Source organism: Mobula birostris, chromosome 14 (genome assembly GCF_030028105.1).
Source record: "Mobula birostris isolate sMobBir1 chromosome 14, sMobBir1.hap1, whole genome shotgun sequence".
NCBI lineage: Eukaryota > Metazoa > Chordata > Chondrichthyes > Myliobatiformes > Myliobatidae > Mobula > Mobula birostris.
In genome coordinates, this window is record NC_092383.1 from 66,424,161 (window position 1) to 66,664,118 (window position 239,958).

A 239,958-nucleotide genomic window follows, 5' to 3' on the forward strand; every position below is an offset into this window, starting at 1 on the left:
TGGTGTCTGCTACCCTCAGCCTGCTGCCCCAGCACACAACAGAAAACATGATAGCACTGGCCACCACAGACTCGTAGGATATCCTCAGCATCGTCCGGCAGATGTTAAAGGACCTCAATCTCCTCAGGAAATAGAGACAGCTCTGACTCTTCTTGTAGACAGCCTCAGTATTCTTTGACCAGTCCAGTTTATTGTCAATTCGTATCCCCAGGTATTTGTAATCATCCACCATGTCCACACTGACCCCCTGGATGGAAACAGGGGTCACCGGTACCTTAGCTCTCCTCAGGTCTATCCAGCTCCTTAGTCTTTTTCATGTTAAGCTGCAGATAATTCTGCTCACACCATGTGACAAAGTTTCCTACAGTAGCCCTGTACTCAACCTCATCTCCCTTGCTGAAGATGACAAGACTCTGTGCAGTAGTTGAGCATACGACTCAGCCTCTTGTTGCTCCCACAGACAGAGCGGGGGACCAAGTGTACCCAGTAACCATGTAATTACAGAGAACCTAAGAGGGGAACATTAGCCAGCCATGCCAGACCTGACCACAGCTGATGAAAACATACCCGGAAGAAACGCAAAGGCAGAAAATGCTGAAAGCGTGGCAGCAGACGCTGAGAGCGTGTTGGAAAACCATGAATAGCCCGCTAAAGCGTGATGATGATGGTACTCTGTAAAGAAGGCTGGTTGCTGAAGGTAGATGATTAATTTTATAGCATAGAATAGAAAATTATTGGAAAATAGATGGGGAGGGATTTTTAAGTTAAAGCAGAGATGGCAAGTTCCTCCACTTCGATGGTATTTCAGACTGCACACGGCATCTGGAAGCAGTCACCCCCAGTCTGAGGAGCTGGACCCTTTTCAGCAGTTGGGCCAGTGATTGACCGGACAGTTTGGAAGGGGGTGCCACCGGGGAGAGGTCCTTGCAGACATTTACGTAGAGGCCACCTCAACCCCTTCCTGTACATCGATGAGAGCCTGTGGGTGCTCCTGGAAGGAGAGTTTCAGAGACCAGAGGATGAAGGGCTGAAGACAAAGGAATATTATTTATTTTTTTTTACAAAGGAATATAATTAAGCTGCAGTCAGCCTGCAGGGAAAGAGCCGACAGGCACACGAAAGGAGCCGCATTCTTAAAGACTTGGAACAGCCTCTCTGCTTAACATTTGGTAGGTAGCGATTAAGGAATGCTAGGATAGATATCGAGGCACACAAAATTGGGGGGAATTTCAAGACAAGGCATTTTTGTTGCACTATTTGAGCAGATCCTCCTAGGTTGGCCTCTCCTGGTACAAGTTTAATTTTTGTCCAGGAGGGCCAAGAGGAGGGACTGTTAGAGTGAGTTTTTGGGCAGATGATTCATTTACACTTAAATGACTATGGCTACCAGTCTTCTGTTTGACAAAGTACTGTGGATTGAGTTCACAACAATGCATTTCCTAAAAGCTGTGAATATCGGAATACTAGCCAGCCACTGCGGATGGGAGTGTGAAGTTTACAGGTAGTTTCGAAGACAGTATTATCTATACTTTATAAATATGAATTGTCCTCTATGTAAGCAAGTAAACTACCAAATAAGTGTATTGTGGATTTAACTTGCACTCCTAAAGGCTGTGAGTACCAACCCGGACATGTGGGCATCAGGAGGAGAGGATGAAGTCAGAAGGTGTGATGTTTTGTATGTAGCTTCAAAAGAAAGCATTGTCTATGCATTGTCTGTAACTTTGTAAATAGGAATTGCCCTTTGTGTTTAGCATATAAATATCGAGCCCACACTGGGCTAGCAGACCTTTTTACCGAAAGCGTCTCTGTCCATATGATGCCTGCTGTACCTTGTTGTGTCGAATAAAGAAGCTGCTTTGTATCTACCAGTGACTCTGTCTCTCCAGTGATTTCATCCACACTACAACAGTTGCCACATGAATGGCTAATTAGATATTTGCATTAATAAGCAGGTGTACTTAATAAAGTGGCCACTGATTGCATAATGTGGAGGAAAAAAAGTAAGGTAGAAAAGTAGAGTAACTTTTAAATAGTGAGGTGTTTGAATGCCATTGATATTCAGAGGCACTCACCTGTCCTTGTAGATGAAAGCTAATGTTCAGATTCAGCAAGCAATTAGGAAGGTAAATAGTTGGCATTTATTGCAAGAGATTTTGAGTACAAATGTTTAGATGTCCACTCTGATTATATTGTGTCATGATGTGAGTGTATGTGGAATATTATGCAAATGATGATTAACAGCCAGAGGAAGCATATACTAGTGATTGAGGAAATTAACTTGAGGTTTATCACTGTGATTCTTGGTTTGTCAAATGAGGAAAGGTGAACCTGACTGGGGATGTAGTCTCTTGAGTTAGAAAACCTGAGAGGCGATCTTTTATAGCAAAGAAAATTCTTACACCACATTCTGCATTCTGTTATAGCTTTTCTCTTGTACTACCTCAGTGTACTTATGTGATGAAGTGATCTGTATGGAAGGCAGGCAAAACAGTTTTTACTGTACCTTGGTACCGTGACAATAAATAATTGCTAATTAGGTAATTAGGAATCATAGTCACAAAATCAGCAGATGACTATTCAGCCAAGAGGTAAATAGACATTTCTCCAACCAAATGATAGTGAAACTTGAGAACTCTCTACCCAGTCGTAGCTCAGTCCCGAAGTATATTCAAAAGATTGACTGACTTTTAGATATCATGTGAATCAGAGGGTGTGGAATAAATGAAGGACAGTTACCAGACCATAAAACATCAACCATGATCTTATTGTAAAGCAGTCACAAGAGATTAATGTCTATTCTAGCATTGATTTCCTATATTCATGTTCATGTATCAATTTGCTTAATCTTTACCTGTTCTATCTTATGAAAGACTTTTATTATGTGTCTTCCCAGAATAGCTATATATTATGTTCATTGACATCCTTGGGTTCCTTAATTTGGTCATCACTTCAAAAGATCATTCAGGCTCTCAAACATGGTCTGCACGTTACTGATCTAATTTGCTTGTCTTTGGGCAACTAAAGACGAACCTTTCCCATTTTCACATGTTTGTAAGTGTAATTTTATGTCAGAGCCATATTGTACACATTACAAGGCACTATGTGTCACTTCAAAATTGATTAGCAATCATTGAGAATTAAGCCCGTAAAATTATGTCCTTTGTTACAAGAAAACATTTGTAATCAACCCATTTATCTGCCTAAGATCCAATTCCTTTGACAGCTTTATCCATATTCATCCTCCAGGGTCCTGGAGGAAAGTTGTTTCGTTTTTACTGTGTACTCTACCAGCAGCTTATGGTCGAAATGACAATAAACTTGACCTGACTTGACTCAATCACACAGCTGAAAACTGATCAGTTGTATATGTTTCAGTGTGGTGTGTAGAATCTGCTGTTTGTAGTATTTACAGAGGATGGACTTTGGTGAGGGATGAACTTGAATGAAGAAATACCTTTGGTGCTACTATATTTTCAATAAAAATATCTTAGTATTAAATATATATTACTTATTTTTGGTTTCATAGCTGAAGTGAAATAAACTGGCAGATAAGATTTTACTTTTCTTTGCCTTAGAGGTTTGCCATAAATTCTAATTTACTGAATACAGTTAATTTGAGGAATTACAGGCTCAGATGATTAAAGGACAAGCCCATCACCCCGGCAATCAATGTGGTTAACTCGCACAGTGCAATTTCCAGTTAATCTCCCTCTTTACACAGGATATGCACACTACATCTCAAGTGTTGTGTTTAGGTACAACTGGAGCAAGAGTCTTCACACATCCTGCAACCTACAGTCTGTTCCCCCACCCCACCCCACCCCGCTTATCCACCAAACCTGCATATCAGCCCTCACTGATTCATGCACAAGAATATCCAATTTCGTCTAGAATTAAGGAATATTCTGCCTTTTTCCCAAGTCTCATGATCCTCTCCACCATGTTTCATCTGCCACAATCTACTCAGCTCATCTATTTGTCTACACCCCTCTGAGATGCCTTTCTTCACAAGTTTATCTGATAAAGTTAAAAGAACACCTCAGAAGTGGAAACAAGACAAGAAAAACGGATAACTGATACAAAAAGTACTTTTATTTAATTCAGCATAAAACATATAAAGTAGTCTGAATACATGGTGTGAAAGGCATCACAATTTTACATTTGAATGAAATAGCAGAATTGCTTGCATTTATATGTCAGAATACAACCCATGAGCATTAAGGAATTCGTATTATCACTCAGACTCACCGAGCCTTCAATACATTTGCATGAGGATTCTACAAAAGTCACTGTTTGAATCAAAGCACTGAAGGTGTAATCATCAAGTACAGAGCTTTATTTGTCACCATTGGATTGTCTGTATCCTCTCGAACAAACATCTGTACTTCTACATTGTACCAATTGCTAGAGGTTTGATTTTGAAGGTTCAGCAAACAAGCTGCTCTCAGTGGCCATTGATGCAGAGCCAACGCTGTTTCTTCTCCTTCTGAAGTTGCCAAAGGTACAACGTAAGAATCGATGAGCTCTCAGTCTGAAATTCCGATCTAAGAAGGCGTAAATGATTGGGTTCATGCAGCTATTAACGAAAGCCAGGCAAGTAGCAATGGCAAAGGAATAGTTGACGGTACTCCAGCAAGACAAGTTAACATTGTTGAATTCCAAGCACAGAATGATAGTCCTGAAAATATTAAAGGGCAACCAAGACAAAACAAACCCAGACACAATGGCAAAGATGATTTTTAAAGAGTTTTCTCTTCTCTGGAGAACCTTTCTGTTGTATTCATAATGAACCCTTAGCCTATTAAGAATAGAGCAGTAGCAGAACAGTATAACAACGACAGGTAGGATGAAGGTCAGGCAAATAGCAAACAAATTGAAACCTCGGTAAAAATAAGAATCTGGGTCATCTCTGCATTGGAATACATCATGTCGTACAAGTTTTTTGAAGTAGGCAGATGGAATGGCTAGAAGCATGGATACAAACCAGACCACAAAACTGATTGTCACAGCATATTTCTGTGTCCTGATATGCTTGAAGTCGAGAAGTTTAACGATGGCCAAATAGCGGTCAATGCTCATGCAGGTGAGGAAAAAGATGCTTGAGTACCTGTTGACAGCAATGATGTAGCTGCTAATTTTGCAGAGTTGATTGCCAAAGACCCAGCGGTGATTGTTGCCAGCTGTAAATGCCCATAAAGGCAAGCTGAAGACAAAAATCAGGTCTGCAATTGCTAAGTTGATCACAAATGTATCCACCAGTCTACTCCTTCTCTTCTCTTTGAAGGCCATGTTTATAATGACGAAGATATTACCCAGAGATCCAATAAGGAAGATCAGATAGTAGAGGACTGAGACTGAAATGTTTGCCCAAGGTAAATTCTCATAGTAACAGATGTCGTCATTTGTGTCATCGACAAAATAATCAGTCATAAATTCAGAAGCTGGATAATTATCAGTCACGTTAAAGTATTCTTCTTCGCTGGACATTTTCACTCAATTTGTCGTAATTCTGCTCTTACTTTAAATCTGACGTACTGATGAAAGAAGAGCCTTCGCTATTTCCTTTGTTTTGTAGTCCCACAGGTGTCTTCTGAAGACCTGAAGAGGTATGATTTGCTCAGGAAAACCAAGGCAGCCTGATCTTGAGCAGAAAAGTAAGAAACTAGAGTATGCAGCTGTCTTTTAAACATTTCAATCTAACCAATGTGGTGCTGTTTATGTCAGATGTGTCAGATTTGGTGATACAGGATGTGTCAGTCAAAAAAAAAATGAGAAGAGACAAAGCAAACAATTAATTGTGATAAACACTTCAATCACACTAACCTCTGTCACTGTCACTCAAAAGTGAACAGTTGCTAAGCAAGTGTTTAATCGGGACAAAATGTGGAGCTAAATATTCTATGAAAATCAGAGAATGAGCTGAAAGAAAATATTATGCTTCAGACTTTGTCCTAGAAATTATAAAATGTACTAATTACCTGTAAGGTTAGCAACACACAAAGTTACTGAAAGGTTCAGGATTTGATTCTTTTGTTTCTCTGAATTTTATCGTTTCTCCTATTTTTGTTATTTATTGTGTGAAATCTCTGGTTAGTCAGTTTCAGCACAATTGGTTTTCAGTCAGTAATATCTCAAACTAAGCAGACCTGTTATTCTATCATGTGGAATCTGCAGGGACTTTACAACTTGAAAATCGATATGTCCGTTTACCTTGAAATGAAAGCTGTGGAATTAAACACCCTCATCATGATTTTGAAGCAACTTAATAATCATTAATGCAATACCAAACAATCTTATTAAGCATTCCAGTTAAATCAGGGGTGGCCAACTTTTTACGTTCCATGCATCAATTTTTTCACTCACGAGTTCAGATGTGCCATACTGCTCTTGTACACCCATTCAATTCTTGTAAAAATATGCTAATATAGAACTCGTGCATGAAACAATTGATTCATTGAATGTAAAAGGTTGGCCACCCCTGAGTTAAATAATTCTGGCTAGTATGAATTTGTACTATAGATTTTTAAAAAATGCAAAATTTCATATTGCTTTTGGTTTTGGTGTGATTGTCTTCTTTTGTCTCTTTCATATTCTGATTATTCTTGCCCTTGACTTACATAATGGATTTGAGTATTATTGATCCCCCTTCACCTTCATTGATGTGCTTTTCCCAGATTTTAAATCTTACTGTTAAAGAAGACAGACCACTGGTTCAGTAAACTCTCTCTAAGCCATTGTCCGATTACAGCACAGAAGGATTTCAAACTGAAGGGTGGGGGGAAAAGTAACGATACATCTTAATTCACAAGATATCCCACACCAGCACCACCCAGCCTATCATTTTGCATCATCATGTTGACAAGGAATGTTTACCAATATTCCAATAATTTAACTTCTTGTGTATTACTAAAAATATTTAAATGATAATTAATTTAGAAAGTTATACTGGCTAGACTTTCATTGCTTTGATGATATTTCTAATGAGTCTTTATCAAATGACAACAATCCAAGAAGCCCCAATGTGAATGTTTAGAAGATCTTATTTAAGTAGTAACTAAAGGACAATGTTATACTATAGTTGCATTATTTAATTCAACTAATATTTACCTACTTCACGGAACAAAAATTTCAATTATGCAGCGAGATTTGACAAATTGCTGTTCAGAATTTATTAGGAAATGTGTCAGAAAGTAAATAGGGAGAAATTGTCTATGGAGGGGAACGCCAGCAAAACTGATTAGAAAGGTTGGCTCTGTTATAGGAGTCAAACTGGGCACATTGGACGCGGTAGCAGAACAAAGGACTCTATGGAAAATCCTGGCAATTCTGGACAATTTTTCTCACCCTCTGTATGCCACCTTGGCAGAACAGAAGAGCACTTTTAGTAATAGACTAAGACAACTGCGCTGCTCCGAAGAGATTATCTTTACCCTCCGCAGTTCGGTTCCATAATGAGTCAGCCCTTAGACCGGGAAGTGATGACCCCCTTCCTACTAGACTGTTTGAGGGAGCTTATTTTTTTTATCCTTTCTTACTTCTCTTCTAATATTTGTATATCTGTGCACTCGTAATGCGACTGTGCCACTGTAATTTCCTTTGGGATCAATAAAGTACCTACCTAGCTATTTATAAACAGTCGACATTTCAGACCAAGACCCTTCTTCAGGACTGGAAAGGAAGGGGGCAGAAGCCAGAATAAGAAGTTGGGTATGGGATGGGGAGTAGGGAGAGGAGTCAATGGGGCAGGTGATAGATAAGACCAGGTGAGGGGAAGGTAGGTGGTTGGGGGAGGCTTGATGAAATAAGCTGGGAAGGTATAGGGGGAAGAAGTAAAGGGCTGAGGAAAAAGGTCTCTCATAAAAGAGGACTCTTTACACCCCTCCATGCTGCCTGATTTTCTGAGTTCCTCCAGAATTATGTACTTCGTGCTCAAGATTTCCAATTTCTTGTGTTAAGGAGAAAGTAATTTTGTTTGGAGGAAGGTGAGTGGAATGAAAGCATGCAGATTTTAGACAATCACCAATAAAACTGTGGCAGATGAGGACTTACTTTTTACACTACAGATGTAATGATCCCAACTGTACCTTCTCAAATAGTTTAGAAAAGGAGACTCAACAATAATTTCATAAAGGGAACTTATTAATAATTAAAATGGAGTTAGTTTATAAACGTGGGGGGGTAGAATCAAAATAGATAGGAATAAATAGTGTTTACAAAGTGTAGGCATGGTTGGTTGGTTGAATAGTCTTGTAATCTGCACAATGACATCGGGCATAGGGCACTGGCAATACATCACTGGCATCCTCTGTCTTGAGCCGTCTTTCGAGTTATCCCCAGATTAGCCCAACTTTGAAGATCCTTCCTCTCCCAGGGATGAGCTCTTTAGAGCTTCTGCTGGTATTCCTGTAGCACTGGGTTTTTCATGGGATGGGGCTGCTAACCCCATGGCCAGCCAGACTTGGGACCATCCATGGTGGAGTTGGCATGATTATACTAAATCTGCAATTCTCAAGATTATAAAGAAGCAAGACCAGACACTGTGCAGTAGTATTTTAGTTATTTACAATGCCAGAAAGTGGCAGAATGAAACCTCATAACCACAGCTTAGGTAGCACGTAATTCTTCAAAGTGTCAGGAACCAAGATGCAATTCTCTGTGGCCACAAGTGCAACCTCAATTTGATACAAACATTGACATATTTGTGCAATGCAGCATTTCAGCTCTTAACTTGCTGGCAAATTGTTTTGTTCATTAGGCAGAAATTTCCTTATAAGTATATTGGTTACATCTGTTTATCTTTGCCTTTTCATAAAATGATGTTGGCAAATACTTCCTTCGACACATTTTATAAAATTGATGTTTGATCTGAGTTCTTATTAATAAAAATCAAATAAATTAAAGCCAAGTTTAATATTTCTATATCAACATGCAAATTAAAAATGGATTTATATGAGGAAAACAAAAATGAAAGAAACTATAAAATTCATAGAGGAGCAAAATAATTTAAGTGTAAAGTGAAGTGAAGTATACAAAAGCTCGCTAAGAACTGACTCACATGCACTAAATGTAATTAGAAAAGGTAACGAATGTTATTTTTATCTTAAGGGTTTAGATAGAAAAGCAAGGAAACGATTTAAGATCAGAGAGCCTCAGTTGGTCATGATGTGAAGAACTGAGTCAAAATTTTGGGCACCAAACTTCAGAAAGAAGATATAAGTGGAAGGTTATATACTGAGAATTCCAGAAACTCCTGCCAAATCTTGGAATTTGCAAATAATAGCAAGAGTTAAGATGTTAAGAGCAAGGTGTAAATGCAGTAATTTCCACTGAACTTCACACCATTATTTTCTGACACTGGTAATTTACTTTCCATAATTCCCTTGCTTCTTTTCCTCATATTTCAAAACTGCTGATAAACATAGAAACATAGAAAATAGGTGCAGGAGTAGGCCATTTGGCCCTTCAAGCCTGCACCGCCATTTATTATGAACATGGCTGATCATCCAACTCAGAACCCCGCCCCAGCCTTCCCTCCATACCCCCTGACCCCCGTAGCCACAAGGGCCATATCTAACTCCCTCTTAAATATAGCCAATGAACTGGCCTCAACTGTTTCCCGTGGCAGAGAATTCCACAGATTCACCACTCTCTATGTGAAGAAGTTTTTCCTAATCTCGGTCCTAAAAGGCTTCCCCTCTATCCTCAAACTGTGGCTCCTCGTTCTGGACTTCCCCAACATCGGGAACAATCTTCCTGCATCTAGCCTGTCCAATCCCTTTAGGATTTTATACGTTTCAATCGGATCCCCCCTCAATCTTCTAAATTCCAACGAGTACAAGCCCAGTTCATCCAGTCTTTCTTCATATGAAAGTCCTGCCATCCCAGGAATCAATCTGGTGAACCTTCTCTGTACTCCCTCTATGGCAAGGATGTCTTTCCTCAGATTAGGGGACCAAAACTGCACACAATACTCCAGGTGTGGTCTCACCAAGGCCTTGTACAACTGCAGTAGTACCTCCCTGCTCCTGTACTCGAATCCTCTCGCTATAAATGCCAGCATACCATTCGCCTTTTTCACCGCCTGCTGTACCTGCATGCCCACTTTCAATGACTGGTGTATAATGACACCCAGGTCTCGTTGCACCTCCCCTTCAGATAATAATCTGTTTTCCTATTTTTGCCACCAAAGTGGATAACTTCACATTTATCCACATTAAATTGCATCTGCCGTGAATTTGCCCACTCACCCAACCTAATCCAAGTCACCCTGCATCCTCTTAGCATCCTCTTAGCATCCTCCTCACAGCCAACACTGCCACCCAGCTTCGTGTCATCCGCAAACTTGGAGATGCTGCATTTAATTCCCTCATCCAAGTCATTACTATATATTGTAAACAACTGGGGTCCCAGCACTGAGCCTTGCGGTACCCCACTAGTCACCGCCTGCCATTCTGAAAAGGTCCCGTTTATTCCCACTCTTTGCTTCCTGTCTGCTAACCAATTCTCCACCCACACCAATACCTTACCCCCAATACCGTGTGCTTTAAGTTTGCACACTAATCTCCTGTGTGGGACCTTGTCAAAAGCCTTTTGAAAATCCAAATATAGCACATCCACTGGTTCTCCCCTATCCACTCTACTAGTTACATCCTCAAAAAATTCTATGAGATTCGTCAGACATGATTTTCCTTTCACAAATCCATGCTGACTTTGTCCGATCATTTCACCGCTTTCCAAATGTGCTGTTATCACATCCTTGATAACTGACTCCAGCAGTTTCCCCACCACCGACGTTAGGCTAACCGGTCTATAATTCCCCGGTTTCTCTCTCCCTCCTTTTTTAAAAAGTGGGGTTATATTAGCCACCCTCCAATCCTCAGGAACTAGTCCAGAATCTAACGAATTTTAACGAGAATTATCACTAATGCATCCACTATTTCTTGGGCTACTTCCTTAAGCACTCTAGGATGCAGACCATCTGGCCCTGGGGATTTATCTGCCTTCAATCCCTTCAATTTACCTAACACCACTTCCCTACTAACATGTATTTCGCTCAGTTCCTCCATCTCACTGGACCCTCTGTCCCCTACTATTTCTGGTAGATTATTTATGTCCTCCTTAGTGAAGACAGAACCAAAGTAATTATTCAATTGGTCTGCCATGTCCTTGCTCCCCATAATCAATTCATCTGTTTCTGTCTGCAGGGGACCTACATTTGTCTTTACCAGTCTTTTCCTTTTTACATATCTATAAAAACTTTTACAGTCCGTTTTTATGTTCCCTGCCAGTTTTCTCTCATAATCTTTTTCCCCCTTCCTAATTAAGCCCTTTGTCCTCCTCTGCTGAACTCTGAATTTCTCCCAGTCCTCAGGTGAGCCACTTTCTTCTGGCTAATTTGTATGCTTCTTCTTTGGAATTGATACTATCCCTAATTTCTCTTGTCAGCCACGGGTGCACTACCTTCCTTGATTTATTCTTTTACCAAACTGGGATGAACAATTGTTGTAGTTCATCCATGCAACCTTTAAATGCTTGCCATTGCATATCCACCGTCAATCCTTTAAGTGTCATTTGCCAGTCTATCTTAGCTAATTCACGTCTCATACCTTCAAAGTTACCCCTCTGTAAGTTCAGAACCTTTGTTTCTGAATTAACTATGTCACTCTCCATCTTAATGAAGAATTCCACCATATTATGGTCACTCTTACCCAAGGGGCCTCTCACGACAAGATTGCTAATTAACCCTTCCTCATTGCTCAGAACCCAGTCCAGAATAGCCTGCTCTCTAGTTGGTTCCTCGACATGTTGGTTCAAAAAACCATCCCGCATACATTCCAAGAAAACCTCTTCCTCAGCACCTTTACCAATTTGGTTCACCCAATCTACATGTAGATTGAAGTCACCCATTATAACTGCTGTTCCTTTATTGCACACATTTCTAATTTCCTGTTTAATACCATCTCCGACCTCACTACTACTGTTAGGTGGCCTGTACACAACTCCCACCAGCGTTTTCTGCCCCTTAGTGTTACGCAGCTCTACCCATATCGATTCCACATCTTCCCGGCTTATGTCCTTCCTTTCTATTGCATTAATCTCTTCTTTAACCAGCAACGCCACCCCACCTCCCCTTCCTTCATGTCTATCCCTCCTGAATATTGAATATCCCTGAATGTTGAGCTCCCATCCCTGGTCACCCTGGAGCCATGTCTCTGTGATCCCAACTATATCATAATCATTAATAACAATCTGCACTTTCAATTCATCCACCTTATTACGAATGCTCCTTGCATTGACACACAAAGCCTTCAGGCGCTCTTTTACAACTCTCTTAGCCCTTATACAATTATGCTGAAAAGTGGCCCTTTTTAATGCTTGCTCTGGATTTGTCGGCCTGCCACTTTTACTTTTCTCCTTAGTACTTTTTGCTTCTACCCTCACTTTACACCCCTCTGTCTCTCTGCACTCGTTCCCATCCCCCTGTTGTGAACTAACCTCCTCTCGCCTAGCCTCTTTATTTTGATTCCCACCCCCCAACCATTCTAGTTTAAAGTCACCTCAGTAGCCCCCGCTAATCTCCCTGCCAGGATATTGGTCCCCCTTGGAGTCAAGTGTAACCCGTCCTTTTTGTACAGGTCACGCCTGCGCCAAAAGAGGTCCCAATGATCCAAAAACTTGAATCCCTGCCCCCTGCTCCAATCCCTCAGCCACGCATTTATCCTCCACCTCATCGCATTCCTACTCTCCCTGTCGCGTGGCACAGGCAGTAATCCCGAGCTTACTACCTTTGCGGTCCTTTTTCTCAACTCCCTTCTTAGCTCCCTATATTCTCCTTTCAGGACCTCATCCCTTTTCCTACCTATGTCATTGGTACCTATATGTACCACGACCTCTGGCTCCTCACCCTCCCACTTCAGGATATCTTGGACACGATCAGAAATATCCCGGACCCTGGCACCAGGGAGGCAAACTACCATCCGGGTCTCTGGACTGCGTCCACAGAATCGCCTATCTGACCCCCTTATTGTCGAGTCCCCTATCACAACTGCCCTCCTCTTCCTTGCCCTACCCTTCTGAGCTACAGGGCCAGACTCTGTGCCGGAGGCACGGCCACTGTCGCTTCCCCGGGTAAAAGCTACAATGTGACACCACATAAAATCTCATTTGGAAGTCTATGTACAACACATTAATATTATTGCTCTCCTTAATCCATTCATTTAAATACTCGATAAACTTAACACAACAGGATTTAAAAATCTCTGCTGGCTTCTAAGTGACAATTAATTTTCTCTTGAATTAATATGACTAAAAGCTTTCTTGCCACTAGGTTAAACTGACTAACCTGGAGTTGTAGAGTTTGGCTTACACTTTTTTTTTAAAACATTAACAGTTTACCAGCACTCTTGCACTTTTTGCCCACCCAATCACTTGATAAAGTTACAAACTTTGCAACTTGCACTGGTGCATCTTTTAGAATACATCCCATGCAGATTTATTGACTACTTAAGCACAGGTGACTTTTATTCTGATTACCCGTTATCAATTTTTAGTCTATCCAGTTTCTAAGTGTAACCCTGGTAGCATCTCTCTTCCTGATTTAAAAAAAAACAAAGAATGAAGATAAAATTTAGTATTTCAGACATGCCTCTGCCCTCTAAATGGCTTCTTCCATCCTTTTCCCACTATTGACTATTTAAATGTCAACAGAAACCTTTTAAGCTGCATTTCAGATGATCTGCAAATATGCTTTTATTTCGCTTTTCACTTTGTTTCCTTTATTGGACCTGCTTTTCAAAAGTTTTCAGCTTTATATCTATCAAGCGCCAGGCATTTTTTTGTCTCTGCCTAATCTTACTCTGAATCCAAATGAGGCTTACTATCACTGACATTTGATGTGAGATGTGTTGTTCTGCAGCAGCAGTACTGTGCTGGAGTCTTCGGGGGCTCAAATGTGCTCCAGACAGTGATAATCATATTTTAATTTGATACTGTTAATTGTGTTTTATGAAGTTCTGTATATTTTATAAGTGTTTTGCTGTGATGCTGCAATCATTTGAATAAACCTTTGTATACACAAAAAAAAGCAGTACAGTGCAAAGACATAAAAATAGTAATCTTTCATGGACCATTCCAAAGCCTGATGGCAGAGGGGAAGAAGCGGTTCCTGAATCATTGTATGTGGGTCTTCAGGTTCCTGTACCTCCTCCCTGATAGTAGCAACGAGAAGTTATTTCCCTGATCGTTAGGGTCAGACTGGATGGGCCAGATGGACTAATTCAGCTCCTATGTCCTATGATCTTTGATGGTGGATGCTTGAGGCCTTTTGAAGATGTCCTCCATAGTGGGAGGTTTGTGACCAGGCTGGAGCTGACGAAGTCACTATAGCCCTCTGCAGCCTCTTGTTATCCTTTGCATTGGAGCCTTCATACCAGGCCGTGATGCAGTCAGTCAAAATGCTCTCCACTCTATCTATAGAAAGTTGTAAGAATCTATGGTGACATACCAAATCTCTTCAAACACCTAACAAAGTTGAGTTATTGGCATGCCGTATGGATGTGTTGATCTCAGGATAGATCCACTGCGATGTTGATGCCCAGGAACCTGAAACTGCTCTCCTTTTCTACTCCTGATTCTCTCAATGAGGACTGGTGTGCATTCTCCTGACTTTCCCTTCTTGACGTCCATAATTTGTTCCTTGGTCTTGCTGACATTGAGGCTGCGGTTGTTGTTGCCACATCACTCAAACAAGCCTCCTTGTTGCCATCTGAAATTCTACCAGCAACAATAGTGTCATTAAGGAATTTATAGATGGCAATTTAGTTGTGCTTAGCCATACAGTCATGAGTGTGGAGCAATAGGATAAGCAAGCATCCTTAAGGTGTGCCTGTGTTAATAGTGAGGAGGCAGTGCTATAACTAATCTATAGTGTGAAAGTCTGGGTGTAGTTGTCTTCCTGTTGTTCGGCAGCTCAAAGGTTAACGTAACCTTAACCTATTATGGGACCCTAATATTAACCTATTCATTATCTTCAGCTTTTGCCTCCCTGTCCTTGATGTGAATTACCCTGGTCAGATTCCATGTTAACCTACCAAATATTAGTCCTCTACACTTAAGGAGTTTTATAGTAAACTCTTCTTTTACTTTCTATAGCTAATCTGAATTCTATGACGATGTGATCATTGTTCCCTTAACAATAAGCCCACCTCCTCCACTGATCAGTCTCATTTTCCACAACTAGATCTGATAGTTCCTTCCTCTCTAACAGGACAAGAAGATGCTAATTAAGAAAACACACTTGCAAAAAGTATTTTCCTTCTGTGCCTTCAACATTGTTATTATCCCAGTTTACATTATGATAATTGGTTCCCGAAAATCATTTTTCTATGGTCCTCAGATCTCTGCGTAATCTATATCCTTCCCACTAATAAAATAGTAGATTATTAATTTATAAGCGTACTTAGACCATGAATTAAATTGTTTCCAAGCAGTACAATTATTGCACCAGATATTCAAAACTTAAATAAAGCAATTAAGATTCAAATTACTAAAATCTATAGAAAAAGACTAAATATTGCAAATTTTAAAATTTTAATATTTAAATAAGGTACAAGAGTAATAGATACCACATAAAAAATCTGAGGTGCCAAAAACTTCAAATTCTTAGTACCGAATTTGTACCTAAACTTGTGCATTTTCTGCATTCAAGCAGAGAGTTTGTTTCAAAATTACTTTCCTTCTCTTGTTCTTTTCATGGAACTCTGTAAATTGTTCTTTTAATCTAAATCCTCCGTGACTTATCAAGGTCTCGATTTCAACCTCCACAATCACAGAGGAATTTTCAATCATATTCTTGTTGTAAGAGTCCTGGACTTCATCAGCTAAATCCTCTCATTTTCATTATGGTTTTCTTTACGTTTCTTTACTGTTACTTCAGTTCATCCTTCTTTGGTCTTGGTAGACATGTTAGAAGCTCACTTTTTATGCACCAGCTTCACTCTATTTATTTGAAGATTTCTTAAGAATCCTAAAGATCTAATTTAAATTCTAGGATGACAAGATCCCTCGATAGCAAACCAACTCTCTTCCCTTCCCCAAGTTTAAAAAAAAATGATACAATTATCTCTCAGCACAAGCAAAATCCTAATCGTACTAAAATGTTCAGTATGTATAAATTCAAGCATCATACTTAAAGATTCCTTAGAAATTATCTGAAAATTCTCAGATAGAAAATAAACGAGAGCATTCAGAAAGAGTTGACATGAACTACCCAGAATTACATCCTGCAGCAAGAAACAGTGAAATGTCCTTGGCTGGTGTGTAAAACAAAGAAGAATGAATTAATAACTAAAATTCTAAAGACTTTTAAAAATCTAATAAAGAAATTCATATAATCACATACATCAAATGGAATGCAAAATTATAGTTAATGTCTATAACTTTGTGATTTTACTAAGTTGATTAAAATATCTTAATTTTTTTTTATTTGCATCATTAGCCAAGGATAATTGTTAAAAAATTAGAGATCAATAATCAGCCTCTTCACAATTTGCTTTTACTCAGTTCTTTGGTTCTTCTTCTCTTCTTCTTTGGCTGTCCATCAATTTCAATATTGACTGTGGTTCTTTGGTTATGTGACCACTGAAACAACGTTCCCTGGTAATGGTGGGTTTGCTGTTCTCAGTTATTGTTTTACTCTCTGTATAGTCATGACGGTGTCACCACCCATAGCGTCAATCTGCTAATTGATTGGCTTAACCTCAAATAATAATGAGGCAGCCTGCAGAGAAGAAGTCATCACCCTGACACAGGGGTATCAAAAAAACAACCTGTCCCTCAATGTCACAAAAACAAAGGAGCTGGTTGTGGACTGCAGGAGGAATGGAGACAGGCTAGCCCGTATTGACATCAATGGATCTGGGGTTGAGAAGGTGAACAGCTTCAAGTTCCTTGGTATACACATCACCAAGGATCTCATGTGTTCTGTACATACCGGCTGTGTGGTGAGAAAAGCACAACAGCACCTCTTTCACCTGAGACGGTTGAAAAAGTTTGGTATGGGCCCCCAAATCCTAAGAACTTTCTACAGGAGCACAATTGAGAGCATCCTGACTGGCTGCATCACTCCCTGGTATGGGAACTGTACTTCCCTCAATTGCAGTTCTCTACCGAGAGTGGTGCAGACCGCCCAGCGCATCTGTAGATGTGAACTTCCCACTATTCAGGACAATAACAAAGACAGGTGTATAAAAAGGGCATGAAGAATCATTGGGGACCCGAGTCATCCCAACCACGAACTGTTCCATCTGCTACCATCTGGGAAACGGTACTGCAGCATAAAAGCCAGGACCAACAGGCTCCGGGACAGCATCTTCCACCAGGCCATCAGACTGATTAATTCTCACTGATACAATTGTACTTCTATGTTATATTGACTGTCCTGTTGTACATAATATTTATTATCATTTACTATAAATTGCACATTGCACATTTAGACAGAGAGGTAACGTAAAGGCTTTTACTCCTCATGTATATGAAGGATGTAAGAAATAAAGTCAATGCAAGCACCCTGAGGGCAACTGGCTTAGGAAGCATTGAATCATTGAGGATTCCAGTAAAGTTCAATTATAAATTGTCAGATGAATTTTAAGGTGATCAAGCCAAGTTAAAGACAGTCACAAATCAGCATGTAGGAGGAGGATTGAAAATCTGGCTGAGTGATGTCACAACCTTTCACTCAATGTCAATAAGACCAAGGAGGTCCATGAACCAGACCTCATCTGGGGATCAAAGGTGGAGAGGGTCAGCAACTTTAAATTCCTTGATGTTAATAATTTCAGAAGACCTGTCCTGGTCCAAACACACAGGTGCCATCATGAAGAAAGCACGCAGTCCCTCTACTTCCTTACATGTTTGAGAAGATTTGTCTTGACATCTCATACTTTGAGAAACTTCTATAGATGTGTGGTGAAGAATATATTGACTGGTAGGGAAACGCCAACGCCCTTGAATGGAAAATCCTCCACAAAGTTGTGGTTATGGCCCAGTCCATCACGAGTTGAGCCCTCCCCTCTATTTAGCACATCTTCATGGAGTGCTGTCGCAGGAAAGTAGCATCCATCAACGGGGACACCCACCACCCAGCTCATGCTCTCTTCTCATTGCTGCCACTGGAAGAAGGTACAGGAGCCTCAGGACTCACACCACCAGGTTCAGAAACAATTATTACCCCTCAACCATCAGGCTCTTGAACTAGTGGGGATAACTTCATTCAACTTCACTTCTCCCATCACTGAATTGGTAAACCAAATTGGTAAAGGTGCTGAGGAAGAGGATTTCTTGGAATGTATGCGGGATGGTTTTTTGAACCAACATGTCGAGGAACCAACTAGAGAGCAGGCTATTCTGGACTGGGTTTTGAGCAATGAGGAAGGGTTAATTAGCAATCTTGTCGTGAGAGGCCCCTTGGGTAAGAGTGACCATAATATGGTGGAATTCTTTATTAAGATGGAAAGTGACATAGTTAATTCAGAAACAAAGGTTCTGAACTTAAAGAAGGGTAACTTTGAAGGTATGAGACGTGAATTAGCTAAGATAGACTGGCAAATGACACTTAAAGGATTGACGGTGGATATGCAATGGCAAGCATTTAAGGATTGTATGGATGAACTACAACAATTGTTCATCCCAGTTTGGCAAAAGAATAAATCAAGGAAGGTAGTGCACCCGTGGCTGACAAGAGAAATTAAGGATAGTATCAATTCCAAAGAATAAGCATGCAAATTAGCCAGAAAAAGTGGCTCACCTGAGGACTGGGAGAAATTCAGAGTTCAGCAGAGGAGGACAAAAGGCTTAATTAGGAAGGGGAAAAAAGATTATGAGAGAAAACTGGCAGGGAACATAAAAACAGACTGTAAAAGCTTTTATAGATATGTAAAAAGGAAAAGACTGGTAAAAACAAATGTAGGTCCCCTGCAGACAGAAACAGGTGAATTGATTATGGGGAGCAAGGACATGGCAGACCAATTGAATAATTACTTTGGTTCTGTCTTCACTAAGGAGGACATAAATAATCTTCCAAAAATAGTAGGGGACAGAGAGTCCGGTGAGATGAAGGGACTGAGCGAAATACATGTTAGTAGGGAAGTGGTGTTAGCTAAATTGAAGGGATTAAAGGCAGATAAATCCCCAGGGCCAGATGGTCTGCATCTTAGAGTGCTTAAGGAAGCAGCCCAAGAAATAGTGGATGCATTAGTGATAATTTTTCAAAACTCGTTAGATTCTGGACTAGTTCCTGAGGATTGGAGGGTGGCTAATGTAACCCCACTTTTTAAAAAAGGAGGGAGAGAGAAACTGGGGAATTATAGACCGGTTAGCCTAACGTCGGTGGTGGGGAAACTGCTGGAGTCAGTTACCAAAGATGTGATAACAGCACATTTGGAATGCGGTGAAATCATCGGACAAAGTCAGCATGGATTTGTGAAAGGAAAATCATGTCTGACGAATCTCATAGAATTTTTTGAGGATGTAACTAGTAGAGTTGATAGGGGAGAACCAGTGGATGTGGTATATTTGGATTTTCAAAAAGCTTTTGACAAGGTCCCACACAGAAGATTAGTGTACAAACTTAAAGCACACGGTATTGGGGGTAAGATATTGATGTGGATAGAGAATTGGTTAGCAGACAGGAAGCAAAGAGTGGGAATAAACGGGACCTTTTCAGAATGGCAGGCGGTGACTAGTGGGGTACCGCAAGGCTCAGTGCTGGGACCCCAGTTGTTTACAATATATATTAATGACTTGGATGAGGGAATTAAATGCAGCATCTCCAAGTTTGCGGATGACACGAAGCTGGGCGGCAGTGTTAGCTGTGAGGAGGATGCTAAGAGGATGCAGGGTGACTTGGATAGGTTGGGTGAGTGGGCAAATTCATGGCAGATGCAATTTAATGTGGATAAATGTGAAGTTATCCACTTTGGTGGCAAAAATAGGAAAACAGATTATTATCTGAATGGTGGCCGATTAGGAAAAGGGGAGGTGCAACGAGACCTGGGTGTCATTATACACCAGTCATTGAAAGTGGACTTGCAGGTACAGCAGGTGGTGAAAAAGGCAAATGGTATGCTGGCATTTATAGCAAGAGGATTCGAGTACAGGAGCAGGGAGGTACTACTGCAGTTGTACAAGGTCTTGGTGAGACCACACCTGGAGTATTGTGTGCAGTTTTGGTCCCCTAATCTAAGGAAAGACATCCTTGCCATAGAGGGAGTACAAAGAAGGTTCACCAGATTGATTCCTGGGATGGCAGGACTTTCATATGAAGAAAGACTGGATGAACTGGGCTTGTACTCGTTGGAATTTAGAAGATTGAGGGGGGATCTGATTGAAACGTATAAAATCCTAAAGGGATTGGACAGGCTAGATGCAGGAAGATTGTTCCCGATGTTGGGGAAGTCCAGAACGAGGGGTCACAGTTTGAGGATAAAGGGGAAGCCTTTTAGGATTGAGATTAGGAAAAACTTCTTCACACAGAGAGTGGTGAATCTATGGAATTCTCTGCCACAGGAAACAGTTGAGGCCAGTTCATTGGCTATATTTAAGAGGGAGTTAGATATGGCCCTTGTGGCTACGGGGATCAGGGGGTATGGAGGGAAGGCTGGTGCAGGGTTCTGAGTTGGATGATCAGCCATGATCATAATAAATGGCGGTGCAGGCTCGAAGGGCCGAATGACCTACTCCTGCACCTATTTTCTATGTTTCTATGTTTTCTATGAATGGTTCCATAGAAACCATAGAAACTACAGCACAGAAACAGGCCTTTTGGCCCTTCTTGGCTGTGCCGAACCATTTTCTGCCTAGTCCCACTGACCTGCACACGGACCATATCCCTCCATACACCTCCCATCCATGTATCTGTCCAATTCATTCTTAAATGTTAAAAAAGAACTCGCATTTACCACCTCGTCTGGCAGCTCATTCCATACTCCCACCACTCTCTGTGTGAAGAAGCCTCCCCTAATGTTCCCTTTAAACTTTTCCCCCCTTACCCTAAACCCATGTCCTCTGGTTTTTTTCTCCCCTTGCCTCAGTGGAAAAAGCCTGCTTGCATTCACTCTATCTATACCCATCATAATTTTATATACCTCTATCAAATCTCCCCTCATTCTTCTACGCTCCAGGGAATAAAGTCCCAACCTATTCAACCTTTCTCTGTTACTGAGTTTCTCAAGTCCCGGCAACATCCTTGTAAACCTTCTCTGCATGCTTTCAACCTTATTTATATCCTTCCTGTAATTTGGTGATCAAAACTGAACACAATACTCCAGATTCGGCCTCACCAATGCCTTATACAACCTCATCATAACATTTCAGCTCTTATACTCAATACTTTGATTAATAAAGGCCAATGTACCAAAAGCTCTCTTTACGACCCTATCTACCTGTGACGCCACTTTTAGGGAATTTTGTATCTGTATTCCCAGATCCTCTGTTCCACTGCACTCCTCAGTGCCTTACCATTAGCCCTGTATGTTCTACGTTGGTTTGTCCTTCCAACGTGCAATACCTCACACTTGTCAGTATTAATCCCCATCTGCTATTTTTTAGCCCATTTTTCCAGCTGGTCCAAGTCCCTCTGCAGGCTCTGAAAACCTTCCTCACTGTCCACTACACCTCCAATCTTTGTATCATCAGCAAACTTGCTGATCCAATTTACCACAACCTATGGACTCACTTTCAAGGACTCTTCATCTCATGTTCTCAATATTTATTGCTTCTTTATTCTTTTGGTATTTGTATTTGTACAGTTTGTGGTCTTTTGCATATTAGTTGTTTGTACACCCTGTTGGGTGTGGTCTTTCATTAATTCTATTATGGTCCTTGGATTTACTGAGTATGCCTGCAAGAAAACAAGTCTCAGGTTTGTATGTGGTGACATATATGTACTTTAATAATAAACTTACTTTGAACTTTGAAATTCACATTAAAAATTGGTAAGCAAACTAAAGAAAAAGGACGGGAGAAAATCTGCAGATGCTGGAAATCCAAGCCGCACATACGAAATGCTGGAGGAACTCAGCAGGCCAGGGAAAGAGTAAATAATTGACACTTTGGGTCAAGTCCCTTCATCAGGATCGGCCGGAAGTGCCAACTGTTTACTCTTTACAATAGATGCTGCCTGGTCACACGAGTTCCTCCGCCACTTTGTATGTGCTGCTTTAATGAATAACGAGGCAGGTTGAAGCACCAGCTTTTTAAAAACTGTGGCAGAGTTGCCTAAAGAAGGGGTGAGCATTTTCTTCCTTTGAATCAATTCAAATCTTATCTTGGTTTGTAATCATCATTACTGACTTAATATCAAAAAAATCTGTGGTGTTTATTTTCCCCTTGCGCAACAAGTCTTGTAAGGTTACCTATCTAAATAACAAAATATCCCTCACAAAAGCTCTGCTGCGAAGTTCTGTGTTGAATCACAGGACATACGCCAGAGGCCGAAAATTACTCTTGTCCAAACCTTCACTCATTCTTTGGAGGGAGTGCATGCATTAATTTTTCATATGCAGTACTGCCATTTGCAAACAAAAGTAATTTCCTGAAAGAAGAGGTAGATAAGATTAAAAGTTATTTCTAAATTAAGGCACAAGTTGATTCAAAGGGATTCAAAGTACATTTATTATCAAAGTATGTATGTAGCATACAACCCTGAGATCCATCTTCTCCACAGACAGCCATGAAACAAAGTAGAACCATGGAACCCGTTCAAAGAAAAAGAACATCAGAGCTCCCCCCACCCCCACATGCAAAAATAATCATGCAAACAGCAACAAAAAAGGGAGAAAAAACACAGAATATAAAACACAAATTCAAAAGGCATATTTCAATTCAGTTCAGTGTTCCTTATCTACAAAATTGCCCAAAATAGCACCAAAAAAAAAGGAGCAACCAGAAAAAGTAGGAACACTTCATACGTAAATTAGAGTCCAATCCACATACCACGTTGATTGGACCTTGCTCTGGCACCGTCCTCCAACAGCATCGAGGGAGATGGGGAGATCATTTGAACGCAAGGACCTTCCCTTGGGAGCAGTGAGCAGGAAGGAGAGGAGGGTTGTCACATGCAGGCACCGTTCTCCGGCAGCAATGAGCCAGAGGCTAGTAGACAGCACTGAACACTTGCTCGCCCTCCACGCCCACCTCAATGGTTTCGATCTTCCTTGGCGCTTCAATCAGTGAGAAATGGCCCGTGCTCCGTCTGCAGGCTCCATGGCCTCCGTGCTGCACGCTTGGCTCGAAGCCTCATGGAACCCTCTTGGAGACAGTGAAGCACCAGATTGCCCAATCGGCCCAAAAACAAACCACCAGAACGCAGATGGCAAGCTCCAACAGCAGCAGAACCACATTTGAAGTCAAATGAAGACGTAAGAGAAGCGAGTGGAGTAACTTCATAAACTGTCTTGAGAATGCCACACTAATTTTTCATTTCATTGACAGAATGAAATGAAAAATTAGGGGAAAGCACACAATAAAGAAACCCATAGATGTTAGGGTTATTCACAAGGACTGAAATTCTGGTTTAAGAACCAGAGGCCACAGTTTAAGAATAAGGGGTGGGCCATTTAGAACAGAGTTGAGAAAAAACATTTTCACTCAGAGAGTTGTGGATATGTGGAACACTCTGCCTCAGAAGGCAGTGGAGGCCAATTCTCTGGATGCTTTCAAGAAAGAGTTAGATAGAGCTCTTAAAGATATTGGAGTCAAGAGATATGGGGAGAAGGCAGGAACAGGGTACGGATTGTGGATGATCAGCCATGATCACAGTGAATGGTGGTGCTAGCTCAAAGGGCCGAGTGGCCTACTCCTGCACCTATTGTCTATTGTCTATAAGATGGTGCTACTGAGGTGGGTGACAGCTTACGTGTGGTTTTCAAAGCGATAATACGACTAAATTATTAGTAGCACTTTTTATGTGGAAAATTTTGGTAAGCGATCACCACAGTGAGGGAATGAGCGAAAGCGAGGCCAGTCCAAGGGTTGAGGTGAGCCGGTGCAAGATGGAGTCAGAGTGCGATCAAGGCACATTTGAGGGGGAGTTGGGGAGAGTTTTGGAGCCCGTACCCCAGAACAGGAGCAAGCTTGGATCCATCTAAACATCAGACTAATTTGGAAGCGACAAGTGCAGACCGGAATGCAGGGTCCAGGAGGTCCTGAGATTATTGATGTGGCGAGGCCTGGGCCTGAGTACAAGGGGTGACTGGGGCTTGGGCATTTTAAACACTAGTCCAGATAGATTCAAATTGAGGGGTGTTGGGACCGGCTCTGCTCCGTGACATTATGTTTTACTCCACTCTCCTCGGCCCTGAGGCTAAGGCTGTGTCATGCCCCGGCTGCTCCGGGTTTAGTGTCTGTGAGCCTCGTGGTGATTTGCCCATTTGATGAACTGAGACTGAGGATATGGGCCTGCTCAGTCTGCTCTGGGCTTTGGGTTCATGGACTCAATTTCCTTCTGAATATTGACACTTGTTTTATTGTTTGCATGATCTGTTTTTTTCCTCTCTGTACGTTGGGTGTTTGTCTTTTTTTTTAAAATAGGTCCTTTTGGGCTTATTGCTTTGTGGCTGCCTGTAAGCAGACAAATCTCAAAGTTGTATAATTTATGCAGACTTTGATAATAAATGTACTTTGAACTTTGAGAATCAGGCTAGACGGAGTTATGGAACATCTCAAAAGCCAAATTGGTGTAAACCAATTTAAAAAAAAGAGTAACAACTCACAAAAATAGGTTCGATCTCCTAGGGGACTTATTTAAAGCACATCGCACTGGAAATTATAAAGAAGATGTGATTTCCCCTGAGCAGAGAGAAAACTGACAATCAGGAAAGGAAAGCAAAGATAATGAGATAGATAAAGGAAAAGACCAAGGAGAGGAATGATGGATGTGAGGTGTAAGGAGAGAGGGAACTCAGGGAGTAATGAGGGATCAAAGGGAGAAAGAGGATGGGATAAAAATCTAATTCTTCCTCATAAGCACAAGGACAGTGTTGAGGTTAGTAGTGAAGGAGTGGGCTATTATAAATAGCAACTCAATTTCAGATGATGTGAGGTAGATTAGCTGGTTAAGTGGTTTCACAACTACAACCTTGCACTCAACTTCAGTAAAACCAAGGAATTGATTGTGGACTTCAGGAAGGGGAAGCTGAGGGAACACACAACAGTCCTCATTGAGTGGGAGTGGGGGGATCAAAAGTGGAAATAGTGAGCAGTTTCAAGTTCCTGGGTGTCAACATCTTTGAAGATCCATTCTGGGCTCAATGTATTGGTATACATTGGATATACAATGTATTGGAGATTTGGTATGTCACCAAAGACGGGCAAATTTCTGCTGACATACCATGAAGAGCATTCTAACCGCTTGCATTTCCATCTCGTATGAAGGGGCCACTGCAAAGGACTGCAGGGTGTTGTAAACTCTGCAAGGTCAAACATGGGCACTTGCCTCCCAGCCATCGAGAACATCTTCAAAAAGCAATGCCTCAAAATTGCCATCCATCTATAACCCAGGACATGCCCTTTTCTCATTGCCACCATCAAAGAGAAGATACAGGAACCTGAAGACACACAGTCAACATTTTCCCTCCATCATCAGATTTCTGAACAGACAATGAACCTCACTATTTTCTTTTTTTTTCTCTCTTTTTGCACTACTTTTTAATTTATATATATACTTGTTAGAATCACTCTATTGCCAGTATGTGAAACATACCAGAATTGATTGTGGTTTGGTGCCAAGCATAAAACACAGGACAGTACCATAACAGACAACACAATAGCAACCAACAATCTACAAGACAACAGTGCAAACAGCTGTGAGCAATCGGAAATTAGTAGTACCGTTACATGTGCAAACATCAATAATCAAACTTATATAAATTTGAACACATGAACAGATTCAATCATTTGCAACAGAACAAGAAGAGCAGGAAAGACCATAATGAATGATACGGAATTACAGTATATATCTTACTGTAATTTATAGTTTTTAATCATGTTTTGCACCGTACTGGTGACACAAAACAACAAATTTCACAACATAGGCCAGTAATATTACACCTGATTCTGATTCTGACTTATTTATTTAGCGATACAGCACAGAGAAGGCCCTCCTGCCTTTCTGAGCCATGCCATCCCAGCAACTCCTGACAACCTCGATTAACCCTAACCGAATCACGGGACAACTTCCAATGACCAATCAACCAACCTGGTATGTCTTTGGACTGTGGGAGGAAACGAGGGCACCAAGGAAAACCCATGTATTCCCAAGGGGAGGACATAACATCAACTCCTTACAGATGATGTCGGAATTGAACTCTGAACTCCGATGCCCTGCTTTGTTTGTTACTGATATGAAGTTGCTGATGGAACCTCAGCAAAAACTCAGATAAATGTCGATATCTGAGTTACAAAATGTAATGATTCAATGCTAAATGATCAACCATATCTCACCTGTGAATATACTGAATCACTGATTATACAGTGTAGACACAAATGAAACAGGCCAAAAAGTTAAGTCTTGTTATCTGAGGACAGATGATCCTTTTCATGATCCTTCCAGAAACCGTGGAAATATAGGGAAGACAGGTGGTAGCGATGGGTTCCTCCTTGCTGTTAGGTTTGCTGGTTTTTCGGCCAGCCTTGTTTGATTTCCTTCGTCTTGTAGCCATTCTGTAGGAACATTGTGCATAATCATCTTATTTCCTCGTGGATAATATTCACATCCTAAATCAAAGTAGGAAGAACAGCTCCACGGTTTCTGGAAGAATCATCAGGATCCTGAAGAAATACTGGATTAGTACCATCCACAAACCCTCAAGGAAGCTCAAATCCCAGCCTCATCAGGTCAAAGGTGGCTTGGGACTCAGGATGGATGGTGCTTACAGGATTCCCTGTGAACGCGGAGCAGCGTATATCAGCCAGACGGGGTGCACGGTGGAAACCTGCATCAAGAAGCACAGGACGTGCATCCATTTAGATTACACGGAGAAATCAGCGGGAGCGGATCATTGCATGCATAATGACCAGAGGATTGAAGTCGACAGCACAAAACTACTGTGTCATGCCAAAGGCTTTTGGGACCGCCTGGTAAAGGAAGCCATTGAAGTAAGACTACAGAATAAGGATTTTAACAAAGACAAAGGTCTCTCTCTAAGAAAGAACTGGAATTCAAGAGTCAGCAAGGTGGGACAGTGAGGACTAACCAATCAGGAGGGTCAGATAACAGGGGTATATATACCACTAAACTAGGCATGCTCAGGCATCATCCCTGATGAAGATGGCAGTGTTTGTCATTGAAACATCAGTTAAAATGGATACCTGTACCCAGCTGCAAGCCCAAGAGTTTATTTGTCAGATATGCTAGATCCTTTCTCTTTCCTTTTGTTGCCTCAGAATTTTTTTTCTTTATGATAGACCACTTGAAGCTGAACACAAATATAAATTCAGGCTACTTGTATCATGTAGAATTTGGAGAAACAAGGAATCAAATTTTATTGAATATAATGTGTTTAATTGTGCAACAGTGATGATGCTTTGCAATAGTTCAACTAAGCCAAAATGCTTTATTGATGATTTCCATTTGTACTCAGTGTCTGAGGCTTCTTGCTTACAGTGTCCAACAATAATCAGCCAACACTGATGGATTCCAGTTGTCCTGATATCGTTTCTCCATGATCACAATGTCCTGGTGAAACCTCTCACCATGCCTGCAATTAACTGCACCAAGGTTTACAGGGAAGAGGTCTAAATGGGAATGCAGAAAATTAATATTTACTGACCTGTTACACATCATGGTTTCAGCTTACATTGTGGGCAACATTTTAATTGAACTATAAATAGAAATAACAAAATAGGTGGTTTCTTAAAAAAGGTGTAATCATTGGAAGTTTCACAGTGATTTTCATGATAAGCAGCCCAATATCCACAAGGTACACCCAGAAGTATTCAGGAAGTACAATCTTTGTTGTCCAGTGTTATTGGCAATAAGCCTCCTTAGTATTGCTAATTAACAAATGTATGTGAAGTATTGTAGGAAAATAATTGTTGTACATAATTTTTTTTGTATTTTACTTTTACTTTTAACCCACCTTTCTGCTCCTTATTTTTCCTTATAGAACAGAAATCTAATTTGACGCCATTTGTCTATGCTTACACATTCTTCTTGGTCATTGAACGGCTAGTTTCAGAATTCTTCTTTTGGTTGGTTACTTTATGGTAATGCAAAGTCTATTTTCCCTAAGCACAACACAGTCAGCAATTTTGGTTGCAATAAAAAAAATATTAGGCATGCAAGTGATTCTGTTCGAACAATGGGTCTTTGACTTGAAATGATAGTTCTGTTTCCCTCTCCAGTGATGTTTTGTTTTAAATTTCCAGCATCTGCAGTTCTTTTTTGATAAGTAGATCCCCTTTCTCCTCAGCTTGGACATTTTGCAAGCAATGTTGTTTCCACAGTATTCAATATGATGAGAAAGTTTTTTTTTTAACTATATGGAGATGATGTTTTACCTAGTCTAGGATTTTTATTCTGCCATATGTATGAGGAAATTTTTGAATCAACATTATCAAAAAAAGATTTCGGAATGAAGATTGGCAGTGCTTGAAATAAATATAGAAACTTAGGTAAAATAATCATCTTAACAGCGTTGATCCGACCAATTAATGACAAAGACATTGGTGACCATTTAGTAAACAAACCTTTAATCTGATCAAATAAAGGTAAACAATTAACCTTTAATAAATCCTTATGCTCCTTGGTGATTTTTATTCCTAAATATGTAAAGTGATCAGTAACTTACCTAAATGGTAAACGTTTATAATTTAGAACCTGCATATTTAACGGAAAAAGTTTACTCTTATTAAGATTCAGTTTGCAGCCAGAAAATTTACTAAACTTAGTCAACAAGAATAAAATTGCAGGAATAGATTTCTCTGGGTCAGAAATATACAACAATAAGTCATCTACATATAATGATAACTTATGTATCTCTTTCCCACAAGTAATACCGAAAATATTTAGTGAATTTTGAATAGCAATTGCTAAGGGTTCTAAAGCAAAAATAAATAATAAAGGACTTAGAGGGCAACCCTGCCTAGTACCACGATTCAAAAATTTCCTCATACATATGGCAGAATAAAAATCCTAGACTAGGTGAAAGGTACTTACAGAAGCCCAATAAGGAGGGCGGTTTTGTATTGCCGAACTTTAGATTTCATTACTGGGCAATTAATATTCGTTATTTAAAATTTTGGACATGGAATTGGGACACAGTTTCTAGTCCACAATGAGTTAATCTTGAACGTAATCCTGTTTCAGGATTTTCATTCGGTTCTATTTTAGGAACCCTGCTCCCTTTTGATTTTTCTAAATTGGACAAATAAATGGATAACCCAATAATATGGTTTCAGTTTTGAAAATTTTTTGGACTGAATCAATTTATTTTAGCAAGCCCTATTGTATCCAATTTTCTTTTTCATCCTTCGTTTTTGGACCAAGCCTATCTAGTCTGGAAAATGAAAGGTATAATATGATTTTCTGATTTATTTTTGGATAATTGTTTTATGTCTTTTGAACAATTATTTAATAAGTATAATTTACCTAGATCCCACTTTTTCAGATATTTACTGATCAGAAACTTTTTAAATACTGCTCTTACTACCTTTCCGATTTCATATTCTACTGATATAATGGAAAAAATTTTAGATTTAAATCCCTTTCAGAAAGGTTCAATAGCAATTACTTATAATATGATAATGAAAATAAATCCAGATGTTTCGAATACAGTTAAGAATGATTGGGAAAGGGTACTTAAGCTCACTTTACCTACTGAGAAATGGCAAAAAATTTTCCAACTAGTTCATTCTTCCTCTATATGTGCTAAACATGCGTTGATACAGTTTAAAGTTGTACACAGGGTTCATATGTCTAAGGATCAACTAGCTTGTTATTACTCTTATATAAACCCTGTATGTGATCGGTGTCATTCTGAGATAGCCTCATTAATTCATATGTTTTGGTCATGCCCTTTGTTGAAGAAATATTGGGACGATATCTTTGATATTATTTCAACTGTTTTGAATATTGATCTACAACCTCATCCTATTACTGCCATCTTTGGTTTACCAATGATAGAACAACGTCATCTGACCCCCTCAGTTTGTCGGATGATTGCTTTTGTTGCTCTAATGGCTAGAAGATCTATACTATTGAATTGGAAAGAGATTAATCCTCCTACTACATTTCATTGGTTTTCTCAAACTATGTCTTGTTTAAATTTAGAAAAAATTAGAAGTGTCATTTATGACCCATCTATTAAATTTGGTGAGATTTGGAGACCACTTATTCAATATTTTCACATGATGTAATTTGACCCTTTCCAATTCTATTTTGTTACTTCAACATACGGGGAGAGGAGCGGAAGTAGCGACACTGTTGGTTTTATCTGAGATATCATAATAGCCCTTTCTTTTTCTCTTTTTTTTCTCTTTAGTTTTCTTCTAGTTTGGTTAGATTAGTTTTTTTTTCTAATGGGATATATATTTTTTCTTTTTTTGTTTTTTTATGATATTTCTGTATTTTCATGTATATTTTTTCTATATTTTATTGTAATTTTCCGAGATTTTGGGAGGCTTAGTAAGTATGTGCCATTTGAGTTTATACTTGTATAAACTAATTATTATCAATATAATCCCAATTGCTCTGTACTTATTTTTTGTAATGTTTATGATGTTGAAATTAATAAAAAGATTGAAAAAGAAAGGAGATGATGGACAGTACTACCCTCTGTATAGAGGAAGGCATTTGTGGAGTGATGTTCAAGTTCAAAGTATATTCATTATCAACCTTGAGGTTCATCTCCTAATAGGCAGCTACAAAACAAAGGCACCCAAAAAAGAACTTCTACATATAAAGAAGACAATCTGGCACTCAATGTGCAGAGAACAAAAACCACATCGTGCCCTTAAAAAAAGAACCCATAAAAAGTATTGTGTCAGTTTGAAATTTGTCAGAATCCCATAATGTACTCAATGCATCGAGACTACCTGCTACTTCCAAAGCTATAACTAGGTTTCCTCTGTGATGTTTACATGGATGTTAAACCTGACATGTACAATGCAGGCTGTAGAAAAGATGGCAATTTTGAACACGTAACTTGGGAGTTCAAATTGGATTGAATGAGGAAAGGTTAAAAGTTTCTCAGTTATTTGGCATGTTTGCCCCTTATTGGAGAGTAGACTTTAACACAACTATTATGGGTGAGAAACTGGTGAATATCACTAATCCCTTTTTTAAGGGGACAAATAGAAGAGATGGGATCAAAAAACAGAATATTCATGTCAGCAAATTGTACTTTTGTAAGAGATGCACCACTTCTAGGAAACTTACTTTGCTATGATGCTTGTGATCACTTTGGGTGTTTGCACCTCTGACTGGTTTTGGTTCTGTCTCACTTGTGTTGTTTTGATTTTTTTCAGTCCTCCGTGTTCTGAGGCTAACTGAAAAACAGTTAGCAACAGGACTGTGTTTTAAGCTTGAAAACCACAATTCTGAAGATAGGCATCTTGCTTTGCACAACACTTATTCCACCTGCTTTATTTTGCTTTAGAGGTGAAGAAGTTAACTAAGAATGCTGCTGTGCAAAGATCTGCACCCATGCTTACCCAGCTCTGTGTAACTGGAGAATTTTCTGAAGATTTGTTTTCAATAGTCAGGTAATTATGACTTTGCATTGTTTTCACAAGCCATACAAGTTCCAGGAGCAATACAGCTAGTGATTTGAATCCAAAACAATGCACAATTTCATAACCAATGACATGGTCCTACTGCAGCACAAATGGTAGCCGCACATTAATGCCAATGAAAAGCTTAAATTTTTGCCATGCAAAGTCCATTTGTTACCATTGTGACAATGATAGTCTGGAGCATGTCCTCCAGGAGATTTCATAGATTGTTCCATTGTCCTCGGTCAGGAAGACCATATTCACTCTCCTACCACTCTCTCTTCACCAGCGTCCTTGCCAACCAGTCAGCCAGCCCAGTCTGCTCCTGTTCAAGATGAAGCATGCAATCTTGACTAAATTTTGTTGAACCTGAGGTGTTAAAAATTAATCACCAAGATCATCTGTGGTCTCCATCATGCAGTCTGCAACAACTGACAAAATACTACTTTGGAGTGAAAGAACAGGAAACGCACAGAAGGGATAGCTGTCAATGTAATGTACATATATATTTAGAAAACTTCTTTGTGCATTTGAAATAGTCTTATTCATAAATTTCGACTGGCACGTTTGAAATTAGGAACAGTTATTTTCTGCAGGCTTTTATTTTTGCGTTGCCATCAAATGGATTCTGTGGTCAGTTTCAGATAGAATTTATGGTGCAGGATCACTAGTAAGTGGGAAAATTGGATTATAGTAATCTGAATGGCACTGGTATGAATTTTTCATGGGAAGTTCAATCAACAAGTGGCTCTCTGGGTTGCTTCATCTCTTCTTTCTCCTCCTTTTTGTCTCCTCCATCTTCATATTTATGATCATTAATGCTTGTTGCCTAGTTAGTAGTACATAATAGGAAAATAATTTTAAGGGAATATGAGAAATATAAGCAGTTTTGAAAGAAAACATTATTTCTTTGTTACACTTAAAGTGTAGTGAATATGGGTACAGCCAAGTTCAATTACACCAATAATTTCCTAAAAAATTATAATATGTAGTCTCTTTTGTCGTAATTGTTTCAGTAGCTGCCCCAATTAGCTGAAGTTCCATGCAAACAGAACAGAGTAATAAATTCCAGACCTAATCAGTTCCCCTCTACCACCACTCTGCTCCGTCTAGCGGAATTAGTCCTTACTCTTAATAATTTCTCCTTTGGCTCCTCCCACTTCCTCCAAACTGAAGGTGTAGCTATGGGCACCCGTATGGGTCCTAGCTATGCCTGCCTTTTGGTTGGGTTTGTGGAACAATCTATGTTCCGTGCCTATTCTGGTATCTGTGCCCCACTTTTCCTTCGCTACATCGACGACTGCATTGGCGCTGCTTCCTGCACGCATGCAGAACTCGTTGACTTTATTAACTTTGCCTCCAACTTTCACCCTGCCCTCAAGTTTACCTGGTCCATTTCCGACACCTCCCTCCCCTTTCTAGATCTTTCTGTCTCTGTCTCTGGAGACAGCTTATCCACTGATGTCTACTATAAGCCTACTGACTCTCACAGCTATCTGGACTATTCCTTTTCTCACCCTGTCTCTTGCAAAAACGCCATCCCCTTCTCGCAATTCCTCCATCTCCGCCGCATCTGCTCTCAGGATGAGGCTTGTCATTCTAGGATGAGGGAGATGTCTTCCTCTTTTAAAGAAAGGGGCTTCCCTTCCTCCACTATCAACTCTGCTCTTAAACGCATCTCCCCCATTTCACGTAAATGAACAAAATCGGTGCAGACCTCTTTCATACAATGTTTTTGATGATTGCACCCTTCAAATCTTCATTGCAACGTTCAAGATGATTGTTGATACCTTCAATTTCTTCGCAGTACCTAACTTGTTGAAGTAGTGGAATTGTTCCATTTTCAATCCCAGCCATTTCTGGCTTCTCCAAGCCTGAATGCTTGAAACTGCAATGAGCAAAGCAGTTCTGAATTGTCTTACTGCTTGTTTTTTTGCCAACTGTCAGTGACAAAGGTCATTGCTTTTTGAACACAAACACATGCAACTGATGCTATTTAAAAACTGTTTGCTCTAAGCACGGTGTAGCGTCTAACGGCTAACACAAGTGCATGTGACTGACGCAACACACATCAAAGTTGCTGGTGAACCAGCAACTTTGATGTGTGGTGCTTGAATTTCCAGCATCTGCAGTATTCCTGTTGTTTGCATGTGACTGACGCTAGTTAGGAACTGTTCAGCAACAGTCTCCTGTCCCAATTAAATGGCATAGTATCCCAAATAAGTGAAGGGAATCCCAGCTATTTTCTTGAATAGTTTTTGTTCTTTAAGAATTGTCCCAAATAAGTGGCTTCCCCAATTAACCAATGGCTCAATTAGCCAGAATCCACTAGATAGTACTATCATTCAACTGAGTCAATTGTTGTGTTTCACTAAATGCTAAATTGAAACTAGTATATTTATATTGTACGTAAATACCTTTTCAGAAGAGACATTCTTTTTCCTGTCAATTCTACATTTCTAGTATACTATTATTTCTGCCAGCTCTTCACCTGTTTGTCCTTAATGTAATTCTCATGTAGCTGGAATGCAAGACACTGAAAAAAATCTAATAAAGTGAACTATTTTGATTAGTTAAAGGAAGTGTACAAATGGTTAATTATTTATTTTTGACTTGCCCAAAGTCAAGTTTATTGTCATTTAACTATATACATGTATATAATGTATACCTATAACCATATAATGTATATAGAAAAAAGACAACATTTCTCTGAACCAGGGAGTAAAGCAAAGAAGTACACATAACACACATGAAACATGATAACTCATGAAGGTAAGGACAAAATCTACAGATGAATTACACATAAATAACAAACTAAAGTGCATTGGTATTAAATGTTGGAAAGTACGGAACAGATTAACCAGTGACACTTTGAAAGTGATGCAGCAGGGAGTTCAGAAGCCTAATAGCCTGGGGTGAAGGAACTGTTTCTCATCCTGACCATTCTTATTGTTATGCATTGTAGTCTCTTGCCTGATGGTAGAAAGTCAAAGGTGATGCTGGATGGATGAGTGGGATCCTTAATAATACCAAGGGCCTTGTGTATGCAGTGGTCCTGATAAATGTCCTTGGTGGATGGCAGAGAGACCCCTATGAACTTCTCATCTGTTCTCACAGTCCTTTGTGGGGACGTTTGGTCCGATGTTTGACTGTTCCCATTACAGATGGAGATGCAACTTATCAGGATACTCTCAATAGTGCTCCTGTAAAACACAGTTAAGATGGGAGGGAGCCTTGCTTGCCTCAACTTTCTTAGGAAGTGGAGGCAATGCTATGCCTTCTTGTTCAGGGAGGTGATATTGAGGGATCAGGGGAGGTCATCCATGATGTGAACTCCCAGGAACTTGGTGTACTTAACTCTCGCTATGGAGGAGCCATGTATTCACAGAGGAGGATGGTTCGTCTGCTCCTTCCTGAAGTCCACAATGCTAACAAAGCTAATGTTGTTCCAATAAACACACTTTGTAAACCATTTCATTCAGTAAACTATCTTTGTAATTAGCTATACTGTAGACAATATGACATACAATTGTTTAATATCAGTCATTTCTGACCATAGTAGATTACATCTTTAGAGGAACTTGGTTCATACCTGTTTAAAATGGCCAAAAGAAAATACAAAGTAATCGGCTACTGTGGACAAACAGATGTTTCCAAAACTGAGAATAACCAAATGAGTGAAATGACCCACTGATAATACGATAAAAATGATTGCTCAGATTTGAGAACTGTTGTGCTTTAAGTGAAAAATGAGCCAAATTTTACCAGAAATAATTCAGTTCATTGTTGAAAACTACAAGTTCCATCTTTCCCATCACTTCATGGGCTAGGATACCAAGAGGCACAGCGTAAGTTAATCACTATTTTATTCTCCACTAGTTAATCTAGCCATTCACTGTAGCTGCTTTCTTTGTTGTCCTCAAAGTTTCTTTGATCTTGACAAACTCTGGGACATTTTCATGTTCTTCCAACCTTTGTTGTTCCTGTTCATACTGTCAATGAAAAGTGAAGTAATTTTCAGAAGTAATGTGATTCCATAGTAAGATAAATATAAAATTTAAACAGTTTAAACATACTACTTTACATAAGTTACAATAACCTCTCTGTAAAGCTGAACAACTAAAATTCTTGCTGAGCTTAACCTAACTCTGATCGAAATCTGTTCACCTGTCGTTTGAGTGCTCTTTGACTCAAGCATTGCTATTCTCATTCATGTCGAAAAAACTTTTCCTGATTTCTTCATATAAATCTCCGTCAGGTCACCCAACTTCTCAAATTGCTGGATTTCCCTAAAGACTTCTTGTCTTCATCAACTGGCTTAGAATCCCCTCCTTCTCTTTAATTTCCTTTGTGTCACTGTAACCAAATATTGTTCTGATTGTCGCTACCTCTCATTTTGGTAAGTTATTTCTACAAAATATTTTCAGATAATTTTCCACCTTAAACATGAAATATAAATACTGATTGTTATTGTATAAGCATAGAAAAATATTTTACAGGTTAGTTCGACCAACACACTGCAGATAGATCAATAAATCCAGGTAACAGACACAAGATGCTGGAGGAACTCAGCAGGCCAGGCAGCATTTATGGAAAAGAGTGTGTTGCTTGGATTTCCAGCATCTGCAGATTTTCTCTTGTTTCAGAATAAGGCTACATTCACACTAGACCGGATCATTTTGAAAACGCTGGTTTCGCGTAAAAACGATAGGCCTCCACACCAGGCGTTTTTGAAAATACCTCCATCCACTTTAAAGTGGGTACTTGCACGAATCTCCTCCTACTGGGCATGCACAGGACACACAGAAAACAAGCGAAGAGGAAATGGTATACTTGGTGCACGTTTGTCCAGTTACAGACTAGAAAAACTTAAAAGGAAATTGCCAAACAATAGATTTGGTGCACGTTTGTCCAGTTACAGACTAGAAAAATTTAAAAGGAAATTGCCAAACGAAAGACTTGGTGCGCGTTTGTCCAGTTACAGACTAGAAAAACATTTTAAAAATTGCCAAACGAAAGACTTGGTTCGCATTTGTCCAGAAACATTTCCTACAGCCACAGTCTCTTCACTGATGAAAGGGACGACAACTACAACTAAATGCAATAAGGCTTGTTACTGGGCAAAAGTGAAATTTGCTGATACCTCATTTGTTTGCCTTTACTTTTGTCATGTCTTTGTGTATTATTTTGCTGTATTTAACATGTGCAATAAAATGAGTTACTGGGCAAAAGTGACAATTGCATCTACTGAATGTTTGCACAAACAATACATTAATAAAGCACCTTGTTAAGTGTATAAAACATGTCTGCATCAGTGTTATCTTGTACTTCCATACAGTGTTACATTAGGCTGTTACACATCTATTGTCAGATATTGTTGTTGTGGTGTTGGAGGTTGTGTTCAAGAAAACAATGAAATGCTGCGCTGCCGCCACCATTTGTTCCGGCACGTCATGACAGCGTTTTTAAAATTAGCCAGTACCCTGTACACACTACAACGGCCAACCAGCGTTTTCAGATTTAAACACTCTGGAGAGTGTTTTAGAAAAGCTCCGTTTTCAGGGGAGGAAAACACCGTTTCAGTGTGGACGGAGGGTCAAAACGAAGAGAAAAAGCTTTGGTTATGGTTTATCCGGTCTACTGTGGACGTAGCCTAAATCCAGGTGATTTTTAAGCAGAACCTTCCAGAGGAAATGACTCTCTGAATTTGCATATGAATGCCAAGCCTCCACCATGTTTCTACTGTGGAACCAAAATGCAAAGCTTTGTGTCCAGTTCAAGATCAGCAACAAGCAATCAGTGCATCTCTGGCCAATGAAAGGCTTGGTTTTACCACAAACTGCTCCCTGTGTCGCAATTTACAGAGATTAGTAGGTGGGGTACTCTGCAGACATTTTTCACCTCTCCCTGCTTCAATCCATGGTTCCTATCTGCTTTAAGAAGACAGCTATCATGGCGGTAACTAAGAGAAACAAAGTAATATGCCTTAATAACTATTAACATCCATCATCATGAAGTGCTTCAGAAGGCCAGTCATGGAGGCATTAACTGCAGCTTGTTTCCCTTAGAAGGAGGTGGGATTTGAAGAGAGGTGCAACTGTTTAAGAGTTAGGTCTTTGGACTTGCTATAATCTGGAGCGTGATGCGCATTTGCAAATAGTTAGAAGCTGAGGGCTCCATCGATAAGACTTCCACTGAATCTGAATCAAAATTAGAATCAGACTTAACATCAGTGGAATATGTTGTGAAATTTGTTGTTTTGCATTGGCAGTACATGGCAATACATAATATTAAAAACTATAAATCAAAATAAATAGTGCAAAAAGAGAGGGGAAAATACTGGGGAAGTGTCCATAGGTTTATTATCCATTCAGAAATCTGATGTCAGAGGGGAAGAAGCTGTTTCTAGAATGTTGACTGTGTGTCTTCAAGCTCCTGTGTCCCCTCTTTGATGGGAGCAATAAGAAGAGGGCATGCCCTCGGTGATGGGGGTCCTTAATAATGGATGCCGCCTTTCTGAGGCATTGCTCCTTGAAGATGTAGTTCATGATGGAGCTGGCAGAGTTTACAACTTTCTGCAGGTTTTTCTGATCCTGTGCAGTGACCGCTCCCCCCACCCCCCAACCCTTACAGGACACTGATGCAACCAGTTAGAATGCTCTCCATGGTACACCTAAGGAAATTTGTGAGTGACTTTAGTGACATACCAATTCTCCTCAAACTCTTAATGAAATATAGCCACTGTTGTGTCTTCCTTAATTGTCTGAATATGTTAGGCCAAGGATAGCTCCTCAGAGACGTTAACATCCAGAAACTTAAAACTGCTCACCCTTTTCACATCTGATCTCCCACTGAAGACTGGTGTGAGCTCCCTCAACTTCCCTTTCCTGAAATCCACAATCAATTCCTTCGTCTTAGTAACGTTAAGGACAAGGTTGTTCCTGCCACATCACTCAACTAGCTCTTCTATCTTGTTCCTGCACACCTCTTCATCACCATCTTAAATTTTGCCAACAGTAGTTGTGTTGTCAGCAGATTTATAGATGATGGATGAGCTGTGCCTAGCCACACAACCGTGGGTGTAGAGAGAGTAGAGCAGTGGGCTAATCACAGATCCATGAGGTATGCCAGTGTTGACTGTCAGCGAGGAGGAGATGTTACTTATGATCCGCTTGGACTGTGGTCTCCTCACCAGGAGACCACAGAATCCAGTTGCAGAGGCAGGTACAGAGGCCCAGGTTTAGGAGCTTGTTGATTAGAGTTGAGTGCATGATTGCATTGAATGCTAAGCTGCAGTCAATAAGCAGCAGACGGATGCAGGTATTGGTATTGGCCAGGTGATCCAAGGGAAGAGCCAGTAAGATTGCACCTGCTGTAGACCTACTTGACAATAGGCAAATTGCAGCAGATCCTTGCAGGAGATGATGATTCTGGCCATGATCAACCTCTTAGAGCACTTCATCACAATAGATGTGAGTGCCACTGGGTGATAGTCATTAAGGCAGCTCACCATGCTCTTCTTGGACACTGATATGAAACAGATGGGAATCCCTGACTGCAGCAGTGAGAGATTGAAGATGCCCTCGAACACTCCCGTCAGTTGGTTGGCACAGGTTTCCAGAGCCACACCAGGTACACCAGCAGGGCTTGACGTCTTACGAGGGATGAGTCGTCATCTGGGAGTGAAGCATCACAGACACTCATGATGTTAGGTTTCGCTTTGTAGGAAGTAATGGCCTACAAACACTGCCAGAGCTGACATGCATCCAATTCCAACTCTAACCTCAATCAGAAATGTTTTTTTTCACCCTTAAAATTGACTTCTTGTATAGCAGAGAAAATCTTTGGCTGTCTGCTACAGACATTAAAAGACCTGTTCACTGCCAGAGCGAAGAAAAGGGCTTAAAAGTGGACTTTTGATATCACCACCTATCATATCATAACCTTAAATCTTATTGTCTACCTGCACTGCACTTTCTCTGTAACCGTACCACAATATTCTGCATTCTGTTACTGTTTTCCTTTGTACTACCTCACTGCACTATTGTAATGAATTGATCTGTATGTATGGTGTGCAATATCTTGGTACTTGTGACGATAATGAACCAATTTCAATTTCTTCTTCTTCCTTCAATCCCCACACCTCTACCTGGAGCACAGATCTTTCTACAATTCAACCACCTCCCTTTTCCATTCCCATGACTCACTGTCTTCAACCTCAACTCACTACAATTCACTGTCCCCCACTGCCCGCTCAATTGTCCTTAACAAATAAAGAGCTCTGATATCCACATCTTCACATCTTTCTGAATAGAACAAAGCTCACCTGAACACTTTCTGCTGATCTCCCAAGCAAGTACTAGTGCAAGGAATGCCAGAAAGTGATTTTTGACTCTCAACCCTCAACTCTGAACTCTGAACTGTCCAGCCAAGTGCCAGAATGTTGCGGCTATGTTCCAATTTCCTAGTCAATGCTCCTAAATACAGGTGGGTGTGAAAGGTTATTTGGATTTGGCTGAAAAGTAAAGCAGGTGAAGGCAGGATGAACATAGTTCAAGCCTTCTTGGAGAGGTGTGCAAAAAGCACCCAAAGAATGCAGACCAATTTACAGAGAGAATAGTTTGAATGGTTCTGGGCTGAGAGCTGATACAGATCACATAAGCCAAACAGCCTTTGCCTATTTTGGGAGAATACATGAAATATGAAAATTAAAATAAGAACGTGAGAAAAAAAGAGATGAGTTGAATGGTAGAGTAGATTCAATGCTTTTATGATGATCTCAGATCATGGTTTGGTGAACAGTACAGAAAATGTATGAAAATCATGCATTTATAAAAAGAGCGTTTAATCAAAAGGTACCTTGTTAATTGGATTGCTCAATGTACTAGGTACTGGGCATGTTTGGTTCCTTGGGCATCCTGATCTCTCCAGAGCAGTTCTCTTAATAAAAAAAAGTAAGCCCTGCTATTGGAGACATTATTTTAAAGCTTAATACAAAAATCAGAGGTAAAGTTTTCATTTTGGGCACACATTATATGTATTAGATTATCACTGCATCTCAGATTTCTACAGAATTACTTTTCTTAACAGTAACTTCACATGGCAAAGAAAATGAATTGAATTTGAGGAGCCTTCCTGGTTCAGTACAACTGCTATATCCCATGATTTTGGTCTGGGGCATCCATTTTGTGAGCGGCGGATCATTGACAATACAACATTTCAAAAATAAAAGACAGTTTTCTCAGAACTTTACTCCACCCTTCCTCCCCCAACCCCCACCACCCAGTTGTTCACAAAAATAATTAGAACCACTCATTTACATTTTCCAGGCCCTCGGCAATTCTTGATCTTCCTGTAAGCATAGAAATATTTTTGCCGAATACAGATTTAATACAGGGCAGATTATTATCAATCTAAACGTAGACTGCCCCTTTGAATATGGCAAGCCTGGGATCAAGGGATTAAAATGTAGGGAAGAGTAATAAAGGGCCAATGTTAAATGGACACACAAAACATGAGCTTGAAGAAATCTTTGTTGCAGTTCACTGAGATTGAATGATTGTTGTTGTTGATTTGGACACTTCCATTAAATGGCATTACTACTATGGAAACAAGTGGAAACTTGTTTCTTTGTGTTTATTTTGTACGCTTGTTGGTAAAAAGCAATGCAATACACATGCAAATAGATTTTCTTTGATTATTTAATAATTGCTTAGTGAAAGATTCAGATGGTTAAGCATACACTTGAGAAACACATTTATTTTACTGTGTGGTTGAGAATGAAACCAAAGCTGCCAATTTTTTACCAAATCTCTATAAATGTATAGACATATGTAGCTACAGCACACCTGTGCTTTATCGGTAATTGTACTTGAATGCATTACTCTAGAAATTTTGAATAATTGATACTAGATTATTGATATTAAATTTAGCAAAATGATACAAAGGGTCCAAACATACCTGCTCTAGTTTCTGGTGCCACTTATTAAGTTCTTGTTCAAGGTCTGTTTTGGGTCTCTGGGCTTTTTCCTGTTCCCTTAATAAATTATATTTTCTTTGTTCCATTACCCGTTGGAGTTCAGGTTTTCTCGGAAGTGCAAAGCCTCTGAGGAGGAGTATAAAAATGTTAATCTGTTTTATATAGAAACTTCCAAAGTGCTTTGCTTCAGTAGACTCTTTAAGTCTAAGTTCAGTTTTTCTCAGGTGAACATTAGGTTACACGCTAACATTGCATACTTCTATATTTAAAGGACATTTAAACGTTGAACAATAACATAAAGTCCATAGATTGTTTATTCCATCAGTAACAAAACCACACTCTACCATTATTTTTCTCTGTTTCTCAGGAATCAAGGACAGTAACATTCAGTTTCACAGTGAGTAAGCCTCGCGTAGAGTATTGCCATCTGTGGGCGCAGCTGGCCACTTCCTCCAGTAGAAGCCCTGCGTTGCCCTATGCCACACTGGGTCTGGGATCCAGCTCCCAGCAGAAGGACGCATGTGGGGCCATTCAAGAAGAGTTCTTTTTGAATTTCTTTGGTCCTTATTCTTTAGCTATTAAATGAAAATCAAGCGTTAAATCCATAGGCAGGTGGCCAAGATTCTCAGGGTTGTGGAAAATCTACTCCATTATTTATAAGAGGTTCCTAGTGCATCTTCTCGCCAAGAACGAGGATTAACAAATGTCTAACCAAGACATCTTTCACAATGCCTGCCAGCTCCAACAAAACTCCACCACCAGACACATATTCCTCTACTCCTTTCTTTCACTGCTCTGTTGTTGGCTCTTCAGTTCCCACCAGCGACTCCTCACCTTACCATACGTTCCCATGGGAGCCAGGAAATGCTACACCTGTCCTTTCACTTCTTCCCTTCTCACCATCCAGATCATTCCAGGTGAAGCAGAGATTCACCTGTGCTTCTTTCAATCTAGAGTACTGCATTTCCTGTTGACAATGTGGTCTCCTCTAGAGCGGAAAAACAAAATGCAGCTTGGCTGATAACTTTGCAGAGCACCTGAATTTAGTCTGCTGGAGTCGCTCTAAGCCTGGCACTTTAATTCTCCATCCCGCCCCAACTCTCACCTTTGTGCCAGCAGCCGCCTGCAACGTCACAAAGAGGCACAACACACTAGCCTGAGAGACGGCATCTCGTCTTTTGTCTGAGCACATTACAGACTTCCAGACATAGTACTGTATTCCCCAATATTACAGTAACTTGCTCTTTCTTTCTGCCAGTTACCTATTTGTGATTTTGACTCAGTACCATTCCTTCTTCTTGTATATCCTCACCTAACGAGCACGTCCCACAGCTCTGCTATTAACAATACATAACAGAGACGAAGGAGCAGAAAATCTGTTTCTAACTGTCACATTAATCCAATTGATCTCTCCATTTCGGCACCAATTAGTCCTCTTTGTGTTTATGCTCCACACCTGCCTACTGTATCCTCTCTACAACCAACCTTATCAGCAAATACTTTCTCCTGCTTGTTCTTTTCTGACTTTCTATTCAAAGCATCCATGCATTTTGCCTTAACTTTGCACATTGTATATTAGGCCAGTACAACAGCAGAACATGCCTTTCGGACCTCACTACAGTAAACGAAACTCATGCTGCAGATTCTGGAAATCTGAAATAAAAACAAGAGTGCTGGAAAAGCCTCAGCAGGTCACAGCAGAGCACATTTTCAATTCTTGCATTCAGGTCTAAAAATTTAATCACTGTGGAAGATGTCTTATTCCTGTGGAATAATGTTTTTCCTGACAAGGAGGATCACTCTGCTTGGCAAGTGAAACTTGTGGCTATGAAACCAAAATGTATATAAGATAACTCAGCTATTATTGAACTATTAAGTACACAACAAGCAGCAAAAGCAGAAGAAACAATTAATGTTTCATGACTCATAAAGTGCCTTGAACCTAAAATGTTAACTCTGTTTTGCTTTCCAGTTACAGCCCAACCTGCAAAGAATCTCTAGCATTTTCTGTTTTTATTGTATATTCCTTTTCTTTTCAATATTTTTATTGATTTCTTACATAAAAAATACAGAGTACAGGAGGATATATAGTATATATCAATTACAATATATTTAAATCACACTTATTGTCTCATTAAATTGAATCGTAGTATTGAAAAGTAATAATTTTATTCATACAAAAAAAATCTAAACCCACTACCAAGAAAAGCTGTTTGGTAAAGAAAGAAAAAAGGAAAAAAATCCTTATTATGTAGTAAAACGTATTATTAGCCAACATCTGTACATAATAACAAATCAAAAATTTTGAAAATAATTCAAAAATGGTCCCCACAATGTTAGAAAGTCTTGTGTAGATTCAGAAATTGAACAACGAATCTTCTCTAAATTTAAGCATGACATAACATCCTTTAACCATTGAGCATGAGTAAGCGGAGCAACATCCTTCCACTTAAGCAACAATGTCCTCCTAGCTATAAGAGAAATAAAAGCCAAAATGTGCAAATCAGGTGTCTCCAAGATAATATCTTTTCCTCCAACAATACCGAATAAGGCAGTCAAAGGGTTAGGTTTAAAATTTACTTTGAAAAGTACAGAAAAAGTTTGGAATACTTCCTTCCAATATTTTTCAAGACTTAGGCATGTCTAGAACATATGAATTAATGAAGCTTGTCCATTATCACATCTGTAACAACAGGGAGATATATCCGAATAAAAACGAGACAGCTTATCTTTAGTCATGTGGGCCCCATGGACCACTTTAAGTTGTAAGAGGGAATGACAGGCACATAATGATGAGGTATTAACCAATTTAAAAATTTCATTCCAAGTTTCCTCAGAAATTGAAGTCTGTAAGTCTTGTTCCCAGAGATTTTTAACTTTGTCTAAAGGAGTGTTTCTCATTCCCAACAACATACCATAAATATTAGATATTGATCCATTATGAAAAGGTTTTAAATTAAAAATTACATCCAATAAATTCTTATCGGGATTGTTAGGAAATGTATGTAATTGAGATTGCAGAAAGTCTCTAATTTGTAAATATTGAAAACAGTGGGTTTTGGTAAGCTATATTTAGTTGACTACTGCTCAAATGAAAAGAGACTTCCTCCAATAAACAAATCCTGGAAGCATTTAATACCCAGTCTACCCTAATCTTTGAAAACTAAATCAGTCATAGAAGGTTTAAAAAAATAGTTAGAAAAAATGGGATTTCAAAGAGAAAATCTCAATAAACCAAAATATTTTCTAAATTGTACCCAAATCCTCAAAGTATGGTTAACTACAAAACTATCAGTTAGTTCACTTAAAAGTAAAGGAATTGAGGATCTGAGAAGTGAGATGATAGAAAAATTTATTAACAGAGTTAGTTTCTAAAGAAACCCAAACCGGACAGTCCTCTCGGTTAATATAATATGATCAAAATGTGAGGCTCCGTATATTGACTGCCCAGGAATAAAACCTAAAATCTGGTAAAGCTAAACCATTCTTTTTAGCTTTTTGAAGACAAACTTTATTTGGTCAAGAAAGTTCATTTCTTCATATATATGAAGATATGATAGAATCAAGAGAATCAAAAAAGGATTTAGGAATAAAAACGTGTAAGGCCTGAAAAGGGTATAAAAATTTAGGCAAGATATTCATTTTAATAGAATTAATTCGGCCAATCAACAATAATGAAAGGGGGCAACCACTTTGATAGCGCCCTTTTTACATAATTCAGTAGGGTAAAAAAATTTGCTTTAATTAAATATTTATAATTCTTAGTAATTGTTACACTCAAATAAGTAAATTGATTTCTTACAATTTTAAAAGGAAGGTTAGTATTAATTGATACCAAATTACTCAAAGGAAAAAGTTCACTCTTATGAAATTTTTTTTTTATGACCAAAACAGGAGAGTAAGGAAAGTACGGAAGGTAATGAAGTCTCAACATTGGAAACATAAAGCAATACGTCATCAGCATAATGCGAAACTTTGAGAATAATACCCCTCCTTAAAATACCAGTGATATCATTAGATCCTCGAAAAGCAATAGCTAAGGGTTCTAAGGCCAGATCAAAAAGCAAAGGGCTCAAAGGACAACCTTGTCTAGTTCCACGTTGAAGTTTAAATGGTTTGGAATTCTGAGAGTTAGTAAGAACGCGAGCAGAGGGAGATAAATAAAGTAATTTAATCCATTGAATAAAATTGGCCCAAAATTAAATTTTTCTAAGGTTTTAAATAAATAATTCCATTCAACCTAATCAAAAACTTTCTTAGCACCTAAGGATATCATGCATTCCATATCTCTTTAGAAAGAGAATAAATAACATTTAATAAGTGACTAATATTAAAGTGGGGATATCGATTTTTAATAAATCCAGTCTGATCGTCAGAAATGATAGATGGTAAAATATTTTCAATCCTACGAGACAAAACTTTGGATAGGATTTTAGTGTCAATACCAAGTAAGGAGATTGGTGTTTTTATTGTATATTCCGACCATTCTTTGATCAGAAACTTTTTCTCAATTCTCCACATAATTTATTCGTAAATATTTATAGCCTCTGGTTTTAGCCCACACCACAGATGGAAATATTACTTCCAGGTTCCGCATCATAAAAGGCTTTTTGTTACATCACTCCTCAACCAGTTCCTTTCAAAAGAAAATATAAAACCTCTTCAATCTTTCCAATGTTTCTAATCTCTCAGATGTCTGTATTTATTGACTTTCTATACTTTTTATAATGTACAAGTTAGAACCCTTTCACAGAACTGCATCACTGACCCAGCCAAATTTAACACAAATTTCCTAGTTTTATTTTCTGCAAATCAACATCATCATCATCATGATCAGGTGCCATGCCCAGTTTGAGCTTTGACTGCCATGACCCACACACTCCTGTTTCAGGTCAAGTGGATCAATTCATTGGTATTCATTTCCAGTTCTCTGGCTGCTGTTTCCATCATCATTTGTCTTTGTCTTCCTCTTGCTTTCTTCCCTTCAATCTTTCCCATAATTACCATGCATTCTAACTCCTCTTTCCTGATCACATGTCCAATGAAGTTACGTTCCCTATTCATGATCTCATACATTATTTCTCTTTTTGTGTTTGCTCTGTTCATGACATCCTCGTTAGATATTCGTTTCGTCCATGATATTCTTTGCATCCTCCTCAAAAACCACATCTCTGCTGCTACAATTCGTTTCCACATGTTACTAGCTATTGTCCAACATTCTGAGCCATATAACATAACTGGATAAACGTAACATTTCAGTACTCTGAGGTGGGTTGTCATACCTAGTTTAGTATTGGTCAGTATACTCTTCATTCTCGTAAAGGTGTCTTTTGCCATCCCTATTTTTCTTTTGATGTCCAAGTCACATCTGCCATCTGATGTCACCCAGCTTCCTAAGTAGCAAAAGTTCTGTACTTGTTTTATGTCTTCCCCATTTATTCTCAGCCTGCATATAGGATCTTCCTTCTTTTTGGATATCACCATATATTTTGTCTTTTTGCAATTGATAGATAGTCCCATTTTTGCACTTTCTTCAACAATTATATCAATTAAGTTTTTCAGTTCTTCCTCCGTACTTGCAAAAATGCATATCCAAAATTATTGATGTTTTCACCACCAACTTTGATTCCCAAGATGTCTCTTATTTTTTGTAATATTGTTTCACTGTACACATTAAATAAATCAGGGGAGAAAACACACCCTTGTCTAATGCCTCTCTTTATTTTTGTAAACTGAAGATCTATTCTTACAGTGGCAGTTTGTTTCCAGTACAGATTTCTGATTAGGCGGAGGTCTTTCGAATCTAGATCTAGAGTTTCCTGTAATAGTTCAAATAACTTATTGTGGTTCACTTTATCAAATGCTTTTGTGTAGTCGATAAAACAAACAAATCTTTTGCACTTGAATAGCTCGTTCTGATAGTATCCTTAACATCAATATTGCATTTCTTGTACCTTTGTCTTTCACAAAACCACATTGTTCTTTGCCTATTTCAGCTTGTATCTTACTTTTAGCTTTTGTCATCAAAATTCTTAGAAGAATCTTGGTGATATGGCTCATTAAACTTATGGTCCTATGTAATTCACATTCTATTGTTCCAGCTTTCTTAGGAAGAGTGATAAATACTGGCTTTTTCATCTCTTCTAGTATTATTCCAGTCTCATAAATTTCATTGATTAAATCAGTAAGTTTTTCAATTCCATAATCTTCAAGGGCAATAATTTGTTCTATCGCTAATTCATCAGGACCTGCCTTCATCTTATTTATTGCATTACGAACTTCAGATTTTAAAATACTTGGACCTTCAATGTTTTTCTTAATTTCTCATTTTTCGCCTCGATCATCTTCAAACAATTCTTGAATATACTCAGTCCATCTGTTCATAATCTCATCTTTTGCCATGATAATGGTACCATCCTTTGTTTTCAAACATCCACCTGAAGAACAGAGGAGCTTTTTACCAGTGATATTCTTGATTTGTTGATGTGGCCTTTTTGGATCAGTAATAGTGATTCTTTCTATTTGCTCACATTCCTAGTTTAACCATTCTTCTTTGGCTTTTTGACATAAACTTTTAACTTTTTAATCTAAGGATTTATATTCTATAGGATTTGCTTTCTTCCATCTCCTTTCTTCCATTAGATTTTTGATTTCATCTATCATCCATTTATTCTTTGTGCTTTTTTCCTTTTTAGGAATCACTAACTTTGCTGATTCTACCAAGGCATCCTTTAGAGAGTTAAATTTCATTTCTACATGATTGCTATCACCTTCAACAGATGCTATTTCTCGACTTTGAAATCTATTCCTTACTTCAAATGTAAATTTTTGTCTTAAGTTTTCTTTTTTAATTAATTTCAAGTAGTCAAGGGATTGTTCTGGTTTTTGCTTCTTTACTTTTTTAAGTTTTACTTTTACATGACATACTACTGGATTATGGTCACTATTACAGTCTGCCCCTGGATATGTTTTGCATTGAGTCACTGAGTTTCTAAATCTTTGGTTTATAGTAATAAAGTCAATTTGATTTCTAGTGTTATCACCTGCACTTTTTGCAGGTCCACAAGCGACTTGGATGGTTTTTAAAGTAGGTATTCATAATGACCTGATTACTCATCTTGCACCATTCTACCCATTTCTCACCTCTTTCATTTCTTTCCCCTAGTCCAAATTTTCCTATGCTATTTCCATCAGCACCTTGTCCTACTTTAGTATTTAGATCTCCCATGACAATAACAATATCTTGAGATTTGCATCCATTCTTTGCTTTTTCAAGCTCTTCATAGAATTTATCTATATCTTCATTTGTTCCATCTGTTGTTGGTGCATATATCTGTATAATTGCTAAGTCAAATGGTTGTCCTCTGAATCTAACAAGGAGCACTTTTCCCGATATTGCCCAATGTCCTAAAACACTTTTGCCATGTTTTCATCCATTAGAACTCCTACTCCATTAGTATGGGATGTTCCACAAGAATAAACTAGTGTTTTATTTCTAATCTGACATGTTCCAGCACCTATCCAATGAACTTCGCTAATTCCTATGATGTTAATCTTTAGTCTTTCCATTTCATTTGTCACATTGTCCAATCTTCTTGCTTGATATAGGGTTCTTACATTCCAAGTGGCAATAATTTTTTTTTGTTTTACATTAGTTTTATGACCAGTAGCTTGATGACGGTCAGGGATCCCCTGCTGGCCAGAATCAACCCTACTGAGCGAAGCATCCTCAGAGTTGTCTTGAAGATCCTCCTGACGCTGTTGTTGTGTGATACATTTTGTGGGTTTGACCATGGTTTTCTTAGCAAATAGCAATGGTGGTTTGCTATTGCCTACCATTGGGCGAACTAAAGAAATTGCCATTTCTTTTCCCAAATGTTCATCCACCTATACTATAGCCGTTGACATTTGAAGTCATAGCTCATCCGCCTTCTCCATCATAAGTTCAGTTACTGAACCTGCCGGATGTGCCGTTGGCCTTCGCTCTTATCCTGAGCAGGAACCCTTGCAGGTGCTACCATTCTGGGTCAGAGTGGCCCTGGGAGCAATGAATGACTAAGGGGTAACTCCACTTTCCCCAAAGCTCTGAAAGTTCCCAGTCAGAGCCTCATCACCGGTTGCAGTTTAGAGTCATACCCAGGACTAAAATTCAGAACCTACCCTCGCCTCTGCCTGTTTACGCTGAAGCCTGTTGAGCCAAAGCCGTTCCACTCTGACTCAGTCCACTCCGACAATGGCCGTTACGACGATAGCCGTTCGCTTCTTCAAATAGTGCTTAGTTTTCCTTCCCTACGATTGTATAGCCTACATCTCCACATTAAGTGACTTATGAATGTCCCCTTTGCACCCCCACCCAGATGAATTTAGTATTTATCCTTCTTCTACACATTTTGAAGTTTGCTCTATGAAAATTTGTTTGCCAATGAAATTCAAATTCTGAATTTTTTACTTACTTCTTGTGTGAAGTCCTCTTCTTCTCACTGTTAATGGTATTGCCTGATTTATTGTTTATTGGAGGTTTTTTGGGGATTAGCACATATAGCAAATAACTGTGGATTAAATCTAAAATGCAGCTAAGAACAATAGGCTCCTAAAAACTGTGATCCAAGTTGATGGAAAACACCGCAGATAATTGAAAGACCAGACATTGCAAATTTAAATTTGTTATTTGTGTCTATTGTATGGGTGCGAAGAGGGAAGTGTAAAGGTGGTATGTAGTTCAAAGGAAACATTGTAAATTTGGAATTGTCCTGAATTTTGACCATTAGCATATAAAATGTGCTGTAGTGTTGGGTCAAGCAGACCTCTTGCTCTGAAAGGGGTCTCTCTCTGTCACACACACTCTCTCTCGTGACTCCAAAAGGCTGTCAGTTTATTTGTGAGTGTGTGTATCAAATAAAAGACTACTTTTCATACCTACCAACTGTGTTTCTCCAGTGACTTTGTTCACACAACAGTGTCAAATCTACTGATAACTGTATCTGAGGCACTTGTGCAAACTGTGGCAAGGACCAAAGGCAATTACTTTGCTTAACAGGAAGACAATCACAGAACAGAAATAAACTTCCTATGAAATTATTTTCAAAATCATCTAGGAAGCAGGACTCACCTCTTGTGACTTAACAGCAGTTCATGATGAAGAGCGCGATAACTCTTGGAATCCTTCACAGGATTATTGAGCTTCTGGGGTCTAATGAGCTCAGTCTTTCCATCAGCCTGAGTTACATTAGCTTTCTTTAACCCCAATTCTGCTTCCCTGTTACCACTCCAGGCGTATCCTGTATGAAGAACTAGTGTTAAGCAGACATAAGGAACCTTTGTTATCCACATGTTACCACTGAACGTTGGTCACTATAGATTGCACTGCTTCTGGGAAATGCTGTCTCATTCTGCCCTGCAGAGCTGATGTACGGTTAGAATGACAATGAAGTTTTTTGAATCTTGACTCTTTGAATCTTGAATTAGTTAAAATAATTTATATAGATGGAAGATTTCATAATAACTTTAATCACATTAGCTCAATTCTGTTTATGAAAGTTGTTTAACTTGCATTTAATTAAAATCACTAATAACTAAGAATTAATATTAATTTATTAATGAACTTATTGAAACAGTGTAAATATAAAATATTGGTGTGACCCAGTGTTATTCACTGCAAGACCTCCTAAACCAGTCTTGATTCCCGTCAACCCCAAATGACGGAGCCGGGAAACGCAGCATGTCAAACATTTACCTTGCTTTTTGTGTTCTCTAGCAGTGCATTACTTTTAAAGGGAAAACATAGTCACATAGACAAGTGTTGCTGCAAGTTGTGCAAAGTCTCCAACTAAGTTAAGACCTGATAATCTGTTGGCAGAATTCAGCAGATCTGGCGGCAGCTATGGAGAGGAATAAACAGGGTCTCAGTCTGAAATATTGACTGTTTATTCCTCTCCATAGATGCTGCCTGACCAACTGAGTTCCTCCAGCATTTTGTGTGTGCTGCTCTGGATTTCCAGCATCTGCAGAATCTCTAGTGTTTATTATCTGTTGGCAGAGCTGCTGGATGAGGAATCAATACTGGTTGGGGCAGAAGGAGAACAAGTTCACTCTTATTCAAATTGTGTCATAGCCTCTTCACGTCCATTGGAGCATGCAGATGAGACATTTCAAAAGTTACCTTTTGCTCTACTGTCTGCTTAAGTCCACCCAAGATATACCCTCAAAATATATACGTCAAAACTTTTGACTCAACCACATGAGAGCTGAAAGCTCTTATTTGAAAGATAATTTCTGAATATATTTCAGAAGAAAGGAAGGAAAAATGATACAAGTGCAAGCATGCACTTATGCACACATACATGCTTCACATACAAAACTAAACGCACAGAGACACGCACGGAGCAGGAGAAAGAGATATAGCTGTCGTCTATTGCTTTAATTATAACCAGGAAATAGTTTGAAAGCAGAAGTAATACTATTAAACATTTTATATATATATCACAGAAATAAATGTAATAAGGTATTTAATAAACTGAGTTTGTTTTGCAGCTTGTGTTTTTCTCTCCTCCTTTGCTTGGATTGAATTGACTTTACTTTAAATGTTATTCAATGATAACATCTCATCAATTAAAGAAATCTAGGGATAAACTGCTGATAGTGAAAATTTGAAATAAAAATAGAAAATTCTGGGAAAGGTCAGCAGGTGAGGCAGCATTCATGGAAAGAAGAGCAGAGCTTAAGGCTGAAGATCCTTCATTACAACTGGAAAATGAATCTCATCCTATGAAGATGAAAGTCTTTAGATGGTATTTATGGTGAAGTCCATGGTAGACCAGGCACTGGGGACAATCTTGTTGATTAGATGTTGCCAAGTTGATTATGAGGCATTAATTGCATAGCTTTTTTTTGCAGGGTCTTTGAGTCCTTTCATATTGAATTGCTTTTGGGTACATTATTGTGCCTTTTCTACTTAAGCCCTAAGTTGATTGAAATGTCATGCTAGAGGATAAGGGAAATGAAGGGGAGGATGGAAAAAGAGGGAGCAGGAGGAAGGTTATGGCAGGAAGGGATGTTGTCCCTGAGAGATGAAAATTCAACTCTGCTGAACTATGTTTCATTATGTCAGATATTTTATACTAAGTATATCAACGCTATATATTCAATTAACTTTTGCATTTGCTGTATTTACTTCTTAGCAATTCATGACATGACAGTAGTTTTGCAAATATTCTCTGTCAGATTGGTATTTATTCATTAATCCTAAATTGGAAATGACCAATTTTTCTCTGCTTTTAAGGACACTTTGTTTATTAGAATAATATATGTCTCACAAGAGACATGAGCTCATTCATCGCGAAAAATATTTGCCCTAGGAAAACCAGAAAGGAATAGGGTGTTCCACTTTGGGATATATCATTTGCCTGTAAAACTGTACATAAAAATATTATGAGGCAGTAGTTGCATAAATTCGAAATAAAGATTGATATCAACAGAGCATAATTATAAATTCATCTAGGAGTGGATTAAATCAGTGTAATGAAAAAGAGTCTTGATCTAGTTCTAACACACTAGCTTGCAAACTAGCTGATGTCCCTCAGCTAGGAAACAATTTCCCTCTGTATTTGATTTGCAAATGTACTTCACCAGATCACAGCAGAACTCTTTTTGCACAGATTTCTGCTCAGGATATATAATGAATATAAAATGGAATTTTCCCTATCATTTTCCTTAAAACAGAGGACGTGTTAATGCCACTGAGTAAAAACCTGATTCACAAATTAGCAAAATTTGACTTACAGTTAGGTCTTTCAGTAACCATTTTTTAAAAAATTTTCTTCATTTTTAAGACAATATGGATGTGTAATTCAATGGGAATCCTGTGACCATTTTGTATTCCATTTCCATTCACGTGAAATGTGACTAAGAACTGCAAACCCTTCAATGGCTGTCAGAACTTATTGAAGAAAAAATGAAATGATTATTTTTTTAATATTTGCTTTCAGGTAGTGCAAGCACAATAAACCAAACATGTAAACTATCTTTTCTACTTCCTTCGGGGTGTTATTTCAAAAGAAATTGGTTTGGTCATGTGTTATTTTCTGAGGTTATGAAGTGAGATACGTATTATCATCTTAATAAATCTGCGCGCAATAACACAGTGAAAATATAACGATGCATTTTTCAGTTCGTAAGAAATTTAATGGAGTGATGCTAGGTTTTTGCTGTAATATTATTTACAGAAAATAATGTCCAAGGGTTAGAATGGACAAGAAGTTCTGAGTACTGTACTCTATGTTGTCAGCCGAAGTGGGATGATTATCTCATGCAGAAACTGTAGAATGTTTAAATTGAAATAAATGTATGTTTCTAACAGGGCTTCATATTTGTCTTTGTTAGGAGAGAAATGAAGGTTGGCCTCAGTATTATGGGGTAACTGTGCTCACATATGGACATAACTTCACGTTACATCACCATTACCACCAAGCTTGGTTACCAACATATAATGACCTACTTTGTATAAGTAAAGATGTCATTGAGTATGCATCTTTCACATAAAATATTTGATCTGCACAAGTATGATTTGCGACAGCAAGAGATTGACTTTCATATTTTAACTTAATTTAGCTCTGGAACAATATTAAAAATAAATTGGACTCCTGCTCCAAAACATACTACTTTTTGCTTAAGTGTTTCAGCCAACCTTTGTAAAATTTGGCTGGAGAACAATGGGAGCTGTTTGAACTGCCCATTTAAACTAAAACCCTTAGTTTCCTATATTCCTGGTTTACTCCACTTCATCAGCACCCTCAGTATATCACTTAGCTTTTCTGCTTGACTTTGAATTCTGATCCCCTGGTGCTTTCAATTTAAAATTCCCCTCCAAATATAAACTCCGCCTCTTCCTCTTCAAATCTACTCAAGCACTTTAGCTCCACCTGCTGGTGGTTGGGCTTCAAGTGCAGGAGACTTCACACACTGTAAATTAATTCCCTCTGCTTCTTCATCTCTCTCAGCTCCTTAAAGATTTTTCACCACAATGGAGGACTAATAAATTGATAAGGAAATGGAAAGCAGAATAAAGTAATAACCTTGCAAACTGGAAAATCTCTAGATATGAGAAAAGGTAAATAAAAAGGTTAATGTGGGTTTTAACTACTTCAACGGCGAACTCGAAGTGGCGAGACCCCCACCGCCCAGGACAAGCCCTCTTCTCATTGTTACCATCAGGTAGGAGGTTCAGAAGCCTGAAGGCACACACTCAGTGATTCAGGAATAGCTTCTTCCCCTCTGCCATCCGATTTCAAAATGGACTCTGAACCCATGAACACTCCCTCACTTTTTTAATTATTTCTGTTTTTGCACTACTATTTTAAAATGTATTTATTTAATATACATATATATATTTACTGTAATTCATTTATTTTTTTCTCTATATTTGTCATGTATTGCTTTGGACTGCTGCTGCTGCTGTCACAATCTATGCCGGCCATATTAAACCTGATTCTAATTCTGAGTGAGGCAGGATAAGTTATTTCAGGGAATAAGGATATGGTGCAGATATTGAACAACTATTCAGGGATAGCAGAAAACTGCATGTCTAGAGTAAATGAGGAATGAGAAGATAGTTTGTGAAAAAGAAATACTGGAGAAATAATTGGAACTGAATTACTCCCTGGATCTAATGATCAAAGGCTTTGAAAAGGGATGACTGCAAATATAGTGGACTCACTGGTTCTTATCTACCAAGACCCAATAGAACCTAGAATGGTTCCCCAAAAAATCACCAGCTAGCAAAGGGAGAGAGAAAATTGGGAACTACTGACCAGTTTATCCTGACATCAGTATTTGGGAAAATGTTGGAAGTTATTAAGGAAATAGCAAAAGGAACTTTAGAAAATAACAATTAGACTGCAGAGGGGACATTGGTTTCTGAAAGGAAAATCATTTTGGGCAAATCTGAAGGAATTTTTTGAGGGTGTGGCTAGTGCAGTAGGTATGGTTAAACTAACTGATATGGTGTATTTGGACTTTCAGAAGCCTTTCAATAAAATGCCACACAAGAGATTGCTGAACAAAATTTAAAAATGCAGGACTAGGTGACATACTGGGGTGGATTGAGGATCGGTCAAAATAACATTACAATTAATTGGCCTTTGTCAGGCTGAGAGGCTGTGACTTGCCTCAGTGATCAGTATTATGGCCACATTTGTTCAGAATGCATTTCAAATGATATGAATGAGGAACCAAAAACAAAATATCTTCGTTTTAAATAGCTTAGTTCTAATGAAACCGAGCTGGGGGGCAGAGCTTATGAGAAGGATGTAGGCTTCAAAAGATGTAAACAGTCCATGTAAATTGTTAAAAATAAAGTGACAGAAAAAATACAAGGAGTATTTTTTTTTGTGTTTAAGTGTTGAAAGACTGAAGTATGTTGCATTCAGGTGAACCTTGATTCACTTAACATGAATCACTGATGGTTTGTTAGGTGCAGCAAGGAATTAGGAAGATAAATGGTAGATTTGCTATGATGGCAGGACAATGCGACTCCCCGTACAAAGAGATCTTATGACATTTATATGGTCAGTCCATACCTGGAATATTGGAAGACCTAAGTCAGTGCAGATTGGTAATAACATCTCTTGCTCACTGATCATCAACACAGGCAGACTTCACAGATGCGTGCTTAGCCTACTTCTCTACTCTCTCTACACTCATCACGTGAAGCTAACCACAGCTCAAACGCCATTTATAAACTCACCAAAGACACGCTTTTGTTGGTGGAGTCTCAGACAGTGTTGAGAGTGCTTACAGGAGTGAGATAAATCTGCCTTTTGAGTGGTGTCTTCACACTCAGCATCAGCAAGACCAAGGTATTGATTGTGGATTTGAGGAAGGGAAAGTTAGGAGGACAAGCCCCAAGTCCTTATTGATGGGTCAGAGGTGGAAATGGTGAGCGACTTCAAGTTCCTAGTCATCAACATCATGTAAGAACCACACAGGGCCTAAAACATTAATGCAATCACAAAGAACGTCATCACAATGGATCTATTTCATCAGGAGTTTGGAGAAATTGTCACTAAAGACTCTTACATACTTCTATAAATGTGAAGAACATTTTGAGTGGTTGTATCACAGCCTGATGTGGGGCTTCCAATGCACAGGATCGCAAAAGACTGGAAAAGGCTGTAGAGTCAGCCAGCTCCATCACAGACAAAATTCTCCCCAGTATTGAGGAGATCTTCAAGAGGTGTGCCTCAAAAATCTGACATCCATTATTAAGCACCCTCACTCATCAGGGAGAAGACCCACATGCATACTTAATAGTCATAGTCACGCTTTATTGATCCTGGGGGAAATTGGTTCTCGTTACAGTTGTACCATAAATAATTAAATAGTAATTTATTTATTATTAATGAATCAGAAACAGCTTATTCCCACCCACCATCAGATTTCTGAACAGTTATGGAACCAATGAACAACCCATTATTCATTTTTGCACTATTTACTATTTTTTGTCATTTGTAGGTTTTTAGCTTTTGCACTGTACTGCTGCCACAAAGAAACAAGTTTCATGCCATACGATGAAGATAATAGATCTGATTCTGAGACTGATTTCTGCACTTAGATCTGGCCTTTCTGCCTTGGGGACAGGAGTGAAAGGAAGTTTCACCACACTGATTGCTGAAAAAGAAAGGGTTGTTCCATGAGGGATTGTGGTAGGAATGAGGGAACCAGTGGATGTGGCTGAAACAAACTGGGGGGAGCTTCTCTCTTCTATCAAGTTTAAGTCACGAGAGATCTGGTAAAGTGAAGTGGAGCATTTATAGTGCATGAGTAACATGGTGCATATCATGAAGCAAACAGATACGAGCCCCTGATTAGTCTGAAATATGACATGAAATTTGTTGCTTTGACAGCAGTAAAGTGCAAAGAGATAAAAATCCCTTCCTCACTCGCAGACCCCAGTAAGTTTGGTTTGGCATAACTATAGGTTTTCACAAATAAATTGAAGTGAGGTGTTTTATGTTTAATGAAACCTCCAACACATTTTATTGAACTTCAAAACCTAAACACAAAAAATGCGCTAAAATCCTTAACGTAACAACGTCAACATGTCAGACCAGCCTGTTAAAGTAAAACCCCATGTCACAGCCACGGATTCAGCAGCGCAGCAGATATGGCAGTTGCACTCGTGAATATACACGTGTCAGCTAATTGTTATTTCATTGTGATGGCACTTAACTCCATTCTTTTCGTCATTGTGCTTGTCGAGACTTGAACAAAGCACAGCAACATTTTGCGGCCTACTTGCATTCAGCCTTGCCTGAGAAAATTGGACTGTCGAGTCAACTGACTCTGAAGACTAGCGGTATTCATTTTATACTTAGTTATTCCTTTCATCCGCTGTGTTGGCTTCGTTTTCCATTTGAGAGTTTTAGTTAATAGCCCTGTTTGGCCAAGTGGTTTATTGTTTTTGTTTCCCTCTAACTCTTTTTGAGTTAAAGTCTGTGATCCCGCTTCAATGTCTCCTGCTCTGCACTTGGGCCATATCCAAATTCAGTGACACTCCAACTCAGTGTCGGTGGTTGTGAATTATGTACATTTCTCCTAATTACGTTACCTTACACAGGTGCCTCCCCCAACCCTCCACAGAATTCACTAAAACTAGCATTGTGAACCTGTCTGGAGCTCGGACTAGCTGCCCTGCTCGGGTCCTGTGTTCCGAGGTGAAGGAGCCGCAGGTGCCTCTAGCTCGTCCAAAGGTGTGTAGACACTCTGATGGTCATGTTGTGACACCAGGGGCATGGCAGTGGATTCCTCCCAGTCTTGGTGGGCCAGTCTAAGGATATGTACCAAAAAAACATTCAGGTTTACCCCTCTTATTTTTGATAAAAGTCTTTTCTCCCTGTTCCAAAATGCAGAACAGGCCATCATAAGGGGGCCCCAAGGGAATGTTGGTGTGCGTCATGGCGGACAAAAGAAAACGAGGCGGAATGTAGGACCACAGGGACCCAAGAGCATGGGAGGTAGGAACAGATGAAAAGGAATTGAATTTACTGAGGAGGGTGGAACATTGTTGAGAGGCTAACCAGGTGGTTGTGGTGCCAGGAATGAAATCGCTTGGCTCTCGTAACGGCTGCCCTCATACCGACTCAGCTGTGCATGCCTGCAGGTCCTCTCTTGGAGCTGTTCTGAGCCCCAACAGGACCCACGGGAGAAGCTTCTGCCAACACCCATTGGTCAGCGAAGCTCTCAGAGCAGCCTTTAAAAAGCGGCAAAACCGCTTACACAGGCCATTGGACTGTGGGTGATGCACTGCGATGTGATGTAGCCTAACACTGAGGTTCTGGGCCATCGCTTGCACAAGGGGTTTGCGGTTAATGAACTCTGTGAAATGGCGACCATCTAGAAGAAAATGGCGGATGGCCAAGTAGAGAACAGGAAGCTCATGGTCAAACGTACTGCACTTCCTTTCAGGGGTGTGGAGGTGTGGAGGTGTGGAGGTGCTGGCTGAAGAAGATGAATGGCTGCCACATGCCTCCGACCAACTGTTCATGAACAGCACCCACAGCAAAGTCTGAGGCATCAGTAGTAATGGCTATGGGTGCATTGGGGAGCAGGTGGACCAGAAGGGTCACATTAGGAAGAGCTTGTTTGGTATCATCAAATGCCCTGGTCATGTCCGCTGATCAGTCAATCACCTGATTTGGGGTATTGTCTTTAAGCTCACTATACAGGGGGAGCGTAAGTTCAGCAGCTCGTGAAGTGAAGTGGTGATAGAAATTTGCCATACCTAAAAACTCCTGTAGTTTTTTTAGTAGTGTGGGACAGTGGGAAATCCATAACTTTGATGGGAGAGGTTTCACACCGTCTGCGGGGATGCGACGCCCAAAAAAGTTAATGGTTGGCAACCCAAACTGGCAGTTAGCAGGATTAATAATCAACCCCTATCAGCTTTAGTGCTCGAAAAGTATGCAATGAGATATGTGTTCAGATTCAGTGCACTGGTGACAAGCATGTCATCCAGGTAAACAAAAAGAAAATCTAAGTCTTTCAAGATCAGCTGCTGTAAAGTCTGTGTTGCATTCTTCAGTCCAAATGGCATGTGCAGAAACTCAGAAAGGCCAAACGGGGTTATCACAGCTGTTTTGGAAATGTCCTCTGAGCACACAGGCACCAGATGGTAGCCACTTACTAGATAGACTTTGGAAAAAAATTAACTTTCTGGTTAAACTTGTCGAAAAGTCTTATACGAACCAAGCGATGGCATTTTGCTCGCAAAACCCCAGTAGTTTTAAAGCAACTGCATTGGCCGACATATTCAAGAACTCTGGAATCGTCCTCGAGCATCGGCGTCACCAGTGTAGGTTTTGCAAATATATTGAAGTGAGTTGTTTTATGTTTAATGAAACCCATAGCACATTTTATTGAACTCCAAAACCTAAACACAAATAAAATGCGCTAATAATCCTTAAGTAACAACGTCAATGCGTCAGACCAGCCTCTTAAAGTGACGGTGGTTGTGAATTATGTACATTATCCTACAACATCTCCTCCACAATCAACATTAACACAGATGTACCACAAGGCTGTGTGCTTAGCAGCCTGCTCAATTTGTGTCATAGTTATGACTGTGAGGCTAAGCACAGCTCCATTTACGTTTGCTGACAGCACCACTGTCATTGGCTGAATCAATTGTGGTGATGAATCAGCATATAGGAGGGAGATTGAAAATCTAGCTAACCGGTGCCACACTAATGACCTTTAATTCAATGTCAGCCAGACTAAGGAGCTGATTATTGACTTCAGGAGGAGGAAACTAGAAGTCTATGGGCCAGTCTCCATCGAGATATCAGAGATGGAGACGATCAGCAGCTTTAAATTCCTCAGATTTATCATTTCTGAGGATTGTCCTGGGTTCAGAATGTAAGGGCCATTATGAAGAAAGCACATCAGCGCCTCTACTTTCTTAGAAGTTTGCAAATATTCAGCATGACATCTAAAACTTTGACAAATGTCTATAGATGTGTAGTGGAGAGTATATTGATTGGCTGCATCACAGCCTGGTGTGGGAATGCCAATGCCCTTGAAAGGAAAATCCTACAAAGTATGGTGTACATATATGGCTCAGTCCATCACGGGTAAAGCCCTCCCCACCATTGAGCACATCCACATGGAACACTTCTGCAACAAAGCAGCATCCATCATCAAGGACCCACACCCCCAGGCCACGCTCTCCTCTCTCTGTTGCCATTAGGAAGATAGTTCAGGAGCCTCTGGACCCATACCACCAGGTTTCGGATCAGTTATTACCTCTCAACCATCAGGCTCTTAAACCAGAGAGGATAACTTCTCTCGCCCCATCACTGAACTGTTTCCACATCTTATAGACTCACTTTCAAGGACTCTTCATCTCATGTTCTTGATATTTATTGCTTATTTATTACTATTACTTGTTATTATTATTTGTTTAGTATTTGCACAGCTTGCTGTCTTTTGCACATTGATTGTTTGACCTTCCTGTTGGTTGCAGTCTTTCATTGAATCCATTGTGGTTCTTGTATTTATTGTCAATGTCCTCAAGAAATGAATCTCAGGGTTGTATATGGTGACATATATGTACTCTGAAATAAATTTGCTTTGATTTTTGAAATTTGAAGTAAGTTTATTATCAAAGTACATATATGTCGCCATATACAATGTTCAGATTCATTTTCCAGCAGGCATTTATATGAAAACAAAGAAATACAATTGAATTTTTTAAATCTATACATAAACAAAGAATGAAAATGTGCAAAAAAAAGACAAACTGTGCAAATAGAAAAACATAATACTGAGAATATGAGTTATAGAGTCCTCGAAAGTGAGTCTGTAGGTTGTGGAATCAGTTGAGGGTTGAGGAGAGTGAAGTTGTCCATGCTGGTTCAGGAGTCTGATGGTTGTAGAGTAATAACTCTTCCTGAACCTGGAGGTGTGGGACCTAAGGCTTCTGTACCTCTTACCCGACGAAAGCAGTGAGAAAAGAGCATGACCTGCATAGTGGGGTCCTTTTGAATGGCAGTGCTCATTGTAAGTACGCTCAATGCTGTGGAAACATTTACCTGTGATGGACTAGGCTGTGTTCACTATACGCTGTAGACCTTTCTATTCCTGGCCATTCGTGTTTCCATACCAGGTTGTGTTTCAACCAGTTAGGATATTCCCCACTGTGCATCAAGAGAACTTTGTCAAAGTTTTAGGTGGCGGGCCAAATCTGCACAGACTATTATGAAAGTAGAGGTGCTGTTGTGCCTTTGTTCCAGGACAGATACTCTTATATGGTAACACCAAGAAATTTAAAGTTACTGACCGTCTCCACCTCTGTTCCCCTAATGAGCACTGGCTCATGGACCTTCAGCTTCTTCCTCCTGAAGTCAATAATCAGCTCATTGGTTTTGTTCACATTCAATTAGAGTTTGTCACTGTGACACCATTCAACTACATTTTTATTTCCCTCCTTTATGCCCATTTGTCACCACATTTGATTTGGCAAATAACAGTCGTGCTGTTAGCAAATATAAATACGGCATTGGAGCTGTACTTAGCCACATAATCAAGTGTAGAGCAATTAGAGCAGAGAGAGAAGCACACAAACTTAACACAGCTAAATGTGATTATAGCATAATCATATAGATGAATAACTGTTTTAGTGGCTCCCTGAACACTTGGAAGCCATCGTCTGTTACACACAAGAGCTGCTTCATCTAACTTCAGATTTCTTCCCAGAACCGGACCCAATGGCAGTGACCAATTCCTTCTCTTTTTTTGAAGAAGCAAAGTAATCAAATCAAGTCATTATGAATTCATCATGAATCCACATTCAAATTCATTGTTGGTGCCAATCTCCTTAACATGAACAACTTTTAGGAAATGGACTCCCCAGCTCTAATCATGTCATAGTTTATGGAAATTTCACTGCCATCTTTCTCAAAGGTACTTTCTGATGTTCTGATATCACTTATTGTACCATACAAGCGTTGGTCTTTTTGAAAAATCAGGCAACAAAGAAGAAGCAGCAACACACACAAAATGCTGGAGGAGCTCGGCAGGCCAGGCAGCATCTATGGAAAAGAGTAAACAGTCAACGTTTCAGGCCGAGACCCTTCATCAGGACTCGGAAAAGAGGATGAGAAGTCAGAGTAAGAAGGTGGGGGAAGGGGAGTAAGAAGTACAAGGTGAAGAGTCAGAGGGCTGGGGAGATCACAGAGGGGGAACAGAGAGTGAGACTATCACAGAACTCCCGTCGAAAGGAAGATTTGAACTTCTTCAGGGTAGGCATCCCTTGAAGAGATTTTGCAATGTAGTGCAAAGAAAAAGATCAAGATTGGTATATAAATCCTCATTTACTTTAATCACATATAACCACTTAAAATGATTGCACATCAAGTTTTTTTGAAGGAGAATAATTCCAGTCTTGGAATTTGAATACAAATAAAGATTCCTCATGAAATACATTAATAAGAGATTATTGTTTGGAATTGGATTTTAATAAAAGGATAAAAAATATTTTTTTTGCATTCAAGGTAAACCTTTGAAGTTTTGATCTTGACCCAAAACATTGATGATTCCTTCCCACCTCCATCTCCATCCCCAAAAAGATGCTATTAAACCTGCCGAGTTCCACCAACTGATTCCAGCATTTGCTGTATTTTGTGTCACTCCTTTTTTGAAAACATAACTTAGTGCTTACCAGATTTTGTCCCATCTCTCATGCTTTTGAACCCAATCTGTGGTGGGTGACAAACAGAAAAGGGAAAATTAGACTGCTTGAATTACTCCTAACACTAGCTCTAATTGCTGCTGATACCCTTTGCAAAACTATCAAATTTTCAAAGGTTTTTGAAATGCTGAACTCAAGTTACCCCCAGAATACTTCTTTTTAAATTTATGCCTTTAAAGCACTTTGCTTACAGCAAGTCTTGCCTATAAAATTGGTTGGTCCCAATTCCGTATAATGAACATAACAAGTTTCAACTGACTGCATCTGTTTGAGTAAATTCTTTAAGTGAAACTATTTCTTTTAAATTGACATCCAGAGCAGGTTTTTTAAACATTAAAATATACTTGATTTACTGTGAAATTGGTTTATGCCCAGTAACAAATTTAATAAAACAATCAGTTCAGATTTTTAGTCATTTTCAGTATTTAAAATTCAGTTATTTACAGTTGATGGACTTAACATTCCTATTAAAAATACAAATCATATGTAGTTAACCCATTTTGGCTATTTTAATAAAAATGCATAAGACTACAAATTGCAAATGTACAAATACATATTGACTAAAGCAAGAAAAAATTAAATTCTATTACTTTATCTATTGAGCTGCATCTAGATTAAGCTTGTGATTAACTGACAGTTGGGCATAATTTTGAAAGACAAAATCATTTCAGGAAAGCAACAGAAATTTCAGTGGAGGTTGTATCTAATTGCTGATTGCATCTACATCAGAAATTCTCACACCTCATACAAAGTTGCTGTTACATTATTTTAATAATGATATATACTGTATCATAAGGGATCTAAATTGTTATGTCATTGCATGAGATCTATACTGTTATAGCCATGTTATAGACAAAAGTAAGCAATTTATACTTTTTGAATTGCATTTATCACCAGGGCAATATATTCTGAGCATTGTGCAGTCTATGGTCAGTACTCTAAAAGTAAACATGAAGTAAGCTGCAAATTTGATTTAAAGTATATTTAAGAAATAAAGCTCAGGGAACAACAATAATGTCACAACTGAGGAATATTTGACTGGTATGCAGCTACCTACATTTTTCAAATGGTATATTTTGATATCATGTGATGTTGATTCAATATTGATGTCTAAAGCAATTGCAAAATATTTTCAGAGTATTCATCAGAGGACACCATATAAATTTAAGAATAGTGACTTATCTCCAAGTCATTTTAACAATGTCTTGTCCAATAGGTTAATACCTATTTTTTTCGTGTGCTATACTCTGCCAGAGCCTCAGCGACCACTTTTTCAAGTGGTCGTCTTGGAGGAAAGATCCTGTGAGTGGTCCCCATGTCCTTCTCACAGCGCAGTTTTTTTTTAACAGAGCCGAGTTGCGAGCTCGACGCGCAACCTGGCACGGATGGAAAGCTTGCCCGGGGGCAGCCCGACTAGATTCGAACTTGGGAACCTTCGCTCTGGAGTCTGGCGCTGATGTCACTGCGCCACCAGCTGGAGAATACATATAGCCAGTGAGTTTTCCTTCTTCAGCAATGCTAGCTTCAGTTATGTTGGGTACATTATCACCTCTAGCATTCAAAAAGAATGAAAGTATTATCATTTCAGCATCAAATCACATATAAAGTTTCAAAATAAAAATAATCACACAATATAGCTGCCGGTTTATTGCAAGGTTTCTGCATATTCAGTCAGTTGGAACACATTGGTACCAGGATATATTGGCCCAATTAAGAGGCTTCCCCAATTAACTGAAGTTTCATGGAAATAGATAAAAAGACAGAGTACTATTTAACTAAGTAACAAATTGTGCATTTAAATAAAATACAGAACAAATTGGAACACTACCAGTCCTACAGGTGGTTGTCTATCTTATCTGACAATGACAGGAATCCTGTGTGGGAGAGTTTTAAAGTGGAATAGCCATTGCCTTGGGGCAGTTCCACTCTGTCGAACTCAGAAGTCCAGGTCTGGTGGGACAAATGGACATCACAACTGGGCTCTTCCCTGGTTGCAGTGGATGACCATGACTTCTTCTGCACCTTGTCATGCACCTTTTTCTGCATGTCCCTATCTCACTGGAGTATGCGACCCACTTGCTACCCTTATCTGCCTGTTGAAGAGGTATACAAGAGTGTAACCACTTTCACATGCACAGCTGAGCGTTGAGTGTATGGTAAAGCCAAAGGTAACACTCAAGTTGATTGTCAATACCTTCAAATTCTTCATAGTTCCTAACTTGTTGAAGTACTGAAATTGTTTCATTTTCACTCCTGGCCATTTCTGGCATTTCCAAGCCCGAGTGCTTTAAACCACAGTGAGCAAAACAGTTCTGAGTTGTCTTACTGCTTATTTCTCGCCAACTATCAGTGACAAAAATCAGTGTTTTTTTAAACAAAAACACATTCAACTGACACTCCTCAAAAACCATTCACTGAAAGCACAGTACAGAGTCTAATGGTCATACAAGCACATGCGACTGGTGTTAATTAGAAACTGTTTATTAACAGTCTTCTGTCCCAGTCAAGTGGCATGGTGTCTCAAGTAAACTAAGGGAATTTTGGCTATTTCCTGGAATAGTTTTTGGTCTTTAAGAGTTGTCCCAAATTATCAGCTTCCCTGATTATCCAATGGTCCAACTATCAGGAATCCAGTGTGTATCACATTGCATTTTGATGAAGATTGTTGAGCCACAAACGTCCGATGCCATCTGTCTCTGTAGTTAAGTCTTACATTTATTTTGAATTTCTGAAGTAGTAAACAGTACATACGAAGAGCTGGAATGCCCGAAGAACCAGTGTGTCATAGAGTCATGCAGCATGGAAGCAGGCCCCCAGCCCAATCCCTCTATGTCAGCCAGGATGCTCCATCCAAGCTGGACCCACTTGCCCATGTTTCTAAGCCTTTCCAATCCATGTACCCGTCCAATTATTTTTTTAAGTGTTCTTATCGTACCTGTGTCAACCCATTCCTCTGGCTGCCCATTCCACATTGAAACCACCTTTTGTGCTAAAATTTGCCCCTCAAGTTCCTATTAAATTTTTCCCCTCCTACCTTAAATCTATCCATTCAGAATGTCGAAAGGCCTGGATAGAGTGGTCGTGGACAGGATGTTTCCAACAGTGGGAGAGACTAGAACAGAGGGCATAACCTCAGAATAGAAGGACATCAGTTTAGAGCAGAGATGAGGAGGAATTTCTTTGGCCAGAGGGTGCTGACTCTGTGAAATTCACTGTCTCAGATGTCTGTGGAGGCCAAGTCATTAGGTATATTTAAGCAGAAATTGATAGGTTCTTGATTGGTAATGACATCAAAAGTTTTGAGGAGAAGGTAGAAGGATGGGGCTGAGAAGGAAAGTAAGTCAGACATGATCAGATTTGATAGGTTACGGGGTGGGGATCTACTCAAATAGGGCAGCAGAAATGCCCTGCTATTTGATGCCCCAATGCCTGCCCACTCATTCTGTCTCTGCTCCTTACTGCCCCCCTTTCCGATGAGCCTTTACTTTAATCACCGCTACCTCTTTGAGCCGCAGCCCAGGCACTTGCCCACAACCGTGGGGGATGGAGGCAACTGGTGCAGCGCTCACTTGCACAGCGTGCTTATGACCCAGGCAGGTTGCGGGATCCATAACCGTAAGTGTAACCTCTTCAGGCAGCTGTCCGACTCTTAACAGCTCCTGACTGTGCTCGGCCCCTCCCACATCTATTGCAGCCGTTCCTTGCTATGTTTCGCAGCTGCCAGCACACAAAGCAAGTTCTGCATGACATCTCAGCAGCTACTTTCACTACAACCACTTTACAACTTCTCTTCGCCTCCTCTGGTCTATCTCACTGGCCCATGATACTATCATGGAGAAAGTTCATCCCACCGCTATCCCCAAATCTAAAACTTCCCGGTGGGCTGAGCTCAGGCCTTCCTTCAGCATTTTCAGGAAGACTGAGTCATCCCTTCCTCCTGGATTGTCCAACCCTGAATAATCCTCATATGCTTGGTATTTACACTCTGCATAATCCATGGCAGGCTCATTAGCTCTCTAAATCACTGGCATTATCGTTCCCCATTTACTCTCACCTCCCTCCAGTAGCTGCCTCACTTCCCCCTTAACCAAGCAATATCTCTTCTCATTGCTGGTGTTCCCTGTTATTTCCCACGTACCATCCTGCACTCCCTGGGCCAAACTGTCCCAGAAATTCCAAATATTGTAATGTGAACAAAGTCACCAGAGAGAAAGAGAGAGAGAGACCGAAGCTAATAGACACAGAGTGGTCGATTCAACGAAAACAAACAGCAGGCATCATATTGAAACTTTTTCGGAGGAAGAGTCCTGCTTGACCCAACATTACATGACATTTTATATACTAAAGATCAAAGACAATCCTATATTTACAATGTAACTACAATGTTTCCTTTGAATATCATGTAATTTTCACACTTCCTTCTTCGCACCCACACTCTAAACAGCTAAAATTAATGTTAATCAGCATTGTCTGGTTTTTCAATTAACTGCTGTTCACAGCTCCAGGAACCAATGGTCCAGAGCTGCATTTTCAATTTAATCTACAATCCATGTTCAGGTCTAAAGATTGGTTGCTGAAGTTAATATTTTGCTATACACATTACATCCAGAATATGCCCTAATCCAATGGTGGAGCAGACTTGATAGACTGAATGCCCAATTCTGCTGATTTGTCTTATATTCTTAGCTCTTGATTCCCCAACACTGGAGAAAAAAGACTGAGTGCATTTACACGATCTATGCTCTAGAGTGCCATCAATTTATTTTCTAGAAACAGTCAAAATTGATACAGATCCACTGTGTTAGCAGTTCAACAATGCAACCAGTAATTGAAAATACACGTGGACTAAGATGTTAACTGTCCTGTGCTATCACCAGTGGGATCATCAGTTGATCTGCCACCTGTCTTCAGGAGCTTTGGCCCACCTATGATGAAACTCCCTCGAGGTGGTGGGCCAGCAGTGCTAAAGCACCACCTCCCACTGGTGGGCTTGAAAACCTGGCATCTGCCTCTATCAGAGTTGTTGGTCGCTTCCATCCAACAGATAGTCTACTCTTCAGCTGTCTATGCAACTACTGAAGGGCTTGCAAAAGATGTATACACTGTCCGACTATCTGCCCCTCTGGACATACTTGGTCCACACCCATGCTGATCCTGTCTCTGCTGCCTCAGCTACAGCCCTGCTGGTTGACTTGATCTCTCTTCTAGTGAAGCCAAGGTCACGCAGCCACTTCTGGAAAGTGAACTCAATAAACCCATGGCAGCCTACTTCAAATGGATAGCATGAGACCTTCCACCCTCTGTCTTTGCACTCTGATCTTAATTCTGCATTCTTGATTAACTTGCACTCATGGGCTTCATCAATGTTGCAACCTTGGTAACCAGTAGATTACTGATATCTGTGAATGAATATTGCTATTATAAAGGGAACTTAAGCAATTCAGTGAAGGATTTGGTCAGAGAATTTATAAATTTATTTGTATCACCACCTATTGAGGAGAATGAATAACAACATCATCACTGAAAATTTAATAAGCATCCTGAAAGTTACGGTACAAAGTTCTTACCTGGGTATGTTGGTTTCCAATTTAGTCACAGGCCTGTCTAGCTTTCAGACTGGCTCAAATAGCCCTAATCACTTTCCACTGGGAAAAAGTTATTTTTAGATGCAGAGCATTAAAAGAACACAAACAAAATATTCTTGGCCAACAGATCTAATCTGTAACTTTAGTCAATCCAGCATGGATCACCAACAAATACCTTGAGGGCCTGCCAAGCTTTTTAATTTAGACTATTTGTTAAAATTAGATTCATTTATTGTCTTATACACTAGGGTACAATTTAATTCTTACTTGCATGAAGCTCACAGAGGAAACAGTATGCATGGTAATCACAAATACAACACTAAACACAGAGAATAGTACAAAACACTGGGATGCCACAAAGAGAGAAAGCACAATCAGAAATAAATGTTAAAATATGACAGTGAACAAGCCTTGTACAAGGAAAGACCGATTCGTAACATCTAACAGTACAACACAGGAACAGGTCTGTCAGCCTATGATGATGAGCCAAACTAATTATGCTAATGATGCCTAATTAAACTAATTCCTTTTGCTTGTGATGATCCATGTCCCTCTGTTCTCTACATCCTTGCGTGTCTATCTGAGAGCCTCTTAAAGGCCTTTATCATATCAGCCTCCACCACCCCTGACAGTACAACAGTATCAGAATCAAGTTTAGTATCACTGACATGGTGTGAAATGTGTCATTCTGCAGCAGCATTACAGTGTATTCCAGCCCCCATCACTCCCTCTGTAAATAAAACTGGTCCATCATCAACTCTGGACTTGCTCCTTCTCACCTAAAATGCACACAGTCTGTTGTTAAGACATTTCAACCCTGGAATAAATAAACTGGCTGTCTACTTACACTTATCTATGCCACTCATAATCTTATACACTTCTATCAGGTCTCCCCTCAGCCTCTGCTGGCTCCAAAGAAACTGATACTAGTTTATCCAACTTGTCTTTACACTGTAATTTCTCCTCTAATCTATTCAGCATCCTGGTAAACCACTTCTGCACCCTCTTCAAAGCCTCTACATCCTTCCTATAAAAGGGTGACCAGAACTGAATCCAATCAGTATCTTGACTATGAAAGGTAAGCATGCCATATTTCTTCTCTACATACATCATACTGTAATTGCAAAATTTATAAAGAAAATACATTTGGACTAAATTCATACCTAAGGTCCAGGGGAGGAAGAAGCCCAAGACCAAATGAACAGAAGGCTGTAGACATGGGTAGATGGGTATCAGAAATGGTGGGGCTGGGGGTGGATCAACTCCTTCAGTAGATGGAGTAGACCAGGATTCAGTAAAGGACTGGGCTGGACGTTGGTCACAAGATAGATTGCCAAACTGGATGGGAGAGTGGAGATAATTCAGTGGTTAGTAGTCATAAGATAGGTTACAGTAGACACAGAAAAGATTGGAAAGAGAAATGGGGAAGAGAGTTATTGGTAGTATGAGGATGCTGGCAGAAAGGTAGGGTCAAGTAGCTTTTGTGGCTCATTGACTGCAAGTTCATTAGGCCAGCATAATTTTCAATCTAATTTTCATTAGGCCAGCCTAATATGCAATCTAATTTTACATGTCAGTTTTAACTGAAACATGGAAAACCTACAACACAATACAGGCCCTTTAGCCTACAATGCTGTGCCGAACATGTACTTACTTTAGAAATTACCTAGGCTTACCCATAGCCCTCTATTTTTCTAAGCTCCATGTACCCATCCAGGAATCTCTTAAAAGACCCTATCATATCCGCTTCCACCACTGTTGTCGGCAGCCCATTCCATACACTCACCACTCTCTGCATAAAAAACTTACCCCTGACATCTCCTCTGTACCTACTTCCTAGCACCTTAAACCTGTGTCCTCTCGTGTTAGCCATTTCAGCCCTGGGAAAAAGCCACTGACTATCCACATGATCAATATCTCTCATCATCTTATATACCTCTATCAGGTCACCTCTCATCCTCTGCCACTCCAAGAACAAAATTCCGTGTTCACTCAACCTATTCTCATAAGGTATGCTCCCCAAGCCAGGCAACATCCTTGTAAATCTCCTCTGAACCCTTTCTATAGTTTCCTCATCCTTCCTATAGTGAGGCGACCAGAACTGAGCACAGTACTCCAAGTGGGGTCTGATCTGACCAGGGTCCTATACAGCTATAACATTACCTCTCAGCTCTTAAACTCAGTCCCATGGTTGATGAAGGCCAATACACTATATGCCTTCTTAACCACAGAGTCAACCTGCGCAGGAGCTTTAGTGTCCTATGGACTCAGACCCCTAGATCCCTCTGATCCTCCAGACCGCCAAGAGACTTACCATTAATACTATATTCTGCCATCATATTTGGCTGACCAAAATGAACCACCTCACCCTTATCTGGGTTGGTCCATCTGTCACTTCTCAGCCCAGTTTTGCATCCTATCAATGTCCCGCTGTAACCTCTGACAGCCCTCCACACTATCCACAACACCCCCAACTTTTGTGTCATCAGCAAACTTACTAACCCATCCCTCCACTTCATCATCCAGGTCATTTATAAAAATCACAAAGAGAAGGGGTCCCAGAACAGATCCCTGATGCACATCACTGGTCACCGACCACCATGCAGAATATGACCCAGCTACAACCACTCTTTGTTTTCTGTGAGCAAGCCCATTCTTGATTCACAAAGCAAGGTCCTCTTGGATCCCATGCCTCCTTTCTTTCTCAATAAGCCTTGCATGGGGTACCTTATCAAATGCCTTGCTGAAATCCATATACACTATATCTACTGCTCTACCTTCATCAATGTGTTTAGTCACATCCTCAAAAAATTAAATCAGGTTCATAAGGCATGACCTGCCTTTAACAAAGCTATGCTGACTATTCCTAATCATATGATGTGTCTCAAACTTATAATATAGTAAGTTTGGAAATTAATTGCTAATGTTAATTGGATCATCAGACTGCTGTGCATTGGAACCATAATATTGGCATTCTACTGAGGGCCAGATCAAAGGTATTCAAGTCTGGGAAGCAAGTAAATACAAGAGGACCAGTTACAATCTCAGAAAAAACAATCTCACATGCAAAGTGGAAAACTTCAGTTCAGATTGGCAACAACATCTCTTCCACAGTCTCCATCAGCACGGCTGCAACACAAGGTTGTGTGCTTCGCACTTTGCTCCCTTTGCTCTGCTCACTTTATATTTATGACTGTGAAGCTAAGCACAACACCACCGTCATCGGTCAAATCAAAGGTGGTGATGAATTAGCAGATAGGAAGGAAATTGAAAATCTGGCTGAGTGGTGCCACAACAACAAACTCTTACTCAGTGTCAGTAAACCAAGGAGCTGATTATTGACTTTAGGAGGAGGCAGCCAGAGATCCATGAGCCAGTTCTTATCAGGAGATCGGAGGTGGAGAGGGTCAGCATCTTTAAATTCCTTGGTGCTATCATTCTGGAGGTTCTGTCCTGAGTAGCGGCATGTAAGTGCCATTATGAAGAAAGCACGTCAGCACCTCCACTTTCTTAGATGTTTGCAAAGATTTGGCATGACTTCTAAAACTTTGCCAAACTTCTATAGACGTGTAGTGGAGAGTATATTGTCTGTCGGATCATGGCCTGGTATGGAAACACCAATGCCCTTGAACAGAAAATCCGACAAAAAGTAGTGCGTACGGCCTAGACCAATGGGTAAAGACCGACCCCCCCCCCCCACTAGTGAGCACATGTACATGAAAGCAGCGTCCATCATCAAGGACTCCCAGCATCCAGACCATGCTCTCTTCTCACTGCTGAAAGGCGGCACAGGAGCCTCAGGACTCGCACCACCAGTGTGGCACAGATGAGATGGCCCAAAGAGCCTGCTTCTGTGCTATAGTGCTCCATGACTCTCAAATAATATCCGATTTGGTCCACTTAACTTTAAACTGCTAATTCCAGATTTTCTGATTAATTTTAGTACTAAATTGCATCGCATTGCTGGCTTGGTTCTATTTATAGGCTAGACAGTATTTCTAGGACCAGAACAAACCATTAGACGCATATACAAGAGAAAATCTGCGGATGCTGGAAATCCAAACAGCGCAAACAAAATGCTGAAGGAACTCAGCAGGCCGGTTAGCATCTACGGAAAACAGTATAGCCGATGTTTCAGGCTGAGACCCATCATCAGGGCTGGAGAAAAAAAGATGAGGAGTCGAACTTGGAGGGTGGGTGGAGGGGAGAAAGAAACACAAGGTGATAGGTGAAACCGGAAGTGGGGAGAGGGATGAAGTAAAGAGCTGGGGAGTTGATTGGTGAAAGAGATACTGGGCTGGATTAGAGGCATATTCTGATTTAAGTGAAGCATGCTTTTATCTGTGTCAACAGATAAAACCCTGTGCAATTGGCTAAATGTCTTCTAAGGTTTGCAAGTACAATGTTTAAGCAGCACTGATGGATAGAATTAGATGTAAATGCAGTCATTAAGACAGGATAGAAGGATACGATTTCCGCAGTTTAGCAGATTAAGGAGTCGTAAACTCAATTGGGATCAAATAGAGAGCAGAATTTGTGAAATGGAAGTGTTCTCACTTGAAAATAAATTATTATGCTTGCAATTCTAAACAGATTAGATAGAGCAGACCATGACAAGTTATTTCACCTTGTTCAGTGGAGTAGAATATGAAGACACAGCCCATACCTGAAGGGATAAACTAATTTGCAGAGAACTTTGAAAGGAATTTTAACTGCAGGGATGGATTGGGTAAATTGGAGTAAGATAAATGATGGCTCATTCAACTTTGAACATATAAGTCCGTAAAATAGGAACAGAATTAGGCCATTCAGCCCATTTGAATCTGCTCCGCCATTCAATCATGACTGATTGTTTTTTCAACTACATTTTGCCAGAGCTCTTAACCCCTTTACCAATCAAGAACTCACTGCCTTAAATATACCCAATGACTTGGCCTTCACTGCCCTCTATGGCAATGAATTCCACACAATCATCACCCTCCGGCTGAAGTAATTCTTTCTCAGCTCTGTTTTAAGGGAATGTCCCTTTATTCTGAGGCTGTGCCCTCAGATCCTTGACTCTTCATTTGGTGGAAACATCCTCTTCATGTCCAGTCTATCCAGGCCTTCCAACATTCAATAGTTTCAATGAGATCCCCTCATATCCTTCTGAATTCCATTTAGAACAGGTCGAGAGACATCAAACACTCTTCATATGTTAAGCCTTTCCATTCCTGGGATCGTTCTTGTGAACCTCCTTTGGATCATCTACAGAGCCCACACACCTTACTTTAGATAAAGGGTCCAAAATTGTTCACAATATTCCAAATATAGTCTGCTTAACACTCTAAAAAGTTACAGCGGTATGTCATTGCTTTTATGTTCTTTAGAAGCATTTGCAATTCAGTGTCTAATTGAGCACAACTACATGAAATGCTGACACAGGAAAGCAGCATCTATCATCAGGGACCCCCACCTCCCAGGACATGCGGTCTTCTCTCTGCTGCCATCAGGAAAAGGTACAGGAGTCTCAGGACTCACACCACCAGGTTCAGGAATAGTTATTATCCCTCAGCAATCAGGGTCTTGAACCAAAAGGGATAACTTCCTTCAACTTTACTTGCCCTATCATTGAAATGTTCCTACAATCAACGGGTTCATTTTCAAGGGCTGTTCATCTCATGTTCTCAATATTTATTGCTTGCTCATTTTATATTATTATTTCTTCTTTTTGTATTTGCACAGTTTGTTGTCTTCTGCACTCTGCTTGAACACTGTAGCTGGGCGGTCTTTCACTGGTTCTGTTATGGTTATTATTCCATACACTTATTGAGTATGATGACCAGAAAAATGATTCTCACGGCTATATATGGTGACATCTACATGCTTAGATAATAAAATTTACTATGAACTTTGAGTGTGCTCTCAAGAAGTGTCCTAATTCCCTCCTCAACTCCTATTTGTTGTGACCAAATAGAAGTCAGATTTGTTCTATCTTAATGAGGAAATGGTAAACCTGAGCTTCCTTGGGAGATGAAGGTAACAGAGAGGGAGTTGATGGATTTAAATATGAATTCAAAAATCTTCTTTCAGAAAATAATATTTAGATAAAGAGTATGTGAGCAATTTGGCATTTGAGAAGAGCAGGTGACATGAGCCTGTGGTTCACACTATAAGATTTCTTTGCCTCATGACTGGATCACTTGTAAATGAATTGACAGACATTAATTCACTTGGTTAGTCTTCCACTATATTAGCTTTGAATTCTATGGCTAACTCAAAGGTAGAAGAAGCAGGTGAACTTCCTCATGTTTTTGTCCAGATTTTTTTTATATTTTGATGTACTGTGACTATACAGCTATAAAATAAATTCCTGATTCCCCAAATTAGAATTCTTAAAATATGACTTCACACATGTATCCTTGTTTCACATCTGAAGCCATGTGAAATTGTCTTTAGAATAGGTTTCACATTTTTCAAAATTATACTCCTTCTTTGCTTTACTGCATGCAAGAAACCTCTTTGCATTTACTTGAGGATATACTCAGTGGCCATTTTATTAGGTACACCTTTGCACCTGCTCATTAATACCTAATCAACCAATCTTGTGATGGAAACTCAATCCATAAAAGCATGCAGGCATAGTCAAGAGGCTCAGTTTTTGTTCAGACCAAACATCAGAATGAGGAAAAAATGTGATCTAAGTGACTTTGATCATGGAATGTGTGTTGGTCCCAGACAAAGTGCATTGAGTATCTCAGAAGCCGCTGATCTCCTGGGATTTTCACACACAAGAGTCTCTAGGGTTTACAGATAATGGTACAGGATACAGGAAACATCCAGTGAGCAGCACTTTGATGGGCAAACACACCTTGTTCATCAGAGAGGTCAGGAGAAAAAGGCCAGACTGGTTCAAGCTGACAGGAAGGCAATAGTAACTCAAATAACCACACGACACAACATTGCCATGCAGAAGAGCATCTCCGAACACTCATAGTAATCTTGAGGTGGATGGACTACAGCATCAGAAGACCACAAACCGGAAGTACCTAATAAAGTGGCCACTGAGTGTACACACAAATTGCAACTGCAATGGTGGCAGCTTTATTCTCTCCCTGCCTGAAAATCATGCTAAGCACAATGTTACCTCAAAAGAGTTTTAAAACTGATTACGTTTTGTACTTGTCAGCCTTTTTCAAAGTCAATTAATTAATTGGGTAGATTCTGTTAGCTTGAATAAATTTAAAAGAAAAACATCAGATGTTTCTTGAGATTAATATGGCTACCTTCAAGCAAATTCCTTATTTAATCAATGTATTGGAGTATACAGTAAAATTACTTAGAGAATGAGAGGATTTCTCTATTTCAACCACTTTATTATTACAATTTTTCATTTATACAGGAAATCTTGTACTCTAGAGAGCATGTTGCAATGGATAGTTTAAAAAGAGTGAAATAGAAGTATTGATCAGAGAAAGAATTTATCTTTGCCTCAGGCTTCAAGACCGGAAAACAAAATAGAACTGCTTACACAATATTCAATATCTAACTCACAGCTTTTTAATTCCACCAAATGATTAGAGCTGATCGTGCAACATTCAGAACTAGTTCAATTAAAGCTCCTCTAAGTGATGTGGTGTTACAAGAAGCAAAACACTTTGGAGCTAAAAACCTGAAACAAAAAGCATTTTAAAAAAGCAGCAGATTAGATAAGAATTCTAAAAATGAGATGGTTTTACTTCCAGACTCTGGTTCCTAAGGAAGAGTTTCATACTTGAAATAAGGAGAATTTGTTTCCAATGATAAAATGTTGGCAACTAGACGGAATAGAACGAAGGTTACTTAAAACAAAAATGAGATGAGATGAAAACTGTGGAATAGTTATAAAATATATTCCAAAGTGGGAAGGGGCAAAGGAGTAAAAAGATAAAAGGATAAGGTAGGATGTGCCAAATGGAATTCTTCTCTTCGACAGCCTTCCACATATACAACTTCTACAACAGATTTATATTTCTACACAGATATTGCCTGATATCAGTTTGCTTACTTTTTATATTTCCTTTCCAAATAAAGTTTGTTTGAAATTTGCAAAATACCACATAACGTATAACAGACAACTGTTATGAATTACTTCTCCTTAGTAATAGCGACTACATTCATTTCTGCCCTTACACTTTCAAGTTCCAGGCAGGCTGCTAGTGTCTTGTACAATGAAGACTGATAGAAAATGCTCAGTTTCTTGTTCCACATTACTACCTCTCCAGCATCATTTTCTAACAATCCAATGTCCACCCTTGCTTTTTGTCTCTTTTTTTAGACTTTATCTGAAATAGACCTTTGGTATACTCTTGTATATTATTGCCCAGCTTACCTTTATATCCCTTCTTTTCTCTCCTTATTGCTTTTTTAGTTGCCTTCTGTTGCTTTTTAAAAGCTTCCCAATCCTCCAGCTTTCCACTAATTTTTCCTATATTGCATGCCCTCTCTTTTCCTTCATGCTGTCGTTGACTTCCCTTGCCAGCTATGGTTGCCTCATCTCCCAGTAGGATGCTTCAACTCTCAGAAACTTCAGCCTTGGCTGCTCTACCATCATCCCTTCAAATCAGCGTTGACCACCTCCTCTCTCCTGTTTCTGTAGTTACCTTTACTCAATTCTGATACCTATTCATCTGATTTTAGCTGTTCCCTCTCAAACTGCAGAGTGAATTCTATCATATTATGATCACTGCCTCCTAAGGGTTAGTTTGCCTTAAGCTCCCTAATTAAATCTGGTTCATTATACAACACCTCATCCAGAATTGCCTTTTCCCTGGTGAGCTTGACCACAGGCCGCTCTAAAAAACTGTCTTGTAGGCAAACTGACTTTCCGAATCTATATACATCTTGAAGTTCCCCATCACCGTCACTGCCTTCTCTATCTCCTTTTGTCAATTATACCCCACATTCCAGCTACTATTCAGAGGCTTGTATATAACTCACATCAGGGTCTTTTTACCCTTGCAGTTTCTTAATTCTACTCACAAGGATTCTATATCTTCCGATTCTATGTCAATTCTTTCCAAGAATTTGATTTGATTTAATTTTTCACCGACAAAGCCAAACCTCCCCCCCCCACCTTTTTTTTTATACAGTGTCTTTCCTTGGATGTTAAAATCACAGCTGTGATCTTCTTTCAATGATGACCCTGCAATGTCCACATCAAAAATATTAGATCGATCTTTATAGCAACATCATTATAACCATAATATCTTTACGACCATAATTTGCCATAATATTTTCATGGCAAATCCAGTTTAGTAAACAATGGTTTAAATAATATCTGGTTATAATTATGTAAGTAAGATACAGCTGGAAATACACTGATAAAGACAAGTTATAAGACTTATCTGTCCAGATTTCACCAGATTCTCATAACATATCTATACTCAGGTAAAACCATGTGCCAAGCATGCCGGCAATTTATTTGGCATTGGTAGTTCTGCTCAAATACTTTATATAAAGTTTTCTTCTGCACATTATTTCGGTGAGCTTATATGATTTTACATTGTATGGTTGAAGTAAAGCTATAAAGATGAAGCTCTGATGAATAAAAATATTAAAAGCAGCAGATATGAAATGCAGACTTTTGTTTACTTATATAAAATGACTAATTGTCTAAATAAACTCTTCTTTTTCATATTATCACAATAAATAATATAAGAAACGAATGAAAAATAATGCCAACCATGTCTCAGTTAAGTAAATAAATAACTAAATGGAAATAATAAACTTATAGCATTTACCTAGTTAAAACAGTATACTACACAACAGTAAAATTAATCAGCTTTGAATAACCTCCACTAATTTACCTTTTTGCCTTGGGATCCTCCCATGCCTTGGAGTTATTTTTGCTTCTATCTTGGTACTAAACCTTCCATCAAAAGATTTATTCATCAGTTTCTTTTATACTTATCCAGTATTTAGCTGTCCATGATCTGGTAAACAACCTTGACTAGAGAAGGCAAAAAAATTGTTTTATCTATAAACAATTACTTGTATGAAAACTGTTTCTTCATCCAATGCAGAGTAGGTTTGTATGTTATGTCTGAAGCCTAACTTCGATATGGGTCAGCGGGTCCCTCAGTATGATCAACATGTATTGCTAGACAGTGTGCATTGACTGTAATCGCATTAGCTCAGCCACATCATTTCAGTACATCTGTTCTATTCAGTGGATGCACAAACACACTGGGATTATGTTAATTGTCCATGACAGGACAAGTCATCACCATGGTGCACAGAAATGATCAACTGCAAGACTCTCATAAGCCATACACCAATTCATAGTGTTTCAGGATAAAACTATACAAATATTTATTCATTGGACACCCAGTAATAACCTCACGGAAATCTACATTTTTCTCTTTTTCACTCCCAAGATATTTATGTTATAACTAATTAATTCCATAAATGAAAAGATGGAAGATGTCAGAAATATAAAAGCAATGTGATCTTGTTAGTAGCACAGGTTTGCAGATTAAAGTTAACTGATGCATATAATTTAACTAAAAGATTGAACATCTGATAAATTAGCAAAGTTAACAAAAATGTTTCAATCCACTCATTGAATAATTACAAATATGAATATGAAATTGAAAGGGAACAGTCTTTTTGAGAACCAGATAACAAGGCAATATTTATACTTGTGAACTTAAAATAACGAAGAAAAGAATAGGGTTGATAGAACAATCGTGTTTCCAGGAAGCAGGGTATCAAGTATGAAGTACAATTGATTAAATATGAGGAATTTCAAACAAAGGTCAGAAAAGCTTCTTTGTACAGAGAGTTTTGAGACTATAGATTTCACGGTCAAACAGAAGGGGAACAGCTGCTGGAATTATGGGTAATTATGAGGAAGCAATACAATCTCCACAGGGGAAGCTTGAACTGTCATCAAGGGTCAGAGAATTTTCCCCCCCTTAAGTAGGATTTAGAGAAACAATTAATAATGGATGTCTGTCTCAGCTACTCAGGCCAGGTTAAATGTGTGCTCTGTCAGAACAGAAGTGATTGTTGGTCATTTTGCCCAAAGAATAAGGTTAAAATGATCTCTTAACTACAGCACAAGGAGTGGGTGGAATTGTTAATTTGGGAAAGTATTAGAGCCATTGCCTGCCTTTATTGTTGAAAATTTTGATTGTTAATAAGTCTTAACTCTTGACCAAAGGTTGAGAGTAAACGCATGATTTACTGTAAACATCTTTCATTTGTAAATGAACAGAGTCAATGCAAAATTTTTATTGTTAATAACTGTATTGAATAAGGACTCACAGTCAACGAATGGTTTTCTTTTCCTGTATGTAATTATTTTTATTTTGTAATATTTCTGAATAAAGTATTTTTGGGAAAAAAAAAATAATTTAGATGCACCACAAGTTGAGAGTGAGGGAAATATTTTTCAAGGAGATACGACAGGAAGTCGGTCTCCATTTTCAGCCACTTGTAAAATTTGGGTTGACAGTTCCTTTGCTCACATCCATAACCACAAATGTCATTTGAAATGAGTCACTTCATAATTAAGTAGGCTTGCCCCTCATGTCCTGGCAGAGCCACTGCAGGGCTGTGAGCTGGGATTACATGAGCAGTTTATATAAGCTGCTTTGTGCCAGGATGGTCAGCCTTTTAATACAGTTAGTGACAATCAGCTGGTTCAATTGCAGCACTAAATCAGAAGAACGGAAATCAAATGAAATAAAATTAACAGCTGATTATTTTCTGCAGGTAGCAGAATTTTGATGGAGAGAAATGGTGCCCAGAGCACAATAAAACCTGACTGTCTGGGTAGGCCCATTGTCTCTGTCTGCTTCTGCCCCACTGAATTCATGTCCTCATATCTCAAATCCACTCGATCCCCCTCGGTTCAGCCCCTTCCCACCTACATCCATGACACTTCTCAAGCTCTCAATATCCTTACTAACCTTCAATTCCCTGGCCCTGTCTGCCTCATTTTCACCCGTACACTTCTATCCCCCATCAAGAAGGTCTGAAAGCCCTCTGCTTCTTTCTCAATTCAAGGACCAACCCATTCCCCTCCACCATCAGTCTCCTCTGTTTGGGAGAACTGGTCCTCACCCTCAACAATTTCTTTTTTGGCACCACTCACTTTCTCCAGACTCGAGGGGTAGCCACGGGAACCCACGCGGGCTCCAGCTATGCCTGTGTTTTGGTTGGTTACACATAACAGTCCATGTTCCAAGCCTTCCTCTGTAATGCTCCCCTGTTCTTCCTCCGCTACATTAACAACTGCATTGCTGGTGCTTCATGCACCCATGCTGGACTCCTCAATTTTATCAACTTTGCCTCCAACTTCCACCCTGCCCTTAAATCCACTTGGTCCATTTCTGCCATCTCCTTCCCATTTCTTGATCTTGCATTTTCCTTCTCTGGGGAGAAACTGTCAACCAACGTCTTTTATAAACCTGAAGGCTCTCATAGTTATCTTGACTATACCTCTTCCCACCCTGTCTCCTGTAAAAATGTTATTCCCTTTTCTCAGTTCCTTCGTCTCCACTGCATCTATCCTCAGGCTGAAGATTTTCTTTCCAGGATATCAGAGATGATCTCCTTCATCAAAGAATGGGGTTTCTCTTCCTTCACCGTTGATGCTGACCTCACCCACATCTCCTCCATTTCCCGAACATCCACACTCACCCTATCTTCCTGCCGCCTTAACAGTGATAGAGTTCCTCTTGTCTTTACCTACCACCCCATGAGTTTCCACATCCAACACATCATTCTCTGTAACTTCCACCATCGCCAAAGAGATCCTACCACCGAACATATACTTACATCCTCAATTCTCCATTTGCCACAGGGATTGCTCTCTCCGTGATTCCTTTGTCCATTTGTCTCTCCCCACTAATCTCCCTCCTGGCACTTATCCCAACAAGCAGCCAAAGTGCTACACCTGCCCATTCACCTCCACTCAGGGCCCCAAACAGTTCTTCCAGGTGAGGCAATACCTCATCTGCAAATTTGCTGGGGTTGTCTATTGTGCCCAGTGCTCCCAATGCAGCCTCCTCTACATTGGTGAGACCCATCATAAATTGAGGGACTGCTTTGTTGAGCACCTCCGCTCCATCCACCAAAAGTGGAACTTCCCGGTGGCCAAACATTCCCATTCCGGCATATCAGTCCATGGCCCCCTCTTGTGCCATCCTTAGGGTGCAAGAACAGCACCTTATATTCTATTTGGTTTCCAACTTGATGGCATGAATATCAATTTCTCATTCTGCTAAGTTTTTTCTTTTCCTCTCGCCTCTTCTTCTGTTCCATATTCTGGCCTCTTACCTCTTCTCACCTGCCCCTGGGTCCCCTCCTCCTACCTACTCTCCTCTCCTATCACATTCCTCCCTGTACCTTTCCTACCCACCTGGCTTCGCACATCACTTAGCTATCCTCCTTCCCCTCTCCCCATCTTTTTATTCTGGCATCTTCCCCCTTTCTTTCCAGTCCTGAAGAAGGACCTCAGCCTGAAACATCAACTATAGATGCTGCCTGCCCTGCTGAGTTCCTCCAGCATCTTATGTGCGTTGCTTCAGATTTCCAGCATTTGCAGAATTTCTCATGTTTACAAAAATAAATATTGTTTTTTTTTACTTTTTATAAAACAGGTACATAGTTACTAAGAATTAACTCAAGGCTGTGAAATCAGAGAACAGCAGAACAATTAATATTAAACATGAGCAAAATGATTCACTGATTTATACATACAGTTACACTTCACAGCATAGATTGAAGTTATCCATCCTCTTGTACTTGTCCCAGAGCTTTGTTTTAGCCATGTAGTTCATTCAGCTCTATCTGCTTCCTCTTTTCCAGCAATTCCTCTCAATTTTTCTGTTTCATTCTTTTTATTTCACATGTGGGCTTACAATGCAAATATATTGTTCATTCCTAATTATCCTCGAAAAGGTGAGTCAACTTCCTCAGCTCCTGCTATTGTTCTGATCATGGTAGTCACTCTGGTGTTGCTGTTGGGTTGGTGAGCACCTGGCTTTATACCATCAACAAAATATGTAACACACACAAAATGCTGGTGAATGCAGCAGACCAGGCAGCATCTACTGGAAGAGGTACAGTTTCAGGCCGAGACCCTTCGTCAGGACTAACTGAAAGAAGAGATAGTAAGAGAGTTGAAAGTGGGAGGGGGAGGGGGAGGGGGAGATCCAAAATGATAGGAGAAGACAGGAGGGGGAGTGATGGAGCTAAGAGCTGGAAAGTTGATTGGCAAAAGGGATATGAGGCTGGAGAAGGGAGAAGATCATGGGACGGGAAGCCTACGGGAGGGGAGCCCAGAGGAAGATGGAGAGTGGGCAAGGAGTTATAGTGAGAGGGCCAGAGGGAGAAAAGAGAAAGAGAGAGAAAAGGGAAAAAAATAAATAAATAAGGAATGAGGTAAGAAGGGGAGGACAGGCATTAACCGAAGCTAGAGAAGTCAATGTTCATGCCATCAGGTTGGAGGCTACCCAGATGGAATAAAAGGTGTTATTCCTCCAACCTGAGTGTGGCTTCATCTTGACAGTAGAGGAGGTCATGGATAGACATATCAGAATGGGAATGGGACGTGGAATTAAAATGTGTGGCCACTGGGAGATCCCGCTTTCTCTGGCAGACAGAGTGTAGGTGTTCAGCGAAACATTCTCCCAGCCTGTACAAAATACGTAATTTGTTCTACTCAGCCAAAATTGTTGATACAGAAATTGAATAACCTGGCTCCATGCCCTGATTTCTGTGATACCCCATTATTCTGCCAGCCTAAGAGACTCCTTTATACTCACTGTTTTCTGTGTTAGACAATTCTCAATCCATGCAGTAGATCACATCCAACCCATGCATTATCCTTATAGAAGAGCCTTTTTCATGGGATCTTATCAAGAATCTATATACACATCTACTGGTTTCCTCTTATCTAGTCTACTTGTACCATCCTCAAATAACTTACTAGATTAACCAAAGATAGCTTCCCTTTCATAATTCTATGCTGCTCAATCTAATAATCTTTTCCAGAAGTTAACACAAGAAATAGGAGCAGGAGTAGGCCATCTGGCCCATCGAGCTTGCTCTGCCATTCAATAAGATCCTGGCTGATCTGGCCATAGACTCATCTCCACCTACCTTCCTTTTCCTCATAACCCTTAAATCCCCTACTATGCAAAAATCTATCCAACCTTGTTTTAAATATACTAACTGAGGTAGCCCCCATTGCTGCATTGGGCAGAGAATTCCACATAATCACTACTCTTCGGGTAAAGCAGTTTCTCTTCATCTCCATCCTAAATCTACTCCCCCTGAATCTTATGTCCCCCAGTTCTAGTCTCACCTACCAGTGGAATCAACTTTCCTGCCTCCACCTTATCTATCCCTTTCATAATCTTATTTGTTTCTATAAGATCTCCTCTTTCTTCTGAATTCCAGTGAGTACAGTCCCAGGCGACTCAATCTCTCCTCATAGTCTAACCCCTTCATCTCTGGAATCAACCTGGTGAACCTCCTCTGCACCGCCTCCAAAGCCAGTATATCCTTTCTCAAGTGAGGAGACCAGAACTGCACGTAGTACACCAGGTGTAGCCTCACCAGTACCCTGTACAGTTGCAGCATAACCTCCCTGCTCTTAAATTTAATTCATTTAGCAATGAAGGCCAGCATTCCATTTGCCTTGATAGCCTGCTGCACCTGCAAACCATCCTTTTGAGATTCATGCACAAGCACTCCCAAGTCCTTCTGCACAGAAGCATGTTGCAATTTTTACCATTTAAATAATAATCTGCACTTTCATTTTTCCTTTCAAATTGGGCGACCTGGCATTTACCAACATTGTACTCCATCTCCCAGACCCTTGTCCACTCACTTAACCTATCTATATCTCTCTGCAGACTCTCCATATCTTCTGCATATTTTGCCTTTCCCACTCAATTTATTAAGTGCTTATACATTTACCAGAATCAAAACAGAACAAAGCAAAAGACACAATAGAAAACAGAACAGACGTTAAGGAATGGATCGGAACTAGGACATTTGGCTTATGTGTCTGCTTCATCATTCAATCGATGGCTAACTTTTTATCAACCCCATTCACCCACTTTCTCTCCATAACCTTCAACACCCCATATATCAAGGAACTATCAATCTCTGCCTCAAATACTCGAGAACAGTCCACAGCAACAATTCCACAGATTCATCGCACTCTTACTGAAGAAACTGTGCATCTCATTTTTAAAGAGGCATCCCATTCTGTTGTGCTTAAAGTTTTTGCAACTCCTCTATTGAACCTGGCTCAGTATTTTAATTATTTCTAAAAGACAAGCGCAATCCTTTGCAGAATAAGCGAGCGTCGCAGGATCGATGCAGCCTGGTGGACGGGTTTGATTACTTCTCCCTGTGTATTTACTCCGGACTAGCCGAGGAACAAGCCGGATCATGAGTGCGTGATAAAAGGGCGAGAGGAGAGTGCGCGGAGGCGGGCTGGACCATCAGCATGACTAACGGTAATTTCTCTCCCTTCACTCCCTATCAGTCCCCCTGGCCTGGGGTTGAGGTGGCTGCCGTGAGGCGTCGGCCAGCTGGGGGACTGAGGACGTGGCCACCCGACAGAGAGTTAGGCCCCTTCGCGGGAAGCGGACGGTCGGGGCTACAAGTTGAGCCGCCGCCGATATTCCTCCTTCTGCTACGGACCCGCCGCCCAACAGGAACCGTCCCCTCCCGCCTTGGGCTTTTAGCTTCGGCCCGAGTTGCATGGTAAACCGAAGTTGATTGCGGAAGAGTGTGTGGTGGCGTAGGCTGAGTGGCGGCCCTGTCGCCGAATAGACGAGCGGCTTCTCTCTCAACTTGGCTCTCGTTTGCCAATGGTAGCCCAGATTGCTGGGAAGGCGGGTTTAAATATCAATCCACTTTCCCATCCTACCATCAGGAAAGAACTGCTTGATGTGTATTTAGAAAACCTTTTTATTAGCAATTAGTTAAGCTCTATAAAATCCAAATTTGTAACTCTACAAAAAAACTGGCACTTTAAACTCTTTTCATTGATTTTATCCCCTGTGATACCCTTTAAGGTGTAACCATTGTGTAAGTGCCAATCAAGCACCTTATTAGGGATTATATCAGAAGAGTATTTGTGTTCCATTTCCTGCTTATTAGATCAAGTGTTGGTGCATGGCCAAGTGGTTAAGGTGTTCGTCTAGTGATTTGAAGGCCACTAGTTTGAGTCTTTGCTGAGGCAGTCCTTGAGCAAGGCACTTTACCACACATTGCTCTGCAACGACACCAGTGCCAAGCTGTATCGGCCCTAATGCCCTTCCCTTGGACAACATTGGTGCCGTGGAGAGGGGAGACTTGCAGCATGGGCAACTGCCTGTCTTCCATACAACCTTGCCCAGGCCTGTGCCCTGGAAACCTTCCAAGGCGCAAATCCATGGTCTCATGAGACTAACGGATGCCTATAAAGATCAAGCTGCACTGAATTGACTTGCTGTTGTGGTTGGATTCATTAAATTCATAATTCCCTCAAGAAATGTGGTGGTTTATTAAAAAAATACCATAGGTAACTTTAATGCTATTGTTGGTTTTGTGCTGACCATTACTGTCAGTACTACTCTGAACACTAAGTATAGGCCATGGTATTTTGTGTTGGTCATAGAAGGAATGTTTAAAGAAAAGTGATTTGTATTAACCAAAATATGAGCATTATATATAGATCAGACTTGGTCAATTTGGCCCATTGAATCTCTGTGCCGTTCAATCCTGCCCGATAAAGGAAACCTCCTTTCCACATCTAGGTTTTTCAGTAGATTTCAATGAGATGTCCCTCCTCCTTCTGAACTCCATTGAGTCCAGGGACAGAGACATTAATGCTCCTCAAGCAGTCCAAATATATAGTGACAAATACATAATTTTTTTGCCCTTGTAGGTTTTATTTCTGGGACAGAAAGATTATTTTTATAATTCATTAATGATCTGCACATATAATTTCTTTGTTCTTTCATTGTCTAGTGCAATTCTTTGAACAAGTTCACAAAGCCCATTTTCAAATTATTTATTTATGGAAATACACAGCAGAATAGGGCCTTCTGGCCCTTCGAGACTTGCTGCCCAGTAATCCCCCGATTTAAGCCTAGCCTAATAATGGGACAACTTGTAGCATCTAATTAACCTACCAAATGGTACGTCTTTAGGAGGAAACTGAAGGCAACCCAAATGGTCACAGGGAGAATGTACAAACTCCTTACAGGCAGCAACGGGGACTATTCAGGAATCTATAAAGTTACGGTCAAATTACTAGTACGTTCTAAGGGCCTTTACATCGCCCAATATTTTAAGAGGACCAAATGGAACCACAGCAAATCATTACAGAAATATTTTATTTATATACCATTGTTCTGGGCAATGCATGTTCATTTGGAGTCATAGAATCATGTAGCACAAAACATGCCCACTGGCCCATGCTGATCAAGATGCCCCATCCAAGTTAGCACCATTTTCCAGCATTTAGCCCATAACTTTCTAAACCAGGGGTAGGCAACCTTAAGCACAAATGATTTTCTAGTATGCATTATTCATTAATTTGAGGCAAAACATAACTAGATGTATTTAAATAGATAATTCCCATATTTCAAGTTTTTTATGGCATTTATCTGGCCCACCGTCCGCTCATTAATAAGCTATCCAGCTCACAGAGGCAAAAAGGTTGCCGACCCCTGTTCTAAACCTTTCCTATCTTTGTACCTGTCTAACTATACCCTGTACATTCTCATCCAAATCATTGCTATGGATGACAAACAACAATGGGCCCTGGGGCACAGGTCTCCAGTCCAAAAAATAGTCTTCTACCATCACCCTCTCCTTTCTACTGTTAACCCAATTGTGTATCCAGTTAGCCAATTTTTCCTGGATTCTATGTGATCTAGCCTTCCGGAACAGCCAACCATGTGGAACCTTAAATGCCTTACTGAAGTCCATATGAACCATCTATCACCCTGCCCTCATCAAGCTTTTTCTTCACCTCATCAAGTCCTTAAGACGCGCTCTCCCAAAGCCATACTATCTACCAGTAATAAACTCCTAGCCTTCCAGATGTACATATATCTTATCCCTCAGAATTCCCTTTAGTAACAGTCATTTATTTTGTTTCTTGGCACTGATCAAGTCTGTTTAGAACAATGTCTGTAGTTGTATACTGTATCTTGGGTGTCTTTTGCACTTCAGTCATGTCCACACATGCGGTTACATTTACATAAATTACTAACATATGTAGCTACAAAGAAGGTAAGAAAGGTAGCATTCATCATTAAGGACCCCCATCACCCAGGCCATGCCCTCTTCTCATTGTTACCATCAGGAAGGGGATACAGAAGCTTGAAGGCACACACTCAGCATTTCAGGATCAGCTTCTTTCCCTCTGCCATCCAATTTCTGAATGAATATTGAACCCAGGAATACTACCTCACTACTTTTTTATTTTTTTTATTTTGCACTACTTATTCTAAGTACTTAATAGACATATACTTACTGTAACTCAGTTTTTTTCTATATTTATCATGTATTGCATTGTACTGCTGCCACAAATTTAACAAGTTTCACAAAATATGCCAGTGATACTAAACCTGATTCTGATTAAATACTACTTGCCAGCTGTGGATTCATTTGAGATTTTCTGTATTTTTCTTCCTTGACTACCATAAATAATAAATATCACTTGTGTCACTATTAATATGCTCTGTATTTTCTCATACAACAACTGAAAGTATCATGTGGTATTGAAAAATACTACACTGAACTTTTGTTAGTATACTGTATCTACATGCTTAGGTGCTAGAAGTTGCTGGCCCACCAATTAAACATAATGGTAGACATGACTTTTTAAAAGACAGTCCAGCTTTAATAGTGCATTGTCATAGACCAGAGTGCCAGCACGTAGCTGATTGGATAGCCGTGTACTATGCTGAGCCTTTCTGAACATGTGTTTAGTTTCTGTGCGGTAGAAGGCCCTTAACTGCTGTCCTACCCCCATGTTTGGAAGCAGTCAGAGCTACCATTATATTGAATGTTTATGAGTACCAAAATTATTTTTTCCCATTCATTTTATTACCCACAGCATGTCTATCTTATGATTGAGCGGAGAGCAGGATTTCAGCCCGCAATCTGGAATCCTGAGAATAGATGGGAGCCAGTGTATTACATTCAATGCACTATTTAAAAAAAAATATATAATTCAACACCTCATCAGATTTTTGTTCTGCCAGCATCTCCCAAGATAGTACTTGGCAAGATAAACTACTAAATAATCAAGAACATAAATATGTACTTAAATATAACTATAATAATCTTTTGCTTAACAGTGCATTTTGCTATAATAATTAATTCTGAATGCAATGCTGCTACTTTATGTTCAACACTTTCTAGTGCTGTGATATACATTTGAGTTATGACCATTAAACATACCATTTGCAAACACCCAAAATTTGAGATTTGGAATAAGATTTGCTGCAGCAGAATTTATGTGGGGAAAGAAAGTAAACAAATACTTCTCTTCATATCACATCTCTTGACGCATGCGCATATGTCACAGCTTCATAGAACTGTATAGCATAGTACGGGTCCTTTGGCCCACATTGTTGTATCGACTTTTTAGTCTACACTAGAATCAGAATCAGATTTAATATCACTAGCATTTTTCATGAACTTTGTTGCTTTGTGGCAGCAGAACATTGCAAAAACTATAAATTACAGTAGAAATATATATATATATAAAAGAAAATTAAATAAGTAGTGCAAAAATAGTGAGGTGGTGTTCGTGGGTTCATTGTCCATTCTGAAATCTGATGGTGGAAGGGAAGAAGCTGTTCCTGAAACATTGAGTGTGTACCTTCAGGCTCCTGCACCTCCACCTTGATGGTAGCAATCAGAAGAGCGGATGTCCTGGGTTATGAGGGTCCTTAATGTGGGATGCCACCTTTTTGAGGCATTCCCTTTCGAAGGTGTCCTGGATGCTGGGAAGGTTAGTACCCAAGATAAACCTGGCTGAGTTTACATCTTTCTGCAGGTGTTTCCAATCCTGTGCAGTTGCCCTCCCTTGCCAGAGTGTGATGCAACCATTTAGAATGTTCTCCACGGTACATCTTTAGAAATTTGGGAGTGTCTTTGTTGATACACCAATTCTCCTCAAACTCCTAATGAAATATGGCTGCTGGCATGCTTTCTTTGTAAATGCATAATATTTTGAGCCCAGGGTAGATCTTAAGAGACGTTGACACCCAGGAACTTGTAACTGCTCTCCCTTGCCACTTCAGATCTGTCGACGAGGATTGGTGTGTGTTCCCTTGACTTCCCTTTCCTGAAGTCCATAATCAGTTCCATGGTCTTATTGAGATTGAGTGCCAGGCTGTTGCTGCGACATCATCCGTCTCATTCCGAACATCTCCTTGTCATCATCTTAAATTCTGTCAACAATAGTTGTGTCATCAGCAAATTTATAGATGGCGCTTAAGCTGTGCCTAGCCACACAATTGTGGGTGAGGAGAGAGTAGAACAGTGTGCTAATCACACATCCTTCAGGTGCACCAGTGTTGACAGGAGGAGGAGATGTTATTTCCAATCCACATAGATTGTGGTCTCCGGTGAGGACGTCAAAGATCCATCTAAGATCAGTCTAAGATGCACACATGTTTTAGGAACAGCTTACACTCTCCTACCTTAATTTTTCTGAATGCTCCATTAACCGATGAAGACTACCTCATTATTCCTCTTTATTCACTATTTTATTATTTTCTTTATTATAACAGAGTAATTTATTATGTCTTGCACTGTACTGCTGTCTCAAAAACAAAAAAATTTCATTATATATGTTAGCGATAATAGTCCCGATTCTGATGATTAGCTCTTTTTCTGCCAGATGTTTGGTGGCAGGGAGGGGCTGCACCACAATGAGAAATTGTTGAGAAAAACACTGGTGCAAAGTAGAGCCTTGTTCATTACCAATTTTCACTGGGTTTTATTCTGTTGTTAGTATCTTGGTTTGCATGCTGTTACTGTATACAACAAATGGAAAAAGACAAATTTCTGCATTCATTTGCAGAGAAATAAGAACACAATGCAATCCTCACCCACCCTCTCCCCAGTAACGTGGTGGTCACCTGCATACATTACGTCAGCCAAACAATCATAGACAGATTCACCAAATTGCTTGGTAATCCTTTGAAACCTACAAAAATGATGCAGACCAGCATGTCTGATCATTTGATCTTCTTAAAAATAATTTTTCAACACATAATGGATAATATCAGCTTGTTGGATTATTATGTCAAATTATTCCAATATCTTGTATGTTCCTTGGGCCATTATGGGAAACTAAAGCCAAATTTTATAAAACTTTTCTGAACAAGGAAGTTTGACATTCACATTAATTTTTTAAACCATACAGTTGTTCCCCATAAATCACAGAAAAATGAAACTGAAAGCAAAGTTTTCTTTTTAAACAACAAAAAATCTAATTGTAAATCCAAGATTTTTTTTTCTTCCTAGATTCTTTCTTTGAATGTGTTAAATATTCCATTGCCATCATTTGTGTTCTTAATGAATTGTCACATTTATTTGCAATTTTCATTCCACTGAAGTTTGGAGCAATGTCACCTGTTAAGTTTAAATCGATTATTTTTCTGCAGTATGGGCTACCCTTGTGCTGTTTGTGGCATATGATAAGTCAACAATATTAATAGAAGATTAACAGTATTTTCTGTGGGCTTTGTATTTTCTTGGCACAATTGAGTGGTGTAATACGTAGACAGTCTGCTTGTATATGAGAATTCTTAGTATAATTCACTCAAATGTCTGTCATACTCTTGTGCAGTGCATGATTCTTCATTTTTAACTAACCCTCTTGTGTTTTACAGTATATTCTTTCGACGGGCTCCTGGTTTTTGGCTTGCTTTTTATATGCACTTGTGCATATTTAAAGAAAGTTCCACGTCTGAATAAATGGTTACTTTCTGAAAAGAAAGGGGTGTGGGGTGTATTTTACAAAGGTAAATTGACTTGTGTACCAAATTTGATCGTATAGGTATATCATGTTAGTAAAAATATAGAATGAATATTATCCTTAGAGAAAAATGATAAAGCAAGTTTTTGAGTAACATTTTTGTGAAAGTCTGTATTGAATATTAGATATATTTACTGTAGTTCTATTTCATTTCTTTTGAATGAAGGAAGAATTTATTTTTAAATGATTAAGTGAAATGATGGGGATTTGATTTATTCTTTGTTTCATCAATATTATGACTTTGCTGACTTCAGGCCGTCTATCGTTCTCAATCAAGAAAAAAGAACAGATAACTTTGACTAGTATTACTCTGCACAATTCTTTAGACCCATGGGCAAAGTTAATTTATGGACTGCTACTCAATCATAAAAGACCAAAACTTCTCCCAAACTCAGAAATGTGGGTATATCATGGATATCAAGTTCTAGTCATCAATAGGACATGGGTTTTGAGATATTCCTGAACGTGATTGTAGTTTGTTCAAATTTGCATGCTTGTAAACAGCATATAAACAAAATAGTTTGTATCATTGCATGAATTACTAAATTAATCTATGTTTCGTTACAGCTGCAGTAATAGGAACAAGGCTTCATGTACCAGTTGCACTCTCTTGCCTTGTCACAGGTGTTTATGTTCTGTTTATTAAATAACACCAGCAGTCCAAAATTGACCTTGACTCTGAATGGAATGATATATTTTGCAAGATCACTCAACGAGGATTAAGATCAGAAGATGTTTTCTTTCTGTAGAAGAACTGAACACCTCATCACTACTCTCATGAACTGTCCTGGAGGTGCTTGGAAGAAATACTGGCCAATGGAGTTAAGTGCTGGTGTATGTACATGGCCTATATTAAATCTGACCCTGAATTTCGTAGTGTATGCACACATAACAACTTGTCTCACTTAAAAATGTCATGAAGGATACATCAGCTAATTAAAAGGATGTTTGATTATTCCAGTTTTAAAGCTAGTCTTTATGTTGTTTGGTAACCTTGTTAAATTTTTAATTGAACCATCTGAATTATTTTGGTTTCTAAATTTAATACCAAGTGTCCATATTTAATTGAAAGTCTGTTTTGACTTCCTTTGGCTAAGATATTGAGATTGTTGTACCTTGGTCGAGTTGACTGCATCTGTCTTCCTAAAATGATGTGTATTATAGGTTAATAATAAAGTTAATGCTGTATTGAGAATCTAGTACTGTAATGTTTTTAAAGAGGGAAACCTACAGAAAATATAACTTTTTGTGTTTTTGGTTAAATTGTCCAGCGGAATCTGTAACTGACATTGTAGCAAAAAGAACTCTGCCTGATCTGCCTTAAAGTAGTCAGTTACTGGGAGCACAATGACTGCAATGGTCACTGGAAGCTAAAATAATGATTTTCTGAATGTTGCCTCATTCATGCTTCTTGTTCTTTATATTGGATCTGAAGTATATGTTCTTGGGAATTATCAACTGCATGTTGAGCATTATCATTTTGGACAGAAATATGCTGCTTTCAAACTATAAAAGCTACTCTTGCAGAGAAAATCGATTTCAAATTTTAATAGTGATAATGTTTTTCATTGGCATTTCAAGAATGTTATTTGAATCTATATATCCTGCAGCTATATTTTTTTTCCAGAAGCAATGGAATTGATTATTTCTCTCTGATACCAGCATCTGGTCTTCTGTTTTAAATCTGATCTGAAATGGTCTTAATCTGTACTACAAATATAGAAACATAGAAACAGAGAAAATAGGTGCAGGAGTAGGCCATTCGGCCCTTCGAGCCTGCACCGCCATTTATTATGATCATGGCTGATCATCCAACTCAGAACCCCGCCCCAGCCTTCCCTCCATACCCCCTAACCCCTGTAGCCACAAGGGCCATATCTAACTCCCTCTTAAATATAGCCAATGAACTGGCCTCAACTGTTTCCTGTGGCAGAGAATTCCACAGATTCACCACTCTCTGTGTGAAGAAGTTTTTCCTAATCTCGGTCCTAAAAGGCTTCCCCTCTATCCTCAAACTGTGACCCCTCGTTCTGGACTTCCCCAACATCGGGAACAATCTTCCTGCATCTAGCCTGTCCAATCCCTTTAGGATCTTATACGTTTCAATCAGATCCCCCCTCAATCTTCTAAATTCCAACGAGTACAAGCCCAGTTCATCCAGTCTTTCTTCATATGAAAGTCCTGCCATCCCAGGAATCAATCTGGTGAACCTTCTCTGTACTCCCTCTATGGCAAGGATGTCTTTCCTCAGATTAGGGGACCAAAACTGCACACAATACTCCAGGTGTGGTCTCACCAAGGCCTTGTACAACTGCAGTAGTACCTCCCTGCTCCTGTACTCGAATCCTCTCGCTATAAATGCCAGCATACCATTCGCCTTTTTCACCGCCTGCTGTACCTGCATGCCCACTTTCAATGACTGGTGTATAATGACACCCAGGTCTCGTTGCACCTCCCCTTTTCCTAATCGGCCACCATTCAGATAATAATCTGTTTTCCTATTTTTGCCACCAAAGTGGATAACTTCACATTTATCCACATTAAATTGCATCTACCATGAATTTGCCCACTCACCCAACCTATCTAAGTCACCCTGCATCCTCTTAGCATCCTCCTCACAGCTAACACTGCCACCCAGCTTCGTGTCATCCGCAAACTTGGAGATGCTGCATTTAATTCCCTCATCCAAGTCATTAATATATATTGTAAACAACTGGGGTCCCAGCACTGAGCCTTGCGGTACCCCACTAGTCACCGCCTGCCATTCTGAAAAGGTCCCGTTTATTCCCACTCCTTGCTTCCTGTCTGCTAACCAACTCTCCACCCACACCAATACCTTACCCCCAATACCGTGTGCTTTAAGTTTGCACACTAATCTCCTGTGTGGGACCTTGTCAAAAGCCTTCTGAAAATCCAAATATACCACATCCACTGGTTCTCCCCTATCCACTCTACTAGTTACATCCTCAAAAAATTCTATGAGATTCGTCAGACATGATTTTCCTTTCACAAATCCATGCTGACTTTGTCCGATCATTTCACCGCTTTCCAAATGTGCTGTTATCACATCCTTGATAACTGACTCCAGCAGTTTCCCCACCACCGACGTTAGGCTAACCAGTCTATAATTCCCCGGTTTCTCTCTCCCTCCTTTTTTAAAAAGTGGAGTTACATTAGCCACCCTCCAATCCTCAGGAACTAGTCCAGAATCTAACGAGTTTTGAAAAATTATCACTAAGCATCCACTATTTCTTGGGCTACTTCCTTAAGCACCCTGGGATGCAGACCATCTGGCCCTGGGGATTTATCTGCCTTCAATCCCTTCAATTTACCTAACACCACTTCCCTACTAACATGTATTTCGCTCAGTTCCTCCATCTCACTGGACCCTCTGTCCCCTACTATTTCTGGAAGATTATTTATGTCCTCCTTAGTGAAGACAGAACCAAAGTAATTATTCAATTGGTCTGCCATGTCCTTGCTCCCCATAATCAATTCACCTGTTTCTGTCTGCAGGGGACCTACATTTGTTTTTACCAGTCTTTTCCTTTTTACATATCTATAAAAGCTTTTACAGTCTGTTTTTATGTTGCCTGCCAGTTTTCTCTCATAATCTTTTTTCCCCTTCCTAATTAAGCCCTTTGTCCTCCTCTGCTGAACTCTGAATTTCTCCCAGTCCTCAGGTGAGCCACTTTCTCTGGCTAATTTGTATGCTGCTTCTTTGGAATTGATACTATCCCTAATTTCTCTTGTCAGCCACGAGTGCACTATCTTCCTTGATTTATTCTTTTGCTAAACTGGGATGAACATTTGTTGCAGTTCATCCATGCAACCTTTAAATGCTTGCCATTGCATATCCACCGTCAATCCTTTAAGTGTCATTTGCCAGTCTATCTTAGCTAATTCACGTCTCATACCTTCAAAGTTACACCTCTTTAAGTTCAGAACCTTTGTTTCTGAATTAACTATGTCACTCTCCATCTTAATGAAGAATTCCACCATATTATGGTCACTCTTACCCAAGGGGCCTCTCACGACAAGATTGCTAATTAACCCTTCCTCATTGCTCAAAACCCAGTCCAGAATAGCCTGCTCTCTAGTTGGTTCCTCGACATGTTGGTTCAAAAAACCATCCCGCATACATTCCAAGAAATCCTCTTCCTCAGCACCTTTACCAATTTGGTTCACCCAATCTACATGTAGATTGAAGTCACCCATTATAACTGCTGTTCCTTTATTGCACACATTTCTAATTTCCTGTTTAATACCATCTCCGACCTCACTACTACTGTTAGGTGGCCTGTACACAACTCCCACCAGCGTCTTCTGCCCCTTAGTGTTACGCAGCTCTACCCATATCGATTCCACATCTTCCCGGCTTATGTCCTTCCTTTCTATTGCGTTAATCTCTTCTTTGACTAGCAACGCCACCCCACCTCCCCTTCCTTCATGTCTATCCCTCCTGAATATTGAATATCCCTGAACGTTGAGCTCCCATCCCTGGTCACCCTGGAGCCATGTCTCTGTGATCCCAACTATATCATAATCATTAATAACAATCTGCACTTTCAATTCATCCACCTTATTACGAATGCCCCTTGCATTGACACACAAAGCCTTCAGGTGCTCTTTTACAACTCTCTTAGCCCTTATACAATTATGCTGAAAAGTGGCCCTTTTTAATGCTTGCCCTGGATTTGTCGGCCTGCCACTTTTACTTTTCTCCTTAGTACTTTTTGTTTCTACCCTCACTTTACACCCCTCTGCCTCTCTGCACTGGTTCCCATCCCCCTGTAGTGAACTAACCTCCTCACACCTAGCCTCTTTAATTTGATTCCCACCCCCCAACCATTCTAGTTTAAAGTCACCTCAGTAGCCCCCGCTAATCTCCCTGCCAGGATATTGGTCCCCCTAGGATTCAAGTGTAACCCGTCCTTTTTGTACAGGTCACGCCTGCGCCAAAAGAGGTCCCAATGATCCAAAAACTTGAATCCCTGCCCCCTGCTCCAATCCCTCAGCCACGCATTTATCCTCCACCTCATCGCATTCCTACTCTCACTGTCGCGTGGCACAGGCAGTAATCCCGAGATTACTACCTTTGCGGTCCTTTTTCTCAACTCCCTTCCTAGCTCCCTATATTCTCCTTTCAGTACCTCATCCCTTTTCCTACCTATGTCATATGTAATATGATGAAACTTTCCCAATTAATTATCTGCAAGGTTGTAAGCCCTTTTCTGACATAATTTTTTTCCACATCCCAAATCCTCACCTCTCTAAGTATAATAGTAGGGTCATAAAACATTATCTTGTTTCGAAAAGAACCTGAATGTGTACTGAAAGAACTTGCATGGGGACCTCGTGTTGGAAATTAGGATTGAATTGGACAGCTTATTTTGAATTGATTTAAATTTGTACTGTGGTATAGTTTTTCCATAATTCTACAATTAATGGGTACAATCAATTTCTAAGTAAATTAATTTTTAGCAGTCCCTCTAGTGTGGGTTCTGAAGTGGCCGAAAATATAGAAGCTGCCTCAGTTGGAACAGTTAGTGCTCAACAAGGTGGGTTGGTTTATGGTCTGGTTTGTCCACTCCATAATCTCTCATTGTGGAATACTCATGTGATTCTGGAAGAACTGCCTCAACCAATGGGAGGAGCCAGTTGAGGGTTCCTGCAGAGTGACTTTCCCTATGGCAGGCAGTAGGGACATGTAATAATCATGATCATGAAATTGGTCACAAAATGTTCAACACAACATTTGGAGGAAATAGCTTTGCTTTCTTTTTTTAATTAGTCCATGAGACCTTTACCATGCGCCTGTGCTCTCTTGAGTTTAGAAGAACGTGAAAAGATTTAATTGAATCAAACAAAATTCCAAAACGTCTTGATTTCCCTGGTTACGATAACCTGAACAATGTTGACCATTCAGGATTTTTGAATTATGGAGAGCTTTCCAAAAAAAAGGGAACAAATTTTTTTTGTGCAGCTAGATTTAAAATGATGTGCAAACAATGAGGAAAGATGAATATTTTTGCACAGGAATTTTAGGAAGAGAAATTTCTTCACTTAGAATGTAATGAATCTTTGGAATTCTTTGTCTAGACTGGTTATCTTCAATTTGGAGTTTTGGATTTTTAGGGGATTATGAAATATTTCAAGATTTCAAAATGCAAGATAAAGTTCGTAGTAGATCAGCCATGATTGAATGATGAACTAGGCATGAGAGCTTTAACTGTTTCCAGGTCTTACGTTCTTCCGTGATTTTTGTTATCCATATGGGTCTTTGGTTTAGTTTCTCATCTGAGAAATGGCTTCTACAACTAATTCATAACGTCAACCACAAGTCGCTTGTTACAGCATTAGATTGTCTGTCTAGATTCTGTGTTCAGGAAGATCCTGTTCTGTTGCAAGCCTCTGCAGTCAGCCCAATGCCCAGTTTAGAGTGCTACTGGGGTAAGCGAAAGCATTCTAACAAACATAACATTTAGTGAGATATTTGTAAGGGTCAAATGTTATGTATGATTTTCTCATAAAGCTACTATAAAACGTGTTCAGTTTTTATGATCTGCTATGATGTAATAATATCCAGATAGCATTTATAGGTGCATAAGTTTATTAAAAAATGGAAAGGATAGAACCTTTGTCTGTCTCAGCAAATGTGTAGTGATTCTTGATAAAGACTGAGCCACAGCCCAAAACTTGCTTTCTTCACCCCCCTACCCCCACCACCACCACCATGTTCTGGTCACATTAATAAAAAATTCTCATGAACAGGGTCTCTGACCCAAGATTCTGATTTATGCATGAAGTGAATGGATTAAAATGTTAAGATCATTAATTGTCCTTTGATTGTAACTTATCTCCATATGGTATGATTCATGGCCCCTTTCTCTGTGCTCCCAGCAACGAAAAATAAATGCAGCCTTTCTATTGCTTTCTATTCACCATGCAGTATTACATCATGCTTATAGTTCAAAGGTAAAACAAAGTAAAAACATAATTTTTTTCATAAACAATTCATACACTCCCATTTAAACATCACTGCAATAAATTGGCCACCATTCCATAGCAACACAATAATCAGGGATATAATATACCTATACAAATTGACACTCAATACTCAGAAAAGCTAATGGGAATTTAAAGCATCTGGTGTGCAGGAGTTCTTCTGAAGCTGTGTCATGTTGTTAGAACCGAGCCCAAGGAACAAATATTCAGATCCAAAAAGTGTTCAATAGTCACACTAATCAGTATTGATTTCTTTCATTTTGATGACTTGCAACTCTGAAAATGATTATTTGCTGATTTTAAACACCAGTCAGCAACTTTTTTAACTATATTGCTACATCCTTTAAATTTATTGAGATCCTGCCGGCCCATCAAACCATGTTGTCCAGCAACCCTAGCCTAATCATGGGACAATTTACAATGACTAATTAATGTACCAACTGGGAGAGGAAATTGGAGCACCCAGAGAAGATCCACGCAGTCATAGGGAGAACAAACAAACTCCTTACAGACAATGTCTGGAATTGAAAACGGGTTGTTGGTACTGTAAAGCATTGTATTAACCACAATGCTACCGCGCCACTCTAGTTCACTGACGCTGTCTCCCACCTCCCAACCTGCAGTCCCTTCACCCTTCACATGCAGTTCTGCCATGATCTTCCACTATATATGTGCATTTGCTTCTGCATTGCCAAAGCATCTGGAGGGGAGGCTGGATAAACTCTGGTTGTTTTCTCTGAAGTGGCAGAAGATTTGAGGAGACTTGATAGAGATGTGTTCAATTCTGAGAGGCATTAATAGACAGCCGGTGTATGTATTTTCAGATTATAGAAATGGACCTTAGAAAACTGACTTTAAAAAATAATGATGAATACCAGAAGTACATTACAATACATTACTTTCACCAAGAACCCTTCAAATAATCAGAGACAAGTGGAATTCTTTCATCTTGGACATAGCAGCTACTCAAGGTTTCTATAACATTGTTGTAAAAGGTGGCAGAAGGGTGAAATGAGCTCACTTCTCCAAAGAACATACCTGGAGAAAGACATTTCATGCTTTGTTTTGCAGTTGTCTGCGCCAATGTGCTGAGCAAGCAGAGCAGAAGTGTAATAAATGTGTTATATTGAGTCACCCAAAATGGAGAGAAAGTTTAAAATAGAATAACACAAATAAAATCCTATTAATCCATCTCTCCATGGCATTATTACCTAATGCAAGGATAAGACTTAATGTTAACTGCTTATCAGCCATCTCAGGAGAAAAGCATTCTGTAATATCAAGGAAACACAGGAACAACTGGGTTCAGGCAAATGACCACTTTTCAATAAAATTATTTACAATTTGACGTATTAGTAGCTTTTGGATGAAATTATATTTTACTTGTACATGCAGTATAAACAGAATCATCAGTCTGACATCACATTAAATATTCATAGAAAATGGAATATTTTCTTCATTTACTTCTCTTCGGTATTCACCAATGAGAGGGAACTTGATGATGGTGAGGACAGTATGAGTGAGGTTGATGTTCTGGAGCAAGTTGCTATCAATGGAGAGGAGGTGTTGGAGTTGTTAAAATACATTAGGACGGATAAGTCCCCAGGGCCTGACGGAATATTCCCCAGGCTGCTCCATGAGGCGAGGGAAGAGATTGCTGAGCCTCTGGCTAGGATCTTTATGTCCTCGTTGTCCACGGGAATGGTACCGCAGGATTGGAGGGAGGCGAATGTTGTCCCCTTGTTCAAAAAAGGTAGTAGGGATAGTCCGGGTAATTATAGACCAGTGAGCCTTACGTCTGTGGAGGGAAAGCTGTTGGAAAAGGTTCTTAAAGGTAGGACCTATGGGCATTTGGAGAATCGTGGTCTGATCAGGGACAATCAGCATGGCTTTGTGAAGGGCAGATCATGTCTAACAAGCTTGAGAGAGTTCTTTGAGGAGGTGACAAGGCACATAGATGAGGGTAGTGCAGTGGATGTGATCTATATGGATTTTAATAAGGCATTTGACAAGGTTCCACATGGTAGGCTTATTCAGAAAGTCAGAAGGCATGGGATCCAGGGAAGTTTGGCCAGGTGGATTCGGAATTGGCTTGCCTGCAGAAGGCAGAGTGTCATGATGGAGGGAGTACATTCAGATTGGAGGGTTGTGACTAGTGGTGTCCCACAAGGATCTGTTCTGGGACCTCTACTTTTCGTGATTTTTATTAACGACCTGGATATGGGGGTAGAAGGGTGTGTTGGCAAGTTTGCAGACAACACAAAGATTGGTGGTGTTGTAGATAGTGTAGAGGATTGTCAAAGATTGCAGAGAGACACTGATAGGATGCAGAAGTGGGCTGAGAAGTGGCAGATGGAGTTCAATCCGGAGAAGTGTGAGGTGGTACACTTTGGAAGGACAAACTCCAAGGCAGAGTACAAAGTAAATTGCAGGATACTTGGTAGTGTGGAGGAGCAGAGGGATTTCGGGGTACATGTCCACAGATCCCTGAAAGTTGCCTCACAGGTCGATAGGGTAGTTAAGAAAGCTTATACTAGCTTTCTTAAGTCGAGGGATAGAGTTTAAGAGTCGCGATGTAATGATGCAGCTCTATAAAACTCTGGTTAGGCCACACTTGGAGTACTGTGTCCAGTTCTGGTCACCTCACTATAGGAAGGATGTGGAAGCATTGGAAAGGGTATGGAGGAGATTTACCAGGATGCTGCGTGGTTTAGAGAGTTTGCATTATGATCAGAGATTAAGGGAGCTAGGGCTTTACTCTTTGGAGAGAAGGAGAATGAGAGGAGACATGATAGAGGTGTACAAGATAATAAGAGGAATAGATAGAGTGGATAGCCAGCGCCTCTTCCCCAGGGCACCACTGCTCAATACAAGAGGACATGGCTTTAAGGTGAGGGGTGGGAAGTTCAAGGGGGATATTAGAGGAAGGTTTTTCACTCAGAGAGTGGTTGGTGCGTGGAATGCACTGCCTGAGTCGGTGGTGGAGGCAGATACACCAGTGAAGTTTAAGAGACTACTAGACAGGTATATGGAGGAATTTAAGGTGGGGGCTTATATGGGAGTCAGGGTTTGAGGGTTGGCACAACATTGTGGGCCGAAGGGCCTGTACTGCGCTGAAATATTCTATGTTCTATGTTCTACATTAACAGCTTCTATTTGAAAGCAGGCATTATTGATGTATTTGGCTAAATAACTTATCAGGATAAGGCCCTTTAACAGTCGAAATCATTGCTATGCTCCATCCTAGTACCTGATGTCTTCATCTCAAACTGCTTCTCACATAGTATTTATTTCAAATAATGGTAGTAATCTCTGGTGCTCAGTGTGCGTTCTCAGAAGAGCAAAGGTTGTAGATTATTTACATAAGCAAATTTATCCTTTTGGGTACTTTGTTAACATTTTAACTACAGTTATGCATTTATTCATCGTGTGTATATGGACATTGGCATTTTATAAATCATCAGATACTTTGGAGTTTTATCTGGTAAAGTGTTCGAACACCCTTTAGCCTAATCACAAACTGGACATAGAGTTAAAGAAGAAGAAAATAGGATAAAGGAATCATAATTTTTAATATTATGGAAGATTTGACAGAAAAGTGCGGTGAAACTGTTTTCACAAGTACATGAAGTGGTAATCATAAGTCACAGATTTAAATAATATGAATATATGCAAGTAAGTGAAAGAAGATTATTTACATGTACTAGGATTTTAAAATCTAATGGAGTACAGCCCACCCCCTCCCAATATCATATAAACATTAAAAATGCATTTGGATATGTATTTCATGAGAACCGATTTATAAAATGACATTAAATTGGATAGCCTTTTGAAATTACTGAAAAGACTCCTTTGTGTTCCAAGATTTGAAAATTCTTTGCACAACTTAATGGCTTTGTGATGACTGCTTGCAGTGCCTTAGTAAATGCATCATATCCTCAGGCGATCCTCACTGGGTAATGGCATTGTTCAATAATTAGATGAAATTAGCTGTTTATGCTTTGCTGTCCATGGTGACTTGTTTTCACTGCTTGCACAGAATTTTATTTTTGAGCATTGTATATTAGAAGAATAAAAGTTGTAAGCTGAGTAATCTAAAGTGGCATGATGCAGGTGTGAGGGGTGAAATGTTGGCTCTGTAAGAGGCCCTCATCTTGTCATACACAAAGCCAATCGCTTGTGCAAAGGCATAAGCTTTGCGTGAAGCATGAGCTCATGGAAGGAAGGAAACAATCAAGGAAAGATGATTTTGTAGGGAGAGAGGTTGCTTTGGTAGCAGATTAGTAGTTCAGAAATAATCAGGAAGATGGTAGCTGACTCGTTGGAAAGGATTCTGGGCCTCCCAAGAATATTTGCTATAAGGAAACTTTGGGTGTACATTTTTGTGTATCTAATATTCAGTAATATTCGAGTAATATTGTAAATATATTGCCTGATTAAGCATTCTTTGTTGCTTACATAATTAATTACATGTTAAATGTAAAAGTACGTGAAAGACATACATCATTATGCCACCATGTCATATATGCATGCCTTACTAAAGAGAAACACAGCTCCTGTGTTTTTCTTTCAATTAGTTTTAGTTAGTTTCTAACTTTCAATTAGTTTTATGTTTAGAAGTTACAAAACATAACAGTGGTGATGAATAAGTTTTAAAATGAACCCAAGATGACTACCTATCTGTTAAAGTACAGCACATATTTTTCACAAAGGTTGAGTTTTAAAAAAAAAGGCAGAAAACAGACAAAATTCATGTGGTAATGTGAGTACTGGGTGATAATAATTATAAATAACAACAAAAAAGCAGCAATGGCTGGCTGCATCAGAGAGGTAGATGTGTTTGATTGCATAATAGATAACTGGATTATGTATACTGAACAAATTGAGCAGTATTTTAAAGCAAATGGAATAGCCTATAAAAAGTGAGTGTCAGTGTCACTGAGTGTAATATGTGGAAGAACATACAGTTTGCTTCAAAGTTTAATTGCTCCAACCAAACCAGTCAAAATGAGTCCTGCTGATATTATGAACATAATGCAGGAACATTTAGAAGCAAAAGCACTGCTGATTGGAGAACATTTTAGGTTTAATAAGCAGAATCAAAAGGAAGGAGAATCCATTTCAGTGTATATGACTGAATTGAAGAAAGTATCTGAGCATTGTAGTTCAGAAACGGGCTTAATGATGCACTGAGAGTTCATTTAGTTTGTGGAATCTTACAAGAGAGCATTCAAAAACACTTCCTAACTGAAACACAACTCATATTTAAAAGAGCAGTTGAAATTGCGGTATCAATTGAAACAGTAGTCAGAGTCACAATTAAGCTGCAGTCAGGAATGAAAGTGAGCATGAACAAATATGCAACATCTAAACAGAAACTGGCCTGGCTGAACAAATTGTTACCATTGTGGCAGGAGCCAATGAAGGCTTAAAGGTGAAGCTTGCAGAAAATGCAACAAAGTAGGACACATACAAAACATGTCAGCCAGATAAAATTAAATGAACTGCACAGATAAAAAAGTCAAGTTGTAGTTTCAAGAAGTGCACTAATCTGCAGGCTCTTGATGAAAAATCTGTAATGATGAGAGTGACACAGGACTGGCTAGCCTCAGGATTTTTGATGTGAAAACTAACAAGAGATCAGCAATATGGCTTACACCAGAAGTGAACAACAAATTAATTAAAATGGAATTGGACACTGTCTCGGCTGTTTCAGTCATTTCACAAAATGAGTTTGAATGATGTGTCAAAGATACTGAATTGAAGCCTGCAGATATCCAAATAAGAACTTGTACTGGGGAAAAGATAACTCCTGTGCGAATGACATTCATAACAGAGAAATGCCACATCAACAAGCCACACTAGGCTTGTACGTGGTAGAAACAGGAGGGCCAGCATTGTGAGGCCACAGTTGGATGAGACAAGTAAAGCTTGATTGGAGATTGTTAGATAAATGGGTTATAACCAAAGAGAAATATGGCTGGATTCACTTAGCACTATAGTGTAAGGGTATTTATTAAAAGTGTTGTCAAATATCGAACTTACAAAAAAATTAGTGAAAATAGCAAAAAGAAAATCACCAATACTTACAAAACGACATCTACCAGAAAACACAATAATAGCCCCATATTTTGTCCAATGTGAATTCTTGGCAGCTGTGATCTCTCTCTCCCACTGAGAGCAATGAGCCCTGTTAATTAGTCTCCAGGATATACCATCGTTAATTATGCACAAAGTTAACTTACAACTACACATGAATTAGAATATGATACACCCACGATAGAGTTACAATCATATTACAAAGTGAGCAGAAGTATCTACCTTAAGTACAGGATAACAACAATATATACATATCTATAAATCCCCACTACTAAAGGAATAGAATGTTCCGGCACGTTTGGCAGGAAAGGCACCATAAAGCCAACCTGAGCACATCAGCTTGGTTTAGAGCCCATAATGTGATTAACCAGGATAGACAATGGTACATGCACTCAGCACAATGACAGTCGAATGGCAAGGCAATGCTTGTGTGTGTGTGTGTGTGTGTGTGTGTGTGTGTGTGTAAACATACATGTGTAAGGAATGATTTTGTCAAGTGCACTCCATCATATTACCACTCCCCTCTTCTGCAGGGACAATGTTCAGCAGGCAAGACAGGATACAGCCCTACTTTATGGTGGACACAGAATTTGAAGGGTTTGAGCTCCAGGTACCACTGTGTCATTTTGGTATTTCGGTTCTTCATTGTCTGTATCCATGTCAATGCTCTGTGGTCTGTGTCAAGGTCAAACTCCCTGCCAAGGAGGTAGTACCGGAGGCTGTCAATGGACCACTGAACGGTCAGACTCTCCTTTCCAATGGTAGAACACCTGGTTTCCCTTGGGAGTTGTTTTGGGCTCAGGTAAAGGGCAGGCCACTCTTATCCACATTCTCCTTGTGCCAGTGCAGCTCCAATGCCTACTCCTGAGGCATTCACCTGGACAAGGAACTATCTGGGCTCTGAAGAACAGGTGAAGAACAAACGGGGGCCCCAAGGGCTTGAAAAGCATTTTCACAACTCACTTGTCCATGTCACTGGGATGCCTACAAGCTTCTCAGTAAGATTAGGCAGAGGTATGATCGGAGTGGCAAATTGGGGAATGAAGCTGCCATACCACCTTGCCAATTCCAGGAAGGGTTTCACTTCCTTCTTGGTGCAAGGTCGAGGGCTGTTGCACATCGTTTCCACATTGTCCACCTGTGCTTGTGCCTCTCCATGTCCCAAATGGTAGCCAAGGTATCTGGTTTTCCTTTTTGTACTCTCACATTTTTGTAGATTGACAGCGAGACTGGCAGCATGACTATTCCCCAGGACCCTACGCAGATGGTCCAGATGCTCTGTCCATGTCTGGCCGTAGACAACCTAGATAGGCCACACTGTAGTCCTCATAGCCTTGTAACACCCAGTCCATCAGCGGCTGGAAGGGAGCATGTGCACCTGAAACGGTGATCTGAAACAGACCCAGGGATGTGCAGAAAGTAGTGAGCAATTTAGATGGGTCATCCAGGGGAACCTGCCAGTAGCCATTGCAAAAGTCCGGTATAGTAATATAGTTTGCCCATCCAATCCTTTCTGGTAGGTAATCAATGCGGGGCATAGGTAGATTAAAAAAAAAGAAATGGCATTCAACTTCCAGAAATCAACGCATACCCTCAGAGTGCCATCCTTCTTGGGGACGATGATGATCGGACTGATCCTCTCACTTTTCGAAGGTTCAGTGATACCTAGATCCAGCATGGTCTGAATCTGATCTTTCAGCCGTGCCCCCCCACCACAAGTTGCTCAGGCTCTCTGTAGCAGTGTTGGCATACTGAGCGCTGGTCAGGCCTGATCCTGACGAATGTTGTAGGACCTCTGTCAACCCTGGTCTCTGCTGGAACAGCTGTGGAAGATCAGCAAAGGCACTCTGCAGCTCACCGGTTGACAGCCATTGAGATGGGAGAGGTCTACCTTCCCAGGCCCTTTTCAGGCCTCCACGACCCCTTCTGAATCATCATCAGTGGGTGCATCATATCAACAGAGGCAGGAGAACCAGCATATTTCTCAAGGCACCATTGCCAGGGTGACTTTCTCGGTCTCTTGGTTCCTCCCTCGCACAGACTAGCATCAAAATCGGGCAGAGTTTGAACCCAGCTTTTGTTTTAGCATGAGTCATGACAAAATAAGAAACAGCACCATTACTCGTGAATTAACAAATGGAGGTGATCGGCTATTTCCCCTCGGTAACTCATGTAACACGGGCAAATCTCTCCCCAAATTCATGTCAACTAGTAGTTTCTCCGGCATCCCCACTTTCATCAAGAGCTTGTGGTCATCCAGCTCAACAGTGAGTTCTGCCAGTGCTCAGACTTCCAGTCACTGTGGACACCTCGAATAGGTGTTTGGTGACAGTAGTCAACCGCAAAAGCAAGGGATACAGTAAGTTTTCTTAATTAATGGCAGTGAGCTACCAGAATCTAAAAGAGCCTTCACAGGTTTTCCATTAACTTTTTCTATTATAAATATCGGCTCTTTCTTATCGCATTCTGCCTTTTTTCTATTCCCACACTCAAGCATTACAGTTGTTATCATCATTATCACATTCTCCTTCTCTTAGTACAGAGTACATACCTGACAATTTGGGCTTCTTTGGAGGACACACAGAGGACTGGCTGCTGACAATGGTAACAAATAAGTCTTAGAAGAAACTACCAAAGGTTTTTTTTCTGCTCTTGTTTCTCCCACTCCCCAATTCTGCAGAGTTACCCTGAGAGTCCCTTGGAGAGTGAGGAACTCTGTTACTTCAGAATGATGGCTGTGACAACGCACCCTCATGGGCAATGAGGTACTGCAGGGCAAGTCAGGCCGAAGTGAGTCCAACCACAGTGTGACCCGTTTGTCTGGAGGAAGAACCTGCAGCAGCTGCTCCAGAACAATGGCCTTACCAACCTCCTCCTTGGATTTCTGCTCTGGTCAAATCTATCAATGGTAGAGACCCACCAGGAAATGTTAAGTCTCAGTGGGTGTCTCCCCTGGTGGTAGAGTACTGGAACAGGTTGGCATAGGGATAGGTTTCTGCCGAGATATCAGATTTAGCCAGCAGCACCTCCTTCAGGTCAGGGTAGTTGTTCTTGTAAATTTGCCCTGCGCTCTTTCAAGCTTATTGATATCTTTCCTGTAAGTAGTTGACCAGAACTGCAAACAATTTAGCCTCACCAACATTTTAGAAACATTGAAACATAGAAAACCTACAGCACAATACATGCCCTTTGGCCCACAATGTTGTGCCGAACAAGTCCCTACCTTAGAAATGACTAGGGTTACCCATAGCCCTCTATTTTTCTAAGCTCCATGTACCTATCCAAAAGTCGCTTAAAAGACCCTATCGTATCCACCTCCACCACCGTTGCCAGCAGCCCATTCCATGCACTCACCACTCGCTGCGTAAAAAATTTACCCCTGACATTTCCTTTGTACCTACTCCCAAGCACCTTAAACCTGTGCCCTCCTGTGGCAGCCATTTCAGCCATGGGAAAATCCACACGATCAATGCCTCTCTGACTATCCACACGATCAATTCCTCTCATCATCTTGTACACCTCTATCAGGTCACCTCTCATCCTCTGTCGCTCCAAGGAGAAAAGGATGAAATTTTGAACAACTTCAACATAATATTCCAACTCCTGTACTCAATGTCCTGATTTATGAAGGCTCTCTTTACGACGCTGTTTACCTGTGATGCTTTCTGTTCTACCCCACAGCCCAGAACCCTACCGTTCACTGTGTAAGTCTTACCCTGGTTTGCACCCAGTAAACTCTTATTTATTTAACTTTTTTCATCTCCCTCTGCATGATCAAGGGTCCTTACAATGAAAGGATTTTCTTTTAAACTTCGGTCGTTTTTCACAGGCATTCATAGCAGGCAATATGAATATAGTTAGCTATGTCCCATATATATCAACATATCCAGTTATACATACATATACATACGTATATCAACATATCCAGTTGGGGTTCTGATACGTTATAACTCTAAAATACCTTTTTACCAGGTCATTAATGACATCATGCAGCTGTGAATGAGGGTCCACCACTTCTCTTCATCCTTCTCAACTCCACTGTATCCTTTGGCATGGTTAGTTACACCATCTTCCCCCAAAACCTCTCTAACTTCTGAGTGAGATTTGTTCTATAAGGATTCATTCTTACCTCTGTCTTTCTACTCAGACTACTCTGTTCTTTTCCCATATCTGTGTTGTTATCTTTGGAGTGTCTCAAAAATATTTCTTAAGTTCTCATTTCTCATTTTCATCCTGTTACTTTTCAGTTCTACCCCTTCACCAGCTCTCTCAACAATACTTTAACGAAGAGCAGTAGAGTTATCCTAACGAATGTTTCACCTTCAATCAGCATCACTAACGTAGCAAAACAATTTTGAATTGTTTTTGTCTGGTCTAATGGGGACTGCACATCAAGAGTACTTTGGGGTGCCCTAAAGCCATGCAAGAAAGAATAGGTGAAATACTGTATGTCTTTTATCCAATGCCACATAGTTCAGAAAACATATGCACACACGTTTTGTGTTTCATGTGATAGACTTTCATATTTGAGCCAAATATTACAAAGCTATCCCCACTATCCAGACCATGCCCTCTTCTTGCTTTTACAATGAGGTACAAGGTACAGAAGCCTTAGGTCCTACACCACCGAGTTCAGGAACAGTTATCCATCTACAACCATCAGGCTCCTGAATCAGTGTGGGTTAATTTCATTCACCACTATTCTGAACTGATTCCATGACTGATAGACTCATTTCAGGATTCTTTACAACTCTTATAACTTTAATTTGCACAGATTATCTTTGCACATTGGTTGTTCGTCAGACCTTCACTATTTATGTACAGTTTTTTGTCAAATTCTATTGTATTTTTTCTTTCTCCTGTGAATACCTGCAAGAAAATAAATCTCAACATAGCACATGTCAACATATACATACTTTAGTAATAAATTTATTTTGATTTTTGAACTTTGAGTTTTGAACAAAATGTTTTCAACCTTTTCACACTACTCTGTCACAATGAAGTGGCAAATCCAGCAAGTGGCACAAGTTGTCACAAATAGTTCTTGCATAAAAATTTCCTGTGAAGATATTGGCACCTAAGTGAATCTGGACGTAAAGAAATCAACTTGAAACTTGTACTTCTGTTGCATTTATTTAGTCTTTTGCATTGAGAAAGTATTTTAAAACCTGTTGATTAGATTTTGTTAGTTTTCTAGGTTGGAGTGTTTTCTTTCATGGACTGCTTTGAATTGTATCAATTGTTGCCAAAAACTTATTACTCATATGTTCCATTTAGTTTAAATTGTGGTTCTTGATTAAGCAGATGTAAGTTTTAATGCAAGTTTTTTTATAGTTATTTTCCTCAAGCTGCTTACTCTCAAAATCTTCAAAGTTGAAAATAAATGTATCATCGAAGTACACTAATGTTGCAACATAGAATCTAGGGATTCATTTTTTTGTGGGCACACAATAGGACCAATGAAAGACCACACTCAACAGGATAGACAAACAACCAACCTGCAAAAGACAACAAACTGTGCAAATACAAAACAGAAAATTAATTAATGTTGAGAACATGAATTGTAGAGTCTCCAAAAATGAGTCCACAGGTTGTGGAATCAGTTCACTGTTGGGGTGAGTAAAGTTATCCACTTTGGTACAAACTGTACCTGAAGCTGATGGTGTGGGACATAACCTTCTTCCTGATGGCAGCAGTGAGAAGAGACCATGGCCTGGATGTTGGGGGTCCTTGATAATGGATCTGATTTCTTATGTCAGTGTCCTTTGTAAATATGCTCAATGGTGCAGAAGGCTTTCCCTGCATTTCCTTATACTGCAACTAAACATGGCTTTAAAAGAAAGTTAATGCTGAGAATGTGCTGTGAACTGAACACTCTTGGTAGAGTGCCAAAATTTCAGGTCAGTGTGCTTCCCACTGGAGGCTGTTTCTTGTTTGCGTGCCCTCAAAAAAGGTGTGTAAAAGTAAGAGTATTTAAAAATTTGCCAAATTAGTCAAATTGGAAGGTAAAGTCAATAAGTAAAGTGTTATTCCCAGTGTGACTACAGCAAAGATAAATGAAATATTTCAAGCTATTATTAGATAAAAATACTCCAAGTAGAAATGTTTCTATAATTTTACTAAAAATGTCAAGGGATTGAAATAAAGTTATAAGAAAAATAACATCCAATCATTAAGCATTTTGCTTCAAACATGAAATAAAATTAGTGAATTCTTTTAAACAAAATCAGCAAGTAAGCTACTTATAAATATGGAAAGACCTACATACACATATTGTGTACTACCAAAGCATGAATGTGGTTATTGGCAAGAACACTCTCAAGTTAGCTTTACAAGCTGCTTTGCCGATTAGAATATATGACAGGATTTTGTTCAACTCTCCTGACATTACTTTTATCACAAATAAGTCCCAACAAAGCATGATCATTGTCCAAGGTAACCTTTCCATCTTATTATTTTAGTTTTTGGTATAACCCTTGTATGTGATGCAATTCCAGAATGGTGTAAACTCTATGAAGGTGTGCTATGTTTGCTGTCCCTTGAAGGGAAAGCAAAGTTTCATGAACTTTTATTAATTGAGGTACAGTGTGGAACAGGCCGTTCAAGCTGCTCTGCCCAGAGACCTCCCAATTTAATCTGAGCCTAGTCATCTCAGGTTCACTTTAAAACTAACTCGCCTCCTCTGTTGTGTTTTATAACTCCAAAACATAAAACTAAATGAAAGAAAAATATAGGAGTCGTGTTTCTCTTTAGTGAGGTGCGCATACATGACATGGTGATGTAATGATGTATGTCATTCACATACTCTTAGTTATTTATTTACTGAGATTCAGCACAGAATAGGCACTTCTAGCCTTTTGAGCCACGCCACCTAGCAATCCCCCGATTTAATCTGAACCTAATCACGGGACAATTTACAATGACCAATTAACCTACTGTAATGTTGAATCAGGTTTGCCAGTCTGGCAAGTGAAGGAGAAAACACTGACTGTGAATAAGTATATTAATCTTTTATTTACAGACGGTAAAAGTTCAACCAAACACTCAAGTTCCCCAAGTTACAGACACTACAAAGTTGAATATTCAACAAACACACTTAGTTAAAAGTGCACGCAGAGCATACATTCCCGATGGTCATGTGCACCGCTTGCCTTAAACAAAGGAAGAGAAAGAACCTCCCACACGAGCTCTCTATTTACCCAGGATATTTGAAACTGCACACCAGGCAGCTAGCCAATGGGAAAAGCAGCTGCAGTTTCTAAACTAACCAATCACGATGGAAGCAACTTTCAACAATCAGATTGAAGCACCTTCAATAACTCCAAAAGACTGAAGTAGGGTGAATACTGAAAGGCTTTTATTCGCAGTACAAGACGACTTCCATGCTGAGTGTCTGCCCCCAGACTGAGGGGGAGGAGCAAGGCGAAATCACCTTTATTCAGGGGTCTGTGGGAGGAGCCACAGGGGCAGTCAGCAGAGGGGTTTATCAAGACAGTTAACCCAGTTACAACATATATACGGTTTACCACACAGATTAAGCCCTCTCTCCCCCACAGGACACCTACCAACCGGTACCTCTTTGGACTGTGGGAAGAAACTGGAGCACCTGCAGGAAACCCCACACAGTAATGGGGAGAATGTACAAACTCCCTGCAGGAACAGCGGGAATTGAACCCTGGTCACTGGTATTGTAAAGCATTGTGCTAACCACTATGTTACCGTGGCACCCTTTCTTTAACTATTATGCATAAAATTTGTTTACCCTTCAGCTATGGTTCCAACTGTTTTACAATTTCCATGCCACTGCCTAGCATTTGAGAAATTACATACCATAGTTATTGCAGGTGAACTGAGATTGATTTTTATTCACACTAAATCCAATTATAATATCAGCTATTGTAAATTGTGCATGGCACAGTCGTAAAACATTATAAGATAAATATTTGATATCTTGATAAAGAGGAGAATAATATAGTCAGAATTGTTGAACGACATTCATTTGACCCACTGATGTAAGAAATATATATTTAAAAAGATATAGCTTTTATGTTAGGATTAGAGATTTATGAGTGAAAGTTCATAACTACATTGTTAGCTGAAATACAGTAGTAGCAATGCCCTCTGCATTTAAAATCATATTCATTTTCAGTTCTGGCTTCCTTCATACTCCTTCCCTTCTCCTTACCTGCCTATCACCTTCCCCTGGTGCTCTTCCTCCTTCCCTTTCTCCCAAAGACCATTCTTCTCTCCTATCAGATTCTTTCTTCTCCACTCTGTTACCTTTTCCACCTATCTCTTCCCAGCTTCTCACTTCATCCCCTCCCCCACCCACCTACCTTTCCCCTCACCTGGCAGCTTGTGCTCCTTTCCATCCCCCCTACCTTCTTATTCTGGATTCTTCCCCTTTTCTTTCCAGTCCTGATGAAGGATCTCAGCCCGAAATGTCGACTGCTTATTCCCCTCCTTTGATGCTGCCAGACCTGCTGAGTTTCTCCAGCATTTTGTGTGTTGGTCCATACACTTCATTCTTTTTGTGATAAATTTATATCTTTTAATCATTAGTTCACACATTAGAGGAGCAATTATTTTTCAATGTACTCTATCAAAACTCCTTATAATTTGGAACAGTCCTATTTCACTCTTCTGTTTGTTGCAATAAAGGACGTTAGACGGAGAAGCTGGAGTAGACCATCTGGACCTCCCACCTTGCCTCTGTTCAGTAAGATCATGGCTGATATGTTACCTGAAAGTTACCGATTTATGAGAACCATATACCCCTTAATTCCCTTAATGTTTAAAACTGTGTTGATTTCTTTTTTAATACATTCAACAACTGAGCCTCCGATGTCCCCTTTGGTAGAGAATGTAAAGTTTCACTCCTTTTTGGGTGAAGAAATTACTCCTCTTTTCTGTCCTGAATGGCTGATCCATTGAGACCGTGGCATCCAGGACACCAGAATAATCAACTACCACATCAAACCCAGAAAGAAGCTCATAGGAGATCATTACTTATTTTTCTAATAGAGGACTAATCTGTATAATCTTTGCTCAGGTCACAAACCACCCTTCCACAAATCAATCTGGTGAACCTTCATCATAAGTATTGTATATCTTTCAAAGTATGAAGACCATAAGACAAAGGAGCAGAAGTTGGCCATTCGGCCCATCGAGTCTACTCCGCCATTTTATCATGAGCTGATCCATTCTCCCATTTAGTCCCACTCCCCCGCCTTCTCACCATAACCTTTGATGCCCTGGCTACTCAGTTACCTATCAATCTCTGCCTTAAATACACCCAATGACTTGGCCTCCACTGCTGCCCGTGGCAACAAATTCCATAGATTCACCACCCTCTGGCTAAAAAAATTTCTTCGTATCTCTATTCTGAATGGGCACCCTTCAATCCTTAAGTCATGCCCTCTCGTACTGGACTCCCTCATCACGGGAAACAACTTTGCCACATCCACTCTGTCCATGCCTTTCAACATACGAAATGTTTCTATGAGGTCTTCCCTCATTCTTCTAAACTCCAAGGAATACAGTCCAAGAGCGGACAAACGTTCCTCATATGTTAACCCTCTCATTCCCGGAATCATTCTAGTGAATCTTCTCTGTACCCTCTCCAATGTTAGCACATCCTTTCTTAAATAAGGAGACCAAAACTGCCCACAGTACTCCAAGTGAGGTCTCACCAGCGCCTTATAGAGCCTCAACATCACATCCCTGCTCCTATACTCTATTCCTCTAGAAATGAATGCCAACATTGCATTTGCCTTCTTCACCACCGACTCAACCTGGAGGTTAACTGTAAGGGTATCCTGTACAAGGACTCCCAAGTCCTGTTGCATCTCAGAACTTTGAATTTTCTCTCCATTTAAATAATAGTCTGCCCGTTTATTATTTCTGCCAAAGTGCATAACCATACACTTTCCAACATTGTATTTCATTTGCCACTTCTTTACCCATTCTTCCAATCTATCCAAGTCTCTCTGTAGACTCTCTGTTTCCTCAGCACTACCGGCCCCTCCACCTATCTTCGTATCATCAGCAAGCTTAGCCACAAAGCCATCTATTCCATAATCCAAATCGTTGATGTATAATGTAAAAAGAAGTGGCCCCAACATGGACCCCTGTGGAACACCACTGGTAACTGGCAGCCAACCAGAATAGCATCCCTTTATTCCCACTCTCTGTTTCCTGCCAATCAGTCAACGCTCTATCCACATATGCAACTTTCCCGTAATTACATGGGCTCTTATCTTGTTAAGTAGCCTCATGTGTGGCACCTTGTCAAAGGCCTTCTGAATATCCAAATATACAACATCCACTGCATCTCCCTTGTCTAGCCTACTTGTAATTTCCTCAAAAAATTGTAATAGGTTTGTCAGGAAGGATTTTCCTTTAAGGAAACCATGCTGAGTTCTGCCTATCTTGTCATATGCCTCCAGGTACTCTGTAATCTCATCCTTGACAATCGACTCCAACAACTTCCCAACCACCGATGTCAAGCTAACAGGTCTATAATTTCCTTTTTGCTTCCTTGCCCCCTTCTTAAATAGTGGAGTAACATTTGCAATCTTCCAGTCCTCCGGAACCATGCCAGAATCTATCGACTTTTGAAAGATCATCGCTAATGTCTCCGCAATCTCCACAGCTACTTCCTTCAGAACACGCGGGTGCATTCCATCTGGTCTGGGAGATTTATCTACCTTTAGACTATTCAGCTTCCTGAATACTTTCTCTGTCATAATTGTGACTGCACACACTTCTCTTCCCTGCCACGTCTGAGTGTCTGGTATACTGCTGATGTCTTCCTCAGTGAAGACTGATGCAAAATACTCATTCAGTTCCTCCGCCATCTCCTTATCTCCAATTACAATTTCTCCAGCATCATTTTCTATCGGTCCTGTATCTACTCTCACCTGTCTTTTACTCTTTATATACTTGAAAAAGCTTTTAGTATCCTCTTTGATATTATTTGCTAGCTTCCTTTCATGGTTCATCTTTTCCCTCTTAATGACCTCCTTAGTTTCCTTTTGTAAGCTTTTAAAAACTTCCCAATCCTCTGTCTTCCCACTAATTTTTGCTTCCTTGTATGCCCTCTCCTTTGCTTTAACTTTGGCTTTGACTTCTCTTGTCAGCCACGGTTGCATCCTTTTTCCATTTGAAAATTTCTTCTTTTTTGGAATATACCTGTCTTGCACCTTCCTCACTTCTCGCATAAACTCTGCTCTGCTGCTCTGCTGTCTTTCCTGCCAGTGTCCCTTTCCAGTCAACTTTGGCCAGTTCCTCTCTCATGCCACTGTAATTTCCTTTACTCCACTGAAACACCGGCACATCAGATTTCAGCTTCTTTTTTTCAAATCTCACAGTCAGCTCAATCATGTTATGATCACTGCTTCCTAAGGGTTCCTTCACCTCAATCTCTCTAATCACCTCCAGTTCATTACACAATACCCAATCCAGTACAGCCAATCTCCTAGTGGGCTCAACAACAAGCTGTTCTAAAAAGCCATCTCGCAGACATTCTACAAATTCTCTCTCTTGAGATCCAGTGCCGACCTGATTTTCCCAATCCACTCGCATGTTAAAATCCCCCACAATTATCATAACACTGCCCTTCTGACAAGCTTTTTCTATTTCCTGTTGTAATTTGTAGTCCACATCACTGCAGCTGCTTGGAGGCCTATAAATAACTGCCATCAGGGTCCTTTTACCCCTGCGATTTCTTAGCTCAACCCATAAAGATTCTGCACCTTCCGATGCTATGTCACCGCTTTCTACTGATTTAGTATCACTTCTTACCAATAAAGCCACGACTTCCCCTCTGCCTACCTTCCTATCCTTCCGATACACCGTGTATCCTTGGACATTCAGCTCCCAGAGACATGCATCCTTTAGCCAGGTCTCAGTGATGGCCACAATATCATACCTGCCAATCTGTAGCTGTACGACAAGATCATCCATCTTATTCCTTATGCTGCGTGCATTTAAGTATAACACCTTAAGACCAGTATTTGGTACTTTTCGCTTTGATTTCATTGCAACTTTATTGCACTGCAACTCATCCCAATGGCTACAAATTTGCTCCATTACCTGCCTGTCTTTCCTGACATCTTTACTGCTCACTATCTTTGATTTATTTCTGTTTTTCCCTTCCTCCGCTCTATCATTCCGGTTCCCATTCCCCTGCCAAATTAGTTTAAACCCTCCCTAACAGTTCTATTAAACCTTCCCGCCAGGATATTGGTCCCCTTCGGGTTCAGGTGTAACCCATCCATTTTGAACAGGTCATGCTTCCCCCAGAAGAGATCCCAATGGTTCAAGAATCTGAAGCCCTGCCCCATGAAGTCTGTAATCGATAAAGTAAATCCTGTTGTATTTATCTTTGCTGTCTTAGATGGCAAGGTGTTGTAATGGTAGATCCTTCCTTCCTGACAACTGAAATTTGGGAATTTCTTGTTCATGCTACCGGGTTGGAGACTGCGCAGGTGGAACATGGGATGCTTACTTCAGTCCCGTCCCCTACCCACCTGGCCTGACCTTTCACCTTCTAGCTCTGTCCTCCTTCCTTCTGACATTTTCCCCCTTCCTTTCCAGTCCCAATGAAGGGTCTCGTCCCAAGACATCGACTGTTGATTCCTCTCCATAGATGCTGCCTGGTCTTGCTGAGTTCCTCCAGCATTTTGTGGGTGCTGCTCTGGAAAATGGGCTGCTGTTCCTTAATTTGCACTTAGCCTCGACCTGGCAATGGAAGAGGCTTTGGAGAGACAGGAAGTAGGGCGATGAAGACCCTGTGTGGTCAGATGGAATTAGTTTATTTTGGTGTCATGCTTTGTGCAGACACTGCGGGCCAAGGTGTCTGTTCAAGGTGTCTGTTCTCTGTGTAGGTGCAGAAAATGCCAGAAACACTCAGAATGTCACATGGCATCTATAAAGAGGGAAGTGGATTCAAACTTTCAGGTCAATATTCCTGTATCAGGATTATTTCTTTAAAATGTGGTTACTATTGTATCATTGGAAAACGTGCAGCCATTTTCACCACCTCAAGAACAATGTGGTAATTAACTAATTAAATTGTTTTATTTATGAATATTCATATCAGATTGCATTGTGCAGTTGCTGCAACGCAAGAAATTTCACTTCACACATATTATCACATCAGTGATAATAAACCTGATTCTGATTCTGACAGTGTAGACAATATTTTATGTCTGTTTATGAAGGTAGATAGGATTCCTGAACACTAACATATCAGATATCCTGTCTTGGGTTCCACACATAGACACAATCACGACGAAGGCATGCAGTCCCTCTTCATTCTTAAAAGCTTCAGGAGATTTGGAATGTCTCCAAATACTTAAACTATGTTTGTATTTATACTTTGTATTTATTTTATTTCTTACATCCGAGGGTGTAAAAATTTTTATGTTGCGTCTCCATCGCAACGTACAAGCAATAAGGAAGGGAAATGTGGAGGAATATTGCTCAGACACTAAGATTGTATACATAATTGTTTTGTATACATGTATGTACAGACAGATATGCAACCAGATCAATGTTTATTGATAAATCTGATGGGCTGATGAAAGAAGCTGTCCCACAGCCTGTTACACCTGGCCTTAATGCTGTGGTACCGTTTGCCAGATGGAAGCAGCTGAAACAGTTTGTGGTTGGGGAGGCTGGAGACCTTGATGATCCTCAGGGCCAGTTTTACACACCTGCTGCTGTAAATGTCCTGAATAGAGGAAAGTTCACATCCACAGATGCGCCGGGCTGTCCGCACCACTCTCTGCAGTGCCCTGCAATTGAGGGCACTACAGTCCCCTCACCAGGTGGTGACACAGCCAGGCAGGATGCTCTTGATGGCATCCCTGTAGAAAATCCTGAGGGTGTGGGAACTCCTGCCAAACTTCTTCAGCTGTCCGAGGTGAAAGAGCTGCCGTTGTGCTTTTTTCACCACACAGCTGGTGTGGACAGTCCGGGTGAGTTTTACAGACACACTGTTGAAACTACTCTGATTGGTTGCATCTCAGCTTGGCACAGCACAGGAATGCAAGCGGCTGCAGAGAGTTTTGGACACAGCCCAGTCTATCGCAGGCATAGCCTTCTCCACTACTGACAGCATCCACATAAGGCGATATTTCAAGAAGGTGACATCAAACATCAGAATCAGAATCAGGTTTAATATCACTGGCATTTGTCATGAAAATTGTTGTCTTTGTGGCATCGGTATAATGCAATGCATTATAATAGAAAAACAAACTGTGAATTACAGTATGTATATATATGTATACTGAAAGCGACGTAGAGTGGTTGTCAGCCTCAACATTCGCCAGGCTGACAAAGAGAGTCTGGGAGAACAGAAAGCTGACGACACCCACTGCTTTACGGCAGCGAGACCTGGAGCCTCTACTCCAGACAAGAGTGGTGTCTCAACGCCTTCCACCTTCACAGCCTGAGACACATCCTGGACATCATGTGGACTGACCGAGTCACCAACAATGAGGTCCTGGCCCGTGCCCAGATACTCAGCCTCTTCACCCTGCTCCAACAACGCCGTCTCCACTGGCTGGGCCACGTGCACCGCATGTCAGATGGGAGGGTCCCAAAAGACCTGCTGTATGAAGAACTGGCCTCCGGCAAGAGAGCACAAGGGCGGCCCCATCTTCGTTTCAGAGACATTTGCAAGACAGACATGAAATCACTGAAAATGAACGTGGAGGGGTGGGAGGACATCGCAAGTGATTGCTCTCACTGGAGGCCGGAACTATGCAGAGGTCTAAAAAGAGGAGAAGAGAAGCTGAGGCTTGCTGCTGAAGAAAAGCGCACTCGTTGGAAAAACAGCACCAGGACAACACTGGAGGACAGTGCCTTCAAGTGCAGTCGCTGCAGCCGAGACTGTCACTCCCGTGTGGGCCTCTGCAGCCACAACAGACGCTGCTCTAACACAGACTGAAGCAAGACTTTCCAGGCGCAGATCCATAGTCTCGCGAGACTAACGGATGCCACCATATATGTATACTAAATACCTCAAAGAATTACCATAAATATATATAGATATATAAAATCAAGGATTCTGCACCATCCAGGACATGTCCTTTTCTTACTGCTACCATCAGGCATCAGGCAGGAGGTACAGAAACCAGAAGTTCTGTAGCATCAGGATCAGGAACAGCTTCTTTCTTGCAATCTTTAGTTTCTTGAATAAACCTGCACAATCCTAACCCTATCTCAGCAGTGGAACACCAAGGAACCCCTCGTGCACCACCATGGATTTACCTCTATGCATTTTTTTTTGCACTGTCTTGTTTTTGCAGTCCTTTTCCCCCCTCTCTCTCTTCACTGTCTTGTATGAAAAGTATAAATGATAAATGGCATGGATGTCATTTGTGTCTACATGCCTGTGACATTGCTGTAGGTATTGTACCTGTTCCTCATTACACTTGTGCACATAACAATAAATATGACTTGACTCAACTTGACATGATGGTCAAGGAGGGAAAGGAGGGAAAGCTATTAATTGCACGGTATTATCAGTTCCATTTAAAACTTTGAACTAAACTACCTATACCTCCTCAAAAATCCTCGGGTAGGTCTTTAGCCCACAACTTTATGTCTCTGGTGTCAGAATGTTACTAGAGTTAAAGCTGACATATTTAAAGGAAGTTTACAGACAAATGTTCTAAGTTTTATTTTATAATTCGCAAAGGATCACAAAGCAAGATTATATCTAATTGTTATCAATAGCTGCAAAAACTGTAAATCTCATTCACAGTACAGCACTAAATTACTTCCTCATTTTTACCTTCCTGGGAAGGTAGTTCAAAGTTTAAAGTAAATTTATTATCAAAGTACATATAGGACACCATATACGGTACTAACCCGAGATTCATTTCCTTGCAGGCATACTCAGTAAATCCAAGAAACACGATAGAATCAATGAAAGAATGCACCCATCAGGGTGAACAAAGTACTAATGTGCAAAAGACAACAGACTGCAAATGCAAAAGAAAAAGAAATCATAATAATAATCAAATAAGCAATAAATATTGAGAAGATGAGATGAAGAATCCTTGAAAGTGAGACCATAGGTAGGGGGAATTGTTCAGTGATGGGGCAAGTGAAGTTGAGTAAAGTTATCCCCACTGTTTCAAGAGACCGATGGCTGAGGGATAATAGCTGTTCCAGAACCTGGTTGTGTGGATCCTGAGGCTCCTGCATCTTTTTCCTGATGGCAGTAGCGAGAAGAGAGCATGGCCTGGGTGACTGGGGCCCTTGAAGTTGAATGTTGCTTTCCTGCAATAGCACTCTGTGTAGATGTGCTGAATGGTGGGGAGGGCTTTACCCATAATGGACTGGGTAGTACCACTATTTTTATAGGATTTTCCATTCAAAGGCATTGGAGCTTCCATACCAAGCCATAATGCAAGCAGTCAATATACTCTCCACCACACGTCTATAGAAGTTTTAAATGCCATGCCGAATCCCCACAAACTTCTAAGGAAGTAAAGGCACTGCTGTGCTTTCTTCATAATTGCACTTACGTGCTGGTTCCAGGACTAATCCTTTGAAATGATAACATCAACGAATTTAAAGCTGCTGACCCTCTCCAGCTCTGATATCTCAATGAGGACTGGCTTATGGACCTCTGGTTTCCTCCTTCTGAAGTCAATAATCAGCCCCTTGGTCTTGCTGACATTGAGTGAGAGGTTGTTGTGGCACCACTCAGTCAGATTTTCAATCTCCCTCCAATATGCTGATTCATCGCCACCTTTGATTTGGCCAATGACAATGGTGTTGCCGGCAAACTTAACGTTGGCACTTGAGTTGTGCTCAGCCACACAGTCATGAGTGTAAGGTGAGTAGAGCAGGAGGCTAAGCACATGGTCTTGTGGTGCACCTGTGCTGATGGAGATGGTGGAGGAGATATTGCCAATCCCAACTGACTGGAGCCTGCAAGTGAGGAAATCGAGGAGCCAATTGCACAAGGAGATATTGAGGTCAAGGTGTTGAAGTTTATTGATCAGTTTTGAGGGGATGATAAATGTAGGAATCACTGAGATTTGCCCTGTATTAAGTGTGTGGCTATGTTACGATAATCTTTTTTATCTGCATGAAACTTAAGAATCAGAATCAGGTTTAACATCATAACCATATATCATGAAATTTGTTGTTTTGTGGCAGCAGTACATTGCAATTCATAATAAAACAATAAATTACAGTAAGACATATATATAATAACAAATTAAAGAAGTAGTGCACAAAAGAGGGCAAAAATACTGAGGAAGTGCTCATGGGATCATTGCCCATTCAGAAATCTGATGGCAGAGGGGAAGAAACTGTTCCTGAAACACTGAGTTTTCTGTCTTCAGGCTCCTGTACTCCCTCCTTGATGGTAGCAATGAGGAGAGAGCAGGTACTGGGTGATAGGGGTGTTTAATGATGGATGGTAGCAATGAGAAGAGAGCATGTACTGGGTGAGAGGGGTGTTTAATGATGGATGGTAACAATGAGGAGAGAGCATGTACTGGGTGATAGGGGTGTTTAATGACAGATGGTAGCAATGAGGAGAGAGCATGTACTGGGTGATGGGGTGTTTAATGACAGATGGTAGCAATGAGGAGAGAGCATGTACTGGGTGATGGGGTGTTTAATGATGGATGGTAGCAATGAGGAGAGAGCACGTACTGGGTGAGAGGGGTGTTTAATGATGGATGGTAACAATGAGGAGAGAGCATGTACTGGGTGATAGGGGTGTTTAATGATGGATGTTAGCAATGAGGAGAGAGCATGTACTGGGTGATAGGGGTGTTTAATGATGGATGCTGCCTTTTTGAGGCATCGCCTCATGAAGAGGTCCCGGCTGCTGGGGAGGCGAGTACCCATGATGGAGCTGGCTGACCTTACAACTCTCTAGAGCTTTTTCTGGTCCTGTGCAGTAGCCACTCATACAGAAAGTGGTGCAACAGGCTAGAATGCTCTCCACAGTACATCTGTAGAAATTTGCAAATGACTTTGTTGACATACCACTCCTCCTCAAACTCCTAATGAAATATAGCTGCTGTCGTGCCTTCTTTGTAACTGGACCCAGGATAGATCCTCAGAGATGTTGACACCCAGGAATTTGAAACTGCTCACCCTCGATAAGGACTGGTGTTGTGTTCCCTTATCATTCCCTTCCTGAAGTACACTATCTTTTCCTTCATCTTACTGACATTGAGTTCAAAGTCGACGCTGCAACACCACTCAACCAGCTGACTTATCTCACTCCTGAACGCCTCTTCATCACCATCTGAAATTCTGCAAAGAGTAGTGTTGTTTGCAAGGGTATATATGGTGTTTGATCTGTGAGTGGGTGTAGAGAGTTGAGCAGTGCATCCTTGAGATGCGCCAGTGTTGATTAACAGCAAAGCGGAGATGCTATTTCTAATCAGCACTGACTATGGTCTCTGGATGTGGAAGTCAAGGATCCAATGGCAGAGAGAGAGACAGAGGCCCAGGATTCAAAATTTGTTGATTAGAACTGAGGGGATGATTGTGTTGAACACTGAGCTGTAGTCAATAAACAGCAGCCTGACATTAGTGTTACTCTTCTTCCCATATTCATGGAGATTAAGAGTAGAAGAGGGTGTGAAATGGCAAATCCAGGTTTGTGAATGCCCTTGCATTCCTATTAAGCAAACAATTCAAAGGAACTAATTTGGAAATGGCGGCTTGAATCTAGATCAGCTGTATTTACACACATGGGGAAACATGGGGAAATTCAAATGTGCACAATTCTATTACGCAATATCATTCAGATTTATTTATCACATGTGTATCAAAACATACAGTGAAATGTGCCATTTGGTTTTACAATCAAGGATGTGCTGGAGGTAGCCCGCAAGCATCATCCCACATCCCAGCTCCAACGCTCATGGAGATTATTGTTGAATTTGTTGAAGATGAGATGAGTCAAAGCTAGGAGAAGGTGAAAGAGACGGGAGTCAAGGGAAATCAGGACTTACAGGGATTGCTGTGATAGCTTCCTGAGGGTTGGGAAGTCAGAGGATGGAATAGGGAGAGGGGAGCCGTTCCAAGCTTGTCAACTGAGGTGTGGGGGTTTTGGGGGGGGGGGCGGAGGTAAAGGGGTTCAGAAAAGGAGCACAGGTAATAAATTAACGTGAATCTACTTGAGCCAAATGTACGATGCCTGGCTGAGACCTATTCAGGGTGGCGCTCCTTAAATTGTACTGCTACAGACCGTCAGGTTTATTAGAAGCTGCTTGTTCTCAGAGTAACTAATAAAAAGCATTCCAACTTTGCAGAGGGAACAACATCAGATGTGCACATCAGGCACAGAGAATGCATCAGAGATGCAAGTGTTTCTTGTGAATGGATGTTGCAGTTAAGTTTTCAGTGCACCATCGCAACCTAGAGACTATCAAGACTGTTTTCCATTCTGAAAAAAATGTATGATTTCATAACTTAGTGCTGAATAGCTGAAGCTATTTCATGCTATTATCACGATCATATATTCATTTTAAAAATAGGTGATGTAAAGGTTGCTAATGGTGACACTATTATTCTCTGCCAGAATGGAAATGAAGGGATAATTTCCCTGTCAAGTGACTGGAATTGACTCTGGGTATATAATTTGCGTGCAACTATTACCTGCTAGTTGCTTTCATCTGGAAAAATAACTTCGATTTTGTAACTGACTTCCATTCCTGGTACTTCCCACTCAATCCCTTATTTTTGTATCCTCTCCTCATTTAAATCGGGCGTTAGGTTAAGCTTCTTGTTTTTTTTAAATTTTATTTTTCATTTATATTTTTAAAATTAGTAGAACATAGACCAGTAGAGCACAGAAGTAGGTCCTTCGGTCTGTGATATCTGCTCTGAACATGATACTGAATTAAATTAATCTCTTCTGCCTGTGTTTGATCTATATTATTCCACTAGCGAAAAAACAATTCTGATTGAAGTTAGAGATGGTATCGGATGTAGTATATAAGCTTTGGCCAGATTTGCCGGCCATTACTTCTACAAGGCGAAACCTAACATCGTGAATGGAGCTTTTTATGCATGCTTTGAAAAGGAGAATTAAGCTGTGCGAATCCCTGAAACGTCTGGTTACCCTCTGTTCTCTGTCTTGGAGGCCGATGTCAGAACATCTTTCAAGAGGTGAACTCTTGCAAGACATTAGACTATCACCCTGTCGTACTCATATCTACTGTGATGAAGTGCGTTAAGAGGCTGGACTTGGTCAGAATCAACTCCTGCTTAAGCAAGGACATAGAACTGCTGCAATTTGCCCATCACCACAATAGGTCTAAAGCAAATGCAGTCTCACTGTCTCTCCAATTAGCCTTTGACCACCTGGACAATAGCAATGCCTACCTCAGGCTGCTATTTAACACCATCATACCTTCAGTATCAATCAACAAGCTCCAAGGCCTGGGCCTCTGTACCTCCCTCTGCAACTGGATCCTTGATTTCTTCATTGAGAGATCACAGTCAGTATGGATCAGAAATAAAATCTCCTCCTTGCTGACTATCAACACTAGCGCACCTCAAGGATGTGTGCTTAACACACTACACTGTTCTCTTGGTGCCCCCATATATGCTGATGACAATACACTGATTGGCCTAATCTCAAATAATAATGAGGCAGCCTACAGAGAAGAAGTCATCACTCTGACACAGTGGTGTCAAGAAAACAACCTCTCCCTCAATGTCACAAAAACAAAGGAGCTGGTTGCGGACTACAGGAGGAATGGACACAGGCTAGCCTGTATTGACATCAATGGATCTGGGGTCGAGAGGGTGAACAGCTTTAAGTTCCTCGGCATAAACATCACCAAGGATCTCACGTGGTCTGTACATACTGGCTGTGTGGTGAAAAAGGCACAATAGTGCCTCTTTCACCTCAGACAGTTGAAGAAGTTTGGTATGGGACCCCAAATCCTAAGAACTGGGTGCAATTGAGAGCATCCTGACTGGCTGCATCACTCTCTGGTATGGAAACTGTACTTCTCTCAATTGCAGGACCCTGCAGAGAGTGGTGCGGACAGCCCAGCGCATCTGTAGATGTGAACTTCCCACTATTCAGGACACTTACAAAGATAGGTGTGTAAAAAGGGCCCAAAGGATCATTGGAGACCCGAGTCACCCCAACCACAAACTGTTCCAGCTGCTACTATCTGGGAAACGGTACCGCAGCATAAAAGACAGGACTAACGGGTTCCTGGACAGCTTCTTCCACCAGGCCATCAGACTGCTTAACGCATGCTGACACAACTGTATTTCTAGGTTATATTAACTATTCTGTTGTACATACTATTTATTATAAATTACTATAAATTGCTCATTGCACATTTAGACGGAGACGTAACGTAAAGATGTTTACTCCTCATATATCTGAAGGATTCAAGTAATAAAGTCAATTCAAGTATGTGGCAGAATTTCAGATAGTGTGAGATAGATCAGCTGGTTGAGTGGTATTTCAACAACAACCTTGCACTCAATATCAGTAAGACTAAGGAATTGATTGTAGATTTTAGGAAGGAGAAGTTGAGGGAACACACAACAGTCCTCATCGATGGATCTGCAGTAGAAAGGGTGAGCAGTTTCAATTTCCTTGGTGTCAACATCTCTGAAGATCTACCCTGAGCCCAACATTTTGATGCAACAAAGAAGGCATGACAGCAGCTATATTTCATTAGGAGTTTGCAGAGATGTGGTATGTCACCAAAGGCTCGAGCAAGTTTCTACCAATGTGCCATGGAGGGCACTCTGATTGGTCGTATCACCATCTGGTATGGAAGGGCCACTGCACAGCATCAGAAAAAGCTGCAGAAAGTTGCAAACTCAGTCAGCTCCACCATGGGCACTAGCCTCCCCAGCATCCAGAACACCTTCAAAAGGCAATGCCTCAGAAAGACAGCATCCATCATTAATGACTCCCACCACCCAGAACATGACCTCTTCTCATTGCTACCATCAAAGAGGAGATACAGGAGCCTGAAGAACACACTCAGTATTCTAAGAGCAGCTTCTTCCCCTCGGCATCAGATTTCCAAACTGATAATGAACCCATATACACAAACTCATGACTTTTTCTCACTCTCTATTTGCAAATTTCACAACATATGCCAGTGATATTAAAAACTGATTTTGATTCTGATTCTGATATTCAAATGTACATCTAACAACCTCTTAGATGCCATTATTGCACTTGCTTCTCCCATTATCCCAGGGACCCCATTCCAGGCACTGATCACCATCTGTGTAAGAAAAAAGCCTACCCTCACACATGTCCTTTAAACATCTCCCCTCACCGCACTCAGCTTACATGGATGTCTTCCAGTGTTTGATTCTCTACCCTGTGAAAAAGATTCTTATTGTCTTCCCTATCTGTGTCTCTTCCATCAGATCTTCCCTCAGCCTCCAATGCACTAGAGAAAACAACCTGAGTTTGTCCAACCCCGCCTTAGAGATCATACCCTCTAATTCAGGCGTCATCCTGGTGAATCTCTTTTGCACCCTTTCTCCACAACCTTCCTGTAATGGTGGGACCAGAATTGCACACAATACTCCAAGTGCAGCCTATCCAGAGTTTTATGTAACTGCAACATGACTTGCTTATTCTTATATTCAAAGTCCTGACTAATGAAGGAAAGCATGCCTTATGCCTTCTTTACCATCCTATCTGCTGGTCTGACCACAGTCAGGGAGCCATGGACTTGGACATCTAGATCTATCTGCACCACAATATATATTTGCTTACACTTGAATTCTCAATGATCAACACCTCACACTTTTAAACTCCATCTGCTATTTCTCCACATACATATCTGTAATCGATCTACATTCTAAAAGGGCAGCATGGTAGCATAGTGGTTAGAACAATACTTTACAGTACTAGTAATCCGAGTTCAATTCTCATCACTGTCTGTAAAGAATTTGTACGTTCTCCCCGTGACCACGTGGGTTTCCTCTGGGTGCTCCGGTTTCCTCCCACAGTCCAAAGACATACAAGTTGGTAGGTTAATTGGTCATTGTAATTTGTCCTGTGATTAGGGTCGGGTGGAATCAGGGGTAGCTGGGTGGCACGGCTCAAAGGGCCTATTCCATGTTGTATAAAAAGTAAATAAAAAATGTCTTTGTATCTTTTGAAAATATCTTCTACAACTCCATCATTTTCTGTGCTATTTGCAAACCTACTACTCACCTACTTACATTTCAGTAGATTTATAGATATTAAGAATTGATGGCAGATTAATGCATTTTACCTAAATTTATTGTTTTTAAAATATTCTTTAGGTCAATTTAAATTTTTTAGAATACATCTAAGAAACTTGAAAGCAAAGGGTCACATCAGGGCCAATGACTGCCTAATCTAATGAAAGGGAGAGAATGGAGTCCGACAGTCCCATCAGTGGAATTAGCAGAGGGTGAAGATGGTGTTAAAACAGTGTAGTTGAGACAGAGCCCAGCTCAACATTGGGCTCAACATCTACTTTATAAATGCCTTCCCTCGGCTTCTTCACTGATCAGAGTAGCTCTTTGCTACTCCACTCCCCTCACCACACTCAACGACTGCATCGAACAATTTCTTCTATCTTCAATAAAATTTCTCTGCTATGCACACCTTGCCCTTTGGGCATTCCAAAGGGGCTATTCCCTTTGCAATTCCCTTGGCCACCCTTCCGATAATTTCCCTTCTCACCCCAATTTCCCAAGCAACTGCAGAAAGTACAACATCTGTTTTCTTTCCTCATTCCTTCCTGCCACCCAGGGACCTAAACAATGATTCACTTGCCCTTCTTCCAGTGCAGAGTTCTACATTCACTGCTCAGGTAATGCTCTCTTCTATTTCGTAAAAAAAAACAGAAATAAAAGGTAATGACATGGTGTTCATGGATTCAATGTCCATTTTAGAAATCAAATGGCAGAGGGGAAGAAGCTGTTCCTGGAACACTGTGAGTGTGTCTTCAGGCTTCTGTACCTCCTTCCTGACAGTAACAATGAAAAGAGCACATGTCTGGGGAGGAGGTGATCTTTAATGATGGACACCACCTTCCTAAGCAAAGCTCCTCGAAGATGTCTTGGATACTACGAAGGCTTCTACCCATGATGGCGATAACTAATTTTACAAGTTTCTGCAACATACTTCAATCTTGCGCAGTGACCCCACCACCATAGCAGATGGTGATGTAGCCAGTCAGAATGCTCCCCGCGGTACATCTTCAGTTAAATCCTTTACTTCAATGTTTGGTGGAATTTAGGTATTATTATATCATGCATTTGAATCCATCACTGCTACTTTATGTTTTCAGTTCAGTATAAAATAGGTGATAAAACTGATGACTCATATGTTCTTTGAATATTCAATATCCAATATGATATAAATTGTGAGTAGAGTGAACACAGTCAATTAAGATAATTTTTTTTTTAGAAATAAATAGTTATATAAAATCGGGGGTTTTGGGGAGTGGGTAGAGTAGTTGAAAATAACGCCCTTGGGACTTTTTGAAAACAGATCTTCCTAACCTAAATAGCAAGACATTGTGTCTGTTCTAAAAGAATCAACTCAGTAGCTTTGCTGGCAGTATAAACCCTAACACCACGGTTCTGCCTTCAACAACCTGGCACTTGATAAGATAATTATAAATTTTCTAAATTTGTGATGCATATACACTCCTCCTACTCTCCCAGGGGTGTTATTTACAAAATGAATCGACAATGCAAAATATTCATCCAAGTGTAGTCGTATTTAATTTATCATTGTCTCATTATCACTACCAGAATTACTGTCATATTTGTGCTGGTATCAGGGTTGTTACACTTTGTGTTGGCAATATGGTAATATATCTTCCAGGTGGATAAACTTGAAAATTTTCTTTAGTAATTTGTTTATACTTATAGTTTGTTATGCAGCACCATTTTTTTTAAAAGAATACCTCCCAAGAGAACTTCCTTTGGAAAAAAAGAAGCTAGATATACTGAGAAAGGGTTATTTGAGTTTAGTCTCTGAGTGAACCTGTTTTTCAGGCTAATCCCTTAAAATACCTGTCCAACAATGGCCTGCATCATTAAAATGTACATTTCTAGTGTTTACAGATACAGACACACACACATACACAGAATACAAACCTGTGCAAATTTATACTATTGGACCAAGGCAGTACAGCACGAGACTAACTGCAGTACAAGCAAGCACAGTGCAAAGGTGCAAGAAGTGTACAGGTTTCTATGTAAAATAAAAGTTAGAAAAAAGAACCCACGTTCAATGTCAATAAGAAATTAGAATTACTGAACATTCTACTGCTGGTCTGATGAACTTTAAACCTTTGGTGAACAGAAATCTCTTCGGCAGTTGCATTGTAATTCCAAAAGATTTATTGCAGTAGATCAGCATAATAAATGGCTGATGCCTTTTGCAACTAAGCCATTGGTGAGGACAATCACGTTTTTTCAAATATGTAACCACTCCATGAAAGTGGCATTAAATCTGTACAGAATGTCTATTGCTTCCTTCTCTATTAGAAGGACATAACAGATATTCTGTTACAGGTCTTTGGACAGCTGGTCATCCTTGAAAGTTGAGAAGCTATTACATAATTTATCAAGCTGCCTTTGGAATATCAACTGGATGCAGATTTTTAGTTAACTATCAGCACGGATTAATTTTGTTTGGATTAAGCGCCCTCACTACTTCAAGAGAAACTATTACATCCATAGGAATGTCAACATTTTTAGCTGGATGTGGAAAGCCATTGATAAATATATGGAATGAAGCATAGAGTCACAGTTCCATAGAGCACAAAAACAGGCCCTTTGCCCACCGAGCCCACGTTGAACTGTTTTTCAGCCTAGTCCCATTGCATCTGCAGTATAGCCCTCCACACCCTGCCTATTTACTGTATGTACCAATCCAAAACTTCTCTTAAATGTTGCAATTCACCACTTCCTCTGGCAGTAAGCATAAGGAACATGAGGAGCTGGGGACCATAAAGGGTATTGGCCCCTCCAGGATGCTTTCTCCTATGCCCCCTAGTACCTTTCAGTATTTCAATATCTCCTCATTGAATGTTGTCAATGACTCTGCTCCAAGCTCTCTATGTTAAAGAATTCCAAAGACTCATAATGTCCAGAGGGCGATTTGAACCTCATCTCAGTCTAAAACTAGCACCAAGATTCCAAGTCCTTTCACTAATAGAAGCATCTCACTGCATCCAAACTGATGTTTTCTCTCAAAATTCCATTATTTCGAAATGATTGTATTCTTTCAGTGAGCATAGGGTCCACACACTCAACCTTACTTTGCATGTGAACCCCTTCAACCAGGAATCAGCCTAATCACTGTCCCTCGTGCAAGTACACCCTTTCTGAAATATGAAGACAAAATGATATGCAATATTGTGGGAGCTCATCTTCCCTATTTTATATTCCAAAACCCTTGCAGTACAGGCCAACAGACCATCTGTTCTTTCATTATGTGCCGTGTGGTAAGACGTTAGCAATCTTGGTCAAGCTTCTTCTGGGCAGCAGTCTTTACAAGACGGATAACCCCAAACCATTATCAATACTCTTAGATATTGTCTGCCTGGCATTAGTGGCCACATAACCAGGACTTGTGATATGCACTACCTTGTCCCATGGCTCCATGTGATCCTGATCAGGGGGCTAAGCAGGTGCTACACACACAAAATACTGGTCAGGCCAGGCAGCCTCTATGGAAAAGAGTACAGTCAACGTTTCAGCCAAGACCCTTCAACAGGACAGAAGAAAAAAAGATGAGGGGTAGATTTTAAATGTGGGTGAGGGGAGAGAGAAACACAAGGTGATAGGTGAAACCGGGAGGAGGAGGGATGAAGTAAATAGCTGGAAAGTTGATTGGTGAAAGAGATACAGGGCTGGAGAAGGGGTTGTGTGATAGGTGGGGATAGAAGGTCATGGAAGAAAGGGGGAGGAGCATCAGAGGGAGGCAATGGTTAGGCAAGGAGATAAGGTGAGAGAAAGAAAAGAGGATGGGAACTGGTGAAGGGGATGGCTGGAGGGGAGCGATTACCAGAAGTTCAAGAAATTGATGTTCATGCCATCAGGTTGGAGGCTACGCACATCTTGCCCAAGGGTGACCTGCAGGCCAGCGGAAGGAAGGAGCGCCTTACACCTCATTTGGTAGAGATGTATCTCCACTCCACCATCCCAAACAGACCCTTAGCCTTCCAATTTGTTTTACCTACATGCTCTCATTTTGCGTTTCGTGTACTTAGGCACTTCTGGTCCCTTGGCACCACACCATTTTCTGGGCCCAGTCCACTTAATTAATAATTTGCTTTTCTTTGTTCCTTCTGGTGGATAACCTTACATTTTTCCACATTGTGCTACATAGACCAACTTCTTGCCCACTCATTTAACCGTGCAAGGAAGCGCAATAGTGTGGCAATTATCACAATCACTTCATGGTGCTGGCTGTCAGATCAGGGTTGATTCCCACTGCCATCTGTGAGGAGTTTGCACATTCTGTCTGTGATGTTGTTGGTTTCCTCTGGGTGCCCTGGTTTCCTCCCACATTCCAATGATGATTGGGTTAGAGCTAGTGACTTGTGGCTTTGCTATGCTTGTGACAGAAGAGTGGCGACACTTTCCCAGCAAAATCCTCGCTGATTTGATTTGACGCACACAAAACATTTCACTGCATCTTTAAATTTTTTGACGTACACATGATCAATAAACCAGGAAATCATAAGCCAGTGAGCCTGATATCAGTAGTGGGAAAGTTATTGAAAGGTATTCTAAGGGACCGGATATATGAGTATTTGGATAGGTGTGGACTCATTAGGATAGTCAGCACAGCTTCGTACCTGGTAGGTCATGTCTAACCAACCTTATAGAGTTTTTTGAGGAAGTTACCAGGAAAGTTGATGAAGGCAAGGCAGTAGATGTTGTCTACATGTAACTTAGCAAGACATTTGACAAGGTCCTGCATGGGAGGTTGGTCAAGAAAGTTCACTCGCTTAGCATTCAAGATGAGGTAAAAAATTGGATTAGACATTGGCTTTGTAGGATAAGCCACAGAGCAATAGTAGATGGTTGCCTCTCTGACTGGAGACCTGTGACTGGTGGAGTGCCGCAGGGATCAGTGCTGGGTCCATTATTGTTTGTCATCTATATTGATAAAATGGATGATAATGTGGTTAAATGAATTAGCAAATTTGCAGATGACACCAAGATTGGCCATGTAGTGGAGATTATCATGGCTTGCAGCGGGACCTGGACCAGCTGGAAAAATGGGCTGAAAAATGGCTGATGGAATCTAATCCAGACAAGTGCGAAGTGCTGCACTTCGGAAGGACCAACCAGGGTGGGTCTTACACAGTGAACGACAGGACTTTGAGGAGTGCTGTAGAAGAAAGGGATCTGGGAATACAGGTCAAGAATTCATTGAAAGTGGCGTTACAGGTAGTTAGGGTCATAAAGAAAGCTTTTGGCATATTGGTCTTACTAAATCAAAGTACTGAGATGGGATGTTATATTGAAGTTATATAAGACGTTGGTGAGGTCTAATTTGGAGTATTGTGTGCAGTTTTGGTCACCTACCTGTAAGATAGATGTAAATAAGGTTGCAAGAGTACAGAGAAGATTTAGAAGGATGTTGCTGGGACTGGAGGACCTGAGTTATAATGAAAGGTGGAATAGGTGAGGACCTTATTCCTTGGAACATAGGAGATTGAGGGGAGATTTGATAAAGGTATACAAAATTATGAGGGGTATAGATAGGGTAAATACAAGTAGGCCTTTTCCACTGAGATGCGGTGGGATTACAACTAGAGTGATGGGTTAAGGGTGCAAGGTAAAAACTTTAAGGGGAACTTGAGGGGAAACTTCTTCACTCAGAGGGTCATAAGAGTATGGAATGAGCTGCAGCACAAGTGGTGCATGCAAGCTCGATTTCAACATTAAGAGAAGTTTGGATAGGTACATGGATGGTAGAGGTATGGAGGGCTATGGTCGTGCAGGTCAGTGGAAGTAGGCAGTTTAAATTGTTCAGCATAGACTAGATAGGTTGAAGGGCATGTTTCTTTGACTCTGTGACTCTATGACTCTAAATAAAGTTAATCTTTTTCAGCTTTAACTTTCTATATCACTTTGTAGATTCTTTGTATCCTTTCCACAACTTGCTAACCTAAATATTTAGTTCAGCTACAGTTAATTGTTCCTTCCCTCATCCAGTCATGAGAACAGGCTATGAAGAGCTGAGGATCCAACACTAATCCATGTGGCATCCCATTTTTTACTGCTTGCCAACTGAAAAATAATCATTTATTCCAATTCTCTACTTTCTGCATATTACCTTCAATATCATGCACTTATATCTTGTGCAGTTACCTTTATGTGCTTCATTTTTATCTGCCAATTTAACAATATTGTCTCTGCTTGTTTGTTTTATTGTTTTGCAAATATTCTACCATTACTTCCTCAATAATGGATTCCAGCATTTCCCCAATGACTAATTGCCCTACAGTTTCCTGTTTTCTCTCTCCTTGGTTTCTTGAATAGTGTTGTTATATTTGCAGTTTTCCATTCCTTTGGGACTCTCCAGAATGCAGAATCTTGGGCAACATTTTATTAAAGCTAAACTAAGGTAATTTTCCCACAGTATATTCTGTTACTCCAAATATTAGCCCAGAGAGGTAAACAAACAGACTCTTTGGCCAGATAGTTACTTATGATTTGCACAGGCTAAATTAAGCACACTTAAGAAACAAAGATAAAGAAAAATGTCCTGAAAAAAGGCCTCAGCCAGAAACATTGACTGTTTATTGCCCTCCATAGATGCTTCCTGATGTACTGTTCCTCCAGCATTTTGTATGTATTTCTCAAGATTTCCGGCACCTTGTGTTCATGGTGCAAGGCAAAAATGTTTCCATTAACAAGAATCATTGTGATTAAAATAAACATTTGTGAATAACAAGTATTATAGTAAATGATTACTTGATACTAATGTTCAAAGTTCAAAGTTGAAAGCACATTTATTATCAAAGTGTGTATACATCATACACTTGAGATTCACCTCCTTACAAAACAAAGAAACCTATTAAAAAAAGAAGTCCACTGAACACCCACTTTGCAGAGCGAAAAAAAAAATTGTGCAAACAATAAAAGTAAGCAAATGGCATTCAGAACTGAGGTTTATGAGAGAGAGTCTGTCAACAGACATGATGCCATGGCCTCAGTTCAGCGCAGAGCCAAGTAAATGTCATGAAGCTGAACTGGTTTGGCTCACTTACTCTGGGAAAAGACTCAGACTATCTGCCCTATTTGAGCCTCTTGTAATCATCTAAACCTAGGACAAGGCACTGGTCAGACAACACTTGGAGTATTGCAAGCAGTTTTGGGCCCCTTATCTAAGAGAGGAGGTACTGGCATTGGAGAAGGTCCAGAGGAGGTTCATAAGAATGACCCTAAGTATTACAGGGTTATCGTATAAGGAGCATTGATGGCTCTGGACCTACACATGCTGGAGTTTAGAAGAATGAGGGGGGATCTCATTGAAACCTATAAAATACTGAAAGCCTAGATAAAGTGGTTGTGGAAAAGATGTTTTCTATAGTGAAAGATATCTTTTTAGAACATAGATGAGGAGAATTTTTTTTTAGCCAGAGGGTGGTGAATCTGTGGAATTCATTGCCACTAAGAGCTGTGGAGGTCATGTCATTGGGGATATATTTGGGAGATTGAAAATCTGGGTGAGTCGTGCCACAATGGCAACCTCTCATTCAATGTCAGCAAGACGAAGGAGGTGATTGTTGACTACAGGCGGAAACCAGAAGTCCATGAGCCAGTCCTCATTAGGGAGTTAGAGGTGGAAAGGGTCAGCAACTTTAAATTCTTTGGTGTTATCATTTCAGAGGTTCTGTCCTGGGTCCAGTACAAAGAAAGCACAGCAGTGCCTTTACTTTCTCAGAAGTTTGCAAAGATTGGGCATGTCATCGAAAAATTTGACAAACTTCTATAGATATTCGGTGGAGAGTACTGGTTGCATCACCATGTGGAATGGAAACACCAATACCCTTGAATGAAAACTCCCTACCATTGAGCACAACTACACAGAGCACTGTGCAGGAAAGCAATGACCCACGCCATCCAGGCCATGCTCTTTTCTTGCTGCTGTCATCATGAAGGAGGTACGGGTACTTCAGGACCCATACCACCAGGTTCAGGAACAGTTATTACCCCTCAGCCATCAGGTTCTTGATGGTTTTTCACTCAATTTCACTCACTCCAACACAAAACTGTTCCCACAACCTATGGACTCACTTTCCAGGATGCTTCAACTCATGTTCTCGATATTTATTGTTTATTAATTTATTCATTTTTGTGTTTGCACAGCTTGTTTTATTTTGCACATTGGTTGTTTGTCCATCTTGTTGGGTACAGTCTATCAATGATTCTATTGTGTTTTTTTTTGTATTTAATGTGAATGCCCACAGGAAAGTCAATGTCAGAGTTAAATATGTGACATATTTGCACTTCGTTAATAAATTTGCTTGAACTCTGTATTAGTAAGAGTGTCAAAGTTTATGGGGAGAAGGTAGGAGAATGGGGTTGAGAGGTATAATAAATTAACCATGATGGAATGGCAGAGCAGAATTGATGGGCCACATGGTCTAAATTCTGCTCCTATGTCTTGTGGTCTTACACATCTTACACATTAGTGTAATATTTATTTCCTGCATATTTTAGCAAAGACACTAAATCACTAAAGATATGGAGTTTATTACTAGCATGAAAATGGAAGACAGAAGAACATATTAGGAGATCATCCATTAAAATTACATGAGTGATTCAGAGGTTAGGACACTTTGAGAAGATTTTTTCTTTCTTTGTCACACAAGCAAGTACTTGCTTTAATAACTTTGTTTTAACTTCTCTTCCTGATTCACAATAAACACAGAGCATACTCTGAAGGTGGAATTTAAATCAATACCAAATCTGGATTTTAAACTTGACAATCATGCTGGCAATAATAGAAAAAATTCATTATGGCCCTTGTGCTCATTAAACCCTTGTGTTTCCCACTCCCAGATGATTAGAAATATGGAACATCATGAAAATCTGTGGCTAGCTACAGCCAAACGAAAATATAGGATTCTATTTCCCATTGGCAATGATTTGTTTCATATATAATTTATTATTTATTGCTTCTGTGCGAGGTAGTAGTTGAAATTCTGTTCTCACTTTTAAAATACATTTGTCTTTTACTTTCCCTTGAGGTTAAACTAGAAATTAGTCTTTCAGTTTGCAGGAAGGGACAATTTTCTGGGAGGCAGCATTCTGGAGGAGGAGAAGCAGCTGTCTTCTAATTAAACACCTCCAGATTTATGACACTCACCACTTACTTTCTTGTATGGGTATATTGATTCCCATCATTAGCCAACTAAACTTAAATCATCACTGCAAGTCAATAAACTGGCAACCAGGTCAAGAAGCAGAAACTGCAAAAAAAAAGCTAAGAAAAAATTGGAGGATTGGACTAACACAATAAATTGAGCCAAGGAATTGATCAAGGACCACCTTTGCATTGAACTTACAGGCAGGGTAGAACTCCAGTCTAACGCGGAGTTAATCCTGTTCCAAATTTCCAGGGTGGTTCATTTAGCGGACAAGGGCCGGAGTTTTGCCAAATATGTCAAACTCATTAATTTTTAATGCTTAGCCTTGTTCCATGTAGTTTCAGACAACCTCAAATCTCTACAGCAGCTTTGTGAACAACAACATTTCCCTGTTTACTTGAATCAATATGCGCATCAGCTGAGGGATGTTTGGCATTTGTAGCTCTGTTGGTTTCCAGGCTGTGATAGATTGCAATCACATAACTATCCAGAACAGGAAGGACTTTCACTGGCAAGCATTCAGACACAAATATAATTCTTTGCCAGTTTCCATAGTGATAGTCATGACACTTCGCTTCAGAAATACTCATTCATTGCTGCAATTTTTTTATGCACCTAATAAGCATGAGAGAATGGGTGCTCAAAGTCCTGGGATCCTATTACCATCCCCCACCTCACAACACTAATTAGTTCAGTATGTCTTTCTATGATCACATTACATAAGACTCACCGGGTACAGTTCAAAGACATGGCACACGGAGTGTACTTCTGGCTTAATAATGCAAAGATTCAAGTATCGTGACACTGTCCTGACAAGGTGTGCTCATCCTATTGTACCGCATTTTACACAACTGGGGAATGCAAGGAACACTGGAATTGGAAAAAGCAGAACATCAGGAAAAGCATCATCCATTAAGGAAGAAATATGCCTGAAAAGCAAAAGAAAAGAAACATTTATTAGGATGGTGTCCTCGTCAGTGCTGATGAAGCATTTTTGGACCAAAATGTCCACTGTTTATTCCTCACCATAGATGCCGCCTGACCTGCTGAGTATCTCCAAAATTTTATGTGCGTTGCTTTGGATTTCCAGCATCTGCAGAATCTTTCTGTTTATTTATTAGGATGGTAGTGTAAGGTTTGGAGAATGAATCAAGTGTACCTTAGTGGAGTCATACATTTAACTGTGCTTCATAATGGGGTATTTTTTCTTGTCCTATATCAGAATGAGGATGTATTACTTACACTGTGGTTTTGGGGGGTAATGGGATGGTTGATGCAATAGGTACGAGCCACAAACTCTTCCATTGATGAAGCAGGTGAAGCATTGTTGTCTTCATACCAGTCCACGATACAACCAGTCAGGATACTACTCACTGTGCACCTACTGACGTTTGTCAAAGTGGTAAAGGTTCTCCAATGGAAGTGTGAGGTAGGGCAGTTCTAAAGTTTTGACCCATCAATGCTGGAGGAACAGCAATATGTTTCCAAGTCAGGATGGTATGTGACATAGACAGCCACATGATGATGGTGTTGTTCTTATACACCTGCCACCCTTGTTTTTCTTGGTGATGGGGGTTGCATTCAGATGCCAAAAAAATAAAATCAGAAACATTCATCGCACTTAAAATGTACATAACTATGTGTAAGTAAAGAACCAGAGCCACAGGCTTTGTGCTAGAATGTGGATTAGACTAAAATTCTTTTTTTTCACTGAAACACACATTATGACTGAATGGTCTCATCTCCACTGTAAGTTTTCAATGAGGCTAAGAAGTGAGTCTGGTGGAACCGGCTGCATTGGGACGAACACAAGAGCCCACTTCTCTGATGAATAATTAGACATTGTGAAAGCAGAGATGAATGTTCAAGGGAAGTATGGAGAAGCAACATACACAAAATGCTGGAGGAACTCAGCAGGCCAGGCAGCCCCTATGGAAAAGAGTACAGTCGAAGTTTTGAGCCAAGACCCTTCGGCAGGACTGGAGGAAAAAGCTGAGGAGTAGATTTAAAAGGTGGGGGGAGGGGACGGAGAAATACAAGGTGATCGGTGAAACCAGGAAGGGGAGGGGTGAAGTAAAGAGTTGGGAAGTTGATAGGTGAAAGAGATACAGGGCTGGAGAAGGGGGAGTCTGATAGAAGGGGATAGAAGGCCACGGAAGAAAGAAAAAGGGGGAGGAGCACGAGACGGAGGCAAGCAAGGAGGTAAGGTGAGAGAGAGAAAAGGGGGTGGAGAGTCATGAAGGAGAAGGGGAGGGGAGAATAACTGCCCACCCAAAAGTAGAAGAGAGCTTTACTCAGAACATGGGAAAGCATGTGATTCATCAGAGAAGGTCGTTTGACCGTTTTAAGTGCATTAAGAGCAGCTCAGGTAGTACAAATATTTAACTCATAATCAAGACAACAGGACACAGGAGCAGAATCAGGCCATTCAGCCACTGTGCCTTCTCCGCCATTCCATCATGGCTGATTTACTATCTCTTTCAACCCCATTCTCCTGCCTTCCTCCCATGACATTTGACAACCTTGACTAATCAAGAACTTATAATCAAACAAAAGGAATTCTGCAGATGCTGGAAATTCATATAATCCTTTGCTTTAAATATACCCAAAGACTTGGTCTCCACAGCCACCTGAATTCCACAGATTCACCACCCACTGGCTAAAGAAATTCAGAATCAGAATCAGGTTTATTATCACCGGCATGTGTCTTGAAATTTGTAGCAGTTCAATGCAATACATAATACAGAAGAAGAAAAAAAGTGAATAAGTAAATCAATTACAGTATATGTATATTGAATAGATTAAAAATCATGCAAAATCAGAGGTAGTGTTCACAGGTTCAATGTCCATTTAGGAATTGGACGGCAGAGGGGAAGAAGCTGTTCCTGAATCGCTGAGTCTGTGCCTCAGGCTCTGTACCTTCTACCTTCTAGTAACAGTGAGAAAAGGCCAAGCCCTGGGTGCTGTCTGTCTGAGACATCGCTCCTTGAAGGTGTCCTGGGTACTTTGTAGGCTAGTACCCAAGATGGAGCCGACTAAACTTATGACCTTCTACCCACAGTCATGGGTATAAAGAGAGTAGAGCAGTGGGCTAAGCACACACCCGAGGTGCACCAGTCTTGATGGTCAGCGAGGAGGAGATATTATCACCAATCTGCACAGATTGTGGTCTTCCAGTTAGGAAGTTGAGGATCCAGGTGCAGAGGCCCAGTTTCTGTAACTTATCAATCAGGATTGTAGGACTTCCTTATCTCTATTCTAAAGTGTCGTCCCTCTATTCTGAGGCTATGAAGTCTGATCACAGATACCCCTGCATTCTCTTTACATCCACTCTATCTAGTCCTCTCAATATTTAATAGCTGGTCTTCATTCTGTCATGAGCGGCTGTATTTCTTTTTAGTTAAACCTCCACTCTTCCGTCTACTTGTTTTGCATTTCTAATTGTTGAAATAGAATCTGAACTCTCATGTTGCATGCTAATATGCACTATCACAGCATGTTTAGGGAGGTGCTGATCATATTACATAATTGTTTTTGCACTTGTACATTCACATAGAACCATAGAAACTACAGCACAGAAACAGGCCCTTTGGCCCTTCTTGGCTGTGCCGAACCATTTTCTGCCTAGTCCCTCTGACCTGCACACGGTCCATATCCCTCCATACACCTCCCATCCATGTATCTGTCCAATTTATTCTTAAATGTTAAAAAAGAACGCGCATTTACCACCTCGTCTGACAGCTCATTCCATACTCCCACCACTCTCTGTGTGAAGAAGCCCCCTCTAATGTTCCCTTTAAACTTTTCCCCCCTCACCCTTAACCCAAGTCCTCTGGTTTTTTTCTCCCCTTGCCTCAGTGGAAAAAGCCTGCTTGCATTCACTCTATCTATACCCATCATAATTTTATATACCTCTATAAAATCTCCCCTCATTCTTCTACGCTCCAGGGAATAAAGTCCTAACCTATTCAACCTTTCTCTGTAACTGAGTTTCTCAAGTCCCGGAAACATCCTTGTAAACATTCTCTGCACTCTTTCAACCTTATTTATATTCTTCCTGTAATTTGGTGATCAAAACTGAACACAATACTCCAGATTCGGCCTCACCAATGCCTTATACAACCTCATCATAACATTCCAGCTCTTATACTCAATACTACGATTAATAAAGGCCAATGTACCAAAAGCTCTCTTTACGACCCTATCTACCTGTGACGACACTTTTAGGGAATTTTGTATCTGTATTCCCAGATCCCTCTGTTCCACTGCACTCCTCAGTGCCTTACCATTAACCCCGTATGTTCTACGTTGGTTTGTCCTTCCAACGTGCAATACCTCACACTTGTCAGTATTAAACTCCATCTGCCATTTTTCAGCCCATTTTTCCAGATGGTCCAAGTCCCTCTGCAGGCTCTGAAAACCTTCCTCACTGTCTACTACACCTCCAATCTTTGTATCATCAGCAAACTTGCTGATCCTATTTACCACATTATCATCCAGATCATTGATATAGATGACAAATAACAATGGACCCAGCACTGATCCCTGTGGCACACCAGTAGTCACAGGCCTCCACTCAGAGAAGCAATTTTCTACCACCACTCTCTGGCTTCTTCCATCGAGCCAATGTCCAATCCAATTTACCACCTCTCCATGTATACCTAGCGACTGAATTTTCCTAACTAACCTCCCATGCAGGACCTTGTCAAAGGCCTTACTGAAGTCCATGTAGACAATATCCACTGCCTTCCCTTCATCCACTTTCCTGGTAACCTCCTCGAAAACCTCCAACAGATTGGTCAAACATGACCTACCACGCACAAAGCCATCTTGACTCTCACTAATAAGCCCCTGTCTATCCAAATGCTTGTAGATTCTGTCTCTTAGTATTCCCTCCAATAACTTACCTACTACTGACGTTAAACTCACCGGCCTATAATTTCCCGGATTACTTTTCGATCCTTTTTTAAACAACGGAACAACATGAGTCACTTTCCAATCCTCCGGCACTTCACCCGTAGACAGCGACATTTTAAATATTTCTGCCAGGGCCCCCGCAATTTCAACACTAGTCTCCTTCAAGGTCCGAGGGAACACCCTGTCAGGTCCTGGGGATTTATCCACTTTAATTTTCCTCAAGACAGCAAGCACCTCCTCCTTTTCAATCTGTACAGTTGCCATGGTCTCACTACTTGATTCCCTCAATTCCATAGATTTCATGCCAGCTTCCTTCGTAAATACAGACGCAAAAAACTTATTTAAGATCTCCCCCATTTCCTTTGGTTCCGCACAAAGCCGACCACTCTGATCTTCAAGAGGACCAATTTTATCCCTTACAATCCTTTTGCTCTTAATATACTTGTAAAAGCTCTTTGGATTATCCTTCACTTTGACTGCCAAGGCAACCTCATGTCTTCTTTTTGCCCTTCTGATTTCTTTCTTAAGTATATTCTTGCACTTCTTATACTCTTCAAGCACCTGATTTACCCCCTGTTTCCTATACATTTCATACAACTCTCTCTTCTTCTTTATCAGAGTTGCAATATCCCTTGAGAACCAAGGTTCCTTATTCCTATCCAATTTGCCTTTAATCCTGACAGGAACATACAAACTCTGCACTCTCAAAGTTTCCCCTTTGAAGGCTTCCCACCTACCAATCACATCTTTGCCAGAGAACAACCTGTCCCAATCCACGCTTTTTAGATCCTTTCTCATTTCTTCAAATTTGGCCTTCTTCCGGTTCAGAACCTCAACCCTAGGACCAGATCTATCCTTGTCCATGATCAAATTGAAACTAATGGCGTTATGATCACTGGAACCAAAGTGCTCCCCTACACAGACTTCCGTCACTTGCCCTAATTTGTTTCCTAACAGGAGATCCAATATTGCATCCCCTCTAGTTGGTCCCTCTATATACTGATTTAGAAAACTTTCCTGAACACATTTTACAAACTCTAAACCATCTAGACCCCTAACAGTATGGGAGTCCCAATCAATGTATGGAAAATTAAAATCCCCTACCACCACAATTTTATGTTTCCTGCAGTTGTCTGCTATCTCTCTGCGGATTTGCTCTTCCAAGTCTCGTTGACTATTGGGTGGTCTGTAATACAATCCCACTAATGTGGCCATACCTTTCCTGTTTCTCAGCTCCACCCATAAGGACTCAGTAGACAAGCCCTCTAATCTGTCCTGCCTGAGCACTGCTATAATATTTTCCCTAACAAGCAATGCTACTCCCCCACCTTTCATTCCTCTGCCTCGATCACATCTGAAACATCGGAACCCTGGAATATTAAGCTGCCAGTCCTGCCCCTCCTGTAGCTAAGTGTCACTAATTGCTACAACATCATAATTCCACGTGTCAATCCACGCCCTCAACTCATCCGCCTTCCCCACAATACTCCTAGCATTGAAATATATACACATCAGAAGATTTTTACCACCACTCACAACCTTTCTATTAGCGGATTTGCTTAAACTTTCAACATCATTTATTTTCACCCCAGCCACACTGTCAGCTCTGGCACTCTGGTTCCCATACCCCTGCAAATCTAGTTTAAAGCCTCCCCAATAGCACTAACAAACCTCCCTGAAAGGATATTGGTCCCCCTGTGGTTCAAGTGTAACCCGTCTCTCTTGTACAGGTCCCACCTGCCCCAGAAGAGGTCCCAATGATCCTGAAATCTGAAACCCTGCCCCCTACACCAGTTCCTCAGCCACTTGTTCCTCCTCCAGAACATCCTATTCCTACCCTCACTGGCACCTAGCACAGGTAGTAATCCTGAGATTACCACCCTGGAGGTCCTGCTTTTCAACTTCCTACCAAGCTCTCTATACTCACTGTCCAGGACCTCTTCATTCTTCCTTGCTATGTCATGGGTGCCTATGTGCACCACGACATCTGGCTGGTCACCCTCCCACTTCAGAATGTCATGCAATCGATCAGAGACATCCTTGACCCTGGCACCTGGGAGGCAACAAACCATCCTGGATTCTCTGTCACGACCACAGAACCTCCTATCTGCACCTCTAACTATCGAGTCCCCTATCACTACCGGTCTCCTCTTTCCCCCCCCCTCCCTTCTGCACTGCAGAGCCAGACTCAGTGCCAGAGATCCGGCTACATAGCACACAAAGTACGTCACTTAATGGATTTCCTTGGCTAAAGGGTTAAATTTGACTTCATGTATGTAAACTGGTGTTGCCACAGAAGCAAGTATGAGGGCACTTCACTAATAATATCAATTATCTGAACATAGAGTACTCTTTATCTAAATATTTTCCAATAGTAACATGAGCACCCTAGACATAGTCATACAGCATGGAAACAGGCCCTTTGGTCCAAATGGTCCATGCTGACCATGACTCTCATCTAAGCTAGTCCCATGGGCCTGAGTTTGACTCATATCCCTCTAAACCTACCCAACCCTTGTACACATCCAAGCATCCGTTAAATGGTGTTAATGTATCTCTGGCCCAATACAGTCAGTTGTTCATTGAGGTTCTGTTCATGTTACTGTTGGTGGTGAAAGCAGTCTGAAGACTTTCAGCACTGTTATTACATTTGCCAATGCAAAATGAGGGAGCAAAGAATTCTATTTTCCTTCAACGATCTCTCAATGTCCAGTCCTACTAACGGTAGTCACAGAAATGTTGCCAGAACACCAGTCAGAGACAGTAGTAAAATGTGAAAGATCATTTTTATCAGATAATGAAATACTGCAAAAATCAGAGCAGCAGCAAATCATTATGCTATGAGAATATTAAGATGCATAGAAAAAACTTCAGTCTAATCCAAGGCATTCTACAACATACAGTCCTACACTGAGGGATAATCAGGGATAAAAGAGGAAACATGCACCTAGAGTCAGAGGAATACTTTGCTTCAGTATTCACCAGTAAGAGCGACCTTGATGAATGTGAGGTCAGCATAGAACAGGCTGATGTGACGACGATAAGAAAGAGAACGTGCTGGAACTTTTGTTAAAGGTTAGCATCAGTAAGTCCCCTAAGCTGGATGGAATACACTCCTGATAGCTACGGGAAGAGAGGGAATAGATTGTTGTGGCTATTGAGATGATCTCAGTGTCCTCACGGAAGTGGTGCTACAAGATTGGAGGATGGTAAATGTTATTCCTTTGTTGAAGAAAGGGGGAATAGGGGTAACCCTGGGAATTACAGACTAGCGAGTCTTGTGTCACTGCTAAGAGAGAATTCTTAAAGACAAAATTTACGAGCATTTGGAGGAGCACAGTTTGATTAGGGTAGTTAACATGGCTTTGTGAGGCTTCAGACTGAAACTCAATTGGGTATTAAGAGACTTTCCAGTCTGCTGACAGAACAATTAAACTGGAAATACCCTTTGTGTCCAGCCTGGATTTTGCAATGGCAATGATGAAAACTAACAATATTCACCATCAGTGAAAACTTATGGCAACCAGGATATCTAGGCTTCCAAACATGCTGTCAAAATGACTATGCAGGCTTTGCTCCAAGTAGACGCAGCTCGACCAGTGAGCGTCAGCTTCTATCAATTGGCCAGCACACATGAAATCAATTTAGAGCAAGTCTGTGGGAGTGCAAGGAATGTTTTCCCATCACAGAAGACAATAATGGAAGATTTAAAGTAGCATGTTGACTTAAAAATAAATTCCTAAAAAAACCTTTTCCCGTGGCAAACTAATTCAAAAAGAATTAACATTTCTGATCTAAAATTATTTACAACAGCTTACTAATTTAAAAAATTAAGGGCTGCTGGGTTTACATCATTCAAAGTGATTTGAAAGTTTCTAAATGCTTTCAAAGTTTTAAATTACTCTTCCTGCCAAACAATTCAAGCCAAATTAGGGTGGGTCTATCCAAGCTTATTGAATAGGTTTTTCCTCTTTTTGTGGGCAAAGCTGGAGTTGATCCATACCATGTGATGTAATTTGAAGATGACTTGAAATGAAGTTGAAGAGCTTGCCACAGAAAAATCTCCCAACATTTTGTCAAGTCTACTGCCCGTGGAGTGCATATCTCCACAGCTATACAGCAAGATAAACAACTTGTCAAAAATCACCTGAGATGGAAGCTTTCTTCAGAGTTCTTAAATAAGATCTCTTACTTGTGAAACTGCAGAAAGCTAGGTAAAATACATATTAAATTTAATACAGAATCATTGTGTGCTTGAAGATACAAATACTGTCGATTATTCTCACAATCAGTGTCAACCAAAGTAATACATATATACAACACTCATAACTTCGGTTCGGTTCGGCTTGGTTTGGTTTGGTTCGTATCCCGCAACCTGCCTATGGGTTGTAGGGATGCTTTTGCGTGTCTTGAGCTGGCATGGCTTGGTAGCGCCCATACCTCTCCATGCCGGACAACAGCTGATGTCCTCCAACTCGGTGGCTCGCGCTGGTCTTGAACACACGGCCATTGCAGTTCTTTGGGGGACTCACCCACCCTGGCCAGAGACCTCGTCGACAAGGTTCTTCACCCAGTGGTGCCGCGTTAACACCACCTGCTCACGTCGTTTAGCCCCCAGCTGGAACGGTGTATGGCGGTGTGCCACTAGGAGAGATGAGAGATTTAGGAGATGGATGAGGACCAGTGATGCCAGTCCATCCTACTCAATAGAGTGCAGATGTCAGACATCAAAGGTACTGCCTCTATCCAGAGCCCCCACAGCCCACTCCATAATTATACTGTGTAAACAAGAATAAACTTGTGACGCAACAATAACTTAACAATGATAAATGATAAACATAATAATTTATTTAAAATAAATCTACTAAATACTTACCATTATTAATAAAAACTTAATACTCACATATTGCTGTTCCACGTGCTTCAAATCAAATCAAGATGAACCCGCACAGGAAATGATACAGAAAACAACTTACACACAGAAAGTGATGCTGATAGAAAATGACCTGCACCTCTAGAGTCCAGAAGACCAAGTCCACATCAGAAAGATCACAGAGGGTTAGTATATTGTTATTACTTAAGTTCCTTCCAACCCTGCAATGCTGTACATGTGCAAAGAAGATAGATGGTGTTAATTGTCAGTTACACCCATTATTGCTATCAGTACAAATAAAGAGATCAGCACATTCTTGGCGAAAGTGATACACACATTTTCCAGGCAGTAAGAATTCTCATTTGCCAAGTTCTTATGCAAACATACAAATGGAATTTTTAAGCATTTTTAATTTTGTTAACTACTGAACTATGTTGAAGGAGTCATACCCACCTCATAATGGAAATATTATTGAGCAATACAAGTTCTCCCCTTTGGCTATTTTGAAAGGAAAACAAAGGAGAACAAGATAATATGAGTGTGTGATGCCACCAAACTGCCACTATTCCAGCAAAAGATAAGCAGACTCTACAATTATACTGGTGGACTATGTGACAAGCTCAACGATTGGTGATTCAAGATTCAAGATGATTTAATATCATTTCCTGTACACAAGATTAAAGGAGAATGAAATAATTGTTGCTCTGGATCTGATGCAGCACAAAATAAACACAATAAGATAAAGAACACAATAACTAAAAAAACACAATAAATATATATTTAAATACATAAGATAGCTTATATACATAGATTGATTGTATGTCCATAAAGTGACTCTAGACACACGAGTGTCAGTACATAAGGAGACTCTGACAGGAAATGATAATTAGTGGTGGTGGGGTGGGTTAGTGGGTGGAGACGTTAGTCAGCTTCACTGTTGTGGAAAGTAGCCATTTTTGCGCCTGGTGGTCCTGGCGTGGATGCTGTGTGGACTTCTCCCTGCTGGGGAGTCCATGAACAAACAGTCCATGAACAGGTAGTTGGGATCCTTAATGATGTTACTGGCCTTTTTCTGACACCTTTCTATATATATGTCCTTGATGGCTGGTAGGCCTGTGCCAGTGATCCATCCGGCAGTTTTGACTACCTGTTGTAGAGCCTTCCTGTCTGCCACAATGCAGATCCCATACCGAGCAATGATGCAGCATCTGAAAAAGCTCCCGACTGTTCATCTGTATAAGGACATGAGCATTGCTCTGTATAGTCTAGCTCTCGTCACCCTCCTCAGAAAGTAGGGTGGTAGATGAGCTTTCCTGATTGTGTAGGATATGTTCTGGGACCATGAGAGGTTGTGCGAAATGTGGACTCCCAGGAGGTTGAGACTGCTTGCTGCCAATGTCAAGAGGGGTGTGAGTGGTACGAGTTCTCCTGAAGTCGATAACCATCTCCTTTGTCTTGTTGACTTTGAGGAAGTGGTTTTTTGCCAGGCACCAGGCCTAGAGCTCTTCCACGTCCTCTTTGTAGACCGTCTCGATATTGTTAGTGATGAACATCAGTGCTGTTGCGTCATCAGCAAATTTGACAATGGGATTACTTGGGTGTTTGGCTGTGTGGTCGTGTGCCAGCCAGAGTGTACAGCAATGGGCTCAGCACACAGCCCTGAATGGGACCCAGGCTGAAGATGATGAAGAGAGAGGAGCAGTTGTGCATTCTGACTATCTGAGGACCTGACTATCTTGGTTAGGAAGTCTAACTCTCTGTTGCACAGTGGTGTATTTAGACTGAGAAGTAGGAGTTTGTTCACCAAGGTCTATGGGACAATAGTGTTGAATGCTGAACTGAAATCTAGAAACAGCATTCTGACAAGTGTCACACACTAAATGCTGGAGGAACTGATGAAGGGTCTCAGTCCAAAATGTCGACTGTTTACTTTTTTCATAGATGTTGCCTGGCCTGCTGAGATCCTCCAGCATTTTGTGTGCATTGCTTGGATTTCCAGCATCTGCAAAATTTCTCGGCGTTGCTCTGACAAGTGTCCTTGCTTCTAATCCTTGTTGTGATTTTACTTCAACAACCCTTCCCAAATAAGCAATACAATTTTCTTCACGATAACATGCAAACCCAATCAAGTGAGAGTTCATCCACGCAAATCTAGCCTCATCAGCGTTCCTTTACGACAGCTAATTTTGAACATGAATGACAAGCCTGCTGATCAACATAGATACACTGATAAGCCCCAGAGGTGTCATCTGAATCAAATAATTGAGTATCTCATTTTAAAAAAGCAAACCCAAAGACACGCTGCTGCCTGTAAGGAGTTTGTACGCTCTTCCCAAGACCGAATGGGTTTCTTCTGGGTGCTCTAGTTTTCTCTCACAGTCCAAAGATGTACCAGCTGGTATGTTAATTGGTCATTGTAAATCGTCCTGTGAATAGGCTAGGGTTAAATCTGGGGTTGCTGAGCAACGCAGCTTGAAGGACCAGAAGGGCCTATTCTATGCTGTATCTCAATAAATCAATAACTGAATAAATAAATAAATAACAATATTAAATCATACGCTCCAGAGTCAATGTGAGTAGAAAATTATGAACTATCCCATATATGGGCAAGCCTATAGCAGAGTGGTAAGCAGCTAGAGTAATATCCATCTTGACCGTGCTCAGAAGTAAAGCCACAGATTGGTTCTCTAATCTTTCCACCAGCCCCTCCCCTCAGCAGCTTCCCACTTAATTCCTTCCACTACTTCAACCTTTCACAGAGTGATCAAAGGTAGGAAGCAATTGATATGCAGGTCTAAGGCTTAAACAGATGGTACATTAAATCAAACATCTCTTAATCAGAGCAAAAGGTCTTATTCTGGACAAATGTAAAACTACTAAAAGAATCTAACATATTTTAACTGTTCCTTGCTAATATTGAAATAATCTAGACTCTCACCGAGGAATGAAGTCAAACAGTTCCCAAGAAACTGCCCGAAGCAGAAACAAATTACACCCTGTTTCACACAAGAATGTTTTAATTTAGCCCATGTTGCAACTTAACAATATCCTTAAAAGAACAGGTGCATTGAAACATCTCAATCTCTTGATTGCCTACAGGTAATGTCACAACATGTTAGACAGTATTGAATTATTCATATTTACAAAATGGCTAATCACATTGGATTTGAAATATCTTAAAGTTATTGTTTCTGTGCCACTTTTGTGGTCATCTATGCAAATGAAACAGTCAATCCTGCAACACCCAGATCCACAAAAAAGCTGTCAGAGGCATGAATGCCTAGATTAACTCTTCATTTAGTTTGGGCTAGTCATTAAGGGATCATGATGGGCTGGAACACAGATAATTCCTGGAATAGCAAATGATCCTTTGCATACAGACATATAAGGCTTTCAGTTGAAGCTTCACTTGAAAGGTTACAGATACACTTCTCCTCTTAATTATCTACTTTGAGGTGGATTTTCAGTAGAGGAAATTAAATGCTTATTTATTATTTTTCTTTTGTATTTGCAGGGTTTATTGTCTTTTGTATACTGGTTGTCCATACTGTTGGGTGTGGTCTTTCATTGATTGGATTTACTGAGTATGCCCACAAGCAAATGCTGACATATTGTATATGTACTTTGAACTTCGAAAAAGAATTAAAAGACCAGCAGTTTAAATAAAGCACAAAGGGTGTATCACATTTCACTTTTAGTTCCACTATAAGTTTAGTCCACCAATGGGGTTGTATGGGAATCTCTCTTTGACACATTTTATGTGATATGTATTAAGAAAACTAGGCCTGTATTAGAAAATCAGGTATAAATTGTGGAGGGCTATTTCAAGAGCCAAGAACCAATTCCAAGAGAGGTTAGAGGTGACATCAACTCTGGGTAGGGTTTGCAGGCAAGGAAAACCCAACATCATGAATGGCAGCAATGACTCACTACCAATGCCTTTTATGCTCACTTTGAAAGGGAGAATAAAACCACAGTTATGAAGTTCTCAGCAGCACTTGATGACCCTGTGATCTCTGTCTTGGAGGCTGACGACAGGCTATCTTTCAAGAGGATGAACCTTCACAAGGCAGCAGGGCCCCATGATGTACCTGGTAAGGTTCTGAAAATCTGTGCCAACCAACTGGCAGAGGTATTCAAGGATATTTTGAATCTCTCACTGCTATAGCCACCTGCTTCAAAAGGGCAACAATTATACCAGTGCTGAAGAAGAGCAGCGTGAGCTGCCTTGACGACTAATGTCCAGTAGCACTCATATCTAGTGTGATGAAGTGCTTTGAGTGGTTGGTCATGGCTGGAATCAACACCTGTCTCAGGAAGGTCCTAGACCCAATGCAATTTACCTATTACCACAATAGGTCTACTGCAGATGCAATCTCAATGGCTCTCCATGTGGCCTTAGATAACCTGGACAATTCAAACACCTATGTCAGGATGCTGTTTATTGACTATAGCTCAGCACTTAACACCATCATTCCTACAGTCCTGATCAAAATGCTACAGAACCTGGGCCGCTGTACCTCCATCTGAAACTGGATCCTTCAGTTCCTAACCGGAAGTCCACAATCTGAGTGGATCAGAAATAACATCTCCACCTCGCTGATAGTGAACACTGGCGCACCACAGGAAAGTGTGCTTAGCCCATGCCTCTACTTTCTGAACACCCATGACTGTGTGGTTAGGCAGAGCTCAAATGTTATCTATAAATTTACTGATGATATAACCATTGTTGGCAGAATTTCAGAAGGTGACAAAAGGGTGTACAAGAGTGAGATATACCAGTTAGTTGAGTGGTGTCACAACAGCCACCTTGCACTCAACGTCAGCAAGACCAAAGAGCTGATTGTGAAACTTCAGGAAGGGTAGGCCAAGAGAACAGAAACCAATCCTCTTAGAGAGATCAGAAGCAGAGAGAGTGAGCAATTTCAAGTTCCTGGGTGTCAGTATCTCTGGATGCAGCTATAAAGAAGGCAAGACAGTGGCTATATTTCATTATGAGTTTGAGGAGATTTGGTTTGTTAACTTAAACACTTCTACAAAAGTACCATGGAGAGAATCCTGCCTGGCTTCATCACCTTTTGGTATTGAGGGGCTACTACACAAGGTCAAAGTAGGTTGCAGAAACTTGTAAAATTAGTCAGCTCCATCATGGGTACCAGCCTCCATAGTACCCAAGACACCTTCAAGGAGCGGTGCCTTGGGAAGGTGGTGTCTATCATTAAGGATCCCCCTCCATCCAGGACATTTTCTCTTTTCATTGTTACTGTCAGGAAGGAGGTACAGAAGCCTGAAGGCACAGACTCAGCGACTCAGGAATAGCTTCTTCCCCTCTGCCATCCGATTCCTAAATGGACATTGAATCCATGAACACTCCCTCACTATTTTTTTATTTCTGTGTTTTTTGCACTATTTATTTTAGGTTAGCTATTTAATAGATGTATATATACTTAATGTAACTCAGTTTTTTTCTCTATATTTATTTATCATGTATTTCATTGTACTGCTGCCGTAAAGTTAATGAACATATGCCAGTGATATTAAACCTGATTCTGATTCTAATTTCTACTATTTTCCACCTATCCCAATAGTTATACCTTCAGTAAAAAAGGTTGCTGTCAAGTATCTCTGAGAAGTACAATAGTGGCAAGACTATCCTGACTATATCCCTTTTCACCCTATCTCCTGTAAAAATGTTATTCCCTTTTCCCAGTCCTTTCACCTCTGACGCATCTGTTCCTAGGATGCAGCTTTTCTTTGGACATCAGAGATATTCCCTCATTCAAAGAACGGGGTTTCCCTTCCTCCATTACTGATGCAGCCCTCACCTGCATTTCCTCCATTTCTCAAACATCTTCCCTCTGCCTTAACAGTGATGGAGCTCCTCTTGTCCGTTACCTACCACACCATCAAACTCTGCATCCAACACATCATCCTCTGCAATTTCCGCCATCTCCAAAGGGATCTTATCACTAAATATATCTTCACCCCCACTGCCTTCCAGCCCCCCCCCGCCGCTTTCCACAGGGATTGCTCCCTCCGTGATTCCCTTGTCCATCCCCATCAATCTCTCTCCTGGCGCTATCCTAGGCAAGCAGCCCAAGTGGTACACCTGCCTATACACCTCCTCCCTCACCTCCATTCATGGCCCCAAACATTCCTTCCAAATGAGGCAACACTTCACCTGCAGTCTCCTCTACATGGGTGAGACCCATTGTAAATTTGGGAACCGCTTTGTCAGGCACCTCCATTCCACCTTCCAAAAGCCGAACTTCCTGGTGGCCGAACATTTTAATTTGGGTTCCCATTCTTATTCCAAGATGAGGCTACCCTCAGGGTGGAGGAGCAACACCTTATATTACATCTGGGTAGCCTCCAATCTGCTGGCATGAATATCAATTTTACCTTTTGGTAATTTTCCCCTCCCCCACCTCTTTTTCAATTCCCCAATCTGACCTTTTACCTCTTCTTACCTGCCTATCACTTCCCCCTGGAATTCCCCCCCCCCCCACCTTCCCTTTCTCCCTATGGTCTATTCTTCTAGCAAATTACTTCTTCTCCAGCCCATTACCTTTCCCACCTACCTGTCTTCACCTATCAGCTTCTAGTTATCCTCTTTCCTTTTTTATTCTGGCATCCTTCAGCTTCTTTTTTAATACTGATGTAGGGCCTCAGCTTGAAATGTTGACTGTTTTTTTTCATCGATGATGCCTGACTGTGTTCCTCCATCAATTTGTGTGTGTTGCTTTGGATTTCTAGCATCTTCAGACGTTCTTGTGTGTATCTTATGCACCGTTATGAGCTGCTGCATGTCTTTTGTCTGGGAATTGAGCCAGAGTATTAAGTTTTAATTCAGTTCTATTCAAAATATTGGTTGTCTATGTACCCATGGATGTCACAATGTGAATGATACACTGCTTAACAGTTCCTCTTTTCATAGCTCTGGGTCCATACTTGCTGGAGTTTAGAAGAATAGGGGTGGGGCGATTTCAATGAAGCTTACTGTATATTGAAAGGCCTGGATAGCGTGGACGTGGAGAGGATGTTTCCAGTAGTGCAAGAGTCTTGAACCAGAGGGCATAGCTTCAGAACAGAAGGATGTCCCTTTAGAACAGAAAACAGGAGGAACTTCTTTAACCAGATGTTGAATGGTGGAGTAGACTTGATTGGCCAAATAGACTACTTTGTTTCCTATATCTTATGGTCTTGTGATCTATTTCTGATCTTTCAATTGTTCCTGAATGTTTCACTCCACCCACATGCCCCAACCAAAATGTTCTGCAAACATTTAGAATTCAGCTTTACCAAAAGAACAATAATCACATGACAATGATACTGCCCCTTGCAAAAACTAATGGACTGCCAATGCATGTAACTGCATTACTTTGGTGTGCTGATATGGATAATTTGCACAACATCCGCTGTGAGGAAAGTAACTTCTTGCAATTTCCCATTTCAGGATTCATTTTTCTTTACATGACAAAGATTTCAACATCTTTTTAACCCAGTCAGAATCCTGGCAATACAGAGTCTGTAATGCTTAACTACTAACGATGACTGTATAATTTAGCATTCTGTATTACAACAGTGACTAAATTTGAAAATGTTCATTGGCTGCTGAGCATTTTGAGACACCCTGAGAACATAAAAGACCCATTATGATCATTGTGATTTTACAAATAAATCACTTTAATCAACAAATAGATTGAAAGAACTAGTGCTCAGTAATGTGTTAAATTAAAAATGCTGGTCCCTGCTGTAATGCATACTAGAAATTTGTCTCATTCATGTATGTGCTTCAATCATTTTAACCACAGGTTAAGAGGAGCATCTGGTAAGACTTGCCAAGCATGTGGTAAGTTCACTCATGTGGACACATATTGCTTAGAAATTCATCCTTGGTCAACAATATAGGATGTGCATTACGTAACATCGGTGCATTACATGCTGCCTTTTGAACTCATTCCTTTGAAAGGAACACTAAGCAGGGATGAATTTTCGGGTAAATACTTGTACTCATTAACTCCAGTACTGTCTGTCCAACTTGCATTCGCTTACTTATATAATAATACTTCTGTCAGTGGGATAGCTTGATTTAATTAACTTACTCATCACATGTTCTCAATGCTTTCAGAAATGACTGCTAGCAGCTTGGATTTTTATTTCATCCTGTTTACAGCTGCAAAGGAAAACATTCCACAGCATCCACTTTGAACATACGGGATCCAGAAATTCCACGGGTGTGAGCTACTTACCACTAGACTGGCAGATTACTAATTTTTCATAATCCCTGGGAAAATGCAAATTAAAACCTAGAATATGGAACCGTAACAGCATAGGAACAAGCCATGTGTGCAACTTACCATGATACCAATCTATACTAATTAGATCTGCCTACACATGGCCTGTAGCCTTCTATCCCCTGCTTATTCACATTTTAAATGCCTCTTAATTCTTGCTGCTGTATCTGTGTCTACCAGTTCCCCTGGCACCACATTCTAGCTGCCTACCATTCTCTGTGCAAGTTTCACAAATTTTCTTTTAAAATTTCTCCCTCCCAAATTAAATCTATGTCCTCTGGGTACTTGACATTTCCATCCTGGGTACAAGGCTCTAACTATCTACTCTATCCTTACGTACTTACTTGGGGCCTTAGCTCCGAGTGGAGCATAGGCCATCGATGATCTCCCATCTCCATCGTCTTAAATCGATGGTATGGTTGGAGTTCATCAACACTTTTGCAATCCGTTGCATCTGCTGCACAGGGGACTGGCCTATACAGCTTCACCAGAGCCCTGTTGGCTGACCTTACCTGTGTCCACCTCTCATGACAGGGATGTAGGATTTGACATTGAGATGCACTCTTTCTTTCAATCTGCTAGTATTCTCCCAAGACTCAATAAGTTTTGAAAATCTGCAGCCAAAGTCTTTACTCTCTCTGAGGCTACTTACGTTAAAACCCTTGAATGCAACCATAGTGTCCTGGTGACTCTTCTGCCTTCCAGCCCATTAATTTTTCCAATACCTTGTCACTCATGATAGGGTTTGTTAGAAGGTCTTCCATGATGCTTGAAAGCAATCCATCTTTGGGATATTTCCAGGGTCCTCCATTGATAAATAAAGCAGAACAACTTGGAACTTATTTGGTATTGATTTCTTCTCAATTCTGATAAAAACTTATCAATGATGAACAATCTAACATATCTTAATTCTGTTTCTCTCTTCACAAATGTTGTGTGACTGCTGGAAGTAGCTACTAATGTGGCCACTGAGTACATGTAATGATCATTGTTTATTCCCAAGATCACGTGAGCCATGAACACATTGTTAGAACCGCAGAGGCTCCTTAGTGTTGCAGGTACACAAGCAAACCAACACCATTTAGAGACTAAGCGGGGGTGGGGGTGGGGGTGGTTTGACCCTGTATGATGTGCTTTCCATTTCAATCCAATAACAAGGCTCCAAGTCAAAGAATATGTTCACATTTTACTTAAGAGTCCAGCAAAACTAACAAACTCGAAGCGATAAAAGACTAGAGAAACTAAAATTAGCAATATAACTAGTGCGCCCGCGGCCACTCCAGTGATGAATATTTGTTATTTGTCAAGTAGGATGCCGTGCACAATTCTGATTTGATGGAGGCAGACGTGAGAGCATGGAAGAACATCTGGTGAAATTTCTGAAATGCCTGTTTTGCTGCCGCTGCTACTGTGTGATCTGAAATCTCTGGAGGGGAAGGGCCCGAATCCTCGGCTTTGTTTGTTGCTCGGCTGTCGGGGCGGCATTGAAGCGCTCAGCAGAGATGGTGTTCAGTACTCAGTGTTGGAGGGCTGGTCGGAGGCTCAAAGTTTTTGGACGGACTCAGAGTCAGACTGTGGTCGGGTGCTTCCAGGATGCTGCATTGGCAAGTTTGCGGCACTGGATGCTCATGGCAGGGAGAGTGTCTCCCTTCTACCGTCTGCGTGAGATGTTGGGGTTATCGGGACTTTGAGACTTTTTTTTACCGTGCCCATGGTCTGCTTTTAGCAAATTACGGTATTGTTTTGCACTGTTGTAACTATATGTTATAATTATATGGTTTTTGTCAGTTTTAGTCTTGGTTTGACCTGTGTTTCTTGTGATATCATTCTGGAGGAACATTGTATCATTTTTTAATGCATGCATTTCTAAATGACAATAAACGAGGACTGAGTGTCCTCATAATCTAATCTAATCTAACAAAATAAACAGATTTAGTGAATTAAACACCCTTAAACTTTCTTCAACTTAATTAAGCATAATTAAGCTAACATAAACGGACTTAGGTGTGTTTAAGCAAAGTTAAGTGATTTTAAAAGTGGTCAAGGAAAGAGATAACACCCGGATCACTCCCTAGCTCTATTAACTTCAAAGACAAAGCATGAATATGTAGCTAAATTCTTCGCTGCTGCCACACCCTCACCCGCATGACTGACTACCACAATATACATGTAACACAAAATACAATGCAGACAGAAAATAGACACATGGCTCCTACACTTAGGATAGAGTCCTAGGATTCATCTTCCATCAGTGACCTTCCCTCTTCATCGTAAGGTTGGAATATACACCGATAATTGTACAACATTCAAATTCGGTCACATCCTCAGGCAGTAAAATTGGGACAACATTTAGGTATGGGCTGACAAATTGAAAGAAATATTCATTCACACAAGTGTGAGGCAGTGACCATCTTCAAAATGAATCATCTCCCCTTGGCTTTCAATAGACTTATCACAATTTAATCTCCTACCACTGATATCCTAGAAATGACTAGGAAATTAATTGATGGGAATGTAAGCATTTTTGCTGTAAGAGAGGATCAGGTATCCTTCAGCAAGTGACTTTTTTATTGGTTTCTGTTGTTTTTTTTTTGTTTTGTGGCTGCCTGTAAGAAGACAAATCTCAAGGTTGTATAAAGTATGCATACATTCATACAAATGTACTTTAAGCTTTGAACTTTTAAACTTTTTATACTTTGACTTCTCAAAATCTTTCCATCATCTGCAAGGCACAAGGCAGGAGAATGATGATTCTTCTATTACCTGGGTAACTGAAGCTCCAATAAGTTGCCAAAGTCAATGTGCACCAAAGCATAACAATCTGTTTATTTTTCAACAAATTCTCTACCAACTACCTTCCTTTTCTCACTTTCCCACTGGAGAGCAGGCCCTAAGCCTACACATTCTCTGGAGATAAGGGCAAAGGGCATAGGGTCATAAGACTCTGGAAGTTCCCCTCCAAGTCACTAAATATCCGTTGCCAGTGATATCAACATCAAATAAGTTGATTTTTTAAAATGTGATGCAAAATGCATGATTTGTGAAAATTGGATATTAGTTGAGTATTAAAAGCAGATGAAAGAGCGAATGTTCTCTGAGGAAAAGGAAAATATATTCTTAGTGTTATAAGTTTGTGTTTTGTATTAGAACGTAATAAAACAGAAGACAGTGACTTTCTTTAGCAGAGATTGGTAGTGAGAGGGAATGATAAAGCAGAAAGCAGAAAATTGAGCAAGATTTGCACCTCAGTCAGATTCCATAATGCCTGTACTTCATAACTTTTTGATTAGTAATATTTCTGATAAATTTTCCACATATTAGAAAGAGCTTAAGTTTTAAAATTAAAGAAATGACAAAGAATCTCAGTCTCTAATTTAAATATAGTTCTAATTAGAACAGTGGTAGTTTGCACCTAAATTTATAAATAAATGTATGATATATTACTTAGTAGCTAAATTTGGTTTTACAAATTACAGGAATCACTGACAAAGGGATACCAGATTACTGGAAATCAATGTATTAATAGGCCAATTTTAAAGAAAAATAATCTTAAAAGGAATGTTTGAATTGGAGTGGCCAGTTATTTTAGATTTGTGAAAATTCATTCCATTTGATATCAAACTTTTTGAGCTCCTTTATGGACAGAACAGTTCATAATCAGGCTTTGACCACAATTACTCTTTGGATATGAGGGTGTTGATAGAAAATTTTATTCCCTTATTCACAAAAGAAGGAAAGATATGGTTTGCAAATGTAAGCCAGTTTAATTACAGTGGTGGAAAGTAGTTTTTAAAACATTGATCTGGGATAATAGTCATCTGCAGGAACATGGAATAAATAGGAGAAACCAGCCTGGATTTGTTCATAGCGAATTGCATATATTGACTACAGCTGCACCTTCAATACTATAACCCCATGCAAACTCATCTCCAAACCCCTAACCTGGGACTCAGTACCATCTTTTGCAACTGGATCCTTGACTTCCTGACCAATTGACCACAATCAGTAAGGATAGACAGCAACATCTCCTCCTCAATTCTTCTACCGGGCTCCATCCTCAGCCCCCTACTCTTTTCCCTGTACATTCTTGACTGCATGGCCAGAGTCTATCCTAACTCCATCTAGAAGTTTGCAGATGATATCATAACAGTGGGCCTTTTCTCAAATAATGTTGAGTTGCATTACAGGAAGGACATAAAGAGCCTAGTGATATGGCATCATGAAAGCAACCTTTTCCTCAATGTCAGCAAAACAAAAGAGCTGGTTGTTGACTTCAGAAAGGAGGGAGTGCACATGCTTTTATCTACATCAACAGTGCTAAAATTGAAAGGTCTAAAAGCTTTAAATTCCTAAGTATGAACATCACCAATAACTTGTCCTGGTCAAACCACCTGATGCCATAGCCAAGCAAGTTCTCTCTGGAGGCTAAGGAAGTTTGGCCTGTCCCCTTTGACCTGCACTAATTAAAGGACTGCTTCCTATTGTGAAAGATTACTGCTACAAGGATCCATTAAAGGGATTGGGACTGTTTTCATAGAGGAAGAGAAGACTGAGGAAAATTATGGACGTGTACAAAATGACGATGTGTCTAGACAGAGAGGAATTGAAAACTAGAGGTCATAGTTTTAAAATGTTAAGGAAGATTGATTTGAGAAGGATTTATTTTTATTTAGTATGTGGCTGGGATCCAGAAGGCATTGCTTGCAGATGTGGTGGTGACATGCCTCACTGTGGCCTTCAAGGGGGAACTGGATAAATAGATGAAGGAGAAAAATTAGCAAGACTAGAGAGAAAGGACCAGTGGCTGGAACCAGAGAGTTCACTCTGTTAGAAAGCCTGTGAAGAAATTATAGGCCAAATAGTCTTTAGTAGTATATCCATTCTGTGATTCTACCATTCTATGAGCTCAGATGTTAAGTTGCAACATTTTATTTACTTTAAATAAATAGATGTGATATACAATACAAACCTTCTGCTGATGTGACTGAATGGAAGTGGCTGCAAGGATACTGAAACTTTAACTGAAATATTTTGAAACAGGCTATATTCCAGGATACCAGAAGATTGGAAGACAGCCAATATATCACAATCTCCTTCGTTCAAAAAGTCTTAAAGACAGAAGTTGGGGAACAATGTTAACATCCATTTAACATAAAGAAATTACTAATCAAAGAGAAAATATGTAATAACTTAATAAAGCAGAGTGTTGTAAAACCTAGTCAAAACATTTTAAATTGATTTATTATTGTCTCTTGTACCTGGATAAAGTGAAAATCATTATTTTGCGTTCCATCCATACACATCATTTCATTACATCAGTACACTGTGGTGGTACAAGGGAAAATCAAAACCAGAATGAGAATAAAGTATCACAGTTACAGAGAGAGTGCAGAGCAAGCAGACAATAAGGTGCAAGGTCATGACAAAATATACTGTGAGGTCAAGAGATCATCTTACTGTACAAGAGGTCTCCTTAATAACACTGGACCTGAATACTTCTGGCTGTAATTTATGGATTTTGGGCTGCTAATTACGAAATTTCCCTATCACATGCTTTTTTAAAAAAATTGCCTATATTTGTTACTTCAATTCATAATTCAAGTCAGAATAACATGCCAAGACTAAGGAAAGCATTTTGGTTGGTCCTCAGATCAAACAGGTCATCAATGACAGGCAATTTGAAGAACTCCAATGGGACCAGAGAAAATCGCGTGGAAGGCATTGAAGGATGTTGTGGAAAACTTTCTTGGCGACTATGGAGCACCAAACTACGTGTAGCTGGCTGACAACACGCTTCAAGCACACAGAACCATGAGGTGCAACATGTCACTAAAGATTTATTTCCTGCATACCCATTTTGACTTCTTCCCTTCAAATCTTGGCACTGTCATTGAGAAGCACGGTGAAAGGCTTTACCAGGACATTGCGGTCATGGAGAAACGGTATCGGGGCAACTGGAATCCATCAATACTGGCTGATTATTGTTGGATACTTAAGGGAGAAGCCTCAGTCACTGAGTACAAATGAAAATCATCAACAAAACATTTTTAGCTTAGATTAGATTAGATTATGAGGACATGCAGTCCTCTTTTATTGTCATTTAGTAATGCATGCATTAAGAAATGATACAATATTCCTCCGGTGTGATATCACAAAAACACAGGACAGACCAAGACTGAAAAACTGACAAAAACCACATAATTATAACATATAGTTACGACAGTGCAACAATACCATAACTTGATGAAGAAGAGGCCATGAGCACAGTAAGAAAGTTCAAAGTCTCTCGTAAGTCCCACATCTCACGCAGACATGAGAAGGAAGAAAACTCTCCCTGCCATGCCCAACAACAGTCCGACTCTGAGTCGTCCGAAAACTTCAAACTCCGACCAGCCCTCCGACACCGAGTACTGAGCACCATCTCTGCCGAACACTTCGGCCCCAGCCTCGGTCTCCAGCAACAGGCAAAGCCGAAGATTTTGGGGCCTTCCCTCCGAAGATTCTCGATCGCACAGTAGCAGCGGCAGCAAACTGGGCATTTCAGAAATTTCTCTAGATGTTTCTCCGTGCTTCTCACGGCTGTCTCCGTCAAATCAGAATTGTGCACGGCATCCTACTTACAAATACAATATCATTTCACCGAAGAGCTGCGTGCGCTGCGTCGCGCCATCTTCTCCTCCCGTTTAGTTGAACTATTGCAAAGCATCAGCACCATTATGCAATTAAATGTATTATATTCAATAAAAGTTAATTTCTTGTTTCTCCAATTTCCTATGTGATGCAGGCAATCTGAAATTATATTTATGTTCAGCGTCAAGTGGTCCATCATAAACAAACAAAAATTCTGAGGAAGCAACGCTTTCAAAAAACTGCTGTCCAGTGTAATCTAATAGTTTATGAAAGGAAAATTATGTTTGACAAATTTTCTTAAATTCTTTGAGGATGTGATGAAGAAGTCATAAGTTCAAAGTTCAAAGTAAATTTATTATTAAAGTACACACATGGCTGGTGGCGTAGTGGCATCAGTGCTGGACTTCGTAGTGAAGGCTCCTGAGTTCGAATCCAGCCAGCTCCCTTGCATGCTTTCCATCCGTGCTGGGTTGAGCGTTGAGCTAGCAACTCGGCCTCATAAAAATAAAAAAGCCTGCTCAAAAAACGCCATCATGACAGCATCCCAATGACCCCACTCAGAGTTAAGGACTTTCTTCTTCACATGCAGGTCACCACAAACAACCCAGAGAGTCTTTTTCCTGTGGGCATACTCAGCAAATCTATAGAACAGTAACTGTAAACAGAAAGCAATCTAGAGAGTATGCATAGATTTCTAAAAGAAAATTTAAAAGGTGCCTTATAAGAATCTTGCGCATAAATTAAGAGCCCAAAGTATTGGCAGAAGCGTATTAACATGGACTGAACACTGGCTGTTTGATAGAAAACAAATAGTTGATAGAAAGGAGTCCTTTACAGTTTGGAAGGATATAAATGTGAAATACCTCAGGGACTGGTTGTTGACTCATTCATTTTTTACATTAATAACCTTAAGAGGGATGTACGTGGAAGGTTTCCAAGTTTACCAGTGATACAAGTATAGGTGGAAGGGTATGGTTTGATAAGGATAAGGTGATTCTGCAGTGGGATATGAATAGCTTGAGGGAATGGGTAACAGAGCTGGCAAACGGAGGTTACCGTGAGAATAATGAGACCATGCACCTTGGGAGAGGAATTAAGTGCAGAGAGATTGTGAATGAATGGAGTTCAGGGGGATCTCGATTTTTGTTTAGTATATGAATCACAAAAAAATGTTAAAAGGCAGGTCCAAAATGTAGTTAAGGAGACAAATGCCATACTGGCATATTTTTTCAAAGTGGTTGAAATTCAAGAATAGGGAGGTTTTGCACAGGTTGTTAGTGAGGCCACACTTTGAATACTGTGCAGTTTATTCACTTTCTATAAAAGGAAAGATATAATAGCAATGAAGGCAGTACAACAGAGATTCACCAGGTTAATTCCTGAGATGAAAAGGCTGTTCTATCAAGAGAGGTAAGACAGCTTGGGGTTATGTACCTCGGAGTTTAGAATATGAGGTGTGACTTAATTGAACCATACAAGTCGACTGATAATCTTAACCATGTAGATATTGAGTTGTTTTCACTAGCAGGATTTATAGGGAACATACAGTAGCGACAAAATAAGGGCCAATCATTTCAAACCAAGGTATAGATAAATTTCTTCTCCTGGATAGTACTGAGTCTGGAATTCTTTGCCACTGGTGAAAGCCAGATTATTAGATTTGTTGGCTTGTTGCCAGGGACCAGAGGGAAGAAATTAATTATGTATCTTATTATTTATTAATTTATTCATGGTAATGTTACCTTATGTGTTGTGTGTGTGAGTTATATGTACTACGCCGTGCACCTTGGTCTGGAGAAACGTTGTTTTGTTTGGCAATATACATGTAAAGGGTTGAATGACAATAAACTGAACTTAAACATGAACCTGAAATACAGAATACCTGGAAATATTCTGCATGGTATGTGGATGGTTAAAAGAAGAAATTACAAAATGGCTCAACATTACAAGTGTCTGGATATTAGGAAACTGCTCTTAGTAGAGGACAAAGAACTACAGGAGGTAGATTTAAGGTGACTGGCAAAAGAACTTAAGCTGGTAGGTGATTTTTGCATAGTGTGCGATTAGCGTCTCATACGCAATGTCTGACAGGGTAGTGGAGTCTGTCTATCAAAGCTTTCCATTGCAAATTGGATTAAAATTGAAAGATAAAATTGCAGGTTCAGGGCTACATAAAATGGGGGAAAGATCTACTGATATATTCTTACAGAGAACTGATTTAAAAGGTTGTATAACCTCCTTTTGTTCTATAATTCCATGACAAAACACAGCTCTAACTCACCATTATCCTTACAACCATGTAACCATATAACAATTACAGCACGGAAACAGGCCATCTCTCCCTTCTAGTCCGTGCCAAACTGTTAATCTCACCTAGTCCCACCGACCTGCACTCAGCCCATAACCCCCCATTCCCTTCCTGTCCATATATCTATCCAATTTAACTTTAAACGACAACATCGAACCTGCCTCAACCACTTCTGCTGGAAGCTCGTTCCACACAGCCACCACTCTCTGAGTAAAGACGTTCCCCCTCATGTTACCCCTAAACTTTTGCCCTTTAATTCTCAACTCATGTCTCTTGTTGGAATCTCCCCCATTCTCAATGGAAAAAGTCTATCCACGTTAACTCTATCTATCCCTCTCATAATTTTAAACACCTCTATCAAGTCCCCCCTCAACCTTCTACGCTCCAAAGAATAAAGACCAAACTTGTTCAACCTTTCTCTGCAACTTAGGAGATGAAACCCAGGCAACATTGTAGTAAACCTCCTCTGTACACTCGCAATTTTATTGACATCTTTCCTATAATTTGGTGACCAGAACTGTACACAATACTCCAAATTTGGCCTTACCAATGCCTTATACAATTTCAACATTACATCCTAACTCCTATACTCAATGCCCTGATTAATAAAGGCCAGCATACCAAAAGCTTTCTTCACCACCCTATCCACATGAGATCCCACCTTCAGGGAACTATGCACCATTATTCCTAGATCCCTCTGTTCTACTGCATTCTTCAATGCCCTACCATTTACCATGTATGTCCTATTTTGATTAGTCCTACCAAAATGTAGCACCTCATATTTTTCAGCATTAAACTCCATCTGTCATCTTTCAGCCCACTCTTCTAACTGGCCTAAATCTCTCTGCAAGCTTTGAAAACCTACTTCATTATCTACAACTCCACCTGTCTTAGTATCATCTGCATACTTAATGTGAAAAAGACTAAGGAGCTGGTGGTAGACCTGAGGAGAGCTAAGGTACCGGTGACCCCTGTTTCCATCCAGGGGGTCAGTGTGGACATGGTGGTGGATTACAAATACCTGGGGATATGAATTGACAATAAACTGGACTGGTCAAAGAGCACTGAGGCTGTCTATAAGAAGGGTCAGAGCTGTCTCTATTTCCTGAGGAGACTGACTTCCTTTAACATCTGCCAGACGATGCTGAGGATGTTCTACGAGTCTGTGGTGGCCAGTGCTATCATGTTTGCTGTTATGTGCTGGGGCAGCAGACACCAACAGAATCAACAAACTCATTCGTAAGGCCACTGATGTTGTGGGGATGGAACTGCACTCTCTCATGGTGGTGTCTGAAAAGAGGATGCTGTCTAAGTTGCATGCCATCTTGGTCGATGTTTCCCATCCACTACATAATGTACTGGGTGGGCACAGGAGTACATTCAGCCAGAGACTCATTCCACGAGATGCAACACAGAACGTCATAGGAAGTCATTCCTGCCTGTGGCCATCAAACTTTACAACTCCTCCCTTGGAGGCTCAGACACCCTGAGCCAACAGGCTGGTCCTGGACTTATTTCGTAACTTACTGGCATAATTTACATATTACTATTTAACTATTATGGTTCTATTACTATTTATTATTTATGGTGCAACTGTAACAAAAACCCATTTCCCCCGGGATCAATAAAGTATGACTATGACTATGACTATATTTACTAATCCAATTTACCACCCCATCATTTTAAGAGAGACTGCCTGAGTGACGTCAGCTGCCGGCTTTCTTGGCTCCTGTTTGATTCTTACTGAGAGACAGAGGGGAGCGGAACTATTTGACTCTGCAGCTTGTTTTGATTTAAGCAAGGACTCTCACTCTCACACAGTCAGTCGCAGTCGGAGTCAGACAACGGAAGGAAGCCAGTGACTAAAGGGTCACTGGTTGGAACTTTCCTTTACTTTATACTTTATTGGCGCCAAACAATTGATACTAGAACGTACAATCATCACAGCGATATTTGATTCTGCACTTCCCACTCCCTGGACTACAGTGCCCACAACGTTCGAGTGCCCACAAGGGTGGGTTGAGCATCGACCCAGCATATCGATAAGTGGCTATCACGTTGTGTGATTAGGGCAACCTTGTGGAATCTACCTATGTGTTAACCCTTGCTTGGCTGGTAGTTCCCTTTAAAGACGGTACCCCTGTGATAAGCTACTATTGGTGATCATTCGTAAGTGGATTTGAAACGACGATGGATAAAACCTATGGCGATTGTTATCCTGTTTTACCACCGTGGAACCTGTAGAATATGACATAAATGCCTTCTCTTGACATTCAGCTTGGATTACAAATCTCTCTCTCACATCCTTTAATCTGTGGATGAACTGAACCTTCATACCATACCATCTCAGGATTTTAAGCCTGGTACCCTACGCCCCCCCCCCCCCCAAGCTCAATAGTTTGGGAGCTACATTTACACATATATATACTCATAATACTGTTAACTTCTGACTATACTCGATTAAGTTGCTATATTAAGTAGATACTAATAAAGATAGTGGTTTTAACATCAAAACCAGACTCCAGGTATGGTCAATTGCTGCTAATTTTAAACCATTACGGGTACGTAACACCAGTAATTTCTAAGGTAGGGATATGTTCGGCACAACTTTGTGGCCTGAAAGGCCTGTATTGTGCTGTAGGTTTTATGTTTCTATGTTTCTCTGGCATTTCTTATACTCAAGCACCTCACTTGATCCAAATTATCTATCTTGATATGCACAACCTCCTTTTCACCAGAGTCTCAATATCTCTTCATAACCATCAGCCTTGTCTTTAATCTTAATAGTACACAAATTCTTCACTCCCAATGTTTCATTTTTAAAACATTGTGGATTTCAGGAAGTGGTGGTTGGCAGAGCACCCATACTGGTCCTCATTGAGGGCTCAGTGGTGAAAAGGGGAAGCAGACTCAAGTTGATTGCCATCAACATCTCAGACAATCTATCCCAGTGAGGATGAAGTGTTTGGCAGGAGCAGGAGCAGCACAACGCGCAGGTGTCCAACCTGGTGAGACGAAGGAGGGGCCAGGCCCGGAGTCACCCCATAGTGCCCAGAACCTCCAAGTGTTGCAAACACTAATCCCTCAAACATGAAGTCTAACAGGAGGCTGATCAAATGGCCTGCAGCTAACATGACTTCACTGTGGAAGCAGTTTGATGATGATGTTAACCAAATTTTGGAGGCAACGGCGAAGGGAGGGGTTGATAGGAAGCTGCAAGCCATGACAACAATTATTGTTAGTATCACAGCTGAACGGTTCGGAGAAGAGAAGGAAGGCTCCAAAACATCTTACTCGAAGAGCCAAAGAGCATTGAGGATCCACAACATCAGGCAGGAGATGAAAGCGCTGAAGTCCCAATACAAGGAGGCAGGAGAAGAGGAGCGCATTGGCTTGGCCCAGCTGATGTGCATACTACGAAAAAAGATCAGGGTCCTCGGCCAGGCAGAGTGGCATCGGAGGCGGCGTCGTGAAAGGGCCTGAAAACGTGCTGCCTTTATCGCCAACCCCTTCAAGTTCACCAAGGAGTTGCCGGGGGAGAAGCGCAGTGGGAAACTGGCCTGTTCACAGGAAGACATAGATCAACATCTGAAGAAGATATATAATGATCCTGAAAGAGAGCAGGAGTTGGGAGAGTGCGACATCCTAATAGACCCACCTGAACTGGATGTGCAGTTCGACATGTCAGAGCTGCAACTAAAGGAAGTCAGAGAGGTCGTCCGCAAAGCAAGGACAAGCTCGGCTCCAGGACCAAGCAACACCTCGTACAAAGTGTACAAGAACTGCCCCAAACTCCTGCTGCGTCTGTGGAATATCCTGAGAATCTTCTGGAGAAGGGGGAAGATCCCAGAACGGTGGAGAGTGGCTGAAGGGATGTGGATCCCGAAGAAGGAAAATGCCACCCAGATAGATCAGTTTCACATTATCTCCCTGCTGTGTGTCGAGGCGAAGATCTTCTTCAGTGCAGTTTCCAACTGGTTGTGCACCTACCTAGCAAAGAACACCTATATTGATACATCAGTCCAGAAGGGTGGCATTTCAGGGATGCCAGGCTGTCTGGAGCACATCGGTGTGGTGACACAGCTCATCAGGGAGGCCAGAGAGAACAAGAGCAACCTGTCAGTGTTGTGGCTCGACCTGGCAAATGAATATGGCTCCATTCTGCACAAGCTGGTGCAGCTCACACTGACCAAATATCACGTCCCCAGCAGAATCAGAGATCTTATCGCTGATTATTACAGCAACTTCAGGAGTATGGTCTCTTCAGGAGCAATGACATCAACCTGGCACAAGGTGGAGATCAGCATCATCACAGGGTGCACTATCTCAGTGACACTGTTCTCCATAGCCATGAACATGCTCACTAAGTCTGCTGAACCAGAGTCCAGAGGCCCAGAATGAATTCTGCTCAACGGCAACCACCTATCAGGGCATTCATGGATGACCTCACAGTCACCACAGAATCAGTCCCAGGCTGCCGGAGGATTCCACAAGGGCTCGAAAAGCTGGTGGAGTGGGCCTGGATGCGTTTCAAACCTGCCAAGTCAAGATCGATGGTGCTGAGGAAAGGGAAGCTGGGGAACAAGTTTCGGTTCAGCATCGCAGGCACAGCCATCCCAACCATCACAGAAAAGCCAGTCAAGAGCTTAGGCAAAGTTTCTGACAGCTCTTTAAGGGACACAACATCCATTCAGGCAACCTGCACCGAGTTGGATGGCTGGCTGAAATCTGTGGACAAGTCTGGCCTACTTGGGAAGTTTAAAGCCTGGGTGTATCAGCATGGCATTCTTCCCACAATCCTGTGGCCCCTCCTCGTCTATGCAGTTCCGATCTTGACAGTTGAAACCTTAGAGAGGAGGGTTAGCAACCACCTCAGGAGATGGCTGGGGCTGCCAAAGAGCCTGAGCAGCATCGCACTCTATGGACACCACAACAAACTGCAACTGCCCTTCAAATCCTTGGAGGAAGAATTCAAGGTAACAAGAGCCAGAGAAGTGCTACAGTATAGGGACTCAAGTGACCCGTAGGTGGCTAGAGCAGGGATCCAAGTAAGTACTGGCAGGAAGTGGAGGGCAGAGGAAGCTGTTCAGGAGGCAGAGGCGAGACTGCGTCACAGGAGGCTGGTGGGAGTGGTCACACAAGGCCGAGCTGGGCTAGGATCCTTTCCAACTCCCCAAATGAACACCAGAGGGAAGGAAAGGTGTCGTCTAGTTCAGGAGGAGGTGAGAGCAGTAGTGGAGGAGATGAGAGCCTGCAAGGCGGTGGGAATGAAGCCACAGGGAGCTTAGACAAAATGGGAGAATGCGGTTGAGAGGAAAGTGACCTGGGCTGATCCTTGGAAAGCCGAACCACACCGCATCCAATTTCTCATCCAGGCAGCGTATGATGTGCTTCCAAGCCCATCAAACCTGCACACATGGGGCAAGGCAGAGTCATCTGCGTATCCACTGTGCTCCAAGCGAGAAACCCTGGAGCACATTCTCAGCGGCTGTGCAAGGGCACTTGGTGAGGGACGGTGCAGGTGGAGGCATGATCAGGTCCTGAAGACCATCGCTGAAGCCACCAGCGCAGGAGTTGAGTGGGCGAAGCAGTCCCGACCCTCCAAGCAGACCATTGCCTTTGTCAGAGCTGGGGAGCAGCCAATACCTGCCAAAAGAACATCTGCAGGCATTCTGACCTCTGCAAGGGACTGGCAGCTGTTGGTGGACCTCGAAGGGCAGCTGAAGTTCCCCAACCATATCGCAGCCACCACCCTGCGACCAGACATTGTCCTAGTGTCTGAGTCTACTAAGCAAGTGGTGCTGCTGGAGCTGACAGTCCCATGGGAAGATAGCTTGGAGGAGGCCTTTGAAAGGAAGCTCTCCAAGTACGCAGAACTGGTCAGCAACTGTCAGCAGGCTGGATGGAGAGCGAGGTGTCTCCCAGTGGAGGCTGGTTGTAGGGGATTCGTAGCCCGTTCTTTAGTTAGAGCCTTCAGCATTTTGGGCATCGAGGGAGAGAGGAAGAGGAGAGCCATCCACAGTACCACCGATGCGGCAGAGAGGGCCTCAAGATGGCTGTGGCTCAAAAGAGGGGAGCCATGGAGTCATAAGTAGCTAGCCATCTGGACACAAGCTGGGGTCTGATCAGTCCTGGCTGGGTCACCTGGAGGAGGTTGTATGATGTTGAAAGACCCGAAACACCCGATGATTCCAGGAACATCACTGAAGATGTGTCCAGAAGCATCAATATGTATGTACACAGCCAGACAAAACACGTTGACGCAATCACACGGAAGACATTCCAGCAGCCCTACTTTTTCAAAGATTCAAGATTCAAAAAACTTTATTGTCATTCTAACCGTACATCAGCTCTGCAGGGCAGAATGAGACAGCGTTTCTCAGGAGCAGTGCAATCATGGTAGAAACTTTGTTAGAATTCTTCACTCTTCTAATTTGCTAAGCAATGTGTATAACTTATAATACTGAAACGTCAGAAAGTTTGTCAAACTAGTCATTTTAATTGTGATAAAATCTCCAAAAAAACTTTGAATTTCTAGTTTGAATGTATGAGAGCAAGTCACACAATAAAACAATTGATTCTAGTCATTATCCCATCTGCAATACATGTTTACCTTCCAAGAATATAATAATGTTCTCGTAGGGTTTGCAGGCTTGTGTGCCTCAGTTGGCCAGAGTCCGGGCTGTAGTAAGGTTACCCATGCCAAACAGGGCAAAGGGTAGAGACTAGACTAAGAGTGGTCCACTGGTCCTCCAGGGTCAAGGGTTCTACTCAGGGCTAACCCTGACTGGTAAAACAAAATTGTTATGGAAACATCAATGAAGATTCCTTTTATGTCTGTGTGAGATGGTATTCCTGAGTCTCCTCCCAGGACTTGCATGGCTGACAGTAGTGAAAACTGAGGGGAAACTACTGGCACTATGAAGGAAGCCCTGAACACCACCAAGACCAAGACTCTGAACTACAACTGGGGCGCAATGGAGAAGATGGCCAAGGACAGACAGAGATGGAGTACCTTCATTGCTGCCCTAAACATCAATGACATAATGGGCAGTGAGTAATACATGCTTACACAATGCTCTAAAAATGTTGTCGTATCTCAAGCATTTAACATAAAGGGGGCAGCACCATAGCATAGCATTTAGCGTAACTCTATCACAGCACTAGTCACCTGGGTTCAATTCTGCCACTGTCTCTAAGGAGCCCGTACGTTCACCCCATGATGCCGTGAATCTCTTCCAGGTTCTCAGATTTCCTCACACATTCCAAAGGACCACTGATCACATGGGTATAATTATGCAGTGCTAGCTTGTTGGGCTAGAAGAGTCTGTTACCAAGCTGTGTCACTGTATGAGCTGAACAAATTCCTTCAGAACCTTCATGCCATCCTTGATCTTCAGATGAACTTTAAATACCATATCTAGATCAACAGTATTTCATCTCCATCATACTGCTCAGCCCTCCCCTTCTTCATGTCATCTGGTAATGAAGCTGTTAGTGACGTCTTGTTTACCTCAAACCCTGACAATTCCAATGCATTCCTGGTCAATATCATATCTTCCATGTATTTTAGGTCATCCAAATACCCTCACCCACCATGGGCATTGTTATTTAGTCTGATTGGATTTGCATGTATGATTTTCTGGTTAAAGAACACATCAATTTAATATTTTTGCCCTCAATTTCATACTCCTATGGGCTTTTCTCCCTTGCTTCATAATCTCCTGAGCAACACACACAGAATGCTGGAGGAACTCAGCAGGTCAGGCAGCATCTATGGAAATGAATAAACGGCTGACATTTCAGACCGCGGCCTTTCTTCAGGACTGGAAAGGAAGGCCGGAGATGCCAGAATAAAAATAATTTTATTCATGCTCCATGTCCTGAAGGAGGTCTCGGCCCAAAATGTCGACTGTTGATTCATTTCCATAGATGCTGTCAGGCCTGCAGATTTCCTCCAGGATTTTGTGTGGGATGCTTCGGATTTCCAGCATCTGCAGATTTTGTTGTGTTCATAATCTCCTGCAGCTACAACTCTGACTTCCTCTGCTCCCCTCACCTCATCCTCCTCACCTGGCCCCATCTCTCTGTAAGATGATTTCTCAGGTTTCAGTTCTGATGAAAAGTCAGTGACCCTGTTTTCCTCACACCACCGAGTCGCCGGATCTGTCGAGTATCTCCATTGTTTTCTGTTTTTTTATTTCTGCATTCCTCCATTGCTAGCATCTCTTACATCCACAATTTAACTGATTCACCTCTGGTAGCCGTGTTTTCAAATGCTGATATACTAACTTCCGAAACTGCTAAATTAGGAATCAGAAACAGACTTACTATCACACATCATAAAATTTGTTGTATGGCAGCTGCAGTACAGAGCAATACATAAAAAATTACTGCAGGTTACAATAAAAATATGAAAATAACCCAATTTCAGGGCTACCTCTCCTTGCTTTTTAAAATCTCTCATCAAAACCCATCTGCTATCCCACTATTATTTCCTCATGTAGCTCAATCAAGACTTTAATATTCTCCTGTAAAGTGCCTTATTTTTGCTCTTGATATTAGAAGTGGGGTGACATGTGATGAAAGAGTCTCTCAACTCCAGTAAAGAAGAAGCAATGGTTCAGGGAAAAAAAAGGAAGGCATTTCAAATTTTATTTTAATTTGTATATCTTTAAAATGCAACACTGAGTTACTTATTCATCACCAGAAGTGATACATATTAATTTGCATATTGAAAATAAATCTTGAAGGAAATATACCTTCTGCAAAATTACGCAAGCCAGTCACCGTGAGCTTGCAGAGTGTGACGGAAGTGTCTTAGGTGATGGGAAACGGTGAGAAGTATATATATATTCATTTTCTTCTTTCAGCATTGCAACTAATCTGAGCAGTCACTGACACTGCATCAATAGGTGCCGTGTGTTTAAGTGCACAATAAATGTTGCACTCACCCCCTCCCCTCAGCGAGAAATTACATTCAACATCTGCAAAATGCGATCAGCGATACCCGCTTTTAAATCTCAAGCATCCGACAGGCTTGAGCGGCCGCATTAAGGCAGTCGCGTGAGTGACAGGTCGTCCGGCAGGGCGCGCGTGCGCGTGCGCGGGGCGGGAGGTGGGTTGGTTGGGGGGGGGGCGTGATCGAGCGGCTGACCCTCCCGGGCATCAGTGCCAGGAAGCATGACGCAATCCCCGAGCGATGCGAGGCGCGCGCTGGTTCGGGTGGGAGGAGAACTGCCTGACGTCACTGCGGCCGAAAGGGGAAGTGGAATGAGTGGGAGCTCGAGCGCTGGCTGTCGATTGTCAAATGTGCGTTATTGCTCCAGCGCTGCGGTGCCCTCAGCAGTATGGATTTCTGCTTTAAATTGTGATTTACAACTTCCAATTTGAGCTGGGAGCGCGCATTTTGTTTGGGGGAAAAATCTTTTTTTTTACGTTCTTCAATTAATTCTTTCCATCATCTGGCTGACATCCTCCTCCTCCTCAAAGGGGAGAGCAGACTCTGCACCATGTCAGAAGTCAGGCCGCACTTTTACAGGCAGGAGTTGAATAAGACAATCTGGGAAGTGCCGGAGAGATATCAAAACCTCTCGCCTGTAGGATCCGGCGCTTACGGCTCCGTCTGGTACGTGACTCTCTGCTTGTTGGTTTGCTTGCATGATTTTATTTATCTGCTTTTGAGTTGCGCATAAGTTGCAAGGAAGAAAGTTTATTTTTTTTGGAGTGAGAGCTGTAGCACCCTTGCAGGCCCCGCTAGGCCCCTAAATATCCTTAACGTATTCCTTCGGCGTGTTTGTTTATTTTAGCCTTGTGCATGGTGTGTGGACAAATGCCGTTTTGCAAACATTAAAAATGAAAGCACACGACCCGTATACTTCCCCCCCCCCCAACACACCCCGCCCTCTAAGAAGGTTGCTCAGGACCTTGTTGCAATAGAGAGTGGACTCTCCCAGTTTAATAACTGCCCAAAGTTATGTTGCAGCAGAAACGTGAAGCAACCAGAGGCTAACGAAAACATGTTGTGGTTTCTTTGATTGAATAAGAGGCATTGCTCGTTGAAACAGGTTGTCCTAAGGTTGAATTTTAAACTTTTATGTGCTACAAATGTTTGTGTGGTTGCCTGACACCGGTTGCATTTGTTTGGTTAACCGAGCATTAACTTGGATTTTTTTTTGTTACTTTTTGACCAAATTATTATTAGTGCGTGGTAAACTGAATGACACTAACAACGTTTTTCCCCCTCTTGCTAATCTGTAGGTTTTAATGATTAGGCTTATTGAAGTGTTTCTCTCTTTTTGGGAAGCACCTAAATTGTTTGATTGTAATTTGTTGATTTACAGTTTGGAAATTCTTCTGTCCTCGATGTTATTCTGTATCTTTAATTGTTCGTCCATGCAAAAGTGACATAGTGTTATATAATTCTCCACTGGTCCTAGCTTGGTGCAAAAACAAGATTGAAATCTTACACGGTGGTTCAGTAGATATCACATTTCAGCATTTTTTAAACTATAAAATCTAGCTTGTGGATCTAGAAGCTGTATACGAAGTTAGAATGGAGAAAGGCTGTCCAGGAGCTTGGGACGAAGTTAAATGGAGAAAGGCTGAGAAATTGGATGTATTTAAGGATAGAAATAATTTGAAGAGACAGAAGAAAGATGCAGATTTTTTTTGAACAGCGTGGAACATAATCTCTGCCACAGGTCTCGTATGTTTTGTAAAATTATCCACATTATAGTATTTCAAAGAATTCAGTAAAATAAAACAGGGAGGGGATTTCCTGGAAACTGAGCATTAGTTGCCAGTTGTGACACTTGTGCCATTTAATAAGCTGGGTCTGTTTGTTGAATAGGAGATCTAATGGTTCATTTGTAAAGATTGGCAATGTAATTTTATCTCTAGAAATCTTCCTGATGTGTGGAAATGTTGTAATTGCGTGCAAGGAAATGTAAATGTACAATTATTTGCTTTTATTGTACATGAGCATTATTCAAAGTGGAAGTAAACAGTAGGAATCTGGAATAAACGTACAGAATGCTGGCAGTGCACCATAGGTCAATCCGCATCTATGGAGAGGAAAACAACAGCATAAAAGTGCTTTTGATTGACACTGTTGGAATGAAAGGTCTTTGTTTCAGCAAAGAAGCTGCCTAACATGCTGAGTATCAAATAATTGAACACCTTTGTTATTCACTGTATTTAGCAGAAGCAGTTTAATAGGCTAAATGGGTAAACATATGATATGGGAAAAGTTGAATGGGTTTGTTTTAAAAACCTATTATCTTTAAACTTTTTCATTCACAGTATTTAGAAGTACTTCATAGAAAATTTAAAATGAAGGTCAGAAAGTTCCAGTATGGCAAATAAGCGATAATATTTAAAAATGCAGCATCAAATTTTTTGTATCGTTTGTATTTTGTCATTTTTAATATGCAACTTGGTCATTAACCGTTGCAAAATTATAAGTTGTATTTAAAAGCACATGAAGAAATATTGAGCCATTTTACTTACAAAAACCTTTTGAAAGATTATTCAAGTAGTTTAATTTTTTGATCGGCGTGCTTTCTGTGCAAATCATTTATATTTTTTGAATATCTTTATCAAATAACTTTGAAATATACACACCACAGCCATTGATTACTGTTAATCACAGCCAATCAATAGGCAGCAATTAATTTTCTCTTCTATATTTGCTGATCACAAATTGTCTGCAATGGGTGTAATGGCTGGTTCAAAAAAATCACATGATCATGAGATTAATCCAGTAAGACCTTATTTAAAAATTCACGTAGTTAGATTATGCTGCTCATCTGATCATATTAATTCATTTTCAGACTTGCTGCTTAGCTAATACCAATCATTTCATAAACAAGGTTTGGATATTTAGATGGAATATATTTTTGTCAGGTGCTGCTAATAAATCTTTCCAACTTTTGAAAACAACCCACATTATGTCCATGTCTAAAGGTTCTGCTTTTAAGAAAATAAATCTTGGTTAAAGCATTGGTTTCTAGTGTTTCTTTGTTGTTCAAAATTACATAATCACTGTTATAAAAGTATGATTACTCTACTCCACAAGACACTTCATCTGATGCCAGCAGATTTAATTAGCTTTACACAGTCACTACTTTGGTAGGAAGTGTTCCAATGTGTCATATAAGTAGGGCACCAAACCATTGTATGAGAGTAAAGGGAGGCATTCAGAAAGATGTTCTTTCAAGATGGATTTAAAAATTGAGAGGAATAAGGATATGGCAGTTCTTGGCAGAGTATGACAAGCTAACTGAATGGGAGATTAATGAGCAAATTAAATTGTGTATGACAGATGTAGAGTGCTGTGTTCTGGATGAGTTGGACCAAATGGAGAATCAAAGCCCACCAAGAAAAGTATTGGAGGAGTGGAGGTCTGGAAAGGATTGTTAAAATGTTTTGGTACTGCAAAGGGTGTGTAATAATGAAGGGCTAGAAATAAAATTGTTTTATAATTGGATAGGATGCAAGTTCACATCAGTGTTTTGATCTGAGTGTGAACCAGACAAATGGAAATTATATAAGCTTCATATTTTTTGGTTATTTTGCATAATTTTGTTAATAGAATTCTTATTATAATTTTTATTTAATAATGTATTTAACTATAGTTTTTACCTTTCCATCGAAACATAAAAAGGTCAGAGATGCCTGTTGTGTGGTGCTCCCAAAGCAGGGACTTTTAACACAAGTTAGACAGTCACATTTATGCAGTACTGCACTGATGATTTGTTCAGACTGAGGGTAAGTTCATTGCTGTAGATGGAGGCAAAAGGTTCAACTGCAGTGTTTGGAGAAAAGGGGAGAGTTCTTCCCAGTTAGCCAGTATTGCCAGTAGATTCTCTGAATGTCATCTTTATATTGTGAGGCTGATGTGGAGATTTACTGCCATACTTCCTATATTGCAACAATGGTTACACTTGCAGAAGTATTTCATTTTCTATAAAGTGTTTTAGGATATCCTGTGATCATGAAAAGTACAATGGAAATAGAAGTACTTAATTTATTTAATTATTCATGAATGTATATATCAGGAATATTAAAAATGTGTTCTCTCTCTCATCTTTCATGCCACCTCAGATTTTTCTGTTGAAAGATATGGAATGGGTCATGAATTCTCTCAACTGGGCAATTGAATCACCACTGAAGCACCATAAGTAATGGATAATAGGGCCTTAATATTTGTCTGCAACACCCCAGTCACATGCTGCTTTGCTACCCTCTCACCTGCACTTTCTGCTTTTGTTAAATTGGGTGCAATCATCTGATTTTTCTGTGGATCTAGAGTGGTTTCAGTGTGGCGTGTTTGGCTCAGACTGTGGTGCATGTGCAGAAGCTAGCTATTTCATGGAGTTTAGATCTGACATGGAAATCAAGTAGCAGGAAAAGCTTGAGAATCAGTCCTACAATTAGTCCTCTGTTTAGCCAGTACATTGAGCTGTCTTCTTTAGTAAACTCTCAAGAGGATGCCTTTCTTCCTCTCTGGTTTTGTGACTGAAGGCCAATGAGGGAATTACAGACTCTTTCGAGGCTGGTGCAGCAAGAGCCTGACTGGGAGAGTGAATGGGTAGTTTGTTAGGCAATGCTTTCTGTCCACCATTTACAAAGGCGTTTGTGAGCTCCTAATGCATTAATACCAGATTCTCAATGGCTTTTAAATTGTTTCATCACCCATTTGAGCTGTCACAAGCCAGGAGTTCCTTGGAAGTGTTTTGAGCACATCTTTGAATCCTGTCCTTTGATTGTGTGTTAAACTCGTCCTGTGGCAGAGCTTTAGGAATTTAATATTGAGCCTGTGAACAATGTGACTTGCCTGATGTAGTCAAATGACCAACTGGATTTCTGTGATAGCTGGCTTTGGAATGGGCACTGATCTCAGTTTTTCCTTCCAATAGATTTGGATTTGAAAGATCTTGCAGAGATAACATCGATATTTTTGTGGTGTGACTTGCTGCAGGTAGTCTGAGATTGCGTCATCCTTCCTGGCATTGATGCCCGGGATCGATCCTAATCTCTGGAGTCATCTGGATGGAGTTTACATGTTTTCCCTGGGTGCATGTTCCATCCCATGATCATTAAGACATGGAGGTTGGTAGTCAAATGTAGATTTGTGGTAGAAAGTGGTGGGAGTCGGTGGAAACTTAGGGTACATAAAGGACTGGTGCTAATGGAAAATGATGGTTCATTTGGACACAGACTGCTTGTTTCCCTACCCTACAACATCCCACATTGGTTTCATCAGCCCCTTCAATCCAGAAACTGAAAGGAAGTAAGTCGACCTCAATCCACAGGGAATACCTGAGAACATCAAATGACAATGTAATAGAATGAATTTTGTAGGCTAACACTGATACTCCTGAAAGAATCATTCTTATAAACAGAAGTTTCTCTCACTCTGCATCTTAAAATTAAAGTAAATAATGACAAAACTCAATCTTTGAACACAAGGAATTTTGCAGATGCTGCAAATCCAAAGCAACCCATACAAAATGCTGGAGGAACTCAGAAGGTCAGGTGCAGTCTATGGAAATGAATAAATAGTTGAGGTTTCGGGCTGAGATCCTTGTTCAGAACTTGGAGTAAATCTTGTAAATGTTTATATCACAGACAACTAAAATATTAAGTGTTGCTCATTGCTTTTAAACTGCCAATAGCTGTGGACTACACCATAAGAGGCCATGCCACCAGCCACCTCTGGAAACTGGCAAAATAGGTGCTTCACAAACAGAACAGCCAAGAACAAGACCACTGTTGGCAATACCAAACCACCATGAACTGGCTCAAAGTGTTCTGTGTGTGTGCTTTGTTTTAAATTTGAAGTAGTAATAACTTAAGTCTTTAAATCTAACTCTTATATTGTCCATACTGAATGCACAGATCTGCAGGGAGTGATCAGCATTATATACTGGAAGTTCAGCTGTTTAAACATACCTAATGAGCAAACCTATTCCTGGCATTCTACAATACTGTGCTTTTAATTATTATTTGTAACTTGGTAATACAATTTCTTCTATGTCCAATTTTCCCTTTACATGCAGGCCACATCACAGTGCAAACCAATGTTCCACCGCAGTGCAAAAGATGAGATGCTTTCCACCCTAAATTAATTTTAATTCCTAAATAGCTTTTTCTTTGAAAATCTAAGTAAACAAATGCAAAATAAAACTCAAAGTACATTTATTATTCTGCCATGAAAACTGATATGTACCTTTTGCTCTAGCACCAGCAAGAGAGCCGCCTGTACCAAATTGGCACAATCCAAATACTCTGTGGAACTTTGGTTCCTGGAGCCATAATCACACATTTTGAATCATCCTGAAGCGGGTGAAAAGTAATTTGGAATCAGCCGGCCTCTACTTCATTTAATGTTGTTCCAGCCTTAAACAAATTCTCTATAATAAATTATTCATACAGTGAGAAGTACAAGTTAGAATTGATCTTACCTGAAAATATAATCTAACACTGCATGGGTAAGATTATTGTAATAATTCACCTACATCTTCAATGCATCATCAGAGCCTTAGATGAATTGAGGAAAAAGCGTTTGAAGATCAAGATAAAATCTTGCACAAAGCTTGTGATCTACTGGTCAGCAATGCTTCCAGCCCCCACTCCTGACAGTCTTTCTGTCACCTGTACTGCACTCCTCCTGCAGTGCTCCACCCTCACCATTCCGAAAATCCTTTGCCCTTGCCTGATTTACAAACTTGCTCTCTACTCCACATTGACAAATACAGTACTGTGCAGAAGTCTCAGGCACCCTAGCGATTATATATGCCTAAACTTTTGCACAATACTGTATAAGTGAAAAAACTTTTGGTATCCTCTTTTATATTATTGGCTAGCCTGCCATCATACTTAATCTTTTCTCCATTTGTGGCTCTTTTAGTTGCCTTCTGTTGGTTTTTAAAAGCTTTCCATTCCTCTGACTTCCCACAGTTTTTTTGCTATATTATATGTCCTCACTTTTGTTTTTGTGTTGCATTTGACTTCCTTGTCAGTCACGGTTGCATCGTCCTCCGTTTGGAATACTACTACTACTTGGGGATGTTTCTATCTTGTACATTCCGAATTTCTCCCAGAAACTCCAGCCGTTGCTTTTCTGACATTTTGTTCTCTTCCAATCAACTTTGGCCAGATTCTCTCTAATGTCTCTATAATTCCCTTTACTTCACTGTAATACTGGTACATCTGACTTGAGCTTCTCCATCTCAAACTGCAGGGTGAATTCTATCATGTTATGATCACTGCGTGTAATGTTGCTACAACCTGCTGGGGTGATTCTCAATGTAGCCTCCTCTACTTTGGTAGTAGTCTTATAGTCATAGTCTTACTTTATTGATCCCAGGGGAAATTGGTTTTCGTTACAGTTGCACCATAAATAATAACTAGTAATAGAACCTTAAATAGTTAAATAGTAATATGTAATTTATGCCAGTAAATTATGAAATAAGTCCAGGACTAGCCTATTGGCTCAGGGTGTCTGACGCTTCAAGGGAGGAGTTGTAAAGTTTGATGGCCACAGGCAGGAATGACTTCCTTTGACGCTCTGTGCTGCACCTCGGAGGAATGAGTCTCTGGCTGAATGTACTGCTGTGCCCACCCAGTACATTATGTAATGGATGGGAGACATTGACCAAGATGGCATGCAACTTAGACAGCATCCTCTTTTCAGACACCACCGTGAGAGAGTCCAGTTCCATCCCCACAACATAACTGACCTTACGAATGAGTTTGTTCAGACCTGGTGAGACCTGTCGTAAATTGGGGGACCACTTCATTGAGCACCTCTACACCATCTGCCACAAGTGGGACTTCCTGGTGGCCAGACTTTTAAATTCTGATTCCCAATCTGACATGTTGGTCCATTGCCTCCTCTCTAAGAATTCCAAGTTGTGGCCACCCTCAGGGTGGAGGAGCAATACTTTGTATCCATCTGGATACCCTCCTACCTGATGGCATGAATATTGATTTCTTCCAGTAAACTACTTCTCTCTTTCCCCCCCCCCCCTTCTTTATTCCCCACTCTGACGTTTTACTACTTCTCAGCTGACTGCTACTTCTCCCGGGTCCCCTTCTTTCTTTTCTCTTATGGTTGATTATTCTCTCCTATAAGATTCCTCCTTCATCTTTCCCCACCCCCTTTCACTTTCAGTCCTGAGAAAGGGTCTTGGCCCGAAATGTTGACTATACATTTCCATAGATGCTGCCTGACCTGCTGAGTTCCTCCAGCAATTTGTGTGTTACAATGTGTTTTATGTGAAATAATTCAATATATTTTGTTTATTTTGGGGGAAAATCCTTGTGCATTTATAATGGTTCATTTTAGTAACTGAAAGCAAAGTATAATGGATTCCAGTTAATTGGGCCATTGGTTAATCAGGGTAGCCACTTGTTATTTCATTGAATGTCAAGCTAGTTGCTACTGTGGCCACAAACTCTGAAGTCACCACAATTTAATATGTCAACCTCTCATTATATGAACAGCTACAAATATTGTTCATGTGCCAGTTACTACAGTACTTAGTCAGCACTACACTTGGAAAGTGTTGTTATTTTGTAAAGTGGGATTTGAATTTGGACCATGCATGAAGGAATTCAAAGATTCATGTGGGGAGGGTAAATGGTGTGTAGTGGCTTTGAGCAGAGGAGTTGATAGAGGCAGGAAGGAGTCAAGAAGAGCTTTGAAAAATAAGTTGAACTTCAACTCGTTAGTAGACTCCATATTTGTCATTTGATGGTAGATGAAAAGGAATTGCTGAGAGTCAAGAATATATTAGCAGCTCTCAATTAGAATTTACAGGATGTGCAAGATGGAAATCTGAGCAGATGATGTACAAATCCTGTATTGATTGGGCCTCTTGTGCAGTAATGGTGCAAGTTATTGAACTTTTAAGTTCAAATGGGGAAAGCATGCACTTTCCATATTAGGAATCTTTGTGTTTAAAAGGTTGGCTTAGAAATAGTAGAAGAGTCTAGTTGCTCACGTTAACAGTTTCTTTGAGAACATTAGAAAAATCCCACCATTCAACAAATTGGAAGATACATTCTTTCCAAAGTATGCTTTTTCTTAACTATTTCATAAAGCAGTCCAGTTACTTCTAATTGGGATGTGCTACTGCTTATGTAGGCTTACACAATTCATGAATAACACAATTTTTTTTTTTGAAAACAGTCTTGGATTTAATTTGCTATGGTAATTCAATTGTATATTTATGTTTATTGTAATTTTACTGAGGATTATATTTTATTTAGAATGAACTCATTTTTGCGTATAAAGTTTAAATGTTAATCCTTGTTATCTTGATAAATTGCGAAATGCATTATTTAGTATGATATCATAGAAATTGGTCTGGATGTAGCCCAACTTTATAAGTGTAGAAAGTCTTAAACAATGCATAACATTCTGGCAATCCAGATTTTGAACCCACACCAGTTGATTTTTACAGATTATTGGATGTTATTTCCCATTAACCTTTTGACAATGCTGGTCTTTTCCTGGCAAATGGAGCGTAGAACATTTTTCAATTGACACTGATTGCAGAAGTAACTTTTACTTAAATGGCCTTGTTGGGGTGAGGGACAGGTTGGAGAGGTGTGTTGTACGGTCGAAGAAAATATCAGTAAACACTGGTGAACAGTCAAGTCATACCTTGTGGCTGAGCTGATTTCAAAGCTGTCAAAAAGCTCACTCAATTCATGACTTTCAAAATATTTTTCACACATCGTTGATGTAAAGATTCAACTTTAAATTAATAAAACCTATTAAATTTAAAGCAATAAAACACTTAATATTTGCAAAATGTACTGAAATAAAAATTTATAAGAGTACACTTAGTGCTTTGCGGCTGAAAATGAAATGAAAGGGGAATAACTCACTAACCTAATGCAGGTTGTTTATAACAGTTTCTCTGCTGGAAATCTCCAAACTGAATAGAGAAGCTCTGTAGTTTCTGTCAGTTATGCCATGAAATTTTTGTGGCTTGTGCTGTGCTTCTCTGCAAAATCTAGGCTATCTTGGAACAGTATTATACCATAAAGTCAGACCCGTGTGCCTTTGGGTGGTAACTAGGGCATTGCTTATAATAAGGAAAACATTTAAAGATTGAGGCAAATGAAGGAGACATGGGATGCTGCAGATGCTACAATCTCCAAGGCTACAAAGTAGTAGTAATCAAGGATGCAGATTATTGCAAATTTAGTAGTGGCTATTTCATTATTAAATAACATGTTTGTACTTCGTAAATCCATGATGTTCCCTAGTGAACAGTCAACTTGATTATGACACCATTACAACAGAGTTAAATACCCATTTGTAGTACCTTTTAAAAATAAATCATTGCAGGTATGACTTTCTAATTCTGTTTGGAGAAAGTAATTCAGAACAATAGTTTGAAAATTTTTAAATGATTTGGAGTTTTGAAATATCTCCATTTCAAAGTTCAGATTAAGTTAATTACCGTACTTGTATGTCACCATATACAACCCTGAGATTCATTTTCTTACACGCATTCACAGTAAATACAAAGAAGCGCCATAGAATAAATGAAAAACTGCATACAATAAAGATGGACAAACATCCAAAAGAAGACAAACTATGCAAATATAAAAAATAAGCAGTAAATATTTACTCACTAAAAATAAATATTGAGAACATGAGATGAGTCCTTGAAAGTGAGTCCATGGGTTGTTGAACAGTTCAGTGCTGAGTTGAGTGAAGTTGTCCCCTTTAGTTCAAGAACCTTTGGTTGAGGAGTAATAACTTTTCCAGAACCTGGTGGTGTGGGACCTGAGGCTGCTGTACCTTCCTGATGGCAGCAGTGAAAAGAGAGCATGGCCCAGATAGCGGGGGTCCTTGTTGATCAATGCTGCTTTCCTGTGGCCCTGGTCCCTGTAGATGTGCTGAATGGTGGGGAGGGCTTTGCCGGTGATGGACTGAGCTGTGGCCACTAATTTTTGTGGATTTTTTCCATTCAAGGACATTGGTGGTTCATGATGTGACCAGTCAATATACTCTCCACCACATAGCTATAGAAGTTTGTCAAAGTTTTATATGACATGGTGAATCTTTGCGAACTTCTAAGAAAGTAGAGGTGCTGCTGTTTGTTCTTTCTCATGGCACTTAGGTGCTGAACCCAGGACAGATCCACTGAAGTGATAATGCCAAGGAATTTAAAGTTGCTGACCTTCTCCACCTCTGATTTCCCCCCCCGCCCCTCCCCCCCCCCCCCCCCCCGATGAGGACTGGCTCATGGACCATCCGGTTTCCTCTTCCTGTAGTTAACAATCAGCTGCTTCGTCTTGTTGACATTGATTGAGAGGTTGTTGCTGTGGCAACACTCAGCCAGATTATCTCTACGCTGATTTGTCACCACCTTTGATTTGGTCAACTACAGTGGTATTGTCATCAAATTTAAGTGTGGCATTGTGGCTGTGCTTAGACTCACAATCGTAAGTATAAATTCAATAGTGTAAGGGGACTAAGCACACAGCCTTGTGGTGCACCTGTACTGATGGTCACTGTGGAGGAGATATTGCCAATCTGAAATGACTGGGGTCTGCAAGTAAGGAAATTGAGGATCCAGTTGCAAAAGGACGTATTAAAGCTGGGGTCTTGGAGCTTATTAGTTTTGAGGAGATGATAGTGTTGAATACAGAGCTGTAATCGATGAAGAACATCTTGATGTGTGCATCTTGACTGTCCAGATGTTCCAGGGTTAAGTGAAGAGTTAATGAAATGGCATCTGCTGTTGCCTGTTGTGACAGTAGACAAACTGGAGTGGATCCAAGTCGTTCATCAAGCTGGAGTTAGTGCTTCATCACCAACCTCTCAAAGCACTTCAATCATTGAGGCAGGTTACCATGTTTTTTCTTGGGCACTGGTGTAACCAAAGCCTGCTTGAAGCAAGTGGGTACCTCAGACTGACAAAAGCGCGAGGTTAGAAATATCAGTGAACACTCCAGACAATTGATCAGCATAGGTCTTCAGAACTCATTGAGGTACCCTGTACGTGCCAAATACTTTCTGTGGGTTCACTGTCCTGAAGTTTGCTTTCAAGTTAGCCTCAGAGACTGAAATCACAGGGTCATGGGGGACTATATAACTTTGTGAAGGTGTCTCCATGTTTTGACAGTTAAAGCGAGCATAAAAGGCATTGGACTCATCTGGGAGCGAAGCCTTATTGTAATCTATGTCACTTAGTTTTTGTTTGTCGGAGGTGATTTCAAGCCCTGCCACAACTGTCGACCATCCTTTTGTGATTCTAGTTTAAGAGCATAAGACATAGGAGCAGAATTATGCCACTTGGCCCATCGACTCTGCTCCTCCATTTCATCATGACTGATCCAATTTCCCTCCCAACCCCAATCTCATATATAATGTATAAGTAAAAAGGCTTGGCCTCTACAGCTGCCTGTGCCAAAGATTCACCACTCTCTGGCTAAAGAAATTTCTCCTCCTCTCCATTCTAAAAACACATCCCTCTATTCTGATGCTGTTCTGTTTTGGTCTTGGATTCTCCCACCATAGGAAATATCCTCTCCACATCCACTCTATCAAGGCCTTTCACCATTCAATTGGTTTCAATGAGGTCACCCCTCATTCTTCTGAATAAGAGGTTTGGTCCAGATTTGCCTCTTTACTCATCCATTACTGACTTTATAAAGTCTATTGGCAACCATGGCATATTCATTTAGGTCCTCTGAGTCCTTCAATTGTGTCCGAGTCCACAGATTCAAAGCAGTCCTGTAGCTGCTCTTCTGTTTCTTATGACCACCTCTTCATTGTCCTTCTTTCTGGTACCTTGCTCTTCAACCTCCCCCTCTATGCAGATAGAAAGAGGACAGCCAGATAGTCAGATTTCCCAAAATGTAGTGTGGGATTGAATGATAGGCATTCCTTATGGTATGGTTGAGTTTGTTGGGACCACTGGTACTGAAGATGACAATTGGGCAGAGATATCTTAAAGTAAGCCTGATTGAAATCTCCAGCAATGATTTGAAAGATGTCAGGGTAGGCTGTTACCTGTTTGCTTATCGTTGCACTCAACACCTCGAGTGCATGCTTAACAGTAGCCTTTGTTGGTATGTAAACTATGGTCAGGATCATGGAGGAAAACTTTCAGAAAGTAGAATGGTTGACAATTAATCATTAGATGTTCCAGGCCGGGGTAACAGCTATGTCCAAGCATCACAAAGAGTTTATTGTGAAACACAGACCCTCACCCTTTGCACACTTTGAATCAGCCCAGTACATCCAGTGTGTCGAGAAGCCCTCTGGTCTTATTGACATATCTGGCTTGTCCACAGTGAGCTACGTGTCCGTGAAACACAACACAACAATCTTGCCCTTGGATCCACAATCTTGTTCTCCAGAGACTGTACTTTTGCTAACAACATACTGGGTAGAGGAAGTTTAGCTCCCTGTTGCCCTAACTAAAAAGCAAAATTGAAATTGAGTGGTTTAATCTACCTTGTGCTGTTAGGAATATTGATTTTTTTTTAAATGAAAGAATTGGTTTGATCAAGTTAATGCTGAATGTAGAGTATTGATAGAATTCTTAATAGTTATATGGTCAGTAATATTTTTGAAAATTTCTAAGTTCCTAATGGAAAATAGTTACAATGATACTACTTGTATTTTATAGTGCTGCCTTTGACACACAAGCTGGTATTCGTGTGGCAGTTAAAAAACTTTCCAGACCATTTCAATCTATAATTCATGCGAAACGCACATACAGAGAGCTTCGATTATTGAAACATATGAAACATGAAAATGTAAGTATTTACTGTTGTACTGAATGTATCAATTTCATTGCAACTATAAGAAAAATGTAACATCTATATTTTTGTATATGTTCTAACCTCTTGTGTCCACTTTGGCAACTTCATTGCTAAATGTAATTATTAACTTTTAATAAATGATGACATAAAATATAGTGCTTTTAGATTTGAAAAAAATAAGTTACTTTGTATCAGAGTTTGCTGTATTATTAGAGCCTAGAACAGTACAGCACTGGTCAGGCTTTACCTCATGACGTGCTGCCCTTGGTGTTAATTAATGCTGAATGTCATTGTCCTGTGTATCATCCACATCACTCGATTCTCTTCATATTAGTGTCTAACAAAAAAACCCTCTTAAACTCTGCCAAATTGCCTCATCCCTCTACTAACCCAGTAACCTATTCCAACCTACCAGTCTTTCTGCATTTATTTAAAAAAAACTTCTAGCCCCCAACCTTAAAAACGCATCCTTAGGTATTTGACATTTCTACCCTGGGGAAAAAACTCTGACTGTCTAGCCTATCTATGCCTTTCTTAATTTTAAATACTTTTATCAGATCTCTCCAACACTCCAGGGAGAACAACCCAAGTTTGTACAGGTTTTCCTTGTAGCTCATACTCTCTTAATCCATGGAGTATTCCGGTAAACCTCTACCCTCTCCAGTCTCCACATGCTTACTAGAATGGGGTGATCAGAACTGTATATAGTAGTCCAAGTGAGATCTGACTGCTTTACAGAACTGCAGTATGACTTCCTTGTTGTCACACTCAACACCCTACAAATAAAAGAAAGCATGCTATTTGCCACCTTTCACCTTATCTACTTGTGTAATTGCTTTCAATGAGTGATGGTCCTGTATCTCGATGCTGCTTAGGGGCCCACCATTAACTTTTTCTGTCTGCCATCTCGCTGCCCATACCTACGTATATCCTGCTGTAGAATTCTTTAATTTCCTTTACAATGTCTACTTCTCCATCAATTTTGATCTCATCTGCTAATCTGCCTATTGATATTTTTATCCAAATTATTGATAAATATATCATATACAAAAGGTCTCAGCACCAATCATTATGGAACATCACTGGTCGTGGCCTCCCATCCAGAATAACAGCCTTTCACCGCTACTTTGTCTTCTATGCACAAGTAGGTTCTGAACCTAAACTTGCATATCACTCTGAATCCCATGAATCTTCATGTTCTGAATCAAACTATTATGCGAGACCTTAACAAATTACATACTATGGTCCATGTAGATAATGTCCACTGCCTTACCCTTGTCAAGCTCAGGAAAAAACAACTTGATCAAGTTTGTAAGGCATGACTTGCCCTGTACAAAGCCACACTGACTGTTCTTTAGTAGGCCACGCCTTTCCAAATGCTGATAAATCCTGTCCCTCAGCTTTTTCTCCAAAAGCTTCCCTACCATTACCATGAGAGTCACTGGTCTATAATTACCTGGATTATTTCTATTTGGAAAAAAAATACAACATTTGCTATCCTTCAGTCCTCTGGGCCCCCACCTGTTGCTTGTGAGTCTGCAAAGATCTTTATCAAAGCCCCAGCAATCTCATTTGCTTCTTTCATTGCTCTCAATGCAGAAGGCCCAGTACTGAATCCTTAATCCCAAAATAGTCCAGCATATTAGCATGCCCCATTCTCTATTCTCAATCCTCCAAGTCTTTCAGAGTTATTATGGACACCTTGTATCATTTAGTCCCTCAGCCACTTGCTCTGACTCCAAACATAATTTCCCTCCTTTATCCTTGAGTGAACCCATGCTCTCCTTCAGTTATTCCTTTTTCCTTAATGTAAGTATGAAATGTCTTGTGATTCTCCTTGATGTTGTTTGTCAAAGATATTTTATGAACCCTTTTTAGTCACCTTAATCACCTGAGTTGTAGTCATAGAAAGCTACAACATAGAAACGGGCCCTTTGGCCCATCGAGTCTGTGCCGAACCATTTAAACTGCTGACTCTTGTCTGCCTGCTTGAACACTTTCCTGCTAACGTTTTATTCCACAAGGCCCTAGTCTCATTTCTGGTATCCTGAGCCTCATGTATGCTTCCTTTTTCTTCCTGACTAAATTTAGGACCTCCGGAGTTATTTGCTGTTAACTTGCCTCACTATTCTTGTCATTACTCCTTGCTTGAGCATGCAAATCTCAAACTCTGATCTGCTGTTTTTAAACAACTTCCACATGTCAGGGTTGGATTTGTCCCACAGCATCAAATCCTTATCAATGCCCTTTAACTGCTATCTTATCCTATTGTAATTTACCCTTTCCATGAGGTCCTCATAACCATGTTCAAGCATAATGTTATGGTCACTATTCTCAATGTGTTCACCCACTGTCACTTGGCCCAGTTAATTTCCCAAATACAGTATGTTTTGTCCTCCAGTTGGCTTCTCCACGTACTAATAAACATGAGACTAATGGGCTGAAATGTGTTTATTTTCAACTTTCTAAAATATTTAATTAGCTAAATGTGCAATTTTCCCTTCCTGGTTTCAGTCTGAGAATTATTAATGGTGATTGGCTGTAAAGTTTCTGTTAATGGTATCTCTGTTTGAAACTAAAAGTGGTGCCTGATAATACCTGGCATCAGGAAAACTGAAATCCACACCAGAGGTCAATGGATCTGGTGTTCTTCAATATCAACAGTGGTTTTGCTGCTGATTATAAACTTGACAATTTTGTCACTGCATTGCTAAATTAATTTAATTTGGCTTGTGTGCATATGGTTGCTACATGATTGAGGAATATTAATTTTGACTTTTAAAATGCAGGAAGCTACACAGGATGCTTGTATTTGCATCTATACTGCCCTACGTGAACCGTAACTGGAGCAGGGAAGTGTTATGGTGGTATATGGTGGCGCCTGTTTCCATAGTATGATTAAAATTGCATCATTGAATATATTAATATTATCAGACCAATTGGATCACTGAACATTTCAATTTTCTCAAGGAGTTATCCAATCAATTCCACTATTCGGCTCTGTTCTTTCCCTGGAGACCAGCTGTTGTTTTCTGCGAGTATAGTGCTTGTAAAGGTAATTCAGCCCCATCCCTTTGTTCACATATATGAGTATTACAACCAGGGATTTTGATCAATTTAACTGAGAATTTTTATTTGTGAATCACATGCTCCTCTTTTTCACAGTAGAGCCTGAAAAACAGAAAATTATAAAGCATGGAAAACTGAAATTTCAAAATCTGAAATGTCAGCAGTTCAAAAGTATTCATCTCCCTTTGCTCAGCATGTGGTTGAACCACCTCTCACAGCTATTATAGTTGGAAGTCTTTTTGAAAAAATCTCATTAGCTTTACACAACATATTGGAACAATATTTACCTATTTTTCCTTGCAAAATTGCTTAAGCCATGCTATGTTAGTTGGGGAGCAGCGGTGGATGGCAATCTTGAGGTCTTGCCAGAGATGTTTGATCTGGTTTAAGTCAAGAGTCTGGGTCTCTCGAGGACATCAATTTTCTTCATTTGAAGCCACTCCATGGTTGCTCTGGCAGTATGCTTTGGATCATTGTCCTGCTAAAAGACAAATTTCCTCCCTAGTTTAAGTTTTCTGGCAGGCTAGCTGGTTTTTATCCGGGATCACTCTGAATTCATCTTCCCATCAATCCTGACCAGATTTCCAGTCCCTGCTGCTGAAAAGCATCCCCATAGTATGATGCTACCCTCCACCGTACTTTACAGGAAGAATGGTGTTACCAGGCTGTTGTGCAGTATTAGATTTACACCACACATTCTGTTTATTGTTGAGGCCAAAAAGTTCTCGTTGAGTCTCATCTGACCACAAGACCACCTTCCGTATCTTTACAATATCTTATGTGAGGCTTTACAAAGTCTTTAGTGGCAAGGATATGCTTTTTTTTTTGTCAAGACTTCTTCCTTACCACTCTCCCATAAATACCCATTTTGTGCAAGGCCTTGGGAGATTGTGGAACCGTGAACTTCATCTCCAGTTGCAGTCAGTCTTCTGCAGCTCACCCAGACTGTTGGCATCGCACTAGCCTCTCTTACAAGCGCCATTCTTCTCCGGCAACTAAGTTTAGAGGGGCAGCCTAACCTAGGCAGTGTGAACTGGGTTTCATATGTTTCCCAGTTTTTCACAACGTGCTGCACTGAGCTCTGACGTATGAGGCTTTTAGGATGGTCTTGTATCCACCCCCAGATTTGTGCTTCTCTATTATCATTTACTTTACTTGTCTTGAATGCTCTTTTGTCTTCATTGTGGTTTGGTCTGTTGAAAATTCTGCTATACTATTGAACCATACAGAAGGAGGGGGTTATTTGCGTATTCCTATGAATTCATTGAAAACGGGTGATCCTCCCAATGTTATATATCAATAAATTGGGTGAGTTGGTAAGGTAATATTACACCTAAGGAAAATTAGCGTAGTAATTACAAAGGGGATCATAATGTTTTCAGTCTCTCAATTTAGTTTTTAATTTTTAGTAACTTGTTGACAGGCTTTGGAATTTTTGTTTGGAGTTGACACGATGCACAATATTTTGTAGATTAGCTCTAAAAATTCTACTTTAATATATTTTAGAGAATGAGACAGTAAAATGTGAGAACAGTTGAGGGAGCTGAATGCTTTTTCAAGGCATATCCAATTCCTCTTTAAAAATCGCAATGGAATTTTATTTCCAATTCATTTGCTTTTTTTTGCTGATTGTAGCAAGTGCCTGCATTTAAAAAAAATAACTCTCCCTATTTTTGCTGTTTTTTTCCCAGCCATCTTAAAAAATCAACAAATCCTTGGGTTACTGATCTTGTTCTTATCTTTTAGCTGCTTCTCCCTTCCCCTGCTGTTCATCCTCTTCTTTTCCCTACTTTTTTCAGGTTTCTGTCCTTCCCCATCCCTCGTCCTGTCCTCTGCACTTCCCACCATTCAGTAACATCAGAATTCACTTTTCTGGTAATCTGTATCATTCGGTGGTGCTGAAACACCTATGCATCATGATTGTGAATATAATTTGAGTGAACACACACATTTTGCTATTTTCAGTAGTTCCAAAAATACTGTCATCATTTGATATTTTTAGCTATTTCAAAAAATATTTGTCAATTAAGACCAAAGCAAAGAAAGAGTTTGTCTTAAAATGGGATACTTCTTGAGTAAAGTAACTATATCTCAAGTTTTCTCCCTTGTCCCGTTTTTTAAAATTTTGTTTATAGGTGATTGGCCTGTTGGATGTTTTCACACCAGCAGTAACTTTGGAAGAATTTACAGATGTGTAAGTGTGCTCCTATATAATTTTGTCCTTCATTTTATGTGACTTTATACATCAGTATGTTTCTATTACCTTTTCCAGTTATGTCAATTGAAAATGGTTATGAACTGTTATTTAAATGAGCCCCAATTCCTTAAATAGAAGCAGTTCCTATATGGAAGTAGTTCTGAGTAATCTTAAAAGTGAATGGTATGAAATAATGGAAAACATTGCCTAGTTTCCCTTTTGATTTTATTTTTCAGTAAGTTTGTAACTTTTGTAAGTGGCATTGTTTTCAGAAAGAATTGTTCAAGTTCTTCTAAAAGAATTCTTGTTATTCTTAAGAGAATTGATTTTAGAATTAAAATTAATTGCATCAAAATGAAAGGTGCTTTTTAATCACATTAGAGCCAAGTGAAGGTAAACTTGGCTTTTAAGTTACTGGATGTGGAGGCATTCTAGAGTTTTCAATCAGGTGCATAGTATCATATTTTCCTGCCCTTAATGCATTGCATGTCAGTTTGTAGTTGGTTATGGTTTTGTCAAGCGATTATAAGAACTTATGTACTGTAATCAATCATCTGGCCTGTTGAGCCTGTGCCGCCATTCAATAAGATCGTGGCTGATCGGCCATGGACTCGGTCCACTTACCTGCCTCTTCTCCATTACCCTATGCAAAAATCTATCTAAGATAAAATCAAAAAACAAAAAAAAGTGTTTATACTGACCAGGGAACCTGAAGCCTCAACTCTGTGGGGAAAACTGAGCTCTACAAAATAAAACAGAACAGAACAGATCAGGAGTGTAATGAAAGGGGAATTGTGGAGGGGCTGAGGGAAATTGACCTGGAGCTTACAAATAGGACCTTGCCACCTGCGTTCTTCACTCAGGCTGATAATGCTGGTACAATTAGCCAGAGCCTGAGCAGTACTGGGGACTCAGACCATGTAATCTGGAACCGGGTGGGCCAAATGCTATTGAAGGTTTTTGACAGCTAGCAAAGCCCACTGCCCAGCTTTGCCAGCTATCAGGATTGTCAAGCTTATTCAATGTCATGTAAATATATGGAAATAAACTTTTTTTTTCCAAAATGAACTAAAAGCAATTTCAAACACTTCTTTTTCAATAGCTAAAAGCATTATCTATCCCTTCTCTACAGTCGTATAATCTTACAAGCATAAATGTTGAGAAATCCCAGCAAGATCATGATCAGTTATTGTACTTCATGGGAAAGTTCAGTACTGCTGGGAAACAACTATTGGCACTCATCCATTAAGATCAGGGCTTTTCCTTGGGCGTCTGAACTGTTCAAACATGTAAGCAGAGGAATGGTGATTTTGCTGCCTTTGCACAGAATCCAGGCCAGAGTCTGTTGTGTAACTAGATAAAGGCAAAGACCAAAACTCATGGGTAGTGAAGAAAAAAACACTTTCATTTGAACTCTGGGAATCTGCTACCGAAGCAGAAAAATTAAAGAACATGACAGTTCAAGGTTTAAAATTTTAAAACTCCTCTGTGTGCTCCATGTGCAGTTTTTCTTGCAGAGTGAAAATTAAATGCTTTCAATGGTGGCATTGTTTTGCATTTTCCCTGTGATTAACTTGATTTCCTTGTACTGTACCTTCTCCCCACCCTATCAATCCATGTATTCTATGTTCCATCAAGATTAGAATGTTCGCATTCTAAATATTTGGCACTCTCATCTAATGAATTGTCAGTGAAAGCATAAACCATTCAAGAGACAAATATTCCAAAAGTCTAATGCCACTGTTTTGATTAAAATAAAATAATAGTTCTGAACTATAATCAGATTTTATGGACTGATCTTGCATCACTTAGATTCTGTGAACTCTGGAAACTTAATTAGGACCATAATTTTTGAGGTAGGCATACTCATTGCCTGCTAGATTTATGCTCTGAGGTCAAATGATTTTTTTTTCTGTGCCAATCAGTTCCCACATTACTGCCTTGCTTATATTTGTAATGGCTTTTGAAAAAAATATCTTAACAAAGAAAATGCACTCTATTAAGGTATATAAATCCAATTTATTTGAGCTGCTACGCCTTAAAAGAGTGTCTAATTGACAGAATATGGTTGGTTCTTTATATTGTACAGTACTGTGGAAAAGTTTTAGGCATGTGTATAGCTGGGATGCCTAAAGCTTCTGCACAGCACTGTATTGATCAACGTGGAGCAGAGAGCAACTTTGTAAATCTGGTGAGAGCAAAGTATGTTGGGAATGGTGAGGGTGGAGCATTGTGGGAAGGGTGTGGTACAGGTGGCAGAAGGAGTGCCAGGGATGGAGGGTGGCACGGGTGAAAACACATCCAACCCTGAGACACCAGGCAAGGTCATTTGATTCCAAACAATTGGTTTATTGATCATTACAGCATGACGCTGATGCTTCCTGCTCCCTTCCCCTCTTCCCAACCATGCTTCCCTTCTCCCTGACCCTTCCAACTCTCAGTCCACAAAAGAGACCCTTATCAGAATCAGGTTTATCATGACTTTGCGGCAGCAGTCCAGTGCAATACATTACTGTAATACTACGAATGTCTTGAGCTCCCTAAGTATTTATGTCTAAGACTCTTGCACAGTACTGCAGATTATAACTTCAAATATTTATTTTAATATTGTAATTTGACTTTTTTGCACAGGTATTTGGTAACACACCTAATGGGAGCTGATCTAAACAATATTGTTAAGTGTCAGAAACTCACAGATGACCATGTACAGTTCCTAATATACCAGATATTACGCGGCCTTAAGGTGAGTTTCTTTTCTCCCCGTATCTTCCTTTCTGCAAATGGTGGCTTGCAGGGGTATGCATAACTAGGTAATCGTGCCTTTACCAAGAACTATCCAATTTTGTCCCATTATCTACACTAGCTGTAATCCTACAAATTGTTTAGTTTTAATTAAATATGACTCTTTGGAAAGTTTGTCTTGAATTTACTTCCACCAGCTTTTCAAGCATACATTCCAAGTGATCATAAAACACTACAGGTGTCCCCCGCTTTTCGAACGTTCGCTTTACAAAATCTCATTGTTACAAAAGACCTACATTAGTACCCTGTTTTCGCTTTCAGAAGGTGTTTTCACTGTCACAAAAAAAAAAGCAGCACGCGATTAAAAAATCAGCGCGCGCCCCAAGCAGCTGCTCTCCCCGGATTCGGAACTGCATTCTCGCCGGCATTGCTTAAGCACATGCCTGTGAGCAGTCGTTTGCAAGATGAGTTCTACGGTATCGGAAAAGCCTAAAAGAGCTCGTAAGGGTGTTACACTTAGCGTAAAACTAGACATAATTAAGCGTTTCGATCGTGGTGAATGAAGTAAGGACAAAGTGAGTTTGGCTTGTGGAAGCTGACGAACATGATGTTGAAGAGGTTTTGGCATCCCAGGACCAAGAACTGATAGATGAAGAGCTGATGCAATTGGAAGAAAAAAGGATAACAATCGAAACCGAATGAGTAATGATAAAGTACGACTTTAATTTTGAAAGGGTACGTCAGTTTAGGGGATATTTGCAGGATGGTTTAAGTCCTTACAAAGAACTATGTGATAGAAAAATGCGCAAGGCTCTGCAGTCAAGCAGGCTTTCCACATCAGCCACAGCAGACGACGAACCTCGACCTTCGACATCGAGGCGGGCAGAGATAGAAGATGACCTGGCTGCCCTAATGGAAACAGACGATGACGAGATGACACCCCAGTGTCCCACCATCCCAACGCCCAGGCCACGGAGAGATACCGATTCGCGGAGAATGCAGCAGTAGCCGGGAGACACACAGCACATCTTTAAGAAAAAAGTCGAAATAAACATGCTAATTAATTAGGTGCCGCCTGACACCTAACTGTTGGTCGAGATCAGAGACAACACAATCGGAAATCGGCACTGATCCGGGCGGACAATTACGTGCCAGGCGGCACCTAATTAATTAGCATGTTTGTTTCAGCTTTTTTCTTAAAGATGTGCTGTATGCCTCCCGGCTACCACTGCACCTCTGCGTGCTTCGCGGCAATATATTAGTTGGCGTCCTGGAGGGTGGGGGCCACTGCATCACCCCAACCTGCAACGACTTAGTCTAACACACCATCATCTGTGTGCTCAGTGCTGTTTTCCTGATTCCGGTAAGTGATACTACACTGTACATACATTATTTCTACTTTATATAGGCTGTGTACAGTATTTTTACGTGTTACTTGGTATGATTTGGCAGCTTCATAGCTTAAAGGTTACTGGAGAGCGATTGCGCCATGTTTTTGCCAACAGCGCTTGTGTGAGATTTTCACTACTGAGAACAGTGCAGTTATGATTGTGGAGAAGTATTTCTACTTTATATATAGGCTGTGTATTTATCATATCATTCTTGCTTTTACTATATGTTACTGTTATTTTAGGTCTTATGTGTTATTTGGCATGATTTGGTAGGTTATTTTTGGATCTGCGAACGCTCACAAAATTTTCCCATATAAATAAATGGTAATTGCTTCTTCGCTTTACGACATTTTGGCTTACGAACCGTTTCATAGGAATGCTCTACCTTCGGATGGCGGGGGAAACCTGTATTTCAAAAACAAAATCTCTCACCTGGCCCTTAGTTCTTTTATCAATTATCTTAATAATCTATCAATTATCTGAATCCTCTTCATAGTGACTTTCTTGCAGGTGGAACCAATTTACCCTCGTATGTAAACCTTTTTACCATTCTGAAACTCACTTTTACATTTCCCGTCAACTGCCTCCCTCTTGTGGGAAATAATTCCTGCTTTTCATATTCCTCCACGTAATTGAATTTCTGCATCACTGGTACCTGTAAATAAATCCTCAACATTTGTCTTTAATATTTTGTGATCAGAATATGGCATAGTGCTGGAGCTGAGGATGGCTAATGATTTATAAATATTTCACATTGCTTTATTGATTTTTTTTTGTATGCTATCACTAATTATAAGCTTGTGGATCATAAGAACACAAAAAAATATGAGCAGGATTACTCCATTTGGCCTGTTGAGCTGCTTCGGCATTCAAAAAGGTCGTCGTTGATTTGGCCTTGGTCTCAGCTCCACTTACCTAACTTTCCCCATAATCCTTGATTTCCCTGCAATGCAAAAATCTATCAAACTGTGGTTTAAATATATTTAGTGGTGAAGCCTCTACTACTTCCTTGGGCAGAGAATTGCACAGACTCACCACTCTCTGGAAAAATTTGTTCCTTCTCAATCCGTCCTAATCCACTCCCCCGAATCTTGAGGGCATGTCCCCTCGTTCTAGCCTTGCTTCCCAGTGGAAACAAGTTCTGCTTCTATCTTGTATATCTATTTCATAATTTTGTTTCTATAAGATTGCTTCTCATTCTTCTGAATTCCAGCGACTGTAGTCCCAGACAACTCGATCTCTCCTCATCGGCTACCCCCCCCGCCCCCAAAAGCTTTATATTTTTTACATTAATAAATTTTAGATTGGCTCATCATTTTCACGAATGCTGAGGTATGATGGAAAAACTTGTCTTGCATACCATTCATGCAGATCAATTTGTTTCAATGGTGCATTGAAGTACAATATAGAACAATAATAAAGTGCAGAAGTGTTGCTACACTGAGAAAGTACAGTGTTGTTAGCCAGTATGATCAGGAATCCATGTTATTGTACGGAATCATTCAGTAGTCTCACAAAAGCGTAAAATCACGACTACCAGGTTCAAGCTCAGCTCCTACCCTGCTGTTATATCTCCTGCCTGATGAAGGGAGGAGAAGAGATAATGTTTTGGTTGGGTGAGATCTTTGATTATGCCAGTTGTTTTACTAAGGCACTGAAGTGTACGATAGATAGCCCATTAACTGGAGGCTGGTTTCTGTGTGCTAAGTTGTGTCTTCATCTCTGCAATTTCTTGCAGTCATGGGCAGAGCAATTGCCTTTGTAAGATGTGATGCATCCGTATTGGGTCCTTTCCATGGTGCAGCAAAAAAAAAATGGTGAGGGTCAAAGTAGACATGCTAAATTTCTTTAGCTTGCTGAGGAAGTTTGTTGTGGTGTCTGTTGTTGGTCCAGGGCAGGCTACTGGTGATGTTCACTCCTAGTAACATGAAGCTATCAACTCTTCCACACTCAGCACCTCTGATGTAAACAGAAGTGTGTGCACAGTCCCTCTGCCTGAAGTCAGTGACCACCTTTTTTTATTCTGCTGACATTGAGGGAAAAGTTCTTTCATGTTACTAGGCTTTATCTCCTTCCTTGGAAGGCTAAAGCAATTTGGCATGTCCCCTTTGACTCTAGGCAATTTTAAAAAATGTATCATTGACTCATTATTTTAAATACAGCCCACTATGGTGTTACCATATGCCAACTTGTAGATGAAGTTGGAATAGAGTCTGGACATGCAGCCGTCAGTGTACAGTGAGTAAAGTAGGAGGCTGAGGACAGCTTTGTGAGGCTCCAGTGTTAAGAATAATCCTGGTGGAGTGATGGTCAGGAAGTTATGTGGCCCAGCATGCAAATAGTATGCTGTACGACTATTGTTGAATGAATAGTGACGCAATTAACAGGCAGAATTGGTTATGATCCATAATAGTATGTGCAAAGTCAGATGAGGTGATTTTTATGCAGATATATATGACTTATCTTGGCTCTCAATGCAGCCAAACAAATATTTCAGTAAGAATATCAACTCATGACATTCAATTATGTCTTCACTGCTTAATCGCTAGCTGTTAACATGTAGCATGTTAGAGATTTTGCACTGTGACTTGCCTTTTGACTTTCTCAATGGAGCATTTACTGTGTATAAAACTCGAGTATCATGGAATACTGTCCACCTGTGACGAGAAGTGTACCCCTCTGCACCACCTTCAAGATCATTAGGGCATGAGTGCTAAATGTTGGCCTTGCCAGTTACTTCTACATCTGGAGTATGAATTAACTTGGTTTAAAGCTTTCAGTTGTGTCTTTCACATCCTATATTAATTGTAGTTCTTTTGAGAAGTGAAAGTAAATGTTTTTTTAGAACCTTGTTGTAAGTCTTGTTCACTATAAATAATATTCTGTTGTGGCATATAATTTGTGGAACATGGTTTGGGTTTAAAACTTAAACAGTATTTAATTTTGTTTTTTTTATAGTATATCCATTCTGCTGGAATTATACACAGAGTAAGTATTTCATATTGTGAATGTATTCATTTTTACTTTTATTAAGTATTCTTTACAACTATTATAAGAATAGAACATTTGATGCTTTGAATATGAATGCGAGTGCCACTGACTTGTGTACTCTAGCAGCGCTTGTATTATTCATTCAGAGTACTGCTGCATTTAAAACACCAAAATAATTTAAAATATTAAAGGTTGGTTAAGATGGTTATTATTTCATTCAACAAAGCAGATTTGCTTTCTTGAATTTTGTGCTTTTGTGGAAGGTTGAAAAGAGAATTAGTTACAAGATGAAGCAAAAATTAAATACCACTTGTTATAATTTTGAATGTGAATTACTATGGTCTACTGAGATGAAGAACTTGTTGCAATTGACACTTTATTCTGGGAATTCAGTTTGGACTTCTTGCTTTTTCTCAATGAGACATAAATATTTAGGGTGCGTAGAAAGCTTTATGCAATTTCTTAACTAGGATGTTTCTGAATATTTCGAGCAATCTACAATTTAACTAAGAACAGCTGAACAAGATTATTTCAAATAAGTTATTTATTTTGTTTGATAGGATTTGAAACCCAGCAATCTTGCAGTGAATGAAGATTGTGAGCTAAAGGTAAAGAAACGCGATACTTGAAGTACTTCAGTTGTTGCATAGAAGCTTTCTTGTCCAGTGTTGAGAATGCCTTTATCCATTTCTAAATGGATAACTGGAGACGGGACAGACTGAGAAGTGGAATTAATTGATTTTGATTTTAGATAATAGTTTGATTGTGCAGAATCTTTCCTGGATTCTCTAATGGATTTCATTAGAGAAGAATCATTTATGGCATAAATTGTTTGAACCAGAACGTGCTACAAGGCAGTCCTCTTGCAAAGAACTTTATCCTAAACTTTGATAGCAGTAAAAACCTTTGCAGAAAATAAAATATTAGTGATTAGCCACATTTCCTTTATCTCTCTACTTTTTTTCCATCTTATCTATCCTTGCCTCTTCAACTAACTACAATCTCATTCTAGCAATTTATTTTGACTAATTCAGAAGCTACGAAATTTGTCTCAAAGGCAATTAAACATTTAAAGAGACAGTGGAGAAGCAATGAATCCCTTGTAAAAACCATGCTGAAATCATCCCGTTTTCTTTCAGTTTTTGCAGCCACTTTGCATTCCAAAGCTTTTCCTCATGTAATCACTTAATTATTTTAAAGACATCTTAATTAGTGCTGATTTCTGAAGTACAAAGTTCCGGTCTTCCAAGCTAGTCATAGTAACTAAGGACCTTCCAACTTGGCATCAATCTAGTTATCCATTCTTAAACTTGTATCCCATTATCCGTATTTGGGTGTGTGCAGAATAAGACTGCACTTCTAAATAAGGCCTAAGTATATGTCTGGTATATATAGTAATGTCTTTATTCAACCTATCATTATATCATAATTTTGTTAGGATGATCTGATGTGTTGAAATTATTAAATACACTATGGTTAAATTTTAGTTTTGCTTTCAAGTAAGAGAGCTATATAGCTACCTTCTCTCACCAGACACAATCTGATGAGCTGATCATTTTCTGTCATTTATGTAGATAGATAGACATACTTTATTGATCCCGAGGGAAACTGGGTTTCATTACAGTTGCACCAGCTAAGAATAGAGTATAAATATAGCAATATAAAACAGTAAATAAATAATAATATGTAAATTATGCCAGATGGAAATAAGTCCAGGGCCAGCCTATTGGCTCAGGGTGTCTGACCCTCCAAGAGAGGAGCTGTAAAGTTTGATAGCCACAGGCAGAAATGACTTCCTATGACGCTCAGTGTTGCATCTTGGTGGAATGAGTCTCTGGCTGAATGTACTCCTGTGCCCAACCAGTACATTATGTAGTGGATGGGAGACATTGTCCAAGATGGCATGCAACTTGGACAGCATCCTCTTTTCAGACACCACCATCAGAGAGACCAGTTCCACCCCCACAAGATCACTGGCCTTACGAATGAGTTTGTTGATTCTGTTGGTGTCTGCTACCCTCGGCCTGCTACCCCAGCACACAACAGCAAACATGATAGCACTGGCCACCACATACTCGTAGAACATCGTCAGCATCCCTCTAATCCCTCTGGACAATAAGAATGTAGAACTGTTTGCACTATTTGTTAATTTGTAGACTGAATATTCCAAATTAAAATGGCCTATAGTTTCAGTAAGTTTTTTTTGCTTGCAGCCAGTTACCAAAGATTTTTTAACTCATGTATATCTGAATAAGCAGAAATATATTCATGTGAAAGAGCCATGCAGCATGGAAACAAGCCCTTCAGTTCGCCACGTCTATGCTGACAATCAGTACCTTTCCATTCTAATTGCATTTATCAGGACATGGTAAATCAAGCAAATTGTAGATGTTGCTAGAGTACCTACCCTTAACCATCACCTCAGATTCCATCTTCCTTATGAATGGAAAACTTTCTTCCTCGAATCCTATCTAAACCTTGCCTTAAAACTGTGACCTCTGAACTTAGACACTTCTGCCATAAGGAAAACATTCCTATTATCTATCCTATTTATGTCTCTCCTAATTCTGTGTATCTTCATCGGGTCCCTCCCACTCAGCCTCTGTTCCACAGAAAACAAATACAGCTTGAGTCTCTTGTCATAGCTGAAAATTCTTTTCCATTCAACATCCAGGTAGATCTCATCTACACCCTCCTTGGTGCAATCACATCCTTTCCATAGTGTGAAAACAAGAACTATACCCAATATTTCATTATGGCCTAACTAATATTTTATAATGTATAAAGATCCCTCCCTCCTACATTCCTAAGCCCTTGCTAATGAAGGCAAGCACTTCTATGCTACCTTCATCACCCTATCTGTGCTACCACCTTTTGAGGATCTTTGGATTTGTACACCAAAGGCTTCATTTCTTAAATATTACACAGGAACCTACCATTCATTGTGTTTGCCATACAGTAATTGAACCTCCCAAAGTACATTGCATTACACTTGTCAGGATTAAATTTCATTTGTCATTGCTGTGTATGATTTATCTGCAGAGTTGTATTGTTCTGTAACCTAATATTGCCCTCCTCGTTTAATAATACTGCCAATTTTTGTCACCTGACACAAGTTCTTCTTTATTTGCTTTGATACCTAGTAATTGAGAATAACTCCTTTGGTTTTGGGGATATGAAGAATTGTCTGCCATGGTATAGGAGCATATGTAGTGATTTTACATGGGGTGCTAACTATTTAAAATAGCTTCACCAAAATCAAAATATTATAAATATTAATGTGTTTTCCAATGAGAAGGTAAAGAATTTGAACTTGTAAATATGCCTAAAGCCTTTTACTGATTAAAATTACCTGGTCTTTAATTCTGAATGGAAATGATAATGCAAAAAGTTTGTATTGCAAAATAGAACATTATAGAGCACAACACAGGAACAGGCCCTTTGTCCAACGATATCTGCACTGATCACAAAGCCATTCTAAATTAATCATGTCTACCTCTGCTTGGAAATTTGGGAGGAAGCCTTTCTAGCCTGATATGTTGAAGTAACCATTTGAAAATGAAATAAAAACTTTGTAAGCAACTAATTTTTTTTTCTCTATAAAAGTATTGGTAGATAATGGTGCAGAATAGATCCATTTTGTTTTTATGATATTGTAGTGCCTATAAAAAGTATTCACCCCCCCCCCCCCAAACCTTGGAAGTTTTCATGTTTCATTGCACCAAACCGAGCATTGAATCACAGTGGATTTAATTTCACACTGATCAACAGAAAAAGACTCTCATATCTAAATTAATTTACAAATATAAAACACAATAATTGATTGCATCAGTATTCACCCCTTTCAAGTCAGTATTTAGTTGATGCACTATTGGCAGCAATTGCAACCTTGAGTCTGTGAGGATACGTCTCTATTAGCTTTGCACATCTAAACACTGCAATTTTTCCCCGTTCTTCGTTACAAGACTACTCAAGCTCTGTCAGATTGCATGGGGATTGAGTAAGCAGCCCTTTTCTACCCCAGCCACAAATTCTCAAATGGATTGAGGTCTGGGCTCTGACTTGGCTATTGCAGGGCATTAACTTTGTTGTTTTTAAGCCATTCTTATGTAGCTTTGGCTTTATACTTGGGTTGTCTTCTACTCATTGTCTTGCTAGAAAACAAATCTTCTTCCAAGTCGCAGTTCCCTTGCAGACTGCATCAGGTTCACCTCAAAGGTTTCCCCGTATTTTGCTGCATTCATTTTACTCTCTACCTTCACAAGCCTTCCAGGGCCTGCTGCAGTGAAATATCTGTCACACCATGTTTCATAGTAGGGATGGTGTGTTCTTGATGATGTGTGGTGTTTGGCTTGCACCAAACCTGGCATTTAGTTTGATGGTCAAAAAACTCAATTTTGGTTTCATCTTCTTCCAGCTGATTTCAGAGTCTCCCACATGCATTCTAGCTGAGATTTCATGCAATTTTTTTCAACAGCAGCTTTCTTTTTGCCACTTCCATAAAGCACCCGGTGACTACTGAAGCACCTGGGCAACAGTTGATGTATGTGTAGTCTCTCCCATCTCAGCTACTGATGCTTGTAACTTCTCCAGAGTTGTCATAGGTCTCTCAATGGCTTCCCTCTCTAGTTCCCTTCTTGCAGTTAGTCAGTTTTTATGCAGATTTACAGCTGTGCCATATTCTTTCCATTTCTTGATGATTGACTTAGCTATACTCTAAGGGATATTCAATGACTTGGAAATTTCCTGTATCCCCCCGACTGGTGCTTTACAATGACCTTTTTGTGGAGTTGTTTGGTGTGTTCTTTTGTTTTTATGGTGTAGTTTTTGTCAGGATTCTGACTCACCAGCAGTTGGACCTTCTAGATGCAGGTGTATTTTTTTTACTACAATCAATTGAAACACCTTGACTGCACACAGGTCTCCAAAAACAGATCTCTATTTAACTAATTATGTGACTTCTAAAACCAATTGGCTGCACCAATGATGCTTTGGTGTGCCATCTTAAAGAGGGGTGAAACTTTGGTAATCAAGTTCTTTGTTGTTTTATATTTGTAATTAATTTAGATCAGTTTGTCGGGGTCTATTTTCACTTTGCTATGAAAGTCTTTTTCTGTTGATCTGTATCAAAAACTCCAAATTAAATCCACTGTGATTCAAAGTTATAAAACAATAAAACATATAACTTCCAAGCGTATGAGTTCTTTTTATAGACATTGTAGGCCAATCTTTTTCATATGGTGCTCACTGATAATCCAACTTTAATCATTATCCTCCAACTTCATTCGTTTTGCTGCAGATCTGCTTACTAGTGACTTTTGGCACTACAGTTAGTTACTTGTCAATGCTAAGGTATTTTTTATGTTTGATATAATGACATAAGATTAATCTTCTGATGCTATTTTGATTTCCAGAACAGGCTATTTGTAATTGATATATTTTCCTTTGTCCTGCAAATTTAGAGTTTTGTTACTTTAAAGGGCATAGGAAAATGATTCTTGTCTAATATAATCATTTTATGATTATAGATTTTGGACTTTGGATTGGCTCGTCATACTGATGACGAAATGACTGGATATGTAGCCACAAGATGGTATAGAGCACCGGAGATCATGCTAAATTGGATGCATTACAATCAAACAGGTGGGATACAATAGTCCAGGCAATTATTTCCTAGGTTTAATTCCTGAACAGTTTCTGTTAACTTTATATTAATTGTAGACACGATTTACCTCTTTCGCTTGGGAAGAGGATATTGAATTAAACAATTTCTTAGTTATTGCATGCAACTTCCTACTTCTATGTTGTATGAAACTACATTGCCACTTTTTTCAAGATGAAAAATATTCTTACTGTTTATGTTGGCATGTTGGATTGGGTCTTTTGTCTGCTTGTAAGATTAATTATTTTTGTAAAATTATTGTTTCCAAACCATTCAAACATGTTTAACAAGTATGTTACTGCCATTTTTCTCCTTTGTGTTTAAACATACTTGTTTGCTGCAAGAGCCTTATTATTTGGGAACTACTTTATTTGCTGATCAACTAATAGCTTGACAAGTTGTGTAAATGCACAGACGTGTTGCAAAATATTGAAAGCAGTTTTAAATATCGAGAACTTAATTTGTTCTATAATTTCACAAATTTTGTGCTGACTATATTTTGATAAAATTTTGCTGACTGGCATTTGTTTCATTAGTTCCTTTCGATAGTCTTCCTCAATTCCTGAAAGCTTACAACAGTGTTTTCTTCTGTGTAAATTAAAAAAAAGCTTCACTATCGAATTAATTTTGATTGTCAGACTCATTGACATATGCTCAGTACTGAAGTATATTAATTTTTGCCCTTGATTAAACTTTCTCTACACTGAAAATTGGAAAAAAAACATTGCAAAATATAACAAAGCTTAAAAATTGACTCTGTTTAGATTATCTGTGGAATCTAATAAGGGAGTAGTTTTCAAAGTTATGATCGCTACCCACTCCACCACCCACCCCCTGCCATCATTATGGGATGTTACCAAATGAGTGACCAAAATTGATCAGGGAAGGAGCAGCAGTGTGGGGCCCATGGAGCCTAGATAACAAATAGCTCAGGGGTCTGGGGAGAAAGACAGGTGAAAGAAGCCTGAGAGCATTTGTCTACAAGCTGGAAAACTGCACATCCTGCCTCTCCTTGTGTAACAATGAAATTTTATTTACTAATATCTCTAAACTTTTAGCGTTTAAATGCCTACAAATAGATTTACGGTTAGTTAGCAAGTTATCATTATTGGGTTGCATGGATGAGCCATTTGGTTAAAACAGGTTGCTTGAAAAACAAAACTGAAAACCACTCTTTTCTTTAGCTTTTTACTTTGTCTAAACACGAGATTCTGCAGATGCTGGAGATCTATTGTAACACACACAAAATGCTGGAGGAACTCAGCAGGTCAGGCAGCATCTATAGAAATGAATAAACAGTCGACGTTTTGAGCTGAGATCCTTCATCAGGATTCTGAAGGGTCTCGGACTGAAATGTCAACTGTTTATTTCTATAGATGCTGTCTGACGTGGTTGTTTCCTCAGTATTTTCTGTGTTTTTTTGTCTGATAGCTCAATAAAAGTGAAGGAGAGGAATTAATTTCATGTAGTCATAGGCTGCAGGCAGTGGTTTCTATTAGTTTTGCTGGCAGTATCCCAGAAAACCTGTAGGAATTTGAAGTATAAACTTCTCGTATGAAAATTATGGAAAAAGTAATACACATTTTATTTACATGTATACACATTGCTATTGTATTATGATTATTTTTAAACTTTGTGTTATTTCGCAAACTTGATTTTCAATAGAGTTAATCTTTAGTGGTAATAGTAAGTAGTTTTATTAAAAAGAAGTTTGCAAAGGTTTTATTTTTTAGATGCTGTTTTTCTGAATAATTGTTCTCCAGTGTTATAACTTTTATGACGATATTTTAGCTTGAAATTTCTACTGAGTAGTTTAACCATATCTGTAGTTGTGACTTGTGGCTATTTGTTCATTTTTTATCTGTATATCAGTGCAATTCTTAAAATTAATTTGCAGATATGGTGGCAAAAAAGGCATACTAAATGTAGTATTTAAATTATTCATAGCCTTGTTACACCTTGCTTCCCATGTTAAGGACCACCACATCCTTTCTGATTTACTTGCCTATGTAACATCGTTGACTTTACATTTAAATGAATGCTCTGAATATGGCATGAACTTTTAATGTTGATTATGCCTCCATCCTTCTTGGTATCTCAATTGTTTCACTAATGTATTTATATTTGTTCTTATGTTTATATTTAGCTGACTTCAACTGACCTGTTCTGCAGTGCCCTCTTCCACCTCCTTCGCCCCCCCCGCCACACCTCACCTCAGAGGAATGAACATGATAAATGCTTTAAGTATTGTAAAAATGATTTTTGTCCACAGAATCTATACATGATCAAATTAAAACACTGTTCTCTTTTGCCTCCAGTTGATATTTGGTCCGTTGGGTGCATCATGGCAGAGCTACTGACAGGAAAGACTTTATTTCCAGGCACTGACCGTATCCTTCATTGTATTAGTTTTTAAAAAAGAAAAATTGCTTGTCATTCTTGCATGTGGGCAGGTAGAAGGTTTTGTTTCAGGTAAAATTTATACCTTCAGTAAACTGTTTTATTATGTCTTGTTAAGTGCAATATATTGAAAATTGGTCAATTTGCAAAAACAATTACTATTTAAATATTGCATTGACTGAGATTACCACAGTAATCAAACCCTATTTTAAGGAGAAGTGATTTGTGTTCCTCTGCATCCATCAGTGTGAATACAAATTTTTTGATTTTAAAACAGATTTTTTCATTTCGTATTATTTCATAAATATTCTCATGAGATGGGTTTATCAGTTGTAAGATTTATTTTAAAACATGTGTTTTGGAAAGTAAACTAAATTGTTGTTAGACTTTTAGCAACTATTCAGCCGAAACTTATTGTATAAATTCCTTTTCAAGGTAGCATGGGTACAAGACTGATGTTGACTTGTCAAAAATGCAAAATACTTTTGGTAATTGTCTTGCTGGAGAGCCACCTGGCCAGATGTACTTCATTTCAACTTAATCCAGAACTCAAATCACCTGTGGTATCTGGTTCTCACTAACATGAGTCTGGCCACTTAAGGCAGTGGTCCCCAACCACCGGGCTGCAAAGCATGTGCTACCGGGCCACGAGGAAGCGAGATGATTTGGCGATATGAAACGATATGAGTCAGCTGCACCTTTCCTCATTCCCTGTCATCACGCACTGTTGAACTTGAACACCCCCCCCCCCCCCCCCCCCCCCCCGGGTCCGCCGGTCTGCAAGAATATTGTCAATATTAAACCGGTCTGCGGTGGAAAAAAAGGTTGGGGACCCCTGACTTAAGGAAATGTAACCAAGTATCTTCAATCTGTTTTCAAAAGTGTTAGACTTTGCCTTGTTCTCTTTCCAGATCATACTTCTGAGGTGTTCTTATTCTCAAAATATTATGGTAATTTGGCAATTTGGTGTATGTTCTCAATGAAAACATTGAAAACATTTTGGCATTCTTTCACAAGCATTTTATTGAACTCTCTTTTGAAAATTAGCGTGCAGCATATTTCAAAACTTGTCTTTTAGTTAAGAGTAGCATAGCATTGTTACTTTTTGTGAAGAAATTACCCTTAAACTTTACTACTATCAAAACGAAAAAACTCAAAATGCTGTTTGGAGTATTGGACACGCCATTACTTTTTATAAAAATATTTTATTCATTTGATCTAATGCTTTCAATTTATAAAAGTTTTGAATAAAGCTGGGTGACCTGGGAATGTAATCATTTAAGCTGTTTTGTAGACTTGTCCAATTTGGTAGCTTGAAAATTTTCAGAAATTACTTTGTGTTGCTAGGCTGTGAGCTGCTCACTGCAAGGTGCTTAAGTACTTACTTGAAATTATTTGAATTTTGCTTGGATGTTTCCAAAATGTAGATCCCCATTCAGTAACATTTCTTAAAATGTTAAGCCACAGAATTTCTTAGTAAGTAATAATAATTACTAGCTGTTAATGGTTTTCTGTTCCAAAAATACTGTTTCTGTTAATGTATATAACATAACAATGCAGCTTGCTTCAGATGGAACTTTTTTAAACTTCTATATGGTATAGGGTTCTGCTCCAATTCAGAATCTGACCAGTTAAGCTTGGACCAGTTCATCAAAAAAAAAAAAAAAATTTGCCTAATGAAACTATATTTTGTTTAATAGTGAAACTTCAAATAATTTCCAAGGAGCTCCAGCTTCATTTCCAAGATCGTCCTTTTGTATTGGGTCTTGATTCTTGTAGCTACCTTCTGATTACCCCAGTCCTTGTATACTTTGAAGTGCAGTAAAATGACTTTAGTTCTAATTTCTGTTGGGGAAAATTAAGCTTCTATGGCCACTATGTAATAATGAAACACTTTCTGAACTTTCATGTTGTTTAGTATTTTATGTTTGATGGTCTTTATGTATTATATTAGACAGCTACACTTTTAAGCAGACAAATTGTTCATTGCATATTAGTTATGTTTAACAATTGTTCGTATTGTGATATAATATTTCTATATATTGGATTGTTTAACCATAATATGTATCTAGATTTTTGATTGGTTCTATAAGTTGCCTATCAATTGAAAAAAATTGAGGCATTTTTGACCTGTAATTCTTTTTATGAAGATTGCTAATTTTAGTATGATAAAATTGTATAGAAATAATTTTCAGATGACCTTTAATTTTAAAATCATTTATAGGTTTGTTAACACTTTATGCATGAAGTTATGCTTTGTGTTGCTTTGGAATGTCTTCCTATTAACCTATTTTCCCAATGCATATTTGCTCTTGATTTAATTTTCACTTCGCACAGAAGGAAGTTTGCAATTGCTGCTTCATTTGTGGTTGTCACAGAATTGCTAAAGGAAAGTGTCTCTGTGTTATAACTCCATGATTATTTGAAATTTGCATGAGCCATACTACCATCTGTTCTCACTCATGCTTTATTTTATTTTTACTAACCTAATCCTGCACAGACAAGCATTTCAATAATTAGCTAGAACTCATAATACTTAAGCTACAGGAAAGTTAAGAACATACTACTTTTGAATGTAGCTATAATCAAACTTTCATGTTAAAAGTATTATTGAAGTGCTGAATTGAGTTTTAAAAATTTATGAAGCAGGGACTTGACAGGATATAGTTTTGAGATTAAATGGTAAAATTAAAATCACCAATAACTTCAATTTTTGGTATTTTGAATAATTGCATTCCTTTTTAAGATGTTGAGAACTAGAACCATCTTAACTGAGTTGAGCTATTGCTGAGCTAGCTTGATGAATTTAATGGATTGAAGTACCCGGCAACACAGCCGTTGAGCTGAATCAATTCCATGCTCAGTTTTCAGTCCACGCAGATCAAACTGTTCTCAATAAGGGCATTATGTTGAGTAACGAGGCTGTATTTTGTTGGAAGTGGAGTGCTAGTTGGGGGTTTCTGTTCTGTATTAAACAGATTTTATTAGTAAGTGTATATGGAAATTAGATGATAAAGTTTAGACTGCTTTTGAGTACACTAACAATTGAAAGGAAGGCATGTTAAAACTGCCAGAGTGGATAATTGGGCAAGTTATATGAGAGTTAATCATGTTGCTAGAACTGTATGCCAACTTGAATGAGCACCTGAATGATGATTAAAGAGATATAATTCTAGCATTTAATTGAAGAAAACATTAATTCCTTAGCATGAAATAAAAACTAATTTCAATTCAAGTATTTGAATTTCCTGAGCAAATCAAATGGGATTTGAAATTATTCTGCATCACAGATGCTCTATTTTAATTTGTAACCTTGTATGGGAAGCTTCTTGTGATTATTTTTTTTTTAAACTACCTCTTGCACTCTGCTTCTATGCTCAATAAAAAAAATTGGCTTGAATCCTTGATATAATGATTAATATTGTAAACTGGCTGCTTCACTAATGTGCACTTTCAATTCTTTTTCTGATGCAGAATCAAAGTAAATAATGCTCTTATACCAAGGTCCACAACAGTTAAAAGATTTATCTGCAAATCTTGAAGATTACTTAAAATAAATGTAATTGTTTATGTACTGAAGTGCATTTAGCATTAATAGAATACTTAAAACATTTGGGAGTTCACATCTTAAGCATTTATATTTTTGATTTCATAAATTTAATTCAGTTGAATAAAGGTAAACTGAAATCTGACTTTTGATCTCGTTTGAGTGAGCTGGAGCTCAGTACTAACAAATTTCAGTCATGTCACTGACATTGGATTTCACAAAAGGCCATCACTGGTAATATCTGTAGTTCTATAACCACATACTCTCCAGTAGGTTTTTGCATTAATCTATCATCCATGTTGTGGCTATTGCAAGAGCATAAAGGTCTCCAGAAGGTAGGAAGGAATAGAGACAGTAAAATGTCTGAACAGGATACTTTTATTTTGCCTCTGGTTTAGAGTTGTATCGGTAATATGGAAATAATGTTAAGCTGGAACAGTTCCTTATTCTGCAAATACTGTGAAGGTTGTACATATTGGCTATTATTTTTAATAATATGGATGAATAAGAAAAACATTGATTAATAAGATTTAAAGCCAAATTTCCACAAATAATGTAAAGCACTGGAAGAACCAGAAAATTCCATAGACGGAGAGGGGCAGCTTGTTATCACTAATCAGATCAAAATACCTTTCAAACATTTTTTAAAATAACTCCAGTATTATATTGTAAGTGCATGAAAGCTATTGTCAAAACAAAAACCATCAAGGAAAGCTTCAGAAAGTCCAGAATGAAGTTGTACTGTAATTTGATTTTCACATAATACAATTTATAAATAAAAACAATTGGAAGTAACTGAGCTCGTTAAAGTTAACTATTCAATGTTTTTAATTAAGTAGTGACTGCAGTAGGTAAGAATAAGTCCTGCCAATACAGTTTAAGCAAATCAGAACTTAAAAACACTAACAAAATATGGATAAGCTGATATCATCCATGACCATTGGCTCATGATTCCTCTGAATTCCATTATCGTTACAACTCTAAAATACATTGGCCGTTTTTGTTATAACCTGTCCCCTATGTTTTCCTTTATGTTACGATGTTAGATATTGATCAGTTGAAGCTAATAATGCAACTCGTCGGAACACCAGGGCCAGAACTTTTGATGAAAATATCATCTGATTCTGTGAGTTTATGCATTGCCTGTACTTTCTGCTGGTAGTTATTGACCACACCTGATAAATGATTTCTTGCAGTGCTTTAAATTACACTACCAAAGCACAGATTCACCAAATTTAATTGGCACTGTTTGATTTACTTTTAGAAGTGTTTTGTTTGTCGGTACGGTGATTTTAGTTAATACAGCGATAGTTTTGTAGGTAATGTTTTAACATGCTGCATAACAAGCCAAAATTAACAAAAATATCTGTTAATATTCAAGTTTATTAAATGAAATTTGATTCAAAATATTGTTTGTAGTTATATTTGAAGTGCTTTTTTATTTTTAAAAGAAGCATGGTAACAACCATTTAACACTAACAAATCTAACACCATGGCATGCTTCTCAGATATCATTGCTTCAGCCCTCACCCTTGCATGTTCTGTCTTTTATTTTCCAATGCAACATTATACTTTTCTAATGTAGGAACCAGTAGCACATGAATTTTGCTAAAATTGTTATTTAAGAAGATGAGAAAAGTTTTTTCCAAACTTGAGTATCCTTTTGAAAAACGGATAAACGCCTTGACCTGGGCGTTCAAGATATTAATCAGCTTCAACAGATCATGAGATTGACAGGAACCCCTCCAGCATCCTTAATTAATAGGATGCCCGGCTATGAGGTGAGACAGGCTGTTGATGAGCTCTGTGCAGGGAGGATTTTTGATGAATATGTATTCTCTATATTTGGATCAATGGAGTTCTTAGCTAATGTTGTCAATTTAGCAGTGAACAGATGCCAGTTATTTTTGGTTTGGGATGATTGTCTTCTGTTTCCATGTAAATCCATGGGCAAAATGCCAAATTTGATATACAAGTTGTTTGTGAGTCAGCATATCCACATAGGTTTCTGAAGGCCCATGTAGTATTCCATTATTAACCTATCTAATGGAAATGCAGCACAATGTTGGTTAGGCTTGCAATCAATAATTTGGTGCATGAAATTGCTGTTTTTGTTTCTTGCAGATTGGGAACATGAATAGATATGATTCTGAACCATGTGATATGCAGAGCCTTTTGGAGAGGAAGTTTTTCTTGGTGGCTGTCAAGTCATCATACATTTCTAGTGAAGTTTGAAGGAGCTGATTTTCCCTTTTATTATTCTTTAGCAATTGAGATTTTATTGCTATTGAGTTCTGTTTGTGTAGCTTGGTCAGTGTGTAGGGCCACTCTCTAAAACCATTTAAAGGTTTTATCATTTAACCAAGAAAGTATTTTGTATAAATGCTTCAACATACAACCCAATTCAGAAATTGAACATTCAGAGTAATATTTATTTTTGGAAAGATGCTGCATGTCTAAGAGTGAATGAAGTTAGCTATTTGTCATTGTTCTTTGTAAATTTAACTATTCTAGGGAGTAAAATTGTATGAACTTTACATTCATATATGATGTCAATATCCTTAAATTATTGTGATTTCTTATAAATTAAGAAGTTGGGATAGTATGAAAGTTCAGCCTTGTTTACTGAACTGCTGCTCTGACTACCAAATACATCAAATGTTCTGGTAATTACCTTGAGTAATTTTGTGTGATTCTGACAAAAGTAAGCAAAATGCACTCCTGAACAGGTTGTGGCATGTTATACCTGCAACATTAAAACATTTTTATTCCCAAAATCACCTCATTTAGAGATGGGAGACCAGCAGGATGTTGCCTGGGAGTAGGGCATAAGACACAGGAGCAGAATTGGACCATTCAGGCCATCATATGTGCTCAGTCATTCGATCATAGTTGATTTGTTTTCTCTCTCAGCCCCATTCTCTTGCCTTCTTCTCTTAACCTTTGTGCCAGTACTAATCAAAAATGTATGTCTCCACTTTAACTATACTCAGTGACATGGCATTCATTGCTATCTGTGGTAATGAATTTGACAGATTCACCACCTTCTGAGTAAAGAAATTCTACCTCACCTCTTTGAAAGGGATACTCTTCTATTCTGAGGCTGTGTCCTCTGGTCCTAGCCTCTCAAACCATTGGAAGTATCCTCTCCTCACCCATTCTATGTAGACCTTTCAATATTCAGTATATTTCAATGAGGTCCGTCCTTCATTCGTCTAAACTCCAGCAAGTACAGGCACAGAGCCATCAAGCTCTCTCTGTACATTAATTCATTTCATTCCCGGGGTCATTCTTGTAAACCTCCTCTAGACCTTCTCCAATACCAGCACATTTTTTCTTTCTGACCAATGCCTTTTAAAACCTCAGTGTTAGATCCTTTTTATATTCATGAATGCTAACATTGCATTTGCCTTCCTCCTACTGACTCAACTGCAAGTTAACATTTAGGGAGTCCTGCATCATGACTTCCAAATCCCTTTGCACCTCCAATTCCTTAATTTGCTGTCCGTTCTGTAAAGTCTACTCCTTTATTTTTTCTACCAAAGTACATGACCATACACTTCTCTACACTGTATTCCATCTGCAGCTTCTTTGCCCATTCTCCTAATCTGTCCAGGTCCTCCTCCATACTCCCTTTTCCCTCAACGCTATCTTACCCTCCGTCTACAGTACTGTGCAAATGTCTTAGGCACATTTACAGTATATAGCTAAGGTGCCTAAGACTTTTGCACAGCACTGTAGTAATGTAATGTTTTGCTCTATACTGCTGCTGCAAAAAAAACACATTTTAATACATGTGAGTGATCAACCTGATTCTGATATGCATGGCTATTGTAGACAGTGCAAAGGGGGCAGAGAGAAGGGTATTGTGGTTGGGGAAGGGGAGAGGAAGAGGGAAGGGAAAGGGAAGCACCAGAGAGACGTTCTGTAATGAATAAACCAATTGTTTGGAATCAAATGACCTTGCCTGATGTCTCAGGGCTGGGCGTATTTTTACCTGTGCTACCCTCCGGCCCTGACACTTCTCTGCCACCTGTCCCATGCCCCTCCCAACATCCTTTACTCCAGCCAGATTTACAAACTCTCTCTCCATTCCATGTTGATAAATACAGTACTGTGCAAAAGTCTTGGGCACTCCTCCTGTGTATATATGTGCAAAAGACTTTTGTGGAATACTTTATCTTTGTTTTATTCACGAACTCAGCCACAAAGCCATCAATTCTGTCAACGATATCATAAACATATAGTGTGTGAAAAGTAGTGGACCCAACACCAACCCCTTCAGATGAGCAGTTCAGTTATGAGGAGAAATGAGAGAAACTATGTCTATTCTTCCTTGAGTAGAAAAGGTTAAAATAGGACATAATTCAGTTATCTAAATTGAGATTTGTAGATAGGGCACACTGCAGGAAACTTGCCGCTGTATCAGAGACAGATAAAATTAGAGGATTTTTTTAGTTAAGGGGGAAGAGATTCAATGGGGATATAATTGGAATCTTTTCCCAGAGAGTGGTGAGCACCTGCAATGCATTTCCTGAGAGTAGTTCAGTCACTGAAAGCATTTGAATCTAGTTGAACACTTGAATAACTGAAGTATAGAGGGCCATTGATTAAGTGCTGGGCAATGGAGATTATGTGGAAGGTTAGAGACAAGTTGGGCCGAATGGTGAGCTTGATAAATATTGTACCATTTCTTGAGTTTTATCCATTATACAACTTTAGAACCAAATGGATGACATTGTGATCTGACTAGCACAGATAGTTCTAAGGAATTTTGGGATATAACCATGAACTAATCGCTTTGCCTGTAATAGAAATATTTGATTGTTGCAAAGAGTGTAGCACAAAACTGATCTACCTGATGGTTTAATGCTCCATGCATGGTTTGAATGTCTCTGTGAAAGACTCAAGAAGATGTGCAGTGAGGATCCGGAGTAGATTATTGAAACCTAGATTACTAGATTTATTTATGTTTTGTCTACAGGCGAGAAACTACATCCAGTCATTACAGCATATGCCAAAACAGTGCTTTGAAGATGTATTCATTGGAGCTAATCCTCAAGGTACTTTTTTAAGTATCCATACTTTTAAATATTTTTGGGATCTGGGCAATGCTGTCATTTACTGCCCATTGTTAATTTCCTGGAGAAGGTGGGTGTGGAACCACCTTAAACTGCTGAAATCTTTCTAATTATAATCGCATGGTGATGTCGGGGAAGAATTCAGGGATTTAGACCCAGCAACTGTATACAGTATGTTGTTGATCCAGCTGAATTTCCGGTGTATTGTAAGCCCCAGAATATTGATAGCATTGTCACTGGACATCTTGATAGGTAGCTAAATTCTCTTGTTGCAAATGGTCAGGATGAATTTTTATAATTATCCTTGCCAACTTGTTTCTAATGATAATACAGCAGTAATTCTTCTGCAATATTTCTGTGTTAGAGGTAGTAGAGAGGGAGTGTAAAAGTAGACTAAGAGGTCTAATTATTCCTGTTAGGATTGTAGATATAAACCTGTTTTCAACCACTTGACAATGGTGTTGGCACTTGATAATGACACCACCATATCAATACTGGCATAAGGGTGGAGTTATTTCACATAATCATTGGAGTTAATTATAAAGCTGTGCTCAAAACTTATTCAGCCATTCAGATTCTGCATTTGTAATAAAACAGAAATGCTGATGTTCCCAAAGTTGCTTCAGTGATCGTTTTGTCTTGGACAGCACATTCAAGGACATGAAGTGTTAATTCAGCTCTCTGCATTATCAAGTAGCAATTCAAATAAGTCAAGTTTAACGATTTGTCCAAAAGTAGCATAGCAATATTAGAATGTGATTGATCTAATACTAAGGTTCAGGATTATATTTGTTTTAATTGTATGAAAAGTAGTTACTAGATAAGGGATGCTTAATGATAAATAATGGTAAATATCCTCCTTTACTTGTACCACATGAACTAAACACAACCAATAAATTTTGCTTTAACTACCCCAGTGTGTTTTTTTTTTGGGGACTGATATTTGCTGCTTGTAACCACTGTTGATTTAATGGGTTAAGCACTTAACAGTGTAAACCACCATTAGCTGCTGAAACCACTGGGAGAGTATTTATATTCAGCATTTTTTTCACCTACATATTTCATGTTTAAGGAGATAAGAAACATGCAGAAATAATTTCACAAAGATGGTGTTTCCTGCTTAATATTTAGCTTGTATGGACATGAAAATTTCACATGGTGTGACTATGAATGCTTGCTTCTGAATAATAATATAATTTTACAAATGCATCTTTGTCAAATGTTTCATGCGAGTCATTTTTATTGTGTTATGTAGCTGTTGACCTTTTGGAGAAAATGCTTGTGCTGGACACAGATAAGAGGATCACAGCAGCAGAAGCCTTGGCTCATTCTTATTTCTCTCAGTATCATGACCCAGATGATGAGCCGGAAGCAGATCCTTATGACCAGTCTTTTGAAAGCAGGGAGCTTGAAATAGAAGAATGGAAAAGTAAGTGTAACTATTATTTTTATATTTCTGGAAAAAACTGCTTGAAGATCAACAGTTTGTAGCAGTATTGTCACTCTTATTCCTTCATTGTGAGCACTGCTGAGATAATGAAATTTTCACTTCAAGTTAAGCAATTTGAATCTGGCTTTGGTTTGAATTGGGAACATTCTGTTACATGATTGACTGCATCCATGAATACAAAACCCACCTTTTTGATCAGTGAACATGATATTAAGTGATAAAAGCAGAATGAGGCATCTGGCCCAGTGATCTTGTTCTGTCATACAAGCTCATGGCTGAAGTTCCACATCAGTGTCACTTTCTTGTACCATCCCTGTATATCTTAAATTTTGTAATATCCAGAAATCTATCCTTATTGAGTTAATTCAAAACGATTTAAATCTCTTCAGCCTGTAAGGGCTGATATTCACTATCCTGAATAATGAGCTTTTTCTGCCTCTTAGTCTTAGAATAAGGGATAGGCTGTTCAAGATTTTGACCCCTATTTCAAGACTCCCAGTTTCAATCCTGACCTCCAGTGCTACCTGCGTGGAACCTGCACATCCTTTCTGTGCCCACTTGGGTTTCCTCTGAGTGCCCTAGTTTCTCACCACATTCCAAAAATTTGCTTGTTTGCAAGTTAGATTGCCACTGTAATATGCTCCTAGTAGTTGGTGAGTGGCGGAACCTGGGGGTGATGATGGGAAGGTGAGGAAAATAAAAAAGATCAGTATAAGGTTAGTGTGAGTGAGTTCCTGGTTATTGGTGCAGACACTGTGGGGAAAAATTGTCTCCTTTTGATATGATTTCACTCTGACTCATACTACCCAGTCTCTTGCCATTTAAAAAGAAATTCCATTTTGTATTTGATCAGCTGTGTTCACCCCCACTCATTCAACTCGTCATATCCATTCAAAACCTACACTATCTTCCAAACTCATAATCCCTCATAGTTTGGTATCATCCAGTAATCTTGGAAATAAATTTCGTCCCCTTAGCCAAATCATTGAAAAAGGTTGTGAATAACACTAGTTCCTGTTACACCCCACTTGTCATAGCTTGCCAACCCGAGAAGGATCCTTTTGTTTTCACTCTGCCCAAAAAATAATTCTTGATGCATAATATATCTTGCTCCTGAATAGTGCTCAAACTGTATTGTAATTTAATGTTTCCTTTATTGAAAGCCTTCCAAAAATCCAGATACGTAAGATTAATTGGTTCTTATTTATTTCACTGCCAATATCCTTAAAGTGCTGCAGTGGATTAGTCATGCATAAATTCCCTTTCCCATATCCATGGTGACTGCTCAGTCATATTTTCTAGGCATTCTAAAAGTGTAATCTTTATAATAGGTCCCATCATTATTCTCACTACTGTTTTAGACTAAGAGTTCCGTAGTCCCTGTTTTTTCTCTCTCCTTTGTATAGTGGAGTCACTTCTGTTGCTCTCCAATCCACAGGGTCAATCCCACAGTTTACAAAAATTCGTAGATCATAATTAGAACATCTGCTGTCTCTTTCAAAACTCTAATGTACACTATCAAATTCTTGACCACATACAAAATCTGAAGTGTGCAGGATTTTTCACTAGAGCTATCTTGTGGGTGGTCATCCTGAGAGTAGATTTGCGAATCAAGATAAAATTGTTGCTTTCCTCCCCATTAGAGAAGTATTTCCATTAATTTACTGGATATTTCAATCACTTCATAGCCAGCATTTAAACTTCATCTCTTATTACCTATGAGAAAGTTGTGATGTGCTGAGTATAGAATGTAAAACAATTTGATTAATTTAGTTCAGATAAGAACTGATTCCTTTCTTAAATTGAAATGTAGACAGGCAACCACAGCATTTACAGCTCAAACACAGCCCTTCCCTACAATGGTTACTTCACTGGAGGCTGGTTTCCTTTTATATGCATAAAACTAGATAAACAAGTGCTGGAAATGTCCAACACTGAATGTCTTTTGTTAAAGAGTAGTATGAGACATAAACTCCCCTGAGTGGCTGTTTGTTCGCAAATCTAGTGTGCATTTTACACTAATGTTTGCTTAATTGGATCATACAGCATCTGAATCTTCATTGTGACATGGTTTTATTCTGTGTTTTTGTTTGTGCTTAATAAAATTGCACAAGGTATCTAAACTGTAGCTCTTTTCTTTTCAGGACTAACCCATGAAGAAGTAATGAGCTTTGTGCCACCGGAGCTAGTCTCTGAGAGTATGGAATTGGAATCATGAAAACCTTTTACTCCCATATTTGTATCGCATCACTGTGAGGACTTAACCAGTTCGACTGATGGTCCTTTCCAATATTATCAAGTGCCTATCATGGTCTTGATGGCAGATTTTATGGGTGAGGGCAAAATGAAACTTTCGTAACAATTATTCTACATCCCGCATGTTTTGCTAAATCCTGGACAATTGCCAGCTTTTTGTATATTGCCATTATCATCCACTGTGAACTGTTTGCTAACAAGAACTTTTGCAAGCACTCATTCGAACTGGTAAACTTCTGTGTATTTGTATGCCTTATTTTTAGAAATGCATACTATTTTAAATGTTTAATTATCTGTACAAAAGTCACCCACACCTAAAAAAAAAACATGCAAGCAGTAATTGTTACTTTTATATAAAGTACAGATGGGATGTACATTAATTTATAGATGTATTTGCTGTTTACAGCATAAAAGAAGCAATTGTTTTTATTGTGATTTCAATTTTAAAACCTACTTGACTGTTCAGCAATACTACTACTAACTAAGAGTGCATGTTTTCACTGTTTATAAGGGATTTGGAATGGGAATGTTGTGGCAGAAATTCAAAGGTATAGGTAAATATACATATTTGTATTAATATACTTCACTCTTGTGCAAGGTTAGGTAGATGTATATGAAAAATATTTTCATAATTACTCCAGTTGTTCTATGTACTTCTAGAGTTCTTCATTGTAATTGGATGTGACTTACAAAGTGTGATACTGTAGTGAGACCATACAATAAACTATTCTGAAATAAATTCAAATGCTTTTTCAAAATTAAGTGTATATTATGTCTGGGAAGTTGATAAAAATGTTTTCTTCAAGACTACTTGTGGTAAGATGGTGGTGTGCTTGGTCACAGTGACTTCTACAGGGCTAACCAAAGGTATGTTGTCTTTTTTAATGTATTTTTTAATTATTGCAAGACCATGCTGGACATTAAGAATTCAAAGTAACACAGGCCTACCTCATGGAGAAAACTGAAGAGGCTGGACTTGGTACAGACTGTGCTGCTGGCCTGCATCAGAGAGACATTGAAGTTGGTGTGCGAAGGCAGTGTGTATTTGGACAGCGAGTGATTATCTTAATCACTTTTCTTGTGATTGCAAGGTCCTGTTGGATATTGATAATATGGAATGCTATAAGTCTGGTTCACTGGTTTATTGGAGAACGGTGGGGGAGCTGCGTGGCCTCCAGCGTAGTGTGGACTAAGCCTCAGGTTGCAGTGTCGCTTGTTGGCAGTGTTCGGGGGAGAGACAGGAGTCTGTGCTGTAGGCATCGGTGCTGCTCTTCAGTATTCAGTCAGCAGAAGACAAGCTGTATTGTATTTCACTACAGACTGCTGCAACATTCAAGGACTTGGGGACCATTTTTTGTCTTTTACACCTCTCTTACATGTGCTATGTGTTAGTTTCGTGTATGACTGTTAGTGCTGTGTTTTGCACCTTGGTCCCAGAGTAATGCTGTTTCGTTTGGCCATTTTCATGGGTATTCATGTCTGGTTAAATGACAATTAACTGAAACTTCAACCAAAGTAATGCCGTGTTATGAAAAACATAATTACTACTTCTGATATTCTGTGGAAGATGTACGTACAGCCAGGTACAGGAGTGGAACACAGTGTGATATCCTGCTGCTGTTGCCCATTCACTTCAAGGTTGGACACGTTGTGCGTCCAGAGATGTTCTTCTGCACACCACTGTTGTTACACATGGCTATTGGAATCACTGTTGCAATCTTGTAAGCTTGAACCAGTCTGGCCATTCTCCCCTGACCACTGTCATTAACAGTGCATTTTCACGCGTGGAATGCTTCGTACTGTTTTTCTTTGGTTTTCCACACAATTCTCTGTAAACTTGGGAGATGGTTGTGCATGGTAGTCTCAGGACATCACCTGTTTCTGAGATATGAGATACTTAAATCACCCTGTCTTCCACGATCAAAGTTACTTGGATCACATTTCTTCCCCATTATGATGTTTGATCTGAACAACTGAACCTCTTGACCATGTCTGCATGTTTTTAAGGATTGAGTTGCTGCCACATGGTTGCTGATTAGATATTTATATTAATGAGGTATACCTAATAAAGTGGGCACTGAGTGTTGTATTTTGGTAAATGCTTGTTTTCCTGCTTAATATTATGTGTTGAGAGCAGATGATGGCATTAGAGACTTTATTTTTGTTTATTCATGTGTAGAATGTGCATGTACTGATCTGCTTGCACTGAGGAGGCACCTAAGGGACAACCATAATCACTGAGTCTAGAGTTGCATGTAGATTAGAGCAGGTAAGGCAACAGATGTCCTTTTTGAAAGGACATCAGTGAACTAGATCATCCTGTATTTCACAGTCATCATTGATACTGGCTTTTTAATTTGGACTTAATTATTTGAATATAAATTCACCAGCTGCTGTAGCATTTGAGATCGAGCATTTTGATGTCAGGCAAGGAATTCAAAAGCTATGCAAATAGCTTGAGTTTTTGAATCTTAACAGGTATTGGGCCGGAACTACTTGGGAAATGCCAAAAGTTTCCTGCAGGAACTTTCTCTTAATAAGTGACAGCGAGTTTCAGATTTCTGCGTGAATTTGGTGACTAGACACCACAAACAGTTTCTTTGCTGCTCTTTGTTGGGCTGCAAGTGGCTTGCAGTAGCAGATCATGGGCTTACTGAAATTTCCAGAAGAAATGGTCATTCAAAATTGATGCACGGGATCAGCTCCAAAGGGGAATGGTATGTATACTACACATTAAGGATTGACATCTGTTTAAATTAATTGTCTCCTTTAATGTTTTTGCTTGTGATTTAATTTTACACTATTGCTTGATTTGATTAATGGCTTTGAATGCTTCAGAATGTCTGGGATATTTCGTCTTTAAGTGAGATTTTTTTTAACTTGATGTCCTATGCCCCTTGAAATTCCCTTTCTTGTACTTCCTCAAAATTTTCTGCAATGCACAGGAAATACTGGAGGAACTCAAAACGGGCAGCAGCTACGTCAATGTTTTGGCCAAGACTCTTCAGGGTTGAAAAGGAAGGGGAGGAAAGGCCAGTCTGTGTTGGGGGAAGGAGTACAAGGCGATAGGTGAGACCAGGTGAAGGGAAGATGGGTGGGGAGAAAGAATGATAGGTGAAGGCTGAACAAGAAGGAATAGTAGAAGTCAGTGGGTAATGGAAGAAAGGTGAGGAGGAGGGGAACCAGAGGGAGCTCATCGGTAGTGAGAAGAAGGAAAGGGTGAGAGAGTAACTGGAATTGGGGAATGGTAAGAGGTGGGGGGTGGGGGGGGGCTTTTACCAGAAGTTAGAGAAATTGATTTTGTGCTATCAAGTTGGAGGCTACTCAGAATATGAGTATCTCCTCCAACCTGAGTTTCACCTCAGCGTAGCAGTAGAGGAGGCCACAGATAGACATGTCAGAATGGGAAGTCGAATTGAAATATGTAGCTATTGGGAGATGCAGCTTTTACAGCAGAGAGAGCGAAGGTACTCAACAAAGCGGTTTCCCAATCTGTCTCAGGTCTCACTGATGTAGAGGAGGCCACACAGGGAGCACCAGATACAATAGATGACTCAGGCAGATGAAGTGTAACCTCACCTGGAAGGACTGTTCGGGGCTCTGAATGTTGGTGAGGGAGATGGTGGTGTGGCACTTGTCCTGTTTCCAGGAGGGAAATCAGTGGAGAGAACAAGTGGACAAAGGAGTAGCTTAGAGACACTCCCACCCCTCTGAAAACAGTAGGGGTGTGAAAGCTGTGTTCAGTGGTAAGATCCTGTGGTGGAAGGCAGAAGTTACAAAGTATAGATACGGAGGCTCACAGGATGGTAGATAAGGACAAGGGGAACCCTATTTTCTGATGCAAGGATGATGGGGAAAGGGCAGATTTAAGGGAAATGGAGGAGACACTAGTAAGGGCACTGTTGAAGGGAAGGGAAATCCTGTTCTTCGGTGGTTGGGGGGGGAGGGGGGGAGAAAAGGACATCTCAGATATTCCAGAATGGAAAGCCTTTTCCTGAAATCAGATTTAGCGGTGACAGAAGAACTGAGAGAAGGGTATACCAAATTAACAAGTGAGAGCATGAAGAGGAACAGTCAAAGAAATGGTCAGTGAATTTGCAAATTTACAGGCAAAATAGAGTTGTCAAAGTTCAGCGTTTCCAAGCGGCAGAACCTGTTGTTCAGATGGAGATTTTAGCACTGGGCCAGATTGAAAAGATCAGGGTATGGGGACCTGAGGCAGGTTGGGGGCTGGTTCAGATCACTACTCCACTGCATTTACTCGGCTTTGCGCTGAACTATGGGACTCACTCGTGGACTTCAGAAACACTATTTGCTTGCAGCTACTGTCTGCATGATTTTTTTTATTGTGCATTGGGTGTTTGGTCTTTTTTATGGGTTATGTTATAATGTATACATACTCTGATAATAAATGTACTTTGAACTTTGAAAAGATGTCAGTAGATAGTCTGTCTCCAAAGATTGAGACAGATCAAGAAAAGAGAGAGGTGACAAAATTGGGCCAAGTAAATTTCAGGGCATGGTGGAAGTTGGAGACAAAGTTGAGTAAACTGACAAACTCAACATGGTTGTAGGAAGCAGCACCAATGCAGTTGTCAATGTAATGGAGAAAGAGTTGGGGACCATTACCAATGTAGGCTTGGAACATGGACTGTTCCGCATAGCTGACGAAAAGGCAGGCATAGCTGTGACCATGCAAGCTCCCATGGGACACCTTTGGTTTGGACAAATTGGGAGCAGCCAAAAGAGAATTTGAGGATGACAACGAGTTCCACCAGACAGAGCATGGCGGTAGAGTGGAATTGGTTGGGTTTGTTGTCCAGAAAGGAGGGGAGAGCTTTAAGGCCTTCTTATGGTAGATGGAAGTGCATAGGGACTAGGCATCCATAGTGAAAGTACACTGATTAGGGCTAGGGACTGGAAGTGATGGAGAGCATGTGAAATGTCATGGATGTAGGTAAGCTGGAACTGAACCAAGGTGGACAAAATCAAGTTTGAGGTATGCAGATATGAATTCAGTGGGACAGAAGCGAGCAGAAACAATGGGCCTACCGAGACAGGAGATCGAAACACACTGCGCTGGTGTATGGAACTGTGAAGTTGGTGGCAGTGGATTGGGGATCTTCGGAGTCTATGAGGTTGGTGATGGTGCAGGAGGCTACTCTAGTACTCTATGATAATAGCCTGGTGCTTTTTAATGAAGTCCTGTTCAAGGGATAATTAAGAGGTTTCTGAGAGCTGCCATCTGGCCTCCGAAACAGGTCAAAGGTCATACCTTGTGTTTGACATAAGCTTGTTGAATCCCAGCTCATGCTCTAATGTTTTAATAGTCATGTACAGGTTACAAGTATAAGCTACAATATTGTTTCCATGATTCTGCATTAGCTTTGGAAATTCAGAATTTAAAATTTCTGTACACTATTTCAGAAATTTGTTGGTTCAAGGCCAATAGTGTCAAGAGGCAAAGTTGAAAAGGGGAAGAAAAACAAAAAAATATGGTTATGGATTACCAACTTTTGACTTTTAAAAGACTGTAGATAGCAAAGAAAGTTGTGCACGTGCAGTTTGGTTGCAATAACAGCAACTAGAGTTAATTTACTCATTGGGTTTCACTAGAAATCATTTAAAATGAGCCAAAGGCAGCACAGAACAAAGTGATTGTGTAACTTGTTACCATTTGGTTCTTTTACTTTAATCAGAACCGAAGGCTACTTCAGCTGAAAGTCACTGAGAAAAAGAAACCACTGAATCTAACTCTGGCCTCCTTTTTTAATTAAATTGCAGAATATGCCTATCCACCAGGATGGATGCAATTATGGGATTCTTTCCAGGGTCAATTGAAAAATTTGTGCAAATTGGAAGTGTAATAGCAAGTATAACTATCAGTTTTTACACACAACATAGAACAGTACAGCACAGGAACTGGCTCTTTGGCCCATGATGTCTGTGCAGAACATGATGCCAAATTAAACTAAATCTCTTCTGCCTGCGCACGATTCATATCCTTCGATACATAGCATATTTTTAACATTTCTTGTATACCTGCTTTAACCATCACACCTGACAGCCCATTCCAGACACCTATCACTCTGTGTAGGCAAAAACAACTTGCTTTGCACATCCCCTTCAAAATTTTGTTACTCTCATCTTAAATTTATACCCTCTAGCCTTTCTCTCTTGCATTCCTGGGAATGCATTTCTATCCTTAGTAACCAAGTAATGAGAAAAGAAATAGTGAAACATTGAGCATCTTGTGATGTTTTCAATGTACATTTATTATCAGCGTATACGTTATACAGCTATGAGATTCATCCTCTGACAGGCAGCCACAAAACAAAGAAACTCAATAGAACCCATTAGAACAAAAGACTGTTAAACACCCAGTGTGCAGAGAGAGAGAAAAAAACAAGTTGTGCAAACAAAAGCAAGCAAACAGTGAACTTCATGAAGTAGGCGTCAATGCAGTTGCTCCAGAATTCCAAGAGTTGCAGAACACAACCTCAGTCCAGCACATTTTAGCAAACCCCACAGAGCAGTGAGCCGAACTGGCCTGTCCCTCGTCTCTGGTCTCGACATGCTGACCATTTCCATGAGACCTAGGAGCAGAATTCGGCCATCTGGTCCATCAAGACTGCTCTGCCATTCAATCATGGCTGATCCTTTATTTATTTTTTTCTCCTCCTCAACCCCAGTTCTCAGTCTTCTCCCTGTAACCTTTGATTCCATGTCCAATCAAGAACCTATCAATCTCGGCCTTAAGTACACCCAACGATCTGACCTCTACAGCTGCATGTGGCAACAAATTCACCAACCTTTGGCTAAAGAATTTTCTTCGCATCTCTGTTTTAAAAGGGCGCCCCTCAATCCTGAGGCTGTGCCCTCTTGTCCTAGATTCTCCCACTATGGGAAATACCCTTTCCACATCTACTCTGTCTAGGTCTTTCAAAATGAGAAAGGTTTCAATGAGATCCCCACTAAACTAAAGAAATTTGGCCTGTCCCCTAAAACCCTCACTAATTTTTATAGATGCATCGTAGAAAGCATTCTTCTAGGGTGCATCACAACCTGGTATGGAAGTTGTCCTGTCCAAGACCGAAAGAAGCTGCAGAAGATCGTGAACATGGCGCAGCACATCACACAAACCAATCTTCCGTCCGTGGACTCACTTTACACCGCACGCTGTCGGAGCAGTGCTGCCAGGATAATCATGGACACAACCCACCCAGCAAACACACTTTTCGTCCCTCTTCCCTCCGGGAGAAGGCTCAGGAGCTTGAAGACTCGTACGGCCAGATTTGGGAACAGCTTCTTTCCAACTGTGATAAGACTGCTGAACAGATCATGACCCGGATCTGGGTCGTACCCTCCAAATATCCGGACCTGCCTCTCGGGTTTTTTTTTGCACTACCTTACTTTCCATTTTTCTAGTTTCTATTTATGATTTATAATTTAAATTTTTAATATTTACTCATTTTTATTATTTTTAATATTTTAATATTTGTAATCCAGGGAGTGGGAAGCGCAGAATCAAATATCGCTGTGATGATTGTACGTTCTAGTATCAATTGTTTGGTGACAATAAAGTATAAAGTATCCTTCTGAATTCCAGTGAGTACAGACCCAGAGCCATCAAACCTTCCTCGTATGATAACCCTTTCATTCCCGAAAGCATCCTCGTGAACCTTTTCTGGACCTCTCCAATGGCAGCACATCTTTTCTAAGATGAGGGGCCAAAAACTGTTCACAATACTCAAGGTGAGTCCTCACCAGTTGCCTTATAAAGCCTCAGCATCATATCCTTGCTCTTGTATTCTAGACCTCTTGAAATGAATGCTAACATGGTATTTGTTTTCCTCACCACTGACTCAACCTGCAAGTTAACTTTCAGGGTGTTCTGCACAAGGACTCCCAAGTCCCTCTGTATCTCAGATTTTTGGATTTTCTCCCCATTTAAAAAATAGTCTGCACATTTATTTCTACTACCAAAGTGCATGACCATGCATTTTCCACATTGTATTTCATTTGCCACTTTCTTGTCCATTCTCCTAATCTGTCTGAGTCCCTCTGTTTCTACCTGTTTCCTCAGCACTAGCTGCTTCTCCACCAAACTTCGTATCATCTGCAAAATTGGCAACAAAGCCATCTACTCCATCATCTAAATCATTTATGTACAGCATAAAAAGAAGTGGTCCCAACACTGACCCCTGCGGAACACCACTAGTCACTGGCAGCCAACCAGAAAAGGATCCTTTTATTCCCTTTCACTGCCTCTTACCGATCAGCCAATGCTCAAACCACATCAGTAACTTTCCTGTAATAGTATGGGCTCTTATTTTAGAAAGCAGTCTCATGTGTGGCACCTTGTCAAAGGCCCTATGAAAGTCCAAGTATACAACATCAACTACATCCCCTTTACCCTGCTTGTAATCTCTCAAAGGATTCCAACAGGTTCGCAAGGCAGGATTTTCCCTGAAGGAAATCATGCTGACTTTGTACTACCTTGTCCTGTGTCACCAAGTACTCCATCGCCTCATCCTTAACAATTGACCCTAACATTTTCCCAACCACTGAGGTCAGGCTAACTGGTCTATAATTTCCTTTCCACTGCCTTCCTCCTTTCTTACAGAGTAGAGTGACATTTGCAATTTTCCAGTCCTCTGGCACCATGCCAGATTCCAATGATTTTTGAAAGATCATTTCTAATGCCACCACAATCTCTAATGCTACCTCTTTCAGAATCCTAGGGTGCAGTTCCTCTGTTCCGAGTAACTTATGTACCTTTAGGTCTTTCAGCTTTTTGAGCACCTTCTCTCTTGTAATAGTAACTGCACCCACTTCTCTTCCTTCACACACTACAAGATCAGGCATACTGCTAGTGTCTTCCACAGTGAAGACTGATGCGAAATACTCATTTAGTTCATCAGCCATCTCCTTGTCCCCTGTTATTATTTCTCTTGCCTCATTTTCTTGCAGTCCTATATCCACTCTCATCTCTCTTTTATTTTTAACATACTTGAAAAAACTTTTACTGTCCACTTTGATATTATTTGCTAGCTTGCTTTCATATTTCATCTTTTCTCTTCTAATAATTTTTTAGTTGCTCTCAAGTTATTAAAAACTTCCCAATCCTCTATCTTCCAACTAATTTTTGCTTTGTTGTATGCCCTTTCTTTTGCTTTTACAGTAGCTTTGACTTGCCTTGTCAGCCATGGTGTACTATTTTACCATTTCAGCATTTCTTCAGTTTTGGAATACTCATGTACTGCACCTTCCTCATTTTTCCCAGAAATGCATACCATTGCTGCTTTGCTGGCATCCCTGCCAGCAGCTTTTTCCAATTTACTTTGGCCAACTCCTCTCTCATACCACTGTAATTTCCCTTACTCCACTGAAATACTGCTGCATCAGACTTTACTTTCTCTCTATCAAATCTCAAGTTGAACTCAATCATATTGTGATCATTGGTTGCTAAGGTTTCTTGTATCTTAAGTTCCCTAATCGCCTCTGGTTCATTACATAACACCCAATCCAGTATAGCTGATCTCCTAGTAGGCTCAACGACAAAGTGCTCTAAAACTATCTCTTAGGCATTCAACAAACTCACTCTCTTGAGATCCATTACTAACCTGATTTTCCCAATCGAACTACACGTTAAAATCTCTCATGACTACCATAACATTGCCCTTTTGACTCGCCTTTTCTATTTCCTGTTGTAACCTTTGGTCACCTCCCAGCCACTGCTGGGAGGCCAGTATATCATTGCCATCAATGTCCTTTTACCCTTGCAGTTTCTTAACTCAACCCAAAAGGATCCAACATCTTCTGATCCTATGTCACATCTTTATACTGATTTGATGCCATTCTTTACCAGTAAAGCCACACCATCCTTTCTGCCTACCTTCCTATCCCTCCAATACAATGTGTAACCTTGCTCATTTAGCTCCCAGCTACAACCATCCTTCAGCCACAATTCAGTGATGGCCACAACATCATACCTGGCAATCTGCAATATTGCAGCAAAATCACCCACCTTATTTCTTGTACTACGCACATTTAGATACAACACCTTAAGTAGCATTTTTGCTGTCCTTTCTGACTCTGCATCCCTAATGATTGATACTCAGCCTGTTGGCTGCAACTAAATCCCATCACCTGCCTGCCCTTCCTGGCAGTCTGACTGCATGCTATCTTTACTTTTTTTTTTCTACCATGTTCTACCCTGAGTCCCTTCACTCTGGTTCCCACACCCGCACCCCCCCCCCCGGCTAAATTAATTTAAATCCTCCCCAACAGCTCTAACAAACCTACCTGCGAGAATATTGGTTCCCCTCGTGTTCAGGTGCAACCCGTCACTTTTGAACAGGTCATAGCTCCCCCCGAAAAGATCCCAATTATCCAAGAACCTGAAGGCCTGTCCCCTGCACCAGCTTCTTAGCCATGCATTTATCTGCCAAATCACCCTGTTTCTACCCTCTGGTGCGTGGCACAGACCCTGATCCAGAAATTACTACCCAGGAGGTCCTGCTTCTCAGCTTTCTACCTAGCTCTCTAAATTCTCTTTTCAGGACCTCATTGCTTTTCATTCCAATCTGGCCTGGTGCTTAAATCATTCAAATGTTGGGTCATTCCTCGCTCTTGGGTTTGAGCTCTGCTCCACTTGGGCTGCGCTGCCTCAAGTCTGCCAGTATCCAACCTTTCCAATTCGGCTTAAGTCGATCAGACCTCGGGTCTTTCCTCACACTTGGGCCTGGTCTCAACTCAGCCTCACCTCTGCTCTGCCGCATCGAATTTCCTCCAAGTTCACTCTAGCAATGCTGGCCCAGACAATGCTCGACAGTCCTGCCCCTCCAAGACTCCAACCCACACAGCAAAAGTTCCGGGTTGTACAGGTGATTGAAAAGCTCAACTCCAACAGGGAAGCCACAGGCCACGGTTTGCAGTGATCATTTACCAGAAAAAGTATGAATAGCAAAATATTTAATTATTTTCTTTGTTCCATTGGCCACCAGCAAGTAGTCACTTGTTGAGAAGATAGTTGATTTATCTAACCTCTCTATCAAACTCCCCCTTTGTTTGAGTACCGCTTTTTAGAATTAGACCCATTTTCCTTATCCTGGTTTCAACTGTTTTTTGCTTTTCTCATAATTAGATCCATGCTCTCTTTCCACACTACAACCAGATCCACCATTTTGTTGTCCTCTTGTTTAAAAAGTGTTGAGTAAATTTGCTGTTTTCCTTTTCCAATCCGAAGTTTGATGAATCTAATTTATTCACAACCATGAATATCTAAGACCTCTTGTGCAGTCTTTTCTTCATTTTCTCAAGTGAACCCAGTTTTAAAGTAGGCAGTTTTTCATGTTGGACTGTAACCTCTACAATCAGCTTCACAAATGCTGCCCTGTATTCACTACAATAGCTCTGTCACTTCTACAATACAAAGACCAAAGTGCAGTCTAGACAAGCCCGGATAGATTTTCAACTTCACTTCCTCATGATTCATCATTACATAATTCTCTATTTCATGTCACTGTTAATTATTTTGTTGACACATGTGAAATTTGTATTAACCTGTTCAGAGACTCAGAAGTCTGCTGTAACCACGTATGTTCTAATTCATGTGCTTGTTTCTTCATCAACAGTATGGTATGTTTGTCTTAAGTCCTCTGCTAATTGCCTGGCTGATTGCAAATGGACCTTTGCGCATGGACACAGTCTGTTGTCTTGTATCCTAACCCAAACCCCATGACATTTATAAAATACGGCAGCCAGATCATCAAACTGTATAGAATATCACTAGTAAATCTATTTCTACTGTGATTCATCCCCAGGCACCAACATCACCTCAGAACTAACAAAAGGCCATTGAAATGAAATATCATTGTTTTCCTCTTTGCAGCTGCTATCTGACTTTGTGAGTTTGGGGATATCCATTAGCAAACTCAGTTGTTGGATTATACTATGAGGTGTCATTTATCAGACTCGGGTTTAATATCATTAGCATATGTTGTGAGATTGTTTTGCTGCATCAGCACATTGCAATACATAATATTAAAAATGTATAAATTACAGTAAGCACTATACATTAGAAATTAAGTAATATAAAAGGAGAGGATAAAAGTTCATGGGTTCATTGTCCATTCAGAAATCTGACAGTGGAGGGGAAGAAGCTGTTCACTCCAGTAATGGCCACTCTGCTTGCCCTGCCTTAATTTTATTTGTTCTTGCCAATCAACTCAATCACTGATTGGTTGCTGTCAAAAACACCAAACTGCCGCAAATCAACGTGTTATGTATTCAGTTTTGTTGCAATATTTTTGAGGCAATGCTTTCCTCATAGTTCACAATAGTAGCCGAGGTTTTTTATTTCAGTCGTACAGCATTCTCTTTTCCAAATTCAAAATTGGTTATGTGTTTGCAATAGCAACAGGGTTAAAAGCTTGTTATTCTCTTAACTCATTAGGAAATCTCTTATCCAGGTGATTACACACACGTTGAATGAACCGAATAATTGGTGCAGTATTGACATCTGAATGTATAAGTGCAAGCAGATCTTTCATTTTTTAACTCCAATGTATGCTGTCACCAAGATACTGTGACCATAACTTGTTAATTTTTTAAATACTGCGGGTCTTCAATTGTCTTCAAAAACTTTTAAGAAAGAAATTACAAAGAGATGCCATATCTTCTAAAACATCATTAAGGATTGTTTAATGTCTTCAAGCTGTAGTTGCTGATTGGATTGTTACATTCATTAACTTTCGGTTTGCAATACTGGATAAAACTTTGTAATTCCTCGTTAAAGCAGTAATAGCAAAATATCTTGACAGGCATCTTTGTTTAGTGGTCTAAATGACGCAACATCATATTCTGTGACATTAGTCATTGTTGCTGCGTAGCTGGAATTAGCTATGTGCACAGAAACATTTCAGTTACTGAGTGGCTGTGCAACCACGGAGCTTAGAGGAAACAGTGCTGAGTACACAGCCCTGGGGGACACCAGTGCTTAGTGTCATGAAGCTTGAGATATTGTTTCCAACTCAGACTGACTGAAGTCTTTCCATCAAGAAGTCCAAGATCAAGTTACAGAAAGGAGTGTTGAGTCCCAACAAGGAGAGGAGAGTTTACCTACCAGCCTCTGAAGGATCATGTTAGTCACCAACCTGAAGCTGATGAACAGCATCCTGGTGTATGAGACACTGTTATCTATGTGGGGCAGGGCGGAGTGGAGGGCCGAGAATGGCATCATTAGTGGACCAGTTCGAAAGTAGGTAAATTGGAAAGGGTAATGTAGTTGGAAGGTGGGATCCATTACCTGCTGCTCAAAGCACTCCATGATTGTTGAAGTCGGTCCCACTGGGCGGTAATCATTTAGGCCAGTTACCGTCAGTCTCTTGGATACCAGAATGATGATTGCTGACTGAAGCTTGCAGGGACAATGGAATGTTTCAAACAGATATGTCTGTTAGGACCTCTGTTACCTGCGCTGCAGAATTCCTCAGCACCTGACCTGTTATGTGGATCAGCCCTGCAGCTGTGCGTGGATTTACCCGGCTAGGATCCTTCTCAACGCCGTTTCGGCCAGTCAGTGCCTATTCTTCAGGCGGCAAGGGGGCTTTCCTCGATGAATGATGTGGCATTGCATCAAATTGTGCATAGAAGGCATTCAGCCTATCGAAGGAAGGCAATGCTGTCATTGACACACAAGGTGGATTTGTGTTGGTTAAGGTTTGAATACCTCACCACATGTTGTGTGTCACAGAGGTGTCTGTGTATTTTCTGTGCGTACTCACACTTTGTCTTCCTGGTGGCATGGGAGAGAATGGCTTATGTTGACCTTGGAGTCGTCCTGTCCCCCGATCTGAAAGCAGTGTCCCAATCCAGAAGGCAAATGCGATGTTGTGATTCATTTCAAGAGGACTAGAATACAAAAGCAGGGATGTAATTTTGAGACTATAAAGCATTGCTGAGTTCTCACTTGGAGTATTGTGAGCAGGTTTCAGCCCCTTAACTTAGAAAGGACATGCTGAAACTGGAGGGCATTCATAGGAAGTTCACTAAAATGATTTCAGGATTGAACAGCTTGTCATAAGAAAAGCACTTGACAGCTCTGGGCCTGTATTCACTTGAAATCAGAAGAATGAGGGGTGACCTAATTGAAATTTGTGAATGGTGAAAGGCCTTGATAGAGTGGATGTGGAGAGGATGTTTCCTATAATGGGAGAGTCCTCAGAATCTAATCATCCGACACAGCCTCAGAATAGAGGGGCATCCTTTTAGAATGGAGATGAGGAATTTCTTTAGCTAGAGAGTGGTGAATCTGGAATTCTTTGCCACAGTCAGCTGTGGAGTCCGAGTCTTTATCAATATTTAAGGCGGAAGTTGAAAGATTCTTGATTGGTCAGGGCATGAAGAGATACAGGTGGAAGGCAGGAGATTGTGTCTGAGAGGAAAATGGATCAGCCATGATGAAATGGCAGAGCAAACTTGATAGGGCAAATGTCCTCATTCTGCTCCCATGTTTTACGGTCTTAATCCCCAAGCAGTGTGTGAATCTCTGCAATCAGCATATGGTCCAGATCTTTCTGCTCCTGCACACTGTGCCTTTCAGTTTATATTTCTTTCATTGTTCACTTTGCCAAAGTGCATCACTTCATACCTCTGTGCATTAAATTTGACCTTTCACCTATCTGCCCATTCTGCTAGCTTTCTGTATATCATGCAGTCCATTACTAGGCTTATAATTGTTTACCACATTTCCTGCCACTGTGTCATCCACAAATTTAGAAAATATCCTGCATAGCCATCTCTAAGCTATAAATATAATAATTATTTTTAAAGACAAACCCATGAGAACACTGTTGCAGTCAGGGAAAAAATGTTTTGCTTTTAGTTTTTACCTTTAGGCAAATTGCCTATCCATGTTGTTGACTTTTCAGTTCTTTGCAGCTGAATACATAATATAAGAAAGAATTTGGTTTCAGGGAACAAAATGTGGTCATCTGGATTGCATTGACTAGACTTGTGCACAAGGCCTGCAAAAGTGAAAATATGTGTAAGCGGTGTAACCACTAACTGTGTAAGTAATGTGGGTTGAATTTGTAAATAGATAACGAAAAGGTAGCACTTTCATCGGAGAGTCTATAATTCTTAATTAGTCTACAAGTAGAAAAGTCCAGGCATAATACTTATTGTAGCTGAACATATGGATCACTTCTATTCCAACTGGGTATTGCACAACAAATGGCATCAAATTGAATTCTCAATTTCTGGTAACTTGTTCCTTTCTCTTCCCTCCACTGGGTCCAATCTACATATCATCCACACACTCAACCCACTGAGTCCCCTACACTACTTTCCATTGTTTCCATCTGCCCATCATCACTCCATCACCTGGTTCCATACATCTCCTTCCTTAGCAGGTTCCATCATCTACAGCTCTTTGTCTATAATGGGTGGCCATTTATTCTGAAAGGATTGATATTGATTTATTATTGTCACTCAGGTCAAGATACAGTGAAAAGCTTGTCTTGCATACTTTTATACAGATCAAATCATTACATAGTGCATTCAGGAATGAGGTACTGGAGCCTTAGGACCTATACCACCAGGTTCAGGAACAATTATAACCCCTCAACCATCAGGCTCTTGAACCAGAGGGGATAACTTCAGTCAACTTCACTCACCCCATCACTGAACAATTCCCACAGCCTATGGACTCACTTTCAAAGACTCTTCATTTCATGTTCTCAATGTTTATTGCGTATTTATGTATTATTTTGGGTTTTTTTTTAAACTATGAATGCCTGCAAGAAAATGAATCTCAGGGTTGTGTATAATGACGTATATGTACTTTGATAATTTACTTTGAACTTTGAGCCAAAATAAAATTAAGCATTAACAATGCAGAATAGTGTTAAGGCTACTGAAAAAGTACAGTGCAGGTAAATAGAAAAGTGCAAGAACATAATGAGGTAGATTGTGAGGCTGAGTCCATTTCATTGTTCAAGATTATTCAAAACACTCCCTGTAAGGGAACAATTCCTTGGCATTCATCCCATTGGTGCCCTTCATAATCTATTTAGGTTCGGTAAGATCACTACTTGTTTTTCCTAATCTCATAAATATGGGCCAAATCTGATCAACTTTTCTTCATATTTTAACCCATTCATCCTGAAATCCAGGCAAGTAATCCTTCTCTGCATCATAGAATCTCTTGACTGTTGTTTGGAACTGTTTCCACTATTCTCTCTGGGAGGATATTCAAGGCACTGGCCATTCTCTGGATGGGGATTCCCTCTAAATCTCTTACCCTTTTGCTCTAGATCAATCTCTCCTAGTTTTACTCATCTTCATTAAAAGATAATACAATAGACCCTGGATTAAAATATAAATGCATGAATGTACAGTTATCCACTTAGGTGCACAAAACAGAAAAACAGTGTGCAATTGGATCATTTTTTAATGGTATTTATGTATACAAGTCGATAAACCCGACAGACAAGTCCAGCAAGAGATGGAATTAAGACTGAACAATCCTGGAAGAATTTGAGTATAGGCTTAATGATTGCTTGCCACCATGGTGTTGGGCCATGGTGAGACGGAATCTGTGATTTTGTGTATAGTTTTGCTTTTGCCCTTAAAAAAAAAGAGATGAACTTAACCCAGAGAGAGAGCATAATGAAAGTCATTTGGCTGGTTTCAGAGAGGGTGAGGGTGAGGGAGAGAGAGATTGCGATCTTGGTGTTTATCCAGGGCCACCAAGCCCTGGACATCAGAAGAATGAAAAGTGATCTTGTTTAAACTTATTCTGTTTCACCAGCTGGATGGAGGGGTGATGTTTCCCCAGCTAAAGGCTCTAGAATCAAGGCCATAGTCTCTGAATACGGGGTATACTGTTTTGAACTGAGATAAGAAATCGTTTCACTCAGAGTGGTGAACTTTTCGGTCTCAGATAGCTCCCAGATACGGTTATTGAGTTCATTCAAAGGAGAAGTCAATAGGTATATGCATAATAAGAAATCTAGAGGTAGAGCAGGAACATGCTGAGGAAGATCAGCCATGATCTACATGAATAGCAAAGCAGGCTCATAGACCAGATCGCCTACCTGATCTGTTTTGCAATTCAAGAGAGTCATGGCTGATCTTAAAGATTGAAAGAATGATTAGATTTATTTGTCACACGTACATTAAAACATACAGTAAAATGTGTCCTTTGCATCATGATTTGCAATATGCTGGGGGCACATGGGCGGGTGTTGCCATGCTTCCAACACCAACCAACCAACCAACCAACCATCCATCCCTCCCTCCCTCCCTCCCTCCAACTGTTCATCTTTTGAAATGTTTGAGGAAATTGGAGCACCCAGAGCAAAACCAGGTGGTCACGGGGAAAATGTACAGACTTTACAGACAGCAGAAAGCATCAAATCCCCATCAGTGACCAGTGGCACTGTAAAGTGACTGCACTAACCACTACAATATCGTGCTGCCCTTATGTTGCTCCTATCTCAAATTGGAAAATTAAAACAATTCCATCAACCTTAATACAACTAATCTGCCTTTTGTGTGATTTTATCAAATGCCTTCTAAAAATCCCTTTAATGGAAGAGATGAGAGAAAAGTGTTTAAAGGGCTGAAACCTTTGCAGCTCCGAGTCTCACTTTGGACTACACCATGTCCGTATGTATTCAGTCAGCCGAGGTTAGAGGATATTTTAAGTAACCATGCCATGCAAAAGGTGAGAGTCTGTGTACTCACAGCCTGTCTCACATGGAGTGAGGACTTTGAACTTCAGATATCAAACCTATCTGTTCACCTTTCCCCACATTGTTCAGCGTTCTTCCTGGAAAGGTATCAAAGGACCATCTGAAATTTGAAGATGTAAAAATAAAAAGAATGTTAAGAGATCACTTTGTAGATCACCTAGCATTGATGGACAAGGAACAGATCTGTGGATTTAATCAAGGGTGGTTTAAGAATAGATAACTGAAGTCTGGGGAAATTCCTTCAAAGACATTGAGAGGAAAGAAAATAGATGGATTGATTGATGTTGGGTATCAATTTGATCAATATTAAAATTTAATTTTCTTTAAAATAATATACAAACTAAATCATCAGTATGGTAGAAGTCAAAATAGACACTGAGTAATGTTCCATTTATCCAATGAGAAAGGTGGAAGAGTTGGCAGCCATTTTTGGTTTGTGAAGAGTGGAATGAAGTTGTATAAGATGCAAACAAAGGAGGGGAAGCATATTTTAAAATTCACTTTTAGGATCTGGGCATGACTAGAAACATCCTGGCAGTGAAAATATATCCTATGCAAAGCCTTGGTTATTAGTGTTACAATGCAGGCCTTTTACATGCATCTTGCAAAGAAAAACTTTTATTCTACTGTATTTTTATAAAATTGACTTTTATAAAGTGATTTCAAATATATGCAATACATTATTTTGTGTTGCTGTCCATGCCCAGTAGTATCTGAGCACTAAATGTGCAACACAGAAGAATTAAAATTCTCTTGATTTTCATCCAAGTAACGCAAATTTACAGTTTAATTAAGGTCTCTCCCTCACATAATCATCATATTCTTATGGTTTGAAGCCTGATTCATAGTTTGAAGTATTTACTTGAGGAATGGACACTTCAGCAAAAATAATATTTCTGTTGATTTTTTAAAGCTGCCCAATATTCTAACTTCCAATTAATTCTTGCTACATTATATGCCCTCCCTTCTCCTTTTATGCTGTCTTTGACTTCCCTTGTTAGCCATAGTTGCCTCACCCTCCCTTTAGAATACTTCTTTATATTTGGGATGTATCTATTCTGAATTACCTGCAGAAACTCTAGCTGTTCTGCCGCCATCCCCTATCAATCAACTTTCACTAGCTCCTCATTCGTGCCTCTGTAATTCCTTTTACTCCACTGTAATACTGATGCATCAGATTTTGGTGTTTCCCTCTCAAAAAGCAGAGTGAATTCTATAATATTATGATTCCTGCCTCCTAAGTGTTAGTTTATCTTAAGATCCCTAATAAGATCTGGTTGATTACACAACACCCAATCCAGAAATGCCTTTCCCCTAGTGGGCTCAACCACAAGCTGCTCTAGAACGCCATCTTGTAGGCATTCTACAAATTCCCTCTCTTGGGATCCAGCACAAACCTGACTTTCTCAATCTACCTGCATATTGAAATCCCCCATAACTATTGTAACGTTTCCTGTTTTACATGCCTTTTCTATCCCATATCTTGTCTATTGTTTGATGTCCTGTGTACATCTCCCAGCAGGGTCTTCTTACCCTTGTAGATTCTTAATGTGACCCACAAGGATCTACACCCTCCAATCCTAAGTCACCTCTTTCTAAGGATTTGATTTCAATTTTTTTTTACCAACAGAACCACTCCACTCCCTCTGTCTGTTTGATACAATGTGTATCCATGGATGTTAAGATCTTATCTGTGATCTTTCAGCTCAACTCGGTGATGCCCACAGTGTCATACCTGCCACTCTTTACCTGAGCTATGGGATCACCTACCTTATTCTATATACTGTGCACACTCAAATATAACATCTTCAGGCCTGTATTCACTTTCACCCTTTTTCAATTTTGCCTCGATGTTACACTTCAATGCATCCCACTCACTGCAATTTTGCCCTTTCATCTGACCGTCCTTCCTCACGCAATCACTACACACTGCATCTACTTGTATATCACCTG

The 239,958-nt window shown here is 40.0% G+C and overlaps 4 protein-coding genes across 8 annotated transcripts; 2 read left to right on the forward strand and 2 right to left on the reverse strand.

The window, feature by feature from the left end:
• Window positions 1–4,136: 4,136 nt before the first annotated feature.
• Window positions 4,137–5,637, reverse strand: gpr25 (G protein-coupled receptor 25). Its single transcript, XM_072277768.1, has one exon. It carries the CDS (start codon window positions 5,488–5,490, stop codon window positions 4,408–4,410), a length of 1,083 nt encoding a protein of 360 aa, XP_072133869.1. The 5' UTR covers window positions 5,491–5,637; the 3' UTR covers window positions 4,137–4,407.
• A 29,422-nt stretch (window positions 5,638–35,059) lies between these two features.
• On the reverse strand, window positions 35,060–147,942 carry LOC140209954 (protein FAM107B-like). Of its 4 annotated transcripts, none has more exons than XM_072278642.1 (8): window positions 147,864–147,942; window positions 147,514–147,639; window positions 146,978–147,181; window positions 138,351–138,549; window positions 63,462–63,498; window positions 50,859–51,027; window positions 41,731–41,875; window positions 35,060–35,762 (listed from the first exon to the last, which is right to left on the reverse strand). In XM_072278642.1, the coding sequence occupies exons 5-8, from the start codon at window positions 63,481–63,483 to the stop codon at window positions 35,655–35,657; spliced, it is 444 nt and encodes a 147-aa protein (XP_072134743.1). In that variant the 5' UTR covers window positions 63,484–63,498; window positions 138,351–138,549; window positions 146,978–147,181; window positions 147,514–147,639; window positions 147,864–147,942; the 3' UTR covers window positions 35,060–35,654. The 4 variants fall into 4 exon arrangements, with proteins under 4 accessions (XP_072134743.1, XP_072134742.1, XP_072134745.1 ...); XM_072278641.1 differs by having other exon boundaries at window positions 147,441–147,639; XM_072278644.1 differs by lacking the exons at window positions 138,351–138,549; window positions 146,978–147,181.
• tmem167b (transmembrane protein 167B) lies at window positions 85,457–93,318 on the forward strand. Its single transcript, XM_072278646.1, has 3 exons — window positions 85,457–85,581; window positions 91,978–92,109; window positions 92,691–93,318. The coding sequence occupies exons 1-3, from the start codon at window positions 85,572–85,574 to the stop codon at window positions 92,771–92,773; spliced, it is 225 nt and encodes a 74-aa protein (XP_072134747.1). The 5' UTR covers window positions 85,457–85,571; the 3' UTR covers window positions 92,774–93,318.
• A 25,946-nt stretch (window positions 147,943–173,888) lies between the features above and the next one.
• LOC140209951 (mitogen-activated protein kinase 14) lies at window positions 173,889–220,985 on the forward strand. 2 transcript variants are annotated; one of them, XM_072278638.1, is made up of 12 exons: window positions 173,889–174,273; window positions 187,319–187,448; window positions 192,659–192,717; window positions 195,352–195,463; window positions 199,812–199,841; window positions 200,405–200,452; window positions 205,373–205,487; window positions 207,825–207,896; window positions 213,155–213,234; window positions 216,438–216,516; window positions 217,790–217,963; window positions 220,129–220,985. In XM_072278638.1, the coding sequence occupies exons 1-12, from the start codon at window positions 174,158–174,160 to the stop codon at window positions 220,200–220,202; spliced, it is 1,089 nt and encodes a 362-aa protein (XP_072134739.1). In that variant the 5' UTR covers window positions 173,889–174,157; the 3' UTR covers window positions 220,203–220,985. The 2 variants fall into 2 exon arrangements, with proteins under 2 accessions (XP_072134739.1, XP_072134738.1); XM_072278637.1 differs by lacking the exon at window positions 213,155–213,234 and adding an exon at window positions 212,500–212,579 and having other exon boundaries at window positions 173,891–174,273.
• The last annotated feature ends 18,973 nt before the right edge of the window (window positions 220,986–239,958 follow it).

Coding starts and splice junctions, on each gene's coding strand:
- gpr25 (XM_072277768.1), bottom strand. CDS start 5,490: ATGTCCAGCGAAGAAGAATACTTTAACGTGACTGATAATTATCCAGCT.
- tmem167b (XM_072278646.1), top strand. Junction 92,110..92,690: donor GTGGGGTGTATTTTACAAAG/GTAAATTGACTT, acceptor GTTTCGTTACAG/CTGCAGTAATAGGAACAAGG.
- LOC140209951 (XM_072278638.1), top strand. CDS start 174,158: ATGTCAGAAGTCAGGCCGCACTTTTACAGGCAGGAGTTGAATAAGACA. Junction 195,464..199,811: donor AGATATTACGCGGCCTTAAG/GTGAGTTTCTTT, acceptor TTTTTTTTATAG/TATATCCATTCTGCTGGAAT. Junction 216,517..217,789: donor CATTGGAGCTAATCCTCAAG/GTACTTTTTTAA, acceptor TGTGTTATGTAG/CTGTTGACCTTTTGGAGAAA.
- LOC140209954 (XM_072278644.1), bottom strand. CDS start 63,483: ATGAGAGATGGGACAAAATCTG. Junction 51,028..63,461: donor GAGAGATGGGACAAAATCTG/GTAAGCACTAAG, acceptor TTCTTCATACAG/GATACGCCTGGAGTGGTAAC. Junction 35,763..41,730: donor GGCACCAGAAACTAGAGCAG/GTATGTTTGGAC, acceptor TTTCATTGACAG/TATGAACAGGAACAACAAAG.